A 288,358-nucleotide genomic window follows, 5' to 3' on the forward strand; every position below is an offset into this window, starting at 1 on the left:
GCTTTCATACACACAAACACACACACACATGCACGCACGCACACAAACCCCTAGTCAGTATTGCCAGGTTTATAGCTTTCCTGCCAAATTGGGATTTTGTAAGAATTCAGTCATGGATAAAAGTCATAAAGTTGATGCCATGATAGTGCATTCACAAAAATAGCTAGTTGATACAGAAGAACAACATAGCAAGCATTTAAGACTGCACGTTGACTCTTGTGTTTGGGTATCTGGCTACCCAAGGACGGAGTCAACAGCACATCCAGCACATGTGGTCAAGCACAGCGCTGGCACCGCCTGCAGCCACAACGTGCCCTCATATATCAACCACAAAAACAAGACATGAGAAAGCTAGAGAGTTCAGGATCGACAGTCAAACTTAATCTTTTTTTGCTCACCTACCTTTTGACAACCTCCGGTTTGGTGTGGTTGCATTTGCATTTTTTATGTGACATTTCGGGCTCAGGTTGTAACTTAAGAAAATTATTATTTTCTTTCTTTCTCTCTCTCTGCCAATCGTCTGCATCAATGTGTTGCAAATAGATACACAATGCCCACTGGAAAGCGAGAGGAGAGGGGGCTTAGCCAATGTGTTGCATTGGCCTGGCCAGCTCACAGTCAGTAGTGGATGAAATAAATGAAAAAAAAAATGCAAAAGGGGAGCTTCTTCATCATTCCAATGATTTATAGAAGGCCACTGCATTGTTGAAACATTGTTACAGTCTTTTGACAACAGAATAAAACGTCCAACCTTCCTCCACAACTTCTATTCTTAAAGACCACTGCAATCTTTCATGTACAAAATTGTGTTCTCTATTATAAATGTTTCGACTGTTGCCAAGTTGAGCTAGGAAAGATATTTTGAGTTTACCAGCCATGTTTATCTGGCTAATAGGGGAGAATGTGCTTACTATAGCCAAACTAGAGGGCGCTGTTTCATCCTGTTGATAATGTACATCTGGCCTGATGTCAGTAACTTTTATCATAATTTTTCATGTTGCTGTTGTTTTTTTAATTAAGGTTTGCATGTGATTAGGCGTTTCATAATCAAACATTTATTATTATTATTTTTTTTTAATTTAATGTTAGTCTACTTTTCAGTTGCTGGCTAACAACATGTGGTAGCTAGCATAAAACCTTTGTCAAGAGGTCAGGTGGGGCTGGTTGTCACACCTGTAACATCCATTAGATGTTATATATGTGATGAGTTGTAATGAAACCCTGTAAAACACTGTAAATTGCTTAATTTTACTTATAATTACATTGAATAAATTAAACAATAATTCTATTACTGAAAACTAAAACTGATTTGGTGCCTCAAGATTAAACATGTGTTTTTGAATATCACATTTACTGAAACCCTATTGTAAGTATAAGGACAACAACCCATACATTGTGACAAAATAAATAATGAAATAGAATATAGCCTCAGTCTTAAGTCTGGTTTACATCTCTATTCGGCAGTACCAGGCAGGTTCAGTTGGGTCCGGTCTAAAAGGCCGGGGAATGGGTTGGTTACAGGTCTACATTTTAGGCTGGTGATTAACTTAATTTGGTTAAGCTAGTAAACCACTCAGAGAGTTGAAACATTGGGACTGTTTCCCAATCGACCTCTCTGTGCATGTCCTTTCATCACCTGTTGAGTGTCACTGACAGGCTTGAAATCAGTGATGTCTTCATCATACATTATAAAAAAAGAGGGTTGTTAAACCAGCATCAGCTGTCACCTCTTCTTGACCAGACCAGACTGAAAAGAGCGATGTGTAGAGAATATCAACTGTTAACTAAATTCGACCTCATCATTAGCTAAATTTCTAACAGCTCTTTTGGCCCACATGCAGCTTACAGGGCACTGTATTTGTGTCTCATTAAGAAAGAGTTGTTCTGACATTGCAGTGCAGATACAGGTGTGCTGGTCATGTATATGTGATAAATCAGGTCTGAGAATATGGATTAAACTGTCTGATGGCAAGTTTTCTGTCAAAGTCGTTAAAGATCTCAGAAATCGAGCTTTAGCCCTGTCTGCATCAGCTTTCTGAGCTGCCCCCTTCCTCTGCATGCCTTTAGCATTAAGCAGTGTAAAATGTTCAGCAGCTACCATGAATTAATCTTCATATGCACCGAGGGTCAGCTTCTCTCACTGTAGTCGGAGGGAAGTGAAATATCCCCAAAATCGAGCATGTTAGCAAGAAAGCCTTTGAAAACAGCCGGTGCAGATGTGCTGGAGGTCACTGTCATTAAGTGTAGCTGCTGAGCCCGAGTTGCTGGCGGTGGCCACATTTTTAACAAAGTGTCGTGCTACCATGCAGTCCACCTGACACGATGAAATATTCCCAGGATTATATAAGCAGTGGTTTTTTTGCTTACTTTTTTTGTGTGTTCTTTTGTTTGTTTGGCACACACAGTCTTTATAGCTTGACAACTAAGAGTTAAGCCTTGATCATACTCCAGAACGGACGAGGACGTGGACATCTGCAGACGTGAAAAACAAGCATTTAGTTTACTTTTCCTGCGTAGCCAGTTTGATTGTGATACAGACCCGGGCAGACTTGGACAGATGACAAAATCCCAGCCATGCAGAAAACATGGCCTTTACATGTGTCATATTATGAGGCACCATCTTCAGCTAACTGAAGCATAGTTTTCAAGTGTGTGTCTAGTAGGACGTGCGTGAGGGAATATCAACCAATATGGCAATATAGTTTTGGCTGAATGGCATTCTATGCAATGAGCGCCGGTTTTATCTCCTTTCATCGGCTAAATCAATCATGTAGCCTGTGCATTATGTCGCATATCTGGAATCATCAGTCCAGAGAAATAATAAATGCGAGAGAGCATGCTTACTGCAGATCAACCCATTCCATATCATAATCTGTAGTACTTTATGTTCCTTGTATTTCTTTTCCTGTTAGAATAAAAGGATAAATCACATTTATTTTTTGTCTTCTAACTGGCAGGATTGTGCACTGTCTTTGATACTACTTCATAATATCAGCATGGAATTTAAACACAGTTTTAGATTTGGGATGGAGAATAAATACAATTAAGTACCAGGCAGAATGTAACCAGCAGCCCTCTGGACACCAAGGACAATATCAAGTAGCCCAAGCCCAACAAATACCAAGAACTGAAGGTCAAAGTGGAATATAGCTTTGAAAGTAGAGACCCTCTGGTATCTATGCTCACAAACTCATTTACATACAGAAGCTTGCCTCTGCCTTTCTAGTCAGTGAGCCAAATGCTGTCCCAGGCGATAGAGGGCTCCCATGTGTTGATCCTGAAATGCACGAATCCATCAACAGGGCTGCCGGAGAAGGACATTTCAAAATGTTCTTGAAGTGACTCCTTTCCCATTTTAAAACACTTTGACTAATGTTTCAATTAATTACTGTATCTCACTGGGGTGACATTTAGACTAGGAGGACACGCTGCTCATTCATGCAAGAGCAATAAGTTTATTAAAGATTTAAATCAAGGATATATAAGAGAGAATCATTCTTTTACAAAATCTGCCTCGAGCTTCTCTGTCCTGAGGGGAGGGTCGTGAACGTTTCATGAATATAGTCCTGTTAAGCTGTAAAACCTTTTATCTAAAAATGCCTCTAGCAGAAGTGAAAAAAAAAAAAAAGAAAATCAAACTTCTCCCTGAGTGATGGCCCCGAAAGCATTGGCTTCACAAGTTTGGTCATGGAACGCCAACATAACGTAACAGTCATAATCATTTATAAGAAAAGTGTTTTATAGAGCAGACATTCTCATAAGTCAGACCAGGAAAAGCACAGGTGTACTTAATAACATTAATAATGGCTGCATTTAATTTAGATGTTCCAGTTCCCAGGCCCCTGCTACTGTGCACGCTTGCACTGCTTACTAGGACCCTTACATTGAACAGAGCCATCATCAATGTCATTAGTTACACCTGCGCTTTCCCTGCACAGTCAAAATATTTCGCTGTGAAATAGGCCTACGGTACAATGATAAATCAGGGATTGTACCTGCCAAACTAAAACCAACCACAACATAAAGTATTGAAATTGTTTTCTGTGCCTGACCCTGGTCCTTACAGTAGCTTTTGTGCCGCTTGAAATGGATTTTTTTTTTATACATGTTTAAAACACTACTGCAGAGTTTCTGCCCAACAGCCACAGAGATGAAACAGCAGAGGTCACATACAGTAGCATCATAGACCATGGCATAATCATTTACCATCTTGCAAATATATTTCGCCTGTGACTACAGCGTGACCTTTGCACACCAACTGTGGTCCATCACTTCAAGCAGCATTTAATTGCTGCACTAAAAAGAATGCAGTAAAAAGAAACTGACATCACCTTCTACATATCAGTACAGCTGAAGGGAAAGATCATTTTACTTAGCGATACAATACTTACTTGTCAGTTGAAAATAGACTAGCAATTCTTTTTTTATTTTATCAAGGACAAGTAACATCCAGCACATCTTTTGAGACAGGTATAGTTGTATCACATAATATATGTTACATCAAATAGAATATATATTTATGGCAATTATAATTGCCTCATATGTGACATTAACATCTACTTCATGAAAAGCGATGCATAGTTAGGACAACATATGTCACTTTCACCAAAGGTTTTAATTGGTGCAGGTGCAGAGATGAATGCAGGTAAGATTGCTGCCATATGCTTCCATGCCAAGATAGGAATTATTAATGACATGTCTTCCTTACAGTTCTATTCATCATGCTCAATTCTGTATGCTGTCCTTCCCTTGACATGCACACAGGTGTACACATTGCCAAAGCACATGATGGCATGATGGCAAATAAAGAAAAAAGACAAACATTACATTTTCCACATAAAATACTGTATATACAAGAGCAAACAAAACATGAAATTGCACAAACGGGAGAGTGCTGAAATTGCTCGCGTTGCTTGGCGATCTCTCATTCAAGCAGAGATTTACATATTCACAAGTGAATAGCAGACCTCCACACAAAAATCTATAAAAGTAAGAAGCAGCTCTTCTTTTGTGTGTACAATAATGTCATCCTTCACACGGTGACGCTGGCAACCATCTATATGAGGAAGGACATTAGTGGTATGTGCTGTGAAAAAAGTGAACATCAAAACCTCAGGTTGTCGCTCATTTAAAGACATGTTGTCCTCTAATGCCAGGGTCAAATTTTGAGAATTTACTCACAGCATTTTAAAGCTTGCTGCTGCTTTTCAAATTTTGAATGGTCCCTCATAATGTCTGCCCTTTTGGTTTAGCCACTCTACTTGCTAAGATGTCAGCATACTGTGAGCAAGAGGTACAACTGTGATAATAAATAAATCGTGACTCCTGAGCAGGATTTCATTCAGTCTTTAGAGCTGGAGGATTTTTCCTGCCCTGGCAACTCTGCACGTAGCTGGCACATGGTCCAACCTGTAGATTCCTTCCTGCCTGCATCTGTGGCACTGTTTATTGTCAGTCAGCCAATCACACAGGACAAGCCAGTCAAAAGATGAAAAGAGGGGAGAAAACCGCCACCCTCTGTCCCTGCCCCCGAATTCTCAAAACTCCACTTGACTACACCATGGAAGCACTAGTGCCTGGGTGACAGCAATTGTTGCCTGTCTGAACATGTCTTTCTACACTATTTTTCCAGCTGGAGATGACTGACAACACTCACCACCCACTCTGCACTGTTTCAGCACATAATGATGTGACTGATGTGTGTGGATGAGCAGAAAGTGTTGTGTGGTGCCATGTTGTCAATCATGCACAGATGAGCTAAACCAAAAATGGAATGGGCAGTTCTTTGCCTCTTAGGTTTGGCTGATGTTCTTAGAAAATACATTTATAATCTAACATGTATACATTTTGCTGTACAGCTTTCATAACACTTGATTAATGGAGACCATATGCTTTGCAGCTCTAGCACAGAGTCCACCATAGACATTTCTTAAATTAACAAATAAATGAAGGCAATTTTGTATGAGAATCGTCACGATTCACATGTGTTAGGTCTGTATGTTAGATGAAGCTGCACTGGTACTGCTGTTACACAATGGCAAACCCTGAAAAATTGAGCCAGAGGTGTGATCTATTTTAATGTTCCCAATAGTTACACCTGCAGCTAGTTGATAAACAGTGATTTTTTAAATTGCACTTTGTTCCAATTTGGAGGTTGTGTATTTTCAAGTGTAATGGGTTCATTTTACAACAAATCTAATAATCATCAATAATCATTCATAATAATTATCAATGAATAGTCATCAGTAATCAGTAGTCTAATTCATACTATCTGCTCTGTTTTAGTGAGTCTTAATCAAATGAGCACAACACGAGAGGGTGGAAAAAACTCTGTTTAACTGTTAAAACAGACACTGTAAATGTAGAGAGGCATAATGACATATGATACTTTTTTTTTTTTTTGCATGATAAAGATGTGTCATTCTAAATGACATAGCATAGCCGACTGTGCCAGAGAGAAGATTTATTTATGAAGTTAGTGACTGTTTCACAGGTGGGGTGGCTGGAATGAGCTGGAACAAAATGAGAGGAACCCTGGAGAGGACAAGCACTGGAGAAATGATTTGAGCACTGAGGCTTAAGGAGGGAAGTCTGGACTTGATGAAGGCAGCAGACAGACAGACCGACAGACAGACAGACAGAGAGACAGATACACTGAAATATAAAGACAGAGAGAATTGAAACTGAAAAAGAGATGGTGAGACACTTTAAAACCCATCTGCTCTCTGCTGGCTTGTCATTTCTAACCAGCCAACCAGTACCATAGGTGGTGTACAGAGGAGTGTTACATTTTGGCATTCACCATGCAGCATCCCGAAGCATTACCCAGCACACACACACATACAAAGACACAATTAATTAATATGTAACAATATAAAAGCATGAATTTCATTAACTTTTCATTATGCACTGATGTGAATTGCAATAGATGGAGTCCACTACTGACATTAAAATGTCCTTTAAAAAAACTGCAGGACAAAATAGAAAGATTTGTAACATGTTTTAGAATGGGCAAAGCATAAATATCTTGTGAGAGAGCTATTATCTAATTAAAATGAAGCCCCTTAAAAACCTTCATTGTACACAGATTTATAAAACATTAACATCCATCATAAGTGGCCTATGGTTCTTTCTAAATCCCATAAATAACAAAAGATATAACACTATTACTCAGCAGTTATGTTGCTTATGGTACCAAGTGTCTTGCTACTTATCTTACTCACAGTGAATGCTCTTGAATTGCTGTGGCCAGTAGCCATGTGGATGGCAAGACAGTCCATTAACCAGATCATCTTGGTTCAAGCACCCTGCGTTGGCAGGTAGAGTCTTGGCTCATGGATGGTCCAAAGGGGCCACGATTTCACTGATGCCCACACCAACAAGTCTTCTGTCTGTTGATATAAGCCATTACTGTGCGGTTCTGTATCCAAATCAGCATATTGGTGCTGGGCAGAGACTAATGGAAGCTGTAGCCTGTTGTATTTGCACGCTACTCACTGAAAAAATACATGAAAAAAGACACATTTTTTATCCAGGAGCCACCACAATGTCAAAGTAAGCATATTTCCAAATCAATGATGGTAAAAATGTGTCCAGAAGGCCATTTCACTTTACTCTCATGTTTTTCGTGAGACGTGGAGGAGAGAGAGTTGCCTGCATTGTCCTTGTAGGGACAGAAGTACCACCAATCATGCGTCTAATTTTAACAGGAGTGTATGGCAGAAAGACATTATGGGTCTGGCTGCTTGGGTCCACCTGGACTGGGTTGTGGATTATCATCTGGGATCATCTTTTTAAGCAAGAGAGATGTGGCGACAAAACTGGGCCCTTTTCTTATCCATTTACTAAAACAAAAACATTAAAGTAAGTCTGCCAGTGTGTTGCTGAAGAGAGTTGTAGACATGAGAAAGATCCTCACCGCCCTCTCTCCTTGGCATGGTCATGTTTAGCCAAAGGGTTCTTGTAACAATAGTGGCTTAGCAAAAGTTGTGATTTGAGGGAAAAGCGGCAGATGAGGGAGTTGAACTGTCCAGCCATGTGGTCAAGGATCTGAATCTCCTTGGGTGAAACATTTTCTCATGGGTAGTCAAAGCCATTGTAAGAGTGACAATAGCAGTGTTCAACAGATATTTCGTCTTCTCAAATGTCATGGGTAGTAATCGCAAGATAGGCCTATTCTTTAACAACTACCAAAATAATGGCATTCACGCTATATAAATTTGAAAATGGTGAGCTGATGTTCAATAAAGCTGTATTAAATCAAGATTTTCAAAGACAAAAAAGTAAAATGAATTTAAGTTCTAACATCTGTTAACAAAGCATGACATGTGTGATATAAGTTTCATCAAATTAATGGGTTCAGTATGAGGAAGTTCAATATGAAGGTGGGTACTGGCCATCTGTGAGGATGTAGAGGAGTATGGTGTCCTCTAAAGTGCTCAAAGCTTCAGCTGTAAGACGAAGGGAGGGGGTAACAGGGTGATGTGAGGGAGCAGAACCTTGGTGCTCTGCCCAACTGGCCAACACAGCTTGAGTGCTGGCTTGTGAAGGCCACAGACCTTCTACCTGTGACCTTTAACCAGGTGGCCCGTGAAATGAACGTCTCTTTCAAGAGAGATCAGAAACAAAGAAATTACAACATAGACAATAGCGCACTAACAGCAAAGAAAGCCATGTTGTGTGTATAGAATAATGCAGAGGAAATACAGATTGTGGTCAACATCAATGTCCTTACAGATTTAAAGTATTTGGAAACTGCAAACTGCTTCTCAAATTTTCATGTATAGTGAGACAGTCATTCATCCATGCCACCGGGCATCTGTGATTTAACTGATGACAGCAATGGCTGAATTCACTCAACCAATTGACTTGACCATTGTATTATTTGTCCTTCAAGTTGTGAAAGGGCTGTTTACGAGTGAGATGTACGACTTCTTCCCCCTTTTCCACCGTCCCCCTGTAGGAACCTGACCTTTAAGAAAGTGTCCAGTGACATGAATAATGAATAATTGGAAACTGCATTCTGGTTCCCAAATTTACACTTTGCACAGACATTTGAACTCATTCAATAATTTATAGGGGTTCTGAATACTATGGCATAGTATACCATATTATTGCTGATTTATTATGTTCAACAGCCTAGCTGGCAAATATATGTTAATAAAAAATGTGGTGTATTAAAAATATGCTTCTACCTCAAAGTAGCTTCACTAAACAATGACAAGACAGCAAAACTAAGGATTGCCATCATAACTAAAGTGTAAAATTTTGTCATGGAAATAGTGAAAATATATATCATGGTGTACAGACAGTCTACATTTATTTCAACATACTCATTATACTAACACAGGGCAAGTAAGAAGCTGGAACAGCATGAATTATCACTATATGCAGAAGATGCAATTGTGTGACTGAGCATTTCATGTAATTGAATCCTTGCAACTGCTAATGAAAAAAATATAAAACCAAAGTTTGCTTGCTTAATTGAGCATATATACATGCTCATGCTCATTTTCATGTTTGAATCCGCCAATTGCCTTTTGAGAGCCTCTGTGTATAATTTTGATTTTGTGAAATGATACCTTTGACTCTACACTTTGCTGTTGAATGTAGAAATAACAGAGGTAAACAGGTAAATCACTCAATAACAAGGTGCCATAATCAAAAGATCCTTTTCAGTTTATGTCTTTGTTGCCATGGTAAATTGGTACAATGTATAATTTTTCATCTCCATATGACGTAGGTGTTTATGTTCTAGTGTGTATATGTAGCAAACAAAGCAAAATTATAGGAAAGAATGGATTTACATTATTTGTCTGCAGATGATAATAATGTACGCTATACTGAAACACTCCAAATGAGAAAAAAAAGTCATTTTCCTTTACAAGAGATGGCCTATCTTCACATAACAGACTGTATTTTTAAATAAAAGAATAAAATGGAGTGGAAAAAGAGACACGAAGAGAAAGCATGGGGGCACAGTGATAATAGGCTGCATTAGCCACATCTGCTGGGAATAGGCCTGCAGAGACGCTACTTGCTCAGTGAAGTGTAATCTTCAGTGGCCTGGCCCCTGTGACAGCCAGCATAGTGAGTGGTTTGGGTGGGGCCAGTGGGGCCTTATACAAAGCAATGAGTTTCACTATGGCAGGTAGGGGATACAAATAACACACATACAGCATAAACACAGAGGGAGGGCATCAGACCGTGTAGGAGCCCAGCATGAAAGGTAGATCAGTGGTGATATAGAGAGAAAACTAGATGTTGGAAAGGGGACTGTGGGGAAATTGGCTGGAGGGCGTGAAGGGATGAGAGAGGGAAGATAGAAACTAGACAGCGATGGTAAATAGAACAGAGCTGTAGATGTGGAAATGCAATGGGAGGAAAAGGGTGGATGGAATGATAAAGAGGATAACTATGGTATAAAGAGGGAGAGCTGAAAGGATAAAACAAAAGACACAAGGTCAAAGAGGAGATGTAAAAGGAATGGATAACAATGCTGTAAAATGACCACGTGCTCTCAAGGGATAATGCATAGTGTTACCTGGTGGAGAAGAACTAAACAATACACTTGTAAATGAGCAAACCACAGAGGCACAGATCTATATGGAAAAAGCTTTATGACAAGTTGTAATCCCACAGAACTCTTGTTCACTTTTAGTATCTGAAATGTATAGAATTTCATACTTTTGCTGACACAGTGTCAGATTTGATTCAACTCTGTGATGGTTTGTTGTAATATTGTCTCAGTTTGCATTCATTTGCACGGTTTTAATTACATTTATGTGTTATATATTAGAAAAACCTTTTAATAAAATTCTGTCCACAACATTGACACCTCAAGAACTAAGTCAGCACACAAAAAAAAGTCAATGGAGTTGTGCGCTAATGTCGGTTTACATGCAGTGGTATTTACTGCAGTGCTATTGTATTGCCTTGCTCTCCATTGTGCAAGTGTTTCTATTTCTCTGGCCTTTCCTTGCTCTGTCTTCAGTGGCTTCAACATTAATGGCCCTCAGAAGAAAATTGCTGCTCCCCTTAATGTGTACACACACACACACACACACACACACACAAACCTGTGCACACAAATGCAGTTCATATGCAATCAGATCACATCACACAGATGCATGACCAGCAGAGCCAACCATTCATTCATGCCGCCATGCATCTATTTTATTTGATGATAGCCAAGGTGGAATCCACTTGACCAATGGACTTGACCATTGGATCATTTGTCCTTCAGGTTGTGAATAGGCTGTTTACAAGTTGGAGGTACGACTTCATCCCCCTTTCCCACCTTCCTCCATCTTAACAGCCCTGTAGGTACCTGACCTTTAAGAAAGTGTCTGGTGAAACGAAACAGGGAGAGGAATCGAGGGTGGCTCAGGAGATGTACGCACCCCCTAGGGAGATGGACAGACTCGTAGACATGGGAAGTAGTGTCACTTGAAAGCAAATGGGAATCGGGATGGAAATAGAGGCACATCAGTGACTGTTTCCTGCAGGGTAGAAAGAAGTTGTTTGGTGTGCACCACTGAGGTGGAAATGTGTGGATGGCCTGGCATGGTGGGTGGGCAATCGCTTTTTTAAAGGAAAAAATTAGAAGCATTTTATGGCTATGGAGATTTCTGCTGTAATTCTTTGACAGCACTGTATTTTATTCCCTTTTGTCAGAATCTATGGTGGTCAGGGCATGAAATAACACACAGCAATTTGCTTTGAAAGAGACATGAGCTATATTTGAAGTAGGCTGTATTCATCCTACATACACTTTAGATATAAAGCTCATCTGAAAAGTCTGACTCTATTCTAAAAAATATCTCACGGTACTCTTCAGGTACTCTTGGGGAGCTGGTACTGGAACTGTGGTATACATATTGTAATTTTAATATTGTAATACCCAAAAATATTGTAGTGACAAATAGCCCACCAGATACTCATGCCTGTATGTTTTTTTGTGAAACCGCCACAACACATATTTCACTGAAATAGTGCATATCTAAACAGTGGTCTCATTCAGAAATTAGGTAATGTGTTCTCCCAGGCTTTTACAGCAATTTTCAACCTTTACCAGCACAGACATTCACTGTGCTGTGCTTGTAAACATCTGATTAACACTGCTTGGCCCCCATACAAACAATATCACATATTTGCATACACAAACATGTCACGTGAATAAAAAAACAAAAATCCTTTACAACGAGGGCTGAGCACAAACAGCAGCAATTCTACCAGGTAATGGAGTGTGGAGGGTGACAGCTGAAAAAGCACTCTAAATACATACATGGCCAGATATCCAGACGACAGGAGTATACATCTTCCGCAGCAAGCGACACATACTTTGATGCAAGCATACATTCTCTGTTTCTCACGTTGTCATGTGTAGTGCAGTATATATCTGTCTGTCACCGCAGCACACACTTTTACAGGGGCATAATGAGAAAGCTGATGACAGTGGAGTTTGAGTAAAGGGGACTTTTTGCCTTGTTGAGGAAATCCAAACTTGTTATTGTTAAAGTCTAATTTCAGAGCAGTCTGTTTCCATCAGCAACATTACCCTTCATCTCCAAAGGGGTTATTGATTTCGGTCCTAATCTACAAATAAATATATTGTTTGAGTTTATTTTTTTCCATGCTGTCAGCAATGTTAAAAGGACACAGCTCATCTGGCTGATGGATGGGAGCAAATGTAGCCCAGGGCCTAAGGGCGGACTGCAAGAGAAATGTACCTTATAACACACACAAACATACACACATAAACATCCCCTCCAGATGGGTCCCCCCTTGTGAGCAGTGTGTAGGATCCAATTATTTGTGTGTGTGTGTGTGTGTGTGTGCGTATGTGTGTGTGTGTGTGTGTGTGGGTTGGGGTTAGAACAATGTGAATCTTAGCAGTTTACAGTGCTACCTTTTACAGCTTTTTTATTGCTTTGGCCCAATTTTTGATATCACTGTAAAAGAAAAACCTCTTAATGCAAGAGGCTTTTTTTGTGCCTCAAAACACAAAAGAACAAAACACCTTTTTAAATCACGAACTGATGCTGAGAAATGAAGCAACTATACTTTTTTCCCCCTAATGTTTAGTAGTAGACATGCAGATCACAAATCACTTAGAAGGCTGTATGGGCTGTTTGTAACAACATAGAGCAGCCAAGGTGAGTGTAGGTCAGGTGGTGCGGATTGCTGTTGCTGTAAAATAACCTACTGTGCAGCATTCTTATGATACCACATTACAATTATTATGTATCTAGTAGTTTGATGTTTTGGTGTCTTTTATTTCATTTAATTTTTGTGCTGTTATTAATTGTCTGATTTTATTTGCCTCATTGCAGTCCTGAAATGTTTGAATTCTGTTCCAACCATGTAAAGCACTTTGCAGCTTTGTTTTGCAAAGTGCTGTATAAAGTCATATAAGATAAAGTTTTTTTCATTATTATTGTATTACATGTAAACACAGGCTTTATAGCGAGGTGGACGAGGAAGGGCGAATGAGATGGTTGATGCTATAAATTAATGCCATAAAGCACAATCACTGAACATGTCACCTCCTTTATCTGCAGAGCTTTTAGTGTCGTTCTTGCATCACAGAGGACGCCGCTGTATTTATTTTCCCTTGCTAGTGCCAGGGATTGCAGGGGTTTTGATCTAAACCTTTTTAGTCTCTATAGTGAAAGCTTGTAGGTCTATGGATGATAATATCAATCGCTCAGCTGGTGCAAATCACTTTGGTCTGCTTGGGTGTACAGAGCTGTATGATCACAGAATCAGGCCGGTGTTTGAGCTTTTAGAGTCTTTATGTAATTGTGTGTTTCTGAATGCAGATATTATTTTGAAAAAATCTATGCAATTTGATGGTAACATGAGTCATGAGAGTAATTAGCCAAAATCTTTATTACGACAAAACAGTCATAACTCATAATTGTTTCACAGAACATCTTCATTAAATGATAAAGAACGCTTGCTGTGACCATGTTGAGCCCTTTCACAGTCCCCTCTTACATTCACCAGACAGCCACAAAGAGAGGTCAAAGCTGAGCAGAAGTCCCTGTGGGAGCTCTCTTGCCCTTCAACCTTTAGGTGCTCATCCCTGATGCTCACTCCCTAGAGGTGTCAGATGAAGCCAAACCAAGAGGGGCTGTATGCAAAGGCGAGGAAGGGAAGTGTGGCAAGGGAGGGACAAGGAACTTGAGAAGGTGAACGAGGACAGAAAGTGCTTTGAATGAGTGCGGTAAAGGAGAGAGTCAAGGAGAAGAAAAGGCAGAGTGAGGAGGGAAGAGAGTGTAGAGTGTGGCTAGAATCAGGGTATATGGGGCTAATAGACGGGGGGGGGGGAGTAGTGCTCGGAGAAAGAATACAATGAAGATGAGGCTGCATTAGCAGCACGTCTCAGGCCAATTACTCTGCGGCTACCCCTCTCTTCTATCTCTCCTCTGCTCTCCCTCTCTCTGTGTCCTCTCCTCTCACTTTCCTCTTCTCTCCCTCTCTCTCACTTTCTCTATCTCTGCTCTAACTATCCATGTGCTGTCAGCAGCAACAGATCCCTAAATGATACCGGTCTGCACTGGCAGGTTTTATCTTCCCGTGCCACAATAGGAAAGAAGGATCTGAGAAAAGATAAGATGGGACCAACCAACAGTGACAACAGCAAACACATAATGGTGAGGTGCGTGTTTGACACAGTGCTTCACTGCCATCTAGTGGGCCGTGGCTCAGCAGGAACTCCATCAAAGGAGGCTGATCATTAGTTACAGGCAGTTGCATTACAGCAATGTGATCAAAAAGCTCATTTGAGGAGGTGTTTCACAGATGTGCTGCGAGAAGTGCAGGACTTAAGGTCTTGAAATATGTTGTGCACTGCAGGAGTTGTAGTACATGTGTGTGTGTTGTGAGTCCTTGTGTGTTTTCCACTTCATATAAATTGCGCAATCCCTCCAGTTCTGGCTAACTGGCTGCTAAGTGACGCAAATGACCATTTTTAAAGCAGCTTGATGCCATCCTGATAAGTACACGGAAGAGAGCGTGACACATTGCACCAGAGTTTCTCAAACTTTGGGTTCTCAACCTATGTGTGGTTGCACTGATAAGCAGATGCTTTACTGATTTTTAAAGTAAGCAGATTAGTTAGCAGCAAGATTAAATAGGCTTGAAATGTACCTTATTTCTGTATAATACAATTGGTGCTCGTAATATTCTAAATGTTATCTAGAAACCATAAACCTGGACAATAATCTGAATGTCTTCATTGCTTACTAAAGGAAGCGCCTGACTTGTATTTACACATATAAATTGTCCAAATTCAAAATAATTTAACTGATAGTCGCAACAACACTCAAATATGTCTGAACACAAGATCACACATCTAATGAGCCCACAATGCAGTCACCCAGTTCAGAGTAAAGGAGTTATTATAATGCACTGATGTACTTGATGTAAAAAGAATTATTGTTTCGTTTCTTGTCATAGAGGCAAATGTGAGAACTTCTTGTGGCATAAATTTCATGCCATATCATTCAGTCACTGCAGATACATACCATGCTCAAATTGACAACACTCAAGCATTGTAAGACATTGTGGGATATTTTTTGCATGTATGGCTCAGATTGTTGACAGAGGGCTGTGCACATGAGTGACTCACCACTCGTGCTACTGATGCAGAGACTTTGGCTGAGACATTAAGTCCTGTGGCTAGAGATCTCCCCACGAGCTGGTTGCTTGTTAGATAAAAATGAAGAGCTACGCACACAGGCTTCACTGACAAAAAAACATTTTAAGCCACCACAGCACGTTTTGGCCATCTACAGCAGAATACTTTCATGTATTGCATATGCTCGACTGTTCTTTTAGAGCTCTATTTGAAGTATTCTGTGTGTTGAATAGCCAGTATTTTACCACACAGGTGAGACGATTTGCTTATGATACATTCAATTGACGAAACTGTTTTGGGATACATACCGATCTGAGAAGACATTCAAAAACTGAAAAATCATGACAGATGACATCATCTGAGCTAATGTCAGAGCACTGGTATTGCTGCTGTTGAAAAACCAATAGCATCTCATGTGGGAAAAACATGAAAACTATTCCTGCAAATTGATATTTACACATTCAATTACGTGATTAACATAAATTGGAATTGTAACTATTGATTAACTGCTATCACAACAAAAAGTTTAAGGCTCTGCGCCTGCCTTTGATCACTCAGGTTGAATTACTGTGTACTGCATAGCAACAACAAAAGCATGTCATGAACACTGTGTCAGGTTGTCTCTATCTAATTAGGTATAATCAATCTAAGAATTTGACAATAACACTGACGTTTGCGAAAGAACATTATGTGGAATCAAGTTGCTAAATATTGTGTGCACTGCTTTTACTTGTTAACTTTCGATTTTTTGATGAATCCTAAGCACAAGAGTAATCTCAGCGGATGTATGAGTCAGTACTTGCGTGCATATGTATGCATGTGTCCAGCAGTCCGTTGTGTTGAGTGTGTGTGTGGGTAGGGAGGGGAGGTTGGGGCTGGAGCTAGTAAAGGTGCAAAGAGCTGTAAACAGATAAAAAATAAAATCACAGGGCCACTGCAGAAATAATGGGACATCTGGTCCAGACATCTGGAGCCAGAGGACTTTTAGGGGCTTCCCAGCATCGTCTCACCTTGTGGGTAAATTAGCAAAGTGAGAAAATATGGCAGGGGTAAACGATGCTGACAATCACACAGAGGGAGGACAGTTGAGACAGGTTACAGGGGAATTCAATCATTTGGAGGTCTTTTCTTTTTCACATGAACGAAGGGCAATAAAGGATGGACAATGTGGGAGTTGAAATGTGAATGTGTGTGTGTGTGTGTGTGAGAGAGAGAAAGAAAGAGAGGGCTTTGAAAGCGGACGGAGGTGGCAACCATCTCATTTCTCTCTGGCATTGATCAGCATTTCTACATTGACCTGATAAATGTGTTTCTAAATGAAGATTGCAATGCAGGAAATATTTTCTTCAGAAATATGGATTACTGTATTGAAATCAGTAATCACATTGATCAATCCATTCTGCTAATGCAGCCTGTGATGATTAGAGAGGTTTAACAGTTTGGGAAATTCATAGTTCAGGAAGATTTATCCTCATCCGGGTTTGAGACAGACAGCATTTCAGGTAGGCTGTGCAAAATAGATGATTGGCAGCCCTCCTCTTGCAGAATGGTCACTGGCCTTTACCAGTCTTTAAAAAAAAAACCCAAAAAACAGAAAAACAACATAGAAAAAACATAGCAGCTATTCCCCAAATGTCAAATTTGTCATAGATTAGCTCATGAACTCAAGCTCAGAGTAAATTTGTGAAATAGACCACGCAGTTGCTAGGTCATGGTTCATTTCAACACATAGTTGTTAATGAGCTTGGGGAGTTTAGAGAGTCACATTAGAAAGAGGGGGAGAAAGAAAGAGAGAGAAAGAGAGAGAGATGGTGTCAGATGTGATATTGATGACAAGCCAGTGTGCTTGTCTCTTGTTTCCCCTTGGCGTAATGTAAGGTCATAGTGGAAAGGTGGGACAACAAATGCCACCAAGTCGCACTGACAGCTTGACCCCTGGGAGAGAAAATACCCTTTTAATAAGATGCCCCCTCCCCCCTCCCCTAAGTGCCCCATTCCTTCCCAAACTCCTTTCCACTTCCTTTCTGCCGTCTTTCCTCTCGTCACGTCCAATTCATCTTTACTTAACCTTTGCTTTTCCCCGTACTGTCTCCACTACCACCAACTGCTTTGCCCTCTTTGTTCTTTCTCCCCTTTTCCTCTCATATACACACATATACATACACTCTCTCTCTCTCTCTATCTCACACACACACATAAAGATACAGAAACAGACACACAGGCTTCTCTTCCCTGGCAGTTTCCTTGGGCTCTCGATCTAATGTCACAAATAGGTAATAAAGATGCCATCAAAAGGACACCAGAGGATCCACATTCTGCCTTCGTTCCATTCCACTCGTAACTCTCCAGAGGGCAGAAGGACATACATCACCTGGAGAGCCTGCTGGCATAGAATTATGTTGTTTAGTGCAGGCTGTTCTCATGCTGATCCAAATGCATAACACCCATGTGCACAGAGAAAGAACAAAAAGCACACTGTGCAAATACAGCTGCCAGCATACCACAGCACAACTGCTTGCCAGTAAGTGCAGACCATTAAGTCATCTAAAATATAAAGAAAATGTATCGTAGCGGGCCCTGCTCAGCATGCTAACCACAGAGGAGAGGGAAGAAAAGATGCAAGCAGAAGGACAGGAAGCACATACTGTATTTATTCCCCTCTGTGCCTCCTCCCCGACCCCTCCTCAGACAAGTCAGATAGGCTCTGCCCATAATGTCTAGTCAGATATGACCTTGAGCAAGTCCATTGTCTCCCAGGATCTTCACTCACACAGTCACATCAGACCACTTGAGCATTCTCAATAAAAACAACACAGCAACAGCATCCCAATGATGTATCACTGCACATCAGTCGCATTAGCAAACAGCTGGGGCAGGTTTGTCATTTCCAATTATTGGAGCTGCACGGTATTGTGCCTTCGAATGTCTTCCTCGTGAAGGCTTTGTGATTCAGGCTGTATTGTTCTTGTGTCTGGTTTTACTTGAAATTGCATTATACAACAACGGTCTCCTTGAAACCTCTAACAAACAGAGAGAAATTCCCTGAGACAGTTCTAAGCCAGACCAGATATCATTGCCTATACGTGAATTAATGAATGGTAGCTTACAGGCTTTTTTGCATCAATGTATTTTGAGTAGAGGGGACAAACAGGTTCTAATCTGTTAAACGTTAGTACTTAATCATATTGTAATACATACATAACAAAATGCAGGACTGGATATATTCTGAATCTTTATTTAGCACCAGTGCACATCTAGTATTTTGGACATCCAAAATATGTGAAGAGTTGGAGTGATGACCTTTTGCACATGGATGTGCCGGGTTCAGTATGTTGCTCTTGACTCAAATTTAGTGCTTTGCCTTCAGGAATTATCTCACCTCCATGCCTGTGTTTATTTTTTTATTTTATTTTTTTTCACAGCACATGGTGAGGCAGGACTCTGCTACGAGTTACATGCTCAGTTCTCATCTGTGCCCTTTTGCTGGTGACTCACTCAGAGTCACTTGACTGCGCCTTTGTGCGTGGAGAGGCTAAAAAGGGTTGTGACACAGTTCAAATTGTAATCATCCAAACAGTTGTTTTTGAATATGTGCAATTTCCAGGAAAAAGTTCTTCATAGTTGCACAACTGTTTTCTATGTAATGGATGCGTGTGGCAAAATGTCCTTCTGTCCTTCACATGAGCTTCAATCCCAAGCTCTGCCTACAAATCATTGCACAGCACAGACTCTTGTCTTGTTCTGGATTCTTAAGTTGTTCTTATACAGTCACAAGAGACCTCGAGGTCACATGGAAGTCATATGTGAGTTGTTACACTAATAGAGGGGCCAATATGTGAGATTGCCAGGGTGGGATGTTAAACCCCTGGCTTGAATATCTGATGTGTCTGAGAAATGCATGGGCAAAGATTTTATGACAGTATTTCATGTTGGCCCCAATTTGAACCTGGTGGCTTCAGTCACCAAGTAACAGTGGAAAACAGTAACCTTGGATCTTGTCTTTGAGACATTGGTTCAGAAACCCATGCAGGAGTGTAGCGGAGGGTAAATGCACATAAATACTGTTTACCCACCATTCAGATCTCTGAAATAGCATTTATGCAGAACCCCCCCTGGGTGTTTATGCATAGTTTATGCAGGTTAGCACACTCTCTCATACTTTTTTCTCTTGGGATCTTTCAATTTGCCCTTTATTGGGTATTTTCACATGAGCTCAGAGCAGCCATTAAAGCACCATCCTCTTATGCTAGGTGGGGATTAAAACCAACAAACCCTCCACTGAGCTGAAGCCAGCAAATGTGGACAGGAAAGACTGGACAAAAATATCTAAATTTCTACACAAACATTTAATTTGATTTAGACTTGTGCAAAAAGAAAACTTCAAAACACCATGGTATGCAAATGCTGTTTAATTACATAAAAGCTTTTATTGACCTTAAGGAATTCAAGGAAAACTGCATTAAGGAGCACATACAGTAGGTTTATATAAAATGACATTCAATCATTGTATTGTTTATGAGGTAAAATAGTCTTCATACTTTTTTAAGTATATGGAGATTTGCTAAGAGTGAAGAACTCAGTCAGTTCTTGCTTTTGGTTGTTTGTTTTTGTATTTTAGTCGAGTTGGTTGTTTTGACCAGACCCTCTTCCAGTTTTCCTCATCAAACCACGTTGTATTTTAGCCCACAGCCATCTGTTTTTACATCTGTAAAAATGTTACGTTACTGTAAGGTGTACTTAAACACCACACTAAGTTCAGCGCTGATGAACTTGAAAGATCAGAGACGGAAAGAACATCGCACGGAGGGAGGAATCTACAAGGAATTCACTTTAATTAATCAGCACAGACAAAGCTTTACAGAAAAGTATACAGTAGTTTCATATTTTACAGTCGGACACGTGCACAGTGGCAACATGACTACAAGAATGTACACATTATACACACAGAGTCACATGTCCTGTTCATTTTAATGATTCTGGCTCATGCTGGTGTTCTCAACCAAACTTGGTATGTATTTTTGTGTGTGTGTGTGTGTCTGTGTGTGCAGCTGAAAAATCCGTCTTAGTGTAGCTGGCCTCCTTTACCATCCAGAGTAATCCATACATACGCTCATTTCCACACATAAAGTCTGAGGTTCATCCTGTGCTGAAGTTCATCTTGTGCTGGAGAACGTGTGCACATTGTGAGCCAATCCTAACTGGGTACTCTGAAATCTATGCTGAAACTGTTAAAAAACAAAAAAAAGTGCAGCATTTCAAGAGCAAATTGCGAACAATCTTGGTTGTCCAGCCTCTATTGTGCTTGACTGAGTTGCGGCCTCTGCATCATAATCAAAATTCGTGCCTTTCTCCAATGAGTGCCACTAACCATTATGTGCAGTATGAAAGTAGTACTGTGTCCAGTGCTTCTTTTCAGCACTGCTCTATATCATATTTCTATTTCTTGCCCTTTGACATGGTCATATATATATATATAAATATATTTCTTTGGTGACAGGACACTTGTGATAAACAAAGCCTAATACTTTAGTTGAGCCTCTACTACTAAGTGTCCTCTACTGAGGATTCTATGCATTTTAAAAGTTGTTTTTTTTTGTAACACATATGGTGTTTTAGGGTTCCGTTGATGTAAACGTGCCCATTTGTTCAAAAGCAAATGGATATAGAATGTGTGGGATTGAACAATGATCACTGCATACATACATACATACAGTTTTCTTGAGCGTTTTCTTGATGATCTGTCAGATTCCACACTTGTCAAGTCTTAGCTGGATCTTTAAATCCATCATTTGCCTTGTATTCAAGTGCACAAAAAACAAGAGCATTTCATGTGCTTGTGTGACTCTTGAGGCAATGTTTTAAACTGCAGCATATACATCAGTCAGCACCACATGTATTACTATACTATATACCTAAATCAATTAAATCAACCATCAATGGCAATATGGCTTTATTTACAGATGTCTACCACCGCTGTGCATGTCAGCATTACAGCTAACATGCCCCTTTTCTCAATACACCGTCAGGTCAAAATGTCATGTTAAGTGCCACAAGGCTACATGTGGTGTGTATCCATGTATTACCCACGTGAATAGTGTTCCATTAAGAACACACCCACACACACATAGACTATAATTGAGCGGTTCCCAGTAGATGTCTTCTGTTAAGCTGAAATGAAAATTTCACCCTTGTCTTGGAAAACAGTTCACTGACATAGATGGCCAGCTGTGACCTCACACCTTTGTCTTTTGATTTACCGTCTCCGAGCACATAAAGCACATGGGATTTGTCTGCTTTTTCTTTACTGAGCAACACTTCTTACACAAACCACTGGTAACATACAATCTATCAATACATTATCTTTTTGTCGGTAAAAGCATCATAACACTGGAGCACCATGTATTGAATTTCTATAATTATTTTAACCCAACAGATTTAAGCCTTCTTCCTATTTTCTTTTGCTGTTCCCCATTTTCCTCCTTATTTTCTATGGACCTATTCAGTAATCCTGCTGCATGATCATAGGGGAAATTCATATAATTACACCACACAAATTAATGTTTTATATCTATTGTAAGTTCATTACTATGCACCTGTGCTTTTATCTGAATGTGTGGCCATTTTTTTCTTGCCCCTCATGGCAAAAAGTGCATGGGTTGAACTAGAATATACAGGATTATATTTGAATTTTTGAATTTACTGTGTAGATTTAATGTGTTGGATTTTACATATCATACTACTTGTTTGTCTTTACGTATCCTCTCACAGGAAGGAAAAACAACAGTGAGTGTGAAGTGTTGCTTGTGAGTAAATCCAGAGCAAAACTTGATTTTCTCTGACACTGGTGAAGCAAAAATACTCGAGTTATGGAAGTATAAGAAGTTGCTATACGATTATTTTCTATTTTCCAGCACATTGTACTCTCCTGGAAACTCCATTTTATACCTTAATTGATGTACTCAAAAACCTCAAAATGAGTCTTTGAAATAGTCACACTGTTAGCAGGCAGAAACAAGAACCTGTGGTGGGCCAATCGATAGAAACTTCATTACTGGGAAGCCTGGCCAGTAATCTCCTTTGCTGCAGCTGTGAGGGGCATACATTCTACCACAGCACCTGTTTTCAATGATATATCCAGCCTGCACCTGCAGAGGCACAAAAGGCACACTCACACCACACTGAGGTTTAACACTGTCGCACTATCTTACCATCTCTTTCCCTGTCGCACTATCAAATATGAGCTCACAAGGTTTCATGTTATTTTATACGCTTTTTCTGTCTCGCCCTTCCAGATGAGCGTTCTCACATTTGTGCCAGGACACATCTTCAGCAGCTGACAAGAGCAGAGGGGGGGGGGCGGGGGGACCAATGGGAGAAAACAGTGGCTGAGTGGAGCAGTATGGGAGGTGAGGAGGGTTAAAAAAAAAAAAAAAAAAAGGGAGAGCAGCTGAGTATTTTTTTCAGTTAATAGAAATAGACCTATGGGGTTCAGAAATTTTGTAGTATAATATTATGTTAGGACAGCTCCATTTTACACAAAAATTGGTTCCATGATGGCAAGCCACTGAGACATTTTTAAGCATTTTTCTTTTGTACCTTTCCCTCTTTGAGAAAATTGGGTCTCAGCGGGAAAAATGACAAATCATCTACTTATCAGGAATAGGTTCTCTTGCAAGTTTTCACCCCCGGACTCAACTCTCACATTTGTACTAATCTAATCTAATCCTGCTGCAGAACAACGGGCAATGAAAATAAACCTGTACATTTAGTACCAAATTGCATTTTGAAACCCACTAGAAACTGGAACAAAAAGCTGTATGGCTTTGGACCAGTAATGTGACACACTGATGCTGCACTGCACTGCACTGTATACGTTTGACTGAAGCATTACTGTTTTTATATTATGTCAATTCAGCCAGTAGATGGCAGTGACAGAGCAAGCAACACCCATGCCTGACAGATTTAAGTAAACCAGCACACACTTTACACACAGAAAAGTTCATTATCTCTCTACAGAGACGCAGGAAATAGTTGTCCTGGTTATTTACATTTCATCTCATTTTGCTAAATGCAGAACTAATCAAGTATCTGCTCTTCTCTGTCCCTGCTTGGTGATGGCTACTCTGTCCTCCTGAGACTGAGGGAGGCAGCTGCAGTGTGGCTGATGCACCCTAGAGCGCGCTGGGCTGGAAAATGTTGTTCCAAGACAGAAATATAGAAAGAGGATAGGTTATTTATTGTAGAAGTCCATCTTGGTGCTGAAAGTCAATACTGGAATTTTGTCAAGAGAGAATATCTATATGCAAATAGTGGCCATTATGCATCCAGGTATTGCAAAGTAAAGTAGAACCACCAGGACAATCTCCCAAGGCCCACTCTCAACTCTGACTGGCATAATATATGAGGACTGAATGAGATTTCTGCCCTGCTGAATAGACTCACTGAAGAGTGTGTCATTGTGGGGTGGGCGTACTCGGTTAAACTGAAATTTGTGTTCAATATGCACCAATTATTGTTTTGTGACACACACAGGAAATGTTGGTTTGATTAATTAGATTTTATAAAACATGTATTTCTGACTGGAGTGTATTGATTTGCCGAGAGGCAATTGTACAGACATTCCATTATAACTAGCAACACGGCGGTGATGAATATTTCTGGAGCTGTATAATACTATAGAAGCAGCCATTCCAGCTGGCTCAATGACTAACTAAATTTACCGGTGTCTGCTTTTGGTATTACGGAGTGCAAGAGTTTTTTGACCATTTGGTTCATTTGCACAGTGTGAATGTCACATAGAATATATCACACATCAGACCTTTTAAATTCAGGGAACAGTGCAGCTCCCCCATCTCCTGAGGCGTTAACACAATTGTACCAATGCGCCCAAGGAAGGCTGGCAGGGCAGGTCAAAACAATGTGAGAGCTTTGTCATACATACAGTATGTAGAGGCCCTACTTATTATATTGTATATCATATTTGCTTCATTATGTTGTTTTTAAGAAGTATATTAGTAGGCTGTTCAGATCTGTGCAAGATGTTATTTTTGGAAAGCTTCTCCTAGCACAGATTGATAATGTAAAGCATGCATTGTCCAACTTTTTGATAAGTTGCCATTACACATAAAATGAAAAACTACTTTCCACCTGATGAGCAAATCACTGCAGTGGAAGACATCATGGTTAGTTTGTTGTGGCAGATTATACACAGGATCCGAATAGAGTTTTCATGCTACAGTATCTCCTAACACGATATTTTTGTGAGGTCATATCTTCCTTACTTAACAGCTATGGGGTCTCGTGGCTATCAAGATAGCTTAGCAGCGCTTTGATTAAAAGAAAAGACCAAGGTTAGCAGGACATCTGTTAGGAAATCTGGGCAGAGATTACCCAACCTCATCTCACACAGACTCAGAGCAGCAAATGATGTAATTAAGACCAAAGTAATACTGTCTCTTGGCCTTACCCAACCTTTGTAGTAATTTTTTGCCCGGCCACCACTATTTACGCACATTGTTACATTTGAGGATTCACTGCAAAACAAGAAGACATACAAAGTTTAGTTGATATAAGACGCTTTACACGTTTTAGAGCTGTTCATTACGAGAAAATGAATGACCACTTTGATTTTTCAGACTATTTAATGACTTTTTTAATATGATAAATGGAGAGTGAGAGAAAATGATGATAAAGAAAGTGATATGGCATGCAGCAAAGGTCACAGGCCAGATTTGATTTGAAACCAGAACATTGCGGTCATATTTTATGAGCCTATTTGCTGTCCTACCAAGATGATTACAGTAATGACATTCATGATATCATTACTTTGTATTTTAACTGATTTTGGGTCAGAGAATATTACTTTAAACACATTTTTCCTGTTCCTCCCTTGAGATGATGTGAGGGGGACAAGAGGGGACCAGCAGAGACAGAGTTCACAGTATCAGGTTGACAGGCGCACAGCATCATTGTCCTTTATGTTACAGCTCCTTGTAATGCGACTGCCGCAGAGTAAATAATGTAAAGCCAAGCAGCTTTACATTATTTACTGTACAGCTTGAACAGTAACATTTGACATGTCTGAAATGGTATGCTGTCTCAGACATGCTCATTTGTCATCAGGAAGCCTGTTTCACTAAATTAGCAACATAAAATGTACAATTTGCAACATGAGATAATTTCCTGACGACAAATTTCCAAATGGCACAAGATATATTAAGACAGGGTTAATTATCAGCAAGAATATAATAGATTGAATCTGCAAATAAAATGTTGATGCATCACTTTCAAACACTATCTCAAAATATTAATACACTGTATTTTTCATATTCAAGCAAAGTCTACTGATTCCCACCAAATATGAAATTTCATTTAACTGGATTAAGTGGATATTTTCCCTCAGCTTTTTTATATATATTTATTTATTTTTTCTAGTGAGTATAAAAAGAAAAACAAGATCTAACCAAGCTAAATACATATACTGTATATACTAATAATTTCTAATGAATCATCAAAGGTAACTACTCTGGACTGACTCCTCACTGCTGATAACAGCTGAACACCTCAGACTCGCTGCACCTCAAGGCAGCTCTCAAATGACTCTCATTTTCCTGATCAGCTGCTTTCCCACGCTCCAAAGCCTCTCAGCCCACTGTGCCTGCAGTCTGTGTTTACAGAAATATTTCTGAGCTCAGTGCATGAACCAAAAAACTCTGGATGCTAGAAGCAAGATGGATTTGTAGATAATCCATATTGATATATTGTCTGGCTATGTCACTGAAGCATACTGTATATTGTCCAAAGTGCCTCATAAAACTCCTCTGGATTAGGTCTATTTCTCTAAACCCATCAAACAAAGAAAAAGCATGAAGTTCGGGCCTCAATATTGTCCTTCCACCAGAACTTTATGACGAGGAATGACAGCAAAGACCTAACGCAGTGTGAGACAAAATGAGTGTGTGTGACTGTCTCAATCTGCCCTTTTCCAGAGAACTTCAATCACTCAATTTCTCTGAGCAGTATGCTTCCAATCCCAGCAAACAGCTGGCCCGGCATTTAGAACACATGAGGATTAGGGGGTTGATTTAGTTAAAGGCTCAATCCAGAATCAGACCATAGCACCACTTATGATGCCAAGATCACCTCTCTGCTGGCTTAGTTTATGATATTGCTGTGCTATTTTGTATTAATTTCATGCATATATGAGCAACAAACTCTATTTGAAGTCACACAGAAAATATCTATCTATCTATCTATCTATCTATCTATCTATCTATCTATCTATCTATCTATCTATCTATCTATCTATCTATCTATCTATCTATCTATCTATCTATCTATCTATCTAACTATCTATCTATCTGTCTATCTATCTATCTATCTATCAAAAGTCAAAGGGATTGTAACAACCATTATGCATCATCATTATCCCATAAAACATTTGCTTTATTTCCTTCTGTACAGTTTTGGGTTTTTTTCTGCAGTGTTTTTTTAACTAATACTGGATTAAAGTAATCTCTGGGCTGTGGATATTTTACATCTTGCTTAGTCTCCCGTGTCATCATAAGCTCACTTGGTAATCATATGCTTTCATTCCGCCACAGGAATACATGGAATGCAGCTGCTTGTGACAACATGGGTGTGTATAGAAAGTGCAGGTGTCTGTACTGACGTGCTTTGATTGCATGCATAAAAGGGAATCTGTGACATCAAGTAGATTTCCCAGTGACCATTGGCTCTCATTGGTTAGCATGAGGGGCTGATTTGCATACGGTGGGAGTGTCCTGAGCGAGCAGTGGGATGAATGAGTTGTTCAAGTCAGATAGCAATAAGGCATAGTACTCAGCAGAGGTCTGTGCTCCTCTACGCTCAAAATGCAGAGGTTACTTAAGCTGTCACTTTTCCTGCTGTAAGTGGAAAGTGTTGGAGTAGGACATAAACATGGTCAACAACAGACACCCCAGCCTTAGCAAAAGAGGAGAAATATGGGTAAGTTTTATGATACTCTGTTTTACAGATCAAATTTACTTTAAATTAGCAACAAATATCTTTTATGATACTTTGGATACTGTTTTACATAGTTCAGGCAGACATAACAAGCTCCTTCTTCGTCTACATTATACTGTTTTAATTATCGTGTCCCCTTTTTTATGACTTTATCGTGTGCAAATAATTAGATTTTTATTTCATGGATTGATTGGCTAAAATATTAATCATAATGGGAGTTAAGTGTAAAGATTACAATAAAAATGATGCTGCAGGTGTTCAAAGAGCTCTGCAACTGCTAGTATAACTCAAAACTAATGTTCACACTGAATAATATACATCAGGAATACCTCATTTTGGAAAACTGAATCTGTTATGCAACTATTTTATTAAACTTTATTATCTTTGATTATCTTGTATTACAGGGATTGTGCATCCTCTTGCTTTACACCAGCCCTCTTTCCTGTTTCAGCCAAGCAAAAGAGCTCATCTATAAGATAAAGGAGGGATTACCCACGGGAACCTTCATAGGAGCCATTGGAATAGACTTAAATTTGGATTTCACCGTTGAGCCCCCCTTTTTGTTCAATCTGCCACAAAAGAAGGTCAGCGAACAGTATGTGAACCTAAATAATACCACTGGGGAGCTTTACACATCTGCTACGGAGATTGATAGGGAGACCCTCTGTCCTGACAACTTAGAGGGACAGCGATGTGTCCTCTCACTGGATGTGTTTGTTTTGCCTCAGCAGTACTTTCAGCTTGTCAAAGTTAAGATCTTTATTGAGGATGTGAACGACAACAGGCCAAAGTTCCCAGTGGATGAGATCTGCATGTCTGTCCCAGAGAACACACACATCAATGCTCGTTATGCGGTGGAGCAGTCTGCTGTTGACCCGGACCTTGGTGTTCACGGAGTGCAGACCTACTGGCTTGTTAATGACTTTGGCGTGTTTACATTGGATGTTGAGGAGAATGACGGGGGTGAGCTGACACCCTTCCTCATTGTGACAGAGGCTTTGGATAGGGAGACCCAGGCTGAATACATCACAGATATCATCGCAGAGGATGGAGGGACCCCTCCTCTACTTGGGGCCGCTACTTTGAAAATTGTCATTGCAGATGTCAATGATAACTGCCCCCAATTCACAGAGTCACACATTAACGTCACTCTGCATGGAAATACCACCAAAGGGGCACATTTGGTGCGTCTGCACGCTTTTGACCCTGACCTTGGTGCTAATGCTCAGATCAGCTATGCTTACAGTGAACGTGTGCCAAGGGACACCAGGAGCTTGTTCCATTTGGACAGAATCACAGGGGTGGTTAAGCTAGCAGGGAAAATAGACACTGGAACAGCCACATTTTACAAACTCACTATTCTGGCCAATGGACCTGGCTGTATCCCTGCTGTTGCCACTGTTACTGTCCATATCATCAAAGTTATTACAGGACCTCCTGCTGTCATACCTCGATACATCGCACCAGAAAAGGATGGGGTGGTGACATTAAAGGAGTCTGAGCCTGCATTTTCTCCAATAGCTTTTTTTACTGTCAAAAACATTGGTATGAACCAAAGGGTGGACTGTCATTTAGAAGGGACTGGTCCCTTCAGGCTTGGTCCCTATCAGCTGTTCAAGAATGAATACCTGCTGGAGACTACAGAGCCCTTGGACTATGAGAGGACACAGGAGTACGAGTTAATTGTGGTTGCTAAGAATACTCGAGACCTTGTCATCAAGACCTTCCTGAAGGTGCAGGTATTGGATGAGAATGATAACGCGCCAGTTTTTCAGCAGTCTTTGGTAAAAATATCCGTGGAGGAGAACAATCCGCCAAATACCTTTCTGGCCCAGCTCCAGGCCACAGACCAGGACAGCGAAAGCCGAGGGGAGGTCATCTACCTCCTCGGAGGTGACGCCCCGGAGATCTTTGTTGTGGATCGAGTGACAGGTGTCCTGACTGTGACTACATCGCTAGACCGCGAGGAGAAAGAAACCTACAGGTTCATAGTGAGAGCAGTGGACCAGGGGACTCCAAGGAGGGAGTCGCTTGCAACAGTGGTGTTGACCGTGCAAGACCGGAATGACAACAGTCCACGTTTCATCAATAAGGACTTCACGTTCTTTGTGCCAGAGAACTTCCCGGGATACGGGGAGATCGGGGTCCTCTCTGTGACTGATGCTGATGCTGGGGAAAATGGTTGGGTGGCCCTTTCCATTCTCAACGGCAGCGACATTTTCATGATAGACACAGGCAGAGGGGCCCTGAGGGCCCAGACATCACTGGATCGTGAACAACAAGGGACATACCAGCTGTGGATTGAGGCAGCTGATGGTGGGGAGCCTGCGCTTTCCTGTGTTACTATGGTGACCGTGCTGTTGTTGGATGTAAATGACAACCCACCTATTGTTCTCTTCCCTCAGTCCAATCAGTCTTACATGCTCGTACTACCTAATACATTACCCGGGACATCAATCACAGAGGTCTACGCTGTGGATAAGGATACGGGCATGAATGCTGTGATCGCCTACAGTATCATTAAGAGGAAAGGTGGTGAGCCAGGGTCATTTGCCATTGACCCAGAAACAGGAAATATAACATTAAGGAGGGAGCTCAGCAACCGGGGCCTCTACAGCCTTCTGGTGAAGGTCACTGATCATGGTCAGCCTGAACCGCTTTACTCAACAGTCTTGGTTAACTTCTTTGTCAATGAAACAGTTAGCAATGAGAGCTACATCCAGAGTCTTCTGACCAGAGAGGCTGACATTGAGGTAGAGGAGAGGCCCTGGTACATTGGCCAGATGACAGAGGGGCCTGAGAGGTATGAGTTGTTCCCCTGTCAGCCTGTCCTCATTGCACTTTCAGTGACATGCCTGGGGCTGTTCTTCTCAGTTGTTACACTGACATCTTACATATGCTGTAAGAGATTTAAAAAGCACCGAAAGAAAAGATCAGAAGTGGAGTTACCTTTAAAAATGAAGAATGACTCCATGCAGGTTGTGAACAGAAAGCTCAGGCGGATCTCAAACATCTGATATTCAGTTGTCTGCTCATCGAAAAACTACCACTGTTTACAATGAATGTTTACAAAAACTCACTGTGAGATATGTAGTTCTTACATGGGTTTGCTCTTCTTGCTTTAGTCATATGATTGTTATTACTTCAATATATTATGATTTGACTTATATGCCACGAGTTTCTATTATTAAAAAGGGCATACAGTGCCATTCTCTGTTCTACTCAATAATATATTTGAAACATGACACTCAGCCAGGCTTGAAGTGTCAGAAAACCAAAGTAAGGAATAAATTAATGTTGTCATGAAAGTAATAACAGCTTAATTACAAAGTCATAAGAGCAACTCATTGAAGATTACTCTCTAATCATGAGGTCCTATGTAAATATTGTACAAAATTATTTACAACTTTATATAGAAGTTTTGCATTGGCATGAAAAGGACAAAAGACAGTTCAAGGCACAAAAAATGTTTCTCTCTTCAAAATTGCTTCTCTCTACACTACTTGTCACATTTATGAATATTAAGTGTATTTAAGGCTTTGCCATCCTATTATATTTGGAGAGTTCAGTGTATCAAAACACATCAAATTCTATAGTTGTGTGGTATATATAATAACACATACTGTGTTAAATGCACACACTGTCAAAGTATTCTGTGAGATGATCATGACATTCCAAGATGAAAACAGTGTGTATCTTACTCAATGCTCACTTACTTGTTTCCCCAGGGCTTTCAATTGCATTTCATGGTATTCTTTAGGTCAGTTGTAATGGAATGACATGTATTGCATATTATATACAAAGATATGTGTGTGATAAACCATTAGACGAGGTTGAGAGCTCCAGTTAGAGCTAGTAAATGGACCTTAAGTTCAGCTTTTTCTTGTCAAAATTCTGTATGACATCTGGTTCGTAACCAGATGTCCTACTTTCTACGAAAGCTTACAACAGTTCCTGATCATGTATGTAAAACCATTTTGGTCTAACAAAGGGTCACGTTTTCATCACACTGAATAATTTGAATTGTCCCCAAACTTGTTTTGTCATAAAACTGCTTCAAGTTACATACGTCACCCTCCTTTATACAATCATCCAATTCTCAATGTGTCTGTGAAAACATGCTAAGTGTTTGTGAAAGAAAATCAAAGTAACTATTAAAGATACTTTATTTTTTATAATACACTGGATTTTACTCTGTATTGATATCACCTACATATTTTTAAATGTGTGTGTGTGTTTAAAGGCTTAAACTTATTCTATCTATTGGCAGGCTATTTAATGCGCAGGCTAACACTAGACAATAGTCAGATATAATTTACATATATTCTAATGCTGTCTATTCACATTCATTACATTTTAAAGCATGAAAACATGCCTATATTTTGGATTGCAGTTAACTGAAAAATGCACAATATACAAATTTTTTATCCATAAATTAGACATGTGATATACTTCAAAGGTGCAATATGGGGTTAAAGCTATACTGAATGGGTAACAACAGAAGAGAAAAAAATCTACAAAAACCTTTTTCCGTTGAGTATGAATAATTTAGTGTATCATTAGTCAAATCAAGTCAAGTTTAAATTGCATCCTCTTCAGACAGCATCAAAGTAACTGATACATTGTAACTCAGAGGGAGGTGAAACGGTTAAAAATCAAAAGCCAGAGAGCCTGTGTTGTTGTTGTCATCACCTGTATAGGTCAGAGCTGGTGAGGTAACACCCAGAATCACACTTTAAAGGATAAACACTGTGCCGACTTGTAGCAAGCTTGTGCAGTTACTCCCATCTGGTACATTTGAGGTTTAAATCAATTTAGTCCAAGCTACATTTCTCACCTTTCTCGAGTGATATTGGCAATTACTGTACTCCTACTACAACCACAACTTTGTGAAATATCACTCAAGAAATTGTGAAAGTGGCTTTGATGCGTTCTCTTCCACCAGATGAACTCATAGTGCCCCTCTGCTTCACTAAACTGGTGTTCCTCTGCCATCTGCCCTCTGCCCTATGTATTTGTATGTTTGCTATGAAAGTTGTGTAGACAGAGGACCATTTGTGTACCTGTAATATGCACACTCCCAAGTCAGGAACTCACTTGTATCATATGTCCCTTTCAAACCTGTTCCGGTCTGGCTCTTACACACATGCAAACAAACCTGTGCTGGGAATGTTCTCACACATGCAGCTCCTCAAGTCATAATCAGCATTTCGGGATGAAAGCGCGCCATGTAAGCACGGAGCACATCAGGCACTAGACACAGCTCAGCGTAATCCCCAGTAATCACCTCTGGCCAAACTGTGCATCACACAAATAGGCTGAAAAATGATAATCATACATATATATGCACACTGTAAGGTCTTATAAGACAGATAACAATATAAGTGCTGTCATACAACCAAAATAATTGAGTATCCATGACATAAAGGAAAAGCATTTTGCCTTCCTTATGTGATAGAACAAGTGTAACTGGCTTGTGTTGTTGATTTTAATTTCTTGAAAGAGCAGTCGCCCTGCAATGACATCTTGAATTGGTTCAAAAGGGCTATCACTTTACTGTCAGACTGTTTGAGTTCAATAGAACAAACCATGTGAGCATGTTCATTCCAACAATAGGTGTGTTTGTGCATGCAGGAAAGAAAGAGAAAGGGAGAGAAAGAACAACAACTAACAAGTTTAATGAGCAGAGACAAGTTAAGTGTGTTAGTGCAGCATCCTGCCCCACCATTATAAAATGTGTTTATGTGTGAGAGACACCTTTATTTCAAGCTTATATTAATAATAATTAATAACATATTTTTGAATAGTGCTTTTACAAGATGAGCATTTGGGGTGCCCTTGGCAGACGGTGCATGAGGTTTGCCCTCATGTAGCATCTTAATTCAGTCATAATCAGTCATATACTGCAGATGATCTTCTTTGGATTAGGAGTTATCCAAATATTAAGGAATATTCTTGCTATACCTTCCCTGTGCAGGAAAGTATTCAGAAAACTTTGTGTAAAATATGGCACATAAGTATTGAGTATTTCTTTGCTTCTGTGGGACCAGATCCAAATGCTGCCATTCATACTAAATCAATACCTATGTGATGTATTCCATATCTGCTTACAATAAATATGTCAGCTGCCCAGGCAATGTTACTTAGGCTGGGTTTCCTGCCAAGTAACTCAAAAATTTAAGACGGTTTCTGCACAGTTTTACATTTGTGACATTGAGTAAACAATTACACCATATGATAAATTGCAGTAATAACAATAGAGGTTTTATTTTACTGTATCGCTTTGCTTTCTCACCCACTTCAACTATTTCAATTAGTCATTTTCCCGCAGCATGTTGAGATAGGAAACATAATAATCGTAGAAGCCTTTTAGGCCTATTATGGCTTAAATCCAGCTGTTATGATGATAGAGTATGCTCTTGTCTGCAATAACAAACAGTGGTTCTGGTTAATAAAGAGCAAGGTTTGATCATGACTCCACAGTTCCTCTGGACCGAATGCAGATACTTTTGCACTAATGACATATTATTAATCCTAAATCCAGCAATGCTGTTTCTGCTGTTATTTATAGTTACAGTATACAGCTAAGTAGCCGCAAATGTTTTTACAAAAAACTTTGTATATTTTAAAAACACATTGAATGGACAAAATATCCAAAAAATCTGTTCCTATACATCTCCTGATTTTATGCAGTGTTTGGCAGTGGTGTGGTCTACTGCCAAACCACAAACTACATGCTAATACGTTGATGTTTACTAGGTATGTTGACCATATTTACCATCTTAGTGTCATGTGTTAGCATTATATCACTTGTTACCTTGCAAACACAATGTAAAGGTGAGGGTCATGGGGATGTTTTGAAAGTATTTGGTTTTGAGCCAAAGTTTTGGACAAATTGAAAGTTTGACCTGATGGTGGCGCTAGATGAAACATCAGGGAATCACCAAAGTTGGTACAAATTGTCCTTAAGAGAGCATGCATGTGAGTACTAAATTTCATGGCAATCCATCCAACAGTTATCAACATATTACACTTAAAACCACAAATGTCAACCTTATGGCGGTATTTGATAAAAAATACGTGTTGAGGTAATTCACCAAATAAGCAAAAACTTTGGACTATTGATGATGCTACATGAAAAGTTGAGTGATCATCAAAATTGTTACATTAGTCTTGAAGGAGAATGTTCTGTACCACATTTTATGGCAAGCTGTGATATTTCAATCTGATCCAAAGTCAAATCCAGATTTGACTGCTGAAATATAAATCTGCTGCTTGTGTCAGCAGCCCTGGCAATTTGTTCTGCGGCCAGTGGGTAAAGATCCTACTGTAGAGTATCAAATAGCAATTTGATCTATACATTTCTCTATCCAGCATGATCCTCCAAATGACCTTTAACCCCAATGTTAATTGTTTTTAACCATCAAGAGTGTCATATAAATATCTTTGTCTTATCACATGAGTCCTGCTCTGAGTTTAACATGGATAGGAACAGCTGGAAAGAGGGTCAACCAGGCCCTGACACTCCACCGCTTTTCTACATGACTGATCACCTCCTGTTGCAGTAATCCGGCTGACAGCCAGAATGGCTTCTTCAGACCAGGGCAGAATGGACAGTGGAGGGGTTACTTAGCGTAAATCAGGTTCTTGAACTCTTAGTGACCCCAGGGATTTGTGCTCTATTCCTCATTTATTTGTAGTCAGTTTAAAAAGACAGCACTCTCAGGTAGAGTAGGTGTTAAGACTATAAGACACAATGGGATGCTTGCATCTATATGCTTTTCTTTGCCTCAGATATGTTTTTCTTCTGAAGCATGTACAGATAGACAAAACTCAACTACAAACTCAGCTCATTGCCCTTGCAACACCCCCCACCCCCTCACTCCCTCTCTCTCACTCTCCAGGAAAGTCTATCTGAAATTACATTAAATTCTTAATGGTGTAGACAGCAAGTAATTACCATCAGTCACAGCCTGATCCCATTTCCAGATTGGCTTTATTGTAATGTCCCTGCCTTGAAATCAAACAAATAAAGACACAATGAGAGGCCCAGGTTGGGTTACACAGGTCTGCTGAATAGGACAGGCTACATTTCCCAAGTTATGACATCAAATACGACCCCCCCCCCCCCCTCCGCACACACACTTTGTTCCCCATCTTCAATAATGCATCTCCATATTCTCCCACTGAAAATCACTGCCTTTGATCTGAAACATCTTTCATTTGCTGTGATGCAACAAAATATAATCCAATCGCACTCTTTTGATCCTGCTGTGGATTACGTTACTAATTTTCTTTATTCCTCTGTCCCTATTTTTCTCTCAGTTTCATCCAGTTTCATTTCAGCAAAAACACAGTGGGGATTCCAGGGAATTAACCGCAGACATGTAATTCTGAGCAACTTGTTTTTTTCCCACAACTGCTAACAATTTAATAGCATCCTGTCCTACCACTGTATTTATCCAGCCATCCCAACCCTGAGGCAGCTCATTTGGACAATGTTTTTCCAACACTTTTTGTTTCCACAATAATTATGCTGTAAGATGAATGTTTCTCACCTTAATGTATAGTTTGAAAATATCAAGGTTTCAAATGACTATGTCAACTGGAGACATTTCAGAGATTTTTCACCCAGAATTCCCAATGTTACAAAATTAAACTGCAACTATGACGCGCATGGAAACAAAGAAACAAAGATTTTGTGTTGATCATATGGATGCAGCACAATAATCTACGGTTGCTATAGGCGATACAATAATAGCACAAGCAAAGAATTTTAGTGGTTGGATTCAAGTTTTCTAACTGCTCATTTGTTTGTCATGTAGTGAAATAATACCAGAGTATGCTGATACCAGCTCTAATGCAGACAGTCTTCACTATACAACAGCTTCCTATTGAGCCGCCGATTCATTCAAAGGCGATCATTAAAAGTCTTCACAGTCTTCTCCAACAGTGACAGTATGACCCATTCATTTACAATACAGCACTTAGTCTATTGTGGGCCAGTCACATGCTGTGTTTATTTCTCCTGCAAAATACCTGAGGTTGGCAGTATTTCAATTACAAGTATTTGAAATGCAAATTTGTTATAAAATATGTATTTTGTAATTTGTATTTGCTGGACAAAATATAGGATGTAATTTGAGAGCTTGTAGTTGTGTATTTTAGATACCATAAAATAGATACGATAAAATATATTATTTTAATATGTAGTTTCATTGTCAACATCTGTACAACAATGAGCCTATGAGTCTTTGGCTAAATGCAAGTGAACATTTTGACATTTGCATGAATATAAAGCAAGTAAATACCAGTAATCAACTTCAATGTCATCACAGTTCTTATATCTTATATCTTCTATAATGTTTTGATTTAGTAAAAGTCATTAGTACCTTTTAAATCTTTCCTTGTTTTGAAATGTGTTCTTCACAGACATGGAATGCTGCAAGTGTGCAATGCTGCTCGTCCCTTGGCGCCACTTTTAGTGTGTAATTGACGGGTCATTGGCCTAATTAGGTAGTTAATGTGCTGGTCTTTGTAAAGGGTTGAGCAATAGAAGATCTTTTCATCAGAATCAGCTTTTTGGCAAAGTATGCACACACATACAAGGAAGTGTTTTTTTTTCATTGCTCTCAATGTCCTTACACAAAGATAGACATACAGCTAAAAACAAGGGCAACAAAGCTGAACAAGACAAACCTGTTTTTCATTTTAAAACTCTAAAGCAATTTCTAACGAGCGAGGAAGAAAATAATCATAATATATTAAGTTCATCTTTCATGAGCAGATGTCACAAAGTGTTTCACAATAAAAACAAAAAAGATAGAAGAGACAAAAAAAGAGACAGAGCAACAGACAACAGAGCTGCTTTTTAAAAGACGTCCATAGTGTCCATAGATTTTGAGACCAACAGGAATGGGTTCCAAAGTTTAGGAACAACAACCTCAAAAGCACAGTCTCCTTTTGTCTTGAGCCAGGAGTGAAAGATAACCAACAAACCCTGGTTCCAAGGACTTCATATTCTCTTTTCACTCTATTCGCTCTCTAATGTAGGCAGGTACCCGACCATGCAGGGCTCTGAACATCATTACAAGGATCTTGAACTGGATTCTGAATTTGATGGGAAGCCAGTACAAAGACAGCAGGGACTGAGACTTTTAGAGGGACTTGTTCACGTAGCTTGGCAGCAGCATTTTGGCTCATTTGTAAGCGGTTCAGGGGTATCTTGTTGGAAGAGTGAAATGGAAATTGCAGTAATAAAGACGAGGAAATTAACACATGTATAATCATCTCCATTTCACACAATAGGCCTCAATTTAGCAATGTTTCTCAGCTGGTAGAAATAGGACTGGTCAAGAAAATCCTGGACTGAATATTCAACACATTTTTGTTGCCATGGCTCAATATGAAACAACCATTCTAAACATGACTTATTGTGTTTTGTACCTACGTCGTTGGTGTTATGGAAAGCTCAGAAATAGCTACATTTTTGCAACTTAATTTCAATGATACTATGTTACATACCAGTACACGCATTTTTTGTGTGGGCAGATATGTAATATTGACATTTGTATGCATCACTCTAATTAACACATCTCACTCATTAGGCCTTTAACACTCACATAATCAAATGAAGTCCTTGTCTTGTCATTCACGGGGTTGTTGTATTGAAACATACTGTATACTGGTCTCATTTCATAATTATATTGAGACACAGTCAACATTCAGCACGAACAACTGTTCTGTGGTAATTCTTGTTTCAGGAGTTGAAGCTAATTTAATTCTGAAGTAGTTTATGGCTTTAAGTCTCTTCTGTTACCTTTACTGATGTATCCTATGGTTCACCTATTGCTATAACCCACTAGATTTGGCTAATTCACTCTGCTGAAGCATCATGTTAGCTTCAGCTAAACTTCAGTATGCATTTTTGTTCCTCATTTATTACAGAGTATTTGTTTTAGAGAGAGTCTTTATTTAAGGGACTACTTCTAAGCCAGCATGGAGTAGAGGAATGATAACAGCAATCGATACCTCTCAACACATATATAATGTGAGTACTGCATTAATACAAATTTGAAAAATCTAAATCTATCCTTTGAGAGAGAGGCTCTCAAAATAATTAATCTCATAACAGTTTTCCAGAGTCTGAAAAACATAATTGCATCATCCGCATAAAGTTACAACTTATTATGTTCTTTTCCAGTTGTGTGCTTCTTCCTCTCAGCAACAGGTTCCACACACAATGAAGCTAATAGCAAGGGAGAACTTTCCTGCTTCGTTAAGATACATATTTCATGGAAAAAGTCAACTCTTCAATCCAATACTTGCATTTGGTTGTTGTGACCTTATTCTCAGTGAAGTGACAGAACTTTGAAAATGTGCTTTTCTAAAGTTACTTGAGTAATGTGGCTGTGATGATGATGAAATAATCTTGAAATCATTTCTACGAAAGTAATGCCTAAATCAGCAGTAAGACAAGCCACTTACATTCAAGGCATGTCCTACCACACCCTCATCACCATCAAATCCCCTATCAACATGGACACACACACGCAAAAACTGATGTGGCTAAAATAATGCTTTGCCAATCATAAATGTCTTTGACATTTAATGACATTAAAAGAACAGCCCTACTCCCTCCCTACTTTAAGATCTTCATCAACCTAAATTCACAACTTTAACCCAGAGGGTTTTACCATCGGTATAGTAAACATCACCCTCTGTAGTTAGACCTCAGACTGGAAAAGACAGAGTCCTAATGTTTATTTTACAAAATTCTTTGTGAATTACATTGGAAATGTAATATGTTCTTGTAGCTCTAATAAAGATGATTGAAATGTGAGTCAAACATTCCTTAGAGCAACAATATTTGCTCCAAGGAACAATATCTGCTTATTGAACTGGTTTGCTTCCAAAGTAATGTACTTTACGTGCACTTGTGGATGCTTGTGTATAATCAGAGATTTTTAAAAGGGAACTAACCAACAAGTGAAGAAGGTTTAATGAAAATATGTTTGGCTAGTTGGCTACAACGTCAGCTGGAACAGCTTTTGTGTTTTCAAAATATGCATAGATGTACGGACCACTAACTCCCCCTCCACTTGCTTGTCTGTACTCAGCTGACTCTACTTGTCTCTGCAGGCTGCTACAGAGAAGAGCTACACAATCCCTCAAAGAGCCAACAGCAGAGCCGGTAATATATATATATCATTTTTTGGAGTGTTTATTTTCTTTCTTTACTCGCTAACTGTTGAAGCTGATTTGCTCCCTAAAGGTCAGGATTACCGCCTCACTGTTTTCTAATTCATCATTTCTTCAAAGACCGGTGGTTGCTAATCTCCAATACTTGTAAGTGTAATACCAGAGATCCTCAGGTGCCCTTTATCAGGTGGTGGAGAGACTGGCTTATAATTCAATGTATTTTGTTTTTTGTTTGTCTTTTTTCACATACACCTTGGGTGTTCAGATCTACCACTGTACAGAAAAAAAGCGGCAACTCAATGATGCACAATAACTCCCATGGGATTATGGGTGTTGTCTAACTGTCATCCAACTTGTTTTCCCTGTGAAAGGTTAGAATGAAAATCTTTGCTCTGTAGAACATACATGTAATGTCTGTAAATGTGTAGTCATGCCCAACCAAAGTGTTCCCTCTACCCCTGGTTGAAAAGAAGTGTGAAAAGCTGTAAAGGGAGAAGCCATATATGGTCCGCCTGTCTGACCAAGCCATAGCATCAGACAGAGTTAATGAAGTGCCAGATGAGCGCTCCTTGTTAATATCAGCCATTCATGCATTTCAGGAAGCCGTTCCTTCTGTCAAGTGGAAGTAAGTCTGGTAACCTAATTTGGCGAAGAAAATGTGCAGCAGTTTTTCAGGAGAAAAAAAAAACAGTGTATCATCATTTCTCTCATTTGCTCTCTTTGATTGACGCTGATCACTGATGTGCTACAAAAGGCATGCCATGTTTGGAGGTGGGTAGAGCAGTGGCAGAATTATGCATTCACATATCACATAAACAATAACTGTATGCCATACACTCTATGGCACTGAGCTAATTTGACACACTCTAAATCTAGTGCTAATTTTCTAGGATTACAGGATGTCTGAAGACAATCAGATTTGTTGGTGAGGTAGAAAATTCACATGAGATTGCTAACGCACACTTGCAGATTAAATGGCAATAATAGGGCGATGGGTAAAGAAGAAAAAAGAGAACACACAAATCCCAGTGCTCTCTGTTCGTGGTCTCCAACCTGACAGCCGAAGGCAAAGAAACTGAGGTAAAAAATGCACACAAACACAGACAGAGACAGAAAGACAGGCAGCAAGGCAAAGAGGTACAGTGGGAAGGTTGACTAAAGGACAAAGAGACGCAGCTATGAACAGGTGGGCAGAGAGATAAGTGCTCATGACGGGGCTCGTTTGGTCTCAGGTTTTCCTATTAGTGAGGGCCCATGCTCATCTGCCATATGGCTCTAGTTCAGCCAACTCTGTGTTCACACATTGAATCTAAAGTGTTGTACATGAGGGTTTGTTTCATCTTTGCTTCCCATTTAAACACAATTAACTGTTTTAAGTCAGATTTAACAGAAACCTTTCATTTATGTTTTCACTTAAGTCTCTTCCCCCATGTGTTACAAACTATTCTTTTCTTCTCTGCATAGCGAATAGGTCTTTGCCTCTCTGGTCTGTGTGCATGCATGAACAAAACTGGGGCAATTACTTACTGTTTGGAATCCCAGGGCTGCTAACTAAAATCTGGTTGCAGAAAATTGAATTAATTTTTGTTTTTTTTCTCCTCAACAACTACAAACCGAAGAAGGAGTAATAATAGGAGTAACTGTGTATTGATGTCACACGCTTTGTATGCCAAACCATCCAACCAGACCTCCTCCTTACCCTTTTGAGTCAGTAAATAACAAGCTGATGTTTGAGCCGTGGCTACAAAGAGAGAACAGTCATTACTCGCATCATCACAAGAGGTGGTTGTCAGGACAACATAAGTCCGTAAGTAGTTATATTGAATATTAAAGTATTCAATATAACTACCAACACTCTTGTTTTTCCAGTGAGGAAAACAGATGCAACTCTTTCTCATTAACATTATCTTCCGAATACTCATGCACAGCCGTCATTTACATTATGTACACAAGGAATTACATTATATACATTGTTAATTACACTGATGACATTTGATTTGTATGACTTAGATATATTGTTTACTGTGTAAAAGTAGACAGTGACTGTTCTTCACTGATTGGGAAGGTTAAGCCTTCTCTAAATTTACCACTGTGTAGCTATGATATGATATCACTATAACGATGACTGTAAAGTATAGGATCAAGCCTTCAAGCTGGGGAAGCACGTCTGGTGTTGCTATGGTTTCCCTGACAACAGCTGTGTCATTGTCAGAAACCATGACACGCTTGTGTGCTCTGGAGCCACCAGAATAACTGCTAAACTCCTGATTGCACACTAAAGGCGAGGTATCGGGGGAACCGGGGTGTAGAGGAGACCTCTGGGACACGGCCGGAGAGAGAAGGCCTCCGCTCCCAGTGGAAACATGTCCTGTGTGCTCATGGAGAACCAGAGCGCACAAAGTGTATTTTACTGTGTGTCTCTCCCGAATCTGTCCCACAACAATAAGAGTAGGATTCAGCCAACGACATCTGGCTATTTCCAGCAGCCAAGCTGAGCGAACACCGCCCTGGCACTTTATGTAAGCAGATATGAAATGATAAAGTTACCAAAGCTTGCATTTAAATGTGAGGGATAGTCAAAACTCAATTTCTAACCACCAGCCACAGCCACTTATTCCACTTAGCCCATTTTCTGATGTGACTGCATGAAACTTTAGTAGTCAAACTACTTTTACTGATTTGCATTAATAGCTGTGCATAATTGTTTTCGGTCAGTGCATGGAACTGTTGTTATGAATTGTTGTTCTTTATGGTTGTTTAAATAGTAGACTTCCTCATCCTCAGCCTCACCCGCTGCCTACGACTGCTATGTTAAACACCTTTAAATAAGTATAATCATTATGGTTTCACAGGGAAAAGATCTCTTTGTAGTCCACGCATTCTACTTCAGGTTTGACCAGTTTGACCAGAAAGAGGATTATTCCTTTGCAGAGAGGCTCAAATTTACTCCTCACCTGCTGTCACTAGCAGTATGGTATGGTGTGTTTGTACAGCATACTGCCACAAACCTTAGATCAAGTGCATGTGAGAATAAGTCTTATTTTATACTAGAAACAGTTTAGCCTTTTTTCTGATCTAAGGCAAAACAGCATTATCATTCTTGGCTTTACCTCAACAAATGACCAAGACACATACACTGTGCAGGCTAACATATTTCTTATTCATAATTAGTGTTTCACAGTGTGCATTGCAGGAAATGATATGATTATTTAATATTATCCTCTGATTAACAAGCTTGATGTTATGCCTTTCTACTTTTAATAAAATTTTCTATATTCATCACATGTTTCGCAAAATCTTTCACTGACTTTACTAACGTTATCAACTGCATGCTTTTATTTTCAGTTTAATTACAAGCCTTGATGTTAAAAATTTAGTTCTGCTTTGTTCAATAGCAACAATACATTCTCACCTAGTAGGTAGGCACAAACACTTCATTTCAAAAGGGCTGCAGGTACATTAAATCTTCTTATTCTACTTCTGAAGTTGGAACACAGGAGGCAGATAAGGAAACGCAGTTCAACTGTGACTCATTTCAATATATCATTCTGTTGCAGATCATCCATAAATAAAACATTTATATCAACTTTTGGTGCAAAGTATCACTTCTCATTTTTACACCGAGCTTAGAGTAGTAAGTGAATATGCGAGTGGCACAGCATTACTTTTCACCTCGTGTTGGCAATATTACACACCTCTGATTCAGTCTCTGAGTGCCAGGTTACTGTTGAGCAGATGTGTGTATAAACACACGCAAGAGGTCTGATGGAGACCAAACAATTCTAAGCTTTGCTATTGCTTTTTACGATTGGATGCTCTGCCAGATTGGATGACATGAAAAGAAATTGGACAGCAGCGAGTGCTGTCCTGCAAATATATAAAAATTACTTTGGACAATTTAACTAAACACAGTCTGTGTTTTGGATAAGATGTTAGATTCACCAATGTGTCTCTTTAATATTTGAGGACTTCAATATCTAAAGATTTTTTATCCCTCTACAGGATACTGCCATAAGATATTTACAGTTGGGTCACAATGTCGTCTACAGTGTGTGATTATTAGCCAAAAATGCTTTACTTTTTCATTAGATATTTAGTATTGTAATTCTCCTATACTTGTTTTTTCTACTATTTTGACCTTCAGAGAAACCTTTGTCCTTCGTCACATGATTCACAGTTGTACTGTAAAATCCATATATCCAGACACCAGAAGAAATAAATAACCTTCAATTCTATATAAGCCTCTTAGGGGAAGAGAAGCCTTATGGCTCTCATCATCTCTGTTGATCATGGGTGTCTGGCTGCAATGCAAATCTCTATTGTCCACAGGTTAATCCTGGGATTGAAGGGATTTTAGGTACTTCATCGGACAAATTTAGCTGCGATGAGCACAGATGACACATCGGACCCTAATTTGGTGATTGCGCACGGCAGTGCCTTTATGCTAGTTAGGTTGTGTTTTCTTGAGGTGCACAGAGAGGTTTTTTTTTTATACCTGCAAATCTTAAATGTTTAGGTGACTTGGGAAGAGGAATCAGGTGCAAAATGGAAATTTCAAGTGTCAAATACAACCTGCCCTCACAGTCCACCTGCTGACACTAAATAAACTGCACAAAGTTTTGTTCTGTGCTATTCATCAGTCAGGTGTCAGGAATACAAATACACTCTATAACATGGTAAAAGTCCCTTTAATACACGTTATGCTTGTCAGTTATATTTTGATCTTAACTTCATCTTCACTATCAAATGTAAGGCAACTGCAATACGACTCCATTTCTTGAAGGGATGTTGTGCTACCATCCTTTAAGCAGAGATTTTGAAACTTCTGGGGTTGTTTTTGTTCTTTTTGTTATTCTAATACAGAATATCGGACAGTGTTTCTAATATTTTGTCTACCTGATTTACTAATATGTATTAGACCCATTAGACACCTCAACAAAATAAACTAGAGCCTAAAAAGTAAAATAGGGTTTAACCAACACCTTCATGATACAATGTCAACAATGATTAATATTCATTACAGGACTGTTACATTAGATTGCAGGATGGTATCTGGTTACTTAAAGTGTCACAACTTCACTGTCTTCCCTGCTTACAGGATCAAATTCGATATTCTGTTGATGAACTTGTGAAGTTATTTATAGTCAAACCCCATCTTAATTTCATAATCTCCATACTGTACATACAGGATAAGGTAATCTGACCGAAGCTCACTCTCAAAATGTAAGCATTTCGGGATGTGGAATAGCTTTGCTAGGTTGGCTGGTCAGCAACATGGACTGTTTTAAAGTGTGTGAAATCCTATTTGTAAAGACAGGCCTTTTATTGATCTCTTTATTGACTGAAGTATGGCGTGTCATTTATTTTGCTTTATTGACTCATGTACCACTTTTGACTCCATAAAGGTATTACAGTGGATAAATAAGCTTTACCACAACACAAATAAAGCTTGCTTGATTGATTATTCTCCTGAGATTTTTTTTTTTTTAAATCTGAGGCCGAGACACATTGTGAATTAAATAATAACACTGGTAGAAAGCTCGTAAAATTCAGACTCATTATTTTTGACTGATGATATGATTCACTGTTGCAGCCTATAACCTGAATAATTTTTCAAAGAAATAGTTTGACTCCTTTTAAAAATTTCATTTATATCAATTAGAATAATAGTGAAATGAAGTGAAGGTCAGGCACCATTTCTAAGAAAAGAGTTAAGAAGCCAAACAGTGCCCGTTCCCTCTGCGCCAAAAGGGGATCTGTGCTTCACAATTCACTTCCTCCACAGCATGCAGTAATCGCCTAATTAGGGAAAGTAATGGAACCAGAGGCTGAAGACATCACAAGAGGCCACGTGGCTGTTTTGTCATCTGACAGACTGCACAGTCAGTCTATCTTTTTCTGTTACACAGTAAATATGTAATTTTTTTTTCTTTTCATTAACTTTTCTCATTGGAGTCCAATGTCAAGGGCAACTGAACACTATGGTATCATTAACCCATATGGAGCTTATGTTTGTATAAATACTATAAAGTTTTGGGTTGTTCCAGAGTGACGGGTTTTTTGGCACATGGTAGGACCTTTCTTCACTTTTTTTTTTATTCTTTTGCAACGCTGCTGACTAAATAATACAGCTGTGTGGAAGGTTTCTGATTGTGCCCATTTTTGTTCTTCTTCTTTCTTTTCACTGAACACGATATTAATCAAGACTAGGAGTGTAGAAAAGGATTTCACCTACCTAACTTTGTTAACCGCAGAAAAAAAAGCTCTCATAAATATTTGCAACTCTTGATCATTGATCTGGTGACCCTGCTCTGATGGAAATTAGATCGACATACTGTTGTAGAAAGTAACAGTTCAGCTGGATAGAAATTTTAAAACAATAATGGCAGTTGGAGCAGATACACAAGTGAAGCCAAATATCAGCCTTTCAATTACTTTTTGTTTGCTGTTGTGGGATCTTGTCCTCTTTGATACCGTTAACAGATATGGGAAACAAATTGCTCTTTCTATCTTCCTTTATCACCTACAGCATATACAAATATACAACTGAACACTTGTACAACTGCACCGACCAAATCTAATGAAGAAAACATTCTCCCTCGACCTCTGGTGTCAGCATAAAAAAGTCTTTCTCATCTGCTAAGATGATTTTCTCAGACGCCTTTGATCACCACATTCAGCCACAGACCAGTCGGTCATGTCATGTCTGATGTTTGCACTGTGCTTACCAGGACCAACCAGATGCTCAGACCGGCAGCTCCACTCTTTAAAAAGAGTTTATGCCTTTTTGTGGGAATTGGGGTCAGAACTATGGGCAGTGTTACCAACTCTATTAGCCACAGATGATTTGAGCAGCGACCTCGCTGCAGCGTGACCCCAACGTGCGCACAGGTAGCATCACTGCAGTTGTTAGTGCCTGCAGATACAGTTTTATCCTGTAATAACTGGCTTCACTGATCGCTTTAGCAAAAGAAGACAACAGCTAAAAAAATCTTGCTGACCACGGTATGAGTAGATATGTTTTGAAAATACTTGAGAGCAGTGACACATAGATGACATCATAAAAATATAACACTGCAGGTCTTGTTTGGAAGTGGCAATCGGGAAAAAAAAAAAGGCAGTCACACTAGCTGGACTCAATAGTTCTTCTTCATGTGGCGTGTAGCCATTAGGTGCAACTGGACAGGGTCCATAAAAGTGACTGAGAGGTACTTTACTATGTTTGCTCCACTGTGTAGGCTCATATGTGGTAATGGTAAAGATCAATACCAAGGTGCTGATTCATCATTCACCCTTAGTCCATTCTGCCTTTGGTCAAGCTAACTGGCCCCATTTGACCATTATATTGCCACGTGTTATGAGTAACGCAGAGGGTGCTTGGCAACAAATGTTGGCAGGATATTTGAAGAATGACCCATGTAGGCCATGGTCTGGTGCACACTGAAAACAGCCATTACCACTGACAAGCAGCGCCTTTCTTGCTCATTAAGTGCTGAGCCTCTCAACTGCAGTTCAAGCAATAGCACTGAAGTTTGACACTTGGCCAAATGTTCTTTTTTTTGTAAGTATTGTTGCATGAACGCGTCAGTTAGGTTAATGAAATGAGAAGTATGATTGGCCTATTAGTAATAATATCATCTCTAGTATGCTAATAGTGCTGTTCATATATATCAAATTTAAACTGGAGATTGTAGCACTGCTTTAAGAAAAGCAGTTAGAATTTCAGATGACTTCTCTCACGCATCATCTATTCCATCTTGGGATGGCATTATCGTGACTATTACCTGCATACGACAATCACGTGTCATAAGAAATGGTGAAACTAAATATCCTGTCTTCCATGGCTTATAGCGACTGGGAGATAGATTGTATGCAAAGGCTGCAAGTATCTTCTCCAACGCTACAGCTGTTATAATTTCACCCATGCGAGTGAATGCAACGCTTTGCAATACAAATTACATTTGCCTAGAGATCCCGTCAAAGCACAGACATGGAGGCACTTGTTTTGCATGTTAGTGGTGTAGCAATCTACCAGATGGTGGTTTAACTTTAAATTCTTTGATTCACATGCAAACAACAACCCCGAGCTTTCCACAACCAAGAAAAAGACAATAACCCATCACCATGCAAACAGACTATTCTAGAGACTTTGAATTACTGTGTTTCCAGGGATTTGTATATTTCTAAGAGTACTTAAAGCTGCCATTTCCTCCATTTGTGTCTTCTTCGCCAGTCAACCAAGCACTGGAATGGAGAGTTTTGGTTTCAAATCTGACTTTTTGAGGAGCAATGGTGTGACGTTGTTTCAGTGCTCAAATGTCCATAAGCAGATGCATATTTTCTTTTAAATGGAAACAATCCGATCTGTTCTTACATTGATTCAAGGTGTAATATCAGTGTTACAGTAAACTAAAAATATATACGCTTTTCCACATGCAGAGTCTTTCAATTAATCCGTAATTTAACCGTCTTAAATTACTGTATGACGGGTGGAGCTGGTAGATGCAATACAAAAGGCCTTAGAAATGCAGCGCCCTGTCTCTCTCTTTCACCAGGTACTAAATATGCTAGCAAGGAAATTCGCTCTCTTGCCGGTTATGTTCATGTAACCTCCATTCAGGTCTCCTCCCCCCCCCATCTACAAGACAGAAAGAAAGGACTAGGTTGTTGAGGCCAATGTAGAAATGATGTAAGAAAGGACACATTTAACAGGATCACAGGGTTCAGATGTCACTGCCACAAAGGTACCATGGTGGCGAGAAGGAGGATGAGGGGTCAGGTAAGCAGGAAGATAATGGCCAACAGCTGTGAATGGGGATACGAGGAGAGGCAAGCAGGTGGGAAACGAAGGGGCAGAGCAAAGGGGATGTTAATGTGGGAAAGAAGGTTGTTCCCTCTCGAGGAGATAAAAGCATTCCTCCTGTTACTGAAGGTTATCAGATTGCAGGTTGAGAGAGGCCTCAAAGAGGCAGAAAATGCAGAAATGAGCAAGCTAGTTTTCAATGCCTCAGTAACAATGCTTTTTAAGCACGCTAGCGGCATGGCTCTATAGGGCTGTCGGCCAGTTGGTCACTCTATCTGTCGGATGGTGCACCAACTTGGTCCAGACTGAACTATCTCAACCACAATTAGTGGATGGATTATAATAAAAGAAATAAAATTCTCACATGCATGCAGACATTCATGGTTCCTAGAGGATGAATCCTGCCGACATAGATGATCCCCTGATCCCCCTCAAAGTCTCTGTTTGACTACATACTGGGTAAACTACTATCATTCCAAGGCTCAGTTGTCCTTTGTGTTTTGTATTACATGGCTAATATTGCCTATATGATTACTAAGATGGCCAAATTGCCACACGTTATTCATTTATCAGCATGGTAGCATTTACATCATTACATTAACAGCTAATACATTGATTTATTGTACCAAAGCCCGCTTCTGTATAATGCCTTGTCGGCCGTGGCGCATAAATAAATGAGACAGAAAAGAAGAGTTATACAAGCTTTTGAATGGTACTGAAGAATTTCTGCCTGGTTCATCTTATCAAAATAAAAGATGTACTTAACCATTTTCATGCATACAGCCCAAGTGAATGGTGTGGTATTTCAGTAACCCTGGATATAGAAAATGATTGCACGGAGAAGCTTGTTTTTGTTTGACATACAGTATATGCGTTGCATAGACAAGTATCTTGTTGAGTGATGGGCAATCAATGGTGCTGACAATGTGGACACTTAAAAATTCAAGAAGCACTCTGGATTGTTGCAGAAGGTGACGTAATCTCTGTCATGGAAGGGTGAGGGACAAGCACACAGGTGGATGGCGAGAAAGAAACCTATTACAATAAATAGACCTGCAGACCTTGTGTAGTATTTTCTACATAATGTATTGTTCAAGCAGTAGGAGTGAAAGTTCAAAGTCGCTAACAACAGTTTCTGATATTTATTGTGTGTAGGTAATAATGCCGGAGGTAAAAGTTATAGAAATGCCTACAAATTGAATATTGCACTTTCTATACTTCATCATAATTAATTGGCAAAGTAGAAGTGAGTGTAAAATGAAACAGTTACACAACTTAGATATTCTTATTAGAATACTGTACGGTGAAATGAAATGAATCTCTCATGACCTTGGGGTATTTGTGGTTCTGTACTTGTAGGGTGCACTCATGCCATCCGATCATAATCCAGTATAAACGGAAATACAATCAAACTGAAGCTGACCGTACTAAGACCTGTCAAGTCCAAACATTAAAAACTGAGGCACATTTCACTCCCGCTGTAAATCCTTTCATGTGAAATCCAATCATAATCTTAGATTGTTTGCAGAATTCTGCATAATTGAGACCATATCTAGCCACAGAGGGTCTGTCTGTCACAGAAAAACATGCACAGTATTTGAAGCTTTAGATCTACACTGATCACAGGATCAACAAGATTGCATCAACTGTGCAGTTACATAAACATAAAAGACAAGATGTAATCTAAACAGTCCTGTTTCCACAGTAATCTTTCACTTTCTTCACCAAAGAACAAAAAAGCATGTTATGCTAACATGCTTACGCTGGGAGACTCACTTAGTGCCAACTGTAGCTTCATAAACATCGTGACCCACGTGCATCAGGACATGCAGTCACATCATCTTGGGCAGTTTTGGATAGGTTCTCCTCTGAAACCCACCAGAATAGTATTTTATCGGAGCTAATAATATGCACTAAATGCTTATTATTCATTTACAAAAATATATTAAGACTTGATCCCACCCCCATACTGTTGTTACCAGTTTCTCTCATTCATACAGCTGCACGAGGATTTTCTATGTGATAAGAATCCGTTTGAATGACAAAAAAGACTGACACTATAATCCAGCATTAAGATTTGCACACATTATAACCTTTCACATATTGAGTTTAATGACAAAAAGTCCACAGGGCTTCGATGTAATATTGGTCTTGCTGGACTTTTCACAGGGCCGAGAGAAAAATATATAATACGAAATGGGCTTAAGTCCTCCACTAAAATATCAGTTTATCTGATTGAAAATCAATCCTTTATGATTATCTGGCCAGTGTGTCATGTTCAGTCCCCAGTAACACTTTCAAGAGCTTCACTTTCAGTTCCTCCCCAACGGATAGGTTTCCATATTACTAGCTGTTAATTATTCATCTGTGCTGGCTTGGCGTCTCTGTTGGAAAATAAAGCAAATCCTTTGAACTAATGATACAGAATAGCACGGTGACCTCTCTGCTGAACCCTGGTGCATTGTCCATTTGTCTCCCACTATTGGTATTAGTGAAACTGGAGCCAAGGTGGACATTATTTCTTGATGTGTAAAACTCATCTCTCACAGAGCGCAAGTCCATAAACAGCCGGCTCAGTGGTGTGTGTGTGTGTGTGTGTGTGTGTGCAGTGGTTGAAGAGCTAGTCGCAGTCCCTTTTGTAATGTGCAAAATGATATCTCTGCAATGTAACCGTCTCTATTTCAGGAGGAAGAGATTGTCTTACCCTTTGGATTTGCTTCACAGAACAGGACAAATGAGCCTGAGCTGCTTGCTATTGACTATGGACTGTAGTACCTACAGTACACCTACCCACAGGAGGAGAAATACAGATGTGTGCTATATAGATCAGGTTTTATAACATTAAAAACAGCTAAAATTAACTGTAGTTACTTGGTGATAAACTAAACCTAATATATAATCATAACAACTATCATGATTAAATAAACCAAAGACCCCTGAGGGGTTTCCATTTCTGCTCTGGATAAGTTCATCAATTAAATCTGATTGCTAAAAATAAAACAGGTTATTTGCTTTTGATGAGCATTTTGGTATTGTCAATGTGCGGCTTATGTGGTTTGTAGACTAAATAAACAAAAGAAAAATAAATAAAACACATTCAAACAACAAATCAGCTACATACTATATTAATTGTTTATTTTAATGCATCCATTTAACAAATCTTCACAACATATACAGTAGATATGTCCTTAACAAAAAGCAACTGGTGCGCAGGTCAGTTTTTCTCTTAGTTTTCAATGAATTCCAAGCCCTTTGAAAAGTTCTGTATGTCCTGACAGTGTGGACACTTAAAAATTCAGGAAGCACTCTGGATTGTTGAAGAAAGTGACACAATCTCGGTCATGGAAGGGTGAGGGACAAGCACGCTGGTGGACGGAGAGAGAGAGAGAGAGAGAGAGAGAAACAGTAAATACATTTACAAAATGAACCGTGTTTGCATTTTGATGGCATCTTGCTGTCTCGTAAGGTCAAAACTGCTGCAATATTTTTTGATGCAATGCATTGTGCGAGCAGAAGGTGTGAATGTTAAAAATTTGCTGCGGTTGGCTTCAGTTTCTGTTATGTTTTAACTGCAGGTAGTAACGAGAGAGAAATATTAACAGAGACGCAAACAAATTGAGTGTTGCGCTGCCTATGTTTTCACATGTTTAGTATATATTCAAGACCACAATGACAAGAGGAATGTAATGAATAAATATGTTCCATATAAAAGCAGGAACAATGTCCTCACAGTGGTGTGTCACATTTATTTACCTGTAAACGCAGACACATCAATCCCGTGCCCTGGGTGGCTGGTAATACTGCTGTGTGGGTCTAGTGCGTCTTGGTTGTCCATCTCCCCCACGTCGAAACTCTAGTGAATTGTCGTAGTAGCCATCATCTTCCTCCTGCCATTGTACATGTGATATGGTTGTGATGTTACTGTGGGTAATCAGATTAGATGTCATTCATATTTCATCACCTTTCCTCAACCCACTTGAATACAGTTCAGTTCCTTTAACTTAGTAATAACAAACACATTGTGATCTGTTTTGTTTTACTGTGTCCTCACCATCGCGTCAGCAGAGACGGGTTTGATGTTATGCAGCAGGACCTCTTCGCAGTTTCCATAGTCACTAAATACAACCACAGCCGTGGAGCCTGATGGATGCACAGCATCTATTCTGGCGTGGTAGAACTTCACACACACACACACACACACAAACAATGAGAAATCTTACTATTTTAATACAAACAACAAATCACACTGCAAAAACTGTGACAGAGATAAAATGAGTCACAATTGCACTAATTACTTTTTGGTGTCATTGAACAAGTTAACTGTCAGCCAAGACAATTCTTCATTGTAGCGGATTTCAATAATTCTAGCCTTTTCACAAATTTGTGCAAATTTATGTAAATGGCAATATTTCAGTGTACTTGTCATACAGTTTCTTGAACGCAAACATATTTCAACAATTATAAGCTACTGGTATGTAACCAATCAAGGAATGGCATACCTTGCTGTCTTCCCAGTACAGAGCCAGGCACTGGTCTCCAGGTTTCCAAGCGTGTTCCACAATATGACTTTTCTCTAGTCCACGAGGTCCATGACCTTTGCCTTGTCCCGACCTTCTTACAGGTCCTGGGTTATTAGACGTGTTTTTCTTGGGGGGCGGCTCCCTGTTGGGAGGACACGATGAGTTTGCCGGCTTGATTGGCCCAGTTCTTTTGTGTTCAATATCTCCATTCTGGATGTGAGGAGGCTCCCCTGGCGTGAACCGACAATCCCGCGAAAACACCAGATCTTGGGGCGTCCCAGAGCTTCCTCCCCTCAGGTTGAAGTTTGGTGGCCCACTATCCTTTTGTCGGTCAAGGTGGTCTGAGGTTGGCCGGTCAGCCTTCCCCATCCTCCTGCTGTTGGTGGGTTCTTCGGTCCTGTCTGTACGTTTCGTATTTCCTCTTCCATCCAGTTCACTGCCTGTAGAATTAGTCACTTTGGATGTGGGTGCATTATCTTTTACGCCTCTCCTGTGAGACGGTCCAGCTATGTTCACACCACCGCCACCGTCTCCGTTTCGAGATCGCTGGTGGAAAGATCCACCGAACTCCGTCTGCTGCTGGGGTTCTTTCGAGCGTGTAAAAGTTGTTGTGAACGTTGAAGGAAAAGTCTGCTCATCTCGCGTCTCTCTCCTGTCATTTTGCGATCTGTCTGACGTGCCTCGTGACCATCTGTCCTGACCCTTCCACTGCTGGCCTTGAGCTGATGTTTGGGGGGTTGTAGAGTTGGACATAGGCTCCTGGCCAGGTTTAGGGAAATCGCTGTCCCTGTGGAAGCGGGGTCGTCTGTCATTCCTCTGTTGCCTATGGTCATTATGTGAGGAGAATCTCGTCTGAGACGAGTCTTTGGAGTAATGGTCTGAGTTGGAGAAAGTCACTTTATTCTCATGATGTCTCTGAGGCGCCTGGCTCTTTGGCTCTGAGAAAACAGACCAAAAAAAGCAGTGTAAGCAAAAACTATGGCAAAGTCACAGTGGGAACAATAAATCAAGCAATAACACAAGGAATATTGACTGTACCAAATTACAATGTGCCACACACTTACATACAATTCATATTCATACAATGAATATCAAAGACTGCTAAAAACACTTAACGGAACACTGGAACATAAATGACCAAAATATCATTTACAGAGTTGTTTAACAATATCGTGCTTGGTCAAACACAATCAAAAGTGAAAACATAAAAAAAGGTTTTGTTCATGCCAACTTTCTACAGCCCAGTATTACATTGCTCTTGTACTCCAGCACTGATTTCAGGCATTCAGAGAACATGAGTTAATGCTCCTCAGCTTCCTAGAGCCATCTATCTAAATCCAATCACATCCATGCTGACGTACTGATATTAAGGAGTCAATTTTTATCCAAGAACTGGCTTAAAGCAAGTATCTGAAAAAAAATCAGGAAATGTGGCTCTTCCTAAAATAAATGAAGTAAAAAAAGGTCAAGCATGATGGTTTTGGACGTATGAGAGGTCCCCAGGCAGTTTAGAATGAAATCCAGACTAGTTCACCCACCATCAATGGAGAAAACTCCCATCTTGGATTCCAGAAAGTCAAACAGAGTGCTTGGTCCAGATGGCCTTCCCCCTGCTCCATCCTCCTCATCTTCGTTTCTGGACCTGCCTCTCCCCCTTCCTCTGGCTGAGATGAAACCAAAATTAACATAATGCAGACTTAAGAACAGCTTAATCAATGAATGTTTGAATATGCACACCTTCTTGCTCTGGGTGTCTCCATGTTAAGTATGTGTGACAAGGTTCTGTGTGTCTAGGTGTGTGCCTGCCGGTGTGTATTCATGTGTGCACACATGTATACTCCTTAAAGATTACATGTATGCGGCAACAATAAAATCTTTAGAAACAGTCCCTGCTCACAATGGTTGTGGTTGTAAACAAAACAAGCTTTTGCAAAGAGGCAGTAGGTAGTTCAGTCTGACGGAGCAAATTCCAAATTGCTGAGTTGATTTTTAGTGCTGAAACAAATACCAAACAATGACTGAAGGTAAAGTAGAACATCCATCTGAAACCTTATGGTGTGCTTGGGAAAATAGTCAGCAATAAAGTGTATATGCAATTTGTGGTAAATGGACTAAAACAAGCATCTGTGGACCTTTGACTAGGCTGTAGGTGATTTTCACTGAATTTAAAGGACCTCGACATCACTTCCCCCATCTCACTCTTAATCTGTAGAAACACCAAGTGTTTCAGGCTATGGTGCATATATTTTCAAGCCAAAGCAGGTGCATGTGTGTGTGTGTGTCTGTGAGAATATGTACGAACCTCTGGGTTGGGGCTTGTTAAACTCTACCACAGGGCCAGGTCTGCTACCAGAGGATCCAGTCAGTAGACAGTTCAGTGCCACTTCAAGGTTGTTGTTGTTGTCCATTAGAGCCTGCCGAGCAGCCTCCCTGTTAAAGCCCATCTCCATAATGTCTCTCAGAGCACGTTCATCCACCTACACACAGGACATAATTAGAGAAAGTGCAAAAAGAAAAACATATTGTTTGTACAGCGAGAGGGGGAAAGACGCATGGATGGAAAATGGTCATTTGGTAATATTTGACAGAGAAATATAAAATGGATGGACAGTGGGAGGGAGGAGATCCACAAAAGAACCTCTCCTTTAAAGTGGGCCAGACATGGGTATCACTTTTGAGTTCTGCTTTGGGTTGGATTAGTGTGCATTCAAGTTTCAAACCACCATTAACAGACTCCAAAGCCAAACGCTGCAACATACTGTTCCAACCTATTTATGTGTTCAGTCCAAAGCTGGCCGAGTTGTGGCCAGAAATTGGCGGGTCACAACACAGAGCTAGACAAATGGACCGCCACTTGATTGGAAAACCTGACCAAGCCTCCAGTTCATTTAGATTTCTACAATATCATAATCAATGCCTCATCCAGTCTGTGAGCCATGAAATAAGACTTCAATCCAGACCAAAGAAACCATAGAAGAATGCAGAGCGAGTTCCAACCTTTAAATTGCTTTGTTACAGTGAATGGAGGCTTCTGTAATGTGAGGAAAAATCGTTTCAATGCAGGTGGTTTTCACACCTAACTTAAATTAAACAGACTCAAATTGTTATACAGGTTGGGACTAAGTTCGTCTTCTCACCAGCTCTCGATAGTTTCCGTCTTGTCTGCTTTCGGGTCTTTCGGCCCTGTCTTCTCGTCTCCTCTGCTGGTACGAGTCCCGGCCCCGGGAGGAGGAGGCAGCGCCGGACAAATTACCGCCTGCATTTCCGCCGCCACCAAATGTTCGGGGACCCTAACAAGTACAAGAGCATGAAGATCAATAAAGCCGCAGGGTTGGACCAAACAATAAAAGCTAACGCAAGAAACAGAACTTTAGCACTTGACAATGTAATTATGATGTTTAATTAGAAGAGTTACCCGAGTGTCAAAGGCAAACAAGGTTAAGTTGAATGCCAATAAGGAGCAAGCGTCTTTTAAATGGAGAGCAAACTATTTGTGCTAGAATTGCAATCGACAAGCAAAACAGCAAAAGAACTGGTGCTGAAAATCAAATGTCCAACTTTAAGGTGGCCATTATAGATTAGTGGCTCTGTAGAATCATTAAGTACCCTGCAGTGACACATAAAAAAAAACACACATAACCATGATAAGGGGTTACATACCTCTTTGGTCTTGGCTATCTCAGCAATAGCTGCTGTCCTCTGCTTTTCAAACTCATCATTCTCGTCAGAAGCTTTAACCGCATTTTGAGTCTGGAGGGTCTTCCTCTGGTCCAGTTCTCTGCTATCGACTTCATCCCTCCTTGCACACTTCTACAGGAGGAAAATAGAAAAAAATTGCAATAACGTATGGTTGATTAAGAAAAACAATCAATGCACTTGACAATTTCCACATTTTGTGTGATGATAGAACTTTGGTGAAGTCATCTGCAGTGTTTAAGATTTTGTTGTAGCAACCAATAGCAGCCAAAATCCCAAAGCTGCCTCCCAGCTCATGTGTAATGTTTTGAAACTGTGAACTGTATCGCTTCAATTTTGTTCTTATGAGATATATAAATATATATATATATATAAATAAAACAGCAACTTGGAAGGAATGAGATGGAAACTCAAAACTTCCTACAGCTGTTTCATGACTGTAGGAAGTGATGATCCAGTCAGTAAAGTCAACAACTGACTGGAGCAGAGGCCTTAGCTTATGATTTATCTTTGCATTGATATGATTGATTTTCACCGCATCTGTTATTCACCGCAGCTTTAGATTGTGTGAAAAGCTTCTCCTTCAGTTCATTAAATCCCTGCAGCCATCTGAGGGCAGCACGACGGACAAGTGATGAATCTGCGGCCTCTGTTTTGAGAAGTGTTGTACCGGAGAGCAGTGCCATTAGGCATGACCACGTTTACCTTCATTAAATCATGTGGAAACGACACCGAGCTGTTACGAAATAACCACACGCAGCTCTACGCACAGCAGACCGGTCAGCTATGACTTGGTATTCTGCCTGTTTATCCGAGAGACATCAGATTAGTGGGGCTCATTAATCCCGTGTGTCACAACCTGCTTTTCAACTTTGGAAAGAAATAAATAAAATCATGTTTTATTCTTGAAATGCAGTACAGTGCCAACGCCGCTGTGTCACATTTTAAAATATGATGTGACGTTTCAGTGTGAAATATAGTAGAATTATGACAGGACTATGAAACATTGTCGGATTGCTGCTTTCATTTAAACCGTTTCAACAAACGATTCTTTAATTATTTGTTTCTATCATATGAAATTATTGTACTAATTCACCAAAAGCGCAGACCATCTGCCTTCGGCTGCAGATTTGCAGCACTGCGAGTTCACATCGTGAAGCTCTGCACAGTTCAGACTAGTACTGATTCATAGTATGATTCATTTCTTTTATTGTTGATCTGTTATTGTCATGCGTCACTGCGATTGGCAATGACAGATATTTTACCCTTCGATTAAAGAAAAAAAAAAAAAAAAACTGTCCACACGACCTTCGTTTTTCAAAATATCTCAAAATCGATTCTAAATGCTCAAACAAGCATGCCGGGCCAGAGGGTGGTGACAAAGTCTGTCTCAACAATACGTTGACTACGAGAGAAGAACATTCTAAGCATGCACAGTTTATTAATTCATCATAATTTAACACCCGCTTCTTTATCTTTATCATTTTAACCCGTCTGTCTCCTTTTGTCCTTCTCCAGTAGTCCACCATTGCTGTTGTTGTGTCAGGTGCGTGGCCATTACACAAAGCTACAGAGGGCACGTGCAAACTGAAGCTATGATGTCATCAATTCACAAAAGCTCAACACTGCACATTGATTTGATTTTTCTTCTGCTCACTCACTTTGCATTTTGTAAATTGATAAAAATAAACAATTAAGTTTTATATTTTTGAAAGCATTCTTACTTTACAGCATTTCTTCACACCTGCCTAAAACTTTTGCACAGTGCTATATGTATGTGTATATATATGTGCATATATATATATATATATATATATATATGTGCATATATATATATATATATATATACACTGTTGCCCATAAAGTTGGAATAAAATGTTTTTTACCTCTTGAAATGATTGTGACAATGTGATTTATTCTTGATAAATTAAGTGTATATCATGGCATCATCGCCGGATGCACCATCTGCACCCAACTACCTGGGAAGCTAAAGACCTGGTGCCTCCAATTTGGGCTCCTACCCCGGGTGTTGTGGCCCCTTGCAGTCTATGAGGTCCCCATCTCGACAGTAGAGAAGCTGGAAAGAGGAGTCACGCATTCATCAAAAAGTGGCTCGGACTTCCACAATGCCTCACCACCATAGGCCTCTACGGAGATGGTGTCCTCAAATTGCCCCTCACCAGTCTCACGGAGGAGTTCAAGTGCGCTAAAACACGACTCCAGATGGCACTGAACAAATCCCAAGACATAGTGGTGAGGAATAACGCACCAACCTTGGCTACTGGACGCAAATGGACACCAGCAACAGCAGTGGAGGAGGCAACATCAGCGCTCAGACATGCTGACATTGTGGGGAATATTCAGCACGGAAGAGGAGGCCTTGGTCTAACAACTAACCGCCCAGCTTGGAGTAAGGCCACTGCACCAGCACAGAGGAAGATGGTGGTGGAGGAAGTACGCCGTCAGGAGGAGTCTGCAAGGTGGGCCAAGGCGGTCTCCCTTGGCAAACAGGCACAGTGGACACGGTGGGACAGTGTGGAGAGGAGGAGGTTCAGCTGGAGGGATGTGTGGGCCATGGAAGCACGAAGCTTGAGCTTTACCATCAGAGCTACTTACGACATCCTTCCAACACCAACCAATTGCCATCAGTGGTTTAGTGATGATCCAGGCTGTACTCTTTGCTCCAGACCAGCCTCTCTCCGGCACATACTAACAGGGTGTAAGACCAGTCTCACCCAAGGGCGGTAACACTTGGTGCCACAACCAAGTTCTAAAGAGCCTTGTGGCCACCCTGGAGGACAAGCGAACTTCCATCAACTCCCTACCACCTCCAGTATCCAACCCCCCATGGAGAACTGCCTTTGTCTGTGAAGGGGCTAAAGCAACCAGGAGCAGCTCCACACCATCGGAGAGAGGTCAGCTGTGCTTAGCACGTGACTGGAAACTGCTCTCGGATATTGGCAAACAACTGGTGTTTCCTCCAGAGATCACCACCACCACCTTAAGACCTGATCTGGTGCTCTGGTCCCCTTTCCTAAAGAAGGTCTATATAATTGAGCTCACCGTACCCTGGGAGGATTCCGTGGACGAGGCATATGAGCGAAAACACTTGCGCTATGCTGAGCTAGCTGCTGAAGCACAACATCACGGCTGGAACACGGAAGTCCGCCCAGTGGAGGTTGGATGCAGAGGGTTTGTGGCACCATCTACCACCAAACTGCTGAGAGACCTGGGAATCAGGGGCCAGAGCCTGCGCACAGCCATCAAAACTGCATCAGAGGCAGCAGAGAGAAGCAGCCAGTGGCTCTGGATGAAGAGGAAGGACCCCTGCTGGGCCCACAAGTAGTAAACCAGGAGGTATGCGGTCAGTTTAGGCTTGCCTCAGGGAACAGGACGACCCTGCTATGCATAGTCCCATGAGATGTCTGCCACTTAACAACAAGGTGACTCTCATGAATAATTGGGCATGGGACGCAGGTTCAGGACTGATCACCCTGTAGCCGGCCGCCTCTGGTGAGGGTGTATAGTGTGAAAGGCCGAAACACCCTAGGATCCGGAGGAGCACTAGTGATGATGTGTCCCAAAATTCAAACTACCCCCCCAGTCTTCTTATACAGGTCAACCAACCACCAATGAACTTTGTACGTGCTTGCACAAAGGATAACAACACCTTTTCCTGTGTTTTGGAATCTTCTCAACTTTATTGATCAAACTCTTCCAAACATATCACAGTGAAACAGTGTAACCCTTGCAAACTGTGTATTCAGGCTTTAACAAAATTGGGGGTATTGAACAATTATTCCAACTTTATGGGCAACAGTGTGTGTGTGTGTGTGTGTGTGTGTGTGTGTGTGTGTGTGTGTGTGTGTGTATATATATATATAATTGAAAATTTAGAGAATACTGATTGCTAATTCCCTCATGCCCCTCAACCAGTTTTGCAAAGCTTGAGCAAATCTGGAGTAAAGAGCGGTTCAAAATCCCAAAACCCGAGTGTCAAGCTGGTACAGATGTATCCGGCTCTGAAGCTGTGATCCTTGTCAAGGGAGTATTGACTCAGGCTCAGTAGTTTAAATGAGAAATGGCTGTGTTTAATTTTCTGTAAATTGCGGCGAGGTGCAAAAGCACAAAATGAGGAAAATTTGAAGGGGGTTCACCACTTTCTGAAGGGAATACAGCATAGTTTTTTCTTTTCAAATACTGTGTATAGACACTGTTTGACTATGTAATGTAAGAGTATAATTTAAGCATACCATTTATTTTTGATGGTGCACTTATCAGGCCCTCTTATCGTAACATTTAATCTCAGAATCTTACTTGAATACAAATGCAACACACCAAATATATTTTTGGAAGAGGTAAACTGTCGTGGCACTGTTTGTAACATGTGAACAAAGCAGTATTAAAATTCAGTCATGCATTTTAAAGATGCATGAAGACTCTCCCAATTAGTTCAAAAAGATCAGAGAGAACATTTGCCAAGAAAAGGGACATCAAGGCCCACTCTTGGAGACAGGCCTGCATCTGGCTCCTCAAAGACATTTGTGAGGTTATTGTTATTCAAGAGTACCCCTGACTTCTATTAAAATCAATGTTGAAATCTCGATTTAACTTGCATTTCTGTTCCTAGCTTGTTTCTTTCTGATGTTAATGTCAGAGAAGCACTTTGTAACCCGAATTTTGAAAAGCACATTTTTATAATTATTACTATTACCCTCACCTGACCAAATGGCACAAAGGGAGGAGGTCCACCTTCTGCTCCAATGTTACTCCTGCTGTGTTTGGCCAGACTCTGCAAGTTGAATGGTAAAGGTAGATCATTAAAAAAAAAATACAATATTTTCAGTAGTAGAGTAATGGTGGTGGCCTTAAATGCAGATTTTAAATGATTAACAACATAAAAGTTCAATTTTTTAAAGCAAAAGTAGCTGAGCCATTATCATAAAATCGACCCTCACCCTTTGCAGTTCCCATTTCTCCACCATGTGATCAACCTCTCCTCCAAGGACAGAGATTTTTGAGTCATCGAGCAGCAAAAGACCGTTTTTAACCTGGACTGTACCAAGGAGCTTTACCTTTGTTCCAGGAGGGGTATTAAGGCTGAAAAAAAATAAAAATAAATAAAAATGTACATATGAAATAATGTGTCATATGTAAATTGTTTAATCAAGTGTCAAATTTTAAACACATTCAAGGTTTTAAGATAATATAACAGCACGTAACAAGCCCAACACCCTATTGCCGTGCCCATACCACTTTATAAATGACATGGAGCAGTGCCAGGGAATGGGTGGTGAGGCTAGGAGAGACTATTAATAATCCCAGCTGCTCACCCATCCTCGTGGTAAATTAAAAGCCCCTCTATCTCATCAGGCCTGATAAGGCCTCTGCCTCTCTCATTAAGAAAGCGCAGGGACTTAGAGGGATTTCCAGCTACTGATGCCGGATGCCAAGGCAACAATTAGGGATTTCACTCCAAACCTCTGGGATAGACGCTGTTCTCATGATAGCGGCCAATGCAGAAGTGAGGCACTCTCTATCCTCGATTCAACCGCATACAAACAATTCTACAAACGCACTATTCAGCCTCTCATTAATGCTGCTACTTAATGCTTAATTGTCATCCTTCTATATCACTGTCCCACATACTGAACAGTCTTGTAATCCATCTCATCGTTCTTTGCCACTCACTTATGGCCTCACACACACTAAAGCAGATACTAAAGAAACACTAACCACCGCTGTTTGTAGCCAGTGTGTGTGTCTGTGTGTGTGTGTGTGCACCGCTCATAAAGAGGGGATTTGTTCTGTTCTCTCCTCTCTTCCCATCAGGAAGTCAAGGCCCACATTCTGGCCACTCCACCTGTACAGACTGGCCAGTCACCATGGCAGCAGTCACCAAGGCCACCGTTGCCGAGACGGAGATGTAATTAAGGCTGGCAATTGTTAGATAGCTGCCACCACGTGGAAATTGCAGATAAAGGGAAAATTGAGGGATGCGGTGGGGTGAGAGTGTTGACAAGAAGTTAAGGGAGAAGGGTGTGTGCAGAATTTTACACATTTGAGGAGCTTAATGGTACCCTGCTTGGCATCAATGTAGCTGCTAAAAATACAATTTCTATGACTATAACTATATATATAAATATATATAGCTACCTGAGCTTAGACAGGTGTTTAAACTCCAATCCAACACAGGTGGTATGCCCATCTGTCATTTGTAGCCGCAGCATTCGCGGCGCGCCCTGGGACTCCTCGTGGTCTTTAGGAGCGGAGACGTTTCTCACCTTCTGCACCTGGAGAACACATGGACCCTCCAACTGGCCATGTGCAAAAGGCAACAAAAGAATTACTGCTTAAAAGGCCAAACCAGTAGCATGCGGGGGAGGACTGCCACATGGAAACACAAGAAAAATAACTGCAGTTTGAGTATTAATCGACTGTTACACCAATTCACTTTAAAGGAATAATAAAAGGAAAGAACTCTTTCCTTTTAGCATACCTGTGTCAGAATGGGTTTGCTGTTTCCCTCCAAACTGCTTCATGACTTAGCTTTAGATTCACAGTGAGTATTTTATTCTAAACTATTTATGAGATCTATACTCTAAAATGATTTGCATTTCTGTGAAAAGAAATGAAACAATCTAGAAGCACTACTAGCTACTACTAGCAGTCAGTACATGGTGTAAAGTAATTGCAGATGCTCAAATGGCATTCATTCTCTTAGACTTGCACTGTACAAAGCAGGGATGTATGACCAGGATGACATGAGTGTGCATCTGGTTTTGAGTCTGAAGGGAGCAGGGGTTAAGCTCACAAAGAATTACAAGTTTTAATCCTCTGACAATATTTTTCTCTCCAGTTGCTCTACTTCATTTTCACAGGTGAAGAAGCAGTTTTTTTTTTTATCCCCATTTGTCAGTGTGTTAGGGCCATCTAGTGGCACTCAAGAGAACTGCATTTCAGTTGCAAACGTAAGCCTGCACTGACTTTAAGCTGTAAACAAAGCGTGCGTTTTCCTACCAGGTTTCATAAATGTAGCATTGAAAAGGCCATAAAAAAATCTGTGTGCCACTCACCTTCTCAGTTCTTCCACTATTGATATCGGATGGTAGAAATTTCCTCCCAATAGGCCTAAGATCACTCTGCAAAGGAGATGAGGATTAATTAAAAAGAAATAGGAAATAATGTGCCAGACATAAGGAAAAATCTGTTTAGACTACACTGTGCCTCAAAATAAAAAGTCAGTCAAATGCTATTCATTTGTACCCTCAGGTCCAGAAATCGGCTCTAAGAATCCTTAGAGCAAATTCAAAGAAGACAAGTAATCATGCCTGTGCACTATTTATAGTGTCATGCAGCATATACATATATATTATATGGTGTAACTGGTTTATTGAGTACAATCAACATTTTTTTTCCTTATTGCAAATATGTGTCACGGTTCTGCTGGCAACATCAGTTCCAAATGGGTCTGTCATCCCATCCTTCATACAATCCTCTTTTACTGCAGGTGACAATATCTTTAAATGTTTAAATGTCTTTTAGTTTTTCAGTACACCAAAAACAGGAATTGCTTCTTTATACTGATGTCTCAGTACATTTGTCTAAACACAGATACAATACAATTATTTCAAAATGGCGTGTCAAGATTCAACACGGTGAAAAATGGGACTAGCCCCGTTTTGTTAGCAAAGCAGCAATTGCAGCCAAATAATTTTAAGACGCGTTTAAAGCATTCACAGATTGTTTTTAGAGCACTGCAAGCTCCAGTCCATAGTTACTACATGTTGGTTCAACCAGGTATGCAGTAATAAGTCAAAGTGTAGTCTGAGATCTTCTGGCAGCACTCCAGGCCAAACTTTAAAGGTCAAGGCTTTTGCAGTGAATGCAACGACGTTCTGGACTTGTCTGCTACTATGGGTCAAGTAAGCAGCAACACTGTCATATTTTCCATCCTGTTTCAACTCTCTCAGAAAAGTACTTCCAGTTCTACGACTGTTGTGCTTATAACTGTTTTTGTGTTCATGTATTATCTAGTGCAGTGTTTCCCAAACCTAGATGTTTCCCTGCTCCATCAAACCTGACTCAAATAATGAGGTTATAATACTTGTGCAAAGCCTGGCTGATCATTTGAATAGTGTGTGCTGGAGCAGGGAAACATCTAAAACATGCAGGCCCTACTTGGAATGACAAACACTGTTCTAGCGTACTGTATATCTATATTACCTTTTGGTTTTGTACATTAATATTGTTATTATCACTAGCCAATGATTATGGATGCATTATCTCTCCATGCCATGAATATGAATAGATTTTTGGCCTCATGTTCATCTCTGATATCATGTTAGCAGATAGGGACATGAGCTGGATTTACAGGTCAAAAAGGAAAAAGGAAATAGTTTGAGGTGAAGGTGCATGATAATCTTTGGAACTTCACGAAAAGAACTTCTTCACAAAAAGAACTAGAACTGGTCAGTTCTGCCTGCAACCATCTGGCAGACGGTATCGTAGCATCCGTTCCCGCATCACCAGATTCATGGACAGCTTCATCCCTCAGGCCATAAAACTGTTGAACTCCTGAGCTCTAAAGCTCATTATTGCCAATTTACTTGCACCGCACTAGTACAATTTCCCTTTACACCACTGTCATTCAACATTAACCTGTTTGCATCCCTAGATGTAAGCGGGTATGTGTGCAGTATATATAAGTAGTTCTTATACACCTAGACATACATTTACATTCATTTTATCACGACTGCACATCACACTACCTCGGAATTATATATAAAATTTTTTATGTATTATGTTTTATTCCTACATTCACACATTTCTGTCTCAGAAAGCCTGGGAGCAATTGCTTCACTGTCACTGTTTTTGGGGCAAATGAAGATGGAAAGAGAAACATTAGCGATAAGCAATACGGTTTTCACATAAGTGCACTTGGAAATATATCCAGCTTTCTGAACCTTTACAGAGAAGTGAATTTAACACCCTGTATAAAATTGTGTGCCCACAGTTTTGCCTATTTCATTGGCATGTATGGTGACTAGGTACATTGGTATATACCTGGAAAGCAATGAGTAGCTACCTCGTGACCTTTTCCTAACCATTTTATGTCACAAATAACGGTGCAAACCCACTGTTCAGTGCAGTATCTGAATATTGTTAAGTACACAGATACTGCTGCACATGAAAAAACCTGCAAGATTAAAACTTACGTCAAGTGCAATACGAATAATGTCACTGTGTGTTATTTTCTCTGCAGATCCTTTCAGATCCGCTATGCCTTCATCGGTGAGGTACCTGTAAGATGACAGACAAGGCTGATAATGTTAAGAGCTTCAAGAGACCACGTGCACACTGCAAAACACCAGTAATCTATTATTGGCAGACTATTGTTGAGTATCAAACACAAACTCAGTTAACCACTAAACGATACACACACATCAGCATCTTTGGACAGATTATACTATGTGCCAAGAACAACACAACCTCATTAAACCTCTGAATATATAAGGCGCATAATATTGCTAACTGAAATACTGAAATACCGTCATGCTAACACCTGCGAAACTGACACGGAGTAAATGTTTAAGTTTGGATGTTTTAAAGAACAAGATGGGCTCTATTATGGCATTCTGTAATAGATACTATGCAGTAATACGAGCTGCTGACTTTCAAAAGCACTGCAATTTTCTGAATTTAGAGTTCACTGCGGTCGTCGCTCTCTAATCAGCCCTGCGTGTCACTAGCTTCTGCTTATCGGTTAACACAAACTGTAGCGTCAAGAGTTTGCGTGTAGTCAATGGGATGCTAAATATGTATTAGCGCGCTAATGTTATTTATCTCGCTAGCTCTCGGTTTAGTTAGCCTTAGTCTCTCTCCAGGCAAACATATGACGTTTCCACAACCCGCACAACCGTGTTTAGTCTGGCAAATGTCATGCTTTCGCCAAACTAGTGTAATGTTAATATAATGTTTTGTGTTGTAGCTAGGCTAACATCAATCTGGCATCTAAGTGAATTAGTTAGCTAGCTCACTGACGTTAGCTACCATGCTACCTACCAGCCCTCTTTGCTCAGCGAATCTGCCAAATCGGCCATTTTCGTCCAAACTGTAGATGTATGAACAACGACACCAACCGGCTTAAAGTGAGCACACTTAAATATTAACTATCTGATTCTGTAATACATATTCTCCTCCTGACAATGATAAAGCTCGCTAATGTGGGTATTGAACGACTCAACGTAACGTACGTCACTGACCGTGACGCACGCTGCAAGTATGGAGCGCCGAGAGGGTCAAAATACTTACTCAATTTCAAATTCGTGTTTTGTTATTCTCCGCCATATACGGTTTATGTTCTCTGCTTATGGATAATTTAGAAGTTAGAAGAACTTGGAAAGACTATCTGACATCCACTGATAATGCACAACCTTTTTTTTTTTTTTTTTTACTGAAACACTTTCTCAATGCGAATCATAATTTAGTGCACTTCTCTCATACAAGCCAATCACAACTCTGGCATAGTTATTTGACCCAAAAAGAGAACTGATTTCTTCTGCACATGTTAAAGAAATCAACTGATGCCCATTGCTTTCCCAAACTAAAACCCCTTTCATCCTAATAAAAAAAAAAAATAAAAGTTTATATCCACTAATGAATATTGAGAGTAAGCCCAACAATGTCTGGATCATGAGCATTCATCCTATTATATGCAGTCATTGAGCACAAGGCTACCTAAAAGGTATGTTTGCAGCTCACCTTGTCCTGCAATTAAGTGTAATAAACTTCACATATGCTTAACAAAGAGCTTATTCATTGCAGACACAATGGGTTTAATCTTCACTACATGCATGTGTCCGTCATTCATAATCCTTAGGTGGAAGTCAACACATTGAGTTATATACTTAAAATAGTATTACACTATTCCCTGTAAGCCTTTATATCATTATGTTATTCTATATACTGTATTATAGGTGAATCAAATACATATATTTATACAGATATTTGATTGTTTATAAAATGTACTTAAAGTTCTTGATTAAATAATGAAGCTAAACTAATACTTTGGCACACTGGGGAGACTATAGAGAAGGGTTATGTTTGTGTAGAATCTGTAAACCATCATTAATTTAATTGTTTCCACCCTCCTGTGTATACAGAGAGTTTCACTGTGCCTTAAAAAATGCATTATGTGTAAGCCTGTGTGTGTCCACAAAGCTACTCAGGCAATATCGTTTTTTGTTTTTTTTTCCATAATCCCTTGTGTTCCATTGTTCATAGTGCAATTTGGGCTATGGTGATATGGAAGACATTCAATTCTACCATTTATTTAAAGTTCAGGTGTTTGTTCAGGAAGCCAACCCGACAAAGTTGAATGAGTCCCCTTCTCCTTATTCCATGCATTTTGGCACAGTCAGGGTACCTTCACACTGAACACATTGGTTTGGGAGGCTGGCTCAGAAATTTCAGTGTGGTGGCAACAACTGTATGTTTAGATTACTTTACCTCTGTTTTTATGGGGAATTTACTGACTTTCTTTTACTTTGCTAGAAACAGCTGCCCTCTGCTATCATCGATTCAATGACAGAGGTTTATACTGAATCATCGAGTGTATTTGTAAAACCAAACCACTGAGCTGGAGGAGGTGAAAAAAAACATACATGCAGAGCTGCAGAGTTAACTGGAGAATTCCTCTGCCACTTAAATACAATTGAGGTGAATGGGGTCTCATTTGTGCTGCTCAAAGCATTGAAACACTGCATTTAAAAAGCCATCAGCATTTTTTCCAGAAACAATGTCCTGTTCTCAAGGACAATTGGTGGACCTGATCATTTCTTTGAGACTATTGATAAGCTCATATGAGGTCTAATATGACATTATTAATTCCTTCTGTAGTTATGTGAGATGATGCTGCAGCAGATATTATCTGACTAAATATGTCATGTCTGTTCCGCACCATTAACTTAAAGATCCACACACTCAACCAAGGTGATTTAAATTGCTTTATTAATGTTTTATGCTGGTTCTGGTGCTGTGCATGCATTTCAGAATGGTCATGCATTTTTAAAGCACATCTGTATATAATTTGTGAGGGACAAGTTGCTCTGTGTACTGTATAAGGCTTGTGAACAGGAATACGTGACGTGGTTTAGTTATCGGTGAAACAAAGCCCAGACTTCTGATGCAGTGATACCATTTTGACTGTGACCACAAGATGGCAGTATAAGCACACCGAAATGTTACAACAGTAACCACATTGAAGTTTCACAAGATTTTAAGTAGTGGCCCAGAAGCCCCGGCAATAGAAGTGGACCGGTCCAGTAATGAAGCTCTATTGTGAGGGTAACATTTCTCTTATAAAGTCAGAGCCTTTAAATTTCATTCTGACCCTTGTGTCCTGTGGCCTGGCATCTGGAAAAAAATCAAGAATTTGCAAGAATTTTCACTCTCAAGTGAACAAATGTTCGATACAAGACGGACAGTATTTAACATGATTGCATCCACTGCATACAGAGTGAGTTTTTGATAAGAGTTTGAATTGCTGCTGGCACAAAGACTTTATTCACAGCACACCAGACTGGTCTGTTGTCATGATGACTAGACTAAATACATAAAACATCACTGCTCAAGGCAATTCTTCAAAAACCTATGAAAAAATGAAACATTTAAACAATTTGTTGTCTATGAGTTAATGACTTTAAGACAAATACAGCACAGCCTATTGGAAAATATGCCTAATAATCCTTGACAATCTAATTTTAACAACCGGAGTACTGTTTTTTTTACCTTTTCTGTTCGTTTAAGTTATGGGGAGACTGTCTTGAAATATCTGTGCCAATAAACCACACAAAACTCAGTCAGAATAAAGCATTCATACTCATGTTGATGGATTTTCTAGGTGGAATGTTTGTTCAAAGAGCAGAGATCAATGTCATTATCAATACAAAATACTAGAATTTGTATTATTGGGCCTTTGGGGTCTCTTATTGTATATCCCTGTGGCAACTCTTTGACCGATTTGCAAGGTTAGATCTCTCATTGTCTGAGAGGATTAAAAAGGCTTGTGTTTGGCTCGATGAAAAGTGTGAACGCACTGTTGGCAGACATGCAGGCATCCTCTCAGGGACTCTCAGAATAAATGTCTGTAAAGATAACAAGGAACAAAGGAAGTCAAATTTGAGCTTATAGCTGCAGGTTACATTCAATTGTGACATTTGACCTCACTTTTGGCTTCCAAAATTCATAATGTTGATCTCACATCTCTTTTTAGCAGTTCACATACCAGCCAACAAAAGTCATGAGCTGAGAGATAGCTGAAATCTGCCACCTGTTGCCTGTTTGCCAGATATAGTGTATAATGTAGGCTTCTTGTTTTTGCTGGTGGCAAGGATATGTTCCTTCAAAAAACTATCAATCAAACTCCCAACCAACTGTTGTTAAAGTTGTAGCTGTCGCTAGGCTACAGGGTCTAATTATCATTTCACTCCAGTGCTGAGGGTTTGGTAAGGCTTGGCATGCTCCCAGCTGTCTCCCAGCTGTCTGGAAATACAAAGGCAGTGAAAATGCTAGTATTACTTGTGGCTTTTTATCCTATTACCATTATTAGGTTGCGTAAATTTGATTGTCCTCAAGAGGAAAGTTCTGCATGATCAAGCAGAACTGCTGAATAGCACCAGCAACAGCTTACAAAGAACATGCACTAAGAGCAATAACTAATATATTGTGGTTCACTGTCAGTGTTCCACACAATGAATACACTTTCTTTTATATTTCCTGAGTTTCGTTAACAAGGGGAAACAATTGTTTTGTACTGGTAACTTTACAATGAAATATCTCTGACACTGCCGTGGGGGACCAGATCATGTTTTGTGTAGAGCACAAGGGAAGAATCTCACAAAAGTTTCTATTTGTTGCATCATATCAGCTTACAGCTGTTTGCATCTGACAAACAAGGTATGGGATTTTACTGTAGCTTTAGGCTTACTGGTAAATTGCCAGACAAGGCTAAAAACCAACAGTGTAAAGCGCTGTCAGTATAACAACTTGATAAAAAAAATTACGGCAGCATCAATTTATGCTTCACCTTAAGCTTCATATAAAAGGAAGCGTGCACAAGATGTAAAGGGTTTCACTGGTTCACTGACACTTGACAGGGTAGAATGGTGTGAAGCATTTTCTAAAATATATACATAATGTTTATCTGTATATCTGACAAGTGAAAATACCAATGCAAAAACAGGACCAAAACACAGATGTTTTTTTTCTGATCTATTGCACATGGGATGAATGACTGTGGGCAAACTGTAACTACTTTTGCAAAGTGGACCTATGTGTGGTTGAATACATAGAACAACCCTAATTTGAAGTAGGACTGATTGACAGCTCACGGTGGCCAATCAAAAGCCTTTTCAAGTATAAACAGAGGCGGCTTTTCCGGTGACGATTCCATTTCTGTGATTCAGTGGAATACCATTGGCTGGATTAAATGTGACGCCATTGCGCGGGTCTGTCAAAAAATATCTGGCACATATTTTTTTTATTCCAGCCAACGCTTCAGCTACTGCTTGTAATAGTTATATTGCGTTAAGATAATGGCCAGATAAAGTTTGTCACTAGAGAAAATCGCTATGTTTACGCCGCATTTCTTCTGTTAGCGGAAACTAAAGCGTTACGTGACCACCCATAAATTGGATTAGTGCTAAGTAAGGCCAGCAGTGAAAGATAGTATAGCAAAGTTGCTAGCTAGTTAGCTAAACGGACTGTTGGGAGTGACAGCTGGAAAAAACACGTATTTATGTGACTCGCACCGATACGTTAACCAGCGTTAACTGTCCGGCCAATTCAAGACACGACTGGTAATGTAGACATTACGCGAGTGTCATTCCTCACAATTTTAAGGTGAGTGCTACATTAGAAGGTTACCGCGTTTAGTAGCTACCAGCTCGGGCAGAAGTCATTAAGCTAACAACATGGATAGTTACAGTCAGAGGTTTGAACCCGCTTCCGGACGAGACAGTAAATCTCAAAAGAAGAAGGGCTCATCCCACCACGGCACAGCATGTTACGATGAAGGAGACCGCAAACCAAAATTTGTAAGTATGACAGACTGAATCTAAACTTTTGTTTTACTTTAACGTTAGCTGTACGGTAGGTTAATACTTGTTTAGTCTCTACAATCACTCATGGGAGGAGGGGGGTGGGGGGGTCATTTTCCAAATGTGGTCCTCTCAGTCCCTGTCAAAATTAGTATGTAGTCTTTCTTGTCTCTAATAGCACCCGTGGACCACCACACACACACACACACACACACACACACACACACACACACACACACACACACACACACACACACACACACACACACACACACACACACACACACACACACACACACACACACAGGAAAAAATGCCTGCAAGATCTTTTTTCATATATATCTTTATATGATAGTGAATAGATGCAAGGCTCTACCTTGAAAGATGTGTGAAAATGAACTTGGATTAATCTATCGATACTTAAATTATTTCAAAGCCGGCTGTCCAGCTCGATCATACCTCAGGAAAATTAAGCCAAGCACAGCTAGAGGACTAGAACAGTGGTGAAAAAAGTGCTATGCCTACATAATGTACTGACTTGACGTATTACATTACGTGTACTGCAGAGAAAATGCCCTTCCACTGCAGAATCTCCCACGCAGTAAAAATAAGTTTATATATGATGCAATAATTGCAAGTGAGAGTTTTCTTTGTTAACAATGACCTTGACTGTTTGTTGGCTTTGCTTGTAGGAAATCAAAAGGTTAAAATTAGCGCAGGCTTTAGCCCTGACACTAATCCACGTGTTACTACAAGACAACCAATGTTCTGTCTGCCTGGTGTTTGTCTGCTGTATTCTTATGGGAGATATGGGGACAAGTTGCTATTTGGATAAAGCATTGCCACTATTAGGTGTCTCACTTAACAGTCTCATTGTCAAAGCAGTCAGGCTTCTATTATTAACACCCACATATCCCCCTTTCAGACAGGAGACTTGTGCATGTCACCGATCTACTTAATACATGCTCAGCCCGCGTTTGACCCCATTCTTATGAGAGCGCTTCCACAAGTTAATTCCTTGTCGCCACCATTCAGAGATTCTAGTCTACAATCACAGTAAAGGTCTGTGCAGGAATGTTTTATCAAGCCAGACTGTCATTATCCACTCCAGCTGATGAGCTATTGGCCAAATGTCTAACATTTATCTAACAAATACATGTTCATCTGTGTGTTTAACCATTCAGACTGACTGCCAATGTGGGTTTAACCTGCATCACTGCACTGTGTCTGTCTGACAGTTAAACATGCACACAGACTGTATATACAGTGTTCAAAAATGTGAATGGTTTTTAGCTGTTGGTCGGAAAAGAAATCAAGCAACATCAAGGGATCACTTTGGGCTCTGTGGTCTTATTGTCATTATAGTTGTTACAGAGGTGATCCTAGGCACATAGGCACATCCTATGACTGCTTCTTATTAACTTCTTGTTAACCTTCCTCAAACCTTCAGAGACATAGAGATAAATGATTTTCCCGTGAGCAAGTTACAGAAGCTACAATGTTAGACATGTAGACAGCAAGTATCGGTAGCAAAATACTTTTTGTTTGGGGATGTTTAAGGTCAAGCCAAACAAGTGCCTGAAAGGCAACTGGGATTTTATGTGAAAAGTGTGATCATTTCTAAACCACAATGAGCGTTGCTATTCCATATATGACATCCTATTATCTGAGCAAATTCCTTCCGTTGATGATTGCTGTGATATGTAGTTGAAGGAAAAGATCTAGTAAGTGGACCTTGAAATGGGAAAATATAAAATATAAAACTATAAACTACAAAATATGAGCATTTACTGTGACAAGTACAGGAAGTTCTGTGTTTGCACTGAAAACGTGATGATATTCCTTTTCGTGCCGTTGACTTACTCATGGCAACACTTTCACTGTTGTCAACAGGAGTGTAAAGCAAAGTATTTATACGTAAACTGAGCTACACACTTGCGTTCAGTCTGATAAAGATGTTGGTTATTGTTCTGGTTTTCCTTCAGTACACTAACCGCCGAGCAGCTTAGCACGTTGAGGCCCATAATGCCTCCCAGAGAGCCTTGAATTTCGAAAACATTTTCTTCTCACAGTTGTGTTCTGTTTAACTGTCAGAAAAGCACAACCAAAGAACGTCTTGTTACTTGTTTCCACCGGAGGTTCAATATAAATAATAAATACACGCATGTACCTGTGATGGTACAGCTTAGTCTTGGCACCTTTAGTCACTCATCACTATTATAACGAATAACTGAAAACATTGTAAAGGTTTTCACAGTGAACAGCAATGATTTATTTAGCTGTCATCTCAATAGGTGGCAGTGCAATACCACAGATTTTACTGTAATTAGTATAATGTAGTCCTGCCATTAAAGACCACTTTATGTGCAGTGGCTGTTTTTTTTTTTTTTCTCAAGCAGAGCATTATACAACCAAAGAATTGAAACAGAATACATGTTAATGCAGGGTGTTAATGTTCCTTTGAGATGCTGTTTTTGGCCTTTTTAAGTATAGGGTAATAAAAAAAGGATGAAAGCGACTGTTCATCGTGACATTTAAAACCAGTTAGTTGTTAATTTAAGCTCTGAAAATGTTTTATGCTTGCTAATTTTTTAGTGTTTTTTTTTTTTAGTGTTAATGGGCAATATTACTAAACTTTGGTGTCCAAAGAAGAATGCTATGAACAAGTCTGAGGTGCAAATAAACCTGAAAAATGAAAAAGAGATGGTGAAGAAACAAAATACACCAGTAGTGTCTGAGGGACATCTGCAATTTTAAAGTTGAAATTTGAAATCAAGACTGATGTTATACACAAAAACCCCCGGCATTTTCACTCAGTGCCTGTGCTACCGCCTGGGAGGTACTGCTGAAATGGTAAGGACATTAATCAATTAGTCAATTGACAGAAAATAAGAAACTCACTAAATCTTGTGTGGAGGAAAAACCGTGCGGTTTTCTCTACGAGTGGGGGGTTACTTGTCTCAGTTAATTGAAAAAGATATTATCACAGTTTAATTAAATGAACAGAGTGATAGTGGAAAGTAAAATGAATTCACTGACATTTACAAATTACTGTTGTTAGGCCATACTATTTTGTCCATTAAAACAAAAGATTTGCTATAGCAAGATCCTGAAACAATAGTAAACACAAAAACATTGCCGGTTAATCTACTCCCCCTATGTGAGGCAGTCACAATTTTAGTTGTTGTTTTATTAGTTATGATTTTTGTTTCTTATCCAGCAGGCGGTCAGCTCCTCTTGGCCGCACTCGCTGTTTTATGCTTTGTGCCCTTTAATTTATACTATTTTTGGCACTTGGATCCTTTAGTTGGAAGCCTGGAAGAAATATACTATTGAAGTGCTGGTGTGTCCTCGCCCTTGCCTGCAGTATTAATTGCGAAGGTACTAAGAGATGGCCTGGAATTACTGCTTCTTCTCTCATTTTTAGAACTCCAATACCAATAAGCTCCTGTTTAGGCCTGCAGCCAACACGTATTTTCATTATCAATTAATCTGAACATCATTTTCTCGATTAACGTATTAGTTGTGTAATCAAACATTTCAGAAAAGGCCCATCACAATTACCCTAAAGCCCAAGGTGATATCTTCAGACGTTTTGTCTGACCAGCAGTACCAAACTCAAAGATATTCAACTTCCAATGATATGAATCAGAGAAAAGCAGCAACGCCTCACATTAAGTAAGAATCAAAGGATCTCTGCTGAAAAATGACAATTGAATAGAATAATCAGTTATCAAAAAGTTGTTTCTGTAATGCAGTGTATTGCAATGCAAAGTTGAATCTACACCTCTCTAAATCAGTTTCAACAAAAACTGAGCATTATACACACACACACACACACAGACCCTTTATAAAGTTTGTCAAGATTCAGACATGTAAGGTAAAAGTTTGACAGCTGTGTCCAATTAGTTTGACCAATTGTCAAGCAGATCAGTGGAGACAAAATAATTCCTACAGTCGACATATGGTGGGTCATTGTATTATTATTCTCTTGTGTCAACTTCCAGTCAGTTTCTTTTCTTGCACATTTTCAACAAAAATGTATAATGTTTATCTTGGAACACTCATTAGGCGGATTGCTCATTGACAGGTTGACATATTTCATTCCAGGCTATTTTATATTAATTAAACACTGGTGTGTATTGATTTATTTCTCTGAGGTTTTGTACGGTCTGTCTGTACTGTTGTTATACTTTAGGGGGCCTTAACCTTTCTGTGCGAGGTTTTCATTAAGCTTTTCCTTATGACAATATTTTGAGATTTTAATGTTTTCTCCTCATGTATCGATTTCCCATTCCTTATTAAGATTATTCATTTGGCATTTTTGACTACGTTACATCAGTTTTGAGGTGCAGATGGCAGCTTCCCAAGAAGTCTGAAGAAAAACAAACAAAACATTTGGTAGAGCAGAAAAAGCTGCAGACAAAACCTGCTCGGCAAGCAACGAGGAAGCTGGTACACGCAGGGCAACTGCCAATCTCTCAACACGTTGATCCGATCCATTATTATTTGTTAGAGAAGCACCTTTTGACTAATAATAACTGGTGCTGTTGATGTCAACTAACGTGACACGTGGGTTTGGACACTGAAACTTTGATTTGATAATCTGCCAAACTGTGCCGCTGGGTGCTCCAAAATGAATTTCTCTTTGCAGGGAAAGTTTGACACCATCCCATTGTGTGATTGTTCAGTAGTTTTGGCTTCACTCAGTACACTGGGCCCATTAATACCTGAGGAAATACCTGCTTATAAAACAGCAGGTTCAACGTTTCTCGGCAATCTCAAGAATCACAGGCAACATGAAGTTAATGACCTGCCTACTACACTATATGGATATCATTCCTATTGAACTCCTTTAAGATAAATGACCGCAATATTATATAATCAAAGAACTGGAGTCTGTATAGGTAGCTAGATGGTGATGATGACGATGATCATTAGTATAAGTATTAGTTTTCATAGTAGTATGTTTTGGAAAATGCTTATGAAGCACAGTGTGGTGTCACAGAGTTTTAGGACATTGCATTGGCTCTCCACTCCAGTTTTCATAAACCACTCTCGTAGCTCAGAGCTGTCTCTTTTTGAAAGTTTAAAGGACTAGAGACAAAACAACAGCGACATGTCACTGTCAGGCAGCGCTACATCTTACTCTCCAGGGGCAGCAAGAAATGAACACCACAAATGTAACTTCTGACTTCTCTAATGGCTTACTAGGTTAGAAAATAAAGATATCTGTTCATAAATGGTATCAAAATAATTGGGCTCCTCTCGTCTGCAGCAGGACTAAAAAATGTCTAAAATATTTAATGCGCTTGCTTTATGTATCCTGATTTGTGTTTTTTTTTTTTCTGTTCCTCACCTGTAGCACTTACCCTTTAGAAACATCACAGATGATGTGGTAAGATTTGAGAAATTGGTGTGCTTTTTCTTCTCTGGTTGCCGATCTCTGCAACATTTAACACCTCTTTACTAAAACTCACCTAATCTGCTTATTTTGAGTGGCAATGGAATTGGTTTTCCAGACATGGGATTCAGTCATGTCACAGAGCACAGACTGTTTTTCACACTAATTGTCATTGTTGACTCTAGGCCTATCTAGATAGTGCTTTACTCAACACATGTGAAACAGATGTTCTGTGTGCATGTATGTGCTTTGCTCACACTGACAACATTGCTTCTCTAAGTTATTAACAGGCTCATTTTGTCTACTGTGTTCTTAGTATTAGCCATGAGAATATGCTCAGAATCTAACACATCTTTAAGACCTCTCACTGAAAAGTCTTGTGTACATTTCCCTCTTTTAACTGTACTTATTTTTCTGTCGTCTGCACAGCTGGACAGATTTGCCAGTATTCGGATCCCGGGTAGTAAAAAGGAGCGGCCACCCTTATCAAACTCCAAACACAATACCAGTGATTGGTCCATTTCTTCATCATCCACCTCGCATCAGTTTGAGGAGCTTTCATCAAAGATCACCTCGGAAAAGGAAATCTTGGCTCTGTTTGAAAAGATGATGGTATGTTGTTTTTGTCTTTGTAAAACATCACCCACATGTAAAACCTACATCTGACGCAAGGGTTAAGTGCAACAGTGAGGTGAACAGAAACAGAACGCTGAGGGGAACAAGGTGGGCATGTGCAATGTTTTGAATATTTTTTTGTCACATTTAAATATAAATGTACGAAATCAATGAAAGCAAAATAAACATTTTCTTTTAGATTTAGTTATTTTCTGGTCAAATATAAATATGACAAAAATGACAAAGCTTTCAGCTGAATAATGTCTCTGATTATTCTTTTACCCTGTTTTGCTGTCAAATCTCACACATTCGCCTTTTTAAATATTTGAAAGTGGTTAGTTTTATAAGCCCAGAAGTATTTTTCACTCACTGTTGGCATTTCCCCCGACTGTTTGGGCTTTTCTCACAGGCCAGCACCCTTTTGTGCGGCTGCTTTACATATGACCGTGTCCGCTTCATTTCTGCCGTAAAGACATTGGCAGATGACTCATTTTATCTTGTTAGGACTTTATGTACGTCATAGAAACAGGACACTCAACATGAGCCAGTAGATAACTTGTGGAAGTTAAATTATGAGACTTTGATCAGCTCCAGATGTACTTTATGTAGAGGACAGTCATGTAACAACATTAGTGCTATTATCATCCATAAATGCAGCATTCTTAGTAACTTTTTACTTTGAAACACTCATTTTTCATCATTACATAAAAAAAAACCACTTCTGCAGTTGAGAATACAATAACGCTCAATCCTTTAATATAATACGATCCCTAATTTTTTAAACAGAATTTACAGAAATAAAGCACTCTCATGCCAATATAGCAAATAAATAACTAAATCTAACCTAAAAAGATAATTTAAAAAAGTGGTACAAAAAAAAAATCCAAATTGATATTACTAAAACATTGTATACTTAACATGCTGTGGGGAAAACCAAAGCAAATCCAGCCGAAATGCTGCTAAAATCAATAAAAACAAAAGATTAAAATTTATTCTCTCTTTCTGATGTTTTTTTCTTCTTCTTATCAGGAGGACATGAACTTGAGCGAGGAAAAGAAGACTCCTTTGAGAGACAAGGACCTCAACACAAAGAGAGAGATGGTCATCCAATATATTTTTACTGCCTCTAAAACTGTAAGTCTTTGAATGAATTCAATATGTTTACTTAATTTTACTTCCTATATTGTGCTGCCTCCCTTTTTGTAGTTACATAATTGAATGTCTGGAGGTTAATGTGTTTAAACGTTGCATAATTTTACGACCGTATAATTTTCTTTTCATGTTTTCTGAGCACATTATATCATTATTATATTATTCAATGAGAAATGATGTCTCACGTGGGATCTGGCCCGAGAAAGACTGGATTTGATCATTCAGTATCAAAAGGTATATATCGGTATATAAAGGTATATATCGGATGTCGTTTCTCTTGCCATCCTCATCTCTAGTTACTCCTGCACTGGGACTCATTTGTAAAGATACAAAAACACTGGATTCAGAATATTTGACAGAGTAGTCTCTCAAATGCCCACCCAATAGCATGATGGCCCGAGTGCATACCGAGCTTGTCTCTCTTTATTTCTCACCGTCTCTCACTTTCTCCCCTGCTTTGTTCACTCTAGTTCGCTCTGTCTCTATCCCTCTCATCTTTCTCTGGTTTGCTCATGCTGTCCCAAAAGGTGGTCAAAATACGTTTTCACCTTTAATAATTTCTGTTGCTTTAGGCTAGTACTGCATCACAAAATGAATTGTTGATGCTTTTGAGTAACTGCATCACAACACAAACGGGTGAGGTTTGGAATTAATTTTTAATAGCATGTTTGAGTGCTGGGAGATAATTGATTAGATTTTGTGTGTGAGAGTGTCCTATCGTGGGTTGATTTGTTATCCTTAAAAGTTTCAGCAATGAGCCATAAGCTTTTCCTTTACTCCCTCTCAAAGCAGACAGACAGATCTTGATAGAGGGTGATAAAACTGTCAGTGTTCAGTGGAAAAACGATTACATCTCCAAAGAAATGGAATCTATGGATCACTCTTTCTCTCCCAGACCACAAAAGGCCATGCTTTACATCGATTTCTCTTTCCCTTAAGAACAGAATCATATTGAAAGACCACAGTTTGCAGGTGATACTCCATTCTACCCTAGAGCGCATTCATACTTAATATAGATGTGTGTACTTAAATAATAATGAATGATGAATGAATGAACACAGCCTACCTGAGGTGTTTTCATTTTAACAGAAGCTTGAGAAGAGCACTTTTCTGAGGGCACCTCCTAACTTAAATCAGCCGTTGTAACGTTCACATTGGTTTGCAGACTGCTCAGATTTTCCTTCACTTGTTTGTTCTTTTTAACGGTTTTCTGCTTAACAAATTGGCACAGTGTCTTGCAAAGAAGTGTTGCATTTATTATATTTGCTATAACCACACATCCCTCCAAAGTTGCCTTAGGCGCTCTCTCTAGTTACCACAGGGACCAGCCTGTTTATATTCCTGCATTTGCTTACCTGCATGGTAAAATAACGTGGCCACTGGCCAAAAGGAAACAAATTAAAATCTTTCAAAACAGCAGTTTTATCCTTCGCTACATTTACAGAGGATGTGTTAAACTGCATGTTTAGAGAGAGAGGTTGCAAAATTAAGCCCGCTGACATACGGCAATTCTCTCATGGTAGTAATTACTAAATTATTATGACAGTAGGTGTAAGATACTCAGCAGGCTGGATTTAATTTTGCGTTCAATCCTCTCATCTAATTATATGCCCTCTCTGATGAATACCAGGCCCTTCAGAAATGAATACACTCAAAGGTTCGCTATACTTTAGTGATGGGCGAATGAAGACATACAAAGCTTTTGGACGTTTTGTTTCTTCTATTGTTTCTTCAAATTCAGCAAGCACAGTGACATCTGGTGGCTTTTAAAACTTATAGCTGCCCATCAAGACGGGGACCAAAGCAGTACAACATCCCGCTGATTTTATTTGTTTTAGTCTCGTGCAAAGAAATTCAGAAGTACTGCATTAAATGTAGAAGCAAATTAATTGTCCTAAAAGCCAAGATAAAAAATATTTTCCTGACAGGAAATATGAACATAATCCTAATTGGTGTAGTTTTGGCCCAGTGTCCACCTGTGGGCTTATGCATTTAACTTTATGGTTGATGTTTATTAGAACTTGTCATGAGAAGCAATAGAATGTGATTCGAAAATGGTTTGCATTAAATTAGCCCATCATTATCATAACATTACTTGGTATCATGTTAAAATGTTTTCATAATTATGTTTATCTGTTGTACATTGTGATATTTCTTGATTAACGGTCTCCCTTCTTATCACACTGATGTTCCCATCACATTGTTAAGCTTCAAATTTTTCAAAAATGTCTAACCAGATGAAGCTCTTTCTTCGGATGTCAACAGTTGTGTCGTATTCTTCATTTGATCCAAGCTCTGACTCATTTTATTCAAACAGTGAGCTTCACAGGAGTGAAACAAACTTCAGTGCCATCTACCCATCTCCTCTCTACCACACTGCTTTGTACTGTATTAATATAAGAATGCTATTAGTACCAATCAACTCTTTAATATTGCATCCTAAACCGATGTATGCTCCTTGCTGACTTAGTCTGGCTCTGGCTTGCAATTATGGTAGATGGCCTTGTAGACAAACAATGGTCATGTATCTTGTTACAAAAGATAGCCGTGGACCTTTGCCAGTGTGTTGTGCAGTAGTTGTCTTGAAATAACCATTCTGCATTGCGGAGACCCCACTGTTGATTTGTCTGCAGAGCCCCTGCTGTGTAGGAAATGGTTGTTCTACTTAGTGCTGCCTTTTTAAATAGCAAAGAAAGAATTGTCAGAAATGTCTCTCCTCTGTCTTATTTGAAAAGTCTTTTTATTTGCAAAGAGAGCACAGTACACGCATTCCCATATAAACAGTAATTTGTCGCTTTAATTGTTCTCCTCTACATACTGGTTGTGAGGAGATCTCTTTCCAGTGCAATTCCAGTGGAATAGTTGGGGGATCAAAAATGTGTTCTAAAGTTCAGCCAAAGCTGATATGAGGCTTCAGCAGTATAATTTTGCTAAATCAAGTGAGTATCCTCCAAACTTTCTTTTTTTTCACAAAAATTTCACATGTTCCAGTCATACAGTGGAGTTCAATTCACCTCTGACTTTTTCAGGATGAATGCTTGCAAGCCTCAGACACCTGGAATGGGCTATTATCAAAAACATGAGATGGGCTCTTGTTGTCCCAACAGTGACCATGCATTAATTGTGGTCCAACTGTGGCCAAGACCACAGTTGAGGTGATTGATTGTTGAGGGAGCTGATCTTTACAAAGAAAAACAAAAGCCCAACTAGGTAAATATACGTTATAACACATAACACATACTATGTGTAGTCAAATAAAGTCACAGTCAAGTAGATGCATTTTGCGTTTACTTTTACCCACATTTTTAAAAAACATTACATATCTGACAACTTGTCATCTTTTGGCTAAATTTGCCAGTTTGAAGGAAGCAAATGTATTTCCACAATGACAATTTTCATGTTTAATATCCATGCATTGGTAATATTTGTTACCTTTTTCCTTAAAAAGACTGCAGATGATGACAGATATTTTACTTGGTCTTGATTATAGCATTTCATTTCAGTTTCATAAATTCACAACTGATTGAAGCTGAAGCTCACCACTTAAGGCTATTTTATTGGACCTAGGGATGTAACAGCATACATAACAGCACCTAGTGACAGACATAGTGATGTTGAAGTCTTGTAGTTAGGGTACTGTTTCTGTCAACTGACGGCACTGCATAATATTTAGGCAATGTTGGCTTTAGCTACGGCAGGGACACAAAACCTGTGTCTCAGATTAGGCGTTGTTATCATCGTTAGTCTCTATCTCTGTATCCTCTCCTCAATGTCCGATCCAGCCAAGGCGAGGGGTGGCCTCTTTGGCTCTTTGAGAGTGAGTTCGCTGTGAGACAGAGGGATCAAGGCATTGTGACCATGCTCCACTTCCCTATCCTGTTGTGAAGAGAGGAGGGCCCCAGTGGAAAGGGTAGCTGAGATGAGAAAGCAATGGGGAAAAAAGCTGCTCCATTACCATAATTGCCTAGGCACAGTTATTTGAGAAAGAAGTGGAAATCGCTGCGGGTGAATGAATAGACCAGATTTCTCCCATAGGTTTGCGGGTGGACACAACGAGAGGACGGAGATGTGCAAGGATTTATACCTGTTGAAATGTGCGACCATATCTCACTGATGTCAACCACACCACTCCTGCTGGTGCAGTGAAACGTTTTCGTTTTACCCTATTCCACCAATGGGTAATGGTGGAACACAATCCACTGTATTGCAGATAGATTTGATTACTTTACATAACAATTCGTACAATTACCATGTTGTGTGCATACATATGTTGGAAAATCTAATTATAGATGGCATGATATTTGAAAAATGTCATGTATTGGAAATTAGGAGGCAGAAAGGTCACAGGGACTCTCCTAGGGCTGCTTCTGCAACAGAGCATGTGGATGGGGTTGGAACAGGGGCTGCAGGTGGGTCCATGGCTCCTCCGATGCCAGCAGTGGGAAAACGGGCTGTCACTAATGCTCCTTTAGCGAGAAAGGCCCAACCAGACGTGCCAGTTGCTGCTATGAGCAGCACTCACGGTTCTCTTACTGCTTAAGAGGCTGGCCATCATCATGTCTCCCCAGATTGGGAGAAGCGTTTGACCACTGGGCCAGAAGAGGAAAAAGGAGGGAGGCACTTACTGTATCCTTGATGGGCTGGTGTGCTGCCAGGGAGTGGCTGGAATTGGCGAAATTGCTGCTGTTGTTATAGTTACTCACGACAGAGAAAGAGACATACAAGGCAAGAGTCAGCCCAGGCTGATGATTCCAACAAAGAGTTGCAATTGTTTTTGCCATGATGATAACAACACTGGAGGGTGTTATTGTTGTCGCTGAGAAGTGCTAGATTCTTAGGATTACTCCCTGATTGGGAGGTGAGAGAATTGATATGTGCTGTGGTGCTGAAGCAGAGGCTCGTGTGGGTAAACCTGTAGTGAAGTCCAGCAGAGAGTGAAGCACATACTAAATAAAATCACTTTTTCCAGAGGCTCAAACTGGATACCAAGCTATTCAGTCGTCTCTTACTATCACAGGAGGCGTAGAGCTAAAACCATAATGATGTTTTTTTCACTTTCCTGGCTCTCATTCTATATGCATATATACGTAGATGTGACTATATGAGTAACTAATTTTCCCATTCTAAGGCTACGGAGGTGCTGATGGTCATTGTAACACACATTCCTTGGTAACTGAAGGTAAAAGTGGGTTTTATAAGTGAGATTTTGACAGGTAATTTTATTTCTATAATAGACTGCGGATAAGAATTTAGATTGGGGCTTGAGGTGTCAGGGGAGACTCTGGGCATAGCTCCATTGTTTTGGCAGCCTGTAAGGGTTAGGGATTATTTATTCCTGCTGGTCGTGATACTGGTAGTGAGGCTGATTTCTGAGGCCTTTGATGAATCAGAAACATACCCAGCGGTGTGTGACGCTCTGGCATTAGTGCAACTGTCTTGATAAACCAAATAAGTGAGCTTTCCCTCCACACCAGCCCCCCCGTTGAAAAACACAGAAAAACTTGTGTGTCTTGCTGCTGTCTATCCAGACTTCAAAAGGTACATTAACTAGATTGATGAGATGCATGTGGATTCTTATTAGACAGGTGAGATACAGTGGCTGTTTTTTCAAGTCTCGGGATGAATTTTAATTAGAAAGATGTGCATTTATTAAGACTCTTTCTCATGCATGCGGTACAAAAGTAGTGCAAAATAACAAACACATAAAACAATCCAAATCAGTACTGTGTGTATATATATATGACACTTTGCATGTTTCCCATTTGCATGTGATCAAAGACAAATAACCTTGCACTGTGAGCGATGATGGCTGTCTCAGTTAATTGCTGTGATTTCTGCGTTGATGACTACATTTTGAACCAGCATGAAAAGATTTAAAAGTCTGTGCCCCTTTGGAAATGTGTCATTTTGGTGTGAACTGTTTGGAGGTTTGAGAACTAATTAAGTGACTTAACTTACCCTCATATTAAAGAGAAGCAAGGAAAAGCACTTCGGCTTATACATCACCCTGGGCTTGCTTAAGGATAACAGGCTGCTGGCTAAAAAAACGTACGTGGTCAGAAAACATGCTGTTTTTACTTCAAATGCTAGCCTTTAAATTGTCAGTGCTGAGGATGTTTTTACACTGGGAATTCGTTGATGTCGAGTTACTTTTAATAAAATGCTTCAAGACCAGCGCTGCCAACTTTTCAATTTAATTTGAAGTGAGATAGAGTATCGAGCATTTTGTGAGCAGGCCTTCTATGACATTACCGACCATGAGGGTTAGGTCATTTGTCTCCAAAACTCAGGATTACCGCAGGAGTTCACTATACTTGCTAACCTCCAACATCACAATTTTGTGCCAAAATGTGGAGTCAGGAGGACTGGGGACTGAAAAGTAAATAAAGGTGGACAGTGGATCTCCCAGGATAATTTTGTTGAGAAACTAGATTTTAGTAAACTACAAATAGAAGAGACAGAAAGAGTTTTTAATATTTACTCATCTTCTGACACCTTGGCAGGTAATTGAAGCTATTAACCAATGAGCTCGGATAAATACCAATGCATGATGTACTATTGCAGCACAATGCATTCATCAGACGATGGCCTGTCTAGTCTGTCTGCTGGACTTCAAGTAGTCTAAATGATTTGTAGCAACAAAGCTCTCATTTGCATGGCTGTTAAGATGTCAGTAGAGTTAAACTGTCAGAACTATCCATCAAATCCATGCAAGATAATGTTTTGTCCTTAAATTGTGAGAGGTGCGGCACACTGAGCTTGTCTTCCCCTCCTTTAACTGGACAATCAAACTATTGCATTAAAATACAAACCTAGCATCACTGGATTGTTGAAGGAGTTGAAAATGACATACTGGACCATATGCAAACAGAGAAAAAGTACATCAACAGAATACTGGAAAGGAATCCTTACACATTTCATTTCTGGTCTTTCAGGTTGGATCTTTCTGTCAGTATACTGTCAATGCAGACTTTTTGGCCTCATGATGCTTTGATCACCTTTTCCGTGGCTACACTAAAGAGATTTCTTCTTCCACTCTTTCTTCCAGGGTAGCCTGAGAAGCAGCCATCAGATATCTCCTCAGGAATTCCTGGGAGAGCTGAAGTCAGGGGTGATGGACGAACGTCTTTTTGCCTGTCTTGACTCATTGCGTGTGTCCCTCACCAGCAATCCTGTCAGGTACAGTACAAGTTTCGAGCAATGGGATGGGCTTACTCACTTTGGTTTTTTCTTCCTTTTGTTAATTACATAGTATAAATATATTTGTTGGGATCACCATATCCCATATTTTTATAGAATATTTGTGTTTATCTATCAAAAATTGTATTACTTCATCAAAATAAATTGAACTTTCTATTTTTACTTGAATATAGTGTAATAAGGATTCAAATGAGACACTAAAAATAGTTAGAGGAGCAAAATGAACAGAGCTGCAGCTCACATACCGTGAACCTTGGCGGTGAAGGTCCTTCGATGTAAAGGTCTGAATTAGAGTTGTAGCAAATTGAAAATGCTTCATCAGGAACAAAACACCGCGGCGTAGTTACTAAATTAATCCAAAATTCACCCAGAATATTAAAGAGGTGTTATTACACTGTAGCGCATTTTCAGTTATGATGTTCCAAAACTTCATTCCTCAGTCTACACGAAGGCTACTTTTCAGGGCATTCTGTAACCATCATTTATGTTTAATAAGTAACTGGAATAGATGCTTTAATATGCATTTTAAAAATCCTGTATGGCCCACATTAATAGCTAAGTTAGGGTCCAACAGTAAGGATTACCTGTTTCTTTCTTTGTCAGATATCCACACATTTTATTATAGCCTTTTTAAGTCATGTTGTTCATAGAAAATCAAAATCAAAATGTAGTTTTTAATCTGAAAAGAATTATAATCTTGGCAAAAATTATTGATGTTATCATGATAGAAATCCTAACAAATCCTGAATATGATGATTTGAAATTATGTTTGTGGTAGGATGGCTAGTTTCTGTCATGATGCCTAATCAAAGTAAAGATATATTTGTTACCAGTACAAAGTAAATTTGAAACTGAGACCAAGGGGAGGAGGTGACACTTTGGTACTATCTCAGCCACATTGACAGGCAGAGCCCTGGCAGCCTTGTCTTGGTTGTCTGCCTCTCTTAGATTTAGATTGTTGCTTTGGGCTCGCTCTGTCGGAGATTGGGGATTAGCAAGTTTGTTTCACATTATCATACATTCTGCCAGAACCACTTTAAAGACAGGTTCAAACATTTAGTCATCACTAACTTTTTAAAAGCCTGCCAGTATTACATATTTGTGTGGTCATGAAAAAAACGTACCAAAAAATAATACAAACCAGGATGTGCGATATGTGAAGAAAATGATTCAATATTTGAACAAGGGAGAGACAGTGCTAGCAAGCCATGCTATAGCATTGTAGGGACAGAAGCATCAGGCTTCAGAGCAACTCTCGCACCCATCTAGGCTTGGATGGTGTCACGGTATTACGGTACATAAGGGTATTTAGAAATTCAGACAGTATGATTTTCAATACCATCAAAAACAATTCCTCTTCATATTAACCTGATACAGAGATGCTGTGTTCAGGTGATGTATTGTAGTGTACAGTGTGTGCAGGCAGAGGTCAGTCTCTAGTGGTGAAAGAGGCAGCTAAGCTGAGAAACATGGAGACTGTGAGTGGTGGGGAGAAGACTATGTAAAGGAAAAATGTCCCTTCCCCTGTTTGCGACTGATGCCATTGTCAGGGTATAACCAGGTTGCAGGCTCTCCAGCCACAGCCATCAAACCCACGACAAGCCTTCACCAACCAACTGGATGCTTTTGGTAATTCAACAAAGTACAAGAACGAAAGCCAAAAATTGAAAATGTGCACAGTGGCAGCTGCAAGATATACAGCAAAGGATATGGCGTCCTTTCACGCCCCAGAGGAAAAGGCTTTCTGTGAGATAGTCAAAACATTGGACCCTCAATATTAACTGCCTGGAAGAATATATTTCTCTCAAAAAGCCATACTTGACCTGTACAATAAAGTTGGAGAAGAATCGACATGTGGTCAGCAGAGATCATGGCCTCCTATATGTCTTTGACAGCATACTTCACAATATTTGACTGAGAACTTGAATAAGAATGCCTTCAGGTCAGATGCTTCCTCAGAAAACCATACAGCCAAGGGCCTAAGTTAAGTGAGGCACTTGAAGATTGGGGGTCTTCAGGATGAGAATAAACTGTTGGCAGTAAGCACCGATAACACAGCCAACATCACAGCCACCATAACGAGAAACTTGAATAGCCATGGCTCAATTGGTTTGAGCATTATCTTGACCTTTCCGTTACAAACGCGCTGGCAGACCTGAAGCCGAACACTGAGTCGGCCCTTGGAGAAGGTCGATCCATTATAGCAGCCTTCTCCCACAGCCGGCCCCAAAACAGGGAGCTCAAAAACAAGCAGCAAGAATTTGTTCCACCGGAGCGTTGTCTCATAATGGTACGCTTGAATAATCAATATTATTAGTTAATAATTATAGCTTACGTGCTTTCTTCTAGGTTCATTAGGTCTGTTGAATTAATGAATGGATTTGATTGAAGTAAATTGTTCAGTTTGTCAATAAGGGACTCTGCAACTTCTGTGATTCAAATGAAATTCTTATCTTTATTGTTAGGCTACTATAAGATTATTATTATCGACATTATACGTTATTATTATTATTATTATTATCATCATCCGTCCTCCTCTCTTAAAGGAGGACACTCTGGCCCCATTGGAAAGTGATGTGTAAATAATGGTACAACTGAAGTTGTGGATGTTGGCTATGCTGGATGCCAAATATGCCAATGACTGTCCAACAACTGCTGCAAGACTCCACCATTGTAAACAGTGGTTACTGTGGAAAATATGACAGCAGTGGGCATGGGATAAAAAGAGAGATAGAGACAGATAATAGCACTGGGAAGGCAAATGGGCCAAGTCAACATCAGGGTGGAGGAAGGAGGGAGAGTGCAACAAGATGGGGGAGACCAACAGTGAATGAAGAGGAAAAAACAACTTTGGCCATGTTGCCACAAGACCCACCACAACTATAGTGGAGCGAGCACACTCAGAGAGGATTGTTTATATACAAGAGGACACCATTGATACAGAGGCATATTAGCATATTTTGAAACTGCCTAAAGGCTTTTATGCAGGTTGTTGTCCAGTATCATTTCCTGTTGCCCGTGAAAGTGTTGCATCAGCTGACAATTTCTAGTGTAATATCTCCCACAGATGCCCCCTCGGGTATCTTTCATATTAATCATGGACCACTTTGCTTTAGAAAGATGTATTTAGCATCTATCTTCATGTCAACTCACTCGTTATTTGTGTCACAGTACAGAGATTGCTGCTTGCATGACACGTCATTGACAGCTGTATCATTAATATTTTAATGGTTACAGGTCCTATAATGTGGCTACTGACATTGCTACATCTGCTATCTTTTTGTCTGAAGCTCTTTGGTGAAGGGCTGCGGTGTTTTTTACCCTTTAGTAAAATTTTAGTACAATTTTTTAATTTTAATAAACCTTGCCCACGTGGAGCGGAACAGGTAGCCTTACATGGTGAATTTAAAGGTGTTAATTATGCTAATGTACAATTCTCACGATGCATGCTTAATTACTAAAGGGTGTCATTCACCATCTTTACGCAGGTCATGTACACAGTTATATTAAGTTAAAAGCACTTGCTGAATCTGACATGTCACACTCGTACAAGCCCACCGTACTTAAAAAAGCAAGAGAAAATCAAGATAAGAATATGAAAATGCTCTTGCCTGAGGCCTAATGTGTCCATAGATGAATGTGAAGTTTCTGGGTGGGAAGTTGAACACAGACTCTGCAGAGCCTCTACTGGCATGAGGATTTTGAGACTGCAAATGGACACAGCAAAGGCGCACTACCCAGTCCAAAGGTTAAGTCATTTGAGGAGGTGGAAGATCTGCTGTGCTGAGCCTCTCTTCACTGTGGATGTGGGGATATTCAACAGCATTGGAGGAGAAATCAAATTCCTTCATATGTATCAAACAGACCAACCCATACTGCCTTTCCTCTCGAAAGACCTGTACAAAGTGATTAAGAAGGATAAACACACTGATAGAACATGTATTTTGGACAGTGTGTGATGACGTTCCCAGAGAGTTGAGGAAGATTTGCAACTCAGCTGCTCTTTAGGCTAAATTCAGGGAATCTCACCCTGAAATAGATTGCATTGACAATGGGGAAAAAAATCATCATTTGTGAGATGTAGTGAAAATCTTATGGACAGGCCAGCTTTGAGAGAGAAGTTTCCGTCAATACAGAATTGAGTGTGGAGAATCATGGGAAGTCTGTGGTTGCTCAGAGGCTCATTGTTGACCATGGCAGGTCTGTTAGGGGCACAGCTAAGGTAGAAATCATGAAAAAAAGCTATTACTTTTGGCTGCTGGAGCCAGGTACTGTGCCCACCTGGATGAAGAGATGAGGAAGAAAGAGCAGCAGGCTGTTGACCTGAAGAGAAAGGCCCTCACAGATGAGCTGGATGACTTTAAAGAGAGGAGGACTAGGATGGAGGCTGACATTTACACCCTTGAGAAATCGGTGGATGAATATGCTGGAAAAGCAGAAGCTACAAGTAAACTGACCTTCATCACCACACCCAGCCAAACTGCCAAACAGCAAAAGGGGAAAAAAACATCTCTGCTTGAAATTGAATAGCAGATTGACTAGAAGCTTGCAGAAATCAGATTTTTTTGGGGAGGTGTCAAACAGGGAAGGCTTTCTTCAAGGAATTTACCAGTAGGTTAATGGTAAATAGGAAGGATAGTTGGTGTAAAGTCTGTATTCCAGACTAGTCCCTACCTGACATTGCTGCCTTCTAAAGTTCTGCTGATATGTGTGCATGTTACTGATAAAATGTTTATCGTACTCATTTCATTTATTGCTTTTTCCCCAAACAGTATTTCCTCCCACCCAGTTATGTTATTTAAGGCTGCGCAATGGAAACTCAGGTTTTTACACATTTTAGTCTGTCCGTAATGTCTCAGTGTTGTGTGTCGACTGTCCAGCATACTTCTTGTATTAATTTCGACACCTCTTTTTATTCTTATTTTACATGCGCACACACAGGCATTTCACAGAATTCTTGGAAAACAATGTGTAGGAACCCTTGCAATAAGATTGCAATACTTCCCTACAGTCCACACAATGCCTTTTGCGTGTAAAATAGTTCTGTCTTGCTGTTCACGGCTGATTGAGGATGACTGTGGTCTTGCATCATGTTATGGACTCTTGCCTTGTATTTTATCCCTGATCTTTTCTGTTTGTGGTGTGGTGTGCTTTTGAACCAGAGCCTATTGTCTGCACCACTGATCAGTAACCTTTTTCATATGAGGTGCAAGTTTTAAAGCTGAACTCCAGTCAGATCACAGGAGTTTGAAATTTGACCCGTTAAAAATAGTGTTTAATCACATGAAACAGGAGAGATTTCACTTAATATCCACTCTTAAACACACACTAAAATACAGCAACAACGAAGAATGAAATTACATCTCGCACTCACATGACATTATGAAGGACCTTTCGCGAAACAAGCATTCGCCACCTGATACTCTTTCATACAGACTAATTCAACGCTCTCTTTCTAGGTACAACATAACTACCATCCCTTTTTTCTTACTCCTTCCTTTCCCTTTCCCTTCTAACCATTTCAACATCAGTGAATGAAAAAATTTGTGTATTTATATATGTTGTTAACACACCTCCCATTTCATTAACTAAACCAGGTCTAAGCCTTTTCATGGCTAATAAAGCCTTCCTACAGCCAGGCTCATCCTTTTGAGTTCACATGTGACTAGCACTCACGCCCACTGCTCCTCTCCCCCACGTACTTGCCCAATAATGCATGAGTGCAGGCACATGAATGTAGGAGTAAAAGAAAGGACTTCATTATGTTTTCTAGAACCTCTTGAGCACTGCATCTCTGTCAAGACAACCAAGAGAAAATAGGTGTTGAGAGCTTTTAATCATGATGAATCCACTTTTTGTGAGCCTCACTTTGTTTTTGATTAGTCAGTGTTACTAGCAAAAATGTAGAAACGCTGCGAAGGACTGATGTGCTTCATAACTTGAAGTGCTTATTGTTAACAGAAAATATGATGAGATGTATAATCGGTTACCTTTGATGTTGAAGACGAGGCATTGCTTCTATTAGAATGATTTTAGTGACCATGTCATAAAAGTGACTATATTGATATTAGTAATTACCAATGACCGGACCCTAACCCTAACCCTCTGTTCAAAATATATTGTTGGAAAAAATGACTAAAATGGAATATAAAACCAAAAGCACTCTCACTAGCTTGCATGGATCAATAAAAAATGGCAACAATTCACTGCTGGTTATGTGATCCTCAAGGAAAACATGGCTGCTGGCACCGACTTTTAATGAAGTGACCATTAATAAAGTGGACAGCCAGGCTCATACAATGACATAGTTTGGCTTGGTCACAAAGCTGCCTTGGCTAGAAACAATGGGCCGTCAGGGGTATCCCCTTGATATCTAATAGCACCATTAAAATCCTGAATTGTGGGATTGATTTGGCAGTAAAGGTATTTGGTCTCCCACTGTTTTTGGATGCTGTTCACTGTCACTTACTTGGCATTGTTGGAGCAAACATCTCTCATTCATTGCTTCCATTTACCATTGGGTGGTTACATTCTGCTGGTTTAGGCTGACAGACGTATGTGCTCCCTCATCAGGTTCCTTCTGATGGAGCAGACAGGCTTAGAGCTAATTTGGTACTACCTGCAGCTCCACGGTGTCACCCAGTGACACTTGCCTCTGACCCCTGTATACTGTACTCACCACAACCATTCGAGCTCTCTCTCCTTTTTTGTGAGGAGAGGCCACAGTACTAGCCCACAGGACCGGCAAGGCAACAGGATGTAATTGTATTAAATGCGTTTGATAAATGGATCTGACAAACAAGTGGAAATTGGTTTTTGATATTATATTAAAAGTGACCTTCGAGTTTAAGGCGTCAGATTTATTTTTTTCAGTTTAGCTTCACAGTAGGGTAGAGTTTACCATACCTCTTCCTTACACCAACGTTTTCAATGAACCTTGGATGCTCTTTCTGTCTCTCATACACCTGCCACCCATGTACTACACACAAAGATTTAAAATTCCTCAAACTGATCTCGTATTGCCATACAAGTACAAAATATGCACACAAATGCCTTTTTTCTGTCGTATTTGGGAGGAAGGAAGAAAGTATAATCTAGTGCACTAATGCACACAGGCGTTTACACGCAGGAGGGGGGGGGACACCATTTAATATAGTCCGTTTCCAGTACAATGCTATAATTTGAATATTACAACTACAATTTTATGATGGAGTGTGAAATACATTCATTTCTTGCTAAGTGACTAAATGCATTTTTTTAGTTGCAGCCCTAGTGTCTGTTTTGATGAACATTCTCAGAAAGTGTTTATTTTGGCTATTTATGGTTCGGCATCATTTTCAAAACGAGCAAAAAAACTATTTGACAACATTTTTAAAATGAATGTCTCTATATAAACAAAGCGTAATTTATTTTATGAGGCATTTTAGAAACTTGCTGTTTTTACAAGCGCTGTCACTGTTGTTAGTGGCAGTCTGCTAGAGTGACATTAGTCAGTCCTCGCTGAATGAAACGACCTTCTGCTTTTATTTCAGATGTCCCACATTTCTGCGACTCCAGCCTACTCCTCCTCCTCTCTGTCCCCAGAGAGCCTTCCTGCAGTCAGTTAACTTGCTGTGCTCAGGACAACATTTTGAAGTTAATTTTTTATTTCTGGTTCATAACTGCTTCAACGGAGTGCAACATTGTGCTGCATTGCCAGGAAACCTTAGAGGCATTCTCACGAGACTCTGTTAGAAGTCAAGCTACCTTAGCTGTGAAGTTAGCCAGATAAGGTGCCTCATTTTTCTCTTTGATTTATGACTGTTTTTGTTTTCAGGGAATGGGATGATGAATTTGTTTTCCTTATTTTTTTTAATGCTCGCTCCCTCTTGGTTTCTTGGTGTCTTTCTGAGATGATGGCCCTCAGTCGGATATTACTCTGCTTCTTCTGCATCTATTGATGGTGATGGTAGTGTGATTACTGTATGCCTACTGTCTTAGAGGAAACATTAATTACTGGTAATTGCATTGTACCAATATGAAATGATAATAGTTTACAGTTTCTCATTCATGTTTTGGGTTTGACAAATAACAATTCCAACAAGTCATATTAAAATTTTAGCCAGTTATATATGGCTCTGAAAACTCTGTGACCTGTGTAAACACCGAATGGACCCAGGCTCCAACACTGAAGACATTCAGGTAGAGAATGTGATTGAAGTATCTCATTTGTGATGTGGGAGGGGTGCCAGATGTTAGGAAGTAATGAAACCCAAGGGCTGCCAGAGCATGCTAGATTAGTAAACAGAATTTAAGATAGTAATTACTTTAGAGTCTAGACCAACAGCATGTCATACAAACCCCTTAACAACACAAGGATAAAGACACAGGTCATTATATGAATATAACTACTGATTCCTCTTTGAAAGTTATAATAAATATTTTTATTGATATTATCAACCTATTATACTATAATTTTATTAACTACTGTACTATAAAAAAATGCAGGCTTGTTCGTATAGTTCTCTTAACTACAGCTCTAGATTAGTGCATGAACACTTGATACTTGCAATCCAATAAAAAATCTAATAATCACAAGGAACAGTTAACAGATAGCCAACCAGTCACATTGTTTTGGCCTGGAATTGGTCGCCCAAGTCTTGGATAGAATTTCGTCATGGTTGCAAATGTAGTCAGCTGTCTTCAGTGTGAATAGTTCTACAGTCCCATTTTCCACATGACTGCGGTCAAGGTATCTTATAAACTGTATTGAGATTGTTTTGATGTTATTCCAGTTGAGGCTAAAACTGTTGTGTCGAGATTGCTGTGATTTAAAACTGAGCTACGCTGCAGTACAGACAGACCACATTACCTCCATCTTCTAGACATCTGCCATATTTTTCTTCTTGTCTTCTTTCTCACTTTCCTTATATTATAGAATTGCACATGTAATCCTACCTTTGTGTCTCTTTGTCAACTTTGAGGACGAAGCCATCTTGTTTGAATAAACTATTGGTTTTGTCACTAGACAAACAGACTTTCTCCAGGTGTTGCAGAAAGCTAGAGATTGTCCCTTTCTGGCCTCTGAGATTGTCTAAATTTGCCAGGTGCTTAGTAGAAGCTTCTGCAAGCTGACTCATATCACCACTATCCCCTTCCACTTTTCGCTCATGTGTGTCAAGGCAGATGTCTTTTACATTTGCTGCAGCAGACCCTGACAGTACAGGTCTGTTGTTTTCCTGTGCCATAATTCCCGCTATAGATCAACTGATTATTTTTGTTTGCTCTCTGCCTCACCCACTGATGGTGAAAAACTAGCATGCAGTTGCCACTGAGCTATGCATTTAAATGAAGCTCATGTCAAGAGCCCTGCCTTGCCTACTTTATAACCAGAATGGCCTGGACAGATCTCTGATTCCCAGATTCTTTGTATAAAAATGTATGCACAAGATTTAGACTTTAGACTGCTGACTTTTGCTACTTTCTCAGCAAAGATTACACTTATCCAGCAAACTGAAATTACTAGAACTGATGTCTAAAATGATAAGCTGACGTTCAGTAATGATTTGATGATCAGAAAATACAGACAATTGCCTAACTCACGCTCATTACTTTACACTTAAAGTCTCAAGTTTTGTAACGTTGTTTTTGAAGCAGTGCATGAGTCTCTGTTTAAATCGCCTCACCAGTTGGTTATACTTAAGGAGGTGAAGAAAACACCAAATTGAGCGAGCCAAGTTAGCCTGCTTAAGCTTGAGTTACCTCCCGCAGTGCCAGTCTGCCTAGCAGTCCATTGGTCTGTTAAATTAAAGCAGCTTTTAGATTCTAACTTAATGCCAATACATAAGTAAATTTGATGTATTACCTGTCCTTGAAACAGCTACGTTTACACGTTTATTGAGTCATTGCACTCAAACCAAACACACCTAAATCATCGCTAGAGCATTTTATTTTTCGATGATGGAAATCACCTGTCACCTGTGCGCAATCAAGGTGTGACAAGTATGGATGTAAATCAAACAAAACAAAATATGCAGCTACCATCTGTTAGGTTTCATGGTTTTTGATACAAAAAATACTGTTTGTCACTAATCTGTACCAGGCACAACAACACACACAGACAAACTCCTAGACACACATCTACCTACAAGCCCACACTCCTTTTCAAGAAATTAAATTCAGATAACAGCTTCCCATTTTTTGTCACCTTGAGAATTTGTGTAGATTTCATGCTAGGAGGCATGCAGCTTGTTGATTAGAACAGTACAAACACTGAATGCTAATGTTCAGAGATGTTATTCAGCTTCAGTCAGATGGGAGAGGCCGTCGCTCACAATCTCACTCACGCTGCCTTTGTATCTGTATTGTGCATACCTAAAGATTTTTGCCTAAACTCAAAATGTAGTCATTGCTTCTACTTCTGCTCCTCATTTGAATCAGCATTAAAAGCGCTCTGTTCGTTTTAAGTCATTGCTGCTCTTCGTCCCATTCCCCTCTGTCACTGAACAACTTGGATCTCGGGCATATGATTTGTCAGTAACGAGTAAAAGTAACACTGTTTATATCTTGATTGCCTTTCGGTTTTGATCATATCCAATTGGTCTCAAAGTTGGAGTCGCTTTCATAAGGCAAGAGCATATTGCTTGTCATGCTGTGCACCACTTTCACACGTACCCTTGTTCCTTCATCGGCTTTAAGTACAAGTTTAGCAATCATTGTAACCTGCAAGTTGGAAAACTTAAGGAAGTCATTTGCTTATGTAAATGAATGCCCGATTTTCTGCATTGTTCCAATAATTCTCTGCAAAATCTGAGATTATTAGGCCAAACCACTGATTACAATGTCCAAACAATTGACCTGTCTCAAGTATTCAGGTAGGAGGTTAGGAGTGTAACGTCGAAAAGGGCTGAGAATTATTTTGTGTTCTGGAAAACATCTAATTACCTTAGATAAGCATTCAAGCAAAGAACCATAAGTAAATAGACCGGTTAACTAAACAAATATTTAGATCCCTGTGGTATTTTTCTCCTTTCTGTATCTTCAACAAAACTATTACTGTTACGTAGTTAATGTCTGATATTGTGATTAGCACTGATGTAGAATAGGAATTGCCTCATTAATATCAGTGTCTTATCAGACACACATGGATGGGGAAGAAATGTGACCTTTTTCATGGGAAATAAATCTGTATAGGCCTAAAATATTAGTCCTAAACTTTTAATATTACTCCTTTAATCATAGGCATACACCTGGGATCCATCAAAGGCACCTTCTCTGTAAAATGTGTTTAAAATCAACTCTCATAAAGAGCAGCATAGGAATTTGAAAATGTGAAATTGAACTTGCATAACTTTCTTTGGAGCAATACAACTCAAATGTCACTTCATACAAGCATTGTCCCCCCCCTCCCAATTTTTTTGATATTGTCTCTCATAAGAGAGAGTGTGCCAGTGTGTCCGGGGCTTTAACAAGTATTCTGTTATTCTTTAGTGTTTTTGTATGTTATATTGAAGGCACCATATGCGTGGCCAACAAAGTTATTTGTTGTTGCTGAATGTTGAGTCTGCAGGGATCTAAACAAACAGGATCAGGCCCGTGAGAATCGGGTTTAGTTTTCCTCTGATGTGGACAGTCGATCAGTGCCGGTGGAGGCCTTGGAGAGGGGAAAGCCAACAAACAGACAGACTGTATTAAAGTGAACGTAGTTTCAGGGTCTGAAAAGTGAAGCCTGTATTCTTTCTAAGGACCAACAGGGGGCGACTCCACTGGCTCCAAAAATAAAAAAAAGTTTGTGTGGAAGTCTTTTTTTTTTTTCGGTAGTACGTTTCAAGTCCTCTTCGATACATCCTGATGTTCATTTTAAGATGATGGTCCCACTTAGAGTACAATGGACCATACAGCAGGGTATGCTTTTACGCTTCAAAATCAAGATGGCAACTGCCATGAAACCAAGATGGCGACGCCTATAATGACAAACTCAAAGCTTCAAAACAGTAGCCCAAAAACTAGTAGGTGATGTCACGGTGGCTGCGTCCACATTCTTTTATGTAAACAAACAGTGAGCAAAAACAAATAAATAAATAAAAACAAACAAACAGTATCGCTCCAGACATGGACCCTAGTGAACCCTTGCGCACTTTGACATTGACATAATGCTTGTTGTTTCAGTTGGGTGCAGAGCTTCGGGCATGAGGGTCTTGGACTGCTGCTGGACATTTTGGAAAGGTTGCTGTTCAAGAAACAGTAAGTTTATGCATTCACTCATGTTTATTCCTTTAAAGACTCTTACCTATCGCACTGTAATTATTTGCGTATTCATACAGTCAATGCTAACAAAGTAACAAGACATCAAACTAAATTGCATAGTTTTGAGAAGTTGACATTTTAACAGAATACTGTAGTTAAAAACTAAATGTACACATTTACAATAGTAAAGTGAGCACAAAACCCCTTTAGTTTTCTATCATAAGCACGTTCTTTAATTTTTTGAGGGGCTTTTTTCACAGTCGTATCTGTATATGACTAATTTTCAGACACCCTGTATACACCCTGCTCTTTGTCATTGTCTTGTGTCCCCAGGCAAGAGAAGATCGACAAAAAGAATCAACATAAAGTTGTTCAGTGTCTCAAAGCCGTCATGAACAATAAGGTAAGCACAATGCATTTTTTTTTTGTTTGGTTGTAAAGACAACTTGGAGAATGCTTTTCAGTTCATTTAAAATTTATTTTGCTGTTATGCTTAAAATTCAGTCAGCAAAACTGTACTCTCTGATTTTTGAAACTAGTGAAATAATTATCTGATTAGTAAAAATTGTTTATGGTCAAGGGAATAGCAGCTCACCTTAACTTCATTCGGTTCACGAGTCCTCAAAGTCAGAATTTAACTTTTTCCCATGTTAATGTTATTAGAAAGTACATCCTAAAATTAATATGGCAGTATTGTCCTTTTACCCTGAGGGAAGATATCAATGTGAAATAACTCTTTGTATTTGGAGTTGAGTTCAATTTCCAAGGGTAACTGTAATCCCATTCACATCGACATCTGGTGTTTTCAAGCAATTACCAAATTAGTCACCTGGGATTTCAATTACAAAGGGTTTAGGACCAGTGGAGGAGAATAGCAACATCACAACAATATGGAGCCAGTTGAGGGGAGTTTTACTAATGTCCTGGTGCAATCGGGGTGACACTCTGTGACACATTCGCTCAGATTCTGGTTTCCTGGCCTGCAAAACATGCTCCCTATGTAGGTGGTACTTCCTGATGCATCGAGAACTTTAAGGTTGTGTGAATAAGACAGCGTATAAATGAGGGACAGTAATGTCTTGGAGAGAGTGAGTGAGAGAAACACAACTTAATTCACTGATGTGGTAATGTACTACAGCACAAATGTATAACCATAAGTCACAGAACAGCATGTCTCTGTAGTTTCTTCGTCTCTCTCGTCTTATTGTGTGCGACTATTGCGTCTGAAACAAAGCCGTCATTTTGCCTAATCTTTATGGTTCTTCAGATGTCTTCAGATAATAATGGGTTTAGTTCAGTTCCTGGCTCTCCTTTGCTCTTGGGACTATAGAGTGCTGCGGGGTTGTTCCATTGAATTTTGGATTATTGCAGTGGCGAACAAAAGTTTTTGTTTAGCAAGATTATTCTCACAAATGAACATTGGACAAGTAAATCACCACTTCGCTACGCCACAAAACTAAGATTTCATACTAGTTTCATTTTATACTAAATAATATAAAAATGCTTTAAAATTCACGAGTGAGGTATTTACTGACAGATTTTGTGTCGTAAAATAAAAAAAACCGAAAATCTCTTCTGTGTTTGTTAACCACAGACCTTATTTCAGGCATCTAAACAAAAACCTTTTCAAAAAAACGCATTGACTCTGACATGAGGGAACCAGAAGTGCAAAAATGCTAATTCATTTCTGGGTTTTAGGACTCGTTCCTGCAGCACTCTATTTGGTCCAATTAAGCCATAGCACAGTTTGAGCAGCAGATATAAAAGGACAGAGACAGCCATTCAACACAGTTTAAGCGTTACGACCAAATTACCCATAGAAACAAAATGACATTTTGAAAAGACATAAAAAGTAGGGCAGGGCAATAAACCAAAAATGTACTGAAAGTGGCTTTATGCAACTCTCACTGACCTTATTTATGTCATTATGTTTGGTAAGTGGGTTCTCTTCAGACAAGATGTCATTTGCAGCCTACCCCTTAATGTATCTGAAAATACAATGAATCACTTTTAGTCATTGTGGAGGTGTTCATTTTCCCCAAAACTTTCATGACTCATTTCGTTGTCATTTGATTACAGTTTATACAATTTGTCAAGCAGAATTTGGCAAAACTGTAAAACAATATGATCAGATTGTGATAAAATGATTCCACTTAAGGTCAATAGACAATAATACTGGATTATCCCCCAAGCCTTCCGCATAAGAATATGGTATGTTTAAGTAGATTTATTTCACAATGCTTCAGGTTTTCCTCCTTGTGTGCCATTAGTTCATAGTAGCTGAAGAGGGGGGAAAAAAAAATCTTGCCACATGGAGCTAAAACCCAGCAGAGACAGATATACAGCAGCTCTGGCACAAAGTGTGCTGTAAGGTCTCATGTAATCCTGCGTCTCAACAGGCGCCAGACGCCAGCATTTACCCGTAGGCCTCTCTGTCAGCCCAGACCTTTCCCTGGCTAGAGAGGCGTCTTGGGATGCGATGTATCCACAATGCCAAGAAGACAGGTGTTCTCTGCCAGCTGTCAGTGCAGCCTTTTTTCTTCTGTCTTCCTGCGTCAAGTCACACAGTTGCATATTTTGTATTGCCACCAATGGCATGATAATGTAACACTAAAAGCTACAACTTTGAAACTTTGCTTTGTACAATGTTACTATACTTCCCCACTAGATATTTGATTGTTGTTTTCTTAGCTGGATAGTTACTATAAAGGCATATAGTATGTAGCTCTGAGTTTTTATTTCATTTTCATTTTCATTTTTATTAAATTTTGGTCACTAGTTTCACTGTTCATCTTCTTTGTACTTCTCTCTATATACAAACAATGGTATGGAGGACTTCGAAGATTTAGTTTCCAAAGTTTGGAGACTGTTTAAAAATTTGTAAAAAAGAAAAGATAAAGCATATACATCAAATATTTGTTATGTGTTAAGTCTGCAACTGTTTTTTTGGGAGCAACCACTGAATTTTTCAGAAATAAAGTACAGGGGTGAGCAATTTAATTACCATGCTCTTCTCATGAAGTACGTTGTGTGAAGCCGAGTTTGTGAAGTTTATGTGTGAAGCCAAGCTAAAGATAAAGGAATATACCCTGGCATAAAATGCAGAAATCTGACAAATCAACCAAACTGTAATATTTCTTACAAAATAAGCGTACAATTAAGTTATTTTATAAAGCCCAGGCAGACGGGAAATATGATTTGAGTGCTCAGTAAGGTTTGATGCTTCTACCAGGTCTACAAAAGTACTTTTTAAAATTGTTTTTCAAATCGCACAACAAAAGAGAGAAAAACATCACTTTTGGACGCCTTCCCTGGTACAATAGGAGTGAATTAATGCATTATTTGCTCTGACCATTTTATTTTCTAACAACAATCACACATTGATGGATTGATTTTCTCTGTACAAATTTACCACAAACAATAGATTTACCAGAATTCTCATTGTTCAGCAATAATTACAGTTCTGAATGTTGCCAAAACTGTTCTTCATTGTACAATGCTGTTATCACATGCACATACTTTATTGGCAATTACATGGCACTTTTCAAGTAACACTTTGCAGGGTATCATGGTCATTTCTTTGTTTATCATTGTACACCACAAAATCAAAGCTCTCTTCATGCTGCACATATATAGAACATACTGTATATACAGATGATTAAAGTAAAACAAAACAATATATACAGGCATTTCTCTACATATATAGGCCTACATATATGCACAATCTATATAAACGTATAAAAAATGTATATTGTTTCTTGTAATGATGGTGATCTTGTAAGATTATTTCTTTTTGTCTGCTTTAGTATGCAACTAAGGGTGAAACTCACATAGCAGAATTATTCTAAATTGTTTTAGTAATTACCCTCCATTTAATCATTTTCTGCTGAGCTACACCTCTGAACGGCATTTCGTATACTGTACTGTGCATTATAGATGGAATTAAAAGCACTGTTAAGCACGAGTCTTACTTCCGTCAGATATTTGATCATTAAAACTTATTTTGGAATGCAGACAAATATAAGAAACTTGTATTAATCTTGTGCTCTCGGGGTAAAAGGATTTGGTTTTACTATTTCACATGACATTGTCTTCTTCATGTTGCAAAATTACAGCATATCAGAGTAATCATGTTTCTGTTTACTGCAGTATGGCTTGGATCGAATCCTGGGGGAAGAGAAAAGTCTTGCGCTCCTGGCAAGAGCCATTGATCCCACCCAGTCTGCCATGATGACTGACGTGGTGAAGCTGCTGTCAGCCATCTGCATTGTGGGCGAAGAGAACACGTATGTCCTGGCTTCATTCATTCTGCGCATCTTATCGGTCTTACTGCTTTTCTAATGTTCAAAGTTGGCATTATTTGATTTTACAGAACTAGAAATTAACAGCTGATGACTGAGCAGATGACTGTATTTTTAACTTATGATCTATTAAAAAAGGGTATTAAAATAGAGAAAGCCTAAAACAGCTGAAATTTTTAAATAGAAATAAAATGAAGTCATGTTTTTCAGTGAGGGTGATGAAATCCCTGGGAAAAGCCCATCCACTTGTGTCAAATTGACCAGCGGTATCTTGGATACAGTGGAATTGAAGAGGGCTCATGGTCAAAGTCCCTTTAACGGAACACGTTCTTACATTTTTTCCCCAATTTTTTGATCATGCATTCCACTTTAAAGGAATATGTTTTTACAATTTTTTTTTTTCCCCCAATTGTTCAATCATGCATTTCACTTTATCATTTAGTTTGGAAAAGGTCCTTGAAGCCATCACCACTGCGGGAGAATGGCGATCCATCGAGAGGTTCAGTCCCATTGTGCAGGGACTACGAGATCGCTCGGTTCAATTACAAGTAAGTGCAAAGTGCATGTATAGCCATTGACAACATGTTTTTTGCCTCAGATTTCTCTGGAATAAAATATGGGATCGTAGTGGGAGGTTGGCCATATCCGCATATTACAACCACTTTGTGCTCAGGGGTTCTCACTTATACGTTATTTGGTCTGATCAAATAGGTGCTTTAGTCATGGTCTTATTTTAAGTCAAAACTGGGTGTCAAGCACAGGATAATGTACAGCAAGTCATTATTTCAAAACAAACCCCGACAGTGCGATGCAGGTCTTGAATTATTCTGTTAGGGTTCAGGATGATTCAAGACCCTGTCACACTGTCGGGGTTCGTTTTGCAACAATGATCATCACTGCTCTCTGTACATTACAACTCTTGTTACACGGCTTTGTGGCAACAAGGCAGTGTAGAACCTTCATCTGATTTTACCGGTCGCAGAAATGAATATAATCATTGTATAGTGGGGTGGTTGCTCAGTTAAGATATAGATCTTCCATGATTTAGGGTTGTCATGTTTTATAGACTTTACTGATGATACTCTTAGTTTTTAAGGTAATGGGGACATCTTGTAGTAAGCTGTAAAATAAGCTATATTGTAAGTGCTGTAGAACCAGAAATGATTTCATTGTTCAGGGAAAAAACAATACAGTAAAGTGCGAGGAAAAAATAACAAGAGAAAACAATAAAACAAACAAACAACTACAAAACCACCGATTTCTCTAATGTATAATTAAAAAAAGCTGTTCATCTCCCATATCTTCCTTAAACCAAAGTGTATACATTGCAAACTCAGAATCATTTTTGTTTCACTTTACAGTTTGGGAAGTTTATCTCTGTCCATGCACATTGCCCATTTTTGTGTGCTCCCCACTCCCTCTACATATAATCCCTTTCTTTATGGATGTTATCTTTCAGAAATATCATCTCTCTGCTGATACATACACTTGAGATACTGCATATGGGCTGTTTCGAGCCGAGAAAGCATCAGTCTGTGTCACAGCAATCTAATTCATGATTTAAGCATGTTGTCTGCATTTTTAATTGGTAGCTGAGGGATGTGAAGGGAGTGATCATTCATCCAATGCCTATCAGACACATGCATGCACACACACACACACACACACACACACGCCCATATTCTCCTTTGGTTGTTTTGTACTGCGTATGCATTGAATAATGCTAAACTTGAATGAAAGTGTAGCATTTTTATTCAGTTTGTTTTTACTATCTTTCATAGGGGCAAAAATTTAGGAACACTCTAAGAAGGTGTGAGGAAAGGCTGTAGGAGAGAAATATACATAGAAGGAGAAATGGACAAAAAATGACAACGAAGATTTTGGGGTGCACTAGAAGCCATAATGTCCTTTATATAGAGGCACATATTAATACACAAAACTCTGTTACACAAAAGGCCGTTACATTGGAAGGTTTTTAAAGCCTTAGCTGTGTTTTATTGATGTTTTCTTATTGTTCCCCACTTCCTAATACACAGCAGAATTTCCTTTTAACCCCATGCATTATTAAAGCACAGATACTGGTATGCTAATCATGGCAACGTGTGGCCAAAGGCTCTCTGTCCTACTTGACTACATTTACACACAGCCTCCCCTGGCAGCCTTTGGCATAGTGAACATGTGCATTTAGACAACAAGTGTAAATAGACACACAGGGGACCATAACAATGGAAGATGCTGGAATGTTCTAAAGTCTGAGTGTCTTTATGTGTTTGTATCTGCCCTTTGTATTGTTGTGAATACAAAGCTGAGGGTAATGTAGATGATTACATATCAAGGTATAAAATATTAAGTTGTTGCTGGAATCAAATTAGATTTCAGATACTTGCGTAACATCTATATTGTGATGTTTTTCTCATGAAAAATTATGTAAAGCATCTTTCTTGCTCCCCCTTGATTATTTATCTCCAGCAAGTTTCAACTCTGCATTGATTTTACTTAAAAATAATTTGTATATACTGAAACCAGAGAATATGTGAGTAGTTGTTGCAATCTTGCAATATAACAATTAGGGTCATTACACCGCAGTCACATGTCAAAACAAAGGTTTTGTGACGCTGTACTGTCAACCACTAATAATACGATATTAAAATGGTACTTAAAACGCAGGTAATTACCAAGTTTGGGGGCCGTGACAAAAGTAAGAGTATGCTATCAAATTCACAATGAATCTTAAAACATCTGAATATCCTTTCTGGGCTCCAGCATTGCCATACCCTCTTTTCACACACGAGTGGATTGCTTTACTGATCAATAATTGATTTTTCTGTCTGTGTTTGCCTGGCTACTTGAAGAGTCACAGGATGCAGCGGTCCCTGTGCCAGTAAACCAAACTCAGAGGGGAGTGAAAAACAGCTTCCAAAAGAGCGAGTTTGCCCTTAAATTGACTGTTACTTAGTTTTGTGCGTATGGGTCTGCAGTTGTTGCATTAATATTAAAATCAGCCCCCCCCTAGTTGGTGACTGGAGAAAATAGACATGCATTAGTTATGGTCCTCTGCTTCCAAGGGACATAACTCATTTAGAATGCATGCCGGCATGCTTTTCATCAACTTCTGGAAGAAGAAGTCCGTCATCTCTTTCTCTGGTTTTCTCTCTCTATCTCTCTCTCTCTTTCTCTCTCTCTCTCTCATGTTTTTTGTTCTGTGTACCCTTCACATTGCAGGTGGCATGCATGCAGCTCATCAATGCGCTAGTAACATCTCCTGATGAGCTGGACTTCAGGCTGCACATCAGAAATGAATTTATGCGCTGCGGCCTGAAAGAGATATTGCCGGTAAGCACAACGTAACCACACACACATAGACACATAGTATAAACTCACACTCACCTTGTATTAATATGTAAATGAGTTGCCCACTTCAGTGAAATATTGTAGATTTGCTCCAGCAAATAATTTATAAAACACAGAGGAGAATTAGCGCAGTCTCTGCCCGTGCCAGCACCCAGAAACCAATAAAGTTTCTAGTGCCTGAGCTAATAATGTTCCTACTGGCTTTTATACCATCTACCTAACATGTTTATCTGCTGTAAACAATGTTGCTGTGGCTGCCAAGGAAACAAATAAATTGAAATGAGAAGCTGTTCCCCACACCTGTTTATCATGATGAGTAATAGCGTTTAGAATGAGCTCCGTCCCTTTACTTGAGCTTGATGCTTCCCTTTTGGTGATGTCAGAGAGGGTCTCAAGCCTTTCTCTCTGATTTATTTTGGCTAATTCATCATCCCTCTGAATCTGTTTTGCCCTTTGCTCTCTCTCTACCTAAATCCATCCGAAGCAACTGACAACCATCAGGAACGAGGCCCTTGACATTCAGCTAAAGGTGTTTGAGGAGCACAAAGAAGAGGACATGATAGAGTTCTCTCATAGGCTGGAGGACATCAAGAGCGAGCTGGAATATCCTTGTCATTGTTATAAACATGCAACATGTAACTTTGAGGTCTGATTCAATGTCTTTTTCTTGCAAATGTGATTGATATACTTGGGAAACTTTTGTGGCATCCAGCTAAGTTATTCTTAAAAACACGTCATTCTTAAATATCTTTTTTTTTTAATTCAGTAGCTTCTACTTTGTAAAAATGCAGTGTTTCCATTTACGTTCAAGTCCTTGACTCTGTGTACTGATGCGGGGGATGTCTTCAGTATATTGCAGAGCACAGTGAAGGACAGCAGTGCAGAGCCTTATTTCCTCTCCATACTGCAGCACCTGATGCTTATACGCAACGACTACTTTGTCAGGTAAAAATATCAACCTCGCACACATACGCGCAGTATTTATCCCACAGACTAATGAAGGGAGCGGTTTTCTTACATCACGTTTTCCTCTTATTTACGCTCTTCCCTCATTTACCTTCTGCGTTTCCCTCTATGGCTGGGACTTCACCTTTCTGTGATTATTTTTGTGCAAATCAGCTCTTCTCATAAACTACATTACTTTCTTTATAAACCAGAGCTCCTTGGCTCTGGTCTACAAAGTAATAGTGATACCACAGTAATATATCTTGTGTCTGTATGATAATAATGATGACTGACAGACAGCATTTTAATCTTACATCTTATCTGAGTGCGCACACCAGGTCTAAGCCCCTTTTGAACACTAGTAATGATGTACACTGGTGAAGAGCTTGCGTTTTCGGGAGGTCTTACTCCTTCTGCCTTAAACCCTCTCAATGACACTGGCTAACAAAGAGAATGCCGTCTCTTTCATCTCCAAGCCATCTACAGAAACCATGGCTCCAGAGTATTTCTCATCTCCTATTAATGGTACTTTTCAAAGTCTTATTTTATGTCGGTTCGCTCACAGCGGGGTGTGAGTTAAACCTTGTCTTGATCAAAAGATGAAGCACTAATCCGAAGAATATGAAATGGCATCACCTGCAGTTTTTCTCCCACCCAAAAACAACATCTAAATTGTCTGGCACTCCGGCTCTGTCAGATTCATTTTCTTCATCTGAAATTATTATGACATGTTAACATTGGTGTTTGTATCACTGCCACCATTGGTGCCACCTATTTTGTGAGCATTAATAACAGCAAAAGAATATTTACTGGACGCACAGAGATGCACACCACCCTCCAAACCCCCTCCCTTGTTTATTTCTCATTAACCATGCATGTCTAGCCTGCACTATCTTCTTAATTTATCTTCTGGAAGATAACCTGTTGAACCGCATAGATTACACACATTTCTGATACTTTTAATTTATTCGGCAATAATTCAATATTGTAACTGATTGTCTTTCACTGGAATGTGTTGCTGAAACAATTAGTCAGTTGATTATTTGCTAAACCACCTAAAACGTACTAAGAGGTGTCCACTAATAGCTTAGCAACTTAGCAACAGGCATGACAGTTGAAGCAGTATTCATGGCGTTTAGCCTTTTTAGAACCCAAAATACGAGAGCAAAAAAAATGGAAGGAATTGATTGAATAACGTGTTTAGGATGAAATAAAAAGCTCTAACATTGTCCCGTATCGTACTCATAATACTAGGACTAACTAATTCTCCACTGTGATGCAAGAATAATGCTGTTTCTTTATTTCCATGTCCTCTGTAGCCTGGGACGTGCAGCTTTAGTGTCAGTCTGAGCATGATATCATGTATTTAACCGTCAAGGCCATATGTACGATATGCCATATGTAAGAGTCAGCTGGACACAGTGGTCCAAGGGCAATTCATGAAGCTAAACATTGTCATTTCAGCCAGCAAAACTGTATGGTCACAGGCTAAAAGGGAAAGGGCCTCTTTTGTCTACCTCTGTGTGAAGTCACTGCACAGGACTTGTTGCTTCAAAAATTCCAAAATGCTTTTGAGTTAAAATCTGTAAGTGTTGCCACTGTAAATTGCATATGTCCCAAGCAAGAATGGAAAGCTTGACAGCTGTAAAAGCAGTAACTAAAGGGGCAGAACTTAGAGAGCCGTCATTACTCTATTGACAGAAAGTAACATCCAACAGTATGGTCTAAGTCATTTATCTGGCAAAAATACACAACATCTTCTGGCTCAAGATTGTCAAGTGTGAGGATTACTGTAAGTTAAATCTTTGGTTTTCAAACTGTTGTTTGGACGAATAATTTGAAGCTTTCAACATGGGCTTTGGAAATTGTTATCTCACACTTTATGGCCTCAGGACTGCTGAATTTATGAAATGATAATGGAATGGAAATGAACAGCATGCAAGCGGGGTTTCTTTTGGCCTGTTGGACAGAGGTTGCCAATAGCTGTCAGCGCTGTAGTGCAAAGATATACTTAGAAATAGGCTACTGATGAAATGTCTTCATAAACATGTGAAGACTGCTCTTCTAAGGGCAGATTCCTAGATCACGCTCTTGTACACACTACATACTGTGTGTTTATTATTAATGGAAATGTGATAATTGTAAAAAGCGTACTATTTAATGGCATGGATGATTGCTTGGTGTCCTTCTTATTCCCATGCCAAATGGTGCAGCCTGTCTTTACTTGGCTTTTTTTTTTTTTTTTTTAGAATGCATTTGCAAGTTTTCCTCAGGCCGTTCTGCACCCTTGATATCATTCATTCTCACCATTGACACACGAGGCATCACATCTGAATGTGACTTTATGCACTGCATCTCTCACGACTGACGCTGTTGTAAGATAATGAGCAGATCAAACACACACTTTCCCTTTAACTTGCAGTAGCACTGTGGCTCCCAGCCTTGTAAGTCATCTTGTTGTTGCATTACAATATTTCCTTTTTTCTTATTGTTGCATGCCCTCGGTTATTCTGGGATCAATGCATTTAAAAGAGCCATTTGAGACATGAACTGCATGCACTCAGCAACTGCTAATAGGGTGGTATATACTCCCCATTCATCAGTATCATCAAAACAGTTCTTATAGTCTGTATTCAGACTGAAAATTTTGGTGGTACTTCAGGCACAGCACGCCACAGAAAGATTGCTGATCATTCATCACAGCCCAACCTCATAGTTATGGCGAATGCAGATATACAAAAGCTTTAAGATCCTCCAGTATCATTAAAGTTTCCTGTTTGCAAAAATTCTAGTTTCACAGTTAACTAAAATGATGATGGACAAAAACAGGTGTATCAGACAAAAGCTGTATGCTGGTGCTGTTCAAGTGCAGTTTTGGTATTCTGCTGTCTCTCTGTTGAACTTTCTCACTCATTTTACACAGCATCACCCAAAAAATAAACATCACGTGCAAACCCAGCATGTAAGCAGCCTCTCGCTAACAATTTAGACTCAGCCAAAGCAATAATAAATGCCATGGGTGTTGTTATAGCAGTAGATATACGACCATGCCCCGTTGTGGAGAGCAAATACACGTTGGAAGGGAAAGTAATTGAACCCTGTGAGGTCCCTACTTGTCTGCATTTCAGCCGGCAAATCATACCAACCGTTTAGAAACAAGCACAAGCCACAGTTGTCCACTACCAGAGAACAGTTACAGTACAGTTAATTTTCTAAATGCTGCACCTTAATGCAGATTCTCTTTTTTTTGTTTTTATCTATTTGAGATAATATTTATTTTTGTATAATTTTGCTGTTTTGGCTGTACCAAACTGTGACTTCTGCATGCCGTTATAACCCTGATATTAAGATATCAGCGGTGTATAAATTTGTATTTTTAAATTTTAGTAGTTCTGAACAATGTGTGTGTGTGTGTGTGTGTGTGTATATGTATATGTATATATATATACACACACACACACACACACATACATATACATATATATATATATATGTATATATACAGTGCTGTGAAAAAAGTGTTTGCCCCCTTACAGATTTCTTCTGTTTTTGCTTTATTGTCACACTTACATGTTTCAGATCATCAAACAAATTTTAATATCACACAAAGATAACCTGAGTAAATACAAAAAGCAGTTTTTAAATGATGATTTCATTTATCAAGGGAAAAAAGCTATCCAAACCAACCTGGCCATATGTGAAAAAGTAATTGCCCCCCCTTGTTAAATCATGAATTAACTGTGATTAACCACATGTTTGAAAGCCAAGTTCAATTTCACTAGCCACACCCAGGCCTGATTACTGCCAGAGCTGTAGAATCAAGAAATCACTTAAATAGACAATATGTAGTAGGCTAAAAGATCTCAAAATGCAACACATCATGCCCCGATCTAAAGCAATTCAAGAACAGACAAGAAACATAGCCATTGACATCTATCAGTCTGGAAAGGGTTAAAAAGCCATTTCTAAGGCTTTGGGACTCCAGCGAACAACAGTGAGAGCCATTATCCACGAATGGAGAAAACATGGAACAGTGGTGAACCTTACCAGGGGTGGCCGGCCTACCAAAATGACTCCAAGAGCGCATCGACGACTCATCCAGGAGGTCACAAAAGAACCCTGAACAACATCTAAAGCACTGCAGGCCTCACTTGCCTCAGTTAAGGTCAGTGTTCATGATTCAACAATAAGAAAGACACTGGGCAAAAATGGCCTCCATGGGAGAGTTCCAAGGCGAAAACCACTGCTGACCAAAAAGAACACAAAGGCACATCTCACATTTGCCAAAAAACATCTTGATGATCCCCCACACTTTTGGGAAAATATTCTGTAGACTGATGGGACAAAAGTGGAACTTTTTGGAAGGTGTGCGTCCCGTTACATCTGGCGTAAAACTAACACAGTATTTCGGAAAAAGAACATCATACCGACAGTCAAACATGGTGGTGGTAGTGTGATGGTCTGGGGCTGCTTTGCTGCTTCAGGACCTGGACAACTTGCCGTAATTGATGGAACCATGAATTCTGCTCTCTACCAGAAAATCCTGAAGGAGAATGTCCGGCCATCAGTTCGTGACTTAAGCTCAAGCGCACTTGGGTTATGCAGCAGGACAATGATCCGAAGCACACCAGCAAGTCCACCTCCGAATAGCTAAAAAAAAAACAAAATGAAGGTTTTGGAGTGACCTAGTCAAAGTTCGGACTTTAATCCGATTGAGATGCTGTAGCATGACTTTAAACAGGCCGTTCATGCTTGAAAACCCTCCAATGTGGCTGAATTAAGACAATTCTGCAAAGAAGAATGGGCCAAAATTCCCCCACAGCGATGTGAAAGACTCATTGCCAGTTACTGCAAACACTTGATTGCAGTTGTTGCCACCAAGGGTGGCACAACCAGTTATTAGGTTTAGGGGGCAATTACTTTTTCACATAGGGCCAGGTTGGTTTGGATAGCTTTTTTCCCTTAACAAATAAAATCATCACTTAAAAACTGCTTTTTGTATTTACTCAGGTTATCTTTGTGTGATATTAAAATTTGTTTGATGATCTGAAACGTGTGTGTGTGTGTGTGTGTCTATATATATATATATATATATATATATATATATATATATATATATATATACACATACACACACATACACATACACATATACATACACACACATATATGTATGTATGTATATGTGTATGTGTGTGTATATATGTATATGTGTATATATACATGCATATATGTATGTATGTATGTATGTATGTATGTATGTATGTATGTATGTATGTATGTATGTATGTATGTATGTATGTATGTATGTATGTATGTATGTATGTATGTATGTATGTATGTATGTATGTATGTATGTATGTATGTATGTATGTATGTATGTATGTATGTATGTATGTATGTATGTATGTATGTATGTATGTATGTATGTATGTATGTATGTATGTATGTATGTATGTATGTATGTATGTATATTATATGGAATACACAGTTTTTGCCCCATTTTTGTCCTCTGTTAAACATCATAATTCTTATTTTGTTAAATGTCTCTCTTTTTCTGCTGTCTAGTTCTTTACCCTATTATTCTTGTGTCTACCCATGTAATTCAATATGGCTGAGGGTATGGTGTGAGTTTAGGTTAGGTGTTGGAGAAGGATGTGTGAGATTTCTGGATAGACAGGATTCTCATGTCGACAGTGTTAAAGGCTGAAGTTTTGAGCACGTAAAATGAACTGTAATGCTCCGTGGCAGTTTGTTCCAAATTTCACCTGCTGTATGAGCGTCAGGCTTTGATTTGACTACATCATGATGGTAAGTCAATGACTGAGTGGCTACATAGGCATAGCTGTTGAAGTTGTTAGCATATACTACATTTCCCTTATATCTTCTTATTATCTACATATTAACCGAAGTATGACATGAACTAAAAAATTCATTATGTCTTTTTTTTTATCACTCTGTCTCTCTTGACTCTTTTATCTCACCTCTCAGGCCCCAGTACTTTAAGATCATTGAAGAGTGTGTGTCTCAAATTGTGCTCCACCGTTCTGGCACTGACCCAGACTTCAGTTACCGCAAACGCCTAGATGTGGACTTCAGCCACCTCCTAGGCAAGTCACTCACTCCTGGTAGTTGATTTACATTGCAGATATTTCGATATAACATGAATGATTTTCATGCTGTTTTTTTTTTTTTCGGTTTTCAGAAGTGTGTGTAGATAAGGCTCGAACTGATGAGTATGAACAAAGAGCTTCAGAACTGGCACAGAAGGCAAGTATTGACCAAAAAACAACTTAGATTTTCATCCCATTACATATCCACTACACCACCTGGCCAAAACAAAACCCACTAAGGCACGCTGGCATTTACTCTAATTTATTTACAAATATCTAATTTGTATAAAGTAACATCTGTTTAGATAATAAAACACTGTGAGGAAAACAAAACACTGAAAGTTCCTGGGGGTTTGTGGTATAAAAATAATAATGCCCGATCATAGCTGAATCTTGCGAGCCAAACATACTGTAAGCATTTGCGCTCATCACTTAGTGGAAAATAACATGGATTTAAAATGCTCTCTGATTCCTTTCCAAAGACATAAAAAGAGGCCTTTTGAAAGTAAACATCACAGGATATGAAATAAATATGCTATAAAATAATGATCAGACTTGTTACCTTGAAATGCTCAAATCCCAAATTACAATCAAGTAAACCATTACAGTTAAGTGCGTATTGCAGTTAACGAGTACCTGTTTTCACAAACAACTGTACATATGCCCTAGATTTTTCAGTGTGAACACAGTGATTTAGAAAAACTCCTTCTTCACATAATCACTGTACATAAATGATAAGTTTCTTGCCTCTGGTTAATGTGGGCTTGAGCTACCATATTCAAATCCATGCTATGTTCTTAGCACAGTTTCCAAATATCTCTAACGGTACTTTGCCATTTTTGACATTGCGAAACACACACACAAACACAGACGCATACATGCTTGTGAAATGAGGTCCAATGGATTCACTGCTCTGATTAAGCACCATACACACGTGCCAATCAGTGAGAGCATCTTTCTAATCAGGATCTACAACCTGCTGCTACCACGACTTCAGCTAAAGAGTTTTATTAATGAATGGGTGTTTGACAAAAGGTTAAAATTCAATCAGTAAATGAAGGTAATCAAGGTAAAATGAATGTTGATTATATGCTATAATTATACTATTAGACTTAAACAATTGAATACTGCTCATGTTAATTCCTTGTTACATGAATTCAATGTCAGTGTGTGCTTGTGTGATTAATTTGGATCCGTGTTCCTCTTTTTAGTTTGACGAGGAGTTTCTAAGCAGACAGGAGGCACAAGCTCAGCTGGTGAAGTGTGAAGAAAAAATAGCCGGACTCCAAGCAGAGCTGCAGGCCTTCAGGTCCCAGGTACATGACCGGAGTCTTTTGTTTATAATGTCAATTTTTGTAAATTAAACAAAGCAGATTTCATTGCCTCTAACTCTAGCATGCAATTGGAATTCATCTTTATTTTCTTGCTTTCCATTATGAGATGTCCTTTTTATTTTTGGTGTTAGGTGTGGATGGGGTTGGGTTTTTTTTTTTTTTATTCACTGGAGCCTGTAGTTTGGTTTGACATGGAAGCTGCTCCACTGGCTAGCTGACACTAAGTCTAATGAGAACACTGACCAGTGCTCCATGTTGGCCATTTCTGATTCTCTGATCTTTATCCCATAAGAGGAAATTGTTCTAAAAGCAATTTATTCTGACAACCCCCTTCAACCTCAATACTGGGCCACTCTTCACCCCCCCCTCCACCCACACACACGCACACACATACACACATACACACACACACACTCCAGAGAGTTGCTCCCACGCCCTGGCACTGCTAGATAACTAAACGCTCAGAGAGGAAAAGAGAACTTCCTTTTTATTTTCTCGATAATTTTTCAATTTGACAGAGCAAACACAGAATGCATACTCAAATAGTACCTTGGTTCAAATGACTGTGGTACATTTAAACAATGTGGGTACATGCTACACACACACTCTCTGTGTGTGCAGTCTTTGTCTGCCCGCGTCTGTGTCGGTCTGACTCTCACCAGCAACTCATGCACACACACTTGTTAATTCAGCAAAGGTGTTCTTCCCTCTAGAGGCAGCAGCAAAGTAAGGGCCCAGGGCTGACCTTTAGTGTGCGTCTTTAATCTAAAACTAGTGCGTGGATCAATAAGTCATTTGCTCTGTATGATACAATTTACGAAGCTTTGTAGCCCTGGTTATAACATTTGATTTTTAGCTTTGGAAAAAACAAATTATTGTGGGTATGCTCTGGACAGAATCTGGGCGGTTTATGAGCATTTGGCCTCTGCTGGATGGTTGAGAGAACACGCCTCCGTTATCCATAGCACACTGGTGTTACAGAGGAAAGCAAACTGTGCTGCACGCTTGGCAGATGCTATAGTTCATCTGCTTTTATTTTTCCAGTCCTCTTCCAGTCATTCTTCTTTCCTTTTCCCTTGAATTTGTGAATTCTACGTTGATTTTGATTATCTGGTGAAAGATTTCCTGAGCACTGTTTCACACTCTCTGGAAAATCCCCTTCTAGAAACAAGCAAAATATTCTTAACTTGTGAGAATCGTGCTAAAAAAAAAAACGTCGGCAGATGAGGTAAGCAAGAATCACTTCTGTTGTAAGTAGAATAAAAAAAAAAATACAGCAACTGCAAAATGTTATGTGATCTTCAGTGTGATTAAAAAAAAATATTTAAAGCAGTTTAGTTAGAAAAACTCTGTCAAAAGGTAATTTAAAGTAAATGTCCTTGGAACTAGATTTTAAAGGTTGTTCACACCACTGTCAAGATAAATTATTTTTTTTAGGTAATCATTTCATATTAAACCTGTTCAGAACAACCATATTGGCCACTCAGCTTCAGCAACCCAGTCTTTATATTAGTAACAAGTATCACGACCAGTGCAAGTTTATCTCCATGATTTGTTTTTAGGAGTTAAAAAAGTGTTTTTGGATGTCAGTGGAGTCCTTTAGAGTGTTAAGCTACAGTTTATTAATCTTTGGTGTCACAGATATAATTTGTCAGTACAATAAGCCGGGATTTGGTGATGATATTAAAAAAAATAACATCAACAGTGTGTCTTCGTTCTGGGAATTGTTGTTAGAAGACTTCCTTCATTAAAGGCTACCATTTACACTTTTATCTTATGTTTTTATTTGGCTTCAACAACTTCTACAATCCTATTTGCTTAACTGTGATGCATTTAAGTGCTGCTGTTAGCAATATTTATAAAGGATATGTTTTTAGCACTTTCATCAACATTTTTTGTTATGACTCCCAGTAGTGCCACCTTTGGATCTTTTGAAACTTTGGAATGCTACAAGTGCCTGAAATACCTCTTTCCAAAATATTTTTAATTTAGGGCATTCCCAGAATACCCGTTTGCATTTCTGAAGTAATAATTGCCCAGAGCCCGGAGAGGAAAGCTGTCACACTTAAAAAAAAAGACCATTATTTTTTGGTGTGTCCCCATATGCATTTTCTGTTCTCCCTATCCAGTTTGGAGCTGTACCTGTGGGCCTGTCCTCTGCCCATGTTGGACAGGTGTCATCTACCTCAGTGCCCCCACCTGGACCTCCACCCCCACCTCCAGCACCCGGGGTGCCAGCTCCCCCTCCTCCGCCTCCTCCGCCGCCTTTACCTGGCTGTCCTGCCCCACCCCCTCCACCTGGCGTGCCTCCTCCATTTGGTGCCCCACCTCCACCCCCGCTAGGGTTTGGGGGTGACTTCGGCTCCCCCGCTCACCATGTGCTGCCTTTTGGCCTCAGGCCTAAGAAGGACTTTAAGCCTGAAACCTCCATGAAGCGCCTCAACTGGTCCAAGGTAAGACAATGCAAGGTGTTTCTAATATTCAACCTGCCCCATTTTCATATGCAAGAATGATATATTCTAGGAAAAACTCATAATTCTAATATTCCAGTTAATAAAGTCTCCAAAAATGACTATGGTGTCGAATTAACACCTTAGGTAAACAAGCTTGTAACACTAAGGTTAGGGTTAGTTTAGTAGGGTTAGTTTAAAGTTTGAAAAATGTAGGATTTATTCCCAGGCTTTTTTTGACTACGGTCCATATTGTCTAACTGATGACTGGTCATATTGCAGATTTCTATACAGAGCGATCTAAAGTTTAAAGAAAGACATTTGAGATGTTTTTCCCATTATGCTGGAATGTAGTTAGTAAAAAGTTTGAGAGAAGAAACTGAACATTTAGGCCAGGTATTTATAGTGGCCCTTTTCTCTGTGTTTTGTTCCTGATGTTCTTTGGCAGCATCTGAATGATACAGATGTTTCTCTAAGAATCAAACAACAACTTTCTACCTCTGTGCCAAGTCAGTAATACTGCAGTTGAAAATAACAGATGATGAGACGCTATTGTCAGAGCAGCCTTAGCCTCTGCAGATGTTCCTCTCTGCAAAGCAACAGTACTCACTCAAAACTACAACACACGTGATATTAGTTTGTGCTTTGATTAATAATTTAATCTCAGATGTACGTCGGTACAGGTGTTCAGCAAACTAAACCATATGCTTGAAGTCTTCAAGTGAACCTTTTAGTGGGACTCCAGGAGGACTTATGGCACAGCTGTATGAGACCCCAACATATGGTTGTGTTTGGGACAAAGCTGTTCCAAAACTTCTTCAGTTAAGATTTCAAACTTCCAACTATTGCCGAGTGGCTCAGACAGTTTTAAAGAGTAGTGAATAAATCTTTTTAATGGTTAAAGCTCAGTGATAAAACTATTTTGACAGACAGGAAGAACCTCAAACATTCTAGCTGCTGCAAAGCCACTTTCTTTTAACTACTGTGTGAACAAACAGTGGTCAGATTACACATCCGAGCAGATGCAGGGCCACATGAGCATTCGACAGTCCAGTGTTCATGACTCCGGTCCACAAAGTCCTGAGAACAATAGATGGGTTTCTTGGCTTCACTTGCCCTGTCCAAGCTCCATATTGGTAGTGACAATCTTCAATTTGATATTAGGTGCAGAAATGTGCACATATAATTCATCAGCAGCTTGAATAACACTTTCATATTACAGGAATTATTCATTTCGGAAATATTGCTTATTGGAGCTTGAATTAGATTTAGTTAGCAGTCCGCAGCACACTTTTTTTTTCTTCATTTATTTTTATTAATACCTTACATGCATGTACACACAGGCCTGATTGGTTTTTCACAACACTCAGCCAGTAATTTCAGCTGGCCTGTGCTGTTCCTCACTGGCAAAGATTCAGAGTATCTTTTTTTTTGGGCAAAACCAATACTGGACTGTACGTAAATGTGAAAAGCAAGATAAATTAATGAACATACTAATTATCAACGTAGTTTGCCTTGTGTGTATCGGATCTACTGTTCAGGGTCATCTGAAACACATAGTAAAAAAGCATTGGCCTCTGCATGCAGAGCTTTTTGTGCCTGAGGAATGAAAAAGCGTGTGCTGACTCCTCCACAGTAAGTTGAACATAGGAGCTGTGCAACAGAGTGACAAGAATATATTTCCAAATATTCACTATAATTGTTGGGTTAACAGTTGTACAGTATATTTACTTGGGAAATGACAGGACTATCACGCGAGAAGTTCATCTGGAATTGTCTTTTGTTGCTTTAACATGTAACTAATATCTGATTCGACTGTGCTGAGCCAAGGACGTGTGTTTTCAGATCCGTCCCCAGGAAATGTCAGAGAGCTGTTTCTGGGTGTTGGCTGACGAGGACCAATACGCGAAACCAGAATTGCTCAGCAGAGTGGCTCTCACTTTTGGTTCACAAAGAACAGGTCAGACTCTCACTCCATTACTCACTACACTGCATGCTGCACTTGTATTCTGTGAGGCTTTGTTGCCGTCACTTTACTTTTACATAGACCTTCTTTCAGGGCATTTCCAAACAACTATTCCCACCTAGATTATTCCGTACCGTGTGTTTTTACTCAGCATGTTCTCTCAGGATCATCTCCCCTCCACTTCACCTTCTCGTCCAATTCTCGCCCCAGTGTTCTGGCTCATGACTGTCGCACGTTGGCTTCAATTTTCTGTGTGCCGCTAGGGTAGAAAATGGCGGCGTTTCTCAGTTGAACTTTGAGTGGTAAAACAAGGAAGAAAAATGTGAATGTGCTTCGGTTTGTGTGTTGTGCTTGTGCGCCGTCACGCTGCTGTGCTTGTGAGTAATATGTGCCTTCATTGAGGAAGAATTGCATGACAAAGATACGGGCCAGTGTGCAAGTGCTTGTACAATCCCTCAAGGCTACTGTTAGCAAACAAACTGCTTTTTATCACTTTCAAAGAATGGATAGTGAGACATTCCCAACAGAAGTCATCTCCTATTTGCTAGAGTTCAATGTAGTCCAATTGTTTCTGCTGTTTTAAGCCGCGGTGGAGGTCTTATACATGCTTCCTTTTCAGTGCCTCATTTATTTCAATGTCCTTGGCCAGTATCATTCCCGATATGTTATTTAAATGTACTGGAGGGATTTATGGACTAAAATATTTCAGCGCAGTCTCTATTTTTATTAGTATTATAAACTAAATGATAAGTGCAATTCACTTTCTCAATTCAATTTCTCATAATGATAGTAACATATATCTTTATATTTGTGTTGTAATACACACACACATCCACACACACACATATTTTTTATGGCAGAAATACACATATGGATTAAAGTGGACCTCGAGTCAGTCGCTGTCCAGGGCACCACAGCAGGAGGGGTGATCACCCCAGGAGGAAAGGAGAGAGAGCCTGGATAAGAGTTAGGCTAACCCAGCTTGTACTTAAAGCTGTTCCTCGCTACCGTCCGGTCGCGGGACGGTCAAGTGGATGAAATGGGACTTAAGCATTGAAATATTAGAGGGTGGTTGTCTACACAGCTTTACAGGCTTTACAGAGACCTGACTTCTCCGTGCCCCTGATCATATTACTGCTTCCAATGGACGTTCTACCAGGCGCCAGTAGAAGCAAGGGAAATTAAAGCTGCAAGCAGCGTTGGAGGGCCCTCGCACCTCCGTGCACGTCGTGGCGTGCGGCGGCTCTGTCCTGTTGCTGGACTCCGACCCTTCCACGCGATAAAACAGGGATTTTACCGAACAGAACATCAGTGCTTCTCTTCTACAGCTGACTCAATCAGTGAGTTTGTTTATGTCATTGTGTTACTTCGATGCTTTAAATGGTTAGTTTGGATCCAAAGAAATATTTATATAGCACACAACAACGCAAACATACCAACCGAATGAGGCAGCAGCAGAGCAGCAGCTTCCTGTGTTCTGTGTGGTAAAATCCCTGTTTTAGTGAATGTAGTCTGGTGTGTGTGCAGAGAGCGATATAACGGCTGTTTGTGGTTAAACCAAAAGGATCCTGGTCTCTCACTGTAGGGATCCTTTCCATGATGCTGTCACACACTTAGAGTAACACTCTGAGCCTGTCAGTGGTCGATTGAAGCTTTAAAACGTTCATCATCTCTCCCTCTTTCAGCACATACCTCTACCTCCTTTGTGCAATTCACCACTTCATCACAGTCTTCTTTTAAAAAATTTTTAAACTTTTTCTCATTTTACATGAGTGTGTATGTGGCCGCGCTAGAGTGGGTGACGTCATCGCTAGAGTGTGGAGGAGCGGAAAAATCACATGAAGCTTTTGTCTTTAACTCGCTGGTTTGGCCGAACCGTTTCACCCACAGTCACAGTTTATCACTCAAAATGTAGCTTAAGTCTTTGGACACGCAGTCATGTGACTCACAACACACAGAAATGCACGCAGCGCGTCCCACGAGCCTCGGAGCGACGGGAGCACCGACCGAACGCCTCATTGACTGCCATGTTAAAATGACAGAGGAGGGAGGGAGAAACACTTCTCTTGCGCTCATTTCACCAGATAGAGACCTTAGATTACATCTACGTGTTCAGGAGACTCTCTTATGTCCACTGGTCTGCACTTTATGACTGTGACATGGACCGTTTTCAGTAAAACCTGCATTTTCAGGGCAATGCAATAAAAAAAATAAAAAATAAATCAGGGCATTAAGGAATTTTTCACCACGACTGAATTTTCTGCAAACTTTCATGAGTTTTCGTGCATGTTTAGGCCCCCAAAATGCAATTCATTGCGGAAAAGGAGGAGGAGAAGAAGAAGAATAATAAGAAGAAGAATTCCTTGCATTTCAACTATGGTTTCGGCCCCCTGGTTGCTTGCATTTCATATATTTTTTCAGCCCCTTCGTGCTCGGGGCCTATGGGGTCCGTACACCTCTTGGTTCTTGGGTACTGGCACGTTTCCTCCCTTGCACGTTTTTCCTACTCGCATTTCTATAGGGTCCTGAAGGAGTTACACGTCACGTCCTGTTCCCATGGGGCGCCAGAGAACAGCCACTAATCACGTCCTATATTCCAGTATATGAAGTGTTGACTACACTGTGAAAATGTTATGCAAATCAAATGATCATTGCCATAGATGTGTTACTTCCTGTTGCCACCAGGTGGCGCAATGACTGTGGTCACTAATTGGCATCTAGATGTCTTCAGGTTGGGACTCTTATTAAGCGTGAAAAGTTTGAAAGAGATTGGATAATGTACGCTGAAATTATAGCGGAGCCGGACAGTCATCAAACGGTATAAATTTGGTGAAGATAGGACCTTGTACAGTGGATTTACAGCACTTTTAATGCTCATGGTGAAGGAAAATGTATTATCGAAATCGCCTGGTCGCCACGGCAACAGCTTTTGACGGAGACGCTCCAGACCAACATCAACATCTTGAGGCTTCCCTGACAAAATTTGAAGTGGATCTGATCAACTGGCTGGTCTTGAGCCATCATAATGTAAAACATAGCATTTCCTGTCACCACCAGGTGGCGCTCTGACTGAATGAATATTGACATGTAGACATGTCTTCAGGGCGGGACTCTCATCAGACATGTGAAGTTTGGTGCTGATTGGATCATGTATAATCAAGTTATTAACAACTTCCTGTTTCATGGCGAGTCATGGTGAGACACTGAATTTTGACAGCTCGCCACGCCCAAACCGCTCAAATTCTGTAGAGACCTTTAATAACTTTTCATTGTTGCTGCCTTCTCTACCAGCTGACCAAGTTTGAAGTAGATCGCTGGAACCCCCTCGGACTAGTTCGTTCATTTACGTCCCCTGTAAATCGCCAAAAATGCGTGAAAAATGCAATATGGCCGACTTCCTGTTGGGTTTAGATCATTGCTCCAAGATACTTTTTTGTTCGTCTTGAAGAGATATATGAACCCTCTGAATTTCGTACATGTACATAAAACGCAGTTCCGGGGCTGAGTTTAGGTGGCGCTACAGAGCCATTTTGTCTCACCCATTTGCGAAACCTATGAAATACGTAATTTTTCACCACGACTGAATTTTCTGCAAACTTTTATGACTTTTCGTGCATGTTTAGGCCCCCAAAAATGCAATTCATTTGCCTAAAAAAGAAGAAGAAGAATTCCTTGCATTTCAACTATGTTTTTGGCCCCCTGGTCTCCTGTTTTTTTTCATTTCACGTATTTTTTCGAGGCCTACCTGCTCGAGGCCTATGAGGTCCGTACACCTCTTGGTTCTTGGGTACTGGCCCGTTTCCTCCCTTGCACATTTTTCCCCCACGCAGTTTCAATAGGGTCCTTGCACTGCTTGGTGCTCGGGCCCTAAATATATTTTCAAAAGAGCAAAAAAAAACTTTTTTTTTTTTCATTAAATTAATGATTATTTGAAAATCATGACCCATTCCTAGTCTGTAATGTTTCAGTAAGCAGTCAGGAGTCCTTGCTGAATCAGAGTCTCAAAGGTTGTCATGCTATTCTGGATTTTGGTGGGCTGTCTTAACTGTTCCTGGTGGTATTGACGCATTATAAGTTACCATACAGTTACATCCTCACACATTAGTATGGCTGGCAAGATCTGGAATATTCATGTACAAGGTTGTTGGAATGATTAAAGCTGGAACAGGAGGGAGCCAGAGATGTTATCTGTCTTGTCCTTTCCTGTGCTTGGTCTATTAGTACCTTCTCTGATGATTTATTCACATGTCTTGTGTTTTCTTTCTTGTCTTGTCACTGACTCAGCTAGCTTATGCCAATTTGAATTATTCATTCAGGTGTTATCTACCTGTCACAACTCTATGCTGCTGCTCTCAAGGCACACAAGACCCCCTCCCTGCCTCCGCACACAAGTGCACCCTTGTTCCCTATCGTCAAGGTGTTGAATAATGGAGGCAGATCCAAATGGCAAACAGGTAGATAGACACTCAAGCAGGTGTTCTCTGGAGAGGGCAAAAGCAGGATGTCCATCAGCAGCCAATTTTCTGTTACGCCTGCGCATGTTGATACACACAGCATTTTATTTTACAGTACACATAAAACACACTTCGCATGGTATGAGGAGGCACTCAGAAGCACTGCAGTATGCCGGCCACCTGGTTTGTCGCTGCTCATGGGTGATGCATTTTAAACTTAGCGAGAAAGACATGAAACATTTGACTAAATCAAACCTTTCCCGCGGTTGGAGTCCGCGCTCCGAGTTGTGTTCCTCCCCGTTCCTTCCCGTCCCAGCGGAGGTTCAAGGAGCAGCATGACTGATGGGCTGAGCTGTTGGACCCAGTTGCTGCCGCCGCTATGTGTCAACGAGTGGACGTGCATGCATGTGTGCATGTGGGCCTGTCTTCTTATTAACATGTAGCATCATGTTCCATCTCACTTAAGAGCAGCAGCATCTGGATCAGCATTAAACATTTAAAAGGACAAAGTATGAAACAATATTCACTCAGTTTTTTTCATTAAATATTCATTCATATCCCTTGAAACTTCCTTATTCTCTCGTCATATTTGTGCCCCTCGTGCTGCTGTTTTCCATGAGAATTCCTGATATCCTGCTGAGTTTGGGGATGGACTTAGAGCAGTGTGTTTTGAGACCACCACTGTTGTACCTTTAGCTGACTTCAGCTCAATCAAGTGTAAATACAAATGCAGTGATTGTTTTTTTTTATTGTTTAAAGAGGAGGCTCGAATTATACATTCATTTCTGCATTTTGAGGAGAGAAACACATTTTTATTTGACCATACAGACATTGTGTTCAAGGCGGCAATATACTTTATGGCTCCTCTGTTTATATATTCAGAGTGGGATGTGGTGTTTGGCACGGGGTCACTGCTATTTTAACCCATGTCCTCAGTCAGCAAATTGCGATAAATGGGCATTTTTACTTTTGAGTGAGCAGGTCAGAGCGAACAATTTAAATACGACCATACTGAATAATATGAGTTGATTTTCTGTGCTCTTCCCTCAAGTCTCTGGTCATTAGCCTTAAACCTTTGATACAAATGTCCTGTAAATATCCTGTCCTTAACAATCAAAATTAATGGAACCTGTCAAATAGGGACAAAACAGGATGTCATTCTGTAATGTTTGCAAGGTTATGTCTTTAGTCTAATAGGGGAATTGTAGAGAAGCATTAAGCACTGGAGAAGTGAAAGCCCAATTTACATGTCAGAGAGTCTAAAGAAGGAACCTACTGTAGAATAGACTTTATAAATTGCATATAATGCTTGTGGATATTGATTTATTATCTCCGCTAGGCATAAACCTCTATGGGATCATCTTTTTTTTTTTTTTTTTTTTTCACGTTTTTGCATGTGCATGTCTGTCTTTACACAAAAAAATTCTCAAAACACTGGAACAATCTGCTTAATATTTTTTGGTTCACATTTATACCTGCATGACGAATGACCTCTTGAGGTTTCTGTGAATCACAATTTTTGAAAAACATATTTTATTGACTGTTTTATCCCATCCCTCTTTTTTTAAGTGCTTTTTTTGAAACAATTTTACAACAAGCATAAGACACCTTGACCCAATCCCAAACTCCACCCTAAGGCCTAAACTTGTGTGTGGTCCATGAGTGTGGAGATTTGGAATTGGGCCCTTATGTATACAGCTTGAGTCTTCCATCACAAACACACAAAAGGGGACCACGGAGTTGTAACAAAGAAGATTTTGAAAAAATAAATAAACATCTTGTAAAGCTTGCAGTGGTTATAGGTTTAGATGAGGTTATCGTGTCAGAGATCTGCTCTCTACCACTACTGTAATGCACTTTTCTATTTATGAAAGCCTTTAAAAAGGTTTCATTCCATTTAAAGTCGAAGTGCTTCTTTTCTTTGCTTGCCTTTTAAATGTTCACAATATCTCACATCACCTTCATATGGGCTATCGCTTTTCTCTAGCAAGCTTTTTTGCAAGGTTGTTCTTTACTTGTTTCTTCATGATGTTCTTCGTAAATGTTTCAGGTCGTAATTCACAGTCAAGATCAGTGCCTTTTATTGACGCCGCCAAAATAACTCTTAATTATCAGGCCTGTAAGGCGAAGCTTGAATCAATTGATTTTTCCCACAAGTTACTTTTTAAGTCCAACAGAAACAGTCAAATAAAAAGAAAAGCAGTCCTGCTAAATATCAGGTAATTTTTCCTCCTCTTCATCGCAATATTGCTTGATGCTGTAAATTTACAAGAAAGAAGAGAGACAATGTAATCCAGAGTGAGATAATCTGCCTTTTCTCTATTTTCGTCTTTTATATCCCTCTCTGTTTGTGGTCCATTTAATCAACCTCTCTTTGGTTGTTTGCGGCTTTATAGTAATTGTGTTCCGGTAAAGTCCTCATAACGTATGCATCATCCTGACACGTAACTAGGAGTTTCATTAAAAATGTCCTCTTTCAGCTTCTATTAGATGGAGCACGTTCTACGTACCTCTACCCTTAGCAGTGCCAGTTATTCAGCACTTAAGAGTTAATGAGTCTTTGTAATTTTTCTTCAGGCTACAGAACTGCAGAGTGATTTCTGTTAAGCAGTTAAGGTCAACTAAATGTTCTCTACTAAAGCTATTTACTCTAACAAGACTGATCCTTTAGAAGTCGTGTAATGATCACTCATTTATCTTGGCAGCCTCGTGTTTTGGCTTTTTCATGACCAAACACAACAACCTCTGAGCCTGACTGCACCTCAAATTATTCTAGTCACTGTATGTTGCGCGTTTGGACTCATTAGTGATATGCGTTGCTGCTTACACCGCAACCTGATAGATGAGTATCAAACACCTGTACAGAACATTCATTCAAGGCAACAGCCTAATTAGTCTTGTGCATGTCACCTATTTTGAAAGCTCCAGGCCCTCAATTACTGTGTGCGTTAGCCATGGCCCTGTTTTTATCACTTGACCAATTGCAGACAAATGGGTAACATGTCAGATGTCATTGTTTTTCAAGCATGGAGACAAACTTTAAAAAAAACTTGTTGCTTAATGGACATGGTGCAAACCAGGAAAAAAGCATGTCTTTGTATTAGGGCTGGGCAAGTTAACGCATTATTATCGCGTTAACGCATTAATTTATTAACACCGACAATTATTATACCAAAATTATTTATATTAATTATTATTAATTAATGTTATGATCGTGGACTCTGAGTTTAGTTTTACAAACTAGATAAAACGTTAATGCCCTGGCAGTGGCAAATAGCTTTGGTTTTATATTTGATTTGATTACATTAATGTTTAAGTTGAGATTTACAAGAAATATTTTAACTGCTACTGTGTAAAGGGAATAATGCTGTTAAAAAGCACCTGATTTGTTTTAAGTGTTTGCAAACCAAATGTTATTGCACTTTTGTTCATATAGCAGTACTTTTAAAATAAAAGTGCGCAACACAGTACTTTTGAATTGATTATTGAATTTTGAGCATGACAATGTGATTAATCGCAGACAATCATGCGTCATGAAGTCAATCTCAATGTCCAATTGTCCAATTTGAGCAATAATTCAGTAGACTGCCACTTTATCTTAGAGACTTCACAGGCAGCTGTACTATGGCTGTCTGCAGCATCCAGAATTTTGATTGATTAGGCAATATAGTACAATTTGAAATACTGTAAAGATGATGCTGTAAAGATGATGAGTCTACTAGACAGAAAAAATTGTTGGAATTCGATGGCGTGTAGAGAGCAAAAGCAAAGCCTCGACGCAGTTGTTTGGCCTCGTTAAAAATGAAAAAAAAAAAGTCAAGGTGAAAAGATGTCACATACTGAATCAGAGGGAAAAAAACGCTGCCATATGCGTCAAGGGCTGATATTCATGCACACAGTCACACATGCACACAAACGCAACCATTTTGTGTACATGCTGCAAGGAAAAATGCTGCAGGAGATATAAATCAAGCCTAATTGTGACCTGCTACAATAAGTCAATGGTGGTGGTCAGATAGGAAGTACATCGCCACAGGAAAATTACCTGCGGCAACGTACTTGTTTCCTCATTCATTAAAAAGAAAGGCACTCTTCCTGTGTTGTTTGCAATGACCCAAACAAACAGGTTGTCTGGCTGTGCAAGCTCACTCAAGTGCTCTTTTTTTTTTTTTTTTTATTAACACCTACATGCATAAATACACAAACACAAGTTTGCAACAGACAATGCCTTTTATAAATGTTTGCCAGATAAAAAACACAATTATTTAAGATAAGAGATAAGAGAGACTTTATTTCTCCCACACCGGGGACAAATTTGCTTGTTACAACAACAGAGGAGACAGAAAAGGTACAGAAATAAAATGTCAGTAAAATAATTAGTGCAAAAACGAGGGATATAACAAAATATAAAATTAAATGCAAATATAAAAATATGAGACAAAAAATAAATATATATAAAATATTTTTTCATACTTCGACTGGCTAAATTTAGTCTCTCTTCTGTGTAACTAACATGCATCTCAAGATTTTATAGCTTTAGTCATTTTGTAGGTCACCGTCTCTCTAATCATCAACAATAATCATCAGCAACTACTTGATGAATTGCGATGAGATGTTGTACAGGCATTCATGGTGCCCAGAGGATAAATTCGAATTATTTTGATTCGATCCTCTGACTTTCCTTGTAGCGCCACCAGCAGGTTAGCACTTTAGTGCAAATCAGCAGATGCTAACATGCTAAAACACTGAACACCTCACAGACTGCAGACTCTTGGACTTCTGTAAATGTTCTTAAAAGTTTTCATGAATCTGAAGCAGATGTCCTTGTAACTTTTACACTCGGGATCATGCGGTCAACGTTTGGGCAAATAATCTGGCTTTCGTCGCCAACTAATGCATAGTGTATCACACACTGTACACTCAATGCACTATCGATCCTCTATCATAGCTGGCTGTTGCCATGAGTACAACAAACCACCTCTAGATGTAATCGCTGATGTGGTTCGAGGTTCAACTGACTTATACCTTTCAACCCATAGAGGTCAGTGCAATGGTGCTTTTCCTACATGCAAGATATAGTGTGGAGTTGCTGAGCTATTTCCTCCTACTGTCTAAGTGATCCTGAGCTTGGAAGCCAAGACACGGAAGCCCACTCCTGCCCTGCTGTTCTTTTGTATCGCTTTCTTCTTCTCCCTCCTTGCCTCTCTTACAACGCCGCTGCTGTTCCGCGAGAGTCGAAGCATGCAAGTGGACAGCTCGCTTTATGTAAGACGAGGCAGCTGTAGACTAGTGTCTGTCTCGGCCTAAGTTCACCAACTGATAAAACTTCCCATCAAAGAGAAATTGGAGGTGTGGAGTGTAAGTCTGTGTGTAGTGGAGGGAGTGTGAGACGGTCGGCCAGCCCCTCACTATTTCTCATGCTAACCTTTTTAGGTAGGCCGTTTCAGGCAAATTGGCAGGAACAGTGTGAAGACTTCTTTTTTTTTTTTTCTCTCACAAGGTAGTTAGATATTTTATTAAATTCTCGAGGGAAAGAAAGACCATTTGATAGAGCCAGTAGTAGCACTGTTGATGCTGCTGTCACTGGTTTTGCTCCTTTAATAGTGATGCTCTGGCTTGATAAGCCGCTTATCAAGTCAGGAGAGCTAGACTTTAGTATGTATGATTGTGCCCCATAAAAGCTTAATATCTACGTTTCCTATAACATCTAGTGGTCTTGCCATTAATTAACTAGCCGTAGAGAAGCCCAACTCCCAACACAGGCACGCACATACATGTTTCTTAATTCTTTTGACCTCGCTCCGCAGCCTTTAATCTTTCCCTGCTTCTTTCCCTGCGAGGGGCTGGTCAGTTCATGCCGTTGTCACACCAGGCACGCAGTCCTATTTCCTCCTACTGTCTAACTGAGACGTTATTGTCTTCTCATAGAATACAGGTTATATTAGTTTATTTCATACAGATTAAATCTCACTTCCTCCGTGGAGCAATTTCCCCCATAAATATAGATGATGTGACTTGTAAGCTTTTACATAAATGCCTGTTTAGTGCACTATTTATGTGTTACTGGTTATTGCATTTTCTCATCCACACAGGCAACACACCCCCATAACAGCATAAGTGCTGAAATGTATTAAACAAAATTATTCCTGTCAGTCACGCATTCACTCGCAAATGCTGCAACCTTATATACTTTTACAAGACAACCGTCTGAATCAGGGCGCTTGCACAGATCAATAGGGTTCTCATTTTTAAACCAGTGACCCATACATTAAATTGGATTCTGTTTCAAATTCTTAAAATGTCACATTGTTGACTGCTCAAATGTCCTCTGAGCACTCAATATATGTCCTATATTTAAAACCATTTACACTCTACAATCAGCCTCTGTCAGATGAGAAAGCAAAACCAAACGGTTACAACTTGTATCTTAGGAGCTGAAACTGAGATACTTGCACACGCCATATTTTTGAATCCTTAATGTTACCAACCCATATATAAGCTCTCACACCCACAATCGTACAGTATGACGTAATGACATAAGTCGTTCACATATCTTTCAGGTTAAATATGAATAGTGGGGGGTTAACTAAAGTTAATCATTAGATCCACGGAAAGGGGGTGGGGTATTTCATTGTCATTAATAATAACAGATTATAAATGAAGCATAGCTAATTATGCTACAATGCCTGCTCCTGAACTCTGAGCTTTAATGTGTTCTCTTGACATCTGAAGGCTGTAATTGCAGTCTTTGTGGTTAGTGTCTCATGTACCGAGGATGGAGCCGGTAAGGGTAGAGAAGAGTCCTTCTTCTCAGAGCTTCATCAAGGAACTTCAAAAGAGAGAGAGCCACACAAGCTTTAGCACTATTATAATTCATTGTAACAAATTGTCTCTGTTGTGAGTAATGGTGAGGTGACTGCAAAAATACATTTTCATGGCGATGTTTCAACTTTCATAAATGCACATATACCAAACAGATTGTACTCTGCTTTATGGAAGCGTTTTTGTTGGAAAAAACACAAAGACTTGGGCAGCGCAATTTATTTTAGTGGAGAATATTCACATCAAAAGGATTTAAAGTCACTGAGAAAATTGTTTTACGTGTTTCAAGCTTGTTGATTTTTTTTTTTTTTCCTTCCTTCTCACATGCACAACTCAGAATGTACAGTCTCAGATTCTTCAGCGCAGCCTTTCGAAACCTACTCTACACATCACGAGTGAAATTCACATGAAAAACCCGATCTTTTTTGCTACAATCTCTGCTGTGAATGGGAGTCAGAACACATTCACACATGTATTAACAATTTGACAGACGAGGGCTGCACATAGGCGATGAGCAACAAATCTACGATGTATTCTACTGAAATGAGAGAAGCAAGGCTGTGACCTGTGATTTCTGATGTGATTATGAGACAGTCCTCATCAACTATTAATATCACCGACTCTAATCACGAGTTGCTAAAAGATTAAGACAATTTACATAAATTGACAGGTCTCGAGATTCTATAATTCTGTGATTGCGTAAAACTGTAACTTGCCTATGTTTCTATTTTTGACAAGTCTGTTATTGCGAAGTTCATAATGATACTTAATTCTGTTAATGAATACACAATCTCTCTCTATGGGCTGTAGCATCACTTTATGTTTAGTGCAATGCTTTCTGATGTCTCACTGCTGACAATAAAATGTCTGAAATAATGCTTACTTCAAACATCACTAACCGGCTTCTCTTCTTTCTCTTGTTTGTTCTGTCTCCTGCTTCTCTCCCTTTCTGCTCTTGCTTTTTTCTTAATTCTGTCCTTGCAACTTCTATTTGGCTGCATGATCTGCCTTCATGTTTGCGCTGGAACAGAAACCAAAGGTTAGTATTTATTTTTTATTTTTTGTGCTTTGTACTTACAGTACTAGTTTTAGTTGTTTTCACACTTAATCCAGATTTAATTTTCAGATCTTGTGCAATTGTGACCTGCAGATAACAGGATTTTTATTAAGCTATTAAGGAATCTTAACCTCTTTTAGTATTTGTACGGAGATCATTTGCATACTGTAATTACATGATGGCGATGGTTATCAGTCTCCAAAATATACCTCTGAATGCAAATAATGAGCACAGTTATGGAGTCAGCAGTGTATCCTACACCTGTATAAAATAAATGCAAATATGGTTATTAAGTTACAGATTTGAAGGGCATACAGAAAGCAAATGCTAATACATTCGGGCACATTTGAAATAACAGCAGTCCATCTTTGGTAATTGGTGGGACTGAAAATAAACAGGGAAAACCCCAGCATTCCAAAAGGTGAAAGTGAAAAAAATAAACTAACTAAAATACTAACATCAACAGGCTCTAATTATTAACATGTTAAAATCACTCAGGCTTTGCATAGGAAAATATTCCCTCAGGTTTAACTGGCTGAACTGTCGCACTAGAGTGCAGTTCTTGACCACTAAGCACATTGATTAAATTCATTTTTGTGTAACGCTGTTTCAAACTAGCTGGACCATTCATCCAGTTGGCACTGAACAGGAGTATTCAAGGTTCAAACGAGAATGTTTAACACATGAATGGATTGCTTTTCACACAGTGGTTCAAAGCTTTATTCCTTTCACGTATGACCTGACATTGCCTTCTTTCTTTTAAAGTAAATTTTCACCAGGTTTTATGCGGATGTCCATTTAGTGTTATTGGTGAATGCAGTCAACTGAAGAAATAAATACCTCGGTGTGTGCTATTTTGACCAAGAAAGCCTGCTTGTGGAGCCATGTCGACAGTTTCTACATGTACTAAGACACTCCGCATGTGAACTTTGCTAAAATTCATGGCAGTAGTGGCGAATCATGCACAGACAGCAACGATGAATCTAGTTAGGCATCGACACAGATAACAGCTAACAGAGCCAAAGGCAAGTAATCACTGTGTAATTAACACTTAACAAGCATACGCACTACCCAATATATGAATGACAGTTACTATAACACATCACTGGCATAACCATGCCATAGAGTATACATAAAGATGAACGATGCATCTCAACTTTGTACCACTGTGCAAAAATGAAGCCAAAATGTCCCAAATACAGGAACTGCCATCTTGCGCTGGTGACCTCATTTGGAGCCAGAGTCAGTGCAATAGTGATCTGGCCATACATCTGTGGGACTCAATCCCAAGCACTGCGGAACATCGCATTTTGTTGGTTTGAACAGACAAGCTAACATTAGCTTCAGCTAACATTATGACGTATACTGCAGCCAGCCATCAAGACGTGATCGAGATGTTTTGGCCTCACTTTTGGGGAGCGGTTATGTCATCCAATTTTATGTATAGTCTATGGTCACGACTCAAAAAGCATTCAGTCTACAAAGCTATAAACAATAAAAAAAAACATTAGAATATTTGACTCTAATGACTTTAATGGATGCACATGCTAAAAGAACTGTTCATTTGATGGCATCAACTAACTGTGCTGTCTGCATGTGTCACTCACTGCTGTGTTTGGAGGCACAGGCAACGTTCACTGGTTTCCCTTTGAGCAAAACAGTCACTGTTTTCTCTCAGCAGCACAGGTCCTGGATGGTCAGCTGCTGCAATACAGCAGCAGCAGCAGAGTCAGCTCATGTCTGTTGCATTTCTTCGGCATATGTCATTGAATCACATTTGAAATGTTTTGTATCCAGAGCTTCAAAGCCCCAAATGTTGTGTGTAACTGTAATGAGCAGTAATTAACTGTTTGCAATATCATAGGACGAGTTATTTCTTTGAAATCCAGAAATTTTAATCACAAACATTTGAAACCGCGAAGAGAGAGAGAGAGAGAGAGAGAAAGAGAGCGGGACACCAGCTCCTTTTACTCTACCTTTTGCTTTTATTTAAAAAAGGGAGAGACAAACAAGCACATGTAGTGAGTGGACGCCCAGAGAGAATGCTGACAGCTCTCAGAACTTTTAGCAGTTTCTGTGATTTCACAGATAGCCTCTGGAGAAGCTCTTTGAGATCATCAGTGTCAATAGTTGGAAATAAAACATGCATAGCAGGGCTTTCCTGTGGGTGTTTGCAAGAAGAGAAAGTGAAAAATCACAGAATGTTTTAGAGACACTGACAGGTGGGAATTGAGGGATATGTGGAACCTGCCCCCCTTTTCACTGTACTACTCATGTCATATCTGGTCTTTTATTTTCATTTTCATAATTCAGTTCTACCAGCAGTGATGTTACCCACTTCACAAACCAGTCACTTACCAACTCTCCCTCGTGCTTCCTCTCTTTGTACATTTTTGCCCTGGAATATAAAATGAAGTAGAAATGCAGCTCTTTGTGAGCTGATTAATGTGACTGCTCAAGTTTCATGATGAGTTGCTTAATAACAGGCTTTAGCTACGCGCACAATTGATGTTAGCATACATTTACTGGTGGTTGTGTTGCTGGGGAGTTTTGGTTGAGATTTGAGAGAAATGTCAGATACTTTTTTTTTTTATGGACATGAAATAGAAGGTGCCTTAGTGCTTTCATACCTGAGTCAGGACCACATATTTACATTTATAGTAGCTTGTAATGGCTACCACGCTCTCATCTTTAATGACTCCCGTTCTGTGTCTTGTGCAGCTTCATGCACAGACCTTATATATACTTCTGTATCAGAAACTCCCTACTCCCTTTCTTCATCCAATGACTTTTTTTATTTATCATAAAAATAGAATAAGAACGAGTGAAATGCATTAAGTCAAATCAGATTTATTTATTCAACGTAAAAGTTTCTTCAAAGGGCTTTGCAGTCTGTACATAATACGACACTCTCTATTCTCAAGCCCTCAGTTTGGATGAGCACACCTTACTGTCAAACTTACATATTGCTATATGGATATATTTGTCACTTTGCATACCTGGTCTAAACAGAGGTATCTTAATTGACATCTTGAATAAACTGGCAATTTCTTTACATCTATCTTTGTTTATCAAGAGAGGACAGAGAAATAAATTCATTGCCATAGTGCTGGGAAAATGAGCAACAACATGAAGAGAGCTGCCCTTTCCTGGGGCTTCTTTTCAGCTAATAAATAACATCCAATTACAGTAGACAAAACCCTCAAAGATCACAAAATCAGTTTGCCATTTCTCTCCAGGATACAGGCATCCTGCTAATAACCTACCTCTACTCGAGAGTCACAACACTGCAATATGGTAGACCGAAAGACAGCGAAATGGGAAGTTGTTGGAGAATCCAAGTGTTAAAAACAAGTTTAAAGAAAGACAGTATGCTAATACCGGTTGCAGCAACAATTTTATTGCTTCTTTTTTAGTTTTTTGATTTAGTGATAGAGGAAGTCTCCAATTTATTGATGTTGGCATACAGATATGAGCACATTTATCAGCAGTACATCCTTAGATCTCAATATAGACACGGCATCTCTTCCGGCGTGTGTGCATACATGTGATTGCAGACACATTTAGGATTGTCAACTATATCTGAGACAGAAAAATATTAAATAATCAAAACAAAACTCTAATTAGTTATGGTTTTTATCTTAGTTGTTAAAATATTTTTTATACAGAACTAAATCCCTCTCAGCGGCAAATGTAGTGCTAAGACAACTGCGCCTAAAATGCTTTACTCACTGTTAATAACCTGCAACCAATATACTGTTTCTTTTTTAAACTGAGTCCACCAAGGATGCAAACATAACAGTTAATGAGGATCCAAATTAACAAATACCTGACAAACAGAATACAGAAGAGATTGTTACAAAAACAAGTAAAGTGGGCGACAATTTGCAAAATAACTTTGTGTTAATTCACTCTGTGTGTTAAAGGCTAATCACTGTCATAGTTTTAAGTAAGCATTTAAGTTATTGCAGTTAAAAAACAAAATAAACCCGTTCTCATGGCAGAGCATCTGTGAAAAGTGGTTGTTGCGCTGCTGGCTTTAAATCTATAGACCAGTTATTACATGTATCCCTGCACTGGGTACTTAGAGACTTTACATTAGTTTTATCTGTACAAACATCGAAATCCCAATTTTGCCCTTAAGCTGATTACCTGTAATCAGCTTAAAGGCTCATGTGTAGTGTTTTAAATACTGCACAGGCTAATAACTTATTAAAATTATGTTTATGAATACATTTTTACTTTGATGACCAGTTTATCATTGTAAATTAGTTTTGAATCAGGAATCACAGACAACCACGATTCCGCTTGTGAAAGTTTACAGTGTTGCGTTGTATGAAAATGAATAACGGATGGAGAAATTGTGAGAAGTGAGGGCATGGTTCCTTCAAAAGTGGCCTCTTTTTGTTTCTCGCCATAGCATTAAGGCTGTGCTCTCAGTGGGTGTCAAGGCTCTCCTGATCAATTGTAGCCTGTCATAGAGGAAGTTGAGGGAAGTGGAGCTCTCTTTCCACTGCTGCTGTGCTGTGGGAGATAATTAGACACCGGATTTCCATACGCTTATGGCGGCCCGAGAAAGACGCACATGTTTGTGTCGTTTTTGTCAGTTTACGCAAGCATATCTGGGGCACCGCTTGATGGAAATGGCAGTTGCGTGTGGGAGGGGTCAAGCTCCTATGGGTGGTCGAGTCGTCAGGGAGTGCGCATGATGGAGGGAGGTTCCCATGTGGAGGTAAAGACCACGGTCAGAGCTGACTTGTCAAACTTTGACTAAAGTGACGCATTAAAGAGTCATGATCATTTAAACCCATGCTTCAAGTCTGTCAGGCTTCACTGCAATAACCCTCAGAATACCTTTAAATTGGAGCCACTTAACATATCCATATAGTCATGGTTAATATGCCTCTTGAATGCGAAGTGGGTGAATTTTTTAGAACAGCAATTGCTTTTGTGGACTGCTGTGCATGGTACATGGTAGGCTTTTGAATTAACATGAGACAAAAGCAGCTGAGGAGTTGGTGGACATCATCATAGAGGAATTATGAAGAGATCGAGGGCTGGAGGAGGTGGGAATGAAAGGGGTAGTAGGTGGCCTTTTTTTTTTTTTTTTTTTAAATCAAATGCCTGAAGGAGGCTAAAAAAATAAATAGTCAAGTATCTCATATTCCTAGGGCTTACAGTTTTGCTTTGAGTTGTCTTGAGCTCACAACTTAAATGACCTGATTATCATAATCTCCCAGCTGCATTTGGGTAAAAATACAGTGTGAAGTGTTGGTTACCGTCATAGGTGTGTGGAGTCCAGTTGTGTTCACAGAGGTTAGGATATACAATTAGCCGCTAAAGTGCCTACAGAGGCTTTAAACATACTTTGTTTAGAACGACTCTGAGCATCTGAGGAAAGCAGTGGGATGTCCATTGCATACTGTCTAGTACAGTAGCTAGAACTGCTTTCCACTGGTATATATCTGTTAACATCAAATGGACTTTCTCCCCCGTGTCTCTCTCACACTCTGCCTCGTTTGTGCTCCTCTTTTCTCCTTTTCTCCCACTCTCTTTATGCTTTTGCTGTGACATTTTGAAGAACACCATTAGTTCTATAATGACTTTTCATGTGGCTGCAGAAAATTTGTGCCATTATGAGAGAGCTCATCAAATGCATAATCATTAAAGGCTCTTTTCATTGTTGGTGGAATGGAAGGTCTGATCACATAGTACACATGGTGAACAGATGGCCATTTTTTTTTTTTTTTTTCCTGTCAATGTCCAACCTACTATTTTCATATACTTCTTCAAATTTGCACATAATACAACCACATTCTGCTTAGAAATGGCTAATGTTTTGCAGAAATATTCCTGCATACGTTACTTTTAATTTAAGCAGTTACCAACACACCTATTTCCAGGACCTGTAACGCTGTCCTGAAAAGCTTGAAACATTATTTTTGCTGCAAACACGCACACTTGCGTGCTCACTCACGTTCCCAGTGGCTCTTACCCTCCCTTTTCCTTTTCTGTGCACGGTTAACCTTCCTCTGTAATGTCTACTTTCCTTTTCTCCTCCATTGTTTTCTTCTGTCTTTCTTCTGCCACAGTTTCTCAAGCATCAGCACCTCAATTTATTCCCAATTTGTGTTTTTATGTTCTCATATCACCAGAGTAATGGGCTGGCTCGTTAAAAACATATTTGCGTTCAGGACTTTATTTTTCTGCTGTGATTTTTCATCCACATGTAGGTTTGTGTATGTACGGCGGGGGGAGTGGCGAAGGGGTGGGCGCAGATGTGTTTGCTACAGCACGGGGGGAAAAAAAACAAAAACATGGCAAATGACTTCAGAGATTAATGATTTAGGCTGCCATCAATCCGCTGAATGACTTGGGAAATGTTAGGGTGGGCTTAACAACTGTTAAGATCGGACTGGTGCTGTCACATAGTGAAATGAAATGAAGATAATAATGCTTCAATACCTGATACAGAGTAGTCAGAAAATACTCATTGTAGTGCACACACATACACACATACATTCTTAGAGGCTACTGGCAGGTCTTAAAGAGACCTTTAGAGGGCACTACTCCACTGAGAATAGAGCTACTGGTAAAATTCATCCCTACAGGCCAGTACACACTAATTAACAGAAGCTCTTAATCAATTATGAATCTTTTGATGTCAAAAATTTCAGTCCAGATTTGAGAATTTGAATGAGTATGCTGATGTGGTCTCTCTGTAGGGTATGTTTGGTACGTCTTTGTGAAGAGCAATTGACTGGCACTGTATGCTGAAGAGGCTGATGCTCGTGCAGGAGCAATTTTAGTGGTTTAGATTTAGAGACGATTTTGGTATAGCGGGGATAGAGGAGGAGAAGAGAGCAAAGCCTAATGAAGTCTGTTAATTTGCTGCTATCAGAATGAAAGTCTCAGACTAATTATGGCCCTGGGTCATCTAGTCTGGATCACAGGGAGAGGTGGCCCTGCGTGGTTCACTTTGATTAGCTCACACACAACACAGCTCCTCACTTCATTACTCTGATCTTCCTCTCTGTCGTCTCACGCTCGCTGGTACTCGCACACCCGCGGCTCCCGACAAGAGGGAGTAGTGGGTGTGCAAACAGACCGGCCGAGCCGTCATGTCTGCGCTGGTCAGGACGGACTGTGTGCATTGATAAGACGGAGAGGTGAGGACAGGGTTGCATAGTCCAAGAAGCTGCTGGACATTGTGGATGTCTCTTGTGCTTTCTGTCAGGCTGACTGAAGTTCAGGACTTAGCTGGATCAGAACTCTACAGTGAGTCAACAGTCAAACCATGCGGCCGGTTTGACTGTTCATCTCCCCTCTGTTGACTGTAGAGTTGACAGATGTGTCGGAATGGTGGATTTGTTCACTTGCTACAGACAGCCCCCCTCCTGTGCATCAGAAGTCTCATAGTGGATTTTGCTGGAGGCAGTGATATGTGCGTGTGTGTGTGTGTGTTTGTGCGTGTGTGTGTGTGTGTGTGGTGTTTGCACATTGAACTGAGACCCTCATATTATCCCTGCTACAGAAACTCCTCTAATAGTAGTGATTTAAACTTTACCTGCATGACTGCCTTGATTGGCTATTGGAAATAACACAGTGATTTAATTACCCTTTGGAGACTGCTGCCCTCTCAACTTTCCCCTCGCCTTTCCCCTGTATCTGCTTTCTCAGGGGGAGACAATCGTGGCACTACAACATGCCATAAATAATGAAGTCTCATCAAGAGAGCAGGCAGTTGAGGGGTATGATATCTCCTTAGGAGGCCAGATAGTTGGACAAATATTGGATGAAATGACGGGCAAAATAAGCACACACACGCGCTGCCTGTCTCTTGCCTGTCTCACTCACAGTGCTGTCAGTTACTTGTTTCACTTGATAACTTTGTAGCTGCTGGTGTTAGTTATTGAGGATGTGTTTTTTTTTTTTTTCATTTGACATTAGTGCTAGGATTTTGTGTGTGTGTGTGTCTGTGTGTGTGCGAAAAGGAGGGCAGTTCCAGTAAGGCGTTTTCTCTGATTAGAAATCTATCCTGATAAGATGAAGTGCTGGTGTGAGCGAGGCTGAGGAGGAGGAGGAGGAGGAGATTTTGGTGTGTGTGTGTGCGCGTGCGTGAGGTCAGCGGCGGCGGGGAGGGTGGGTGGGTGGGTGGGGGTGGAGTATATTTTAGGTGTTACTTGCCTGTCTCTGAGGCCTGCCTGTCATGTACAGCATCAGTCATGCTCTTTCACAGCAGCTTTATTTCATTCACCATTCCCTTTAGTGCTTTGACGGCACAATTCACTGATACTGCCTTGTGGGAAGTGCTACTATTTGGGAAGCAAGTGTGTGCGCAACGTTACACATTGTCATATTTTTGTCAAGTGCCTTTAAACTGTGGCAGAGATTGGATCAAAACCAGTCAGTAGAATTTTTTTTTACAAGCGAGAAGAGCAGATACTCTTTTTAAATTCCTTCTTTGCATCCTCATCTGACCCCTGCAACTAAACATTTCTTTTCCTTACTCAAGAAAATAATAAAACTTTTCCTTTCTTGTATACCCAAGACCCCACGGTTTTCATCCATTCAAGAAAAGACAGGGACACAAATTGACATATTTATTTTGTTTTTTGGTTTGTTATTGTGTGAGTAATGCAGAATGCATTTTCCCTTAAGTATGCTCCACTGATGGGAAAGGAATATTTAGATAGTCCTTCTTCTTTGCTCTATTTTTCATACTTATGTCTCCTTCTACTTTGTCCACAGTCTTGCCATCAAGTTGACATTTATCACAGGGCTCCATTAAGAGGCCTTAACTTGGAAGTGCCTCAATGGTTGCGCTGTCAGTGTCGGTGTCTGTCTCTAATGCACTGCTCTCCCCTGTCTTTTGATGGAGTCCTGCTTTCCTTTTCTCCGTATCTGATCCCAACCTCTGATGCTAGCTGCGGTTCTAGTCAGTGGCTTCGTTTGTAACTTACATCTATATGTCGTGCTTGCTCTCTGATTCTCTCTCGTTCTGTCTCTCTAAACTGGTTTAAACTAGCTTTTTTTTTTTTCCCCCCGTGTGACTGTGTGTCATCCTTAGAGCATGAGATGTCTACTGTAGTCACACCATACCTACACTGTGTCCCTTGCTTTTGCTAGACCTGTGATGTGGTGCAGACACCCCACTGCTCTGCATTCACAAGTGTGCCCTTATCTCTCCCACTTCCTGGGTGATAGCGCAATCTGATAACTACAACAGTCGCCGCTCCCTCTGATTGATTAACCAGTGACCTCTGACCCCCTGCGGGACATTTTAATTGGCTGATGTATAATGAGCCGGCTTCCCTGAAGAAGTGCTGTTTTAAGGCCAGAGGATGAGGGGCTGATGCTGGAAGGGAGCAATCTAATTAGCTGATTTAACTGATAACACCTGAGGCAACTTGGTGAGCGACTTTGTGTGTGTGTGTGTGTGTGTGTGTGTGTGTGTGTGTGTGTGTGTGTGTGTGTGTGTGTGTGTGTGTGTGTGTGTGTGTGTGTGTGTGTGTGTGTGTGTGTGTGTGTGTGTGTGTGTGTGTGTGTGTGTGTGTGTGTGTGTGTGTGAGTGCGTGTACTATATGATTTCTATCTTATCACTACCACCTCTTGTACCATAGAGATGAATGCAGCCCTTGCAGTATTGCGTGAGGGTGATTCATGGATTGTGTGACCCCAGCCAAGTATGTTTATATGCACTGAAAGAAGGTGGTTAAAAATGTGTGTTTCATGTGTGTGCCTATGTTTTGAGGGAGAAAGTCAGTGTGTGTGTGTGTGTGTGTGTGGTATAGTAAATGAGAATCTGTAAATTACGATGAGTAGATCAATACATCTTAATGCAGTAAACTGGAAGCTTTCTAGGGGTGACTCCTTATATTGCAAATACACCCATAATGCCAAATTTAAGATTACATTCACTGCTCTCATTACACTGACCGAATAGTTCAGTCCCTGGGTATTTCTTTTACGGCTGCATTACGTCAAACGAAAATATTCTAGATGCCTTGTGTATCGTTTCCATAAACATCCACTCAAAATTCACTTTCCTAACATCTTTGGAATCGTTTGGATTGCGACAAGTGCTGCAACAACATCAACAAGTAAAATTTGAGTAATCTGATAATTACTTTCTAGAATAACAGTTAAATTGTTTGGTCTATAGCAGGTCAAAAAACAGTCCGTCCCAATATTTCCAAAGCCCAAGGTGGCGTATTGAAATTGCTTGTTTTTATCAAATCAACCATCCACAAAGTATCAAAGAGGTTGCTACAGCCTGAGTGATTTTTCAACTAAATAATTTCAGCTCTAATCTTGACCAAGATTAAAAGCACAACATGCACGTCTGGGTGCTAATTGTTTGTAATTGTGGGCCAAAACAGGTTCATGTTTAATGAAATCACTTGTTAAATGCTCACACAGTGTTTTTCTCCAGTTTTCAGCCACGTTTCATTTAGCTGTGTACAGCGTAATTTGCTCTTCCCGTGTTTGACACTGCGGTGGACATGGGGGCAGTCTTGTGAAAATGCATTCTCTCTCCTCTGCCTTTTCCATGGTACATATTTCCCACTGTCTTCCTCGTCCGTCCATTGCGCTTCCCCCTCTCTCACACACACCTAAAGACTGTGAGGAGAGTGTACCAACGGAGGAGCCACGTAAGTCCAAGGAGAGCTCATTGTGTGGTCGTGTTTGCGTATTCCTTCCTTCGGTGGGCTGTACCGTAGACGTGCGTGTTTGTGGACATGCTAACAGCCCTCTCAGCGGGTGATCCCAGCACACCTCTTCACTTTTTAATTAGATACAGGATCCCTGAAACATGACCAAGCCCATGTGGAACAGTAGCAATACCTTTCCCGTGGATTAACCCCTCTCCTCTCCTCTTCTCTCCTTTCCTCTCCTCTCACCACACACCATAATTACAGCACCAGACAATTACCCAGCATACTCCTGGGATGCACATTTTGTTCTCTTAATCTGGTGTCTTAAATAATTAAAACCAACCATGAACTCCTCTTTGTGAGTGTGGCTCAAGAGGTTTGTGTATATGTGTGTGTGTACATCTGTGTGTGTGTGTGTCTTCTTATTGATTTTTCTTGTTTTGTTGTTTGTAATCCAGATTTCATGATGCCTCTCCTATCTACCAATAGCACCACCGCAATCCCAACCACCTGGCTCTGTGTGACCCAGAACAGATTTACCTTTACCTATAACCTGATCATTGGATGCTCAACATTGTGTTTATGGAGCAGCCATGGCTCACCCATACCTTTAGTCTGTCAGTGGTGTGAACAGTTCCCCTTAATCCCTTTCTCCATGCTTCTCTAACAGCCTGGCATTCTGTCATGGCAGACTGTGTCATTGATCACATGAAAAATATGTAAACACACAAACTGAGAAAAAAAAAAAAAACGTTTATTTTTTAATTCAAATATTTGAACTGCTTAAGAATTAGTAGAATATCGGAACTTGATAGATACATTTATAAAGCAACTGGATAGTCTCTACATTCCACTTCCTTTGTGTTGCACTTGAAACACTGTTGGACACTGAAACACACATTCTAACTCTCATAATCTCACTGCATTTGAAGTTGTGTGTGTCATACATATGTCAGCATTACAGTAAGTGCATGCATTTGTGTAAATCTGTCCTTTGTGTGTTGATATTAATTCAGCGTTTCTGTCTTCATCAGCCAAAAAAGAGGAGGAGGATCTGGAGGATAAGAAATCCATAAAGAAGAGAATTAAAGAGCTCAAGGTGCTCGATCCTAAGATTGCACAGAATCTGTGTAAGTATTTGTTTCCTTTCATCCCACTCCTCCTCCCAAGGATTGGATTTAGACACTTCCATGTGTGTGAGCCTCCACAACTCCTCACAATTCTCTTTGCTCTTTTTCTCACTTAAGTCACCTGCTTTCTCCCTTAGTCTATGTTCTTTGCATGTTTGCATGTGGAGAATTTTGCGAGGGAATGAGTTACACCTTCCTTTGTTGCTATAGCAATGAAAGCAACATTTTTCTGACAACGTGGCCACTGCTACCTGTGACTCATGTCTTCACGCACACACACACACACACACACACTAAGCTAATTAACCGTGTTAAGCAGGAAAAACGACACAGAAAACAGGAAAAATGCAGCTCTGTATGATCATTTTCATATCAGTCTCTCTCTCGTTCTCTCATACGCACGCACACATGCATTCACGCGCGCATGCCTGGTCTTAAAATGACCGTTTTTAAAGCACACAGCAGGATCTAGCTGATGAGGATCTAGCTGATCTCTTAAGCACTCCCAGATCTAAGCACCTCATTGGCTTATATCAAGGGGAGCTGTGACCTTTGTTTCATGTATTAAAAGAAAATTAGACTAATCAGCCCAGTAACAGTGATAAATCATGCAGCGGAAATTATAGAGCAGGAACGAGGAGAGAAAAAAAAAAAAAAAAAATGGAGAGTAGGTGGTTTCTGTGCTCCACCATTGAACGTGTGGGGTTTTAATTCTGTTGCTTGACTGTTACAGCAACTATTAAGATAACAGTAAGACTAGTAAGTCAGTCAGACCTGTTGCTCTAAGCGTATATACTGTATACTTTTTAAAGTTTGGCAGCAGCCAAGTCACACATCTTTTAACTGTCTTTTCACTGGCTTTCTCTGAAGGTTCCGCTGCCTAGGCTAATGACTTATGTTGACAAGGCATTTGCTATTCAGTCCTCAGTGGAGCCACTTGCCTTAGGATCTCATGCTTGCAAAACCGGTGCAATTTTTCAAATCACCTCTTCTGCAGTTTTATATCTAGCTGATTTGTGTACTGATGCAATTTTAATTATATAATTTATTATAATATTTCATTATTTCTCCTTAGTTGCTACTTCATGTCCTTCATGTGTCCTTGACGACTGTTCTTGTTTATATCTCTTTTCTATTTCTCTCACGCTTATGTTTTTTTTCCTGTTACTGATTTGTATTACTAGGTGTCTAAAATTGTAATATTACTCATCAGTAGTAATGCTATGTAGTATGCTATTAGTGAATGCTTTTTTTCCATCTTATATCTGTGTCTGTGCAGCCATCTTCCTGGGTTCCTACCGCATGCCTTACCAGGAAATTCGCCGAATGATAGTGGAGGTAGATGAGGAGCAACTCACTGAACCTATGATCCAGGTAAGGCAAGTTTTCCATGAAGTTGTAAAAACATTAACAGCTTCAGTTACTCAGCTCACATGAGGAGAAGACTTTCTAGGCCCAGCCACCCAAGCAGCTCTGACATGGAAGAAATATTGGAAACTAGCCCAGCCTACAATGTGCAACTTTTGACCTTGAGGCTGGAGGTATATATTTTTAGCGTTGTTGTTCTCCTACTCCGTTGGTCAGGTTCATGCCCCAACTCTTGTCTGTCATCTTGATTAGTTGTCTATCTTGAAACAGCATGCAGCCTGAGGCTGAAATATGGGGCACCTGGAAACTCTGCAGTACAACAGATGTTAAAGTTGGCAAGAACAGGAAATTTGTGAATCGATAAATAAATAGATAAGCAAACAAATAAGTACTATGCTGATGTTAAACAGTATTTCTTTAAATGGAATTCTCCTGCTGTTCTTGTTTGTTACTGCTTTATGACTTTGCAGCTTTGTGGCCCTGACTTCTACTCGCTTTAAGACCTATTTCAGTTTAATGCCGGCTCTATAAAACAAATTTAAAGCAAGTACAGTATCTGCACGAATGGAAGGCTATTATAGAGGTTTTGAGCCCTGACAATAAATGCCCTATTATCCTCTGTCTCCTGCTTGGCCGTGGGAATAGTCAGCAACAATTGGTCGTCAGACCTCAGGCCACTAACAGGAGTGATAGCACAGAGAAGGTCAACAGTGTAGGAAGTGGCGAACAAGCAATGAAACTTTAAAATCAATTTTGAAGGACACAGGTGACCTAAGCAGGGAGGCTAGAATCTGGAAATGTTCTCCAGTTTTTCTAGTTCTTATCAGTACCATGGCAGCTGTTTTTTCTACAAGCTAGAGGCCGTCAACTTCCTGTGCAATCTGGGGGAATTTGGAATTACAGTAATCTAAATGGCTGGAATTAAAGGTATATGTAAAGTATACAATTAAAAGAAATCACCAAAAATGTAAAAACTTGATTACTTGAGAAGTTGTGAACCAAATGTTGTGGAAGCATTTAAGAGTTTTGGATTATTTTCCCGTGATCCGTCACTGTGGGTGTGGGTACTCTGAGTTGAAACAAACAAAAACAAACCTGAGCCATGGATGCATACATTCTAAAGAGTTCATTTGATCGATAATTGTTAATTACAACACGCAAAATAATGAATAGTCATTAAGGTAAATTCCATTATACTGCATCAATAATAAAAACTCAAGTAATGGAAGTGACAATATTTGTCCTGGCTCCAGGCATCGTGGACAGATTTTCAACCCAATTTAAATGCAGTAGACCAACATACCTACCACATAGTAGCAGCATTTGTTGGGGTGACTGTTGAATTCAGATGAGAAAGCGATGTAATCAACATGGCATAGATAATTAAACATTTATTCCATTTGGCTGTCTTAAAAAAAAACCAAAACAAAAAAACCCAATTGCAATTTGACTTTCAATTGTCTACATACATATTTATAGCCTAAAGGATATGGTCTGTGTTTGACATTAAAAGACACTTCATTGCAGTTGCAGAACTTTACTTTTTCTGAAATTCACCAACAGGGTTCAGACCTCACCAGAACACACAGCAAATAGAACAGCAGTAGGTTAGATTTCTATACAAGCACAGTTCAAAGACTCCTATCAAGTCCTCGGGCTCATTCGAAATGAAATTCAAAGAAAACACCACATTTCAGGCATCAACTGTGGCAACTACATTTCTTCTGCCCTCAGCTAAATGTGACTATTCAGCCTATGCAGCGAGCTAAACATAAATGGCTTCAGTAAGCACTCAGGAGACCGTGTAACATTCTTCAGATGCTTTACTGATGTACCATTTGTATTATTCCCTTTTTCTTTTTTGTAAAACTGTAATAACAGAAACAGAATACAGAGAGTTTAGATTCAGTAGAAAAGCATAGGAAACACACTAAACATCATTGCCACATGCACATAACCGATCCCAAGTCATAACCTTAGCAACAGATGGATATAGTACGTGAAATAGCATGCTAAATGCTATACGCTACTATGATTTGTGCTAACAGGCAAGTCAGAGCTAACGGCTAGCTAACAATAATTGCCATACTAAGTGACAACTGACTCCATAGACATGTAAGAAGACAACTGCTTACTGAATAAGGCACTAATATACATCAACAATAAGTCATTTCATTTCAAACTTACAGATTATGCCATTTCAAGGGGTAACGGCTGAATGAGTCAACGGACACACCAGAACTTTCCTTCCATGACGTTTCAGTCTCTCAAGCGCACGCACTCGCTACTTCCGCTATATGACCACTAGGTGGCAGCGCTTACCACGGTCAATGTATTCCCAATAAAGACACATTTGCTAGATTAATTATTGGACAAAAAACTATGAACTGTCTTATAACAAACTCTCTGAACTGATATGAGGGACAGAATACTCCCCGTCTGACATCTGTAAGATGTCATACTAACAAACCGAACACACTCTTATCATAGGATATGAGTCTTTCAGGTGTGGTCCTTCGAAACCAGCAAGATGACTTCGCTAATGGGTCTCAAGTATAGTCTCTGTTCGCCGTTGCGGATAACCTTGACCTCGATCTTCCTTACTCTGTTGTCCTGACTGGGGAAAGTCTTTGATACCAGCCCGAGAGGCCAATCATTCCTGTTCTCTAGCCCATCTTTGAGCAAGACAACATCTCCGACTTGTAGATTGGGTTTTGGCGTCCTCCACTTTCGACGACCTTGTAGTCCACTGAGGTACTCTCTCTTCCACCGTCCCCAGAAGACGTTGGCCAGGTACTGTACACGCCTCCATTGAGCTCTAAACAGATGGTGGTCGTTGAACTGTCCTGGTGGTACTGGAGGCGTGTCAACTTTTTGTGTGAGCAGCATGGCAGGAGTGAGAATCTCAGGATGCTCTGGGTCAGTGGAAACTGTCGTAAGTGGCCTTGCATTAATTATCGCAGTGACTTCCGCAAGGAATGTCACTAACACCTCGTGTGTGAGCTTTGCATTTCCACGCTGCAGCAGCATTGCATCTAGGATCCGTCGACTAACGCCGATCATGCGTTCCCAAGATCCGCCCATGTGTGAGGCATGTGGGGGGTTAAACTTCCACTCGCAGCCACTGTCTCCAAGATAAGTGTTGATTTTGTTGTTATTACAGCCCTTTTTGTCAATTTGGAGTTCTCTGCAAGCGCTCACAAAGTTTGTGCCACAGTCAGATCTGAGCAGTTTGACAGCACCTCGGATGGCAAAGAAGCGGCGCAGTGCATTTATGAAAGACGAAGTATCCATTGATTCTATTACTTCAATGTGTATGGCACGGGTGCTCATACATGTGAAGATGACTGCCCATCTCTTGGCCTCTGCTTGACCGCCTCTTGTTTTTCTGACTGTGACAGGCCATGGACCAAAAACATCTAGGCCCACACACGTGAAAGGAGGGCCTGCACTCGTTCTGTCTTCTGGTAGATCTGACATGATCTGTTCTTGTTGCTTGCCTCTTAATCTGCGGCATGTGACGCAGTTGAAGATAACACTACTGATGGCTCTCTTCCCACCCACTATCCAAAAACCTGCAGCTCTGATAGCGCCTTCAGTGAAGTGTCTGCCCTGGTGGTGTACTTGTGCATGAAAGTGTCTGATTATGAGCTGACTTATGTGGTGTTTACTGGGAATGAGCACAGGGTGTTTGTCGTTTGTTGTCAGTTGAGCTTTTGTTAGCCGACCACCGACTCTAAGAACAGCGTTTAGGTCTATGAATGGGCTTAACTTGCTAAGTGGGCTTTGTTTGTGGACGGACTCACCCTGTTCCATGTGCCTGATGTCATCTGCATATACCTCTCTTTGTACTGCACGAACAATGGTGACTTTGGCCCGCTGAAGTTGTTCTTCAGTGATGTGCTTATTACATTTGTGCCATCTGTGACATGCGCTCTCCGGAGCACCTTTAAAAGACATGGCAATGTGCAGCAGCCTGGCGACAGCTTTTAACAGATGACTCCAATTGGAGAATCTTTGAAACCTTGCAGTTCCGAGCTTGCCTTTTGACAGGGACGTGGCACAGGATACAATCTCCGGACGCAGTTCAGTGTCGTTTTCAGGGTTAATGAGGTTGAAGGACTCTTCCAGTATTTGACCTTGGCCCGAGTCAGCAAGGAAGGCGGGTCCGCTGAGCCATGTAAAGTGGGACAGATGCTCGGCGGACAGTGCTCGTGTGGCATGATCGGCTGGGTTTAGATGTGTGGGTACATAGTGCCATTGGTGGGTCTGGGTAGAACGTCTAATGCGCTCTACACGGTTATGGACATACACATAAAAGCGTCTCTTTTCGTTGAAAATGTAGCCGAGTACTACTTTAGAGTCTGTGTAGAAGTTTACCTCGTCTATTGTGGTGTCGAGCTCTTCCTGGACCATATCTGCCACTTCCACAGCCAGCACAGCGGCACAGAGTTCTAGTCTGGGAATGGTGATATCTGGTTTAGGAGCCAGCCTGGCCTTGCCAAGGAGAAAGCCAACTTCACTGTGTCCACTAGCGGCTGTGAGTTTCAGATAGGCAACGGCCCCTACAGCTTTTGTGGATGCGTCACAGAAAACATGCATTTCCTTTCTTTGAGCCTCAGATAGTGACATGGATGTATACATACGGGGAATCTTGAGTTGTCGTAGGTGCGTTAGAGAGTCTTTCCATTTTTGCCATTTCTCCTGTTTCTCTTTTGGTAGTGGGGCATCCCACTCGCTTATGTCAGTTGAAATCTCCCTCAGGATGGAGCGGCCTTCAATGCTGACTGGCACAGCGAAGCCAAGTGGATCATATAAACTGTTGATGACTGACAGTACGCCGCGTTTGGTGAAAGGCTTGTCAGTGATTTCGTTTTGAAACGAGAATTGGTCAGTGGACAGGTCCCAGCCCAGACCAAGGCTGCGTTGCATGGGCGGGGAGTGTTGTCCGAGTTCGAGTTCCCGCAGGCCTGCAGCTAGATCTTCACCTGGGAAGGCACTGGTGACTACAGGACTGTTGGACGAAATCTTGTGAAGTCGGATGTTAGACTGAGCCAGCATTTTTTGTGTTCTGTGAAGAACGTCGATCGCCTGCGTTTCAGAGGCGAATGACTTTAGCCCGTCATCTACATAAAAATGGCGCTCGATAAATTCTCTCACATCACTGCCGTATTCTCTCTCTCCTTCCACAGCAGTTCTCTTGAGTCCATAAATGGCAACTGAGGGTGATGGGCAATTTCCAAACACATGGACTGTCATTCGAAACTCGACCACTTCTCCATCCAGGTCGTGATCACCGAACCACAGAAAGCGCAGATAATCACGATGGTCCTCTCTGACCATGAAGTTGTGAAACATTTGCTCCACATCAGCCATCACAGCATGTAGGTCACTTCTGAAGCGGAGGAGCACACCCACAAGACTGTTGTTAAGATCTGGACCTTTGAACAGCACTTGGTTGAGAGACACATTTTCATACTGGGCACTTGAATCAAAGACTATTCTGATTTTAGCTGGCTTTTGGGGGTGGTAAACACCAAAGTGTGGGAGATACCAGCGTTCCTGATGGGGTTTGAGTGGAGGAGCCCTTTCTGCGTGTCCTTTATCGAAGATCTTTTCCATAAACTCCACGTAATGTTCTTTCATCTCTGGCTTTCTCTTTAATGTCTTACGTAGCGACATGAGGCGGTTGAGAGCCTGCTCTCTGTTGTTAGGTAAGCGTTGTTGATAGTGATGAAAAGGCAGTGGAGCCACCCAGTTATTTGCCTCATCTTTAGCAAACTCACTGTGCATGATGTTCAGAAATGACTCGTCTTCTGCAGAGAGTGCCAGTTTATCATCATCAGTTGTTTGCTTGAAGATGTGTTTGCCCAGCTCATCTTTGGCTTGTGTGCCCTCAAAACAGGGACATTCTTCTGTGAACTTTACCTTTGTGTAGATTTTGTTTTCACAGGAAGAGAGGAAACTGGGGCGGCCATTGTCGAGTATGTTTGTCTTGTAAGAGTTCATTGTGGGCCTGTGGGCTCCTGAGAGGCAGACGTCTCCGATGATTGCCCACCCAAGATCGAGCTGTTGGGCATAAGGTGCTTCATTGGGGCCGTTTACCTGGCGGCGAACCTTGTGCGCCCGAATTATGTCTCGGCCTAGGAGGAGGAGAATATCAGCTGATGGATCGAGTGGCGGTATTTGTGCAGCTACATGAGATAGATGAGAGTGAGCAGCTGCAGCTTCCGGGGTAGGTATCTCGCTCCTATTGTCTGGAATCTGGTTACATTCGGTGAGTGTTGGCAGTGGCATTGACACTTTTCCATTAACACCCTCGATAACAAAACCATGAGCTCTGCGCCCCATTTTCTCCATTGTACCAGAGCATGTTTTCATTGTGTATGGGAAGGCCTCGCCATGTAGACCAAACATATCAAAAAAGTGGGAACGAGCCAGTGATACATTACTTTGATCGTCTAAAACTGCGTACATCCTCCTTTTCTTTTCAGGGGCTGAGCTGGGGTACACATTTACCAGGCAAATTTTAGAACAAGACTTTCCTTGTAGTCCTTGTCCACATACCTCAGTGCAGTTGGATGTGGTCACCGTGGGGCTGGGGGTACCTGACTCCCCGCCATGCACCTCTGGTGGAGTGTCAGGGTCTGTAATTGTCCATGGGGGTGGCCCAGCATGCATGGCGGAAATGTGTGTGTCGCTGTTGCACTCTAAACAGTGAATAACGGCTTTACAGTCCTTGGCCCTGTGGTCTGTTGATGAGAGACACTTGTAGCAGATTGAGAGCTCCTTGAGTAGACCTCTCCTCTCATCCAGCGTCTTCATTCTAAACCCTCTACATTTTGCGAGTGAATGTGGCTTCTTGTGCACTGGACACTGTTTGCTGGGGTCAAGAGAATGAGCATTTAACTTATTGTTGGGTGCACCAACTTGTGTTTTGTTTGCTGTGATTGGGGCTCTGAACCGTGTTTGTCTCACTAGTGGCTTGTCCACCTTCACGTGTGCAGTGCTGTAGTTTTGTAGCATGAAGCTGGGGTCTGTTTTCATTTCAGCGTGGCTGTTCACAAACTGGACAAAGTAGGAGAAAGGCGGATAGTGAACCTTATGTTCTTTCTTATATTTTGACCCTTGTTTGACCCACGACTCCTGCAGGCCGTATGGGAGCTTTTCCACGATAGGATTTATTCCTCTTGGAGTGTCGAGAAAGGTGAGTCCTGGCAGATATCCTTCTTTCTTTGCTATTTCAAGCTCTAGAAGGAGGTCGGCAAGCTCTTGTAGGAGGTGGGCGTCTTTCGGAGCAACTCTGGGAAAGCTTTCCAGGCGTTTGAACAGAGAAGCTTCGATTACTTCTGATGAGCCATAATTCCTGTCCAGCCTTTCCCATAAAAGCTGAAGACCTGCTTCTGAATTGTTAACATGAACAGCTCTGATTCTCAGGGCATGCTGGAGAGACTCACCGCTGAGCCATTTGGTGAGTAAATCAAGCTCTTCACTGTATTTCAGGTTTAAATCTTCAGTGGCATTTTGAAACATAGATTTCCATGCTATATAAGTCTCTGGCCTATTGTTGAAAACTGTGAGCCCTGCTGTCAGAAGGTCACGACGTGAGAGGAGAGCAGCAAGGTCTGATATGTTAGTTTGTCGATGTGGTGATGGAGATGGGATATTATCCACTCCAATATGACTGGACGAATGAGGTGGTGGAAGGTTGGCAGGGTCACTTGCATATGCAACTGCTGTTAGCGTGCTTGGCCCCATGATGTGAGTGTTGTCTACATCACATTTTTGTCCTTTATTGTGCTTTACCTCACCTTTCATATTTGTGTCATTGGGGAAGTGGGTATTTACATATTCTTGAGTGCGGCTGACAGCCACACCCATTGTAGCAGGAAAGTTCTTGTCTGGTAGCTCCACAGACTCTGCTTGGTCCAGAACCGCAGCTTCTAAGACCCTCGCTGCTGCGAGCGCTGCTTCAGCCTCTCCCTCTTGCCTCAGGGCGTTCAGCGATGCCTCCATTCGGGCCCTCTCCATCTCGATGCGTGCCTTTTCGACCTCCATGTCTATTTGGCGTTTAGCATAGTCTGCTCTGGCCCGGGCGGCTTCAGCGTTGGCTCGTGCTTGTGCTGCAGCTAGGCTAGCTGCTGAGCTACTTGACCGGCGTGATGCAGTCGATCTGCACTCTGATATTACTTCCAGTTGGGAAAGCTGTGAGGTGTCTCCGTGGTTGGACATGTCTGCTGTCGCTGGAGTGGTGTCTCAGGACCCCGACGATGCACTTGAAGTGTAGACAATCTTTTTACTCTTCTGCCCTCAGCTAAATGTGACTATTCAGCCTATGCAGCGAGCTAAACATAAATGGCTTCAGTAAGCACTCAGGAGACCGTGTAACATTCTTCAGATGCTTTACTGATGTACCATTTGTATTATTCCCTTTTTCTTTTTTGTAAAACTGTAATAACAGAAACAGAATACAGAGAGTTTAGATTCAGTAGAAAAGCATAGGAAACACACTAAACATCATTGCCACATGCACATAACCGATCCCAAGTCATAACCTTAGCAACAGATGGATATAGTACGTGAAATAGCATGCTAAATGCTATACGCTACTATGATTTGTGCTAACAGGCAAGTCAGAGCTAACGGCTAGCTAACAATAATTGCCATACTAAGTGACAACTGACTCCATAGACATGTAAGAAGACAACTGCTTACTGAATAAGGCACTAATATACATCAACAATAAGTCATTTCATTTCAAACTTACAGATTATGCCATTTCAAGGGGTAACGGCTGAATGAGTCAACGGACACACCAGAACTTTCCTTCCATGACGTTTCAGTCTCTCAAGCGCACGCACTCGCTACTTCCGCTATATGACCACTAGGTGGCAGCGCTTACCACGGTCAATGTATTCCCAATAAAGACACATTTGCTAGATTAATTATTGGACAAAAAACTATGAACTGTCTTATAACAAACTCTCTGAACTGATATGAGGGACAGAATAACATTGCTGTTGAAACCCGGATAATGCCAATTCCCCCAAGGGGTAAACGGCTTAATTAATTGTTTGGACACTTTGGATTAACACATTTTATACATGCTAAAGCAATTGAAACATGAAAATGAGGAAGATATAACGTTGTACCAAATACAATTACTGAATGGAAGCATGTCAGGCATCACAGCAGAATCATCAAAATGGTATTTTTAATTAATTGTGTGCCGAATTGCTGTTCTCTCTCCTTTTCTTGCTCTCTCTGCTTTGTAGAACCTTGTAAAGCACCTACCAGAGCAGGAGCAGCTGAACGCCTTGGCCAAGTATAAAAACGAGTACGCAAATTTGTCAGAGCCTGAGCAGTTTGGGGTTGTGGTGAGTACACGCACGCACACACGCACACACACACACACACACACACACACACACACACACACACTCACTCACCTCAACTCTTCACCAGCCGGTTATAGATCTAACAACATGTACACGTATATCACATGAATAATCTTTCTTTATGTTGTGGCATTTTTGTTAATGGAAGTTCATTGACTTTATTCTCTGTAATGTCTCAGCTAAGATTACAGAGCGAAGACCTGTCTTCTACTTGCGTCATGTCTCTCCCCTTCTTTCTTTCTCCTACGAACACACACATACACACGCAAACACACTCAAGTGTGTAAATGCAGCACTTTAATATGGATATCCTAATCTTGAGCTTTTTAAAATTCTATCTTTTTAAGCCTTAAGAGGAAAGACGGGACACCTGTGGACCGCTGCACTAATTTATGCACAGTAAAGAGGCGCACCGCTGCCTAATTATGTCAGCATCGTTTTCTTAAAGACTTTTCAAAGGAGGTTTACTCAGAATTCAGCACGAAGGGTTTGTGTATGTCGTATGTCGTCTGCCCCATGCACCCACCTGTTTTTGGCCCACCTGTGAAAGCGAATCTTATCGCTGAATGAAAATGTAGTGACTGAGCGGCTGATGGGGGGAAAAGATAAAAAAAGAGCAAGCTCAGCTGTTGTGTATAGTTCATCAGGGAGACATAGAACAAAGAAAAGCCTGCTTATATAATGTTGTTTCGCTGCTGTGCCTGCGTGGGCCCGAGGAGGCCTGTGTGCTTTCACCTATCAGGAAAGCTCAGGTTCAAAGGGAATTTTTTATTCACCATTGTGCAAACACATGCATTTTATCTATTCGTTTTCCCATGTCCGCCTCTCTCAAACTTGATTTGAACCTCGTGTATAGTCGTGTTTATTCTAAGGAATATATCTGATTGCATTGTAAAAATCCTTACAGCAGCTTGTAGTCATTTAGTGTTTAATGCAGTTTAATGTATCTTTGTTGCAAGAAAAAAGCTCTCACTCTTCCAACAGCGTAGTATTCTACACTAATCAACTTGATGCAGTACAGTAGTTTTGGCTGATGACTTGCAGACTTAATGTCAGTGCCTGAAATCGTTGGATTCACTCTGTTTACCAGCATGTGCATCCTGCTGGCTCAACTGTAGTCACAGTCCTTATGACTGGCACTTCTTTGAATCTGACTACTTTAAAGTCTTTCATCTTGGATTTAAATTGTTGTTGACACTCCACAGAGACATACTTTACGAAGTTGCCAAAATATTTACTAACACTATTTTGTTTTTACACCATATGGGACATTATTTTTAAATTCCCAGTTCACACTCTCTAGCGTGAAAGAAATCTACAGTATATCAACAGAGCCGACTCTTCCATCTCACCATCCAACCACCACACTGATTAAAACACTTCAATACATTTGCTACGTTATCTGTAGCTTTTTCCTCTAGTCCACTTTGCTGCGTTAGATCCTGTCCTCTCATATTGTTAATACTGCCTATAGCAGCTCGGTTTGGTCCAGTATCCTCTGGAGCCTTCATGGAAACAACAGCTGCACCCATCCACTCCGAAGGAGCCCCGCTTTCTTTTTATCTCCCTCTGATTATCGTCTCCTTACTACAATATCTATATCACATAATTTATCCCATCCCTTCGCTCCAATTTCAGCATTATGTTTGGCTCTTGTGCACCTTAGCATTTCTTAATTTTGTCATATTCTTCTCCTGCCCTCTTTCCTCCCTCTCCTTCCCTCTCATACAAACACACACAGCACACGCACACACCAATGCTCACTCACTCACCAACCGAAATAGTCATTTGATAACATTACAGTAGCTATAATTAAACCCTTGATGGAGGACATCAAACCGCACAGCCAGCTGTTGTGTGAAACAGACAATTGGAACCTGCGGCCCTCCCCACCACCCCGCACACGTACACAATCACTGTTGTGGCCAAGCCCTGGGCCCAATGCAATATTTTCCAATTTTCTCTAATTGTGTGAGAGTGGTAATCCAAAGCAGCCTATTGTATATTCCACCCCCTCTGCTGCCTGCCCTATATGGACACTAACTCCACAATTAACTTACCAGACCTGGGTCCCAAATCAAATCACTGCCAGCATCTATTACTACTGCCTAGCAACACTTTCCAGCATGCCGGCTGCATAAATGTCTTTTAAATTAGATCGTCCGAATGTGTGAGTGCGCCGATTGTAGTTATTTCAAGTTTGACTATGCTCTCTGACTTTATTCTCTCTCTTTGATAAAACATTCTTGCTTTCCTCCTCTCCTGCTTCATTCTCTTTTCCATAATTCTCCTTTTTTATGTTCCTCCTTCTCTGCGGCTCTCCTTCATGCCTCCTTGTTTTTTCCATTTCTGTTCACCTCCCCCAGATGAGCAGTGTGAAGCGGTTGCGCCCTCGCCTGAGCCACATCCTCTTCCGGCTGCAGTTTGAGGAGCACGTAAACAACTTGCGCCCAGATATCCTGGCCGTCAACGCCGCCTGTGATGAGGTCAGGAAGAGCCGCTCCTTTGGCCGCTTGCTGGAGCTGGTGCTGCTGCTGGGAAATTACATGAACGCAGGCTCCCGAAACGCACAGTCATATGGTTTTGACCTCAGTTCCCTCTGCAAGGTAAGGGTTGCAATGTTGACCTCACCATCAACTGTTCACATACAGCGTGTGTCCTTTATCCCTCCAGTGGCAGTGGTTCAACATGAGTGATGCATGTTTGAGGAAAACCGTTCATGACATAAACATTGTCCATGGATTTTTACACAGCTGTGTTTGCAGTTGGACTACAGGACTGCAGCAATAACAATAAAAAAAAAAAAAATCAAAAGTTTGATAGAAAGGCCAAATACAAACTGAGCAGATCTTTTTTTAGACCCTGTCTTGAAGAGGCCTGTCAGATTCTGATTGCCACAGTCTCTGATTACGTGTAATCAAAAACCTCACACGTTAAAATGCTCATTTGCGATATGGATATTGTATTTTAATTTCATATTAGTCTTTTTGAAAGTCTTTTTCCAGGATGAGTTGCACGAACATGTACAATGGTAACTTCTGTGTATATAGGGTTTGTTTGTGTGTGTTGCGTGGCAACATGTTTCTAGGAATGTTAGCCTTAGTGTCAGTGTCAGTTTTTTCCTTTTATGTCATCGTGGCTGGGCCCATCAGTAAACTGATCTAAAGTGGCTGCTGTGATTAGACATTTGATTGAGCACTATGAGCCCCACAAGACACGTTTTTTTTCCCCTCTATCTGGCATCTATCAAAGCAGCCAAATCCAAGGACTACTTTATTCTCATTCTCCTCCTCAGAACAGATAAGTGAGGCCATGGCTGGCATCCCTTTGAAAGTTCGCACACCCTGTCGGACTACCCATGCTTCACGGGTCAGACACAGAAAATATCTCTACTAGATTTTATATGGCATGCAGACAGGACACCAAGTTTTCCTTTATGATAACGATGGTGAGAACAGAGTAGAGAGACTCCTCCAGTGGTTACATTGCAGCTGTTGGCACCCTCACTGCAGTTTCCACAGTAACAACCACTGCAGCCATTCATCATTGCCACCTCTCGGCCCTGTTAGACTTGTCGATATAAACAGCAGCGCTTGTGTGTACACAGTCATGGATTCATACACACATGCATGATGGATTAGTTTCATTAGTGTGACGATGAATACAATCAGTTAATAAAGTAATTTGTGATGCTACACCTCCAGTGTCCCTTATCTTGGTGCTTGTATGTTGTGGAACCAAGGTGCGAGTCAACGTCAGAGGCAGGATTTACAGAGGAAGACATCACCTTTGTGCCTGCTCCCAAGTTTGACAACTTAATTCCATGGCACACTCCACAGCACAGGAAAATTGCACCCAGCCCAACAGGAAAAAGCAAAATGTTTACATTGTCAACTATGATTACCATCTATTTAAATTCAGAGAGGGACCTTTTGTGAGTGAGCACTTGAAGCTTTTTTAAAAAAAAAAAAAAGGGGGGGGGAAACAGAAATGAAAAGAGAGATGAGAATGTTTGATTAGAGGAGATAATACAAACATGATTAAACCCAGCGGGGCTGAGTACACTGCTGTCTACCAATAGATCACCTAGAGAGATACACAGCAACGTACTCCACAGGAGGGATGTTTGGCGGGGATACTGAGAGACATCTTGGAATTAGACTATAAAAGAGCGATGATGGAAATTTATCAGAGAAATAGAAAAATTGTGGCGTGTGGAGGAAAGAGAGGCGCAAAGCACAGGAGGTCATCACATTGTGAATATGTGTCTGCTGTAGAACTGTCAACACTCAGAATGTATAAAGCTACTCAAAGGGCTTATAGCTGCTGAAAGAAGGAAAATGTCCTTTTTATTCAATTGCATCCATTAGGTATTGTTATAGAATAAAAAAAATCTGTTTTTTTTATCCTCTTCTACTACTTTTTTTTTTTAAAGTCCAAGTTTATTTTAAACTCTCTGTCAGCTATAGCACACATATCTGCTCTGTGACTCACTTGGCCTGTGTTCTCCTTTGAGAAACTTTATTTCCCTACAGCCAATCAAATCAAATCTTGCGAAAAAAGCAGTGACATTGGACTTCTTTTGTAAGTTGAGCAGATGGTCACTCGGAGTAGACAGCAGCCTGCTGTCATTAGAATTAGCTTTCCCGCTAATGTATCTTTGTAATGTAACTCACAAACATGAGCACATGTCCTGCACCTTATTTTTTTGAATGAGTAACCAAACAAACATTCACCTGGGGAAAGTGTAGCGCAAGCAGGAGATAACGAATTAACTGTGCAGCTGCAGTACAGTAAGTGGCTTGTAAACATACTTGCTTGTCACTTTGGTCAGGTTAAATGCTGGTGGGCTTCTTAATCTTCGATAACACTAACAACACGCCGGCTGTTCATGACAAGTCGGCTTCAGCGCAAGTTTGTTTATTTTGAAGAGGGACGAAAAAGAGCATATTCCGTTTTTTGCTCCATTTAATTCATAAAGAACTATTAACAATACAGTTCATAAACATGTTACAAGCATCACTTTTTCATTACAAAAAAAGATGACTAAATGTGATTTTAGTTGGACTTGAAGAAGATGGATTCTACAAATGTATATAAATTATTTTCCCTTGCTTCTTTGACTAATAGGCTGCACAACAGATTTATACTTAAAAGGATATGGTTAGCCTGTGGCATTTTAAGTAAGCACTTAGTGAAAAATATTCCATCACCTTTTACTCAATGTGAGCTGTTTTACTGCCCAGTCTGTAGAATTGTTAATAGTATATTGACCCTGAAGGACTTGAAATAGAGCACATATCTTATTGTCAAAGATATTTGTGTGTAACTATGTGTTTTACTTCAGCTTAAGGACACTAAGTCAGCGGATCAAAAGACCACATTACTCCACTTCCTGGCTCAAGTATGTGAGGAGGAATTTCCAGCTGTGATCAAGTTTGTTGACGACCTGGAGCATGTGGACAGAGCTAGCAGAGGTAATACACCGTATTACACACAAAGCTTTCCACACATGTACGTGCACACTGACACACACCCTGACAGGTTTGTATGTTTCCTGTCTCAAAACAAATACACGTAATATGATTTGAATGAAAACTTGGCAGGGGTATTTCTTCCTCATGCTTGCATGGGTTCTCTCTGAGTACTCCGGCTTCCTCGGGCTTGGCTAATTGGTCACTCTAACGCGCTTGTAAAAGGTAAGACAACATTACGGTTTCGTCAATGGAGTCTGGTGGTTTTTAAACGGAGCGATACAAGCAGCTTTTTCTGCTTTAATAAAAAGAATCTTTCAGGTCTTCCTCTGTAGGGATCACTTTCATGATGTAGAAGAAGACACTTCGAATAACAATTTGAGCCTGGCAGTGGCAAAAACAAGCAGTTTCAGTGGATGTGCTTTGATCGGCGCAAGTGACCCAGCAGATTACATGGTAGCATTTGCACCGCAGTCATTTCAAATGCAAACTATGCGGAAAAATAGGGCTCAGGTTTAAAAATAGCAAAGTTATCCTTTAGGCGTGTGAGGATCACAACTCCAATTACAAAGTAACAACTTCATTGTTACTGAATAATTTTAACACTGTGTTTACCTTCAACATTCTCTGAGGCAATATCACAGTGTGTTTATTGCAGTTATTTTGGCATCCTGCTGGTGTCAACTTAAGTTGTTTAGCTCTCAGTGCACAGGGAGTTTCATCCACTCCCTGTCAGACCAACATCTCTGGCGATGTTTACCAGCAGGGCTTCGCCAACTGGTCTTACAAATGTTAAATTAGTAATAAAAACCGGACCATTCTTTGTGCAAACAAAAGGCATACAAACCAGGAACTGTTTCTTTTTTCCTCTCTGTTTTGCGGCTCTCTGTGACAAACTCTAGAAAACTTTGGCATATTGTTTGATGGTGCTCATTTGGAGCCATGGCCTGACTTAAACAACAGTGAAGGTTTGGGCAACAGCAGTGGTGAATGATTGGAAAAGTGGGCCTATTGAAAAGATAATGAGCTGCGTGGGTTGTCCAGCTATAGAAACCACTGATATCATGAACCATATTTAACATTGGGTCATTTCAAATCATTAAGGTTTAAGCATTCAGATCCATCAGTGTCCGGATTAAACAAATTACTTGTAACTGAGCTCTTTCAAAGTGATCTTTAGGGAGAAACTGGGTTCAAGATCAGCACACCCAAACACAGTGGTAGCGTTCGGCATGAAGTAAGATTCAGTAACCACCAGTGGGATAACATACTATAACATATAACATACTATATTGTTTTATATTTTCTTCATAAATAATAAAGAAAAGATATATTTGTTTGTTTGGGCTATATTTGATCACTAGGGAGAGATCCAGGCTGTAAAGAAAGTGGTTTGAAGAGTTTAATGCATAAACTAAATGGCCCACCTAGACAATGCTCTTACCTAGACAGAAATGGAGCATGCATCCTCTGTAATCCTCCGTTTTACTTTGAGCTTTACTTTTAACTTGATACTTTTGTAACTCTCTTGGGATTATTCTGGGATTAGATGCTTGTTGATTCTAACCCTAAAACACGTTGTATTTCACTACTTATGCTGCACTCTGCTCATCTACACCGCCGTCTGATACATACAACATTAATGTAGTTAAAGTCTCTTTGTTTGCTTGAAAGAAATTGAAAGTTTTATAATCTTTGTAACCTGAAGCACAGGCATTCAAACAAAAATGCACGCTTCTCTGAGTTTGGTGAGTGTATCTAGAGTAAAGGTAAAGGTCACAGGCAAGCAGGGACAGACTGGGTGGTCAAAGGAGACTCTCATGTTCTTTGTTCATATTGCCATAGGCAACTCTCAGGAGGAAGTAGCAAGCAGCAGTCTGTGTACAGTGTGTGTGTGTAACTATATATATATATATATATATATGCAGTTCTACTGTCACAGCATGTTTTTTGCCGCTCCAAAGAAGATTTTAACCACTGCTCTACTCCCAGCAGGAGGGAGTGAAGAAAAGTCCGAGGAGGAGAAAACAAGAGTGAGGTTCTTTGAAAGGACCCCTCCAAGTTTTTGTTGGGGCTTTAATAATCTCTGTATAAAGTGTTTCTGTCGAGTGTTTAATTTCACCCAACTTTGCTGTGTGTCCACAAGCTCTTGGTCAAGACTCATAGGTGAGGGTGAGATCAGTGGTGAGGTCTTCAGTCTTTGTCCACCTTTTTACTTAATGGACCTCAAGCTGAGTATATTTGTATATATATATGTATATATTTGCATATATACAAAGTATAGAGTTCTTTCTCTGTCACTGTCTTTCTTTGTGTTTCAATATGAGTATGAGATGCATACACCATGTGTCTCATCTCTCCATATCTAGTATTCAGACACACAAATCCCATTTCGTCTTTGTAAACCATGCTCTTGAGTGGCTTCCTTTTCATTAGGTCTGACAGCCATTCGGGAGGCCCGAAGACACACTAAAAGGCTGCATTACATTCATAGACACTAACCAAAGAGCTTACTTGAGCATGAAAACAGGGTTGGATAGAGGCAGCAGTAATGATTTGCACTGTTGCAAAAGCTGCTGTCTTTTGACTGCGTGTAACACAGCCTTCGTTTCCCCCATTGCCAGCTCGCCTCTCATGGAAACAAAACTGCAGCTTAGTTCAGGGTTCCTTTGTGTGTGCCTTCTTATTTCTGCCCCTCTCTCTTCTACTCAGCACTACAATCATTATTTCTCCTGACACGGAGAAGCAATCCTTGTGTGCTGCTTCTCTCTGTCATTTTCTATGTATCTATCTATGTATCTATTTATCTGTCTGTCAATATCTCTCTCTTTCTGTCTTGAGTCTGGTCCATCAATCTTGCTTTCTGTCCCCTTTCCCACTTGTTCCTTTTTCTTTTGTCCCTCATCCCAAACACACACACACACACACACACACACACACACACACACACACACACACACACACACACACACACACACACACACACACACACACACACACACACACACACATATACAACACATGAAAGTCAGGTTTAGCCAATAACAGTTTGTTGTGTGGACCTTAGTTTATTATTGAAATCACACAAACATAGAAACACATTAATGTGCTCAACTGGGATACTTTGAAGACTTAGTGTAATACTAAATACAAAAGTCTTTATGGAATTTAATTTTGCAGCAAGGACGACTGCTTTGGTGCAGTTTCCGTCCAAGGCTTGTGACCCTGAGGAGTCATTAAGGAATTTATTTGGCAATAATGTGAAGATTCAGTTATATTGAGATGATTCTCATATGCAGATCAAGTGTTGTTTTGTAGTTTTTCCACATGCAGTCTAAGTTATGAGCCTTAGGCTGAAAGCACATAAAAGGAGAAGTCTACATTGCAACTTGCAATTCAGTGACCCCCGTGCTCGTACTGTATGTAAGATATGTTCTTCAGCACATGGAGTGTGTGCACCAGATTTTTTTTTTTCCTTTCCAAGGCTCTGTCGCCATCCGTCTAGTCCCACTTGTCTGTCAGGCTTTGGCCTCAGAAGGCAGATCTGCGTTTTTTTGGCCTCTTAATTTCCATACATCAAAGGATGATCTATAGTGGAGCTCTGTGTGCAGCGGCGCTGTTTGTGAGTGAGTATGCATGGTTGTGCACTCCACTCAGTCTCATTTATAGCACAGCAGGTTGGCAGAGTAATAAAGGGATGTCAATGGGGGATTTGACCTCTACAAATATTCCAGTTATTATTCTTCTAAAACATCCTATATCTGTCTGCCACCCCTCTGGACCACAGAGGCATTCAGGCCCCACTGCTCATAAAAATCACTCGTGCTTTAACACACAGAAAAATGAAGCGTGAGCTGGGTGGCCACAGAGAATAAAGAAGACATTGAAACACGTTTTTATGTTTTATCTAATGCTCTGATTGTCACCGTACCATAGAGTAAGTATTTCACAATTCTTAAGTTACATATGGCAGAGCACGAGCATCATCTGTTTTCCTACACTCACTCCAGCTCAGTCCCTGGCAGATTTTCCTCCAAAGCCAATATTCCAACTTTTTGTCACCTACATGTCTCCTCTTAGTCACCAAAAGCGAGCAGTTTGGATTGTGAAGCCAAGAAAAAAGGAGATCCCTCTGTTTTGTTCTCTGTCTTACCCTCCTCTTTTTTTTTTTCTCCATCAGTGAGTGCATCATCACTAGGCTTTAATCATTTCTATTAACAGACTGCCTGCCTGGCCTCCTTCCACTTCTAAATGCTGCCCACACCTCATTCAGCAGATTTTAGTAGCTTGGTTAACCAGACGGCTTTTAGGGAAAAGAGACAAAGATCAAAATGGAAATGATAGAGCAGGTGTTGGCAAGTTGTCTGATCGTTTACTGAAACGTTCTTTGGATGGATCATACTAATCATGTTGGGCACCGGTCAGTTAAGAAATCATTATTTAGTAAAAGATTTATAGTTATCAGAATCAGCTTACTCTGCCAAGTATGTGAACACATAAAAGGAATTCGATTTTGTTTGGTTTTTTCTTGTCCTCAATGTACTTACAAACAGTTATAAGAGCAATTTTCATGAAGATAAAAGAAGGCATACAGCTAAAAACAAGGACAGCAAAGCTGAATAAAGGTAGGAAAACAAACAGACCTATTACTGTATGTACATACAAGTACAAGTAAGTACAAAAATAGATGCGCAGTGTTTATAGAATCCATTAGCTGTTAGGCTTTAAAGCTCCGAGGCAGAAGAGCATAAAGAAAGTGTATTTCTGTTCTGTTTTCTGCCACTGAACTAACAGGTTAATAGAATTTCTATAGAAATTCCTATTGGTGGCCTGTCAAAGTTGATATGTCAGTGACTTATCAGTAAGAATACTATAACAGTACTGTACAGTAAGTTTCTCAATACTGCGGCTCACTATTAAGGGTGGTTAAGTTAGGCCACAGGGTTTGGGGATTTTGTAGGTTTTGTAGTGAGGTCGTACTGCCTTCACCTTCAATGATGCTTCAATAGAAAAGCTATTCAGGTGGTCATGTGATCGGGGTATAAGGCACAGCTAGACAAATTTGAATTAGTTAACTTTTGTTTGGGGTTAAGTCTATTTTACAACTTGCAGATAGTCTGGTTAGCACAATAGTGAATTTCTAAACATTTGACACGATTGTGTTGCTGCGTTAGTTAACGTCGGGCTCTCGACGTGTCTTCCTAATTGTCCTTATTGTTCCTGAAAGAAAAGAAATAGAAATATTTTCTCCCCATCACAATTCTTCTGCATGACAATGTTAAGGTGTGCTTAGACAGGTTTCTGTTTCTTTCTTTTTTACTTTCCACACTGGGGGGGGGTTGATTTCTAAAATAAAAATCAGTGTCCAAACCGCCAGTCAGTGCAGAGCAGTCGCTCTGTGAATACTGCTCTGATTGAGACATCGTTGGTTGCAACGAAGGCATTTTCAGTGCCTTTCGACTGACTGTTAACTATTAGTATCAGTACTTTCCACCAGAGACAGGGCAAGAGAGCAAAATAAACATTACTGGAAAAGGAGAATGAAGACAAACCAACACATTGCTAAGAGTTAAAATAGGAGTTTGAGGAAAAAAGTGATGCGATATTTATTTGGCAGGTACAGTAATGACTGTTATGATGACTTTTTTTTTGTTGTTGTTTTATTAGTCCTCTTTTTGTTATTGTGGTGCGTTCTGCCTTTTTTCTCTCAATTGTGAGTGACGGCAGAATGAAAAGTACCACCTGAGGAAGTCAGCCAGCTGAATGCAAGCCTATTTTGTGTATTCACATGCACACATTTAGAGGACCATACTTGCACTCTGTTAAACTTAAAGGGAAAATGTAAAACTTAAGCTACTGCAGACTTTTAGAATATTTGCAGTTAAGATGTCTGATTGAAAAAGTGTCTGTGTGTGTCTGTGTATCCACCCAAGACAGTATGTTCCCATCAGTAAATGGGGTTTATGCTATAAATTCAGTGAGAAGCTTAGCATCATTGAAGTTCTCGCTCCCTCTCTTTTATTTTTTTTTTTCCTTTTCGTAAAGCATGTATTAGGATCAAGGGACATTTGAAACTACTTAAAAATAAGCAGCTTATGCCTTTTTGTCAAGCAGGGTCTAATCAGGGTAATTTAAACCATATGCTATATTCAGTGACTAGCTTTAAGTGTCAGCCATGACCAACTTAACAGAAAGTTAGGCTCAGTGTTCCCCTGCTCTCCCACCTACACGATCCATGCACCTGTTGATGAGACAAAAGACAAAGGGTGGGGGGCGCAGAGAGAATTATACTCCATAAGCCATCTTTATACTTTGCAGCTGCAAATGTGAATATCTTACTCTGTTTGTATATGTATATACATGTATGCAGATTTGCATATGCTGTTCTGTTTGTATATGTGCGAACACAGCAGGCATTTGCTTCCACTACTGTATTTCTTTAAGTAAGGGCATTGCATTTTTCTACTAATTTAATTGTTTACGACATTCACATGACCATATAAGAGGCAAACAGAATAATACAAAGCAGTGTATTGAATGCACCTTCACTTGATGTTTATTTTTTCCACACTCATTGTTTATTCCCATGGCGTTTCTGGCACAGCATGAGCCCATAATAAGCATGCTTTGTAATTGAGCTGGCTTCTCTCTAACTTTACCTGTTATTTTTTTTTTTTGTGTGTGTGTGTGTATGTTGTTTTTCTAATTCTTTCACAACCTCAAAATAATATTGTATTTGATTGTACCTGTAATTGAGTTGTCCTCTCTCTGCTTCTTTCTTCACATTTCTTTGGCATGTGTGCTTTTATAACTGTGTGTGTTGATGTGTGTGGGTGTGTGTCAGTGTCTGCAGAGAATCTGGAAAAGAGCCTTAGGCAGATGGAGAGGCAGCTGCTGCAGCTGGAGAGAGACCTGGAGACTTTCTCCTCCCCCGATGACCCCAACGACATGTTCCTCACCAAAATGGCTATATCCTTTACACACGTATGCATTCAGCCACCAGTCCGGCGCATTAGTCAATAAGTTTACTATAATGAATCACATAGAACATAAGATAGATTCATTTTTAACACATAACTCACATCCATTACACATAACTGAACTTGCGGTATAAAGGGAATGAACTCTCAAATCTTTGGTTGATCAAACACCCAATTAAACACATTTCCTTTACCTTTTACATAATTAAACACTCATGCTGTGTCCCATTAGTTCCTCTCCTGCCTGATTTTCATAAGAAATTTTATGTTGAGAGCTCAGCTTTGTAAAAATGACTCTACCCTTCTCCCCTTTTTCGCCACTTTGTTCACATAAGGACTATCCATAACACGCTCAAGAAAGTAAACACTAGAGGTATGATACGCTGTTAAAACACAAAAGGAAGGGAGCCAAGGATAGTCCCCTCAAATTTGCTCCTATGTATACACGACGTTTTCTTTCCACTGCAGATGTGTACAAGTCACGAGCCTCCATAGTCGAGTTTTTGTATCGGTACACCTCTCAGCTCTCTTTTTGAAGGGTACTTCACGCTGAGGGCAGCTCCAGTATGATGGGAAGGGTCAGAAAGAGAATTGATACAAAGGCTGCTTCCTCCTCCTGTCACTTGCTCCTTCACAACGTCAGTCACAAGAGTGTTTCATTCCACTGATGATTAAACAAAAATGCTAATTTGCAAACACATAAATACACAATTTCTCTTTAGTATTTCATTCCCTTTTTTTTTTTTTTTTTTTGGATACCCAGGTCCGTTGCTGATAGCTGTCCATATGCGTTTGGCAGCAGTGTTAATTATTCACTGTTCTCTTAGGAAGTTCTTCAGGTTGATTGACATGTCTCAGACCAGGTGTGTAAGTGTGTGTTCAATAATACACCCTGTACCTAGCCTCCTTCATGTAGTTTTGATCAATAGCCTTGGGGCTGGGGCACTGATGGCTTGTGCTGGAGTAGTTAGGAGAGAACTTGAGTGCAACATGGTAAGGTTCACTGAGAATGGATTTGACAGCTCTGTCTTTCACTGGCTTGCCTTCCCCATTTACAGGTGCCTTGTGCCAAATTTCTTATCTCAGCAACCCTAATTAAAAACTCTAAACAACAACAAATTTGAAAATAAAATCTGAACTCACTGTAGGCCTGTAATAAAATGAAATGCAGATAAAGTTAATCAAGTTAAACAGTGAGCGTCTAGGCTGTACTTTTCAGCCAGAGAAACCAAAAGTCAGCCAGACAGGCACTCGCTTACACACACGCTCATCAGGGCTTAACGTAGGATCACAATGTTGTACCCAAGTCTGCTCAGATGTCAGATTCCTCTCCAAGCCACCCGTATGCAAACCTCACAATCCCCACTGTGCTCATATTTTTGGGGACTTGAAACCATCACTCATGATTCAACTAAACTGTAATAAGCTTCAGTTGACTGAGACAGCAGACCCACTACCGTTTTGATTGGTAGCCTTATTAATGGTCACAACCTGTATCTACAACCTCGAAATGAGTTTTGAGCAACATGAGATGTAGTATTGATTTAACATGTATCTAACTCATTGATGCCACACAGGTTTGTGACTCATCTGCACTTTTAAATTAACTACATTAAATTGTTATACTAATACTATTATATATTATTGTTACTGCTTTATTTCAAATTATTTTGATGCACAGGAAACAAAATAACTCTAACTCTGATTCTGAACCTTATTACTTTATAAATCTATAGTACAGTATAAACATGTTTCTTAATCAACATTTGCAATCCATGTTTGTATAATCAAACTCCTAAAAGTGAGTGTTGATTGGATATTTTTTCTAGTGTCTTACATTAGCACTGACATTCACTGAATGCTACTATGTTACTCAGCTATGTCTAAGTAATGAGTTGATGATTCCCAATCATTCAGGTCATAGGACAAGATCGAAGGGGATTTGCTCTTTTGTTCTTAAAGAAGTTTCACTGTTCATCCTGAAGAAGCTTCTTGAAAGATGATAAAATGCTTCACATCTGCAGCTGATGAACTTTACTTCCAACAGTTGTTCTTGTGAGCAGCGACAGTCACCAGCTAAGCATGAGCAGCCCGGTGTGTCACACTGTCGATCGTGGTATGTCCATTATCACTACACGCACTACTCGAGTATTCAGTTACTGTGCTGTTGGTCTGGTGTTACACCTCTGAATGTGAGACTGTAAAGGTAGCAGATGTGAGCAGGAGGAAAACAAGGAGAATGAGCGAATGTAGAATGGGAGAAGGAAATGTGATGGAATAGACAGGAAGGAGTGAATAGGAATGCTTAAGAACTGCAGTGGACCACGGCTTTCTCTGGAATAAGGAGGAATTCAGCAGAGATATTTTGCACCCTATGACTCTCGACTACTTTGTCTCTCTCTCTCTCTCTCCCTCCCTCCATTGCCTCGTGCCTCTTTCCCCCAGCTCCTGGCTTGGAAAGGTACTACTGACAAGTCTATCCGAGAGCAACGCCTATTAAACAGCATTTACCCAGCTATGAATAGGTAGTCCCATCCCCACCCAGATTCAACTGAGCCCAGACGTCAAATAGGTCCTTCAATTGAGCTATAATGAACGGGCACAATAGGAGCGAGAGAGGCTGCCCACGTAATTGTAATACCACACACACACACTCACACTCACACTCACACTCACACTCACACACACTCACTCACACTGTTGCTTCTTATCTGCCATGAGACAAGGATGCTGGGGTCATTAGCAAGACACCTTTCTTTTTTTTTTTTTTTTCATTGATTTGCACAGAAAAATTTTACATTTAAAAAGAGGAGGAGGAACATTCTAATCCAGATTTTATTTTCTCGTGCATCAAAAGCTTTGATTCTTATTAAACAGGATCATCATGTGGAAAAGGACCGCTCAGGATATGTGGTCTATTTAGAGATAGACCATAATAACACAAAAGAGCTAATAATATACCATATATAAAAAATTATACATTGAACTGCCAATTCATGCTGGCTAGATGTATACATTGAGTGAGTGTGCGGTGATTTACCGCAGATTTGCTCAACAGTATGCCCCGGTAGTAGGCAAGATGTGTATTAGTGCTCTGGCTTTCCACCTCACTTTGCTCTGACACCTCTCAAGCTTATATTGACTCAGCCATTACCTATTATATTTGTCCTCATCCACTCACACAAACGTACAAACACAGCAGAGCTGTCCTTTGCTTTTCTAGGTTTAACCAGGAAAGGACCTCCTAATGCTCTCCAATCCCACCAGACTCAGTTTTGGCACAGACTACTGTACAGGCAATCTTAACATCGGTAAGATCTGTGAGTGTTGCAGCATATATCTATGTCTATTTTCAGACATTTGTAGGTGCATTTTGGTCTACACAATGGAGTGGGAAAGAGTAATATTTAGGGTTAGTCAGTCTGAAAATATTTTATGATCTACCGTGTTTACCTAGCTGTGAAATTTGTGGAAAGAAAAATAAAATCTGTAAACTTTTCATATAACAATAACAATCTGATTGGATGGGTGTTGAAATCACAGTTGAAGTTAGAATAACTTTGACTTTGAGTTTGGTAAAATCAGAGTGGCGCTCAAGGCAGCAATCCTGTTGAATTTGGTTTCATTGTTTTCAGAGTACAATACATTCATCTTTTTCCTGATTCATTCGTTTATATTTCCAGTTAATATTGTGCATGTGAGATAACACACACTTTGCCAGCAGCCAGACATGAGTCACAGCCGCTGTAGGCTGCAGGGGGTCATAACAGTGAACACACTGTTTTAGTAACCTGACTGACAGTATCAGAGCTCCAAATGCCAACATCACAGTTTACTACTGACAGTCTGCTTTCTAGTTTCCTATCCTTCCGGCAACAAGTTTGAATAAATTTTTTTTCCTTCTACAATTCCTGTATTGCTGTCAACAGGGGAATGGCATACTCACAGCAAAATTTAATTAACACTTAATGTGGGATGGATGTGTTGTTGACCTTGACCACAACCCTCACAGCTTCAGCAAGGTTGCCCGGGAGCAGTATGGCAAGCTGGTGATAATGCACAGCAATATGGAGACTCTATATCAGAACCTCCTGGAGTACTTCACCGTCGACCCCAAGAAGACCTCTGTGGAGGAGCTCTTCACTGATCTCAGCAACTTCCGCTCCATGTTCACTGTGAGTATTCCACCGCAGATTGACCCATTGGAGAAACATGTGAACTTTGTTGTGTGGAAGTGAAAAATGAGCATGCTATTGAAAATATTCACATTTGATTGAAATGGGGGTGGCCAATGGTTGAGGAGTTGATTCTCAGTGGAAGTGACGGCACATGGATTTGTTTTACATTACAGGAAGTCATTTGATTACATTTTGATAAAAAAAAAAAAGATTATGAATGCTTTAACCGCATATTGCAGTTGACGTTTACCAGAAATGTGTTTATTTGTTGGCTGTTGAAAGAACAGCTTGAAATTATGGGACATTGATGCATAAAACAACTACACCTATTAATAATTAACAAGTTTCCCCGAGTTACGGAAGTATTTGCATACTATTTGAAATACATACATATTTGAGAAGGGAGCGTGTCTATGTTCCCACAGCTCTATGTTCCCACAGCTCTATGTTCCAGCATTTTTAAGTCATCTAACTATATAATAGAGAAAAGTATGTGTATGTCTGCCTGTCTGAAGCCTCTTTTTTCCTCATTGGGTTAACCCTAACCCTCTAACCCTAACACACACACAGACATACTTTTCTCTATTATATAGTTAGATTACTTAGAAATGTGGGGACATAAGGATGACCCCTTTGAAAATATAGGCGTGCTTTACCACTTCTTTATTTTCTAACAATACTAATAGAAGTGAACCATTAACAGCATCAAAATGACTAATACGCCAGATTTAGCTAGTCTTTGGTCCATGCAGTAAAATGAGTGATAGACGGTTCCAGGTGTTTGGTGGGTAATGCTGTTATAAACTGCCCTGAGCACCAGAAACCACAAGAGAGGTGAAACATTAGCTAGAGTATTGTGATTGGCTTGGATGTTGGGAAAATGTGTGGAACTGTTACTGTTTTTATTCATTGGCTGTGTCAAGATGGAACCACATCTTTTTTTGGTCATTCTCACATCAGTGTCCTGTGGCGTAATGCAAAGCAGAACAGTGCCAGTCCTGTGTAGTCCAGTCCCACCCAGACATTTATGTCATCACTGAGCTCCGTGGCCTTATCAGTCTGGTGCTACTGTGAGCTGTGGAGCTGTGGAGCTGTGGAGACCCACTGTGTTTAATCGGCAGGATTAGTGGCACAGGCCACTGGGCGCGACAGATAATAGTAGCTAATTAGCCTACTAAAGTTCCTGCCCTGCCCCCAACTTAACATCTACCTCACACACACAAATGGATTTCATGCCTCTTTGCCTTTTTTCCTCCACAGTCATTAGTTATGCTTTAGAATTTCTTGTACTTTAAAGCTTTGTCTTTACATTTGTGTATTTTTCAAGGAAAGCGGTGATGGTATTACGGCCCTCGTCTTATGCCTGTTTTATATGTAAGGCTCAGAATCGTGACGGTGGAGGCAACGTTTTTATGAGATTTATGCAAAGTTATGTTCTTGAAGGATTTCTTTGGTAATTTCTTCATGGTTATAAATGGCACAACTTGGTAAATGAAACTGACTACACAGGTACAGACTGGGATTTTTCCTCCTCTCTTTGCCTCTCTCTTATTATCCCCTGTCTGCTTGAGTGACATTAATGTGGGCCTGACGTAGACATTTCCTGCATACTGTACACAAATAATGTACACTCTGCACCGAGTCTGACAAGAGACTCTTGGACAATTATAGGTCTACAATTAGATATTTTGACTGCCTTCATTAAATTGCACATAATGGGGATAACATTTAGACACACAGTGACAGTGTAAACCTTTTAGATGCCCAACCACTAAACTAACCATTATCACCCCTCATAGCAGGGTTGTCAAACTCAATCAAAGAAGGAGCCAAAATTTAAAACACAGTCTAAGTCGCTGGCCAAACGAGCTTAACATTTATTGAGGAGTCTAAAAGTGACTATGTTTTATTCAGAAATATGAATTTAAACAGCCAAACTTTTCCTCAATAAAATAAATAACATTTTTAATTATGTTCTATTCTTTAATTACGGCCACATTAGCTCCACAAACAAGACACACGGGTTTACCCCCGATATCAACAAACAGGTAAAACTCTGCCTCCCACCTGCTTTGAAAGTCCCTGTTTTCAAAGTCCACTTTCAGTTTAGCCATTTATTTTGTGGGGCGAGCTTAAGTGTCACTATAAAAGCGCTGACCGATGCATTGATCCGATGATAAGTATCATTATACCTGCGGGAGGAGGGGTTGCTGCATGGGTCTTGACTAGAACGGCAGCTGTTAAGTGCATTGTGGGATTTGTAGTATGAGTGGTGGGAGTGCTATTTACCGGCGGGCCATTGTTAATAGTCACATGAAATTATCTCGCGGGCCCTATATAATTGCATCACGAGCCTTGAGTTTGACATGTCTGCCTTATAGGATCAGTATTTTTAAGATTTCCAAACATGTGTTATTGGTAGAAATTCAAGGTGACAAGGTGTGAGGCATTACAAATACAGCATATACCGTATATGTTAATAATTTGAACAAAAAGGGACACTCTGATTAAGGACCCATGTTTAAGCCAACTGCTAACAAGGTCAGATCCTATTAACAGTGTCCAGCTTTCACATGAACACCCTTACTCAAAGGTGCAATATGGAAGATTTGGCCACCTGCTCTAATAAAATAGGGGACAGCATTTCACAACCTCCTCCCACCCTCCTCTTCCCCTATAAACCTTTCACTGTCCCCAGAAATGTACAGCCGTTAACGTGTCTCATTCAAGGTTTAAGGTTCATCATAAGGTTTAAGGTTTATTAAAACACAAGGTTGCACAACAAAATAAAAGTTGTAGCCCTTTCACGCTACACACACATAGAAAATACAATGTTCACAAAATTAAATTTAGAATAAAACGGGATCAATAAAAACAATGTAAAAAACAATATATACAGTTATTCAGATTCAGACAACTTTATTGATCCCCTACTGGCAATATACTTGTAGCTCTCTCAATACATACATCTACACAAACATCAGACAACCAATAATTAACAATTAAGTCAAGCAAAGCACAGTAAGGACAAGGGACAGTAGGAGGGACAAGTTACAATAAGAACCCTAAAAATACCCTTAAATATGAAGATAAGAGCGACAAAAAGAAACAAACAATAAAAAAAAAACATAAAATTCCTCTAAAATAACAGTAATATAAATTGGGTAAGGTCTGTGTTCAGCAGCTTAACGGCAGATGGGATAAAGGACTTAGAGTATCGATTAGTTCTCTTTAAGGACACACACACACATATATAAATATAAAAATAAGGATACACCCAAGGAATTTTTTGAATTTTGTATCTGAGGGACTGTAAACAGCAGCACCAGGATGCACAAAGTGTTTTAATCTTGTCCTCTTCCCTTTTCATATGATCGAATTCCCCAAAACAGATAGTTGTTACATGTCCTGATATGCTGGCTGCTGTATGTGGCATCGAACTTGAGGCTGAAGTAAATACAGTATCTGCACAGATGTACAGTGTCTTCACAGGCACGCAGAAACACACACACACACACAGTCAGAAAAAAAGAGGGTCCCAGATGCTTTGTTTTTAGCCTGCCGTTCCTTTTGTTTCTTTTTTTTTTTTCCACCTATGATATTGATTCCAGGATTTCTCTGTGCTGTGATTCTCTGCCTCACTAATAGCCACAACCAAGTTCACCACTGGCTGTGTTTAGATATGAGTCGGACCCAGAGCGAATGATCCTAACCTCAGTTTAGGCATTTCATAATTCAGTGCATTTGTTTCTTGCCAATTAGTATTACTGAGAAGAATATACAACTTACGCTGTTGGCATGATAATATTACAGATTGCAGCTGTAATCTCTTTCATTTTAGCTCCATGGTTCAGGCTTGACTTCTGCAATGGCGTTTATGTTCTGACCAAACATAACAGTTAATGACTCCGCCACTGAAAGGTGAACAAGCCAAATGTTATAAAGACTAGCATTATATGGTAAAAACTCCCAAGGTAGCTATTTATTCCCCTGTGATAGGTCAAGGTGTAAGCAGCTTACACCCTCAGCAATTCTTTCAAATGGTCACATCACGTAGACATATCTTGGGAGAAGCCAAGGCTAGGTCAATGAATGTAGGCATACAGTAAATGTCAGCACCATAACCTCTCGGTCAAATCTGTGTCAGCATTTACCCTGCTGTGCCAAGGCCCATGCTAAATAGGTGCGTGCTGTCTGTAGACCACCGCCTGAAGCCAGCTGAGCCTTGAACTGTGTGTATGTTGCTCCCATAGTGTTTGTGTGTGCGTGCATGCATGTTTGTTTGTGTGCGTATGTCATTTTGTGTTGGTAGTTTTTTTTTATTTTTTTTTTTATAGGGAAACCTGCTTAGCTTTTTCACACACAAAGGCGTACACACATACTCATACACACACATACAGCATGCTCAGTCACCCGTAGGAAGGAGACCCAGGGCGAGGCCGCACATCTGACAGGAATCCAATTGAGCGTGTCTAATGGCGGACATCCAGGAGAGGAGGAGGGGGAAGCAGACCTGCAGTGATGAAGGAGAGCGGAGGGCAATTTCCTCAGAGAGCTGGCTGTCTCTCTCACTCTCTCTACCTCTGTCTCTCCTTCAGCTCAACATTACAGTAGGAATGAATGCATTGTCAGATGGCAAAAATCACATGACTCTTCATCTTTTTGTAGTTTCAGGGTCTACACTATCTCTCAAAATCAATGTGTCGTCATCATTTTTATTAATGCCTTCTTCGCCTTCAATGTTGAATTCAGATTTAAGAACAAGCGAAACTTCACCAGTGCTTAAAATGAACTTTTTAAGTCACTGCACTCAGTTAATGTTCACACATACCCTTTTTTTTTTTTTTTTCTTCAATTATTCTTACATTTCTAATTGGTTCTGTGATTTAAGAAGACAGCTTGGCCTTTTTGTGCTCGCTGTGATCAAATCCATTTTTGTATCAAGGATCTTATCATGTAATATTCTTTTGCTGCTCCTGTTTTATTCTCTCTATGAAGTTAAGTTATCTTTTCTTGAATAGCACCACTTGTTGTATTGACCAACTATTGACCAATCATTATTGTCCCAGGCTGCTGACAGCAGTAAAGGTCTCATTTTAAGTAAGATGTAATTTTGCCACTACAGACTTCCTCTGTGGTTCTGCGTAGCCATATTATTGAATATGAATATTATTGGTTGGTTGGTCCACCACTAAGGTCCAGACTGAAATAACTCAAAAACCCTTGGATAGACTACATGAAATTTTGTACAGCTAATCATCGGCCTAGAAGGATGAACCCTTCATTACTTTTCCTCTAGCGCCATCATGATGTTGACATACGGTTCAAAACGAAAAATTCTCATTACTATTGAATTGTTTGATATGAAATTTGTCACAAATACTTACGGTCCCCAAAAGATGACTCCTAATGAGTTTGGGGATCCGTTGATTATCCTCTAGTGCCAGTGACATGCCAACCTATTCACTTATTTTGCAAAGTATCTGAACTTTTACTCAATGGTTTGGTGCAAAACATTCATGGTTCCCAGATGATGTATCATGATGAAGTTTATGATGTCCCGACTTTCTCACATTTTTTTTTTTTTATAACAGAGTGCACTTGTCATTTGCATCATAAGTCGTGTTACCTATTTTTTGTTTACAAAAGAAACTAATCATACAGGTTTTAGAAGTTGTTTAGTTGGTTAGTGTACAGATGCAGCCGCATAGAATTGCCAGCTGGACCGTGGCAGAGCCTTGACAGATCGATAGCAGATCCTCGCCGGTCCCCCACTGGGTACTTGGCTGAAAATAAATTCCCCTCAATGACGTAGTGACTCAGGCACCCTCACCCTAACACGCCCTGTCAGGAAACAAGAGGAGGAGGCGGGGGACTCTCAGTGGCTGGGAGTTTTCTGGGAAGAGGCCTACGGTTAGGAGCAGCAATTCTGAGTGGCTGCCACTGTAATTGACAATCCAATCTGTAAGGCTGTTGTAAATGACAGTGATTTTACCACTGACTGGATTGGTGTCTGTTTGAAATTGTATGGGTTGAGGGTAGTGATGGCTCTGTTTGCTTGTTATAGTGGAAGTATGTTTACATTCTGCTTTGGTAATTGAATTTTACTTTTTAATGAGAGAGCTTTTTAATAGCGAAGAGGCGAAGGAGTGTCAGATTTTTGACTAAGTTCACTTTAGGCATCCATCACAGCTGTCTGCTTGTGGCCTGGGACCACTTAATTGTTGATAATGTATTATGTGTCAGTATTCTTGTTCTCCCCTTTTCTTTTTTCCCTTATTCTCTCTGCCCATAATTTACCCGATTGGATGCCCATTAAGAATATAGTCATTTTTGAATCAGGGGTTGCCACGAGCAACCGACAGTTTCATTCCATCAAATCAAAGTTAATTTTGTGGAGGAGTTGGTTTCATTTAAAAATAGTTTAAAAATAGAGCTCTGAATAGCTTCAGTGTGTCTCAGTCATTTGGTATTCATCTTCCCCATCTTCAGCACTCTCCTCCTCTCCTGAATTTCTGTAAAACTGCTGAGTGGTACACACCAGTGCTGTTAGCTGCTGTTGTCTCTTTATGTGAGTGAGTTTAGATAAATGTTGTAGTATATGTCTGTTAAGCTGCCAGCAAACCACGATCCCCTTGTGGTCTGTTTATAGATATGAAAAGCGAAAAAAGATTTTCTCCAGTGAAAGATCACGGTCGCAGTATGGAATATTGTGCATCTATTGAAAAGGATACACACACAATAGCAGTGTTTTTGACTGCTTATATACAGCCGTACACGGCCGTAGAAAACACAACATTTTTAGAGTGGTGGAGCCATATCAAACTGAGAATATTGTATACTGTTACACCCCTACTATTAGTAATGTACAGTGTTCATTTGAGCCCTTTCTTTGCATTTCAAGTAGCTTGGTGATGCTGAATCAACTATATTACGAGTATTACTTATTCAAGCTAACAATATCATTTCCAACAATGGTCACTTGTATGCAGAAACTGTCAGTGGGCATCAACAAGTGTCCGCCCTCTTTATTGTGCAACGGTAGAGTTCTCACAGTATGTGTTTTTGTTTGTGTCCATTGGTGTTGAATTGGCATTACTATTCCACTGACCTGCCTGTCAAGCCAGGTTGTGTGAGTAAGTGGCAAGAGGAGAGGAGGCAAGGAGGAGGAGTCGGGCGATAAAAGCACATACTCCCTCGCTTTAAGTGACTGGCTATTGATCAAGATGGCAATCATGCTGGCACTCTGTTAAATCATATGCAGGCTGTCTCTTGGCTGTGGCATTATTGAGCTATCGACACCATCGTATGAGTTTAACAACCCTTTGGCACAGGGATTATAGAGCCTGTGCCCACAGCAGTTGATGTACAGTAGATAGTATACCTATAAAATAATTCTTGATAGACAGGCCGAACGGAATTAATGGCATTTTGTGACAAGTTTAGAAGTTGGGCCTCATTGCTATTTAGCTCACCCACTGATAACTGGCTGGGAAAAGCTCGCATTGTAGCCACCAGGTGATGCGAAGCTGTCTCACTGACCCTAACACATCCTCTATACATAGACATGCATGCACGCACAGTGGGTTGACACTAATTTTTGTTCATTTTCATGCTTCATACATTTTATGCTGTGTAATTGTCGTACTTTTTGTAAATAGATCATTGTATTATCTTATATGCTGATGACTGGGATGTTTTCATGATAGCAGTATACTGAAACAGAGCCTCAACAATCTTGAAAAATAGGAGTAAATATTTTTTTAATGTGCAGGACCAGAAAATAATGTTTTTTGAAAAGAGAAGCAGCTTCTTTTCGTGTCTTTTGTTCATTCTTCCATCACTCTGGATCTTTAATGTCTGTGGTGTAATTTCTGTCTGGCAAGACCAGGGAGGCGATGCACCTAAGAAACTTCATCTGACTTAATAGTGCCTGATAAAGACGTCTGTAGTGTTTGACAGCTGCCTCTGCCTTTGACAGGCTTTACACCACTGTAATTAACCCCACTTAGCAATCCGTCTTATTTTCTCTTTCTTCCTGTCGTTCTCTCATTCCCCCCCCCCCCCCACAGCAAGCACTGAAGGACAACCTGAAGCGGCGGGAGTCAGAGGAGAAACAGAAGAGAGCACGGGCTGCAAAGGAGAAGGCTGAGCGTGAAAAGCAGGAGAGACAGCAGAAGAAGAGGAGGCTGCTGGAAGTCAATGCAGGTAGAGACCATTCAATCTGCTTTGCCTGTCAGCTCTTGCATCGTTAAGCCCTTTACAGGGAGCCATGTGCTAAATCAATCTAGGATCAAATGGTGTAAGAGATCATTCGGAGACAATGACTCCCATTTATCAAGTAAACACAAGTCCCATTTTAATGGATTACAGGAGACACCTATTTTCCTACAGTTCAGCACCTCTTGAAAAATGGAGACCCACATCTGCGCAGAAAGCATTTGTGCTTATTTTGATTGATGGATGGATAGTTAAGTTATGTTGGAAATAATTTTAATGCAAAATTACCCGTTGTGTCATATGAAAAAGCTCTGTCACTCAGTCCATGTCAGCTACATCAAAATTGTAGTCCTGACTTTTATTATTTCAAATACAGTTTCTCAGGTAAGAAAAACATACATTTTCTAACCAGGCATGCACTGCGTGGTAGCATATGTCATGTTATTGTCTACAATGAAGGCAACATTTACATTGTGTTGCCTGTCCTTCATTTGTGGACAGTTTAACAAGGCAAGGTTCTTAACATGTAGTATGTCGCACACAAGCTGGAATTTAAAGCTCATATTATTATTATTGATTGATTATTGACCTAAGTATAGAAATTCACTTCTTGCTTGACCCCTCTTGATAGGTCAGAACATAGGGCCTGCCTAAAACAGCATTCAACAGGATTGGATTGGGTTTCAGTGTATTGCTACAAGACACTTAAACAGGATGGATGATTGCCAAAATGACCTTTTAACCCAGGTCAACTTGTTGATTAACAGCTTTTGTAACCACATCTCAGCCAATGAGTTATGCTTATTGAGTGAGCAGAGCGTCACGCCGCAGTCTGTAAAGGCTGATTGTTAAACTGATAATGACCCAATATGATGTCAACAATCACAACTGTTATTGTTAATACCTTTACTGAAAGTTTGAACATTGCGTGTTGACAAGCACAAGTCTTGAACTAGGCCACAAGCAAAGGGATTGGTGCTCAACTGCTTGGTTGTCATAAAAATGCAGCCAAATGCAGCGTTAAGAATCATCTGCCTAAAGAAAAAAGTCAGCTGGCTTGTGCAAATAGTTATGCTTAACAACTGCACCCTAATTGCTCTTTTTTTTTCTTATTCCGTGGAGTTTAAAAGTAGGCAAGTCACAAAATATGGGGAAGTTCTGACCAGCATTAGCCCTGTGTGGGGGGAAAAAAAAGAATTGAATGAATGATTGAGGGGAAGCAGACATGCACTTTTTTCATGTAACTCCTTTTCTAATGTCAGTAACAGAGATTTGGTCCGGTAACCAAGCTCACTCCGTTGCTCCTGGTTAATGGTTATTACCTGAGAATAAATGCAAAAGTTTTCTGGCTTTACCGTCAATATGTTGCTTTCTGATAAGAGTATGTGGGGTTTCACATTTGGACCGGCTGAACTCTGGTTTCTGATTTGCTTTGAAAATGTGGCATTTTGTTATCAAAAACATGTTGTTGATGTTTGATGTTCCCCTGCGTTGGATAAATAATTTTACTGATCACATCCTGTACTGATAGACAGACCTGTGATTTCAACTTCAGCCATATGGAATGTGCTTTTGCTCTTGGTGTTCTTAATGCTTGCACATTGTCTCTACAAATGCAGTATTGCAAATATTGTCCGTCACTGTGGGCCTCAGGGATGATGTAGTTAGAATGGTAACTCTACTTACCAAGCAGGTTCAGACATAGCTATGAAGAAGGCAATGCCTACTTTATGCCAGAGCATCTGGCTCCAACTGCCAGTTGCTATTTTTTTTTTTGTTTTGTTTAGTTTTTTTTTCCTCCCCTTTGGAGCACCGCTGGTGCCAGAAACTTGGTCAACAGTGGAGCCTCCAGACCCATTTCCAGTGCCGAAGCCAAGCCTGGCAGAGCAGTTAAGCTTGGCAGTCCCAGCCCTGCACCAGCATCTATAGCTAATGCCAGCCACTGTAGCACTCCTGCAGACGTAAGAGAGCAAGTCGAGAACCACCATGCTCCATCCAGGCCAATGTACTGCTGTGAGCATACAATCTAGCCAAACCAACCTCTCTTGGCTGAAGCATAATACAAACGTCTCCCTATTCCTTGTACTCTGTGGCAAACTGTGACAACTGAGGGTTTGTCCAGACCAGAGAGCCTGAAGTTTTACAGTGCCGGGTTCATCCAAATGAAGGGTCATGTCCAGTCGAAAATAATGAGCAGGATTCCGGTGGGTAGTTTATGTACTGTGTGTTAGTCCAGTACTTTGTACTGTATCTCACCTTCTGTCATGCTGTGGTTACCTGAGAATACCAGCAACAGGGTTAAAGCCAAAAATGAACTACCACCAATAGGCCCTTGTTACATGGGTTGTGTTTAGATTAAGGCGTGCGTGCGTGCGTGCGTGCGTGCGTGCGTGCGTGCGTGCGTGCGTGCGTGCGTGTGTGTGTGTCCACCAATCATGAAGCATGCTGGCGGCAGCATCATGCTGTGGGGATGCTTCTCTGCAGAAGGCCCTGGAAGGCTTGTGAGGGCAGAGGGTAAGGTAAAGGCAGCAGAAGCTGCAGAAATCCTCAGAAATAAAACTTTGCCGCATTCTTTAAGAGAAATGCGACTTGGCCCCTGAGTGGCCTAATCAGAACCTAGACCACAATCAAATCAAGAATTTGTGGACTTGAAAATTGCTGTTCACTCACAAATGCCATGCAACTTAACAGAGTCTGGGTAGTTTTGTAAGAGAGGATGGGGGAAAATACAGTGTCTAGATTACAATAACCCAAATACATAGACTCAAAGCTGTAATTGTCTCCTTTTTTAGATATTTGATTAAAGGGGTGAATATATACACTTGTAATACTTACAAGTGGCTTTTCATATTTATACTTAACTGAGATCAGTTTGGTTTCACTTTGGCATTAAAGTTATTTGTCAGTGTCAGAGAATAAATAATTACAGTACATTCACTTTGTTTCAGTGCTGTAAACTAATACAAACATATTTAACTTAAATGCTTTCTATACACACTTTATAATTGTGTCCTTATGTGAATTTAAATCATTCTTGTGTGCTTAGTTTGTAACATGCTCAAATTGACAGCTTGGACTACTTTCCCCTGTGCTTGTGTGTCGAGTTGTGCCTCACTGCAAACTTTTCCATTTCAGAAAAGTAGTTCAGAAATAAGAAAATCATGACGAGAAACTTCAGCCAAATTTTGTCAGAAAGGCTTATACAAATATGCCTAGAGCTTGAAATTTATTTAGATACGCTCAAATTAAGATAAAGCTAAAGGCAAACTCAGTGACATCCCCCAAGAAGTGATGTTTCTGGCAATGTATGACATACACGCACGTGCACACACACACACAAACATATACACACCGATCGCTGGGATGAAATGAATATGTGATAGAGATTTGGCATTGTGCTGCCAACCCAGGACAGGATTTATACACTCTCTCTCTCACACTCTCTCACTCTGTCTGTCGCTCAGCCTATTTATTAACTAAAGAGCTTTCTCTTTGTTTGTCAGGGAGGATTGTCCTCAATGGAGATTTTCTGTGTAATCATCTGATTATCCATCAATTCCCTAAAAAGCCCCAGAGAGGCTGCATATCAACATTATGCTGAAGGACACAGCAATGAGAGACAGGGGAAGGAAAAGGGGGAGTTCCTGGAGGAAATGATCAAAATTGGATTTTAGCTTCTGTAACTGCTACAGGTATCTGCCTTTAGTTTGGTTCTAGCTTTGTCCACTTAAATGTGAGGTTCTCTTCTCATTTCCCTCAGTCTCTTCTAGCTGCCACAGTGCGTCTACCTACACTATGATGTGCAGCCTGGATTCGTCATCTGCACTGCGTTCTGGCAGTCTGAGAGGGCGAGAGCATCAGCTTGTACGCATTTGCATAGAGCCCTATGGAGATTGAAATTCAGATTGAATAGGTGTTTTTTTTCCCCTCCTCCTCTGGCTGTGCCTGGCTTGTGTATGACAAATCTGTTGCATTAACTCCCAGGGTAGGCCGGGAGCGGGAATGTTTGTGGAGCGACAAATTACACATCAGAGCTTTATTTAACATTCCCTACATGGCTACAAGCAATGAACTATTAAGACGTCAAATAGAAGAACAGCTAGTGATGCAATCCTGCATGCAAAGATGTTAAAAACATAGGAGAGAGAGAGAGAGAGAGACAGAGAGAGAGAGAGAGAGAGAGACAGAGAGAGACTCTTTTTGTGAAGCAGGAGCTTTTATGAGATGCTGTATGTTCTCATTACATATGTATGCAAAGTAATGCCCTTTGTATCATGCATTCGTATTATAGCGGCGCTCACATAGTTGGTTCATTTTATTCTGTTCCTCATACTTTTACTGTTATCAGCAACTCTGTTGAACCTTGCTCACGAGGTGCCATAGTACATTAGTGCTGCACAGGGTGTGGAAAAAGCACGTTGTCACCACTAGTTGGTAGTGCAAGCCAAATTATTCGAGTTGGTGCAGTTACTGTTGAAACTGGTGTTTATTGTTTGTGAGGGTAAGAAATTCAACTGTAGAGTATTAATATTTTTGATCACTATTAATCAAAATGAATTTTTAAGCCAAGGCTTATTTCAATATTTATTCTACTTTGGTAATTATCTTACAACCTCTTGTGGGAGTCATTAGCCCTGGGTGGAAATCTACTGTAATGGGTAAATTATCATTTTACAGGGTTTCTCTAGCAATATATGGATTTATCACAGGCTTTATTAGAGGATTTTGTTATTCTATGCTCCTTGGCTAAGGTGCCACTGGTAAAAGATTAAAACTTCTCCTCGCAACAGCAAAGTTATTATTCAACTGTTGGGAGGATGATCAGCAGTGACCTATTACAATATTTATTAGCTGGTTATGATCCGTGACTGTCATTTGTACATCCCTATTCATCATCCAGTGAGTGGCTTGCCTACGTGCTGCTCAAAGTACCAGTGGAGTGGAACAGAGGGTATTCAATAGAGAGAGCCTTATTGCACCATTTGCCTTCTAAGTGTCCAAGGGAACACAGTGGTCAGCCTGCATTCGTTGTACTCAGGCATGTGATTTTCTCTCCTTAGCTTTTCCATCCCAGCCCAATTGACCCCATTTCTTGCCTTGCTCTGGCCCACCTCTGCTACAACCGGGTCATTGTCCTGATGATAAGTGCCACATCCTGTTGAGTGAAGTGGCGAGAGGCATTAGTCCTGGCCTGAATGGAGGGTAGACATCGATACACAGACAGGCTGCGTGTCCAGACAATGGAAAACGCCTGTCTGAACCGGCTCTGATTAAATAGATGGTGATTGAAGTTTCACTACAGACAGGAGGATAACTACAGTGCAGCCTTTTCCCAGTGCTGGAGGTTCAGCTTTGTCTTGATACCACTCCCAGAGCTTATTCTTTAGTTTGTGGTAGAGTAAACACCTTTCTGCTTTTATCTTTCTGTTGATCTGACTTGTACACTTGTACATCTACATCACACATTTTTTTTTGGCTCTCTTTGTTCCCAACGAAGAGGGCAATTGAGCACGTCACAGTAGACTCATTTGGCTCGGTTCCTGCTTTCTTTCACCACTAAAATGTGAGACTTGGCGCATAGTGTAGAGACGCTGTGAAGAAGACGTGAACGCAAGGTAGACACTCTTAATATTCTTTAAACGGACGTCAGCGAGGCCTGGACCGGCTTGTGAGCGTGTCTTGTGAAAGTTAAAGTGTGCTCATTGCACACCTGTCATGAGAGCTCTGATCCCAGATGCAGCGGAATAGAATAGGCAGGCGAATTGTGCACATCAAAGCTCCAATCAGTAGCTCTACTGCCAAAGCTGGGGTACCACTCTTCACTGTCCCATTCCTCTCACTAGTCTTTGTTCTCTCGCCACATCCTCCTCAGCACCACCTTTCACAAGCTGAATGACTGTTTCAAACCCATTTCACAGCCGCTAGCTTGACTAATATTCCTCTGCCATGTATTCCTCCTCCATTACTATCCATGTGACATGTCTGTGATCTCTCTCTCTAAGTTTGTAAGCATGTGGGCGTGTGTATATAAATATGTGTTATGATTTTCAGTGTTAGGCTGTCTGAAAGTACCTCTTGTCTACATTCTATAAAGCAGTTTTCTGTCTCGGCCTGTCTGAGCTGCTTTTGATTGATGTGTAAAATTGGACTGTTTTTGCTCCCATATATTCCTGAGGAGGGAGATCTGAGTGGGTTTCTTTTTCTTCGCCTCCTGAGGCACACAAACTGTTTCATGTTCTCATAGGTTGGAGTCAAACGGAGTACTACACACGAAGGCACACACTGCAGGTTGCAATAGATTGATCTGCTCCTTTTTGCTTGTTTTCTGTGCGCTACCTGTATTTTTGTGAATATGTCTACGTGTATTGTGGGGAGTGTAAAGCGTGCTGCCTGTGATGAATTGCCACAGCAGTGCAGACAAATTTGGACGTCGAGGAGCATTGCTTTTGCACAGAAATTCGTGCTGCCTCTCTGCTCTGCGTAATGATGAAGAACTGGGCACATATCAGCCAGACGAGGAGTGCAACTGTTGCGAATGAAAAGCACAACAAATGCACACATAGAAGCAGGCAGACAAGGAAGTGGGCCATGATATTAGCCACCACGTGTGCATGTGTGTTTTTGTAGTTGCAGCTTGGATTGGGGGTTGGGTACAACCACAGCCCACCACCCTGAGGACCCTCTGCCCTCAATATTGGAGCTTCAGTGCAGAGGAGGGGTTTGCTGTGAAGGGACCGTGTACTGTTGGGCTGATAGGCTGCTTTGCAGAAAACCCACCAGGGTGCTTCATGGTACTATATGCATGAAAGCATAAGGGCCCCACTGTACAGTGTGACTGTAGTGGTTGTATTTAATGGCTCATGTAAAAGTCTCAGAGTGAAAGAAATGAGGAGAAGAGCTTGTAGGCATCTAACAGAGGTGACAAGCTTCAAAGGTTGGTGGCTGACTGCTGTCCCGGTCCTCATTAACCCTTTAACGCCAATTGTGTCATATTTGATACATTAATTTTTGAAACCTTTACATCAGTGTGATATTTATGTTTTTGTTTGTTTAAGATAAACAAACTGTGAGCAATAAATTGCAAAAAAAAGCCGGATGTAGCAAAAATTATACAAATTAAGACTTAAGAAATTTTTTTTTTTTGTAATTTGTCAGAAGGTTCAATAAACACTCCAGTTTAAAAAAAAAATGAATTTTCTGCAATTATTTCATGGTTCAGGCATTTAAGAGTTAATAACTTTTGAAATAGACCAGCAAAGTCTACGTCTGCACATAAATCAGATTACAGATTACTTAAGTGCAAAAATTGACATTTTAGCTATTTTGTTGTAGAGATCAAGGAATGTTAATGAAAATGAGACATTCGTGTTGACTTGTTGATCATTAAGGTGAATTCACATCTGAATCATGTGTCTTATTTGGAGAATTCCTAACAGTTATCACTTGTAGTCTTTTCCTTTAGTAATAAACAGATTTTTAATTGTGTGTTCAGTCACAGTCTGTGATGCTGGCAAAGAGCAATTATTTACTTCACACATCATGAGAAGTCCTCACCTTAAGGGTCAGCAGATGGTTTGTTGACCAGCCTCTGCCCTCTCAGCCAAAATGATCTGACCCCAATGATCTGACCTACAATGTGTCTTGTCACTATGGACAGTGTCTGACTCGTGACTCGTTCCATTGAACAAAGGAAAGTTGGAATACATAAGTAGATAAAGGGCCCTTGACCAAGCCTAATTTCTTAGATGTCTTCAATCATTATCATAGCAGATATTGTATTGAAAGTTTTTTTTTTTTCTCCAGATACCCACTGCATCCCTCACCCCAATTACATGCTTAAGAGTTGTACCTGATTGCATTAGCCAATAAAGTTAAAAGTCAGTGTATTTGAGTTCAGTATAATCACATTTAGGGGGCTGCACATTTGCACCCTGGGACTGTCTTCTGTTAAAGGAAGCCGGCATCTGTCTGCATGGTTAGCCATTATTGAAGCCGGTCCTGACTCAACCTTCTGGGAATATATGCCTCCTGCTAATAATGCACTCATTCTGTTCATCCCATACTTTCCAGTTTGCATGGTGATGTTTTGGAGTGCAATTTCGCCTCACCCAAATTTCAAAAAATTTGATGGCTACAATTATTTGTGCTTTAATTTGAGCTTGTGCCCGGTTTCACAAAAATAGATCCCCATGTGCTAACACAGAATGTGATGACCTTTTGCACACACAGTAGAGGGCCTGGTAGAATCACAAAGTCCTAGTTTGAGTCATAGAATGAGATTCTTTTTTTTTTCCAACGCGTGTTATTGTTCCACAGGGAAATGTCAGACAAAATGGAGAGAGAAAAACACACAACTTTAATCAGAACAATGTCCTCCTCCCTCTCACTAAATCATTGGTGGGACCCAGCAGTCACACCATGGCTGATGATACAGTTTGTACTCTACATAGCTGTTACAGGTTTTCTAGCACATCATATACCAATAATCTATTCAGTTTTACTAAATTTTTGGGCAAGAATTCTGATTATAAATAGAGTGCAATTAGATATTCTGCTCCAGGATCAGTGTATGTTTTCAGTATCCTTAGATTGCATGTCATCATGACAGGATTGTCTGACTACGGCAGGATCCTTGGTTCTATAAAGCAGTAAGAGACCTATAGCATATTTCATATCAGCAAACTTAAAAATCCAGAGCAGAGCTCTTGATTTTGTTGCTGTGCGAAAGTCAGAGCCCGGTGCTAAAGAAAATTCACAGCAGAGGTACCAGATATGAACACGGGTGCACATTTATCTTCATCAATCGTGTCAGCATATTGCCGAATATTGCTGACAATGAATGTGGAGTTCAAGTTTTTCTCTTTCTGCTCCTTTTACAGGTATTGGTTCAATTCCATTACAGTTCTTCTTTACAGTACGAAAAATAACATTAAAAGTAGAAAATTTGATCAGTCGGTGGTTAAACATAAAAAGAACCATTAGGGCTGGGGACAGTAGGAGGTGGTGAAATGTGTCTGAGTGTGTGGCATTGCTGCATTTGTCATGAGTACTTGCACATTCATGGATGGGAAATTTGTTTGTTGAAATTTGTCATTTTTTAAAAAAAGGTTTTCATTAACATCAGGTTGCTGCATTTTCACACATTTATTTTTTTTTATACTACTGCAGTTCTTTTCAAACAGGTATGATCGACACTATACTAAACCACAAAATGAGACTGACAGAGATCATGCAAATGGCATCCAGCAGTCGGAAATCACTGCAAACCACAGCCTCTTGGGGCTTATTGCTCTGTGGTTGCATTGTAGCAGGTAGATTTTACATCTGCATGGCAGTTGACAAAGACCTCAAGTTTTATTGGCAGCACAGACAGTGTCGAAAAGAAAACATGCACACAAATTCACATTTGCAGGACACCCACAGTATACAGTTTTCGGCTGTCTGTTCTTCCCGAACCTGCCTATACACCCGCTATCTATTTTCCTTCCCATCCAATGGAGTCTGTTTTCACTGCAAATCACTAGCCAGGTCCATCATTCTGCCTCAGGTGTCAGGGCCAGGTTTTCAGGGCATGATTTACATGTCATATCTGCAAAGCCTTTCTCTTTCTACAATATGTCTGCATACTGTTGGCTACTGTGCCTCTCCAGAGCATTGATTTGAGATTTCCAGTCAATTTATTCTACCATAAATGCTGTGAAACATAATATCTTTAATGCTTTCTTAAACTGCTTGTACTACAATTGCAATACTACAATGCAATGCATGACCAAACCACACTAGGCTGGAAACATGGAAACACCGGGGTATGCATTTGTAAAGCAGGCTGTCTACAAGGACCTGCGAACTTTTGTATTACTGGATTTACTTGGAGCTAGTCTCATCATATATTGAGCAAATGGCTTTATTGTACGGCTGCAGCCAATAGTATACATGTGATATAGGTGCTTGTTCCAGGCTTTTTATATTATATGTTATGTGTTTATACAGTGTAACACCATTGGAAGTTCCAAATTGTTGCAATGTGTCTGGCAAACCTCACCAGTACAAGAAACTGCACTTTATCTGATTTTGTTTCTTTACCTCTCCTCTGTCTTCTAACACCCACTCATTCTTTTTCTTCTTGGGTTTTTCAGAGAATGATGAGACAGGTGTGATGGATAGTTTGCTGGAAGCCCTACAGTCAGGAGCTGCATTCAGAGACCGCAGGAAGAGAGCGCCAAGACCTAGAGGTGAGTCTCATATCCTCTACCTACATTTTATGCGGCAAGAATGACACACACATATAACCTAGTACTAACATGTCTGGGAAAAACAACTTATTTCAGACAGATGTTGAAGTGAATTAAAGAATCGTCTGGTTTTCTGTTGTGGTCGTCCATAACGAACAGTTGAGATCAAGGCATGCAGAATACAAACAGAACAATGCAAGTGTCTACATCTGGTATCCAGCATAGGCGTACCTTACGGAACAATAACAAGAATGTATCACTGCTGTCACCCTTCTAGACACAGCAGCGCCATGCCTAGACATACGACACTACACATACATGTGGTGAAAGTACATCCATATGTGTTGAATACAAACATAAGTCATAAAACATTCAAACATACGCCTTGACTCCATACACTCTCATTCCCAGTCACTTACAAAATACACTAGTTTGTTGTTTGAACACATGCTTGCCAGCAGCACAATGCCAGAATCCTCAGCCCGACAACACTGCAACTGTTTGATGTTTGGATCTCAGTAAAAGGCAATACACACCCAGTTTTTTTGAAAGTTCTAAATCTAAACCCAGGAACTGAAGACATGAAAGACCAAACACATGTCAACACATGTTGTAAATCCAAGATGGGATTTGTACATGTTTTGAATTTATCTCTCATCGAACTTTAGGGGCAACTGACGGCTGTGCCCTTAAAACGCAGTATTTGATGTTAATGAACTTCACTTCACAGCCATTCTTCAGAGTGCGAATGCCCCGTCATGATCGTTTTGATTCTTCTTTGTACCATATGTGTTGGCATTATTTGTTCACTGCCCTCCTTACAGATAATCAGCAGCAGACGATCAGCCCCAGCTCCTTCCGCCAGGTTCTAAGGCCTGTTAACCATGGTAAAGCAAAAAAAAAAACAAACACTAATGCCTCCAGCATGCTCAGCTCCGTCTTTTATCTGCAGATGGAAATCATTCAAACATCTCTTGCATGTAATGCTAATTTCCCTTGACAATTCATATGTCCTGCTTTTTTGTGTGCTCAGTGACCTTTTTCGTCGCCCCTTTGCCTTTTTGTGACCTTGTGTGGGCCATCCGAAAGTGTGAAAGGCCGTTGCTAAAGCAGTTTGAGGCAGTGCAATGTGCAGACTGTGTGAGATGAAGGCTTGAGATCCTTTGAATGCAGTGTGTGGGCTGCTTTGGCGGCTCAGTTTGATAAGGTTCCTAAATTGTTCAGTAACTGTACCATTTTGAACTGATCCCTATGCTTTTGAATGCAGTTAGGATCTAAATAAAGGAAGTGTCAGATCTTTATTCACATTGACATATGAGTCAAGTGTAGTAGAATTTCTTAGATTTTTTTGTCTTGAATTTCACTGCTGACCTACAGTTTGTACGTTTTTGAAAAGCAGTGAGGTATGCACATCACGATCCAACTGTCTACAAATGACTAAATGCTGTGCTACAAATTAGATGTGAGCCACTTGTACCTTACAGCACTTCAAGTGTCTTACTGAGACAGTGTTGAATTTAAAAAGGGTAAGGGTATGTGTGTCTAACTATATGATTCCCTGGGAGTGAAAATTGGATGGGATGCTTATTATACCAAATTAAATTTACCTACATAATTCATAGTTGTGAACAGATATTGTGCTTTTGGCCATTGCTAAAATAAACAGCAGCTTCCTTCTTTTGTCAGAGCTTTTCTACAATCATTACCGAGGCACTTAAAAATTGAACTGTAACCCTATTACCTCGTATTACTTGTAATTGGAATCCCAGTAGGCTGGGTACAGGCACACATGAATAAAATTATTCACGCTCAATCCACCCACATCATTGATGGCAATGATAAAGGGCCTTGCTCTGTTGTTCTGCTACGACTTATCTGAAATTAGATTGGAAAGTGACGAGGGGGAGGGAAATATACAGGGTGGGAGGAAAGAGACAGATAGAGGTGGCTGTAACGTAAGAAATGGAGAGAGATGGTGTGAGGAAGAAAGATGGCTGGTGAGGGTGAAACTAAGGAATAATGTGGGAGAAAAAAAAAAAAAAAGAGCCTGAGTGTAATAGAGAGCCGGTGAATGTGAAAGAGAATTAGCCAGAGCTGTGTTGTATTAACAGGGGATTAGAGTGAGAGGAAATCACGGTGCATGAAGGGGCTGCTGCTCAGTGTCCATGTTGTAAAAAGACCCCATGGTGAGTTGTACAGGTAAGAAGGTCCTGGCAGGTTGCTGGCCCAGCTGCCCCCTGCTGGCAGCTTCAGACATGGCCTTGTTGACTAATAAAGCTCAAGGCTTTAGCCTGTCACCGCAGGCATCATACTCACTGCCAGCCTCCCAGAGCAAACACAGCTAATTACTTTTCTCTGCCCAGCCCCAGCACCAGCTCAGCCCTCTCAGTGCCCATTCATCTTAATTTCCCCCTCTCTGCCATCTGCCTCCTAAATAACACTCCTCCTCATTTCCCTACCATCCCATATCCCCACTGTCTTCTTCTATACTCTCATGGCTTGACAATGGCCCTCCCCAACTATAATTGCCTGTTATTGGTATGGAGTCTCCACTTCTCTAGCCTCACCCCTTCTCTCCCATCTCCCTTCCCTCCTCATCTGCTACGGATATCCAGGCCTTAATTGCCCTGGGTTTTGTCGCTGGAGTGAGTGAAACCCACAGGATGCTCTCTATTTAGTTGGGAGGTGAAGAAGTTAAGTCTGTGGCACAAGCACTTTCACTTTCACACCACCAGACCACCCCCTTTTTCCCACAGTTTTAAATACCCTTTAATAATTGATCTCAAGGGTGTTGCTACAGTCCAGCGGAGCAGCAAAGAGAATTAAAACAGAAACATCTGCGCCAGAAGATGCTGTAATTAGTGGTGAGGGGGAGAGATTTGAATGGTCACTTTGAACATGTATGGTGCCATAAGCTTACTCACAGTGCGTGACTCAAGTGAACCAGTCTGTCGTCGGCAGAAGCAAATCAGATGGCCATTAGACTGTGCTCCTCATCACAAGACGTTGATGAGACTGTGGAGTATTCTGATTATGGCCGTAGTGCTTCATAGTCATGATGAATATGATTGCCACACAATAGAAAAGATTCCTTGCAATATACTCCACTGTCAGCTGCACTCGTCTTCCGTCCTGCTCTCCTCTTGTTGTACTATTTGGTTTGAGTTAGTCCCCTTACTCCTAAAATGGCTCAGCACACTTTAACATGAGCCAGCAGCTAAGGTGTTTAGCTTGGTCTGCAGTCTCGCTCAGCACACACACACACACACACACAAACGCATAGAAGTACACAGACACACCCGCAGACTTCAGGGGATGAAGGTAAGCAGGCTTTGCGATGGCTGTGGCCTGGGTTAGGATAAGTCTGCGGGGCTCTCGGGCTCCTCAACACTCTAAATTGGATTGGGCTCCACAGAATGATGGATCGATGGTGGTTAGCCACACAGGTGTAATAGACTTGAATCTGCAAATTGAATCTATAAAGCATCCATAGGTTTAACTGTGTCCTTCTGCAAACATCTCTCCAGGCAATGTCTGGTCATTTCAGCCTTTCTCTGGCATGTACATGAAGGAAATCACATAAATACACTTCTTTTGCTTTTTCTTTTATTTTCTTTCAACAATGTCTGTGTGTGCAAGAGGCCCCGAGTGTATTGGTCAGCACAAGCAATGGATGCATTATACAGTAAGTGTATGTGTGCGCAGTAATGCCCTTGTCCTGGAATGATCCATTATGGAGAGATTGTAAGAAGGTACAGGATCTATAAAGAGGTAAATGTCTCTGTCTTTAGGAGCAATTACTTCACGTGTTTAGTGAAATCCGACCTATTATCATGTGTGATACAGCTCCGAACTAGAGCTTGAAAATGATGTAAAGGTCACTTCACAAAGCCAGTGAACCCCTTTACCAAAGGAAACAGGAGTTATGTTTTCTTTCTTGCACTTGATCCAAAGCATTAAGGTTTCCACCCTAAAAGCAAGCCTCTAGTTATTGGAGACGTTGTGTGTTATGTATTTTTTCCAAGTCAACCTTATGACCCTTTTTGCTGAATTTATGTTTTTGTATATACTGTTGGATCCGTGGTTCATTCAGTCAGCTTTTCAGTGCAGACATCAAATGGCTTGGATATAGGTGCAAATGGCAGAAGCAGAGGACTAATAGACTTAATTTGAGACTCAACCCACGATGCCTTTCAGAGGTTGCGCTGCAGAAAATCATTACGACGAAACTGTGGAGAGTGTGAAGTTGAAGTGAAAGTCAAAAAAGTAGGATAAAAAAAGGAAGTTTGTTTCCTCCTATCTTGGTGTGGTCTGTCTGCTAACATGTGAGACACTTGGGAAAAACTAGCAGTGAGAGTCAGTCACTGTATCTTCCTGAGGCTGGGATACTCAAGTGGAATCTGCTGTTAGATGCTTGCCTTTTTGATTGGGCCCTCCATAGACTGTGATATGTGGATTCCACTGCAGGCTACTGTATCCTGCAGATTGCGAGTTTTCACATTTCTGTCTCTTCATATCAATGTCAATTATGGGAGAAAGCTTCCCATCCTTCCAAAGTTCCTCAGTCTGCTCTTTACTTTTTGACTTTGTTTTGTCTCTGCTTTATCTCCTCCCTTTTCCTTGCTGCTTTCCCCCAGACATGACATAAGCAGAAAAAGAAGGGGTTATTAAATCATTTCAGTGAGCCCAGGACAAAAAGAGGAGCAAAGACACTCTTCCTCCGAGATCTATTTGAATTGATGCTACACGTCATTGTTTCAAAAGTGTAACTGTAGAAGTTGCTGATTTATCTGCATTTGGTCATAATACATCATCCACACATCACATACGGCCCGTGCATTTTTCATTAAAGTGACAGATTATTGCCAAAGAGCTTCTGTCCTGGAACACCTCGTGTTCACTCCCACTTTCACACATACACGCTCATGCATACATGCATAGAAAGTGTGAGCTTAGACCCTACGCTTTAATGATGTGCAGGCAGAAGGTCATGGGCCACTCCTGGGTCGGGGCAAGAGCATTGTCGAAGACTTGGACAGGTGTACTGCTCTCTCTATTCATGTCCACATCATCTGACCACTTGGAGTCACAGAGTGTCTTATCGCCACATTTGATTGGTGGTGTAGATGTTTAACTGTTCTTGTAGACAAAGGCATATCCAGATGGGAAAGTGTACCTTGACCTGCCTTTGTCTGTCTGTCTGTCTGAAGTGCTGCACTTGATGTGTGCGCGCGTGCAGGTTTGAGCCTCTGCATACATGAATTGAACAGATGGAGCAAGAGGGCACCTTAACAAAGTGGCTTGTGTAATTAGGTCCAGCCTGTGCAGTGAGACTTGTGGAATAGTAATTTAGGGATGTAGAGAGCAGTGAAGGAAAGATTATTTTTTTAATTTCTTTTTTTTTTTTTTTTTAACCTTTTCCTGGAACACCCTGCCGTAAACTTACAGTTTCGCTCAGTCACATGTGGAAGCAGCCCAGTACAACACAGTCTGATCTGTTGGCCACTTAGCTGCTCTTCTGGAGTAGATGGTGATTAATCGTCCCAGATTTATTCTACTGGTCTGGCAATTGAACTAGCGACTTCCAAGCACAAGCCGTTCTCTCTACCCCTCAGGCCAGAGGCACCTAGCATCGATCCTCTGATAACTAAATGCCATTTATTTACAAAGACACCATGTGCCCTATGTGTACTACAGACAGTAATTATAATGAAATATGTTTCTGTCTGAAAACTTTTGGTCACAGATTATGGTTTGCCATGTGGTCATGCTGTTTACTTGTCATGATTCCTCAGAGGAGAGGACACGGATAATGAAAAATGGTTTTTAATGGCTCCCTCTTGTGCTGTTGTAGTCCTGCCTCCTAAAGATTCGGCGGCCTTTTTCCATGAAACGTGTTGAATTGCGATGCACACACATGTCGAATTGTGTTCAAACTAATAATGACTGTATTAGCCTATGCTAAGAAGGCAAGCCCAATTACCTTTAGCAAATATACCCTTATTCATAAAATTGTGTTCTCTGTCATCCATGCCCAGTCCAAAATGCAAGATGAGAAAGTGAAACAGTGTACCATATATTCACTTGACTGATTGGAGAGGTCAGTGTAATGGATGAGAGGAGAGTGGACACATATGCCTACACACACACACACATGTGTACACTAAGCTCAGCTGTGGCCACTCAGTCATAAATAGAAATCAGATGATAACAAACACCTTTGCTCTCTACTCCGCGTTGCTCTGCCGTACATCCCACGTTTTTAGCCAAGGCCTAAGCCGATCAGGCTCCTCAGATATCCACTTTTAGCTGGATTATGAGGAAGCTGGGCTGTAATAAAGGCTGTGGGTCGTGAAATAGAAAGTGGTGTTCAGCATGTCAAGCCAAGGGCCCTAATCAGTCCATTCACACCAGCTCAGGCCCCAAACAGTAGGTGAAGGTGCTAATGTAGGATTGCTATTCAGCTGGCTTCTGAGATCCCCATCTTTTCTTTGCAGCTGAATACTGTCTCGTCTTCTGTCTGCCTGAACACACACCTTATGTGCAGGGGACAGAAGGAGAAATGGGCAAAATGGGTGTATCGCAGATTTGTTTTAGATATACTTCTCAGTTTTTGTAGGACTTTTGAGCGTCCGAAGTGTCATTGTTTTCTGTCTCTCTACCCTCTTTCTCTTTGTCTCTCCCCTTCTCTGTCCCTTTCTCTCATGAACTTGTTATGTGCATTGATTGAGACTGGATTCTTACATAGTACTCTAGTTAATAATGCAGTGAGAAATGAAGTCATTTTCACCACGGCTTTGTGCTAATTAAATTTTACAGCAGCCCTTATCGCCCAGCCACACACATTCCTGGTCCTCCCACATTTACCAATGCCAGCAGCCATATCACATAGCCGTCAGGAGGGAAAGAGCTAGGCAGATGATTATATGAACTTCTGTTGTTATGGGAGGGAAATGAGTACTATCTCCGCTTTATATCTATGCCGTCTTCAATGGCAGGTGCTTGAGTTCTGTCTCTGTGATAATACCTTTGGTAAAGGAACCACAGACATGCTATAGCAACTGTCCCCCCCCCCCACTCATCTCACAATGCTGCTTCCACCTTGTCAGGCATTTGTGTTATTCCTTTATTTGTTTTATCTTTTCAGCTGGCAGTCTGTCTGGATTCGTGCTTAAGGCTAACATTCGCGACTGGTCACACTGTGGTCCTTGGCAGAAAAAGCCACATCTCTGTTTGACTGTTGCTATGGTTGGCACTAAGACGCCTTGACTTGGAAGTAAAGCAGAGAATTTAGGTGGGAGTGATGACAGGGGATAATGTGTGGTTTAAAATTCTGCTCACCTTCCTGCAATAACCAATCTGTAAACAGCCCCATATCCAGGTATCATTCTCTAGTGCACCATACCCATACAGAAAAGGGAACAAACACCAAGGCTCCTGTTGTTGATGATTCCCAGGACCACTTTAGTCTGTGGTGATAAAACGGTCACATTCTTCCAAACTGCCTCATCTCTCTGTCTCTCTCTCTGGCTGTCATTTCTGCTGTCACTCCACCTACTATGTGTCTCCTCTCTGATCCAGAAGCTGTAAGTGCAGCGACAGGAGTTTCCACGCCGACAGAGCGGGAAGGCCAGCCCTCAGGCAGCAGGATCTGTTTGATGCTGGATTCCCCTTAGAGAGTGGGATTTGGGCTTTGCTGATCCGCTATTATACCACTCCTTTCTAGCCATACACTCACTCATTCACACATTAGACCTTATATAGCCCTTTGCCTGCACTTCAGCGCATACAGGCATGCACCCCCTTGAGTCATGGGGCCATGTATGTGTCTCTGGCCTCTTGGCTAAAGAGCTTCATTAGTCTGGCACTAGCTTTGATTAGCACTCTCTGGAGTACAAATTAGCAAACAAGCTGAAGTGATCCTGTGAAGTAATACTCACTCTGGGACTCTCTGCAGATGCATGCACACTTCAGAAGCATGTCATTTCCCCTGCCATTCAGGGGATGGCAGTTTTACCTTTACCTCAAATTTTGCCTTTTTGGTGAGGATGCTCTCCCAAGTGGTCCAGAGAAAACTATGGTGCAGAGTGTTTAATGGCTGGATACAGCGAAAACAGCGGTGGAGCAGTATTGAATGGAGCAGTAATGTTAACACACGCACACGTTCCACATTACTCTAGCACATGCATCTCGGTGTGAATGTGTTTGTTCACTTCCTCAGCGAGGGCATTAATGTGTGGAGATGTAGCTTGTGCATGTGCATTGTCCGAGACTGTTTCTCATTCAGGTGAAAATTCCTAGAGCTGCTGCTTGCTCTATAATAATCGTACTTGACATTTTCCTGTCCTCCAGCCTGTAGAGACTAGCAGATGCTTTCCATTCCAGTTGAACCCATTAAGGCCTTCTCTTCTCCACTGCATCCACTGGCCTGTCCTTTGGCAGGGTCCTCCTGAATGTCAAAACTCACTGTTTAGCATCACAATAAAGCAAGTACAGGGCAGAGGAGTAAAGGAAAGGCTGCTGGTTGGCAAAGGGCACGGACAAAAGGATTATTTTAAAAAGCCTGCATTGCTCCGTCAGTGCTATATAGCCAGGGTATTTTTGATTGTACTGTAAATCTGCATTAATGGTCAGTGTTGACTTAACTCAACTTGTTAGAAATACAATCTAGGCAAATATTTGATTTACTAAAGCAGCTGACTTCTAATTTTTCCCCATTATACATAGATCTGTGCTGAAGTATGTGTTGTTTTACTGGAGATGCTTAATTTGACTTAACCCCTGTGCCTTTCCTTTTGGATGACCGGCCCTGAAAATTCAGCAGTGTTTTTTTTGTTTTAACAGTTAGATAGAAAAGATAGAAAACCAAATCTGACACATTCTGTGTTTCTTGCTCTAATCAGAGTCTTATTAGCCCCGCCACAGAGAATCTTCGAACGGGATGCAGAATCTCATTTTCTAGAAGAACCCTAGACCCAAAGTGTTGCGGCTTTGTGTGCTGCACTGTTTTCAATAATTGACTGATAGCTGAAAATTAGATCCTTCTGTTGCTTGCAACTTGCTGCTCGTCACATGCATATCCACAGAAAGGTAACAGCGAATTACAGCAAAATAATCTACAGTTCTATTCATTCTGAGAGAAACTTTGCTATGCCTTTTGTTGGAAAAAAGAGTAACCTGACCATGCTTTGGGTCCCTCTTTACATGATTATTTTGATGCCAAGGCTTCTGTCTTGTTGGGCTTCAATCTTTTTTTGTTTTACTTTCTTTTTTTTTCTGACTTTTTGACTCATCCAGTATCAGCAATGAAGTAAAACTTGTGAGGGACAGTAAAACATATTTTGTAAACAAGCTGTATTAATTACACTTAATTAATGAATCGCATTAGGGGCCCATTGGGAATCTGTCAACAGAAAAATTGACTGACAGAATATAATAAATAAGTTAGGGATTTATACAATAATCTTTGAAAAACTAAATGATAGACTAATTGATGACTTTAAATCTTAATGCAAGTTTTGATTAAATGGAAAACATAATAAGCATGCCCAGTAGACTTGATTATTGTTTTGGTTTTCAGGCCGTGGCTTCTGTGGCTAGTCGTGATTTGTGTACAAACCTGATTATTTTTTCCTAACGGGGAGGTAATTAGCCTGGCTAGTTTGAATGGTAATTACAATGTCAGACAAAGAGGAGTGAGGCTGTCTAAATGTATTTCACAGATAGTTCTGCGTTTGTCCACAGAGGCAGCCTCACTCAGATACTCAAAGTTACATACACACAGATTCTGTTCAGCATGCGGGAACATCTCTAGCCAAAAACAATTATTTATAACATTTGTTTTGATTCAGTGTACCTCACATTTGCAAGGTAAAATAATAGAGCATTGCTTATTTGCGTCTTCAGTATAACATTTTCTGATACTGGCAAAAACACGGAGCCAGGATATTGGGATGTAGCCAGCTCGATTGGCTTTAATTTTTGTGTACCTCATTACTCTCACTTTGAGTTCTGTTCATAATGGTATTTTTGCTGTTGTTACACACACAGAGGAAAGCGTCTAAATGCTGCCAGAACCAAGTAGCTTAATTTTCTTCATAGGCACAAATAAATACAACAAGCATACAAGGCTGTTTGTCCCTTAAATCTTCCCTTACGTACTTTTTGTCATTTTTAAGATATCCTTCCACTTGGACCACAAGGGACTGAATTAGATGCATTATGTTGGTCTTGTAAAGCACATGCCAAACACCACTTATTTATAAAGCATGGCTGTAAGCCTTTTATGGACAAAATTCTCCAATGTGCAAGGTCGGTTTTTGTGGGTGCTTAGAAGGTGTTACTGTTGATGCACTTTTGGTGACGACGATACTTTTGTACCATGTGCAGTGGGTTTGTAAAAAGTGGGAAGCAGTGAGGTCTGCTTTCTGACTGAACACAGTACTTTGTTGATTGTGTGTGTTTGTAAGCATTACTTACAAGAGTACATCTTGTACATTTTCTTTCTCCTTTTCGCCTTCCATCCACTGTGTTTTTGACCTGATACTGAGCTTTGAGCACAGAGATCTTTCACATGTTAACTGTTGTAAAAATTATTGAGCTTAGTGGGAAACATACTCCAAAGCGAAAGAAAGATTCACCAGACAAAAAAATGTACTTCAATGCCTGCATAATATTTAAATCTCATTTCTCAATTTTTTTTGTGCAGTGTTTTTGATATTTACATGCATTTTACTTGCTATAGAATCTACTAAACTTTTTGTAATTGCTTTTTTCATTTTCTGTTTCAGTAAATCTAAATGTATTTCTGTGGCATCCAATGCTTTGTTGCCATTGTGCGAAAGACAAAAAGTGGATCTTTGTTTACATATTTTGTGCAGCGCTATGAAAATCCTTCCCATGGAAGCACAAAGAGCAGAGCGCAGCAAATGTGTATGCTTAAATAGGTGCAGACATTGCTTATGCATGGAGAGGTGAGGGCACATGAAACGGCACATTTGTCACGTTCAAGTGCTTTCTGATCAGATGAAGAGAAGTCACACCTCAATTCGGGGACATGACATGATTTTTGAAATACCTGCAATAAGTGCCATGGGTAGCAAAGTTGAGCAAGTGAACACTTTACACTACTTTTTTCCAACTTTTAACGTTGAAAGTATCCCAACATGTGAAATTAAAGCAAAAACAGGCAACATCTAGGCATCATAAGGACAATATAAGTATAATAGGAATGAGACTACTCTCTCTTTTCTATTATTATCTCAGATAATGATATAGAATAATAACTTCCAATTTCTTTCAATAAGTTCCTGTAGCATACTAACTGTATGAGCACATTTCTCATTGTTTATTATTTGGATTGACTCAAATTCAACCCTGACCAGCTCAAATGATGGGCAAGACCTGGAGACCTTTTAGAGGGGACCTTTACCTATGCAGTCACCCCTCCTGCAGTAGCTGCTGAAGAGATGGCAGCACCTGCCAACAAGCTTGCAACTACAATTGTTACCCATAATGGAGTCCCCCATTACTAGCGTGCGTTGTTTAACCCTGTTTGCGGGGGTCAGGAAGGCCCAATGGGACCAGTGAGGGTTGAAAAGCAGCTCGCAGTGATGCGAGGAGGGATGGGTGACTGCAGCAGCTGCAAATGAGACTAATGTTGCGCTAATGCTGGTGTTAGCAGGCCTGCTAACAAGCCTGCTACTACAGAGTGAGTGATATCTAATGTACTGCTAGTGCCAGGCTGGCAGTAACTCACAGCACTTCTCTCAGACATCCTGTCTGAAACCATGCAATCTTTGTCTGCAACAGTGGAGGAGTCAATACAAGCCACTGTAACACCGGTTATAGAGACTGGGTTGAGACTAAACCGGTGACAATATGCTAGGTTAAGTGAACAGGGATACCCCCAACACAAAGATTGGTTTGAAATAAATATATAAAGTCTAGATCACTACCTAGACTGAAGAGCTTAAAGTAATCACCGCTAAAGTGCCGGTGGAACTGTGAAAGACTGAGAAATCAGAGAATGAACAATTAAAATAGACAGTAGATGAGGGAGACAGACTAAAGAGCAGCTATCCAACGTGAGATTGTGGAGGGCAACACACCCCCAGGCATTTCAGAGCAGAGAGCACGGCTTATTTTTTTTATGACTTTGAAACCTAATTTTCAACATTTGATGATTCCGAGCACATATTTCTGGTTGCTGTTAGATGACTCTGGTGTAGGAATTCATTGCATTGTTAAATGTTAGATTTTACCTGTTGATAGCACTATCGCAGCACTGGATAGATGTGTCGTACAATATCAGGCGGTCCATCATTCGCATTCTTTCTTTCTCCTTAAAGCGAGGATCAGAGGGTTTGCCTTGTTGACCAGACATTTCACAATAAGACACTTAGAATTAGCCAGTCGCCAAAGTAATCATGTTCACATTCTTTCATACAATACTTTGCTAGACTAAAAAGTTGTGACAATCAAAACATTTGTAATGGATTTTTTTTTTTTTTTTCTGGATCACAAATTATAAATTAATTAATTATAATCTATTTACTATTAACAATCTCTACTGACATTGCAACCATACAGGAAAGGATACTGAAGTCTCCATGTGGTATCTCTGTAGATAGCATAGCCCCTATATGATGAACAGTTTTTATGAGATGCACATCAGCTGTATCAGCTATAACATAGTCCGCAGCATAGCAACACCTCCCCTGTATGTGGTCTCTATTGCCATGACATCATTTCCTAAGTAGAAATCTGGCTCTTCTGAAGCATTTAGCTTTTGTTTGAAGAGACCTGTCGTGTTTCTTTAAAAGAGAGAAGGAAAGAGTGAAAGGTTCTTAAGGAGGATGCATACGGTCCTCAAGAGTAAGCCTTGGCTTTTCAGCTCTGTTTTTAAGAAGACACTTATTTGCCCTGCTAGCCTTCACACAGACACACACATACTTGAAATGGCCCCAGGATAACATCTGCACTTATTGTTCTCTTGTTACCACATGGACAAAGTGTAAAACTGGCCAGCCTGTATGGCCTCAAAAGTGTGAGAGGGTTAATGAACAAGGCTTATCCACCAAGGAAGGTTTTAGAGAGAAGAGGCTGGCTGCTTGTAAATCATCCATCAGCCTCTCCAGCAAGCTGAGCCTGAGCTCTGACAATGTAAGGTGTTTGGGCTACAGCAGAGGGGACATGATTTATCAGGGAGGTGAGTGATTATGCGAAGCCTCCGTATGTGAGAGGAGCGGGCAGAACTAAAAGATGATCCCATATCGTTTCATGAAACATGCAAAGAATAGTGAATGGGTGCCTGTGAAAAATAGCCACACGAAGACACTGTGGATAAATGAACTGTGGGTGTGTTTAAGTTTGAGTAGAGAACTTTGTAACTTCAAAAGGGACTGTTTCTTCTAAAATAAATATATAATATAGCCTGCGAGGGCTCAAACTAGTCTTGATGGCTTGATGTCATTGTCTAGCTAATTGCTATAATTATTGGCCTTCCAGCTTGTCACTCTGCTGTGTCACATTTAAAAACATCCTGCTTGGAAAGAAATGACTAAATGTAGCACTTTTTTTTTCCTTTTTTATGGATAATTATCTGTCTCAGGTGTTAGAGAGGGGAAAATGATGAGCACCAAAATAGATCAGGGAAAGAGAAAAGTCTCTGATCTTCTCCTGGCAGTGTAGTGGAATCAAATAATGAAACACTTAACGTTAAACCACTGTGCTTTTCATGTGCAAATTCAACTTCACACATTGACAGTACACACTAGCTCTGTAGATGACTGGTTTGGATCTTACTCATGTCATCTTTTTTTTTATTAAATGTAAGTCATTATCTTTTGTTTTGTCCCAGTTCCCAAGACTGTGAAGGATTCATACTTCGATGAAAGGGGGTAAAGGAGTTGACATCCACTTTAGTAGGCTTAAATGATCTACTTTGAAGAATCAAACACAGATAAATAAATATCAACAAACAATGACTACAGACCAACTCACCTCTAATACAACTTTATCAAGATTTCAGAGGTGGTTGATAGATGCCTCAGATGCGGAGAAAGAGAGATATGGAGATGAAATAACAGTGGAGGTGCATCTGACTTCAGACTGTTTGTGTACGTGGTGTATTTCTTTATAGAACCTTTTTAACAACTTACTCCCTATCCCTTTCCCTAGCTTGTCAAATGAAGATGGAGCAGTAGTCTACATTTTAGCTTTTACATCTCTAGCTCCGGGCATAGCTTTAAGCCTTGAGCATATAATACCACTGTCTATTCCTCAAATGCTGTTTTGCTTTCACCAACGTACAGTGATAACTAGGAGTGACCCCGAATAGTTGGCGATTTGACGATTCAATCTAAGGAACGTGATTCAACTGCCAATCTCACAGTTGAATAAAGGATCATTCCATTCGGGCTGTATGGGGGAGCTGAATGTCTGATTTTACGTAGAATTGCTTGAGAAATGAATACTTCTGGTCTCTGAGTAACCGTGCCTGTAGTAGATGACAACCCCGGACAACCTCATTATCGACATGAAAAATAAGTACCTACCTCTGTATCTACTTTGTGCCGACATTTTCACTTCTGCTGATATCCCGTATTGTAGCAACCAAAGCATCTCAGCTGAAAATATGCTGCGCCTCTAAAGTGCAGAGGATATTTCAGAGGAGCGTTTGGCATTTTCAGCTGTGAAAAAACCCTTTGGTGGACCGGGGCGACGTGCTCTGTCTGTCTGCCTGTCGATTCCTGCCCTGTTTACTACTATGGACTTAGTTTATTTGTGTGTTTCAGGTCATTTGTTTGGTGTGGGGGGGTGGGGGGGGGACTGAAGCAAATGTTGCAAATGAGAATGTGGATCAATGGAGAAAAAAAAACCAAACAGAAAAAAACATGATTCAACGACTGGCAAAACTTGACATATCAGATTCGATTTAACAATTCTTAGTCAGGGACACCTCTAGTAATCACATTATACAATGCAAATGGAGGTCCTACACCTCAAGGTTCTCGCACGGATTTTTTCACTAATGCCTGACGCGGCTGCAGTTTAGCTCTTCACTCATTTGTTCAGAAATGAAGATAACAACATTTGAAAGAAGAAAACGGCTTAGGTGCGTTGTGGATTGCGTGTTCATACCTTGGCATTGTCATCATGTTTCTATTACTACAAGATGGCTACAGATCATGTGTGTATACATATACACACACATCAACTAATATGACAAATTTTATTCCACAAAAATATACTTTTTTACATGTAACTCACCTCTCAAGGATCAAAGGGTCAGTTCAGTGCAATAGGTTCAGTTCATTAGTCACAAAATTCACCCTTCATTCATTTTAGTGGCTGTAATCTCAGAGACAGATTTCTTAAATCCCAGCAGATAAAACTGAAACTGTCTGCATGGCTAGCTATCAGTAGGGGTAAGTGGAAAAATATGTCTTTTTGTAATTTGTGTGAACTGACCCTTCAAGGTGAGTTACAGCACAATTCTTTTGAGTAAAGCTGCCTGACCTTAAGCTTTGTGATATGCTTCTGTACCGCATAGCCGATCGGTATTCTGGGTAGGCGTAGAAGTCCAAGACAGAAAGTGAAAAGGAGGAGGAAAAGGACAGGGATGCTGAGCTCAAAGTAAGAACAAATGGAATAAACACCGTTAAGAGACAGGTTGTCTATTTTTCTTTTTTTTTGTCACTCTCATCCTCCTCTCTCTCTCTGTGGCTTTCTCTGTCTCTCACTCCCAACTGATGAAATTGCCAATGATTTATAACAAATGTCAGTGGCAGGCACAGCAGACTGCTGTTTTGTCCCTGTCAGAGCCAAGTAGAGCCTGAGGTAGGCAGCTTTGCTTATCAATCAAAGCCCCTCTTCACTCCTCCACCTCCACTGTCAGTATAAAGCTTACTGGATCACCAGCTCTCCAAACCCAGGGCCATCGTGGTTGTCATGGAGATGGTACTGTATGGTAGCACAGAGGCTGAAAGAAACAGGAAGTGACATTCAACCTCCCAGGTAGCAGTCTGATGATAACAGCTCTCTGTTTCATATACAGCTTGTTGGCTGAGATGAGTCTTGTTCGCGCCTCTCCAGCTGCTCCTGTTACTGAACCCAATCACCCCTCATTCTGACACCCTGCCCTCTCCTCCCAAACATCCACTGAGCAGTAGTTGCGCATGAGCAATTGTAATAAACACAACATCATGTAAGATTGCCTAATTACCTCTAAGTTTCAATTCATTGATAAACAGGAGATTTTTCTTTGCACTCATACAATTACAGGCAGGCAGTCTTGCCTTTCTACTCATAAAAAAAACAGCCCCCAATGCAAAGTAAGGATATGGTGTTGATAATATGAGGATAAGCAAGGAAGAGCTGCTCTTAATTATCTATCATTTACAAACACTTGTCATTGCATTTACACACCCCATTGTTAGTTTTTTTAGCAAGTAACCTGAAACATGAAAACCTGTGAACCATGAAAGGCTGTCAACTGGATATTGAGGAAGAAATGTAATTCATTCTATCATGTACAGATAACTATATTCATGTAAACGGACAAAAAGACGCAGTGGTTGATTGTTTTATTATAAGTTTTATCTTAATTCATTAATTCAACTTAAAAGCGGTAAAAATTCAGTAGGTGAAAGACTGATAGCAATGTTTAAAGTACTGATTCTTCAGCATCTGTAGTGTTCATTGATTGTTTCCTAAAGTCACTTTAATCCTGTTATATGGGTACATTTTTGATTGCAAATTCTATTAATCAACAATTCTAATGAAAGAATTTGATGCACACTACAAAGACAGATCCCGGACTCCACTCGATTTGAAAAGGTTAGAGCTACATTCAGTTTATATGTTCTGATTACATAATTAGTCAAATATAATGATTTATTCTAAATGCAGCCATTGTTAAAATGATGTTGCATACAAAATGCCCTTAAGCTTAAAAGTATCAAGTATGTATGAAGATGTAATAGCAACTCACATTTCAGCAACATAACTGCACTACAGCCTGAAAATGTACAAGATACTTTAACTCCTCCATATAATGCTTTTCACCTCTGACAGTGGCATAAGATGTGTTTAACATTTAACCCTTATACCAACCGTTAGCAATAATGAAACATTAAATGAAAATGGAGCAGCTTTTTGTCATTAAAACCGTTTTGAACATTTTGATTCACCCCAACAGCCAGTTGAGGAACTGTACAGTTGTCAGCTGTAATCTAGTTAGTGACGGAACCACCAGCCAAGTGTGTGGGAGTGTGCCTGTTCAGCTCAGCCTCTGACCAAACTCAGAGGTCACCAGTAAACTCCATTTCTTTCTGTTGTTTCACTGAAGTCTCTCCTTTTCCCTGTCGTCTCTGCACATTTATGAGGTAAATTCATAAGAGAAACAATTCACAAAAATTCCGCAAAAACACTAAAAATTGGAACTTTTGTAAATTGATTGAGCATTTATTCCTTCTCTGAACCTCCATAACTTGGGCTGATATTAAGGTTTTTAGGCACTCGATGCCAGACAAGTATGTTAAAGTGTGTGGTGAAACAGCCACTGGTCCATAGGGAATAATTGTTAAAGTAGACAGATAAGTAAAGTTACCTATTAACCTATTTTCCCCTTTCTTCCATGTACCAATCAAATTGGGTGTCTCTCTCTCTCACTGTCTTTCTCTCTCTCTCTCACTCACACACGCCACACAGCAGCAGCTGTTAACAAGCTTTGCCTGCAGGTGGCTTCATTTTTCACATTGCTGAAGCTCTATCCCTTCCCTTGCCTGTAGGTGGCACACATCAACACATCTGAATCTGCAGGACTGCTGTTGCTGTTATGTCTTTTCTTGCTAATTGGTGGCTTGGAAGTGTTCCTCTTAAACCGCTTGGACTGCAGCTCTTCAGACAGCGCGCCCTTGTTAACTTTTCATGATATACTGTAGATGTCAAATATTAAGAAAAAGCAACGTTGGGTTGCATAAGATTTGTCCTCCAAATGCTACTATGTATCACACATTCTTAACTGCAGAGTTAGCAGCCAAAACATAAAATGCAGAACTGAAGCACTTATTTCATGTGAAGGAATACTAACAAACAACATACCTTTTTTTAGTATTCTACAACTATGCAAAATCCCTCTGCCCCCTCCCTTCCCAGCCAGCAATAGAGAAGAGAATGTTCTCTAAAAGCAGATTAATTGGATAATGGCTTTCTCCTTTTACCATTACTCGTTTTACTTGTCGTCAACAATTACCGGTTCCGTCATGGTCGATTGTCCATTCTGCCGTACATTGTTAAGAGAATACAGTGCATTAGTTGCCTCAATTTAGCTTTTTTTTTTTTTAAAAAAAAACCTTATCTATGAGCACAAGTCTACTTGAATGACCTCAGCAGGTGCACTTTATGTGCGGTCTTTCATGGTCACTGCTCATTTGATTTGTATTTGATTTTTCGATAAGCACATCGGTGTATAAACAATATATTATTCATCATTCACTAATTGATTTTCATTTTGGATTTAGAAGAAGCATCATAAGACTTCAGCAGCGTCTTTCAAAGATATATGATGACAGCTGGTAATTCATGCTGTACTATATTCTATAATGAATGCATCTAAGGGTATTTCTAATCACGCGATTATTATATTATTTATATGATTAGTATATGCTATGTCTGTATTTATACATATACATATGTATAGTTTCAGTAATGATGTGTGGGTCTGTTGACAACAGCCTCTCATGAGGCCTTATTAAATAGAAAAGGAATGAGAGTGTCAGAAAGAAATATTTCACATACTATAGCATCTATCATACATGAAAGAGGAAAATCTCTTTCATATACCACAAAGAAAAACTGTGGTTGAAATCTCAGGATTGTACGCTGGTCAGGTCTTAGCTTCAGTTCCAACACAGGGCATAAGACAAGTGTTTTTTTTTCTTTATCTTGTTTATTGAGAAAGGAAGGCAGGATGAACATATAGTGATTATTATGGTTAGATGTTCTGAGAATCCCTATTCCATATTCTATGACACTGAAAAGACTCCAGCCATAGTATGGGTTGTCTTTGAGAAAAGTCCCAACTTCTCTAAAAGTATTCTGAAACTATTTCAATATCTGACATATTTCTCCATATCTTCTATGTTTAATATGTTAAGTTTATACTCCACCCCTACATTTTCAAAAATGTTTATGATTCAAAACAATATGCTTATCACTTATACAAAAGTTAAACTTTACTCAAGTTAAACTTAAGTATGTGACTTCGGGCAGTAAATCTAAGGAGATTCACATTTAACCCTGGACATCATTTTTTTTACTGAAATGTGCATTGGCTGTAAGAATCAAATTTTCATCAACTTCTATGGCATTTCCCTCCCTGATAATTCTATTACACCATCTCATGTTTTCAGCTAGCCATTGTTGTTGCCTTATAAGGTAATCATGATTAATTAAAACTTGACAGTTTGATTTGAAAAGTGAAAGTCTGCTACGATTGATCCAGTCATTAAAATTTGTTCTGTCATATTTGTTCTGACCCCTATTACTGTTTTTTATCTGGTGGGTCTTAAACTCACAAGCAGGAAAATGCACAAAAACAATAGAAAAAAAAACCTACTAAACAGCCTCACATTTCAACAGATCTAAAACTAAATGTATTTTTGAGGATGATGTCAAGAAGATGTGCCTTTTTTTGTGGCTTTTTCTGTGGCATTCACTGGTCATAGGTGTTTTACTCTCAGAACTGCTTGATCCCTAATGCTGAGCCTGGATATTTTTCTGTTGCTAGTAAAGGTATAGGTATTTTTTTCACAGAAGCTGAGCTGAATTTTTCACATAATAGGTTTTTGTGTGTGTGTGTGTGCGTGTGTGTGCGCATGCGTGTGCACATGTACAGTATGAAGGGGTAGAGTGGTGGCGGTGAGGCTAGAGTGAAGCTGAAGGAACACTGAATCTTAGAATAAGGAATAAGAATAAAACTAGAAAATATAAAGAAGTAAGGAAATGATGGTCAGTAATGGAGATATTTAAAAACCCAAATGAAGTCAAGGCTTTACTGCTGAGTAAAGTGTGATAAGTTTATTGTGGTTCTGCTTTGTGTTGTTAATGAAAACACTGGTTCATATAAATCTATTACAGTTCTAATCAGAACCACAAGGAGCTCCGCTTAAGCTGAATAACTCAGGGTGTCCTGCTTCTCCGGTTTACTTACCTAATACAGGCTGAGTGTCTAACTACCTAATCTCTCCTCATTCACACCCTATCTATCTAGTGCAATGTCTGCTCTGCCTAGCTGGCAACTTCCCTCAAGTCTTTGTTTCTCCATTTGTTAACAATGTTTCTCCCCAAGATTCCCGTGCTAAAATACCGGAGAGGCTTTGCACAGTTTTAAATAAATAAGTCAAGCCCATGTATAAATCAAGAAAAACCCAGCAAGCGTGTATTCAAGATATTTTGCAGCATATTACATCATTTACCTATCTTTAAATGTAACACAAGCACAGAGTTGTTTGGTGTACCTTTTTATTTTATTGTATTTTATTTTGAAACAGGGTGAAATCATTCACACAGCACATTGTTCAAAAATGACTTTGGCACGCTGTCAAAATTCTCATCACATTGATATCGTAATGTTTCCAATAGACAACACTGAATTAATACTGTAGCCATGGGAATTACTTCCACACTGCACAGGTTATCATCTCATCTGAATGTTGCACATGCATCTTGCTTTTATTTTTATCCTTTGCAAACTGATGCAACATCATGCACATCCCTTCTACCGCAACTGGTTTTAATTATTTGTATTCATCTGCAGAGCTTTCTCACACCCTGTGGGTAGTGTAGAGAGCCTCCTACCACACTTTAGAACAAACTCTCTAAAGTACACTAGTTAAATGGTTAGATTTAGACTTCTGTCTATTCAGTCTGTTGTTCTGTCTGCCAGTTGGTCGGTTGCTTGTTTGGTCAGTCCATCACTTCATATCGACTAGATAGGTTGGAATGAAATATGGCACTCATATTCATGGTGCCCGGAGGATAAATCCTAATAACATGACGAATGTTCTTGTGCCCTTCAACATAAATTGCAAAAATTTCCCTGATACCCTGATTTAATCTCTTGGCCGCCATCAATTCAAATTTTGAATTAATGATTTCAGAATCACAGACAGTAGCCTGGAGTTGAGAATTTAAAAAAGCTATAACACAGATTTCATAGGGCCCTACACTGAGTCAGTGCTAAATGCTGACTGGAGATTTGAAATATGACTACTGAATAAAAAAAAAAGCTAAATAAGCCAGTTAAGCTAGTTTGCTCAGTTGAGGGAAGCGGTCAGACAAAATAAGGCGGATAGTGCATCCATGTTTTCATCAGCAGATTTTGCTGCCACTAGAGAGTTTTCCAACTGAGCCTCCGCACTGTTTAAAAAAACATATTCCTCAATACTTTGCCTGGCAGCCTCACTTGTAGCACACTGGTGGAAACCTTGCTTTTGTGACCAAATACCTGCAAAACTAATCACAATCTCATCAGTCTCAGCTATAGTTTGTAGTGAACATCGAACCTGCTTGATATCAGCATATTGGTATTGTCATAATAAGCATGTTAGCATGCTGACATTAGTAAGCACAGCCTCACAAAGTTTCTAGCATGGCTGTGGACTCTTAGCCTCATTTGAACCACAGTTAACCTAAATTAATATTTGGACATGATTGTACATGGCCTGTGATGTTGCCTAAGTGCTTATATGAATTACAAATTAAGGCGTTTCAAGGACTGAAACGAACCCTTATGCAAATCATCCCTATTTGTATGTGTAAGTCCCCTTTTCCTGTTATTATTTCTTACTGGAAGAGAGATTACCTTTTCTTCTCTGAAAAAAAGCCTCTGGCTGTCACAGTTGACTAGTAGCTGTCTGTCACAAGAAAAGTAATGACAATGGAGGTGGAAGGCAAACATAGACTTTAGAGATAGATAGAAAGAAAGAAAGGAAATAACATGAAATGAAAATAAGAAATAGAAGGGTCAGGGGAAGGAGAAAATGAGACAATAATGATAAAGGACGAGTAAAGAGACACCAAGAGCCACAGAAAGAAGTGTAGCAAGGTTAGTTATAAAGAGAAAATTAAGAAACAGAGAAACGAACAGATGTCTTTTATTCGCCAGTGTGTTTTGGGAATATACCCATTATTAGCTCTGCATATACTGAATACACACTCTTGTTTCTATACAACCATTGATTCAAAGTGTGTATTTGTGCGTGTGTATCCCCATGGGTTGTAGCTAATCATCAAACAGTGGTGTGAGCCAGAGTTTGCTTATGATAGTCTGCCAGCTGATGTTCATTAAACATTTGGCACACGACTGACTGTCTGGACAGAGGGCAACTGTGTGTGTGTGTGTGTGTATTATGTGTGTATTACGTGTATGTTTGTGAGGGAAAAGACACTGGGACATGGAGACTTTTAAGTATCATACTTTTCTACAAACGTGTTAGACTGGTTAACTGGTTGAGTAGAACATTTGTAACATAGGCTAATATCAAGAACATTGTATGCTCGAAACATTTAAAGGACGCCAAAGAGCTGAGGGTTTGAGACAGCTTGGTTGTCAATAATCCTGTAGAAGTCACTGAGCCATTAAGCTCAGTGGGATGGAGACAGGTCGAGTCACTGGCTAAGAGCAAAGTGACAGAGGGAGAAAATAGAGAGATAAGGTGGACCACACAGTCGGGAAATCCTCCAATATGTCTATGCACCACCCTCCCCTCATATGGAAAACATCCAAAGGTTCATTAGGGGTTATTAGTAGGCTTTGGTGGACATATGGTGTGTGTGTGTCTGTGTGTATGTGAGGGTGGCAAATCTGTACTTGTATTCCAGTGAAAGGCCAGATATCAAACTTTTTGTTTTTGTACTGCGCTATTCTCCAGACTTTGGTTTTAGCCTTGGAGACAAATGCAACAGGGCCAAAGGCTGTATAGAAATAACAAACAAGGAGGCAAACTGGAGAGGTGGAGCTTGGTATGAGGTTTTCTCTGGTAAAATTCTGCGTTGTTACACATGACAGACGCTGACATTAGCACTGTTGCGTTATTATTCCACTCGCAAGCAGCGGAGTCACGTGCAGCACCTCGTGGTATAATTTGGTATTACTGGTCCAGTCAAGGCTTGATATGAAACCATTTTGAAAAATTTTACATCAGCTCAACTTAGGGAAAATTCTTGGTTTAGTTGCTGCTCAATTCGTTTACAGTGGGTTTGTAGAGCTTCTTCGGGGGAAACAGCTACTTGCCACTGCTGTAATTGAAGTTAGAGCAGTGAGAGGAAGTCAAAACAGTAAAGCTGTGGGTAGGACACCAAAAAAATGTAGCCGTATAAAATTCCGTAAAAACCAAGCGTGATCTGCATAATAATTTGCTGTGGGTATATCACTAAGATCAACCCCTTTCACACTCACCCATTGTCACACTGTTGTCACATGATCATTATTTGATGCGTTGTTACAAAAGTATTGATTATAAATGCGCTAAATGTATTTTAGTGGGCAACATACATGACAGTTGACCATGCAGTTCATCAATGATTCATTGTTTAGCATCATTTTACATGTCTCAAAAAAGAAAAGATTATTCAGCAATATCATTAAGCTCTTGCTAAAAAGCTGACCTGTGACCTCACACAGAATTGCATTTGAGCCAGGTGAAATGATCAGCTGCAATACAAAACCCAAGGGCCCAGTACAATGCCTTTTCATACATTGAGGAATATTACCGTGTGTTTTTCTGCACAAGCATTTTTTTCTGTTCTAGAAAAAAAAGCCAAACTTCTCAAATGCATATGTGCAATTTTGCTTTAACTCATTGCATCTGCATTGTCCAAATATATTATTCTCTAAAATCTAATCAAAGATTAAGTAGACAAGACAGAAAATGTGGCCAAGCATTCATTGCCACCTTTTGGTGTTTGACAGTTTTTGATATTCTGTGCCAAGGACACATTTTGACTGTCTCAAAAATGATTAACAATCAGTCCCCAGCCCAAAAGCTTCCCGGTAGCTTTTCTCTATTCTAATGGTAATGCATAACACTTTGCACCCAGTCTTACCTCAACTATTATCAAATGACTAAGACCCATTCAGCTGTGTTCATTAGCCCTGTCCACTTTTGACATCAAAGTCTGACGCCTTGTTGTATCTTTTTCACTCTTCCACTCAGCCCACTTCGTGACTAACACTTCTTACTGCATCATTAAATGAGATTGTTGTGTTCCATCGTTAAGAAAAATAAAAAACCAAAGATTATTATTGTTATACAAAGCTGTGAAATGCAAGTGTGCAACTGATGTGCGTCATCAGGCATCATGTGCGAATGTGTGTGTGTGTGTGTGTGTGTGTGTGTGTGTGTTCATTGTTTGACACTTCGCACAGCACAACCTGTCTATGATTCAGGGACAAAAAGCATTGAGCCAGTACAACCCACAGGCCTCACCACACCATGTCCACAACACACTCACGAGCACACATTATAAAAACGAAGTATTGTTTCTTCCCTTTGATGCTTCCACGGAACTCCATTCTCCATCTAAATTGTATCAGCCTCTTGTTACCTCATAGGATGATACATTTCACAGCTTTTTCTGCCTCCACCAAATTCTCATGATGTACGCTGTAGGCTCAGGAACACGAGCCTCCACATTGTTGCTGCTGTTCACTACAGCACTGATGTTTCATGTTTTTCATGAGTGTTTCAGCAATTTCTCTATCTCTGTCTTACCCTCAGTTTCTCTTCACTTTCATACGCACTCAGACACACACACACACACACTTTCTCTCTCTCGCTCTCTCTCGCACACACACAGTTTTTCCTCCATCCTGCTCCTATTCCCATGTTGACAGAGATGACAGTTGAAACCACTCCCTAACTGGTTGGCCGTCAAGCACCATTTTGCCCCTGTCATTCAAATGTCTTCACCTGACTCTGTCTATGTCAACCCATCTCAAATCATTACCTCAGGTCAGAGCTGTTCCATTTCAATTTCAGGATGTCTGCGCGCTTCAACATAAAAAAAACTCAATATACAATGACTGAGAAGAAATAAGAGGCAATGTTCTATTTACCCAAATAGGTTTCATCTCCAGCAGAATTTCAAGGGGACTTGCTTAGTCAAATTATAAGCCCTGACAGACTGAAAGATAGTATTAAATACTAAGACCAACCTTGAAAAACAAAGAAAAAGAAAAAGAGAGAGGAAAAGAAAGTGATGTTGAGTTATATTTTGAGAATTAAGCTGGAATATTATGAGAAATATTGAAAAGTTCTGACTCTCTTGTGTCAATAAGCAGAGGGCTTTCAACCTTTTTTGACACCATTAATATGTTTTGTCTGCTCTGCGATTAATAGTACAGCTGACTGACCGTCACCTATTTGGTTTTTATTTATTATAACTGATAATGGCATACCACTTTAGATATGTATATATGTGTGAGGAATGAGGGTCCCCATCACTGATGTGATACACATCTAGATGCAATAAGGCCTTCTCACACCGCAGCTACCGCCTTACCCAAGTGTTTTTAAAAGCGTCTGTTGCTACGGTCCAGGGCTGCAATTACATCATAACGGTGGAACAACCATCTCTTTAAACAGTGGATCACAAACAAACCCAAAATGTTGGTACAAACGGCTTGCAAATCAAAAACCACCCGTTTTCCACAGCAGTAGATGTGCAAGCTGTCTTTAGCTAGCACTTTATAACTAGCTCGCAGTAGCAGCATTATCAGCATGGATGCATTATCAGCTTGCCTCTGCTTGTTTCTTTGATTTTAAATGGTCAAATCCAAACAGTTACCAGAGCAAAATCTATGGCCGTTCACGACGGCGGCAACTTCTACTAAAAGGCTCATGCATCCGAATTTTTCCTCCTACAGTAATGGTATACTTGAAACATTCAATCTTTTTCTATTACAGTTATCTCCAGTGATTTTTTTTACTGCAAAAAATAGATATATTTTTTCTCCAAATTTGGCCTGCAAAAGTTAGGCATCCGTTTGAATTTTTTTCTGGTACACAAAAAAGTAGTTTTCCTTGCCTTTTCTGTCTAAGAACTATCATTGCGCCACCTTGCTCTCACTTTCCTTCATCTTCATGCTTTTCATAGACACTATTTTCATCACTTGGAAAAAGACAAGATAAACAACTGGAGGTGTTGCCTATCAGAAAATTTTTTCTGTCCTGATGCTCACAATGTCTAAAATACTACCAAGATTCCTTTCTGGATTGGATTGTGGAATTAAGGAAATACTTCTGCTAAAAAGGAGAAATGTGGGTTTATATGTTGCAAACTAAATTAAAGCATTGGCGGAACTGCTTTTAAACATAAAAGCAAAAGGAGGAAAGAGGGAGTCAAGGAGAGTTAGATTGATAAATAAGAGATGACAGGAAGGAAGAGGAGAGAGGGAGAATAATGTAACAGGGCTAATCACGCCCCAGTGGTTCCACTAATCATGCAAACAAGGTCACTGTCCGCCAGAGCCAAACTGGCAGGCTATATGCATGCATCTGAGGCATCGCGCTCACACTCTTCCTTTCGCTCCGTCTCTCCCTTTTGCAGCATTTTCTCCTCATGTTTTGGTCACTCATTTAATTAGTCGGACATACAGGCAGCTGCCCACACACAAGCTCAGTGGAACACCAGAATTATCAATGGGCATACAGAACATACAGCACATTGTACTGTATGCATTGCATCATTGCATCATCATTGCAAGTGAAAAAAGACAGACTTTCTACGGTTCCAGCTTCATAAATATGAGGATTAACTGATTTTCTTAATTTTATTATCATTATAACTTGAATATCTTGAAAAACAAACAATTTATACACTTTTTTTTTCATATCTTTGGGATCTTTAGTCTTGCTAATGATTGTTAATGTAGTCATGTATGCAAAAAAAAAAAAAAAAGGTTCTTTTCTTCTTAGGTTGATTTGGAGCCTTAACTTATTACTACTTAACAGCAGCTTCCATTCCAACGAGAGAGAGTAACTCAAACTGACTTGGAAGTTGAATTTTGTTCATTACACGTTGTATAAGTGCATGTTTTACTCGCAACAGCAGATGACAAATGATATAAATAATATATCGGGTTACTGTTAATTTTCTCAGCCATGTTTGTAATCTCAAATTCTCTCTCATACTCCCACACACACACACACACAGATGCTCAGTTGCAGCACTCTTGACAGAGAATCTCATGTTTCCCTGCTACCCTTAATTGGCCACAATGTGAAAGGAAGACAAAGTTGCAGCTTTCAAATGTTAGTGGTCATTTTTGTGTAGAGTCCTATAGAAAGTACAAGATGAATAATAAGAGGCCCAGAAGGCTCAGACATCACGTAAAGTTGTCACCTTCTTTTACTGTCTGGGGCACTGTCCACACAGACGCTATTCAGTGTATATTTTCCTGTTGGTATTTAATAAGCCTTAGCTCGGGTAGGGCACCAAGCCTTTATGGAAAAGCTTTCATAAAGGTGATGAATTAAGTCATTTTGCCATGTTATTTTCCTCTGCCTCCTTTAATCCACAGATGAAAAAAGATTCTTTTTTACCTTTCAGTTAGTTGTCATCATTAGTTCTCTACTGGGTTTGTATCGACTGCTATATTTTACTCTCATTCAAGATGTGGATTTTGATAAGAGATTTGTATTATCAGGAACCTCTTAACACTGCATTACATGGTGATGGCACATAATGTGTTAAAATGATGTGCCATTGCCACAAAAACCAATATCAATGGAAAGTCAATTAGGATCCTTTTTTGTGGTGGACACTCGCATGCTATGGACAGTGGTAGTCAGGTGACAAAGTATAAAGAGCGGCAAAGTCTGTAAGGAGGAGATCAGTGGATGGTGGATGGATTGGTGAAACACAGCATTTTCACCCAGGAGACTACTGTTTGCAGTAACCAACCTACTAATTTTAACCCAAATCATGGTATTTTCCTAAACCTCACCAAGTACTTTTGGTGCTTCAATCTAACCAAACAATTTTGCTGTCTAGAACTAGCCAAATTACAACCGTTTCAGTGTTAATGACATGTTTATTATTGTTGCCATGACGACAGAGGTCCGTTACGCCTGTCTCTGGTACTCTCCCACACCATTTATAACAGTTTCAGTGGCGCTGGCACGTAATTTTAACACATTACGTGCCACCACCACATAATGGGGTCATAAGAGGCAGCAGTCACTTCTGTGAGATCAGGTTGCCCCATGATGTCTTCATGGGAATATCAACAACCAACACATTAACTTTGTGTAAAAGTGGTGCTATAATTTGGTGGATATTTCCTGAAGCATGTTCTGAGACATCTGAAACGCTGTTGTTGATAACGTGTTCAAATAGTATTTGTCACTTGGAAATCAGGGTTATGACACTGAATTGTGCAGTAAGGTTGAGCGTTTCTTTTAGTAGCGATCCTCTGACTTCTGCTATTTGTGGAAGAATGCCCACACCGCTACTGGAAATAGTTACCTTTGCACCAATCTCACAGTGACAAGCGGTGTACTGGTAGCCAGAAGTTTGTAATTTCTCAAGGAGGATTAGATTCATCCTGGGTCCTGACATGGTCAACACCCTGATGACAAACTACATAAATGTGAAGAATCATCCATCACAAACAAACACACACCGACCAATATTGTCCCAATGCCCTGAAGGCAGAAGCTTTGTATGTGTTTATGGCCTTAAGTGCTGTTGACAGGTGCAAATAAATCCCACTCTCCTTTTCTCCTTCTCTGTGCCTTTTCTGGCTGTGTACTTTTTCCCTTCTCCTTTCCTCTCCCAGTCATCGCTTTCCATCATTCATACAACCCTCTTTTCCCTTTTTGGTTGCTCATTTCATCCTCATTTTGTCTTCCTTTTCTGCGTCTCCGCACCCTACAATGTTGTGTATTGCTTTTGTATATGCCGCATGTCTCCCTCCCTCTTACACCCTCACCAGTGAGAGCTGGATGATAAATTATTAGATTTGCCTGTTACAGTTGTCACTTGAGCCAGGGGAATCAGCAGTCCCTGGCTAAAACATTAACCTCTTAACATATTGTTAATAATGTAGGCCACAATTGTGCTCAAACTGCAATTGTGATATAAAACAATCACTTGTACAGCCCTACAACCAGCTCCTGACTTCACATCCGTCCATTCATCCGCAGTCCAGTGACAGATGAAGACTTTATATTCTGCTCCTTCTTCCCAGTATATACACATGCCAAAGCTCCTGCCACTCTGGTGCTTTGTCCATTACCACTGAAATTCCTTCTGCATGAGACAAAGAGGGCAAGAAAGGGAGGGAGGAGGAGTAGTAACAAGGGAGATGTTGTCAGAATTCGTCACAGTCCTCCTGTATGAAATGCCACCAGTATTTTGAAATGAGAGCCACAAAGGAGGAGACATTAGCATGATGTATGTCTGTATATATGCCTGCCCTTGTCCGGGGGCCATTTTACAAATACAGCATGTGTATGGCTGTTTTCAAACAGGCCGTCTAATCAGGTTATAATGAGATCCAGGTAGCTTGGTATAAAGGATTCACAAGCTAGAGCTGTGCACTACTCACTGGGTGTCTTGTTCTTGTGGCTATGCTGAGCAGAAAATTGATGTATATTTTAGGAAGTATGCGTATGAAAGAGGAAAAAATGAATGCGACATTACAGTACGTTCACATTTACGTGCGTGATAATGCTGGCACTCCTCTTGTCGCATGTCAGAGGGTCCACGTTGGTGATGGAAGAGACAAAAGATTTTTCTTTCCCCATAAGTCTCCTTTTTCTTTGGCTTTTTCTTCTCTCCCAGTATCCTCTGTGTTTCATTCATAGCAGCGAATGTGCTCATGCTGAGTAGAAAACATGAGCTCTGTAAAGATCATCTCTCTTTCTTCTTCTCCACCCACCTATGGCAATAAACCATTAGTAGTCACCATCCAGCACCACACAGCAGCCTGATCCACTAGGTGTCTTTGTTGATGCACCAATTCCGTTCAAGGTATACCTCTCTGTCAGGCAGGGTGTGCCTGTGTGCATACCTCAGCCTGTTGTGGTTAGACCTTAGTGATTACCACCAAGTTCCATTCAGAAACAGATATTTCAAGCTAATCCCTTAATTAGAGAGAGAGATATCATTTGTAAAGTCTCCAACATTATATTCAGCGAAGACATGGTCTTTGTTCAATAACAGAATCAGTGCATGAATCAGTTCATAACTTCCTGTCATTTTGTTGAAGCCAAAGTCATTCACACACAGTGAAGTTTGGAAATTAGCAATAAATCTGCACTGATGAGTGTCATGCTCAGTATATCGCATCTTTAAAGTGTTCATCCGGAAAACTTTATTCAATACAATTTTTCTCAGTGGCATCTCTGTAGGAAAATGCCATTTAAAGCACCGCGTTTGTGATCTAAAAGAAAATTAAAGAAGAAGAAGAAAAGAAAATTGTCACTGTATTTTAATATGCTTATTGGCAAAATTGCACCTTGGAAAGTTAGGACTTTCTTATTAGTAGAATTATTAGCCAATGTCTCTGATGTTTTATATCATCGTCCATCTACAGTAGCCGAACAGATTATTGTTGCAGCTCAGTACTAAATGAGTGCTTGCTCTACACCAGGATAACACCCTAGGATTTTACCAAATATGTAAGCTGGTTCTCCTCCTGTTATCTTCCTTCTGGGTGTAGAGATGTCTGATTGTGTCCAGACTCAAGCAATTCCAATAACAATGTAAGCTTGGCCTCCTTGCCAAGTGGTTTGGCAGATATGAAATCAGTGCAAACAAAATCTGATTTGTACATGCCCAGAGCTATAGTCTAGCGTCACTGAAGTGACTACTGTAATTGTAGTCATGGATGTATTATGAGCCAGGTTTCAGGCCAATTTTTGCTCATAGTTTATTCTGACTCTTGCCATTACCCAGTGTACTCCTTTTCCCCACATGCTGTCCCTGCATCCCTTTAACTCTTGCATATCGAATGTTCTGTTTACAGCATTTGCATTTGTGGGAGGCAGCGCTGATTGCAAGGCTCTTGCCGTCAGAAGATCAGTTTTCTGAAACACTGTGATGAGTGGTGTCTGCTGGTGTCAGAGAAAGGATTGAAACATTTCAATTAAGCCTCAGACTAAAAAGTAAGGAAACCCCTTCAGAATAAAAGGCAGTGTATTCTCAAGTTTGCGATCGATGGTGTAGCTTCACTGGCTCGTCTAGTTTGGGAGGTAGACATCAGCAAAGTCTTGATGAAATAATTGGCTCGACTGAATGAACATGTTATCTACCTCACGGTTAAATGAGTTGAGTCCATAATCATTTCTGTTGCAGAAAGGGGAAAAGCTCTACAATATAGCTGAACCTGAACAAGTACTTTAATTTCACTTTTGATAACCTGCTAATAGAAACGAGTAAGTCTGTACTACAGCCAGTTTAGTTTACTTCAAAAGCGAATTAGGATCAGTCATATTTGCACTAATTAGATTTCTTCTTGTTTCTTTTAAGCACCTGTTGCTTGTTAGAACATATGGAATACTTGCTCTCTCTCCATCTGAAAGCAGAAGTGTAACCAGTTGAATTCCCCTGCATAATTGCTTCTGCGGGGGTCTGTTGTTGTCCATTCATTAATGTGACATGTTGTTTTTCCAAAGGCAAAACTCTCAGGCTGGGCTGGTGTTTCAGTAATAAATACCTTGCATCACACCCCTGTCCTGTACCCTCGTAAACCAGTTGCACTAGTCATTATTTGTTTGCGCCTTTACTTATGTAAAACACATTTCTCACCACACTAAATAACTTGCATTTTTCATGGAGGTTTTCTTTTTTTTTTTTTTTTCTTTCCAGTGGGTGTATAGAGGGTGATGTTTTTCTGAGTTGTTTGTTGGTGGTGTTGTCAGAATATGATATGTAATTTTTGGTGAATATTTAAGTGTGCTCCCTGGCTAGACTATTTCTATCTTCCAAATCATAATGAGGCAGCTATAGCTAAAAGTAACTGTCATTTAACTAACTTTCCAAAGCAGTCAGGAGAAGCACACACACAGGTGCCTACATAGCTCTTCTCTCGCCCCCTGTTTTATATCACCTGTCTGATCAATGCGAACAGACAACAGCACCAAAGCTTCCCTAATAGTTCCCAGACAGAGGGTGTTGCATGCTGTCACGGTGCATTGTCTTTTTTCTGAAGTTATTTACTTGTTTGTTTCCTCCTCAATTTCTTCTTTGTTCCTGTGTTTGTCTTCTGCGCGTTTGCTGATTGGTGTTGTGATAATTACAAGTAGGATTGTGCTGCAGGCGCTCCTGTATGCTCAGATGTCTCACACTGAGCCATTGTTCTCTTTATTGGCTGATTAAAGAAAACAAACAGACATCTAGGTGTTATTTTGTACATCTGATTGTGCTGAATGAATGGCACAGCCATGAGAGTTTATAATACGTGTGTGTGGCTCTTGCTCTGATGATCATTCAATACATAAAGATAGATAAAGAGTGAAATACTGCATATACTCGAGGTATATTTTAAGATGGCAATAATTCAACACAGTTTATTCATAAACATGTTTATACAATACAGAGTGATACTATGTGTTATAATATAACACAACTTCAGATCTTGCTGCACCAAGTTGCAAGAAAGTTGAAAGAAGTTGAATTCTGTCACAGTTTAATTTTGTTGGTGGGAATCTGTTTGTCCAAAATCCCTGCCAAAATAAATGGCATGTAGAGCAACAGAGCACAGTAATTTTTTTTTTTTTTCCTTCTTCTCTTTTGAGCAAGGGGCGGTCAACACATGATCTGAACTTTCACTGTGCTGACAAGACTGGCAGATACAAGAGAGTAAAAGACATTATTAGCTGCTTTAAAAAAAAAAAAAAAAAAGATATGCCAGTCATATCAGGCTTTTCTGAAACAGAAATGCCTGCATTGATTCAGCTGTGATTCTCTCGCAGCTTTGCCCTGATTCAAGCAGTTTGAATCGATGCAGCTGTATCTTAGACATTAAACTCGGCACATCGATTCCAGTCGGTGAATCGTGACACCCTGTGTTGGTGTGTGTGTCTGAAAACGTGTATCTTTGGTTGTGATTTCTTTCAAGGTTTTTTATTTAGGAGAAAGCTGCAAAGGTGGATTTTTAAGCATGACCATGGACAAAGAAGCAAATTACCCCAACCCTGTTCCACATCTGCTCCACAAGTTTCTGTAGGTCAAGGCTAACATGAGCACTGAACTAGCAAAACAATTTATTTGTGTGTAATGCAAGTACTTTGTCAGCAGCTCTTTTTGTTATTCCCTGATTTTGATGCAGTCATGTATGGATGTGTGAACACTCTTATTTTAATACTCTCTTTCTCATACTCAGTGTGTTCAATGTGTCACAGTGTTCCTCTGCTAGCCATCTATAACATTAACCCATTCTATTGTCCACTCAGCCACCGATTCAATGGATGAGACATAGAACTTGTCTGAGGGGAGCATGGATTGCTACGAGCCCCATGGGACCTCTCAGAACGAATGAGATATATGACACACTTACAGTAAAGCACTGCACTCTCCCTGAGGCCAAATCTGTTAAGGATGCTTTTGTGCTAAACCATCAATACATGCACAGATATTACACACATGTACTTTACTGGTGATTGGATTTTTGTACACACTTGGAAGTTGACTGAAACGATCATTTATTGCCTACACGTACACACATACACTGAGGTCACTTCTACAGGTCCCACTGAGGTTGAAAGTTATCCCCTGGGTGTTTGCTAACACCCGGCTACAAAGCGTAGCTCCACTATTTGAATATGTTTCCTCATCTGGAGAGGACACACACCTCTGTCCTGCCCTCTATTGATTTAAATCAATATGGTCCAATCTCATCAACGCCACTGTCCTTGGCCTACTGTCCATGTTGCAGAGGACTGCAATGTGTGATGAACTACATCTTTCTTTGAGCAGATCCATACCTTTTGAGGTGATTGGGTTAATGCGTTCCCCTGAGCCATGATGTGTACAACCTCGTATTTCGTCGCACCATTTGTCTGCTACATTGATTAGAGGTTCATCGAATGGAACAAGGCTGGCCGGCCATCAGTTTTAAGTGCATAAGGAATATGAAGTAGGCATGTGTTTTGCTGCCTTGGTTTAGCTTGTGTAAATGTGTTATTATATGTTCTTCAGAGAGCTGCGTAGACCATTGATGCATGTATTTTTAATTGCCAGGCCTGTATGAGAGCTGGGGGAAGAGGCCCCTGGACAGAGGCTAAACACAGCCATGCTGCCTTGTCACTTAATTTGTTTCCTCTCTGACTGCCTCCCTTGCTTTCTCGCTGTCTTTCTGTTTCCCTCTGTTTGCGTTTGTCTGAGTGGTGCGAGCTGACCTTCACTGGGACACAGCCATGATTCTAATTGCATTGATATGTCAGTGAGCTCCGATGGTTGCAGGAGAGTATGGCAAGATTACCCCAAAGCACTGTGGCGGTGCTGTGTGAATTTTGCCCTCTTTTCAATGATGAAACACAGAGTCGAGCTGATGCAAAAAGAGACGACGGATCAGCACTTACACGCTCACAAAACACTTTGTTGATTCAGGATTTTCTCTGGAGCAACACGACGCTAAGGCAGCACCTAAGTTGGGTGGTTTATAAGGTGCAATAAGCACTCAAAGGCCTGCAGCCACACAGTAGATTGTGGAAAAACAAGTAGCACCTGTAACATGACCCATAAGCTGGTTTGAAGTGTAGATGTGGACTCGCCGCTTTCCACTGTCTTTTCTAATTAGTGAGGCCAGTAAATCCAAATTTGTCTCCGCTTAAAAGGCTCACTTGTGTTTCACAGCAAATGCCAAAATCAAGTCTATGCAAGCTTCAACTTAATGCAACCCTAACACTTCCTGCAGCTGCTTCAGACAGTATGACAACATAGAACATGCTGGTCCCTGCTACTCTTGTTTTCGCATGCAACATTTTCTCACTTGATGTTTGATGCCTACAGCAGTGGTATTTATTTATTTGCCTTTAATACGACCTGGAATATTGAACTAAAAGGCACCTAATTTTTTTAGTAGTCCTATAGCCTATAGCCTATTGGTATCCTCAGCAGTGCAGTACCTAATGTGAATTGATTTTTATGTTGATTTTATTTTGTTATATATTTAATATCCCAATCACTTTGTTACTGCATCATCTTGGCCTGATGTTTTGCCTGTCTGATAATTTATATTCTGGTATGGGTTGATTTGATCTAATTTTTTTTTTTGCTGCCAACTGGTGTGTGGGTGTATGCACACTCTCCTGCCCACAGGCTTCTGCATGTGTGTGCCATGTTTATTCATCAAAGATTATATCTGAAACCAAGTGGAAGCTTAAAATTAGCATATTGTCGGTTGATAGAATATAAAGACCTTTTTTTTGTGTGGCGTATCAGTAGGTCTGAGCAAAGTCCTAATAGATGTTGTCATGTTAACCTAATTTTTTGATTATTTGATGTCACCATGCACCACATACATTCAGTACCATTTGACTTAAAAGGAGTGAAACCTGACATTATTTAACCAGCAATGAGCAGATGGTGTAGAAAACGCTACAGATGTTCTTAGGCGGCATTTTCTTTTCTTTGTTAGCGATGTTTCCTAAATGTAGGTATTTACCTTGGTATTTGAATCAAAGCTATTTCTATTTTTATTATAATAACAATACTATTTCTAAGTCTCTATTTAGTATGAGTGGAAAGTAACTAAAGAATACACCTGTATGTAATAAAGTAATTTTCATGTAGTTGTAAATCTTTAATTTAGATTTTTGATGAAATCAAAGGCCTTGTGAATCTCTCGTTCAATTGTCAATATCTGGGAAAGTTTATTGTTTCAGCATACTGATCATAAAAATTTTTTTTGTACATTTTCTTCAAGCTATGAAAAGGTTTGTCAAGCAATTCAAGCAAAAAAAACAACTTTATTGTACAGTGTGCTGGTCTGACAGAGGTTTCCTAAGTGCTGACTGACATGTCCTGGTGTAATGCAACAAAGAGAAATCACCTTTTGGAAGGAAGAAATCGAAGACGGAATAACATGATGAACTTGACTGATGAATCAGTCATTTTGCTCCTAAAATTTGGTTTAGTTGAATCAATCACTGGTGAAATTTGCGCTGCACACTGACAGTGTTCTCTGTGTTGACAAAAGCTTCACTTAATGCACTGTGAGGCAAATTAATTTCATGTTTAGCCTGAAAATCTGCCTATAGCAGAATACATATGAGGATAAATAAAAGCTTAATTATGTTGCTGTTATTTTATAAACTGACAGAACCTATCCAGGCCTGCTATGGGCAGGGTTATGGAGATCACACACTTGCTCTTGCTATGCTGTCCGTTTCTCAAATGTTGATTAGTCGATGTTGATTTTTTATTTATTTATTTTTTTAATTGCTTTGATCTGACAGAGACTGCGCTGCCAGAAGCAGACTGCACTGCAGTCTGTCTCCACAGATTTCGCTGTATCTTGTCAATTGTCATGCTTTTTTGCTCAGTTTTTGAAATGAGAAACCAAGTTTATTTCGCTATTGGAAGGAAAAGGAGGACCATCTCTTCTATCTGGTGGTCTGATCCCCTAAAAAGACGTGAGTTTTAAGGACAACTGCGGGGGGTGAGAGTTACAGTACCAATAAAGGACAGAAAATGTGAGTTCCAGACAGTGAGAGAGAATAGGGAAGCAAATGAGATAAAGGAGGGAGGAAGAAGTGTGCGGTTGTTTGAAAGAGAGAGCAAAACCTGTGTTGATGGAGACAGGCTGGTTACCAGATGGGTTTTGTCAGAGAGAGCGGAGTACACAGAGAGGGAAATGGTTAAGAGATGGAAGCTGATGTGGCTGTCTGTAATGCGATATGGCAGATGCGATTTTATTTTTAGGACACAAGGCCCCAGAACGATAGGTTTTATAGGGTTTTGAGTGGGTTGATCTTTTTAAATATTCAACTTCAATGAAATATGGAGCATGACTCCGGGCTGTTTGGAATTCATAAGTCTGTTTGGCAGGACTGGCCCTGCATATTGAGAGCTGTCAGAGTCGGCCTGAGTGTTAAACACAAGCCCTCAGCTGGCATTAGAAACAATGACAAAAAAAAAAAAAAAACACCTCAGAGGGAGAACAAAAGAGACAAAGGATGGAAATCTTCTATTGGAGTTTTAAATGTTTAATCACCTTTTGATGTCATGAGACTCAGTGATTCTATCTTGTGTTGCATTATGTGTGTGAGGTGATTAACATTACATCAATACAATGGCGTTGCTGAATGATCACTTGTATATAGCCTAGGTTATATTCAAGAACCTCCAATACTATTGCTGAGTTTACATTGAGAAATGTAAACTTTTTTTTTACACGTTTTTCATTGAACAAAAGAGGCCAAATTTAATTGTTAAATGTTGTCAAAAAAAACACAAGCAGCAGTACAAGAGCTTTACATAAACAACAGCCTAAAGTGGAAAAATCTCCTCAGTATGGCATCCCTACTTGGTGCCTAGAACACATTACTGTTGTTACCAAAATTGTATTGAGATTCAATAGCAATTCCCACTTGTATAACCTTTAATGTATGAAATTAAACTGTATTTATATATCCTACCCAGACAAACAGTAATGTAAAACATATTCCACTTCCAATTTTTATTATTATTGATATGGAACCATAGCCATGGTGCTGAGTTCTGTTCAAAAATTGCAATCAAACACAATCTCACAGAAAAATGAGGTTGAAAATGTCTTAAGGATACAGATGGCTTATGCAGGTTATCAACTGCATTCTCCATAATCCACAGCAGTCCGTGCATGTATGTCACAGAGGAGTCTATGAGTTGTGCTCCTCATCCGTCATATAAACCTCTCCTCAGTCAAGCAGTTCATTAATCCATGTTACCGACTGATTGGAGGCTAACAGAGAAATGTGTGCGTCTGTCTGTTTGTCTGTCTGCGGACGCATTTGCGAGTGCGTTTCAGCTTCGTGTCTGGAGGCGTGTAAAGGATCAATATTTTACTCTCACAGTGTGACAGGTGTACACTGCTGGAGAAAGCGGCAGATAGAAACCCTTAGTTAGTGTGAAGCCACTGAGGGGAAATACATATGCATTAGACTACGACTGCTGGGGATATTTACCAGCAGTAACCACACAAACAACAACAGGTAGCAGAGCCTGAAACCAAGGCATGTTTAATTCATGCCAGAGGCAGCAGAGTACACTGGCTATACACCTGTATCAGTGAAATACCCAGTGCTTATTAGAAAAGGACTGTGTGTGTGTGTGTGTGTGTGTCTGCCTCTATGTGTTGATGTGTGTCTGTCAGGCTGTCTCGCTGTGTTTGTGTCTGATGTCTGCTTTTATATGTGTGCGTGTGTGTGTTTGTAGGAGACGGAAAGAAAGAGGAGAGAGAACCCCAGGAAGTGATGCTGTCCCTGTATGAGGAAACATTCTCAGTCCATTACCCTGCATGTAGATATAATTAGAGTAAAGCAGGAGTAAGAGCCCAGGCTGCTACCACCATCTGCCAGGTGTATTTCCTCTTTATAATACAGGCGGACATATTTGTTTATGTTGTAAAGGGTCATACCTCTTTTTTTTTTTGTACATGTTTTACCTCATTTATTCTTATGTATTAGATTGTATATTCATATTATTGCTGCCCGTGGCCTGAAGTGCAGTACATATTTAGATATTTGTGTGCACTTTAACAATGTGCTGAGATGTAAAACTTTCTTGAGATGGTTAATTTACACTAAACGTCATGTTGCTTTTTTGTTGTTCCCTGAGAGTTATGCTATCATGTGGCAGTGCAGTTGAAAGCGAGGAAAGTCATTACTTCTGTAGAATGCTATTTCTAAGCTGGTAACAAATATTTCTGTAGTGATTATGTCTGTTTTTTTTTTGGGGGGGGGGTTTGTATGGTAAACATAGTAGTCATTATACCATAATGATAATAATCATTTGCTGCAACATTGGATATGTTTGTATTTCCTCAGCCAGCAACATTCAAACCTTCAATTACGCGCAATTTTGTGTCTATATTGAGTGTACTGAAGATGTCACCTCCTGAAAAGGCTACTTGAATGAATTTGTCTTAATGATAATGATTTGGATGTGTGACATCTTGAAAAATGTCTTATCACGAGCAGTTGACAGTGTGAGAGGTGAATTACGCGGTCTATAAAAGCAGAAGCTTTGTATTGTTTATTTTAATTGCATTCTCAATAGAGCACCTTGTGCAGCGCGAGCCAGCAGTGTGTGGGTAGCAGCGCTAGTGGCAGGAAACCAGGCTCACTTTTGAGGCATTGTTAGACGCACCAAGGCGTGCTAACGCAATGTCATGCTTGGCTGCAGCTCACAGTGGCTGGGGTTCACACTGAGGGGCAGAACACTTGAGGGACATCCAGCTCAGCCCTTTCATATCCCCCATGTCACCCTTTTTGGTTTTAAGCAGCAAACCACCTCGACACCCCTACCCGCTCCCTACTCGCTTTGTCATATATACTTGGTTTTAATATGACTCAATCATGTCTGCTTAGGCATGGCAGGTGAAACGTCACTGTGAGTCTGTCCTTTATGTTCACATTGGTGCAACTGCAAAGACAATTGCCATGTCCAGTTAAAGAATATTTATGAGGATGTTTACTATGGATTTGTTTGTAGGTGAGTCATAGAGGGTGACCTATAAATGTCAAGGAAATTACCCATTCTCTCTTTTGAATCTTATCCAGGCTTCACCTACTGAGTTCATATACTAGATTACCTCTAAGGATGGGTTTATCACCATTATATTGGTTTGATTTTTAACTCATAGATTTTAGTAGCATTTTTATGAAAGTTAGCTTGTAGCCCTTACAAATGAGCTATACCAAAGTAGTGATTGTGAAGAGCCAACACAGTTGGACTGAGCATTACTGTCAATAAATAAATACTTCAGGGAGGCTTGATAAGATGCATTACTTCTCTAGCAGGGCTGCAATTAGTTATTTTCATTAGCAATGAATCTGTTAATTATCTTCTTCATTATTCAATCTATAATAGTGAAACAGTCACAAGTTTCCAAAGCAGACATCAACTTGTTTATTTTTTCCAACCAACAGTCCAAAACCCAAACAACAATATAAAAATGAAAAAACTGAAAGAAAAACCACTCACAATCTTCACTAGGTAAAACTTGTGAAGATTAACTGATTATCAACGTATTTGTTGATTTCTTTTTTGTTGAACCGCCGATCGACTAATTATTTCAGCACTTTTTGCCCACAACTAGCTGTTAACTTAACAAAAAAAACTTTCATAGATAAAAACCTGAAGCCAGATTGTGGTAGAAAAATAATTCACACAAGAGGGGACAAAAATTCCACACCCAGTCGTGAATACACACTGGAACACATCCTTCTAAAAGGCTTTCAAATGATGTTGCTTTTCTACTAACACTGTGATCCATTCTGCTGTATTTCAACAAAGATATTTGGGGTTGTTAAATATATGGGAGAGGAGAGACAGAAGAGGGGAGAGTCAAATCACTGCTCAACAAAAGAAAACACTTTGATATGCATTAGAGCAGGACAGGCTTCAGTTACCTATAACAGTGCTGGTTTTCACATTACCCACAGGGATTTTTATAGTGCTCTTTCAACAATCCATCCCTAAACCTCCCCTACTTTCTCTTCTTCTGTCTCCTTATTGCTCCCTCTCTTTTTGTACTCTATTGTAGTCCAGTCCAAATCACTGTCATTGCCTCCAAATCACGCCACTGTCTTCAGGCTGTTCATTCTGCCCATTTTGTCATCTTCTCCCTCATCATCCCATTTCTTCCAATGTTGTCCTCCTTCCACTCTCCTTTCATTGCTTGTTGCCTGTCCTCCTTTTTAATCCTGTCTGCTGTTTTTCTATGAGAAGAAGCTAGACAGGCTGTTCTCCACACACACACCGTTAACTACAATGAGCAAGCAAGGGACAAACCTTCAATGACTGGTGTGTTGCCAGGTAATGATCGTTAATTACAGCCAGCCTAATGCACACAGGCGAGATAACAAGCTGTCTGCTGGCTTTTACTTTTTACAAGATTCACTGGAGTCACATTTGTAACATGTAACATTGTACATGTTAAACTCTTAAATGTAGCTTTACGTCCTTTCTGTATGTGCAAACACAAACGTGTTTGCCACATCACAGTACACACAGTCTCATGATTACATACATAAAATGATGAGTTTGTTTTGCATCTGCTTTCTGATGGCAGTGGTAATGTACGGCCGTGCTTGTGCTCAGCTTCTCGTACACCTGTTCAGTCTCTTTGTGGTCCAGCTTTTTCTTTTCAGTCAGTCGTGTCCATATATTGTGTGGTAAATGTCAGAATTTGTCAATCACAGATAAATGTAGCCATCACCTACATTCTCATCTGTTATTTCAGAGGTACTGCAGTATAATTTTCCTTCTTTATTGCAAGGTAGCAAAACGACTGTGATGAACCGGTGCTGTAAAATCAGAGGAATGCTGAGCATACATTTGGAAATCCAAGTACCAGCCATATACTTCACATACTTGAACTCTTTGAATAAATCCAGGAATAACGTTGTGTATTTCCAGTGCTTTGTACAGTGAATCATAGTTAGTGAACCACGGGTAATGCACGGTAAAAGCACTTTCTTCTACTACAGTATACTCTCTTAATATTCACCACCAGTGACAAGGATTGTCAAAATACATCGAACTTTGCACAAAATAAGTGTTTTCGTTCCATACGGTACATTTGACCTAATCGCTGTGCAGTAAACTGTCCCAAAATGTGCCACAAGTAGATGCAAAAAATGGCAAATTATCGTCATCAGACAGAACAAGCCAGCTAGCTGTGTTGTGATTTATGGCATGTGTGTTTGATCTTGCTAAACTTCAACGTGTTGTGTCAGTCACTCCGCAGAGAGAAAAAGTCACTTCAGTGTCTGTATTTTTATGAGTCTGCATGACTGCTCTCTTCTTAAAGTGATCAAATACTGCAAACTTCATAAGAGTGGAGAGAAGGGGGAGGGGGGCAGGAGATGAGAGGAGAAGCTCATCTGCATCTGTATTTGAAGTGGCAAATGCAAATGGACCAAATGATCTGACAAGAGGAAAATGTGAATTCCTCTCCGCAGCTATTTGCAGATAGAAAAAAGAAACACTCTGTTTTCTATTGGACAGGGCCTTTTACGCTCCTACAAAGTGGCAGTCTATCAGACATTTAATAAACCACCATGGTTCCATCTTGAAATTCCTGATGATATTCTCTAACCATTCACAGCAGTGATTAGTCTGTTTTGTTTGAGATTTTGCATGTCTTGTGCTGCAACAAAACCAGTGTCAGTAGCTGGTTTAAAGGCTGTGGGCGGTGTGACTTACAGTTTAAAGACACATTATTTTCAGCAAAAGAGCAAGAAGAGACGCAAGAAGCTCATTCTGCCAGCTTTCTTATCATTCTTTTCCAACTGTTTTTCTTTTTTCATTCTGCCTTCCAGCAAAGTAAAGGACAGCAGCAGACTCAGGACTTTGATAGACTGGTAGTTTAGCAGAATCGCATTGTGTTCATGTTTAGACGCTGGTCTTCGGGCTTTCTCATGTGCTGACTGTTCTCCAATCTCTCCAATCATTAAACAGCTTTTAATGTAGATGAAATTGCTGTCAACACAATGGTGGCAGACAGTCATGGGGAAAAAAAGGACGGGCAAGTACTGCCATAGTCAAGACTTTCTGTCTCTGCGATGAGGCTCCCGCCCTCCGCCTGTCGACTATGTTCTCAGAAACTTCAAGAGAGCAGACGAGGGGAGGAGGGGAGAGATGAGTAAAAGCTCATCTGCATCAGTTGAAGCAGCAAATATAAAATGGAACAAATGATCTCACATGAGGAAATGTGAGCTCCTTTTTGCTGCTGTTTGCAGCTGAAATAAAGAAATATCTCTCACAGTCTTTTATATTATTGCACAGGGAAGGTTTTCCATTGAACTGCTATCACATCCAAGTGTAATGTTTAGCTGCTACGTATCAGAAAATCAATACAATAGTGTGAGCTGTCGCTACATTAATGCTCAGACCCAACTCAAATTTGATACCAAAGAATGTCAAAAATTGATCCAGATCTATCAGTGACGTTTAAAATAAAAATAGTCTGAATCCATCAAGCAAAACATGCATCAACACCTTAAAATCGGTGCTAGTGGCATCACCAACTTGCTCTTTAAAGAACACAGAATGCTCCAAGAACTATAAAATGTTATCGGAAATGTTGACTTGCTTCAGGAACAATCAACCAAGCTAAAAACAAAGCAATACCAACTAACACTACCTTTCTCTTGCAACTCCTGGTGAAAAGCAATAACTGAAGCAAGAAGCTATTTCATTTACAAGGACGTGCACCCATTTAGTGTTGTTCAAAGTGTTAGATTTAGATCGATGACAATGACCCTGAAATCGAGGTGAACCATATCCAGTACCCAGTTGCTGACATTTAAGTGAAAAATGCGTCCTCCTTGGGGACTATCCTAAATTTTGCCCTTATTGTCACCGCTTATTGTTAAAGTGGGACTTCACCAATTTTATACGTCAATGTGTGTTTACAGGGTTTGGAGAGCAGTACTGCTTTGTGGGGGAAAAAAAAAATAGTTGTGGAAAGTGTTGCCTCAAGTGATGTCACTTGAGTCAGTTGGGGCAGAGGACTACAAGTTTTAAAATGGAAAAAAAAACTGGAGTTGTGGATTTACAAAGGAATGAGCTTGCCAGACCTCTGTATCTTGCTGTTAATCTCTGCCTGAAGCTAGCGGCTTGAAGCTACGTTGGCCGCTGCTAGCATAGTGCACCTAAGACTGAACTGTTGGTAGCCAAATTGAATTGTGGGTAAAGTTATTGCCAGTCAAAATGAAATTAATTGAATTTGAAAATCACGCTTTAGCAGAATTGCAACTGACTGACTGTGTGTCCATAATTTTCATATCAGGTTGCTTATCACATATCTAAATCTGGATCCAATTGTCTGAGAGGGATAAATGCAGCAACCATCACAGCATGTGTTCGATAAATGTTTTTTTCTTCAAATTCCACTTGACTCGTTCTCCTCCGCAAACCTGTGTCAGTTATTGGTTAAAAGGAGTCCAACCTGAGATGAGACATGTTTTACATCTCTCAGACGTGTTTTACAGCTTAGATGAAGGCATATGTTGAGAAGCTAGCGAGGCTTCAAAGGAAGGGGCAGCAAGGTGTCACAGACAGGCAGTGAGAAGAAACTGAACTTGCCAGCACTTTGATCATGTTCGCCACTAAAGGCCAGGGCCCTGTAAGGAAGAAAAGAAATGCACTTTTGGATAAGAGGTCTTATTGAAGTGTGCTTTTTTATCTACTTTTGAAGTGTAAAGTTATATGTATTGATACAATCCTTTGTACTTCTCACCAGTATGTGTTTTTCATATCTAATCATTAAAGGGTTCATGCAGAGCAGAAAATAGTTAAATGATAATGCATGCAAATGAATGCTAAAATAAATTCAAAGATGTACATGTTTGAATATTGTCAAAACTGATGTTTGATAATGCCCACTTGCATGTTGTTTCTTTCTCTCAAACAAAACGGAAAGGCCATCAGTTTGAAATTTCAACAGAAGTGCAAACAAGATATTAAAATGCAAATTGCTGATACCACAATTGATAATTTTCTCAACATCGGCTCTGAATCTGTGAGCGTGTTATTTATAAAGGAATTGTGTGTCTGTGGGGCATTGCCCGGATCGAGCTGAAAGACACGGGCACAAGGGGCCAGATGACAGGATTTTCGAGGAGGAGAGGAGGGACAGGATAGAGGAGTGTGGTACAAGAAGATCGACAGCAGGGAATAATTGTCATCTTTAACAATCGAAACTGCAACAACAGGAAGAGAGAGCAAAGAGGCTGGCTTAATGACAGGAGACTTGGATTTTCAGCTGTGGTAAATGTTCAGTCACAGCAGCAAGGCATCACACTCTACTCATTTAACCCTTTTAAAATCCCCATCTGCCTCTTGTTTGCCTAACTAGTTTGTGTGTCAATGTGGTGTGTGTGTGTGTGTGTGATTGTTTGCTTTCTTTGCTTAATTTTGCAGTCACTTCCTGCTCTCTTTCCTCCCTTTATCCTTATTTATTTGTCAGAGGTTGTGTTCAGGGACGTTCGTTGTCATTCGTCAGCGCGGCCCATAAAACACACTGTCATGACTGACTGGCCACGCTCCAAACTCATTACCGATTGGCTGACAGAGCGGGTCGCTCTGTTCTGCTCTGCTGTGTTTGACTCCTGTTTGCCAGACATTTAATGCTCAGGAAACTTTAAATGCGGTGGTGTCTTTCCTTGCGCCACTCCTCTCAGCCTCACGCTCAAGGTCACATGAATATGGATTTACCCTCTCCTTCCAGCGCGCACATACTGATGATGAAGTCTAAGATCTACTCAGAGGGATTATAATTCAGAACGTAGGTCTGATCTGGGCCGTCGCTCTGTTCCTCTGTCTGTCTGGCTGTGTGTTTTAAGTTGGAAACCTGAGGGGAGGGCGGGATGCTGACGAGAGAGGAGGAGGGCGGCGGGAGGGGGGTGGGGGTAAGAGAAATAAGAAAGATGAATAGGAGTTCTGCAGCAACAGAGAGCTGAGATGAAAAGCGGAGGAAGGAGAATGGATGATAATGGTGGAATCAGTAGAGGTGGAGCTGGGTGGGAGGGTGTCATGTAAGAGAAAAGGGAAAGAGACTGGGAGATTGGAAAAGGACGACGTACAACGTTATTGAGTTTCTGTTGCGGTTGATCAGCCATATCCATTTCATCATATTGAGCTTGCTCTATGCCACAGTCTGCTGCAGAAAATTTGTCCTCATCAGTGTGTGTATACACGCTTCCCTGGTGTGTGTTTGTGTGTGTATTCATCCAGAATAAGAGTGTGTGCAGTGAGCTCATGCATATATACTGTATGTACCCTTGCTTTGTTTTGCATGTGCATATGCCAGCTAAAGCACATCTTCTTACTGCCTGATGATTTCTGTCATTCTGTCGTACTCGCTGCAGAATGACTGACACTACATTTTGTATTCCCTTGCTTTCTTTTTGAACCTCTCTCCAACTTTCGGTCTTGCTTGTAATTCAATCTGTAATCTGATTAACCCCTTGCTTCCATTCATTTAACAAGTCAGTTGCGCATCACCTCCTTCCCTCTCTGAGAGAGTGAGAGTTCTGCTCACCGCTCTGCTTCTGTTTTTCACTCACAGAAAACAACAAAGCACCTTTGCAAAGATCTCGCTCCCGGCAGAATATAAATGCGGGTTCAGCAGCGGTGAAAGCTCCCCCCGCCAAGGAGGCCCATAACGAGTCTGAAGGCCATCCATCTGCAGCCCGGGCCAAAGCTGCTGTATGTTCGGAGTCAGGCCGCAGGTACAGGAACACTCCCAGTCACAGCTACTGCATGGACAGAGAGAGGGTGGTGGAGAGGGAGACGATTAAACCAAATGAAAAAGAGATGGAGGTTGAAGCAGAGCTTCCAGCCTTCAAGCCGACCTCCACTCGTGCGGCGGTCAGTAGCTGTAGCACCAATGGAGAGTCAGATGTGGAGGCTCTGCTGGCCAAACTCAGGGCCTTGTGAGCTTCATTCTCACATTATCTCTAAAATGACGTGCATATACAGCATACAATACACATGTTAATGCGCTCTGAACATAACCCAAAGATTTATCCTTCAGCAATATTGCAAACAAGCAGAAGAGTTTGTTTTTAAGACAAGTTGAGAAGTGTAAATAGCAGGGCGACTGAATTACAAATATTACCATTAGATGAAGAAATAAGGACAATTTTTTTAAAGCTTTGTAAAAAAAACAAAAAAACAATCTATATAAAACTACTACCATGACTTTGAGGACCATGATTGTAACACCTGATGGTACAGACATAAAACAATTTTTCTTAAAAAAAAAAACTTCATGCAGATGGAGGTTGATTTACAGAAGTTCAGCAGAAACACTTGAGCAAATCAGTGCCCTACATTAGAGTTCAACAGAGAAAATACAGCCAAATAGGCTGAGCACAGTCTCTGAGCCTGTAAAGTGCACTACCAAAAACGTTTGGTTATCATACATACATGTTCCTATATAACGTAGCGGAAGATGCAATGCTGCTGAGCACTTTCTTTATAATCCAGAAGTACGCAAAAATGAATGAAAATTATCTCACATTTCCTTTGTCATTGGTATTTTCTATAATAGCTTCTAAAGCATGTATTTTACACCTTTATCATAGTGTTAACCATATTTTAGTTTTTAATTACACATTAGTTATCTTTGTATGCATGTTATTGTTCATGTACGATACTTAAAACATATGTCTGCATTTATTACTTTTCATTTCCTTTCTTCTTTGAGTCTTTTCATCCCTTGTGGAGTGACAGAGTGTCTTTTATATTCAAAGCATTGATTGAATTGTTTGTATTTTCTATAAAAATGTTATCTGTATTCTATAAAACTATAAATATACTGCATATATATTTATATATATATATATATACACAATTGATCAATTAAAAGCAGTTATGCCATATAATTGTAATTTGCAGGCTATAACAGTAATTCAATGTCGTTTGACAAGTTGATTTTGGTTGCACTAGACTAGTTTTGTCTGTGTCATTGTTAGTGACAACATTTGTACACAGTGAGAACAAGTCTGCTAAAAGGAAACAGTGTCTAAGAGTATCATCGTCCAAAATGTGGCACAAAAGAAAAAAAAAAAAATCATCTAGCTACTAGTTTATCACAATTGATGCTTTCCTTCTCCTACATTCCCACTGAAACTACTCATATCTTAATATATTTGTTGTATCTTTGTTTGTATTGCTTACTTTTATAGACCCATTTACAATAAAATGCGGCAAAAAAAATGTGTCGTCTCTTTCATTAATCACACATTTCAAACATACATATCAATACCAGTGAGCAGAAGCTCAGATCACATTCCCGCTGTGGCTATACTAAACTCTTTCTTATTGATCAAGTACAGACGGAGACAGAATCATCTAAACACATGACTTTACCTGACATGACTTTAATTCCTGAAAATATCTGTATTGCAGTTACAAGCATGAATCCTAACTGGATACTAGTTAGCAGCACTTGCCAGCTGTAAATGGGTTAAGAACCGACACACTGATGTTGAAAACACACAACACAGGTTCAAAGGGCTCAGAGCCCAAATTCTCACAAGTGACAATTTGATGTTTTTTTTCTGTTAAGCTTTAATGTGCAGCGTCCTAAAAGATTTTCGGTAGTTACTCAGTGCATGATTTGCTACATAATAAGCTCAGTTCTGATAATTCGTAAATTAATTTGCTCATAAAACCCCACATAATTATGTGTACACATGATAAAAATCCAAGATTTGTGCAGATCTGCATTGTTAAATTGTCTAAATAAAAGCCACACCTGACTCAAAGCTTGTGAAGCATATGTGAACTTTATCACTGACTTTTATTAATTAAACAAGAACATATGCCTCCTTTAATGCACGAATCAGTAAATATACAGTTGATTAAGTCAAAAACCTCCCATGTAATCTGGACAAAGAGAGTTACTGAGCGACAGAGACAGAGAGAGATGATGTGCTGAGCAGTAAACTTGCTATCTGACAAGGTCTGCTTACCGTAGCCTGTCAGCTGGTGAATATCTTCAGCACTGGGAGCGACAAAACTGTCCCCATCTGGAGCCGAGCCAGAGAAGAAGAAAAAAAAAACCACCTCCCAGGTGATGCACTTGGCAGTTTGGTAGAGCAGAGCAGTTGTTGCTGCTGCAGTGTCCTTTACTGAGCAGTTTAAAATCAAACCACTTTCTTTTAAGGTCTTTCATGGTTCTTTACGAGGATGTAACAGCAATCACCGTTCTCCTTCAACACGTCAGCTTTTTGTAAAACCGCTGCTTCTCCTTCAGAAGTGAGTTCATTAGTACTTCTCTCTGTTTCTTTCCAGTGCCACGGAGAATTACTTTCACCTGTGTCGCTGAAGTTCTTTTTTTTTTTTCTTTTCAGTTTCTCGAATGTTATTTTGATCAAGGAGATTATGTGTGTGGGTGGTCTTCTCCTTTGCCTAATACGGCTTTTCGGAGGACATGCCTAGATGTTGACAAGATAATGAATATGCTGTAAGCATGTTTCTGGTTTACAGATTATTCAGGTTTGATCTTGCATCTTTGCAGAAATGTGCGCTTTATTGTAATTTACAAAATTGCTTCATAAAAGTGTGTGTGTGTGTGTGTGTGTCAGGTAAGAACACTGACTAATTGTTATTATGATTAGCTGGAGTACATTTAGTCCACATCAAGAGCAAGAACCTGGAGCTGCATGCATATTTTACAATACATTTTCTTTAATTGCCTGCATGCTTTCAAGAGCTAAAAAATGATTTCATTTTGTTACAGCATCTGTGCAGCCTGCTCCTTTGAACGTAAAGCAGGAAAATGACCGGCCAAACTCGTAGACACTACAAATTGAGAGGAGAAGAAGAGCATAAGGAGGGTAGGATCTTGTTATGCTAAGGGAGCCTTCATTACTCACAGGCCTGCGTTCCAGCCATGAGGTTTATCTATGGGCCTAATAAAGTGGAGCAAAACATATTGTGCAGCAGATTGCAATCTGGGCTTCTTTGATTGGAGATGAAGTTAAAAATGTGTCTGAGGATTTGTAGATGAGGGGGGGAAGTACAAAGCAGATCAACAGATTTGTCACTATTTCTTTTCCCCAGGAGTCAAAGAGTGAGAAATGCTGTATTTATAACTGCCTGTACACATCATACTGTGGAATTTTATGGTGCAAAAATCACCTTCTATTTTCAGGTTGTTTTGGCAGAATCATTTTGTAATTACCGCTGATGGTGTCAGTCACAGTTGTGGAAAGTGGTTGGGAAAGATGCAGCCATCCATCGCTGTCTCCTACAAAACATGTAGAAATGCTATTAATTTGCCTTGCCAAGTACATTTTGGTGGAAAAGTAATTGCTGGCTGGATTATGCTCACTGGCAACGGTTTTTATAAGTCAGAAAGTATGATGTTGACACAGGCTAAGTGCTGAAAGCAGCAAGTCTGCACCTTCAGCTGTCTCACTGAGTATACTGAAGTGTTCAGCTACAGCACTGTGTGATTGCCGTCGTTTTGCACTCACAGCAAACACTGTATTTAGGTGTGTAAGACTGATGTAAATAGACTTGAAGCCTAAAAAGATGCTTTAGGTCGCAAGTGAAAGTGAAATGTGAGCTGTCACATGGCCTGTGTAGACTGTTTTATTGATTAAAATTGAAGTGCATCTGTTCCATCAGACGTGCGCGAGACAGACGTCTGAAAAACTACAATTTGCTGCTTTAGAGTTCATGTGCTCTGCTATCTCTGGCTGGAATCTCCGTTCTTTGCCCGGCTACTGCTCCCCTCAATGAAACAATCCAACACAAAACAAATTTCATCCCGTGTTTCTGACTGATCTCCTCGTCTGTACGTTTAGGTTCTAAACGAAAATTTGTTGTAATCGCTCCGTTCATTAACGCCGAAACCCTTGAGCTGTTCCCCAAACTTTTCCCCTGCGCTTATAATAACTCAAAGCGCTGAGACACTGAGTTTGTGTCTTTGTGTCTCTGTACTGTGAAGCTGCATCACAGAGCATCACTCTGTGGCAGAACCTGACTGATCATTGTGCAGCCAGAGCCGAGTCACCTTGTTGTTGGGCTCAAATCCAGGAGGAGACAGTTATGGTGGTAAACCAACACCCTAATAGCGTCACACGGGGACGAGTCAGGCTCTCATTCTTTCCTGTTTATAGATCAAGCCAGACCGGTCTTAGATGAAATGTTCATGTCTCTACAAAGTGCTTAAGCAGTATTTGTAGTTGAACACTTACTTAATCCAACAATGGATTCTTCTTTATTATTATCCTTCTGTATTATCCCTCCCTCTTTGCAGTCTACCACTGTTACTCTCAGCGGTGTGTTGCCCTTTCTCTTCTTTAGCAGGGCTACCTCCATCTGTCTCTGCAGGTGTGTTTTTGTGTGTTTTGTCTGTATTTCTTTGATCACTAGTGCATTACACCAGTGTAAATTTTTGCCCTCTTTCAGTTCTTTGTCTTTGTTCTTTCGTCCCGCAGAGATGTTTGTCGGTGCTTTTGTTGTTAAAAGCGAGAAAACTCTTCCCTCGCCGCTTTTCAAACAAATAGCACATATTTGGCAATCATGCAAAATATCACAACAGATATTGAATATCTTGCTATCTGTCGCAAAGCGCTGATTTATTCCCTCTTCAAACAGCTGAGTGGTATCCTGAGGTCTGAACTTTTTGCATGTTCATTCACTGCAGTCGCAAGAAATTAGTAAGGTTTGGTTTGCTGTCGTTTTTGTCAGCAGCAACCGACCTTTGTTGGTTGGTTTCTTGATAGTTTAATAAATTTGGCTTGCAGGAGGGGAGACAAACTTCAACCCAGCGTGAGCTCAAAAAAGGACTATAAATAGAGTAGTTAAACAAAAAGAGTCACTAAAACTGTAGAAATTAGATGAAATGTTTCTGACAAAACTGTCATGTTAGTCTGAATAAGTAGAATTATAATAGCTTGGATACATGTTGAAATAACTCAAGAGAATAACATTTAAAAAAAAGAGAGAACGGTGAGACATAATATATAAAGATTGTGAAAATTCTGTTCGACCGAAACCATTCTGCAGCTGAAGCTGGTCTTCTTTTTTATTTTAAGTGACAAATGTATGAAAAACAGTACAACAAAGTCCTTTTTCTGTGATTCCAGCCTCACAAAAAAGAAATACAATTGTAGCTGACTTTCATCTATCAAAGTTTAGCATATTTTAATTCCTTATTTCAGTTGAAGAATGCGTGTGACAGTCCAAGGGAAGAACTGCGGGGTGTTTTTAGGTTTGTGTATCATTGCAGTCACACAATAGTAGATTCCCTAAGGGCTATGGCACTGAGCAGAGTGACAACTGTAAAAACATTCAGTATGGTTGTGCTTTGTTGGCGGCAACAGAAGTGAGCACATCTGGCTTTGATCACCATGGTGATGGTGGTACAGAGAGTGACAGGGCAAGCAGAGCGATGGAGGCAGATTCTCGGGGGAATCATTATCCTGTTTAGTAAGTCTAATGAGAGAAAAGGTGTTGCACCTCTGCTAACTGCTGTCCTTGTTCAAAACACAGGCACACACACACACATATTCGCACATGCTTATGCAACATGTAAGTAAAAACAAGCGTTTTGTGTGTCACAGGTGCATAAACTCTACAGTCTGTAATGCTTCCCAACACGCACACATAATTACTCTGCTGTTTCAGCCCTCAATTAATGGACACGCTGTTAACTCTCAAATATGAGAAATATCTCAAAGAGGTGTTAAAATGTGCTCCTAGATGCTGTGTGCTCGAAAAATATCTAACTTGGATTTGAATATGTATTCACTTGAATATGATGCCATTGGCAGAGATTTCAAAGTAATGGCAAAGACATATTGCAGGAAGATACTAAGGCAAACTACAGCATGTGAGACATAGCATTCGTCTACACTCGGTGAACAATCAAAAGCACCAGAGTGAAGCCACCCATGAGAGTGTTTTGGACAGGGGCATGCAGGCTGGAAGTCGAGGAGACCTGTGTCAGCTCGGCAACGGCCCCGGTTGGTGTGCCACAACACAGAAGCTTAACGCTCAAACAGCACGGCCCCTTCTTACAAGAGTGACAAAGAAAAACAATGGCTTCACAGGGAGTGAACAGGTAACCATGTGACCATCACGTTTAAATCTGATGTCTCATTATCCTGTATCTGATATTAGGTTGGAAGTCCTTCTCATCATCGGCATTTGACGCTGTCTTGAAACAGGCAGCCATAAAAGAACCTTTGACAATAATACGGGATGAATTTAACTAAAGTGTAATTTAAACGAGGTGGTAGCTAATCCAAACGACAACTGTTGCTCTTATTAAGCATTCGTTGTCGGTTTCAGTTACACCTTTTAGCGCACAGACACAACTGCTCACCGCTTAAAAACAGTATTTTAAAAAATATGTCCCTGTCCCTGAAAGTAGTTGCTGGTTCTGCCCTGGAAAATGTGTTTTTTTTTTTTCTACACAGATAGATGTCCTTGTTACTTTACATCCTAGTCTTTCTTGTACAGAACAACTCTTATGCCACTGCTTTGACACTGCATTTCATATATATACGCTCATTTGTGTATTTGTGTTAACATACCCTCCACAGTTGAACAAAAACAAGCAGTTCTTCATGTGTGGGGACGGCAGGGGGTAAGACACCATGTGCCGACTGCTGCCAGAACGAGTGCTGTGGCCTGGTATTTGCCAGAGGTGGGACCAAGTCATTGTTTTGCAAGTCACAAGTAAGTCTCAAGTCTTTGCCCTGGTGTCCCAAGTCAAGTCCTGAGTCAAGACAGGCAAGTCCCAAGTCAAGACCGACAAGTCTCAAGTCAAGTCCCAAGTCCTACCATTTGAGTTTCGAGTCCTTTCGAGTCCTTTTAACAACAGAGAAATAATATTTACACAGATCATGCATGCTACAACATCTGTATTTATTCAAACCTTTTTTAGCAAGAACATTGTTCAAACACATTTGAAAGAAGCAAATGCAAATGTAATTTGCACAAAAAGTGCTGACATTGTATTTCCATAGCATACTGCACTATAACTAGTTGCACAGCAGTTTCTGTCCTGTATTGTATTGATCTCACATCATATTGCAAAGCAGTTTTCACCTTCAACTAGACAGGCCCTTTTACTTTACTTAACTTAAATCTAGCCTTAACCTTTTCTTAGCCCTATAAGCTAGTGTTAGCTTAACTTACCGTTCTTTGTGCAGCTTCAAATGTCGAACAAAGTTGGAAGTTGTTGCGTCTCCGTCCGTAATCTTCGACCCGCATGTTTTACATACTGCGATTCATTTTTTGTTGACCACCTCGTAGTTTTTATACCCAAACAAACTATCTTTGGTATCATTTTTGCCAACTGGCGCGCTGCTTTATCCGCTTCATTGGTTGTCCTGTAATTTGATTGCTTGGATGCTGTCGGATCAAAACAACGTGGATCTAATTTGATTGGATGTCGTGCCGACAGCGCGCTTGCTCAGGTACACGCACACACACACACACACACACACAGATATAGATATAGATATATAGCGGTCCATGTCAACATACTTTTTAATCTTTGGGTTTGGGGAAAGTAGCAAGTCTTTTCAAGTCAAAAGGGTCAAGTCCAAGTGAAGTCACGAGTTACTGATGTTAAAGTCCAAGTCGAGTTGCAAGTCTCTTTACATTCGAGTACATACAAGTCGAGTCTAAAGTCATCAAATTCATGACTCGAGTCTGACTCGAGTCCAAGTCATGTGACTCGAGTCCACACCTCTGGTATTTGCACAACCAGTTGGCCGCAGTTCACTTCCCCCAACCCATGACAGCAGGCTCCCAGGTAAGATAAGTGAGTGTCTTCGAATTAGAACGCTGGCATTAACGTATGTGCTCACTCATGCACCTGCTGTGTGTCGAGTCTCCTTTTAGCAGGTACAGCGAGATTAGTCTCCGACAGCAGTGGACAGCAGGAGAGGTAGCTGTTGTGTGGTGAAGCTCCGATGGACAGGTAAATGGTTTGGGGGAGTTTGGCTTATTGAACATAGTCACAGAGTTGATGAGCATGCAGCTAAGCAAGCCACAGGCTGCACAAATCATCTGGAGTACGCTCAAACAGGATGTTGGCAAAGAAATAGAAAAAAAAAAAAAAATACCTGTGCTTTTCTGGAGCAGCTTCTCAGGCTAAAAAGCGGCTACAGTCACCTCCAAGACTTCAAAACTTGTCTACCCAATCACATACATCTGTTTTCTGGGTCACAGCATTTGCAGACAGCCAGCGAAAAAATGAAAGAAACAAAAAAATCACAGTTCTCACCTACTGGCCCCAGAGTTCAGTCCTTTCCCCAAAGGCATTTTTCCAACCTCCCAATTCACAGCTCAGTTTATAAAACCTTGCAGCACAGTTCAATACAAGGCAAGTTTCTGTTTATGTTCAGTTCCTCACAATTCACTTAATGTTCCCTTGCAGTACAACATCTGATATAATTCCTTTGTGAGTTTGAAATGCTATATGCAATTTCCAAACAACACTTGCAAACTATTCAAACAATGCCATTCAAAAGAACCTAACTTTTCTATACTTTCTATAAAATCATATTTGCTGTTATGCTGGATCTCACAGTTTAATAATAGGAACGTCGTCACGAGAGCAACCCTCACAATAGACATGTTGTTATCCCATCACGACCCAGTGAATCAGAGGCACATCATATGATCTTTAAACATTGTGTGCAGGAGAGCATGCATGATTTTTGTTTTTCCACTGATGTGGAAGTGAAGTAATCATCTAGCAGCCCTGACATCCAGTGGTATTGATGCTATAATCTGCCTTTGGTGGATTTCGAATTCTGAGTCTGCTGCCCACAGACTTTTCAGAACAAAGCACATTACATTTTTTTTTCTTTTTATATTAACAAAATCCAAAGCTTATTCAATTTACTCTCTTATACTGATGAATTCTTCAGTTACCTCACCTGTTGCAGTCTTGATGTCAATAAAAGCTCTGTTTTATGCAGAGGGGGACCCCTCTCTATACGAGCCTGTGATCAATAAAGCTCATAAGTCTTTTCCCCCAACTGAGCGAGCTCCTGCTCCCTACCCGCCAAGAATCACTGAGCGTCAGGCAGACCAGACATACTCCTCCTAAAGGTGCCCCCCGTCGCATACAAATCCTGAGTCTGTCCTACCTACTCTGCTCCACCAGGCTCTGCCACATGCACATTCCTCCCCCGAGACTAGAGACAACCAGAAAAGTAGATAACGTTTTAGTGAGTCCAAGCCAAGAAAAAGATTAATATGGAGAGCTACGTATCGTTTGTGTGTCTGTGTGCTGACATGCTTATGAATGTGCTGGTGTGTTTTGAGGCTATATTTAATGCATGTGCTCACATGCAAACATCCAATGTTTCATTTTTTTTTTTTTTTATAGACGTGTTCAACAAATTGCATTAGTGTGGAAGGAGCCTCTATCGTATTTGCCTAATGAAGGAATTAAGATTAAAATGAAGTTTAGGGCCAAAAGCTACAACATGCTAGAGAAATAAACAGCTTGTCTCATCTAATTTGCAAATCTTGTAAAGTGTTTTGAAATCCCTTTGATTTAGGACCTCTCTGCTCTGCAATGTAAATCAGCTGGTGAATAAATGACTTCATGGCTTCATTAATATGTATGCACATGTCAAGCTCGCCTGCAGTTTGATGTCAAAGAGATTTGGGACAAAGTGGACTCTCATTTTGGATGGACGGGCTGAGACAGGCCAACATGGGGGTGTCATTGGAGCAACACATGTTTAAATTCCCACAACAGCATTACCAGGGATGACGGGCAACATGAGAATATCATTAAGCTGAGAAGGTAAGAGGAAAACACACACAAACACACACGCTCACACTCAAACTCCTATTCAGGAGTGAAATGCATGTTTTTTCTGGATCCAGGCCCTGGCAAGGGAATATATCCCAATTGACGTCACACATGGTTACCCCACTAATAGGAGGAGAAGGTTGTGGTGCAAATGAGGAGTCGAAATAGATGACAAAAAGGAGAGAGGGAAGGTACTGACATTCAGGTGGGCAGGAAGCCCACAGCTCGTCCCTGAGTTCTGGCGGTCGGTTCAGGCGAACCAACACGTGGTTCGCCTGCAGATGCCGGAAGCAGCATCGCTGTGAACAAGGCAAAGCTTTGGTTCAAAACCAGCGAGCGAGGCCTAATTGTTCTTTCATTATGAGTCATGCTATAGAGTATTCACATGCAATTAGTGAGTGATTCGATAAATGTGCTTGTGTGGGTACAATGCCCATATTGTAGGTATGCATGTGAGCGGACCCTCTCCAGAGACTGAACTTTGATGCGTTTCCTTGATTGTATCCTCTGGCAGATCACACTGCTGTGTGATTTGGGGCGCAGGGGTTAGAGTGTCTGAGTCAGCTCCAGCTTTGCTCAGGGAACAGCCAGTCTCCCACTCGTTTGAAATCGCAGCAACGTACAGTCCGTCTGAAGAATCAAACTACCGCAGGCATCTTCTCGCACAGAGTCCTTGTCTGCAGCAGAGGTTGAGAGCAGAGGTTGGCTGGTGCATTTCATTTCATCCAAGATCCCTTCGATATGATCAATTTTCGCTTTGTGGCGATTTCCAAAAGTCAAAAGGTGTATTGAATCTTCAAAATATACACAGTTGTCCAAAAACAATCATAAATCAAAGAACATCTCTTTGTCAATATGTTTCCTGGGTGTATTATGACAGTAAGGATGCCTCAGTGTGGTGATGTTATGCACATATATCATTATATTTCAAAGATGGCATTTTCATTAGTTACTGACAAAGACATGTCTGGCTGTCTGGAGTGTGTGTGGGAAGCCAAGTTGATCTAGCTGACAAACATGTTACCAAATATCTAATCTAATAAAGAGAGACAACAGATGATGTGTTTTCCCAGCAATGTTAAGATAATGTAATGTGATGTAATGTATTTGGAGCTAATTTTGGGACTGTTGGTTTTAACAGCAACCAGGATAAGTGTGATTGCAGTCTTTATGTTGTGTAGGGGGGTTGAGTAGGTCAAATGTAGGGCTTAAGTAAGTAAATGCCACTGATGGCTGAGCACAGCCTGCTGTAAATAACATTCAATTTCGTAAGCAAGACCTTATTTTCTCCAACTGAATATCTTATATCTATTAATAATATCTATAAACAATAACCTTGCTCTTGTTTTGCTCTCCTGTCCTTTGTTTTATTATGATGTTTCACAGTGTTGCTGGATGGTGTGAAGTAACTTTGAATTTTTTGGTGGACAGTGATACCACAGTCTTTTTTTCTAATTGCTAATATGCTAATGTAGCGCCTCACAACTTTCCACTTCATCACAGAAAACTTTAATCTTGATTGCCAATGTTGTTCATTTCTCCTCGATTTCACAACAGATCACGACAGCAAACTTGGCCCTTTGGGAGGGGGGCTGGAAAGAGACAGGAGCTAAAACAGAGCATTCAGATAGAAGGTGTGAAGAGGTGCTGCAGCAATGTACAGTTTGAGTATTTTGAACATTATAGCATGTACTTTGTAGGACTTGCAAATAAAAGTATGAACCTGAAAATTACCATAGTATGTGACTTACCATAGTATGTAACCCAAAGCGCAATGCTTTTTGTGCCTAAACCTAACCACACCTTAACCATATTCTTGTCAAATTGCCTCTTTCTTTCAAAAATAAGTTCAGTTTTATGATTTAAGTCATCCAGCTGATATGTGATATGTTTAATTTGGAGGACTTATTGGCTAAAACAAGGTCAATGAGAGTATAGAATTTGGCCACACGTACAAATCACAGCTACGATTTTTATTGTTGTTACATTTCAGTCAGTTATCCAGTTAGTGTTTCTTGTCGTCTTGTTTTTATTTCTGTACCAACATCAATGTGCTTTCAGAATAAATACAATCTTTCATAATTTGGACATAGTAAGAATTTAACCACATATTGGTTTCATTGGTTTTCAGCCTTTATCAAACTTGCTTTCTGGTTTTGCTTGCTGTCAGTGTTCTTGTATCAAATTACTTTTTAAGCCAGTCACTCTGTCATCTAGTTTTACTGCAGTGTTGTCAACTCCCCATTTAAATATTACTTAGAACTGACGGCCAGTAGAGGGAAAATTAAGCTCTTTGTGAAATGAAATCCACATACAGTGCTTGCAATGAATAAAGGCATGGTGACTGCCATTTGCTTTATTCTTCATAAATGGAGCTCCAATTAAAGCAGAAAGCGTCATCTTGCTGGAGAGAAGAAACCAGGCTCATTTACAGTACCACTTCCAGTATCTTGAAAAGTCATGACAGATAAGGCCCATAGTATTACTGTAAAACACCCAGCCAGTGATTGGAAAGAGACTCGGGCGCAGAAAAAACAATCCCTGACACGGAATTGATGAATATTTTCATTGCACAAAAGCAATTTACAGAGGACTGAAATAGCATAATGTTCTTAGCTTACAGTGCATTTCTGCCCCTAAAGGCTCTATTTTCATCGTCATATGGGGATTTAAATGTGCTGTGTTCACTCTGATGAAGGAAAGAATTTGCGGGTTTTGGATATATTGAAGGACTGACTTTCTGTTCGGCCATTAAGCTCACGTATGGCCAAATGCTACTGTACGTCTGATATTAAAATTACTCAACAGGGAGCTGTCTCTGTGTGATTTTAATTGACACTACAAGTGAACACAAAAATGTACTGGAGTTCAACATTAACCAAATCCCATGTGAAGAAACACATTCCAGTGGAGGGAATGAGAGGTCGTATAACACCATGTATTCTCATTAGAGTACACTACCTGTTTGATGTGTGTAGTGCACTTACTATCTTCCAGGTGCTGTCAGACCAGAGGAGCCAAGCCAGACCAAGTGAGCAGAGTTGAATGGCCTTTCTCCTGCCGTTATCACTGCTCGACTGCCAACTCTGCTGTGCATATGGTCAATGTGTTCCCGGGCGGCCAGGCTGCGCACAGACATGCAGCACTTAAAGCTGCCATCTTCGCCTACGCAGACAAACCGGAGAGACACACACACGTATGCAGACTGTCTCCTCTACGTCCGTCTGCCCTACATCCCATGATTCCAGTTGACAGCAGCAGACGTGTCACAGCTGGCTCTGAGACCAAACTTGAACAAAGGCAGGTTAAGCCAAGTAGGTCACATGTCTTCTTGAAGGCTTCAATCCCCTTTCTACCCCCAAAGGGATCTTCAGAATTCTGTCAGTGTTAAATATGGATGTCATTTGTTGTTATGGCCCCTTTACTACTGGGTAATATACAGTATGCAATATATAGTAGTATACACACGCACATACATACAATATCATCTCCAATGAAATTTGGACATGAAAAAAACATTACTGTGGTGCTGAGATTTGAGGGTGTCTTTCACAAGATTTTGTTTGGAACATAATAAACCACACAATGTTTCATCCCTAAGAACTCATCAGAAATGAAGGACATTTTACTACAAAGTGTCACTCGTATCATCATGTGAGCAGCAAAAGATGACATTGAATTTATCATAAATCTCACCTAAAAACGGTGGTTTTGGGTAAGAGTAAACAAAAACAGCACTCAAGTAAAAGTGTTGTTATTCTATAATGCTATTGCCACAGCTAGAGTTAAAAGCACTCAAATATTAACTACTTGAGTACGAGTAAAAATGTATTTTAAAAAAATCCTCATCGGATGAAATGAATTACATCAATGTAGGCCTATTATGCTCAACAGGTTATAACAAATGTGAATTTAACTTTAATTGTCATCAAAGTGTTTTACAATAAGATAAAAATACATGCTGGTAAGCACTAAATATTTGAGTCAGTTGTGATGCTGGTTCTCATTTCCAGGTCGTCAAATCCCGCTGCTCCTCAAGCACATAAGTCATTGACTGTCTAATATCGCTGCAGGCATGACGGTGCTTTGTCGTCATGGTAACAATAAGAAACATGTGGTTTATATTCTGAAATAGTTACAGTTTGGTTAGGTTTAGACACTAAAACCGCTTTAGGAAAAGATAATGGTTTGAGTTCAAATAAGTATGTTAGTTAGGTTAGGTTTTACTTTTGATTTTACGCTGGATGTATACCCTGGTCTCCTGGTCATCTAACCACCCATCCACCTCATTACACAGACTTTCTTGCTCAATAAACTATGCTGCATTGTCCTTAAGCATCTAATTCGGACATTAAAGGGCGCCTTGTTTGTCAGTATCAGCCGACAAAGCGGTGGTATATGACAGCCTGGCAATGAGCACGGTCCGTCTCCTCTGAAGTCAACTCATGCCACATTTATGTCTGATATTGTTCAAATTAAATAAATTACATAGACATATTAACTGCAAGACTTATATTTAACAACAGCAACTGTCACAGGGAAGAAACTCCACTGCCTTTTTCTATGGCTTAACATCAAATATGCAATGCAATATTCAATTTGAAAAAGCAGCAGCTCAGAGACGAACCATCAGGAGGTATTTCACAGCTCTGTTCAAATGTGTATTTTACTCTATGCATGAATGACCACCCTGCCATTAAACCTGTGATGAATTCTGTCTCGACTGCCACACAAGGTGCGAGCTCTGGGAGTTGGAGTTGTTGGACTGCAAGGCAGTGTCAGATAACAAGTGTCAAGAGAAAATGACAAGAGGGGCTTCAGATATGGACAGGAGGCTTTATCCTAACTGGAATCTATGCTGAACCAAGCATCCCTAACCTCAGCACTGATATGGACAGTTTTTCTACAAGGAAGGGAGGACAGGAGAGAGAATGCTGCTGGAGGGTTTTTTGTATCATCCAGTTAGGAAAAGACAGCATAGATTATAATGTGCTGATGGGAAAACAGCTTTCTGAAGTGCCATGGTTAGAGGTTGTGTACTTTTACGAGATCCAGCCTTGTTTGTTTTGAATACCTCAGCCACATAGCTTGTGCAACTTGGCATTGACTAGAAGAATCTTTAGGTTCACTTTTATCGAAAGATCATTTCTGTTTCTTAACCTATAAAATCCTTGTGCAAAGCTTTCTGCCTGTCAATAGTGAGCAGTGTCATCAGGTTCTTCAGCAGAAATAGTGTGACATTTCACAAAGGGTGATGCATTTTTTTTTATTTTCACCCTTGGTTCAAGAACAACTTAACGAGAACCACCACCGCCATACAGGCTGTAACGACAGATGCACATAGAGACCTAGAGCTGCTGGTGAAACAGACAACTTTCCTCATCCACATCTTTTCCACATCCTTCTGCATCTCTCTGACCCACCCACACATACACAAATTCACTGACTTCTATACAGGAGCTTTTGAATCTTTAATAGCAGGAACATCTGTGTCCTCTTCCGCAGTGAATTGACCTCTCCCACCGGTGGCTTCGTCCTGTCTGCGTGTGCCCTGGCTCTGTTCAGAAGCTCACAAGTTAAATTCAAAGGGAAGAGACTTGCACATGTTCAGAGGAGCTGAGCATCTTTGTGAGGGGGCTGGTTTTAGTGCTGGCGCATTTACAGGAAAAAAAAAATATGTAAAAAAGCACAATTTCTCACAACTTCTGTGAGTTTCAATTCATTACTCAGTTATCATGGGCTGAAACAATTATTTGACTTATTGATTAGTGGATTAACAGCAAAATAAACTGCAACTAATTCATTTATCAAGTCCGCGTTTAAGTCCACCACACTGACAATTTGAGACCAAATGTTCATTCAGATAAATCAGTAAACACTAAATAAGATTAATTGTAATCAAATGGTGAAAATAATTGTTAGTTGAAGTCTTACGGTGTCTGATTTGTCAGTTTCTATCCGTCACTACTGGTCTGCCACTCTGCTGATTTGCCACAACTTTCTCCTCACATACTGCTGAGAAAAACAAGCACCCCATGGCTCTCACTATCCTGGGGCAAAAAAATATATTGCTGCCCCGTTGACCTCACCCTCCTAAAAACACTGCACATGTTGAGTTGTATGATAGGCTGTCCTGGGCTCTAGCCAAGCCCCCAGGAAGAGCTCTAGGCTGTGTGGCGATTTTGGCACACTGGATACATTCAGAGCTGCAGGTTGCATGACCTAGTCTGGCCCCGACAGACATTATCATTATACATATTACAAAAGAAAACGTTGTAAAACTAAGACCATTTCCTGGCCATCACAAATATTCACAATTCACTCTTGAAATGTTGTTTTATTAAAAGCTTCAGGAGAATGTTTATAGGGAAGTAAAATCCTAGACCTTATACCTTTTACTTTTGGATTACATTCTGCACTGAATCTTTAAGCCCCCATGTGTTAAAATTGCTTTATGTTCTTTTATCTGGCTGTTGGCCGGGTGCAACCTCCTGTGGGTCACATATTCCTGGTTTTTCCATGGTCTTTTTTGCATCACAAATCATTCAGAAAACGCAGTATGAATTATTACGCATAATATGGAAAAAATGATGGCAGCTAAAGCCCACAAAATTAGGTCTGGAAATGCCACTTTACTGTATAGAAACTCTGCAACGTGCCAAAATGACCAGACCGAAAAGAAGTGGGCAGTGTGGCAGAGGGGAGGCATGTGCTTTTAAGAACACTTCACAAGTGACTTTATCTGTGTTTGCCCAGGCCCTACAGCCGACAGACTCATGGACAAATGCCTCTCTCTGTCATACACACACACACACACACACACACACACACACACACACAGTACACACACACACACATACATACGCTCATGTGATTATTTACTCCCACATGTGTATGTATGTACGTCTGTGTGTGGTTAGTACAACTTGGCAATGAAAACACACGTGTGTGTGTATGTTTGAATCCTAACACTGAGGTGTGTGTGTGTGTGTGTGTGTGTGTGTGTGTGTGTGTGTGTGTCTGTGTGTCTGTGTGTGTGTGTGTACGTACGTCTGCGTGCATGTGGCTAGGCTTCAGCTGCCAGAAACAAGTGCACACTGTTATCACAGTGAGGAGAAAACCTGCTTACCTAAATGTGGATCATATTCTCAGCCTAGTATGATTCATTATTGTGGCTTTATCTATTTCATCATTCATGCAGCTTTATTTTAACTTTTAACATCTTTTTTCCCATCACGTTGGCTGCTTTTGTTTTCTTATAGGACAGAAATGTTTTCTGTCATTAACACTTCTACAGAAGTCAACACAAACAGCTCAAACACAGTTTCAAGTGTATTTTTCAGCTTCAGAATCATGTAGTCGCATCGTCCCAAAGTAAGTCAGCAAACTGTAAAAATGTAGTCAGGTTTTTTGTGTCATTGTCTGGTGTTAAAAGTTAAAGTAAAGCTACATGAACGTTGAACATAGATAAAATAATAATGAATCACACAAGGCTATAAATGCGGTCCACATTTAGATAAACAGCTGGTTTTCTCCTGCGTCTGTGATGACGGTGTCCATTTGTTTCTGGCACCTGAGATCGGATTGTTTTCAGGCAGTCCATATTGAAAGCATTCCTAAAAGCTTTTTTGACTCACACGTCTCACGTCATGGAGCAGATACAATGAATCCACGATGATTCCATGACATGCACTCCCCCACGTTATTTTCATGCTTTGAGTCCATTTTTGTTGCATTTACTGCACAGCTGTTTACACAATTACAATTGTTTTAAACTTATTAACTATATCTACATTAATCAGTCAAGTCTCCCAGTCTGTCTGTGAGCTTGTATGTTTTGCTAACTTCGCAGGCAGAATCCTCACACTCACTAGGTGGGCGGGGAAATACACTAAACCATGGAACTGACATGAAAACTATTTTGCTTCACTAAATTTCTGAACCATGTGCACGTGCATGTGGCCTAGGTTAGGATTCAAACATGTGGACGCACGTGTGTCCACAAGTTTAACTGATAACACATAGACATATACTGCACAGAGACACATCTTTGTGACAGTGGAGTCTTTGTGCGACGTGCTGTAATTGTATAAGAAAAATGTCAGTATTGCAGATACTGGAAAGCAGTAAGAAGAATCTCAGGAATTTTCACATTAAATGGCTGTAATAAATAAATAACATTTAGAAGTGGAATATATTGATAGAGATCAAGGCAAAATAGCGTTGTCACTGACTGACAGTGGATTGACTGCATATGCAGCATTCACGCACAACATGTAAATGCAGAGGTCATCTGTACCCTTTCCTTACATCTTCAGTGTGTGTGTGTGTGTGTGTGTGACCATGTGAAAGGTTGGGTATTTTTATTGACATGCCACTGTTGTATGATATTAGAGTTACCTGGAAAGGTCATTCATTTGATTCTGCCCAATTACGTTGGTAATTTCAATCAGTCATCTGGATAGGAAAGTAACTCACTGGGGAACAGTAATAAAACAAGGACAGACCGTTGAGGGTGATTCATACAGTACTCCCTTGCTTTTACATGCACGGAAAATAATCATCAACTTTTTTTCAGGAAACTGTGCAGATGCCTCAGTTTCATAGTAAAGAGTGATGCTGCTGCTGGTTATATGGCCCTTGTAGTAGTGATGCCAAGTGAGCTTGTCGGTTATAGTGAGAGACGCCAGATATCAGGCCCAGAAACGTACAGCTTGGGTGAAGGACTCAAAATGGCTGCATACACAAAGCCGATTTCCTAGTCTTCACACTTTGTTGATCTCAATGATCACACGTGCCCTAATGCCCCTTGCATCATTAGCCCTGAGTGGATGTCAACGCACTTGGTTTGGATATAAATAAATACCAATCATTAGCACAGGCCAGGAAGCAAGACATTGTCGTTATGCAAATACATTATGCATCGGTGTACAGTATATTTTGAGCCATTACATCCCATTGATTGATCACTACATCTAATTTAGGCAGCATGCATATTTGCGCACATGCATAAATGGTCTTTATTGAAGTAGATTTTTATAGTGTGCATTGTATGATTGAAATTCAAGATAGAAATTGCTTAAAATTTATTCTTAACTTTGTTAAACAGGTGTAAAACCAGGACTGAGGGATGCACAAGCACTTTGTTGTTTTGATCAGTTTATCATGTGGAAAGTAATGCATTCAGCAGTTATATGCCTCATATATTACATAATCTTTGCACATTTCAGTCTACTAATAGGATTAAAGTTGTGAAGTTGTAAATCAATATTTTATATGAACCCTTTCATGCATGAATTATGATAACCTCAGTCAGGATTGTAGTGTTTTTATTCATCTTTAGGCATGAAAAACAAGATTTGAACTTTTTTTTTTTTTTCAACCCATATTTTATAAAGATATTTTTACATGTCCAGTAGCTGAAATATAGCTACTGATGCATGATGTACAATTCAGTGGACATGTGATTAATCATAATTTCCTCCCAATATAAAATCAATACTTGGAAAATTTTGCAATTGCATGACTCCATAGATGTTACTTGATTTCATTATATTTTTCTTACATGCAAGGGTCTCTTTTTCTAGAAGGTTTGAACAGAAAAAGATGAGCAACTTGTTCTGGCTGTCTGTCAACCATCTTGGTTTGACTCTTTTTTTTTTTCACTTGCAATGGCTTCCGACTGGGCAGCAGTGTATGAGATGATGCAGTAGCATCCACTGTAGTGGCTGATGTGCAACTATGCCATCAAAACTCATGCATATACAAGAAAATAGCTTTTGAATAGCTGTACACCGTAGTGACCTCTATGCATGCAAGGGTTAATGTTGGCTGACTTGTACTACTGCCTTTTTACTGCTATTACTACTATTTGTATTTGAAAAGTGGATGATTGTAGTGATGAACCCACTCTGCACCCCCTATGCTGTGTTGTCTAATTTTGCGAATACTACTTACTGGTTTGATTTCATGGGCAACTTTACTGTTTTGGCTCAAAGAAGATTTATTTTTGTGCAGGGGACAGCTCCCCCTACATTAGTGTTCTCCAGGAGGGCATGAAATTTAGAATGGACTGACAACGAGACGTTGGCACTGTTTTTTTTGATTGGTGCAATATCTTAGTTGGCGAGCGTTGAATGTAGTAGAGAGCCGAAGCAAAACTGGAACTTACAGTTTTTGTTCCAATAGTAAGAAAACCTAATTCGAAATCACAATGACAGGTTAGCTAACTTCAAGTTTGCTAGTAAATGCCATACATAGAGTTTTATTCTTGCACAGAAAATATAAATCATAGACAATACAGTCTGCTGGTGGCTTTTTAATGACTTGGGGTTATTATTCCATTATTAAACAGTGCTATTTTCTTCCATCAACATGTTTTCAGGTCAAGTGGATCCATTACCCACTGTGAGCACTTCAAGACAAGGTGGAATCAAACCCCCTATAATCTGCCATGTTATTGAATTATAGGGTTATGGCCACTCTTCAAAAGTATGCCACATATTCCGGTTTCAGTGGTGCATTCACTGACTTCTTTTTCACCTAAGAGGAAGATCCAGTGTGTATGTGTTGAGTGATGCAAGGGAGGGAGTAATAACAAAAGAGAAAACATATATTTTCTGTTTCTTTTTACTAGATCCAGTGCTTGAAGTGGAAATTAATAAATTATCATACTCCCCTTATTCACACGTTGGCACATGTATAGAAAGGTTTTATACGGTATTCTGCGAATCGAAATTTCACCTATATTATCACTGAACATGTCTTTGTCATTCTTTACAACAAACATTGTCTAAATGTTTGATTCTTGATTCACATTATTGTTAATGTCGTACTTGGCTGTGGTAACGGTGGCAGAGGCTGCTAGCAGTGTTGCCAATGCCAGTGATCAACTGGCTAATCCCAGGCACTAACGTTAGCTTGCTGTTCCCGGCCTGCATTCAGTAACATTTGACTTTCAAAGTTGTATCGTGTCATATTCTGGCTGTATTTGTTTTCTGTTTGTGCCATTTTGGAGCCAGGCCAACATTATTGTAAGTTTAATGTAACGTTACTCAGACGAACAGAGAAAAGCAGGCATGCGAGAGCCAGCCGAGGTGAGCGTCACGTAGTGCACGCTGGGTAATACACAATAAGAAACCTGATATGGAGAGGGCCAGATGAGAGTAGCAGCAGCTTGTGAGAAGGGCCAGAGAGTAACAGAAAGAATGGGTACACCAAAGAGTGCAATGTAGAAGTGGTGGCACCGCCTACTTGTAAGAATAAACCCACCTCCAGCACTGACCATACCTATATGGCACGGATTCAATTATTTAGTGTGTTTGTGCTACTTTGAGTGTGGTGGTGACACATTTTTAATGACCTTAACAAGAAAACATGTATGTCGTCACCACCTTTCTTCTGTTGTTTAGTTTCTTATAATAGACTGTCTATTAGAGGAACACGGTCAAAGTTAAAAAAAGAAACAAGAAAGCCTGGTCTCTTTAATGAGGACTGATTCCACAATTATTTCTACAAGTTCAGTGTTTTGAAGATGTATTACAAAGTTGACATGTCTGCTTTTGTGTCCTTTGTAGACCACCTTTGATAAGAAGGGCTATTTATAATTGTTTTTTAAATTTTGAAGTGAGGTTGACTGTATCGACACTGTGGTGTAAGTAGGTGTACAAGACAGACAGGTAGAGAGACTTTCTACTCCTTGAAGCATCGACTTATTTAGGAATTACGCTTTAAGTACACATTGAGAACATTGCATGTTGTTATTAAGGACAAAAAGTCTGCAATATGTTGCATGAAATGACAAGATATGCCCCATTTTGCTCATTGATTCCTAATAGATCAAATCATGGGGAACAATGGGAGTGAGAGGAACAAAAGGGATTTATCTTTAATAGTATGTTGCATGAATTCAGCACCCCTCAGGCTTAGTGCTCTTTGTAAAATGTATTTTTGTCCTCACAGTTGGACACGTGCATTTTAATTTTCCAGTGTGAGTCACTGTCATGCAGCTAACTGAAACCATCAATGCTTTGCTGGATAGAAACAGATCACTGACCATGTATATGCACAGCTTAATACTGGGCTCTCTTGGAGCAGGTAGTTCAAAAAAGGAAGAAAAGAAGGTGAATGAAGGCTCAATCTTTAGTCAATTGTCCCACACTTAAACACGGGTGTGAAGCGAGAACAACGGGTTTACTGGAGAGGGGAATATTCGAGGTTTAAAAAAAGAGCAGGTGGTTAAACAAGATGAATAAAAATGTACTCTGTGGCCTCGTGTTTGAAACTGTTATTGTAAAAAGGACAAGAACATCAACATAATTATATCAGACTGAGCAGAGGGAATGTGGGCATACCAGACAGAAACCTAGCTCACAAAAATACAATTATTCACCAACGGTATCGATATAAATTGCTGATGACTCTTATTTCATATGACAACCAGCATGACAACCAGTTTGTAAAGAGTTAAAATCAGGTTCCATATTAGGAATAAAAAAAAATACATTCTTGTGATGTATTTCCATACCTGCACAGTTATCTGTGATGTTGAAAAGAGCAGCATGTCACAAAGATATATGAGCTTCGTTTTTTGACACTCTTGGCAAATTTCTTTACAACTAACAAGACTGAAACCTTCCTGATACCTGATGGGTATGAAACAGATGAACAGTAGCTTACTGTTGGTCAAAAGAAGAGCAAAACAGGAACAAAAGAAGCATCTGATAGTAGATCAGGGCAAAATTAAATATACAGTATGGCATTTAATTTTTATTTTAAGTAAATAGTCGTGAATGTTTGTTTAAAGCTCAATTAAATGTTTTTGGTTTTTTTGTTGAATATTGAATTTAGTAGCCTAAGACTGTGTAAAAGAGTCCCTAATAGTTAAAAACCCACTTGATAGTTGCTTTATTACTAAGCCCTGCAGCTCTTTTGCATCTTGTTTTGGTTCTCATTATATTTAGGCTGTTTGAGTCTCAGCACTCTCACCAAACTCGGTGGCCAAGGGCAGTCGTTTTCAAGAAAGGGCTAAAGGCTAATCAAGTGTACTGAAAGTGCCCAGCATGAGCTGAAATAAATGCCCAAAGTCCAAAGCAACTAGCAAGTTAAAAAGATCCAGAGATTTTTGTCAGGACGAAACTGACATTTATTAGGTGGCCAGAAACGCAACTGCACTCGGTTGCTAATGTAGGTCAACAACTGCTGATATGTAAATAGGAAGAGTTTGCTAAAACATCAGCTAATATGGTGATATATCAGGAATGGGACTGTGTTGCTGAGAGGTTTTTTTTTTTTTGGAGTCTGTCTGCATCCTCGTGACGGTCATATTTCAGTCACTGCTTGAAAAATTCTCTCTTTAGTGCAGCTCACATGCGTCTTTTGTTATTGTAATTCTAGCATGAGTGGGTGGTAGATTTGTTTATTTTTGCAAACGGGACAAGTAAAGGCAAGAGTCCATGCAAAAAAAATGGAAAAAGAAACTAACTCCATCCCAGTTCCTCAAACATAACTTCAAGCTTAAATAACACCTACAAATAAAATCCAAAGTTGCACAGCACATTGCCACCTTTTCCCCCACTACACACCAGTGGGTGGCATTTCATCTTCCCGGCTCCACCCGACCAGGAACCTACCATCTGCTTAAGTAAGCTCAGGGGTGGAGTAAACAGGTGCACGCTTTCGAAGAATACTCAGTAAACAAAATAGCAATTTAAGCTACTTGGTTATTATCTTATGTTAGATTAGCACACACTTGAGCACACAAATGAACACACCAAACTTAATGGAAATAGAAAAGTTTTACCCTTTAGCCACTTGTGCGAGCCCAATCACGTCTTCTCTTCTATTACACTGATGTGCAACGAGACCACAAACACAACTGCAAAAAACTCAAAATCATACAGGCACAATCACCACAGCGATCATGAACCTTTTAACAATTCACATTAGTTTGGAACACAAATACATCTGCATAACTGTTGCTACCTTCTATTCTGTTATTAATTTAAGTGCACTGAAATTAATGATTTAACAGCTAAAGAAACCTGATAATGCTGAGGAGCAGAGCCCGGTGGAAAGAGTGGGAGCAGCCTTTACACAGTCTTAATATGGATGAGGTCTTGGTGTCACCTCAATGCAAAGATGAATGCAGCTTTCAGCGCCTCAGCTTCATTGGTAGTCCCCTGGCTAAGTGATTTTCTGTCTTGTATCGATAACAACGCGGGTGCTTTATCTCCTCAACGTTCTTCTGTTGTAGAATGCTCTTAGATTATTAAACGGCTACATCAGACAAACCCAAAGGTCTTCGGGGAACCTTTGCAGTCGGTTGGCATCCCTCAGATAGCGTGCAGCCACTAAACTACATCCTGCAACATCATGTTCATCCTGTTGTATGAGTTAGGTTACCACTGAGTCATGACAAAGACATGAAGATAATTAAACTCTCCAGCTGTTTCGCACAACCATTTAATCTTGCCAGCACCCCATTTTACAGTATGCAGTGTAAATGCTATGTGGTAAGAAGTAATTACTGGTAATTATTTTGTCTTGAAAAATACTTGGTCATTAATCACTTCTACAAAGGAAAAGACTTACCTCCAACCCTACTGTGCACCTTTGAGCGCACACACGCTTACACAGGCCTATGCAGAGCTGCATTTCTGTGCATTACTCTGCTATTGATCTGTCATAAAGAGCCCATTAACCTCTCTGCTCCCCACAAACACACTCATATTCACATACATGTCTAATTGTTCCAGAGTTTCTGAATGGTTCCCTGGCTGCACACCATGGTTGATTTCTCCTTCAGTACCATGTTAGAATTGTAGCTGCACGGCCATTATCACCCCCAAGGTCTGGGGCATAAAACTGTTAGCGGGCGTAAATAATATACCAATGCAATAATGCCATGTGTATTGCATGAGAGGGCATAGGATCTCTGAGTGCTTGTGTTTCTATCAGCAGGACTGCAGCCTTGATTGATGAGGCGATTGAGGCTGGGGAGTTTGCTACAAATCAGGAGTGTTGTTATGAAGGCTGGGCTGGCCTGCCATGCTTGGATCTCTACGATGTCTCTACTCATCTGCCAGGGGACAGAGTTTTCACAGTGATGTCTGACCTCTGTGGTCAAAGGACAGCCAAGAAATGTTTTTATTCCGACCACTCAGCCAGTTTGGTAAGACTTCCCACCACTTGCACACACGTGCAGACGCACACATAACCCTTACCAACAGCGCATCACCCTCCTCAACCCAACCTCTTTCAAGTCACGCAACTCAAGCGCATGGACGCACACCCATACTCGCTCACAACTTCCTCCTGCTGCCAATAAAAATATGAAGAATGAAGACAGTGAGATAGAGCTTCCCGTCATGGCACATGGGGAGTTTGGGTAATATTCAGACAGCTTTGCCTCAAGCAATGAAATCAAACAGAAGCTCCCTTCAGAGTTTGATGTCTGTTATTAAAGGCTGTTCTTTTGCTGTCAGGGTCAGCACAGACCTTCTCGTACCCAGGCCCAGAGAAGAAGAAAAAAAAAAAAAAACACAATGGTAGCTGATGGAAAAGAAAAAAAAAACAAACCTCAGGTTGTACGTGTGATCAGTATGCGACACACGTTTCAAAGGCATCCTGTGGAATAAGTTGCTGACCTTGAACAAGGTGAAAGACTGTCTACATTTTTCTGTTTTGACTCATTTGCCACACTTTTTAAGAGTGAGCTATATGAATGTAGATATTCGTGAAGTTGACAAAGAGTTAAACACCCATTTCCAACGAGGGGAGGGACCTGGAATAAATTTGCATTTACAGTCGGTGCAACATGATCGACACATACATTACCCAGTGCTTATACAGAATCAAAATCTTAATAAAAAGAGAATTTCTAAATAACCTTTGCATTGTCATCAGCCGTCTAGAACTCTAACGCACGAGTAGCTACAAAACGACACTGGTATTACATCTATTCGTGCAGTTCTCTGAAACGCAGCACAAAATGACAGTTGTCTGTCAGCTGTAATAATGTTATGCACTCAATCCACACTGTAGACTCACATTCTAGCTGCTGCTCATCACATTAATATAGCTAAAGCTAAGTATAGTCAGCTGTCAAACATGGTTGTTTGGGAATGAATGTACTATAATACTGCCGATAAATCACAATAGCCTGCTATACAAAAACATTTTCATGGGTCATCAACTGACAGGAGTATGTATAGGTCATATCAGTACTTTGACATTAAATGATGTATGTAGTCATTGTGCAGATTTAAGACCAATAAGATGGAAACATTTAAAGTTGGCTGGAGTTTTGAAACAACTTAAAGAACCAGTGTTTATTTAGCTAGCTAGTTACAGCTGATGAAACCAAAACATCAACAGTTGTCGGCTGAAATGAAAAACCTGCTCTTGTTTACTTCTGTGTAAAAACAAACCCGCTCTGTTTTACAAACACTTATGAATTTTGAGTGATAAATCTGCCATCATTATCTTAGTAAAATATGTGTATGAACGCGTTACAGCCACAGCAGCAGTAACTAAGGGGGTCAGTTGACAGCGGCTGGTCTAGATCGGTGAGGGAAGCGTCTGCTTTTTTACCTAATCGCGGGAACCACAGAAAAAAAAAACCTTTAAAACCTTCTGTGGCCAAGTTCCATTGGATTCTGTATCACTCTTTATCTTTTCTATGTACCACATGTAGTGTGTAGGTAGTAATAAACATCTCCTGTTCCCTCTTTCCTGCTGCTCTCCCTCTCTCGACCCTGTTTGTCTTTTTATTTTAAAAAGGAGAGTGCAAACGAGGTGCAGCAAGATTTGTCACCCTTTACGTGCGTTTGAGCATTAGTCATTAACAGAATAATTTATAATCATCATTATAGAGCAACAATACATAATATTTGAGGCTCATAACGGCCTAGTGTTTCTTACCATAATATACTCACTTATATTAAGCGTTAATGACTTTAAGATGATTCTTATTATATACTGCACATCACATGAACCCCTCAATGATCAATCACTGAACACTTTGAATAAGATCCAAATTCCCCTGTTTCTGATGTTTCAAAGTTCACCCAAACAACGTCATCTGCTGTATAATGTATCTATTTTTAAGCTGATTGTTCACTGGGATGCATATTTTAGAATAGTCCCACGAGCATTAGAGAAAAGTGTGTCAATATCACTGAAATGACTGTGTGTCACCGTGTACAGCAAACAGTGTAGACAGATATTTCTAATTCTGGTATTTTGGTACTGCAGTGCAGCAATTATGGGATTTGCCTAAGACAGGTTTAGTTGTAGCAGGAAAATAGTTTGTACTGATTAAAACTTAAATTATTCAGCACACAGTTACCTTTGTCTTTTATACCCTCTTTGTAACATGTTGATGCTGCTTATCCAGCATTCATGCTAGAATAACCAAGGAACAACGTTGAGTCTGACAGCAGCAGCTCAGTTCAAACATTTATCCCCTGCGCATTCAGTGAATAACTTTCAGGTCTTTCCACTCTAAATACACATTTGACTATTTTGTGAATAGACAAAAATATGTTGTTCTGTCCAATCATTGCAATAAAATGGTTTTAAAGTTACAAAAAGGGTACCATTTTTATTTTTTTTTTAAAACTCACAGAGTGATCCTGTTTGGTAATTTAACAGACAGATATCAAAACAATACTAAAAAATCTGGTCAGGTAAAAAGATTTATGGTAATAAGGCATCTGAGTGAATGGCATCTTAATACCCCACCGCAGGCGTGAAGGTAAAACAGCTGCTCTACATGAAAAAGATCAATAACAAAATCAATAACTTTTGTGACCATATGAATATGTGTTCTCAACGAGTCAACTGCACTGAGTTTGACCGAGGAACTTACAAAACGCTTATTTTCTATCACTTAATTGATGTAAGTGGATGATTTATCGCTGCGCTTACAGACATTATTGATGTCAGCAAACGTTTAGCACCAGAGATCTTACAATTAAATCGGAGATTGTACCTTTAACATTACAACTATTATTGTACTAAGGCACCGACAACAGGGCACTGTCAAATGATTATGTAAACTAGCCATCCATCCATCCATCCATCCATCCGGCACATATTCAAGTTCTTGGAGGCTGAAAGGTAAACTTTGCAGTCAATTTGTCCTTTCCCCCTGAAACTTCTCTGTAACTACTCCTGGGATCCCCCGGTGCTTCTATGCCAGCTGGGAGATGTAATCTCTTTGGTGTGTTCTTTCTCTACCCTGAGGTCTCCTCCCATTCGGGCATGCTACAAACACTTCCAAAGGGAGGTGGCTGAGGACACAGAAGTGTAGAGATACCCAGTTTGCACAAACATATTGGGGGGGAAAAAAAAAATGTTTTAAGCAGCAGCCTTCAGGATGTGTTGTGAGCTTAATGCTGCGCGAAATGAATGACAGTGAGCCTGGGTGGGCAGTCAGCATCAGTCATGGTGATAATACAAAGAAAAGTGGCATCTCATAAAGGTTAGATTGCAACATGAGCAATGTGAGCTTCATGAAGAGGTCAAGGCTGTCAGGTGTGCTGCTTAGAAAAATGAAATACACAGAGTTTTCATACCAATTTCTCCTCAAATAAGGTGTCTCAGCAATAGATAGTAAATTATTAACACGTCATCTCCTTGCTGAAATAATGATATCTTAATATGTTTTTTTTCTAATCATGATATATTATTATTTCTAGCCAGCCAGTAATAGCAGCCTCTATAGGACCATGTTGGGTGTGGTGTAGAGTGGCCCTGCCTTTTCCCTCAACAATAGGATCAGTTTTAATTCGGCTGTGGTTAAAAGCAGCAGGAGACTGAACGACTCCTCAAATATTGATAGCTAAGATATTGACATACACTGGCACACGGTACCATAAGCCATCAGTATTAGGCGAGCAAACATGTTTGCCCTGGAGTAGATTCGGAATTATTTTAATAAAACAAATCAAAAAGAAAAAGAAAATTGTTGTTCAGTTTTATTTGTCCAATGGGTGTAGATGTGGTGTGGGAACTAGATAAGGGCCATGCAGCATTTTTTACCTTTTATCATTTACGCTTACATTTGTGTCCTCTGGCAGTTTTATTTATCGGGCTTGGTTGCTCTGTGCCTATAAAATAATACATTTTTCCTGGAGGTGAGTTTCCTAACTGAAGCCGCCACCTGATATAAAAAAAATCGAAAAGAGCTGACCCCTTATAATTGTCAACAACAACAAAAACAACAAAACAAATCCAGATGGATGAATGTCTCAGACATAAATAAGAAATAGCAAAAATCGAAAACCTAAAAGTAAAGTGTGATTGACGCTGCTCTACTCCATCTGTGCTGTAAGTCGTGGTGATTAAATCCATGTGACAGGACCACCACGGAGCTGCAACATTCACTTCTGACTCCGTGGAAACACTTTCAAAGGGAGAGCATGTGCATGAAACAACGGTTTCAATTTTCACATGTACAAATTGATGTGTATGGCACCCAGATAGCAGGAAGAGTAGTGTAAGTTCCTCTTTAAGTGTTAGCACAGTCAGAAATAAACACAGGAAATCGTATCAGCCACCCTGTTGTATCCGACGGAAGCCTAACACTGTGCCTGTAGTCTGCCTTTTTCTAAACGTAATTATTTTGACCAGGTGTACAGATGCTAGAATCAGACCAGCCGTGGCAGAGATACAGCAACAGTCTGACCTGGATGAATTTATTTTATTTTTTTTAGCACAGACACTGTCTGAGTCAATCTTAGAGAAACTGTTCGACATAAACGGTTGTTTTATCGTGAAACAACTGTTGAAACACTGTGACAAAACTCATACTAGAATTGGAAAAAAAGAAAAGAAAAGAAGAAAAGAACAGAGAAATGAAGCAGAGCACATACATCTTCATCTGCTGATAAAATGTCTGGGATAACCGTGGTCAGCCATTCACAGACACACACAGTAGTCAGTGCAAGTCCAGTTTTCTTCTTAGTGTGTTACTGAACTATATGTGACTGGCTTGTTAATTACCCCTGTGTGTATAGTATGCACACCCCTGCCTTGCTATCCTGTGTTTCCAACAGAAGGAGAGCCAAGATAAAAGAAGATCTCCAACAGAATCCTACTGGTGCTGCATGATTCCCAGTTTTCATAGAACTTCTACAACTTCTGCTCCTGGGACCCCAAATGGGTTAGATATGAATATTGTAAGTATAATTTGCCATGGAACTCCTTTCATTTTGCATCTGTGCTCTTTTTCTTAAACATCAAGATGAAACGCGACATTGCACCCAGTCTTCCCGCGGCAATAAAGCTTTAAAATATTTGTTGCGAATTGTTTCTGGAGAGTCTGTATGTGTGCGTATTAGCTTTAACACAAGCCCTTAAGATCACCTGCTGTTTCTGTGTGTCTGTGAATCAACCTGAATATTTCTCGTTGAAAACCTTGTGAAAAACATGTCGTTGCCTATTGCCTCTGTTTGTCATCAGATTAAGTGACTTTAAGACAGAGACTGGGAAAAGTAGCAACTGTATTTTAAGCAGACAGAATTTACACCCGCCTTCTACTGAAGCTCCAATTTTGGATTTGGCCACCAGTCAAAGATAACAGCTGTACACTTTGCAGGTTCAGTGAACTCTACCAGCCCCTGGCAGCCGGTTACTCCTGTGGGAGAGGATCATAATTAGAAACGTTTTGGGTCATCTTGAAAAAAAAGAGCCTGCATTTGGAAGTAAGGGGGGAAAGAAAGAAAGAAAGAAAGAAATGTAACAAGATAAGGTGGTGGCAGAGTGATACATGGTGAGTAGAAAAAAAAAAGGAGTCAGTATCAGGAGCAAGTAAAAAGTGAAACGAATATACACATGTGTACAATTGCCTCCAGTGCTACATTTTTTTTTTTTTTTTACCTCTACCTGCAGGAGTTTCATGGTAGTGTCACAGTGATGCTCTGAGTGACAGAGATAAGCCTAGAGGTCTGAAAATCAAGACGACCCTAGTGGGACGTATTCTTTACTGTAAAGACAATCAGACAAATGTACAGGCGTGCATGCACAGCCCTCATCAGTTTCCGTTGTTTCATTGCCCTCTCATGAGGAACTGTGATTTGTAGCCTTTGGGCACATGGGCAGTTAGGACATAACAATAAGTGTCACTCTCTCTCTCCCCCTGTCATTCCCTTGGTATTTTCAACATGGCCTCAGGTGATGCTGTAGAGTGACCCATTAGAAACTCACTTTATTCACTGAAGTACCAGCTTAACTTACATCAGTAACTCCTAACGCCCGGGGCAGCTGCCACTGCTTTTTCAAGAGCCAGATACATAGAGTGCACTGCAGGGAATTTTGATAGGTTGGTGCAGTATTCACCAATTATAACAATTAGAAATGTAACGGACTCTGTGTTACTGTCAAGAATGGTTTGGTTTTGTCTTGGGAATTGGGGCAAAAAACCACCAGGGAGACAAAAACCCCGTTTGAAGAACACTGACCTACAGTAGGTATTTCGAAATACTACAGAATCGTTCGGCCTGCAATTTAAAGCCGCTCTAATCAATACTCTTAAATTAACAATGGATCAAATGAATATTTGTAATTTAAACTGTGTTGCTTGTAATAACAAAAAGAAAATTATCATGCAACTCTGCAGATTCCCTCAGGAGTTAAAAGCCTTAGTAGAGCTTTTAGTTCTTTATTTTAGTTTTTTCCTCTGATCTCTATTTTACTGTTTTGGTTCACTTTCCTGCTGTCATCTGTGTCACTTTGCATCACTGTCTTTATTAGACAGGCATTTTCAGCAAATAAGCATTCATAAACCCACTGTACACATCCTACCCAGCTAAAAATGTCAGAAGGCAAAGTTTAGCGACCAGCTGTTGACCATAATGGAGTATTTCGTGGCTAAACAGCCACATAGTTTTCTCAGAAGGTGGTGGAGACCGAAAATAGAGCAAAATAGAACAAGACAGTCGATATTGGACTTACATTCCCCAGGTGGTCAGAAGCATGATTCAGTGCTAACATTGCTCTGAAACCACTTGATGTGTAAGTGGGTAACTCTTTGCCATCAAGTTTGCCATATCTATTTTATAAGCTGATTTTGTCAGTGTTGTGTTTCCAGCTTATCTCTGCTGCCTCTAAGTGGTCAAAAGAATCAAACATTGCTGATTTAAGATCATAGAGGATTTATGTCTTTATATCTAAATTCATAGATGTTTTTTATGTTTGTCATCAAAATGAAGAGCTGCAGTGGACCTGCGAAATAGAGTATATTAGCTTGTATGTTGTCAAGTGCCCAGATGTAAAGTGTAGAATGCACTGAGGCATTTCCCGTTCTGCAGAACAATGGTCTGAACAGAAAATGCTGTCTGTTAGATCTTTCGCTTGTCCCTATGGTAACGAGAAGCAGGGCAAAGGTCTGTGTGTGTAATAATTACGCTTTACTCTATTGATCCCCATATGGAAATTCTCTTTTTGCTTACCCTTGTCCGCAGGCAAGTCAGACTGCTGGGTCAGCCAGAGAAGTGCACTCCTGAGGCTGGTAGAGATTCAGTGTTTTGCTCAAGGACACTTCAGCAGGATGAACGTTCGTCATCACTTAGCCTGAAACCCAGGCCCTCCAGTTGAAGGAAGATGTCCCTCCTCGATTCGCCACCTGCTGCCCTCCCCCGTGCACACATGTGCGTGCACGTATGGTATATTGCTTCTTCTGTGCTTGTTGTATGAGCTGACGTTCTAAGGCATTATTAGAGCCCTCTACAGTAACTGGCAAGAGGCTATATGACGGAGAAAGTCATAAAGTTTGCATGATATTCTGTGATCTAATATTACAATATCAGAGGGCAATCAAAGATGCAGTTCAGGGATGCAGTTTTAAGGGTAATAGCATGAACCATCTCCTCCCACAGGCATAGAGCACTACAGAAGTGATCCTTGAACGCTTGAAGATATTATCCTATTTCCTTTAAAAAGCAAAATAAGGTTCAGTCTCTGTATGCATAAAATTCCATCTACAGATTGGCCGTCTTGATTTGTGGTGCTGTTTTTGCGGTGAACTCATCGCAGATGGTAAAATGGTGAAAGAGGTTACTCTGAGGATTTATCCCAGTACTGATTCTCATCATTTATCCCAACAGCATGGTGGACACTTCACTGAGGAAACAAGTGCATCCTCAATGTCAGGGTGAGCATTTGTACTAGATTCTTGTACTAACCCAAAAGATTATATTTCCCACTCTGTACTCTTATTAGTCCATAAGTATAGTGCTCACCAAGTGTCCACTCTTTATGCTTGGACTCTCCCTTCCTCTCTTACATACACACACACAAAGTAGACTATCCGCCATTAATGGTTCTGAGTCACTGACAAATAATACTGTGGCAGCGGGGTGTAGTTTTTTCTATCTGTCTGGTTAGGAGACATCAGTGGAGGCACAGTGCTTCAGTTTCAACTGCAGGTAAATTGGTAATTAGTAATCTTGTCTATTTATCTCCCCTGCAGTGAGACTAGAGTCTCTCTGCTGTTGATTATGCACGCCAGCAGCATGCTCCACGAGCCTCAAGTCCTGAGTTGTTTTCCAGCAGAGTGGCAAGAGCCTTGGATGTGTTGTTTATATTTAATAAGATCACCAGTGTACGTAAACTATTCCCCTGCGTGTGCGTGCTCCTGCAACTCCTGAAGACATAGGATCCTGTTACTACTTACCGAAGGTGCATCTCATTTCGTTTAATGTCCTTTCGCTCCCCTGTCCTCCAATGACCCTTGGAAATTGATTGGGTCCGCTATCATAAATGACATCTCAATTCCCTTAATTCTGCTCAGAGGAGCAAGAAGAGCAGAAGCTTGATTGGAGAAAAAGGATCACCCTAAGTGGAAACCTTTATCAGATGGACACATTGGAAATGTATTAATGATTGGATTGAGTAAGTGATCTGATATAGTAGGCTGCACAGAGACTGCATCACCATAACATCACTATTAGGTCCAACTAGTAGATTGGACATCTCACGGTTATCGCACGAGTGTCATGGCATGTTTTATTTGTTTCTAATGTATTTTATATGTGTTAAGTGCAGGAACAATTATAGAACTTTTTTTCACCAGAAAGCTTTTTCTATACTCATTCCATCTTTCGTTTCTCACTTCAAAGTGCATTTTGGTTCTTTGCCAGGGAGACAGAGAGTCCATCCCCTTAGTTTTATCCCTATAGAGGAAAAGTCAGTTTACCAAATGCAGCATTTTCACCTCAAATTACTCAAATACAGCTGGTTTAGATAAGAAATGTTACCACATCCACCCACCATTTTATATGAGAAATATTATTGTATTTTTTTTTTTAAATCTTTTTTTGTTCTATAAATCCTTTTATTACTGCATTCCATGTTATTGACCTCTACCAACAAAAGCTATTGTGTTCAAACCTCAATTAAACATGCCTAAGTGCATTGATGAACAGCTGATATCTGTTGTAAAAAGGCATAGTTTAACTGTCCTAGCATGTAAAACACACATTCAACTGGGGTTTGAGTAATCTGTTTGCAAGTGTTGTCTAATGATAAAATTGTATTTTCCGATACCGAAAAAAACTAAATTGCAAAATGAAATAAAATTTGGAAAATAACTGCTCAAAGGTTCAGCATTACTTATACCTCATCTTGTAAAGAGAGGGAGACTTTGGCCGGCTTCTTTCTGTTTTAAATATCACTACACAACTGGAGGACATCAATAACAGTGGGGGGAAAAAAAGCAATAGGATTTGCAAGTGTGCACCCAAACTGGACAGTAAATCACATTATCTGTGCAAACACAAACTCCAAGGCAACAAAAGATTCTGCACAGCAGTTAAAACCTTCATCAGTAAGTGACATTGCTTCAGATGATGCTGATGCCAGAAGTAATAGAAAGAGAGATGGATAAGATTTTTCATTAAAGTGTATGTAACTTTATAGTATGTCAAAAATATATAATGATATATATATGATACATATATGATGATAAACTAGATTTACTGGCAATCTTGTCAAAATGATCAAGGTAGTTTTCAATGCAATTTTTTTTTTTTCACTTTTATATACAAGTAATATGCAAAAGCAAAGACATTTTGAAGGAAATGTAATACCAACAGAATTATGTTTCATAATTCAAAAAGCAAATGTTAATCAACATACCAAGTACGTGGCAAGTGGCAAAAATGAATATCTAATCAAGCAATACAACATTTGCTTGCAGTGACTACAGCACTAAATATGTTGGGGGGGGGTTTAGGCTTAGGGAACAGATCAAGGTCTTGGTTTCATACAGAAAAAAGTCTGCACTGACTTGAAGCATGTGTCATAACATATTTATTAACATTTAACCCAAACAACGATCTTTCCCAAACCTTAATCAATGTGGTTTTGTCGCCTAAAGCTATGGGACTCAAGATGCTAACTCTGATCTCTGGTGTTAAATCCCTGCATTTGGTATGCCCACCATTCACCCCAACCACCTCCAAATGACTCCCTACATAAATGTAGCACTTCATTCACTCCAGTAAATTCTGCCTCTGGAGAACATCCAGACAGTGATTATGTTTGTCACCACTATGTAACTGGGAAAACAATTAGGCAAAGACTGGGTTGTACTATGATGCATGAATCCCTTTAAATCGGCTAATATAATCAATGATATTTAATTCAGTAGAAACATTAGCAAAATCTTTACCGCTTGACAATTCTTCACTGAATCACAGTATAAAGTACAGTACATTGCAATCACCCAAGCCTATTGGAAAGGATGTGTCATTTCACTGATATTCTATTTCATTTTATTTTGATTTCTCTTGGACTTTTTATTTTAAATTAATTTTATATTGATTTGTTTTTTCTTCAATGTCTTTGCAAAAAATCTTAAACTCTTACTCTTTCCATTACTCATTCCACTGAAAGATTGCTGAAATGCTTTTGAGGTTGTGAAACCACACTGTTTTCATGGTTGCTTTCAGGCGCAGCACAATCATAATACACTGCCCTCCAATTTGCATCAACTCAGCCACGTCTTTACAATGCATGTGCATCAGCCATCAAGCAACAAGAACCCAACATGATAAAACCCGAAGAAACAATCCAGAGCAATTCACATCATCTCATTAGCATGAAAATGTGAGGAACAACTTTTACAAATTGATCCTGAGTTAGTCGTTCGAATGCGGATCAGCCTTTGATTGCAATCCCTTCACGATCCATTAGACACTAAACATAATCACCTCCTTTCATTCCCTTTCCCCACATATTGATGTCGACTCGTGCCTCCCCCAGGTGTCACTCTCAGGGGTAACCTCAACAACTCCTCCCATCACTCAGCTTGATTCCCTCCTCAGCGGCCTCACACCAAAGCTGGGAATGATGAAGCAATCCATAAGCGTTTAAAGAGGATCAGCCATTTGAGTGGAAATTTAACTTTTAACACAATGTTGATGAGATCAATGGTGAGACTATGTGTGCTGAATGATCTCAATTAAAATGGGTTGAACTAAGATGAGGTATCCTCTTCGTAGGTTAATGTTAACTGGTTCAGGTGTTTGTTAATTACCACACATGACCACATATTACACTTTCCTTTACCAGATTATTGACAGGAATGTGTGTGGTCCAGGGGAACAGGCCTGTACAAGAAACACAAAGGATAACCAGGCTATATTTATGTACATTCAACAGTAGTTGTATTTTTAATACTTTAATACTTTTACTTGATCTGCATGTTATCAGAGCTCTGACATTTACACACTTCCATTTCAATTCATCACAAACATAAAAATCTAAATTGGAGACATGTATTCACTCAAAAGCAACAACATTGTTCCGAATTCATATCTATTGCATGGAATTAGATAAAGCCTAAAGCACATGGGAATTTTACATGTAAACACAAAAACAGCTGAAACATGCATTTGCTTGTCTTCACGCATGGGTGATCCAATTCAAAGAAAATAATTAAACTCATAATTAGACTCATAAACTTAGCCATCAACAACTTTTCACTGCTATAGTTGGTGCTCTTATTACTGCATGACTAACTAGTGCAGTAATTGGCTGCACATACACATTTCATTCGTATCTTAAAAGTAGCAACTGGGCACTAAGTGACAAAAGTGAAAACACTGAATTTGAGTTGTATGTCCTTTTTGCCTTTCCAAGTTGCATGTCTCTTGTGGATACCTTGGAATGTCCTCTGTGCTTTCCAGCCCAAAAACGCACTAAGATTCCTTTCCTGGAAGTTTTAATTGGCATTACCCTGTTACCCCAATCAAAAATCAATACAGTTATTTTGGGAACATTGTCCATGGTAAAAATAGTCAAGAGGCATGCAACGCCGAACAGCTTGCTGAGCCAAATGCCTCCAATCAATACGTTAGTGAATTATGCATGGTATCCTGGTACAGTACAACGCCGCAAAATCTCATGTGCCTCTGATGCCTTTCTTGACGAGACGTTTCATTAATATGACCACAGATGTGTGTAGTTCAGTATATTTATAATTTCTATACATGAACACAGTACATTTGTTGTTATCTTGAACTCTCTAGAGGTTTAAGTGTGCCTGTATGCCTCGTGACATCTGACACCCCAGCCAGTTCTCATTGCCAAGGTGTCAAAAGCTGCTGCCTTATCACAACCCCGCACAAGGCACCCTTTAGCATCTGTATGAGGGCAATGTAATATATAACAGCGATATGGAGGTGGAGGGCTGGGTGTCCCATTTGAAGCTGAAAGTGAAACTTACGTTACGTGAGTAGCATTTTTATTTTAACCCAAACCATCATTTTTTCTAAACTTGTCACGGAACCCAACCTAGTTTAAGTTTAATAGTGCCTAAACCCAACAAAATGACAATATTTTCAGAACATTAACATTAAGTGCTTCTTTATTTTTACTGTGACAGTGAAAGTCCGGCATATTAAACAGTATATTAGACCGTTAGGGGCATTTGATGGAATGAAGGGACAGCTGGAACAGGTGTTCTGAGAGACTAATACTGATGCAAAAGGGTGCCTTGTGCGTCTGTATCAAATCAAATCAGTTTTATTTATGAGGCACAATTAGAAACAACCACAGTTCACTAAAATGCTGTACTAAATTAGCATAAGCAGGTCAATAATAGCAAGTAAAATGGCATCAGTACCATAGGCACAAGTGGTGGGACCAGAGGCACAATAATAACAAAAAAAAAAATAGAATTCTTAAAATATGATGAAGTACAACCACAATGCAATATCAAGATTGGTGCACAATAATAACAAACTCAATAAAACTTCAAGAAATTAAATCAATTCAATTTCTAAAAGCACATTGAACACTTAATATTAAATCCATTCAGAACAGCCATTTAAAAACATGTGTGCTCAGGTGCCATAGCAGGTCACAAAGCATTGGATTTGACGTCTTGGGAATGAGAACCACTGGACACCCCTTCCTACAGACCACCAGAGAACCACACACACACACATGCCCACAATGCATATATTACACAGTGGTCCTTCAAGACACTCTGGACCTAAACTGTCAGGGGAGAGCAAAACTACATGAACATGCCACTGTCTTGTTATCTCAACAATCTCTCAACAGCCTTCATTTCAAACAACGACACATGGTGATGCCTTTTATAATTAAAACTCAAGTGGCTCTATTTCATTTATTTATTCAGGCACGGCTGTTTCCTCCCTTCCACTTTCATGCTTGTTCAAATTGATTTAACTTTTGAAATTGTCACTACAAAATAGGTTAGCTGCCGCAATTACAAAAGTTCTAATTAAAAGCAGAATGCAAATATATTCATAATTGTGTTGCTGTCTTATCTGTTTCATGGCTGGTGTTACTTTAAAGCAGGCAGGGGCAAAATTACCCTGAGAATTGAGACAGAGATGAGAGAGAGAGAGAGAGAGAGAGAGAGAGAGAGAGGAAGGCAGGGTGAAAGGAGGAGGAAAAGAGAAAGCCCTACAGTGTGATCTAATTAGTTGTCTCCGACAGATGACACTGTATTCTGACATGTTCCCTGTCACAGCATCAATTAACTGACTGGAGCAATCTTTACCACAGCTTCAGCACCCCCATCGCGCACACACGTACACACAAAGCAAGAAATGAGAGTGGTCATTCTGAGACATACCGGTTTAACACTGCTCTCAGTTTTGCAACACTATATGCCACTATACTGATGATGACTCACTTATTCCTGCTGACATTTTGATGGAATGAAACAGATGGCTGTAAGAAAGAGAAGTGTTGATTAACTGCGGTGAAATTTGAAACGAAATAAAAGAACACGCCACAAAAAGGATGCATTCACGAATGTCAGCGCTGCTTGTGTATGTACTGACACGCCATCCTGACCGGTCATTTATTGCATTTCATTTCAAACATTTTATTAAAAAGGTGTTGCCTTCAGTATTTATAGGTATAAATGAGACAATTCAGTAACTCCGTGTCCAAACTTGAAAAAAAGCCTTTTTGATCGTAACTTTCCTTTTTAAATTGTATCCTCAACCTTCATAAGATTCAAGTTAATAAAGCTCATTTGTTTGCACTTTAAGATGTTGATATTGCACTGAAGTGAATAAAACAGTTTCACAGACCTTGGAATAATTCTTGTCACAGCGTTTTCAGTTGAGATAGGACAATTTTTTAATATAAATATTCTTGTAGTAATTCTTTTTTTTATTATTATTTCATTGTAATGTGCTGTTCCATATCCTTAACCTTTGTCTCTCAATTTCCTTCCATTCTTGTTCTACATTTCTTGCCTCCCCCACATTGTGACAGCACACACACACACACACACAGGTTCAATGACTCATTTCACTGAGTACAGTCATAAATCCAATACACCATTGCCCTAGAAACCTGATTCCCACCCCTCTCCCTAAAACATATGTACAATAATAAACTTACATGCTAATATAATCAAGCAAGGAATGTTCTATGCAGTCGGGCATGCAAAGCTGAATGGGCGATAATCTCACAAACAAGGATGTTGCCGATCCGTTGCACAAGATTAAACATCGTCTTCTTAAGTAACCTAAGCACCACATTTCTGACATTGACATAGAAATTAACTGCAGATTGTTTAAAAGACAATTCTACTGTTTTCAGCCAAGTTCTACGAATAAGTGATGCATGTTTCATTATCCTGCAGATGAAAAGGCGGTTTGCTAATCGAAAGTAGAATCATACGCAATTAGCTGCAATAGCTAAAATGTAAGTTGAAAACGTTGAGACTCATGCTCCCATCCCCAGTACACAACAGAGGTGGTGAGTGCATGATCCATTTGTCAGAACAGTCAATTACGAAGTAAGAACCAGTTTATATACCAGAATTTCCCTTTAAAGTAAAAAAAAAAAAGTAAACAAAACACAAGGGACATAAGGGCTTTAGCAAGAGTTTCTTTTACATTTTGTGAGAAGTGAAGCAAACAGAATCTATTCCTAGAATGTCCCAGATCAAACAAATAAAAGGGCAGAACAAAAAACACTGTTAATACAATAAATTGAATACTAAGACCAAGAATATGGACAACGTTGAGACGGTTGAGATCCATAAACAGACATTTAAAATGAATCAATTGTTTCCAATTCTCAGATATATCTTTATTTTTTGTTATTTCAGTAAACTGAACCAACTGACGTTGCTTTGAGGACTTGCTGGAAACCTTCTGGTATCTGGTTCACACCACCAAGATTGAGAGCTTCATGACGACCATCCACTGTGAGACGTAATCAACAAACTCAAGGTAGGTTTTTTTGGTTCTCTCAAAGAAAAGGACAGAGCGATTCTCCCAACATTGTGATGCACCAGCTGGCTGTGGCTTAGCTGAAAGCTTATGGTTTTTGGGTTGACTCGCAATTCTTGACAGTCTTGCACACACATCCGAGCTAGATTGGGCGAATAAATGGGGCTTTGCCTCATTTTGTAGGTCTGAAACCGTATCTCACAAGGTCACAGTCAACGAGTCCTGATGGAAGAGCTGGAGGACCTGGGGCTGTAAATCTTCAGGCATCAAAAGTTACAAGGTCTTAAGTAATTCCATAATCCTTTAACATCGTCTTTCACAATGATGAATTTTGTATAGGTATTTCTCTCTACTGTTAGATCACCTTATATCTTTCCTTTATCCGTAAGAGCTTGGCAAAGCTTTCAGAGCCCTACTGCTAGGACTCCCATATGGTCTGACTGGAGATTTAAGGGTCTTTTTTTAAATCTTATATTGAAAGCAAAATCCTGCTGCCTCAGAGTCCACTTTATGGTTTCGGGACTGAGTTTTTAATGGTTGAAACACGCAATAGAGAGATGAGTGATCCATTGCCATTATGAGGAGCCTCCCCTGCAGGTAAACCAGTTTCTAAGGACACATAATCAGGCAATACAAGTAGGGTTTTTTGCACAGTTTTGACCCCTGGTATGAGATATGGGGACTTCCTGTGTACATAATAATGCCTCTCCAAGTTTACTCTCAGCATTAAGGCATCAGAGATTCTGTTGGGAAAGGTTGCGTTTCGTACGTTATCTCAAAGACGATGTGGGTGAGTGCTGCATAAATCTACATAGAGAATAATGTTTTTCCTTTCTTTTTGGCAAGTTCATTAGCAAAGTATGATGCTGTTAGATTTCCATAGGGGATTGCAGCCATATCTAGTACAGATGTTTCCATCATCTGTGGCAAATGACACTCCCATATATTCAGTGGGTGGTTTGTCACATAGTAATAAGGCTGATGAGAGGCGAGGTTAGGGTGATGGGAGGGTGACTGAGACATCTGAGAAATAAGGACATCCAGTATAAGGACAGAAGAATAACAAGCTTTCAGGCAGTGTTCAGTGATTCAGATATCTTATATTCTAGCTTGTGGTCATTGTTCATGATTAAACTAATGTTGAATGCAAGATAGCGATGGGGTGTGAGCCTTTGTCTCTTCTATTGAAAACATTGCTCAATTAGAGCTTCCATCCATCCATCCATCCATCCATCCATACAAAGTCCTTAGTTAAGGTTAGAAAAACATAGTTACTATACTAACCACTTTGTTAAGGTCACAGAGCGATTGTAGTCATGGTCAAAAGAAAATCAGGGTTGACTGAAACGAACAATAGTCTCCTGTTGAAAGGCTGCCCCTTTATGGCACTATGATAACATCACCGACTTTTTCTTTTGCTCCCAACAGACAGAAGTTGTAATTCCTATGACTGCCAGAGGGCTTTGTCATTTCAATGTAAACAAATGTTGTTTTTTGGCATTTGACGAGATGACTGATGCTTTCATTTTTCGTAGAACTGTCACAAAATGGCATTGTCTGATCATTTTCTGCACAAACCCCTTTTGTTTGCGTGTCAACTTGAACAGAGCAGAATGTCACAAACTGTATACCATGCAACATGCATACCTTAAGAGTCAACATATAAATGAAGCTGCATGTCTTCTCGACATCTTCTTCTCTCTGCATCTTCAGTTAGGGCATACAGTAGTATATACACAGCCCGCAATTTGTACGCTTTAGCCTTTCCAATTTGAGTAAGAAAATAGATGGGTGACAACTTTAAGCCTCACTGAACCAAAAAAAAAAGGTATTTCCTTCAAAATTAAAAAATAATTCTAAAGCAGACTAGACACACTGGGACCCAGGAATTAGATTTTCATTAGAGGATATTTCCCTTTAGGATGGTGATGGTTTAGACACTGAAGGCCGGAAACTAAACCACTTGTCCAAACAGATGCTCTGGGAGTTCAATTTAGAATTCATTAAGCAGCAAACTTGACAATATGCATATGGCAAAAAATGATTTTTTCGTCTTTGACTGAGACTGCATACTTGTTTCTGGACTTTCTGGATGCAACATTCATAAATTTTGAAACTGAAGATTTAATTTGTCCCTAACGACATGTACCTGCAGTCTAAGTAGCGCATAAATGATAGCATATTTAAGTCTTACAAGATTAATGAAAAGATATTGCCAAATGAAAGAGGGAGAAACAGAGAGACAGATAGAGACTGATGGCATTTTTTTCAAGGAGCTCATTAATTTGTACTGATGGAGTCTAGCTACAGGCTCCTGTAAGAGGAGAAATTTAAATATTCCTTACAATTTGAAAAACGCTCTGATTTCTCAATCCTTGCTTGCAAAAATCTGGCTGAGAGAGCACATAGAAACACACTTTTCTCTTTCTTTCAAACCCCCTTTTATGTGGCTCACCTTTTCCCATTCCATCCTTTTATTTCTATCTCTTACCTTTCAATCACTTCATTCCTCATCTGTCTATCTCTCCACATCTGTCTACCTCTCCCTTCTCTCAGTAATGACTCATTGAACGTGCCCTGACTGTGGAGTGTCCTCCATCTGTAAACATGGCATTTTCTGGGCAAGAGGCACAAAAATGACTACCATAAGAGAGGAATAGGTAGGATGTTGAGCCTTCTTTTCAGAGAAAAGAGATGTGGAGATCAGGCAAAACTGACTGATTCCTGTGACAGCCATACTTTGAAATGACGAAAAACTTAACAGGAGACGTTAAGCTCTCCTCCCCCTCTTGTTACTCATTCTTATTCCTTCCTCTTGTTCACTTTAGAGCAAGTATGCTAAAGATGAAACACAGAGAATGAAATACACTCTTAACGCCAAAAATAATTGCTACTGGTTTTGCTGTGAAATATAATTGATGTTGGTTGGGTGATTTCACAATACTAAAATGAAAATGGTGTCAACCTTTACATTACCCATTCATCCACCCCCGCTGTCTCTGATTATTTTTCCAATTACTGTCACGTAAAATCATTTGTGACAGCTTCCCTCTCTGTATACCTTAGTTATCACTGACTGACAATTGTACAGTCCAGCCTCAATACAAGCTGTCACATCAAACAGCCTTTAGGACACGAGCAGTTCAACATTCAACATCCATCTGACTGAAAAACGTTATCCTTTGTGAAAATGTGGGGTTTATTTTGTTCCATGCTAAGAGCAAATGATGCATTTTGTTGTTGGGTTGTGCCCAGTCATGTGCCAGTGGTCATTTAGATTTTCCCTTCTCTTGGCTTATTCCCCCTCACTCTTCTTACTACTTGTAACTGCTTCACTGAATTGTCTTTTGCGCCTTCAACCTACGTACTCAAGTGCAGTGTCTCATTATTTCACTACACCACTCAAAAAATTGATGTTTTAAGGTCATCCAGCATGGGATGAAAATGACCGCAGACTGGGTATATTATTCTGGTGCTTCACTGCTTTCAAGCAGCAAATAGTGCATTTGTGGAGGTTTTTTTTTGTGATAAATGACATTTTCTTCTTTCCATCCATTTTGTTGCTCACCATCAATCCCATTTATCGTAACGTCCCTATTCCTCCCCTGCCCTGACAAATGTCCAATTGTTACAGGAATTCAAAGAAATGATTCAATTACTAGCCATAGTCGTTAAAACAATGAAAACGCCACAGTCAAAAGTGTCTGTCCAAATCAGGATGAAGCCTGTGAAGTTGCAAACAGAGCTTGCTTATATAGACACTGTTCTAAAGCTCAGTCTCCATTCAAGCCAGAGATAGGTCATATGATCACAGTGGTAAATGTCTGCCTGATGTACTCTGATTTCCAAAGTACTTTCTGTCCCAATGTATCTGAAAGTAAGTGTAGTGCAACTGAGGAAGTCCAGAGCCATTGTAAATATTTGCAGTGGTCTGCATGTAAATTTGCCTAAATGTGACTAAGCAACAGTTTTTCGTTTTTTAATCATTAAAGCAACACTTAAACAACAGTAATAATCCAAAGTGTAATTTTGTTGCACTACAATATGCACTATTTGCAGTTTAGGTGCAAAGATTCTTGCTTTGTAAAATAGCTTTGTGTATATCATTACACTTTACCCACACACGCATACACAACCTCAAAAAAGACTGGTATTTTGATGTGATGATAGAAAAAATATCTAAGTTATCTCCATTGATTGCAATTCATCCTGAGGGGACATGACTGTCACTACACATGTCAACTACATTGTGGTGCAAGACAAAACATCAAGAGATTATTTAAATCATCAGGAAAAAAATTTGATGTGAATCCATCCAGTAGTTGCTGACACATGTCATTCTGGACTGATTCTTGTATAGTTGTACTTTGTTGTCCACACAGACAGAAACTCTTTTCTCATCTTTTCTCAAGAGAATGCCAGCCTGCACTCTCCTCCACACTCATTAGTCCTTGAATTAGCAACCTGTCCACTGCAAAAAAAAAAGGGTTGACGTAAGATGATGTCCATTGTTGAAGCCCTTCCAAACTTCACCCGCTGATACTGTAGTTTTCATACTTAGTGTATTCAAAGTGTTCTAACCCTTATCCAGATTGTGAAGTGCTGTGTCAGGATTGCTTTTGCACATTCAGTCTCCTAAAACTGCATAAACAAGTTTCTCACAGTCATGTGCACATGCGCACTGACTTGGCACTTGAACCTGAAAAATGTAATTTGGAAAAAAAATATATAATATGCAGGTGAAACGTTTAGATTTAAATTGAGCTTGTGCTGTATCCATGAAGTCAAACCATAGCCTTTTGTAGACTTATTTTCTATTTCCTCTCTACTTTTTACATTTTTGTTTCATTTTACTGGTGCTCTTTTCATTAATAAAATGAAAATAATTCATAAATTAGCAGCAATTCGTGACATTATGCACCATTGAACATCTAGTCAGGTAGAGCTGTTTTGAACTAATAATTTTTTCTGTTTATTCCAGATTACTGCACACCACCAATACACTGGAAAACTCTAATTAGCTTTTCTGGATAAATTAATTGAAATTGTTTCCTAAGGGCTCTATGAATGGGAGGAATTTCTATAATTTCATTAAGAGTATGATTTATAATATGGCTTTTATTTTCATAATTGCACCTCCAGTGCACGAATTCAATCATATGTAATAATGACCAAGTTTTTCCTTAGTGGTGTATGTAGAGTTCATTTTCCCCTTTTGTATCTAACACACTCCTCTCTTGACTTTTTTTTTTATTACTGTTATGCTGTGAGGCAGTGTGACTTACTATGTGTACGCCATCGTGTCAACGGTCATTATGAGTGTCTTATTATTGCATTGTCAGCCTCAATCCTTTCCCCCAATCTCACTCTCTTATTTATTATATCAATTTAATTATTAATGTAATTATTTATTTGTTTAATTATCTATTTACAATCATTCATTCATTGCAGTTGTGCTGTATCTCTTTTGCTCTCTGTATCCCTGCCACATGGTTATATGTTGCCATTTGTGTGAATAGGCAATAAGTGAACGGATACTTTTTAACTTCCACTGTACCTAATTAGCTTATTTTGGTTCAACTAAAATATATGGTCTTATCAAACAACATGAAATTTAAACAAGAAAAACAATTAGAAAAAGCGATGAAAATGTTGTTTAGTTGAAATGTGTGGGTGATGAAAATATGTGAAAATAATTCATTGACTAAAATGTGATTACACAATTTATACAACAAAACTCCCAGTCATGTCAGAAAATATCCTTTCATACTCTTTATGAGTCTTTCCTGATGCTGCGCTCCATTCACCACAACATCATTTCTCAGTACCTTCTAAAATGCTTATGACCATCATTAAAATACGACAGATTTGTTACCTCTATAGTTTAAACCAAAATGAATCTTTAACAGGTAATGTGTACCATGACTGTTAGAATTCAGTATAGCTCTAAAGTACAGTTGAGACTGAATGTGTTTTATAGTTTTGGACAAATTACATGTTTGACATGGTGCTAGATGAAGAGTGACAATGACAATCCATCCAATCCATTCAGTCTGTACCAAACTTTCCAACCTGCTGGTGGTGATAGAGGAAAAGTCTTGGAGCCACCAAAATCCTTTGAATATATCATCTGAGAACCATGAATGTCTGTACGAAATTTTGTGCTAATCCATCAGGTAGACTCTATATAAGAAGTCAAGGGATAACGAAGGTCATTAAGATTCTGTGCAGAGCTTGATTGTTCCGTGCCAAATTTGATTTGTAATTCATCCAACAGTTGTCGAGTCTCAACCACACTGTGGTGCTTGGGGAAATATAAGGGAGTTACCAGTCATTAAGATTCTTACTTTGGAGACCATGAAAATTTGTACAAAGTTCTTTTGACATCTCGTGATTACTTTGACTATCTTGTAGACTAAAGAAACATGATTTTCATGTTTCTTTAATTACTGCAACATCTTAAAGAGCAATCTAACCAAATTCAAAATCACTCTGAATACTATGTATTTAGAATGCACTACGTGGTCCATTTTAATCTATGCTTATCATGTATGCATAATAAGTATGGTTACATTATGGATATGGATACAATATGCAATTCTGAACACAGCCTGTCTTCTTCCCTGTAAAAGATTACTCAGGATGACTTTTTGAAGCCTCTCAAAAACAGAAAGAAATTAAACCAAGTAAAGCTAACTGGTGTTAAAAATCTGGCTCTGGATTTGTAATAAAGGGGAGAGTTCAAACTCAAATTAAAAAGGGAAAAAGTTGCTTATTATACTGAGCATGAGAACTCATAATAAAATGCTCGACATCAGTGGTGGAGGGAGTGGGTTGAGTGAAGCGTTTGCAGTAAAAATAGAGGAAAATAGCACAAAGTAGCCTAATCAAAAGTGAAGGCCATGAGACAACTGAGATAATTAGAGAGGTAAATAGGAGGGAGAGAGAGGGCTGTTACACCCCCTCACATGAAGATGGGGCACAAAGGGTACATCAAAGGCAACAGATAAGTCAAGTCATCCAAAAAAAACGAAAAAAAACTGTATTTAATTGCTAAAGTACCTATAGATGGAGCAAATTAAGAGTATGAGGAAGAGGGGAGCAGTTTATCAGAAGCAGCAAACAGTCACTATCAAAGAAAGACCTTTAAGGAGGCAACTAGAAATTTCTAGTGCCCTACCATGCCTAGAAAATGCATACGTTCTGCCATAGTGGTTGGAGGTGGGAAATCATTGGCAGGAGGAACTTTTGGTCTAAATGGGCAAAAACTGACCCTGGCCAATTAAATACCCCAATAAGGTGACAGTACCCTTGTCAAAGTTGCATTTAGGCAGATTACCAGTGAGACTGGATTACGCAAGACAATCAAATAGAGCTCTGATGTGGTGCTTCTCCCAAACTCACATCATGTAAATAAACATGTTGTTGTATATATTATATTATTATTATGATATTATTATTAGTATCATCGTTATTATTATATCATTATTATTATTATAATTATATAATACATCTCCTCATTCTGAGTGTACATGTTGTTATACATTATTGTTGGTAGTAGTAGTAGTGGTAGTAGTATTATTGGTATTATATAGTACAGCGCCTTACTATGATTGTGCATGTTATTTATTTTATTTATATTATTAGTAGTGGTATTATTGTTATTATTATTATTATTATTATAAGACTCTGGACTCACCTGGTGCAGTAATTTACCTCTGTGTAATAATTTGTAATAATAATTTTTAATACATCTTTTTCATCAATTCATACTTTTATATATTTATATTTTACTTTGTGTTTGAATTTTATTTTTATTCTTATTCTTTTGGAGCTGTGTGTAACAAAAAGCAATGTCCCCCTGGGGTTTATTAAAGTAATTCTGATTCTGATTCTGATTCTGCTGGTGCATTTCGCAACCCAAACAGTATTACAGTATAGGAATTCTTTCTGAAGGTGTTATGAATGCTGCAGTGTCTCAACACCCTTTTGATCGGGGCACCTGCCAGTAACCCTTTAAAAGGTCAACTTTGCTTACAAATTTTGCCATGCCCACCTGAACAACACAATCCTCCATACAAGGAAGTTGATAAAAGTCTGGTTTTGTAATATTATTTGCTTTGTGAAAATCTGTTCTAAATCTGGTCACTAAAACACAAGGGGATGTGCAAGTAGTACACAATGGCTCTAACATATATTTCACTTCTGACTCCACCAGAGAACGTTTTTCTTCAGAAACTCTGTAAAACCTCTGGCAAATTGGTTAAGTGTCCTCCAGATCAATGTCATGCTCAGCTAGATCGGTTTGAAAAGGAGGGTCCAAAAACAACAGAAAATGACAAAATAAGGATAAACAATTCCTTATTAACTTTAGACAAATGATCCAACAACTTGTCTTGAGACAGTGCTATATAACACGGTGATGTGGGGGACTGACTTTGTCCTTCCAACAACAAATAATAAACAAACAAATAAATAAATTGTGTTTTAGCACATTTACATGGCTGCCACCGGTCAGGAGTGAAATTTAGATCAAAATCTTAGACCAATCAAAGAAAAGATTAGGAAACTGAAAACATTTCTTGAAAAAGGAAAACCCATTACTGGGAGAAGTAGAACCTGATCACATGAACTAAAAACATGCACTTAAGCTTGGCGATTGTATAAATGCTTCATTTTCACTTGAAAGTTTTTCAGATTGGTTGTTGCCATTTTACTTGCCTAATATAGGTTCTTTTGAACCCATTTTACATAATCTGCTAAATTTGTTGGAGAAGGAAGCTTCTTCCAGTCAGCCTGTAACACAGCTAATGGAACACAAACAGGGTGACCAAACATGTCAGGGGGAGGAAGTTTAATGGGCTGATCTGGCTTTCATGTAAGCTGATAAGTGTGACAGGTTTTGAAACAGGCTGAAATGTTTTTGTTTTTTTTTAACTGAGGCCAATAAAAGTGATGGGAAACCTTGTCATATGTCTTTTTAACCCCCAAATGCCCAGATCAGTTTTCAAAATCACACCTTGAAGTTTAGTTGGAACCACAATGTGAAAAATTGCATCACCTTCAAACTTGTCACTTTGAGAAGGCCATTGTCTCAACAACATGCCCTCCTTGTGGAATTATGGCCAGTGGTTCACCAGAATTACTTAAAGTCTGCCACTAATTCGCGCTTTTTCCCACCAGTTTGTGTAGAACTGTTCTGAACTGGTGTTCCCCGCTAAGGACATAAACCCACAGATGACTTGTAAGTTGGATCAGCTTTGGTCTTCACGTCAGCCTGGAATAATTCTACAGAGTAGAGCCCTTGAAGATTCCTTAGAAAAGAGGGCAATCTTCAGACAAGGAGGCATGAGCAACTACTGCAGTTGACTTGGTGTGCTGTTGAATGTACCTGAAGCTTAACGGCAGAGGAAAGCCTTAGGTAATTCATATGCTTTTTACACTGCAGATTTTACCTTTTTAAAAGTGTATTTGGATCCTTTTCTGAAAATGTGGCAATCAATCGTAAGCAACCAGAGGCATCAAAATTTGAAGAACTGGCTTGAACAAGCTTTTTAACTGCTAAGGGATCCAGGATTTTACCCTCTTGGATCAGATCCAGCTTGTAACGCTCTAACCTATGTTGTTCTTGCTCCTGCCGTAGCTCAGCCTCACATTGCATTTTAACCTCGCTATATCAACCTCTTGTTCTTGGGCACAAATAACCTTTTCTTGCCCCAGAGCCTTTACCTCATGTTCCAATTCATATTTGTGCTGCAAAGTTAACAGCTCCTTTTGCTACTCAAAGGTCAGAGCTGCCCAAGCCCCCAGCCACAGGCCACACAAATTTCACAGTCTGCTCTGGAACTGACCTGACCTAAGGAGTAACTACACTCAGAGTGTCCATGCCCTTTATCACAGCAGACAAAACCCCCAAATGTACCAAGCTTTCCTTTACTACACCCAAAATCATTCTTAACGCCCTTGACTAGGGATTTTAATGTCAAAATCCAATCGTAGCAACTGATCCTCAAAAGCAGATATGATCACATCACGGTAATGTAATACTGGAAAACCCCAAAAATAGCCATTAAAACTCAAGGAGGCAATGCAAAACACGAGGGTAACCTGCCATCACAGACTGACTACAAAAACATTCCTCCAAACTCAGCATGAAGGTCACCATGTGGAACATCCTTTTCCCTGGCTATTTACCTAACCTGCAAAATTTGTTGACTGAGTTAGCCCAAATGCCCAATAATGGCAGTGGGTGTTTTAAATGCAGAGAGAATCATGGAAGTGTACCCTCATCAAAATGCTATGGCCACACTACATTAGTGTGGCCACTAACACAAACTATGAACCTGAGGATTTACATAATCCCCAGCTGTATACTAAGTACTAACAACTAACTGATATACCAGAGATCCTTTAATCCCAGACGAGCCCCCACTTGTTACAAACCTTGCTCAAGATTTGTAACAAAGGAGAGAGTCCACAGACAAAAGAAAGTGGAAAACGTTATTTATTAAACAAAGCATAACAAATCACAACAAAATATAGGAATGCTAGGTGTCAGTGGTGTAAAGATTGTGTGTTTTAGTTGTGTGTTGGTAGTAGAAATAAAGGAAAATGGCACAAAACAACTAATCAAAAGTGAAGGCCATGAGGCGGTGTTGAGGCTGGCCAGAAAGAGTACAGCTTGGGAAAACAACCCTTTTGTGCCTTTTGCCCCTCCCAACTATCAAGTGCAGTCAATTGCTCTGATGGATGTTGCAGCACTGGCACTCGTGGAAGAGACAACTTAGATAACTAGAGAGGTAAATAGGACAGAGAGAGAAGGCTGTCACAACTAGTAACATCTAATTTAGTGACTTCACTGAAGTGAGAACAGATTAGTTTGGTGTGTTTTACCCACAAATGTGATCGGGAAAGGTTGTTTAATTGAAGCCAGCAATACTATTGTGATTATCTTCCCTAAATTGGTTGCACACTTTTTTCAGTATTTCCTAATGATTTCATTGGAAGTGTATGTGTTCTTGTTATGTAAATGCAATGGAAATGATTGTAAGAAACTTACAAATAACCCTTACCTTTTATAAAACGCAACAGTATCTCATAGATTGAAATAAAATAAATACTAAATATGATCATTATTCATGCAACTTAGTTCTGAAGTTTGAAAACTTGTGGGCAGGGCCTTTAGAGTTTGCATGTTCTGTTTAGGGATCAGACCACACAATATCAGCTCGATTATAGGTAGGCAACGACAATGGACACTGATTGCTTTCCCAAGTAATGTGGCATATTGGATGACAACTGACACCACATCTAGGAAACCTCACGATGTCCTGACAGAAAGATTAGCATGTTAGAATTTTTTCCGTTCCCTTAAGTGTTCCAAATGTTGACCAATAGGAGTATAGAGTGCTCTTTCATGCACAACTGTAGCCATGGTGAATAAACAAGGCATTATGTTGTTGGTGCTGCCAGGTGAAACTTTAAAAGAGAGGAAAACAGAGGGTTTTGCAAACTCAAGGGACCCAGTATCAAACATAGGTGGACATAGACACCTGCTCTGTCTGAACCGTGTTATAGTCTCTTTAGCTTCCAAACTAACCACAGAGATGTGGCTGCCAACATGGCCAGGGTTTTCGACAACGTAAATTTTGGCAACACATTGCATGCCCCACTAGGAGTTCACAGATTTTGGACCATTATTATACTCAATTCAATCACAAGAACAAAAGCGCAGTCCCTCCTCGCTTTCGGAAAATCTGGCCACGAAAGTGACCTCCTCCAGGACAGTACTGCGGATGTCTCTCAGGCTAAAGAGCTCAACACTCTCTATGCATGCATCAAAGCTAACACGATCAACTGTTAAGCCGTTCCACTGGAGAGCATTCAGTCAGTGCAAGAGGAGTAGTTTCAGGAGAGTGAAAATCAGGATGGCAGCAGGTCTAAATCTTTGGATGCGTTGTCACAGCCTGTGCTAACTAGCTGACACCGCTGTTCACTGAGATCTTCAACCTCCCCCTGACCTAGTCAGTTCTTCCCACTGGTTTCAAACTGTCAACAGTACTCTGTGTCC

The 288,358-nt window shown here is 40.0% G+C and overlaps 3 protein-coding genes across 4 annotated transcripts; 2 read left to right on the forward strand and 1 right to left on the reverse strand.

Moving 5' to 3' along the window:
• The first annotated feature begins 27,586 nt into the window (after nt 1-27,586).
• pcdh20 (protocadherin 20) lies at nt 27,587-30,669 on the forward strand. The gene is made up of 2 exons (XM_070831896.1): nt 27,587-27,634; nt 28,057-30,669. The coding sequence occupies exons 1-2, from the start codon at nt 27,587-27,589 to the stop codon at nt 30,667-30,669; spliced, it is 2,661 nt and encodes an 886-aa protein (XP_070687997.1).
• A 21,117-nt stretch (nt 30,670-51,786) lies between these two features.
• tdrd3 (tudor domain containing 3) lies at nt 51,787-67,107 on the reverse strand. 2 transcript variants are annotated; one of them, XM_070835857.1, is made up of 14 exons: nt 66,938-67,107; nt 66,091-66,175; nt 63,949-64,014; nt 63,029-63,189; nt 61,831-61,972; nt 61,593-61,664; nt 56,837-56,986; nt 56,314-56,466; nt 55,479-55,653; nt 54,715-54,840; nt 53,156-54,114; nt 52,708-52,833; nt 52,410-52,543; nt 51,787-52,021 (listed from the first exon to the last, which is right to left on the reverse strand). In XM_070835857.1, exons 1-13 carry the CDS (start codon nt 66,973-66,975, stop codon nt 52,427-52,429), a joined length of 2,370 nt encoding a protein of 789 aa, XP_070691958.1. In that variant the 5' UTR covers nt 66,976-67,107; the 3' UTR covers nt 51,787-52,021; nt 52,410-52,426. The 2 variants fall into 2 exon arrangements, with proteins under 2 accessions (XP_070691958.1, XP_070691966.1); XM_070835865.1 differs by lacking the exon at nt 51,787-52,021 and having other exon boundaries at nt 52,464-52,577.
• Nucleotides 67,108-71,847: 4,740 nt separating this feature from the next.
• On the forward strand, nt 71,848-235,741 carry LOC139198786 (protein diaphanous homolog 3-like). Its single transcript, XM_070827734.1, has 28 exons — nt 71,848-71,970; nt 77,339-77,371; nt 77,807-77,989; nt 79,022-79,126; nt 86,193-86,323; nt 98,492-98,566; nt 98,903-98,972; nt 102,719-102,855; nt 103,313-103,418; nt 106,093-106,203; nt 106,706-106,824; nt 107,050-107,166; nt 113,158-113,276; nt 113,372-113,436; nt 114,491-114,595; nt 116,743-117,066; nt 118,909-119,023; nt 143,055-143,150; nt 144,430-144,524; nt 153,794-153,895; nt 156,283-156,522; nt 159,264-159,393; nt 166,235-166,359; nt 170,381-170,545; nt 178,621-178,756; nt 188,905-189,000; nt 189,825-189,887; nt 235,304-235,741. The coding sequence occupies exons 1-28, from the start codon at nt 71,848-71,850 to the stop codon at nt 235,672-235,674; spliced, it is 3,657 nt and encodes a 1,218-aa protein (XP_070683835.1). The 3' UTR covers nt 235,675-235,741.
• The last annotated feature ends 52,617 nt before the right edge of the window (nt 235,742-288,358 follow it).

This window comes from Pempheris klunzingeri, chromosome 1 (genome assembly GCF_042242105.1).
Source record: "Pempheris klunzingeri isolate RE-2024b chromosome 1, fPemKlu1.hap1, whole genome shotgun sequence".
NCBI lineage: Eukaryota > Metazoa > Chordata > Actinopteri > Acropomatiformes > Pempheridae > Pempheris > Pempheris klunzingeri.

Coding starts and splice junctions, on each gene's coding strand:
- pcdh20 (XM_070831896.1), top strand. CDS start 27,587: ATGGTCAACAACAGACACCCCAGCCTTAGCAAAAGAGGAGAAATATGG. Junction 27,635..28,056: donor GCAAAAGAGGAGAAATATGG/GTAAGTTTTATG, acceptor CTTGTATTACAG/GGATTGTGCATCCTCTTGCT.
- tdrd3 (XM_070835857.1), bottom strand. CDS start 66,975: ATGGCCGATTTGGCAGATTCGCTGAGCAAAGAGGGCTG. Junction 54,841..55,478: donor TAACAAGCCCCAACCCAGAG/GTTCGTACATAT, acceptor GTTTCATCTCAG/CCAGAGGAAGGGGGAGAGGC. Junction 52,834..53,155: donor TGTACTGGGAAGACAGCAAG/GTATGCCATTCC, acceptor GTGTGTGTGAAG/TTCTACCACGCCAGAATAGA.
- LOC139198786 (XM_070827734.1), top strand. CDS start 71,848: ATGGATAGTTACAGTCAGAGGTTTGAACCCGCTTCCGGACGAGACAGT. Junction 114,596..116,742: donor TGCAGGCCTTCAGGTCCCAG/GTACATGACCGG, acceptor CTCCCTATCCAG/TTTGGAGCTGTACCTGTGGG. Junction 178,757..188,904: donor GCTGCTGGAAGTCAATGCAG/GTAGAGACCATT, acceptor TGGGTTTTTCAG/AGAATGATGAGACAGGTGTG.